This window comes from Staurois parvus, unplaced genomic scaffold, assembly GCF_062004578.1.
Source record: "Staurois parvus isolate SC_StPar_1 unplaced genomic scaffold, SC_StPar_1.0 ptg000347l, whole genome shotgun sequence".
Classification (NCBI taxonomy): Eukaryota; Metazoa; Chordata; class Amphibia; order Anura; family Ranidae; genus Staurois; species Staurois parvus.
The window spans coordinates 5748026-5983956 of NW_028318143.1; the positions used below are offsets into that span (position 1 = coordinate 5748026).

The following is a 235931-nucleotide window of genomic DNA, read 5'->3' on the forward strand; positions in this document are numbered from 1 at the left end:
ATGGGCCCCTATACCGCCTCCTCATGCTGCTGCGAAGTCCAGAGTCTCTCATGGGTCCCTGTACGGCCTCCCATTGCTGCTGTCTCCATCGCCACACTCTGCCATGTGCCACTTTCAGGTCTCCTCACACTGCTGGTGTGTTGAATTTTTTGACATAGGGTGCTGGCAGATTACGGGCCTCCCATAGCTGCTGCCAGGCCCCTAATCTGCCATGGGCCCCTATACCGCCTCCTCATGCTGCGGCGAAGTCCAGAGTCTCTCATGGGTCCCTGTACGGCCTCCCATTGCTGCTGTCTCCATCGCCACACTCTGCCATGTGCCACTCTCAGGTCTCCTCACACACTGCTGGTGTGTTCAATTTTTTGACATAGGGTGCTGGCAGATTACGGGCCTCCCATAGCTGCTGCCAGGCCCCTAATCTGCCATGGGCCCCTATAGCGCCTCCTCATGCTGCTGCCAGGTCCAGAGTGTCTCATGGGTCCCTGTACGGCCTCCCATTGCTGCTGTCTCCATCGCCACACTCTGCCATGTGCCACTTTCAGGTCTCCTCACACTGCTGGTGTGTTCCATTTTTTGTCATAGGGTGCTGGCAGATTACGGGCCTCCTATAGCTGCTGCCAGGCCCCTAATCTGCCATGGGCCCCTATACCGCCTCCTCATGCTGCTGCGAAGTCCAGAGTCTCTCATGGGTCCCTGTACGGCCTCCCATTGCTGCTGTCTCCATCGCCACACTCTGCCATGTGCCACTTTCAGGTCTCCTCACACACTGCTGGTGTGTTCAATTTTTTGACATAGGGTGCTGGCAGATTACGGGCCTCCCATAGCTGCTGCCAGGCCCCTAATCTGCCATGGGCCCCTATACCGCCTCCTCATGCTGCTGCAAAGTCCAGAGTCTCTCATGGGTCCCTGTACGGCCTCCCATTGCTGCTGTCTCCATCGCCACACTCTGCCATGTGCCACTTTCAGGTCTCCTCACACACTGCTGGTGTGTTCAATTTTTTGACATAGGGTGCTGGCAGATTACGGGCCTCCCATAGCTGCTGCCAGGCCCCTAATCTGCCATGGGCCCCTATACCGCCTCCTCATGCTGCTGCCAGGTCCAGGCAAACGTAGTCACACAGGGGAGGAACTTCTCAGTGTAATGAACAGAGAAATCGACAGATGGCTGTCTCCGCGCAAACTGAAAATCGGAACCATGTTGACCGACAACGGAAAGAACATGGTGTCTGCTCTGCGTCAAGGAAGGTTGTGCCATGCGCCATGCATGGCTCACGTGTTCAATCTGGTTGTCAAGCGGTTCCTAAAATCCACCATCCCACTGCAAGACATCCTTAAAATGTCACGTAAACCTTGCATGCATTTCAGGCATTCCTACACCGCAAAGCACACCCTCCTTGAGCTGCAGCGGCAGAACGGAATTCCACAGCATCGCCTGATCTGCGACGTTGCAACAAGGTGGAATTCAACCCTACACATGGTAGACCGCCTTTACGAACAGCGAAAGGCCATCACCGATTTCATGATGTTACAAGCGGATAAAGGTACTCCCCTGTGTAACTTCGATGTCAGCCATTGGCAGCTCATGCGTGACACCTGCCGCTTGCTCAGGCCCTTTGAGGAGGCCACGCTATTCGTGAGTCGGCAGGACTATGGGATGAACGACGTCATTCCTCTGTTGCACGTCCTGGAACAAATGCTGTTAACACTGGCTGGTCAGGGTGCGGTAGACGTGGCGCACAGATCTCAACGCCACATGACCCCTGTGGGGGCAGGACAGGAAGAAGAGGAGGAGGTAGAGGAGGACATTGGTGCTCAGGAATTATTGAGTGAAATGGGTGGTTTTTCCACTCAGCGGACAGGAGTGGAGGAGCAGGAGCATCTGGTAGAGGAGGAGCAGACAGAGGACCCAGACGCACCGTGGCAGTATGCTGTGGAGATGGAGTCAGGGAGTCCCTCGCATTCCTTGGCACAAATGGCCCATAGCATGCTCGGTTGCTTGCGTAGCGACAGCCGAATAATAACCATCAGACAGAGGGATGACTTTTGGCTGTCCACCTTGTTGGACCCTCGCTACCGTTCAAAAATGGTGGCCTTTTTCACACCTGCTGAGAGGGAGGCCAAAATAACGTACTATAAAAACCACCTATGTAGTCAGTTGGTCTCTGCCTTTGTGCGCCAACGTCCATCCTCAGACACTGTGGGCCCTGTGCGCTCGCGTTCCGCTGCCATGGCAGCAAAGGAGGGGTGGGGTGGTAGGAGCAGTGGCAGCTCCACCAGCAGCGGCTGACTCAGTCTGCAGTCGATGATGAGTAGCTTTCTTCACCAGCGCAGTGAGGAAACTACTAACCAGCCGCAGCAGCAGCAGCATCAGGTGGACCTGGAGCAGGACCTCAAACAACAGGCTTGGGACTACTTGGACAGCACCCTGCCAACCGAGGTAGACAATCCCCTTGACTACTGGGCATCGAAACTTGACCTTTGGCCCCAACTAGCTGAATTTGCCCTTGAAAGGCTGTCATGCCCGGCCAGTAGCGTGGCATCGGAGCGCGTGTTTAGTGCGGCAGGAGGTATTGTAACTCCGCGGAGGACACGACTGTCCACCCAAAGTGTGGAGAGACTCACGTTTGTGAAAATGAATCAGGCGTGGATTAGTCTGGATTTCAAACCACCAGTTCCTGACACAACTGACTAAATCCGCCATGAATCATGCCCCTGCCATGTGCCACTTTCAGGTCTCCTCACACTGCTGGTGTTTTCAATTTTTTGTCATAGGGTGCTGGCAGATTACGGGCCTCCCATAGCTGCTGCCAGGCCCCTAATCTGCCATGGGCCCCTGTACCGCCTCCTCATGCTGCTGCCAGGTCCAGAGTCTCTCATGGGTCCCTGTACGGCCTCCCATTGCTGCTGTCTCCATCGCCACACTCTGCCATGTGCCACTTTCAGGTCTCCTCACACTGCTGGTGTGTTCCATTTTTTGTCATAGGGTGCTGGCAGATTACGGGCCTCCCATAGCTGCTGCCAGGCCCCTAATCTGCCATGGGCCCCTGTACCGCCTCCTCATGCTGCTGCCAGGTCCACAGTGTCTCATGCCATGTGCAACTTTCAGGTCTCCTCACACTGCTGGTGTGTTCCATTTTTTGTCATAGGGTGCTGGCAGATTACGGGCCTCCCATAGCTGCTGCCAGGCCCCTAATCTGCCATGGGCCCCTATACCGCCTCCTCATGCTGCTGCCAGGTCCAGAGTCTCTCATGGGTCCCTGTACGGCCTCCCATTGCTGCTGTCTCCATCGCCACACTCTGCCATGTGCCACTTTCAGGTCTCCTCCCACACTGCTGGTGTGTTACATTTTTTGTCATAGGGTGCTGGCAGATTACGGGCCTCCCATAGCTGCTGCCAGGCCCCTAATCTGCCATGGGCCCCTATACCGCCTCCTCATGCTGCTGCGAAGTCCAGAGTCTCTCATGGCTCCCTGTACGGCCTCCCATTGCTGCTGTCTCCATCGCCACACTCTGCCATGTGCCACTTTCAGGTCTCCTCACACACTGCTGGTGTGTTCAATTTTTTGACATAGGGTGCTGGCAGATTACGGGCCTCCCATAGCTGCTGCCAGGCCCCTAATCTGCCATGGGCCCCTATACCGCCTCCTCATGCTGCTGCCAGGTCCAGAGTCTCTCATGGGTCCCTGTACGGCCTCCCATTGCTGCTGTCTCCATCGCCACACTCTGCCATGTGCCACTTTCAGGTCTCCTCACACTGCTGGTGTGTTCCATTTTTTGTCATAGGGTGCTGGCAGATTACGGGCCTCCTATAGCTGCTGCCAGGCCCCTAATCTGCCATGGGCCCCTGTACCGCCTCCTCATGCTGCTGCCAGGTCCACAGTGTCTCATGCCATGTGCCACTTTCAGGTCTCCTCACACTGCTGGTGTGTTGAATTTTTTGACATAGGGTGCTGGCAGATTACGGGCCTCCCATAGCTGCTGCCAGGCCCCTAATCTGCCATGGGCCCCTATACCGCCTCCTCATGCTGCGGCGAAGTCCAGAGTCTCTCATGGGTCCCTGTACGGCCTCCCATTGCTGCTGTCTCCATCGCCACACTCTGCCATGTGCCACTCTCAGGTCTCCTCACACACTGCTGGTGTGTTCAATTTTTTGACATAGGGTGCTGGCAGATTACGGGCCTCCCATAGCTGCTGCCAGGCCCCTAATCTGCCATGGGCCCCTATAGCGCCTCCTCATGCTGCTGCCAGGTCCAGAGTGTCTCATGGGTCCCTGTACGGCCTCCCATTGCTGCTGTCTCCATCGCCACACTCTGCCATGTGCCACTTTCAGGTCTCCTCACACTGCTGGTGTGTTCCATTTTTTGTCATAGGGTGCTGGCAGATTACGGGCCTCCTATAGCTGCTGCCAGGCCCCTAATCTGCCATGGGCCCCTGTACCGCCTCCTCATGCTGCTGCCAGGTCCACAGTGTCTCATGCCATGTGCCACTTTCAGGTCTCCTCACACTGCTGGTGTTTTCAATTTTTTGTCATAGGGTGCTGGCAGATTACGGGCCTCCCATAGCTGCTGCCAGGCCCCTAATCTGCCATGGGCCCCTGTACCGCCTCCTCATGCTGCTGCCAGGTCCAGAGTCTCTCATGGGTCCCTGTACGGCCTCCCATTGCTGCTGTCTCCATCGCCACACTCTGCCATGTGCCACTTTCAGGTCTCCTCACACTGCTGGTGTGTTCCATTTTTTGTCATAGGGTGCTGGCAGATTACGGGCCTCCCATAGCTGCTGCCAGGCCCCTAATCTGCCATGGGCCCCTATACCGCCTCCTCATGCTGCTGCCAGGTCCAGAGTCTCTCATGGGTCCCTGTACGGCCTCCCATTGCTGCTGTCTCCATCGCCACACTCTGCCATGTGCCACTTTCAGGTCTCCTCACACACTGCTGGTGTGTTAAATTTTTTGTCATAGGGTGCTGGCAGATTACGGGCCTCCCATAGCTGCTGCCAGGCCCCTAATCTGCCATGGGCCCCTATATTGCCTCCTCATGCTGCTGCGAAGTCCAGAGTCTCTCAGGGGTCCCTGTACGGCCTCCCATTGCTGCTGTCTCCATCGCCACACTCTGCCATGTGCCACTTTCAGGTCTCATCACACACTGCTGGTGTGTTCAATTTTTTGACATAGGGTGCTGGCAGATTACGGGCCTCCCATAGCTGCTGCCAGGCCCCTAATCTGCCATGGGCCCCTATACCGCCTCCTCATGCTGCTGCCAGGTCCAGAGTCTCTCATGGGTCCCTGTACGGCCTCCCATTGCTGCTGTCTCCATCGCCACACTCTGCCATGTGCCACTTTCAGGTCTCCTCACACTGCTGGTGTGTTCCATTTTTTGTCATAGGGTGCTGGCAGATTAGGGGCCTCCCATAGCTGCTGCCAGGCCCCTAATCTGCCATGGGCCCCTGTACCGCCTCCTCATGCTGCTGCCAGGTCCACAGTGTCTCATGCCATGTGCCACTTTCAGGTCTCCTCACACTGCTGGTGTGTTGAATTTTTTGACATAGGTTGCTGGCAGATTACGGGCCTCCTATAGCTGCTGCCAGGCCCCTAATCTGCCATGGGCCCCTATACCGCCTCCTCATGCTGCTGCCAAGTCCAGAGTCTGTCATGGGTCCCTGTACGGCCTCCCATTGCTGCTGTCTCCATCGCCACACTCTGCCATGTGCCACTTTCAGGTCTTCTCACACTGCTGGTGTGTTCAATTTTTTGACATAGGGTGCTGGCAGATTACGGGCCTCCCATAGCTGCTGCCAGGCCCCTAATCTGCCATGGGCCCCTGTACCGCCTCCTCATGCTGCTGCCAGGTCCACAGTGTCTCATGCCATGTGCCACTTTCAGGTCTCCTCACACTGCTGGTGTGTTGAGTTTTTTGACATAGGGTGCTGGCAGATTACGGGCCTCCTATAGCTGCTGCCAGGCCCCTAATCTGCCATGGGCCCCTATACCGCCTCCTCATGCTGCTGCCAGGTCCAGAGTCTCTCATGGGTCCCTGTACGGCCTCCCATTGCTGCTGTCTCCATCGCCACACTCTGCCATGTGCCACTTTCAGGTCTCCTCACACACTGCTGGTGTGTTCAATTTTTTGACATAGGGTGCTGGCAGATTACGGGCCTCCCATAGCTGCTGCCAGGCCCCTAATCTGCCATGGGCCCCTATACCGCCTCCTCATGCTGCTGCCAGGTCCAGAGTCTCTCATGGGTCCCTGTACGGCCTCCCATTGCTGCTGTCTCCATCGCCACACTCTGCCATGTGCCACTTTCAGGTCTCCTCACACTGCTGGTGTGTTCCATTTTTTGTCATAGGGTGCTGGCAGATTAGGGGCCTCCCATAGCTGCTGCCAGGCCCCTAATCTGCCATGGGCCCCTGTACCGCCTCCTCATGCTGCTGCTAGGTCCACAGTGTCTCATGCCATGTGCCACTTTCAGGTCTCCTCACACTGCTGGTGTGTTCAATTTTTTGACATAGGTTGCTGGCAGATTACGGGCCTCCTATAGCTGCTGCCAGGCCCCTAATCTGCCATGGGCCCCTATACCGCCTCCTCATGCTGCTGCCAGGTCCAGAGTCTCTCATGGGTCCCTGTACGGCCTCCCATTGCTGCTGTCTCCATCGCCACACTCTGCCATGTGCCACTTTCAGGTCTCCTCACACACTGCTGGTGTGTTGAATTTTTTGACATAGGGTGCTGGCAGATTACGGGCCTCCCATTTCTGCTGCCAGGCCCGTAATCTGCCATGGGCCCCCGTACCGACTCCTCATGCTGTGACGTTGCAACAAGGTGGAATTCAACCCTACATATGTTAGACCGCCTTTACGAACAGCAAAAGGCCATCACAGATTTCCTGATGTTAAAAGCGGATAAAGGTACTCCCTGTGTAACTTAGATGTCAGCCATTGGCAGCTCATGCGTGACACCTGCGCTTGCTCAGGCCCTTTGAGGAGGCCACGCTATTCGTGAGTCGGCAGGACTATGGGATGAACGACGTCATTCCTCTGTTGCACGTCCTGGAACAAATGCTGTTAACAATGGCTGGTCAGGGTGCGGTAGACGTGGCGCACAGATCTCAACGCCACATGACCCCTGTGGGGGCAGGACAGGAAGAAGAGGAGGAGGTAGAGGAGGACATTGGTGCTCAGGAATTATTGAGTGAAATGGGTGGTTTTTCCACTCAGCGGACAGGAGTGGAGGAGCAGGAGCATCTGGTAGAGGAGGAGGAAGAGGAGACAGAGGACCCAGACGCACCGTGGCAGTATGCTGTGGAGATGGAGGCAGGGAGTCCCTCGCATTCCTTGGCACAAATGGCCCATAGCATGCTCGCTTGCTTGCGTACCGACAGCCGAATAATAACCATCAGACAGAGGGATGACTTTTGGCTGTCCACCTTGTTGGACCCTCGCTACCGTTCAAAAATGGTGGCCTTTTTCACACCTGCTGAGAGGGAGGCCAAAATAACGTACTATAAAAACCACCTATGTAGTCAGCTGGTCTCTGCCTGTCTGCGCCAACGTCCATCCTCAGACACTGTGGGCCCTGTGCGCTCGCATTCCGCTGCCATGGCAGCAGGGGAGGGGTGGGGTGGTAGGAGCAGTGGCAGCTCCACCAGCAGCAGCTGCCTCAGTCTGCAGTCGATGATGAGTAGCTTTCTTCACCAGCGCAGTGAGGAAACTACTAACCAGCCGCAGCAGCAGCAGCATCAGGTGGACCTGGAGCAGGACCTCAAACAACAGGCTTAGGCCTACTTGGACAGCACCCTGCCAACCGGGGTAGACAATCCCCTTGACTACTGGGCAATGAAACTTGATCTTTGGCCCCAACTAGCTGAATTTGCCCTTGAAAGGCTGTCATGCCCGGCCAGTAGCGTGGCATCGGAGCGCGTATTTAGTGCGGCAGGAGGTATTGCAACTCTGCGGAGGACACGACTGTCCACCCAAAGTGTGGAGAGACTCACGTTTGTGAAAATGAATCAGGCGTGGATTAGTCTGGATTTCAAACCACCAGTTCCTGACACAACTGACTAAATCCGCCATGAATCATGCCCCAAACATGTGCCACCTTCAGGTCTCCTCACACTGCTGGTGTGTTCCATTTTTTGTCATAGGGTGCTGGCAGATTACGGGCCTCCCATAGCTGCTGCCAGGCCCCTAATCTGCCATGGGCCCCTATACCGCCTCCTCATGCTGCTGCCAAGTCCAGAGTCTCTCATGGGTCCCTGTACGGCCTCCCATTGCTGCTGTCTCCATCGCCACACTCTGCCATGTGCCACTTTCAGGTCTCCTCACACTGCTGGTGGGTTCCATTTTTTGTCATAGGGTGCTGGCAGATTACGGGCCTCCCATAGCTGCTGCCAGGCCCCTAATCTGCCATGGGCCCCTATACCGCCTCCTCATGCTGCTGCCAGGTCCAGAGTCTCTCATGGGTCCCTGTACGGCCTCCCATTGCTGCTGTCTCCATCGCCACACTCTGCCATGTGCCACTTTCAGGTCTCCTCACACTGCTGGTGGGTTCCATTTTTTGTCATAGGGTGCTGGCAGATTACGGGCCTCCCATAGCTGCTGCCAGGCCCCTATTCTGCCATGGGCCCCCGTACCGACTCCTCATGCTGCTGCCAGGCCCGTAATCTGTCATGGGCCCCTGTTGTCGCTTGTTGGCATATTCCGCTCGTTCAGATGCTCCTTCTTCTGCTACTCCTCTTCACGGATTCCGTCAGCAGTCTTTCTTGGAATCCGTTTCCAAGAGACAACAGTTTGCGAGCACGCACCCGACGGTGCAGAAGCTGAACGTCCTCCTGTCCAAGTTGCTGCTGCCAGGCTCGTAATCTGTCATTCGCCCCTGTACCGCCTCATCATGCTGCTGCCAGGTCCAGAGTGTGTCATGGGCCCCCGTACCGACTCCTCATGCTGCTGCCAGGCCCGTAATCTGTCATGGGCCCCTGTACCGCCTCCCCATGCTGCTGCCACGTCCAGAGTGTGTCATGGGTCCCTGTACGGCCTCCCATTGCTGCTGCCAGGCCCGTAATCTGCCATGGGCCCCCGTACCAACTCCTCATGCTGCTGCCAGGCCCGTAATCTGTCATGGGCCCCTGTACCGCCTCCTCATGCTGCTGCCAGGTCCAGAGTCTCTCATGGGTCCCTGTACGGCCTCCCATTGCTGCTGTCTCCATCGCCACACTCTGCCATGTGCCACTTTCAGGTCTCCTCACACTGCTGGTGGTTTCCATTTTTGTCATAGGTTGCTGTATGGCCTCCCATTGCTGCTGCCTCCACCGCCACACTGTGGCTCCACACTCTGGTTTTGGCCCCGTGACTGCCCAAATGAGTGAAGTGTGCGGTGATTCTAAGATCGACGGCACTCATCTGCATGTCATACTGACTGTCAGTATTATTTCTCTTCCCCAGCAGACTCCAAGGGCATTTAAATTAAAGGTACAGTGTTCTGCACTAATATAAAGTTTCTCTGAAGCCTAGAAACACCCTTTTATAAGTTAAATTCGCAGCGAATATATTCGTCTCGAATCAAAATTTTTCCACGAATTCGCCGAATCAGTCGAATCAAATTTTTGAATACTTCGCTCATCTCTAATCATGATCCTCATCGATTTATTATTAGTCTCTGACCTATTTGTACTCTAATATTATTAAAACGTGTCCCAAACTATAAGAGCAATAATTCAAATGTTAAGGTTGTTTAATAGTCTTTGAGCCGAACTTCCCACACACCTCAGTCATTGCAGGAGATTAAAAGAGAAGTATGGCTTTCTGAAAAAAGAAAAAACATTTATATTCACCTAGGTGGATGCGGCATCGATACAAATATGCATCTGTCCCCGTGAGATCTGTAGTGAGAACTGAGCGATCAAACACCACTGATCACTCAGGTCTTCCCTCTGCTCTGAGCAGAGAGCGGTGACTGTCAGTCTACAGCTTTCTGCTCTGCCCCTCCATCGCTCACTGGACCGCTGGACTGTAGAGGGGACGGGCGGGGTAGGCTCAGGCTCTCAGCAGATCGCTGAGAGGCTGAGCCAGGTGCCAATCCAGGCTTCTGGGTGGATCCCAACCATAAACTTGGGATCTTTCCAGAGCCTGGAGCAGCTCTGTGGCTGAAAAGGGTCACAGGAGTGCAGAACAAACTACACTTCTGTGATCTATAGGAGAAATACAGCCAAAAAAAGCTGCGGCTATACTTCTCTTTTAAAGTGATACTAAAGCTTAAATATTTTTTATGTGAAAACAAAAATGCAGTGCCTAAATGATCAAGAATGAATATGACAATCTTATAATCAAAAAACTAATTATAAATAATATACTTATGACAAAAATAACCAACAAAAATTTGACTTTAAAAAGTCACATCAGCTCCTCCAAACATGTTTCGTGCAAATACATGTTTTCAGTCTAGTATCCCCTGAAGATGCGCATGCGCATAAAATACGTTGGGGGGAGCTACATGCTGATATCTTGACGCTGCTTCTGGGACCAGTGGGCCTCTTAGTAAGTGAATGCCCCCACATGGTAGATTTACACTCTGCTATATCTGTAAACTTTGGTGTATGGATTTAATGAATGGATAGAAGCTGATATTAAGAATAAATTACTGCACTATATACTATTTTCTGTTGCTCTGCTGTGGTGAGCATTTCTCCTAGGCTCTATATATATTGGTGGTGCTGGCTGCCCTTGTGCGAGTGGACGATTACAATGCTGATGGATTCCCTTACTGTGATGCCCTACCTGTGCTAAAAATGCTGTCTGCTGCCTTTCTGATACAGCTTAATAGCTGGTGAGTGTGCAGAGGTGGTGGTTTGGAGCAACACATGGTGATATGTTTGGACTCTTGGATGAATACTACGGACACCTGTTGGACTTGTTATTTACCACTAGGAACAGTCATGTTTGTGGGACCTTTTATGCACTTTTTAAAGTCATGTTTCTGTTGTTTTTTTTGTCATAAGTATTTTATTTACACTTTGTTTTTTTATTTTAAGATTGTTATATTCATTCTCGATCACATTTTATTTTGGGGTTTGTATTCCTCCCTTACTTGCTAGCTGCTTTGCACTTGCCTTGTCTTCTTTTGGAAGCTAAGAAGGGTTGGGTGTGGTCAGTACTTAGATGGGAAACTACTTTTCCATTCCATCTCTATACTTTAGAATTTAAGTGTACAAAAACAAATTGTACTTTTTTTTTTTACTTGTAGTCCCTAATGAGGGTTTGATATACTTTGGTTGAATAACTAACACAGTGACTCCCGACATTTTGGAGTGCCTCTTTCTTTGTTTTTGTGTAAAAGTTTTATGTGTGTGTTGTTGGGGGGAGGGGACCAAAGAAGGCAAAACAAGACCGATTAAACTTCAGCTTTAAAGCCAGGCACACACAGGCTGAAAACGATCGGTTTGGCAGGAACCATCCGACTTTTGGCCCGTGTGTACAGATCCCTGTCCAACAGAAGCTGGTCTTATGACCAGCTTGTCGATCGGGCATGCTGGAAAATCAGCATCGGATCAGCGCTCGCAGTCAATGGCTGTGAGCACTGATCAGTGTGTTCTGGCGAGGGGCAGCCCCCTGTCAGAATACAATAGATCAGCGGGGAGATCAATGCTCTAACATTGCATGTGTTAGTACAGCGATCTGTATTTTATTTCCGTTCAGCTTGTTGAGTTGAACGAATAAAAGCGCATAGTGTGTAACCCGCACAAGTTTTATGCTGATTAAAGTATCATTACAGTCAATCATTTTTTCAGTTTCGGATAGAGTGGGGAAAGGTTAGAACATCTGTCAAGTATTTATTGTCTGTGCCCACTTTGGGGCAATTTCCCCTTGCTTCCCCCACCTAGTCGCAGAGGTGTCACAAGACAAAGAGTGAAGAGACGGAAAAAAAAAAGAATCTAATCCTTCCCTGCTGCATCCAAAATGTTCTGTCTGTTATTTCACTTTAGGATTTTTTCACAGCAGCTTGCATATTGAAATCGCATCAATGTTGCATTGATTCATTTTTTCTTCTTTTTATTAACTTTGTTGAAGTGTCACAGAATGACCTGCCATGCATTGTGTAAAATCCAGGTATGCTTGCATGTTACACAACACACCAGAACCCAATTAAACACAGCTTTATGGTGGGAACAGGGCACATAGAAAACAATTGTTTTATCCTGTATGTTCCCTTGTGCTGAGCTGCACACAACTGAACTGGCCCTTGTAGTGTATCTGAAAATCTGGTAGTATTACTATTTGTTCTGAAAGATGGATTTCATTCCAAACAAAACTACTGATTATTTTAAAGGAGTTCTAATGTCAGTTTATTTTCAAAGGTTTTAAAGAAGAACAAAAGACCCAAACATTGGTAACAGGACACATATACAAGAGGAGAACAGATCAATGGAAATGATGAAATATAAAGGTAGTTTGTGCTTGTCGGCCATATTTTGTGCACAGGATGAGCTTCTTTGTCTGCTGTCTTATAGAACAAGTATCGTTGTTTTGCTCCTTACCTACCAACTTACTGATTTCAAAGGTCTTTTTGTGTGTAGTTTGTGAACAAATTAGAAACTTGGCTACAGGAACCTATGTAGTGGATTGTGATAGACAGTCCACGTTTTATTAGATGATCAGTAAAATGACAATTTTATAGTCTTGCTACTTGATTGAAAATGATTGGAAGATATCAACACGGATGGAAGAACACACAGAAACCCAGTGGACTTTTCACCCAATCAATGTATATGCTTTGCCTGCATCATGAGACCTATAAATGTTACTGTTAGTTCCTCAATAAAACAGAATTTTAGGAAGTTGACAAACTGCAACAGTGTCAGTGTCTTTCTTCCACGTGCACGTAATTCTATATTAATTTGGCTTACTTGTCGATCACGGTAAATGGTCTGTAAGTGACCGAGTCCAAAACACCTAGTTCCACTAACCCCTCATGCACGCGGGATGTTTTGATAACGCTGGTAACGTTAGCTGTGTAAAGTCACGTTAAAAACATGAGTTTTTCAGCTGTTTTTAGCGTTTAGCGGTGTTTTTTTACCATAAAAAAATAGATTTTTTTGGTCAAAAAAAGTCCAAAAATGCTGGTTTGCCGCATTTTACTGCGATTCACAGCATTTTTCAGCATTAGAGCGTTTTTAGCCCTCATGCACACTAGACGTTTTGATAACGCTGGTAACGTTAGCTGTGCAGTCACGTTAAATACTTGAGTTTTTCAGATTTTCTAGCGTCTTTGCATTAGCGATTAGCGGCGTTTTCCCGCATTTGTGGTTTTTAGTATTTTTTTTTTACCAAAACAAAAAATATTTTTTTTGGGGGGGGGGGGGGGTTTAACAAAACGTCCCAAAAAAACGGTTTGCTGCATTTTTAAGCATTGGAGCGGTTTTACTGCTAAAAACTCCTCTAGAAGCCCACTAGTTTTGGGGTTTTTATTCCTGCCAAAAAACATCCCAGCCAAAAAAAACGTTGATTACAGCCTATGTGCGCATGGACACATAGGATAACATGCTGGGGGGTTTACTGGCTGTAGAAAAAAACGTCAAACGCCAAAAGCAGCCGCTGTAAAAACGTCCCGTGTGCATGAGGACTTAGAGGCTTTGAAGCACTAACCCCCAGCTGGTATTTTGCCTACTAGGTGGATGAAGCCAATATAACTATCAGGACACTAATCTTTGGGCAGAAAATAATTGGTTGGTAATTTTGCAATTTTACATTGTTGCTCTTTTGGATATTGTTGCTCCTGCCTGGATATTCGCTATTTGCCCTGCGTGGCGATTTGTTTCTGTGTTGTAAAGTTTAAGAAAATTTACTTAAATAAAATCTGATTAAAAATAATAGAAAATAATTGGTCACCCTCTGGCATTGTATGTTGATTTCCACTACCAAGAGCATGAGTTCCCAGCTCTGCCCACCTGTAATGCCCATTATTTTGTTGGCATTTACATGTACAAAATTTTAAAAGACAGATACTGTGGTAGTGAAAGTCCAAGGTAATCTGGCAACTCCTTCATAGCCATCTTATCTTAAACTCTCCTAGAGCAATGGTGGTCAACTCCCATGGATTGGGAGGCCTCAAGTACGGGCACTGACTTGACCAAAGTACGGCATATAAGATTCAGTGAATGTAATGCTACAGAAAATTATCAGACTGCACACATGCTACAGGAGATGGTCAAAGACTATGGACATACTACAAGAGATTGTCAGAGACTGCAAACTGCTGTCAGTGTTGTTGAAGACTAGGGAAATTCTTTAGACTGTGGCCATGTTTCAGAAGACAGTTGTAGATTGAATAAAACTGTGAGAACTCACTGCCCCTTTATAAATCAGGGCTTTTACATTTGTGCCCCCTTACAAATGAATTGAGCCACATGGGATATTTCTATCAGCAAGTTCCATTATAAAGGAACGGAGGATAAAAAGACATATGAGATGAACACAGAAAAAACTAATAAAAGGTCAGTCTAAAGACTATTTTTCCTTCTTTGACTTCAGAAAGCACAGACTACTGTCTACAGGGGACCCAACACCATACAATAAGTGCTGATGGGCTGCTTTTTGGACACCAGGACTGATACAAGAAGACAGTAGACAATTTAAAGTGAACCTAAGAAAAGCTTTAGGTCCCCCGCTCTGGCTTGTACAGCTATGTCCAGCGGATTCCATCTAGAGTGCAGGCTGGGTGAGAAGTCTGTCCAAACTGCTTGCAATATTATTATTATACAGTATTTATAAAGCGCCAACAGTTCGCTCAGCGCTGTACATTACAAAGGGGGACAGAACATGCGACAGAACAATAACAATACAATGCGATACACGAGGGGTTCGAGGGCCCTGCTCTTTCAAGCTTACAATCTAGGAGGGAGGGGATGGTGGTACAGGAGGAGATAGCTGTGGGGGATGGAGTGGTAGGAAGAGTGGAGGAGGTCGGCAAATTAGCAGGGGGTGGGGTAGGCTTCCCTGAAGAGGTGGGTTTTCAGGGTGCGCCTAAAGGAGAGGAGAGTAGGTGATAATCTGATGGGTTGGGGCAGGGAGTTCCAGAGGATGGGTGACATCCTGGAGAAATCCTGGAGGCGGGCATGGGAGGAGACCAGGGAACTAGAGAGACGGAGGTCTTGTGAAGAGCGGAGTGTGTGTGCTGGGCGGTACTTGGATATTAGGTCAGTGATGTAATTTGGGGCAGTGTGGTGGACAGCTTTGTACGTCAGTGTTAGAATTTTGAATTTGATCCGTTGCGCAATCGGAAGCCAGTGAAGGGATTGGCAGAGGGGGGTGGGAGCAATATGAGAGCAAAAGAAATGAACCACAAGCCGCAAACCAAGCAATCCCATACATCAAGGAGATAGTGGCAGCCTCAGTTTATCTCTGTCCTGGACATACCCAGACATGTTTTGCACTGCCCGTGGGGCTTAGTCATGGAATTTAACTGCTTATGCACAACCCCATAGCAGAAATACTGCTACAGGGCAGCATGGGTGCACAAAATCATGTGTATATATATATATGTGATTTTGCAGTTCTGGGAGGGTGCACTACCCACCCAGCTATTCGTGGCCTCGGCTGTCAATCACCGGCACCCATTGATCGCCAAGTATCTCCAATGGGGGAAAGACCTGTGTATAAACAACACAGATCTCTCCCCTGTCAGCTCCTACACACTGCTTCGTACGGCTCCACATAGCAGAGCCATACAGTGGGGCAAAAAAGTATTTAGTCAGCCACCAATTGTGCAAATTCTTCCACTTACAAAGATGAGAGAGGCCTGTAATTGGCATCATAGGTAGACCTCAACTATGAGAGACAAAATGAGAAAAAAAATCCAGACAATCACATTGGCTGATTTGGAAAGAATTTATTTGCAAATTATGGTGGAAAATAAGTATTTGGTCACCTACAAACAAGCAAGATTTCTGGCTCTCACAGACCTGTACCTTCTTCTTTAAGAGGCTCCTCTGTCCTGCACTCATTACCTGTATCAATGGCACCAGTTTGAACTTGTTATCAGTATAAAAGACACCTGTCCACAACGTCAAACAGTCACACTCCAAACTCCACTATGGTGAAGACCAAAGAGCTGTCGAAGGACACCAGAAACAAAATTGTAGACCTGCACCAGGCTGGGAAGACTGAATCTGCAATAGGCAAGCAGCTTGGTGTGAACAAATCAATTGTGGGATCAATAATTAGAAAATGGAAGACATACAAGACCACTGATAATCTCCCTCGATCTGGGGCTCCAAGCAAGATCTCACCCCGTGGAGTCAAAATGATCACAAGAACGGTGAGCAAAAATCCCAGGACCACACGGGGGGACCTAGTGAATGACCTGCAGAGAGCTGGGACCAACGTAACAAAGGCTACCATCAGTAACACGCTACGCCGCCAGACGTGTTCCCCTGCTTAAGCCAGTACATGTCCGGGCCCGTCTGAAGTTTGCTAGAGAGCATTTGGATGATCCAGAAGAGGATTGGGAGAATGTCATATGGTCAGATGAAACCAAAATAGAACTGTTTGATAGAAACACAACTCGTCGTGTTTGGAGGAGAGAGAATGCTGAGTTGCATCCAAAGAACACCATACCTACTGTGAAGCATGGAGGTGGCAACATCATGCTTTGGGTCTGTTTCTCCGCAAAGGGACCAGGACGACTGATCCATGTACAGGACAGAATGAATGGGGCCATGTATCGTGAGATTTTGATTGCAAACCTCCTTCCATCCGCAAGGGCATTGAAGTTGAAACGTGGCTGGGTCTTCCAACATGACAATGATTCCAAACATACCGCCCGGGCAACGAAGGAGTGGCTTCGTAAGAAGCATTTCAAGGTCCTGGAGTGGCCTAGCCAGTCTCCAGATCTCAACCCCATAGAAAACCTTTGGAGGGAGTTGAAAGTCCGTGTTGCCCAGCGACAGCCCCAAAACATCACTGCTCTAGAGGAGCTCTGCATGGAGGAATGGGCCAACATACCAGCAACAGTGTGTGCCAACCTTGTGAAGACTTACAGGAAACATTTGACCTCTGTCATTGCCAACAAAGGATATATAACAAAGTATTGAGATGAACTTTTGATATTGACCAAATACTTATTTTCCACCATAATTTACAAATAAATTCTTTCCAAATCAGCCAATGTGATTGTCTGAGTTTTTTTTCTCATTTTGTCTCTCATAGTTGAGGTCTGCCTATGATGCCAATTACAGGCCTCTCTCATCTTTTTAAGTGGGAGAACTTGCACAATTGGTGGCTGACTAAATACTTTTTTGTCCCACTTTACAAAACAGTGCGCTTACAGTGAAGCACAAACACACAGCCTCCATAGTGAAACAGCAAACAGCGAACCCTTTGATCACCCCAAATGTTAACCGCTTCCTGCCCAGTGCCATTAGTACTGTGTCAGTGTTTTGTTTTTTTAGCACTGATCACTGTATTGGTGTAACTGGGGATGTCAGGGACACCAAGTCAGTTCCCCCCAGTGTCAGAATGCCCACCGCAGTCCCGCAATAAATCACTAATTGCCGCTATTAATAGTAAAAAAAAAAAATCCCACTATATATAAATGTAACATTTGTAAATGTTATAACTTTCACGTAAATTTAATCACGTAAAATTAATTTACACGTATTGGGATTTTTTTAGCAAAGACATGTAGCAGAATACATTTTGGCCTAAATTTATGATGAAATTTGATTTTTAAAATATTTTACTGGACAATAGCAAAAAGTAAAAAATATTGTTTTTTTATCAAAATTGTTGGTCTTTTTTGTGTAAAGCGCAAAAAATACAAAAAAACGCACAGGCAATAAAATACTACCATAAGAAAGCTCAATTTGTGGGGTAAAAAGAACGTAAATTTCATTTGTGTGCAGCACTGCATGACTGCGCAATTGTCAGTTAAGGTAACGCAGTGCTGTATCATAAAAAATGGCCTGGTCAGGAAGAAGGGTAAATCCTTTGGAGGGCAAGTGGTTAAAGTGGTTGTAAATTCTTACATATACCCAGTGAAGTGACTGGCCTCAAGTGATACAGAGAGACGAAGCAAATCCTCCTTCATAAGTTGTACCTGTTTATCTGCTGCCTCTCTCCTCTACAACCGGTCAAAGTCCAGAATTTATACAGCCTGTCAGCTTTCAGAAAGCAGGGGGCAGTGAGATAAAGTTACACTCTGAAGAGCTCAGTGAGAGCTGATTGGAGGGAAGGGACCACCCCCCCCCTTCACACAGCACAGGGGAACAGAGTTGAGGCTGTAAAGCACAGGTTGTGTGCTTGAGCTCCCTCCCCTGTCACCTTTTTAGCTCTTAGTGTCTGGTAAACTTATAAGAAGTGACTCATGCTGATAGCAGAAGAGTGAGACAGCAACAGTTAAATGACACTTAGTGCTCTGGATTGAGACAAGTACACACTATAGAGGGATATGCTTTGCTCTTATTTCATGTCTGAGGTTTACAACCACTTTACACACCAACCTTCACTCATATTAGTTTTGGATATACTGAGCCATTTACTGATGAGATATCATCTGGTCCATTCCATTTCTTTCTTCTCTACATCTTTGTGCTGCAGTTTTGACAGTAAAGAGGGGAAGGAACACAGATATCGGGACTTGACGGTGCAGATCATGTTCAGTACAGGAATCTCTTTTACTGAGATAAATGCCATTTCTCTTTCTAGCCCATCTACCATGCTGTTATAAGTTGTTTATTGCTCCCTCTCTCCTATAACAGCTTTCACTTTAGCTTCCTCCCTTACCTATTGGCTAGATTTTTTTGTGACCCCAACCAATATAAAAAAAAAAAATGCTCAGCCCAATGAGAAAGGGGGATGCCATTTTATCCAGACTGTGTACATAATTAGTCTGGATGAAAAAACTCAACAGTCCATCCAGTTCAACCATTAAAAAAAAAAAAAAAGTTATAAACCTATACCCACAGCCGATTCAGAGGAAGGCAAAAAACCCCAGCAAAGCATGATCCAATTTGCTCCTGCAGGGGAAAAAAATTCCTTCCTGATCCCCCGAGAGGCAATCGGATATTCCCTGGATCAACTTTACCTATAAATGTTAGTATTCAGTTATATCCTGTGTATCTAGGAAAGAATCCAGAACTTTTTTTTAAGCAATCCACTGAGCTGGCCAGAACCAACTCTTGGGGGAGTCTATTTCACATCTATTACTGTAAAGAAACCTTTCTGTGTTTGGAGATTAAATTTCTTTTCCTCCAGACATAAAGAGTGCCCCCTTGTCCTCTGTGATGACCTCAAGGTGAATAGCTGTACACAGAGTTCACTATATGAACCACTGATGTATTTATACATGGAGATCATATCCCCCCTTATATATTATACATGGAGATAATATCCCCCCTTATGTATTATACATGGAGATCATATCCCCCCTTATGTATTATACATGGAGATCATATCCCCCTTATGTATTATACATGGTGATCATATCCCCCCTTATGTATTATACATGGTGATCATATCCCCCCTTATGTATTATACATGGAGATCATATCCCCCCTTATGTATTATACATGGTGATCATATCCCCCCTTATGTATTATACATGGAGATCATATCCCCCCTTATGTATTATACATGGTGATCATATCCCCCCTTATGTATTATACATGGTGATCATATCCCCCCTTATGTATTATACATGGAGATCATATCCCCCCTTATGTATTATACATGGAGATCATATCCCCCCTTATGTATTATACATGGAGATCATATCCCCCCTTATGTATTATACATGGTGATCATATCCCCCCTTATGTATTATACATGGTGATCATATCCCCCCTTATGTATTATACATGGAGATCATATCCCCCCTTAATCTCCTCTTCTCAAGAGAATAAATTCAGTTCCTCTAATCTTTCCTCATAGCTGAGCTCCTCCATGCCTCTTATCAGTTTGGTTGCTTCTCTGTACTTTCTCCAGTTCCCCAATGTTGTTTTTGTGAATTGGTGCCCAAAGACTGAAATGGGATTTATAATCCCAGACCCTATATCGTTTATAAATATATTAAAAAGTAAGGGTCCCAACATTGAACCTTGGGGTACACCACTGAGAACCCTAGACCATGCAGAGTATGAATCATTAACCACTACTCTCTGAATATGATCTTTTAGCCAGTTTTCTATCCATTTACATACAGATTTTTCCAAACCTGTAGACTTCACCTTACACATTGTGTGGGGAATGGTGTCAAACGCTTTTGCAAAATCCAAGTATACCACGTCCACCGCCACCCCTCTGTCCAAGTATACCACGTCCACCGCCACCCCTCTGTCCAAGTATACCACGTCCACCGCCACCCCTCTGTCCAAGGTTTTGCTCACTTCCTCATAAAAAGAAATCAGATTTGTTTGACAACTTCGGTCTTTCATGAATCCATGCTGTCTGTTGCTTAAAATATTTTTTTCCAGCAAGAACTCATCTATTTGGTCTTTTATTAAACTCTCCAGTATCTTCCCAACTATAGAAGTTAAACTGGTCTATAATTACTTGGTAAAGATTTTGTCCCCTTTTAAAATATTGGAACCACATTGGCCTTACACCAATCCAGTGGTACTATGCCAGTCAGAGTCCCTAAAAATTAGAAACAATGGCTTTGAAATGACAGAGCTCAATTCTTTAAGGGCCCATGGGTGTATGCCATCTGGTCCAGGTGCTTTATTCACCTTTATTCTGTCTAAATATTTTTGGATCATATCAATTGTGAGCCAATGTGGATCATCTGGGGAACTGTGTCAATACCATGCCCATTATGGACAAAAGCTCCCCCATGCCCTTATGTGGACACAGAGCTGAAGAAGGTATTTAATAAATTTAAAAGTGTAAAAATGGGCATTACCTTCAAAAGTTTGATTTCCAGTCTACAATTTCACAACTGCTATTTAGGGATTGCTAGAGAGCTGTTGCATGAGAGAGAGCAATAAAAAACTACTTTTACAAGGGATAGCAAGAAGGATGGCACAGCTCAACTAAAATAGCTTTTTACTGCCATAAAAGCTGGAGATTCCTTTCATACGGTTTGTATAATTATTTACAATCAACACAGACCAAGTTAAGTTACACAGACAATGTAGTCAGACAAAGACTGCCCAAAAGCACACAGGTACAACTATATAGTCATGAATGAGATACATTTTGAAATAATTAAAATAACTAAAGAGCCCAGCTCCACCTATAAATCTATTTGAAGACTGTGTATTCTGACAAGGTCACAAGTCTCTTTTAATTTTAAATAATATAGTTTAACAGGCTTTTCACTGCTTGCAGGAATGTGTCTGATCCATTCTACATCTCCTTGTGATGCAGTTACATCTCCGACTTAAGTTCATTCTACCTGTGAAAATAAAAAAAAAAGGCTCCCATAAATACAATATAAACATGTTTGTTTGGTCGGATATGAAAACATTTTCTTGGTGAACATATAATATTACATATGAATATCCCTTAATTACTATTCCCCGTCATCAGATGGAGTTCTAAGTTCCTTTGCACATATTTAACAGTTGAAACTCAAAGCTGTAGTTCCTGGTTTTCTGATGTAGCAGGAAAGGGATTTGGACTTATCACACTCCTCTGAGCAAAGAGAAAACATACTTTACATTGCCCATTACTTATCAGTGGTGAGTGAATACCAGGCGTTGGGCTATAAGGTCCTCACTCAATGGTATAAGGTTCTGATCCTCTTGAAGAAAATCTATCCTGATGTTGTGAGCACCTGTTGGCATTGCATGAAGGAAGAGGGTACCATGTTACACATCTTTTGGTCATGAAAGAAACTAGAGGGGTTTTGGTCCCAAGTGAAGCACACTATCAAGCGGCTTACCATTTACAATTTGGGCTCTGACCTGGCTAGATACCTTCTCCATCATTCTGATCTCTCAAACAGCACGTATAAAAACTCAGTGTTGGTCCATCTATTAAATGCTGCAAAGGCCTGTATACCAGCACTGTGGAAGCTGGACTCCTCTCCTACACTCTTGATATGGTTCACTAAATTACCTGAAATTCATGCCATGGAAAGTATCACTGCTGCCTTGAGAGGTAAAGAAGAGAAATTTAACAAGAAGTGGTTTTACTGGTCTTTTTACACATGCTCCAGAGGCTATGGCTCTATCTTATGGCTGGTACACACGGGCCAAATTTCGGCTGGTTCAGCAGAAATTGGCTGACATTCAGCCTGAGTGTACAGCAGCCTGTCCGACAGAAGCCGGTCTAAGGACCAGCTTTTATCAGTAGGTAATTTGCATTTATTATTTTTTACACTGCAGCTTGTAAAGCATTGCTCCCACGATCAGCAGATTGCGGGAACAATGCCAGAATCCTGCAGACTCTTAGTCAATTGTCTGCCTGTACCTCCTGTATGGGCAGACAGTTACTGCACAGCAGGAAGAATCAATTAACTACGAGAGTGATCACCAGTGTCCTCCCAGTTCATTGAGAACTACAAGCTATCGGCTGCGGCAGCCAACGTTATCTGTAATTCAGTCATAGAACTCTGTGAATGAATGACAGGGCCATGTAGGTGGATCCCCTCATGTCTGCTGTTTTTGAATTGTGACAGCGAGTGCAGGGATAGGATCCCCCACCCTCTGTCAAAGGGAGGGGGAAATGGGGGGAAAGGAGGCAGGAGCTGGAACATGTTACATGTTCCACTCTAAAATACTGGTAGAACATGTAACATGTTCCAAAGGTGAACATATCCTTTAAAACTGAACTCCAGGAAACCTAAAAATCCTCCTTTACAGTGGGGCTGGGCCTTAAACAACTATTGATAGAAGTTCAAAAATCTCCAATGTCACCTCAATGATCAATACTCACCGTTGACAGCAGCACAGAAGGGATACAGCCATTTCCTTGTCTTCCCTGTACCGGCCTGATGTCGGCAAGTCTTTACATTCTGAGATAAAGATGTGAAGTTCAGACTCTGGAAAACCTTCTTTCTGGTAATTCTGCAATGGTGGAAAGTCACATCACATTCTTTTATTTAAATAATAAATATTTGTAATTTACAGGCACAAGAGCTGAACAAAATTATTTATTTAAGATCTGAAAGTAGGTTACAGAAAAAAAAAAAAAAATAACAAGCATTTAAAGTGAGTAAAGACTTTTTTTAATCAACCACTTTAACGCCAGGCCTATCATGACACTTCTCATATACAGTGGGTATAGAAAAAAATGACCCCTTAAAATAATCACATTTTGTTGTTTTGCAGCCAGAAATGAAGACAGACATGGTTTTTGTTTTATCCAGCTGGGATGCAGGCATCATCCCAGTATAACCCATCATCCCAGTATAACCCATTAGGCTACACGAGTACCAGGATGGAAGCGGAGCCCGCTTGCCTCTAGTCCTGATGGTGGCGGCTGCCTCCGGGACCACGGGCGTCTATCCATCAATGAGAGAGACTTTGCAAGGCTATCTATCTTTGGCACGAGTGGCGAGTGGAATATTGGAAACTTTCAGAAGGAAGCACTGCGCATTATTGCCACTGCCTTGATTTATTAAGTGACAATTACACTGACTTTCTCTATGTCACTGATTTTGTCAGGGATCCCGGGTCCTCGGCGGTGCGCGCATGCGCAGATTGCCGATCCGTCCCAGCCGGCGAGCACAGAGTCCTCGGCGATCGCGGCGGCGGCCGCGCATGCACACTAGCGATCGCGGCCGCACCAATGGGAGAACAGGGCGCTCTATTTAAAACTGCCCTGTGCATCTCCAAGTTGCCGCAAGGTCTTCTTGCTGTTCCTGTAAGTACGCTTCCTTGTTGCCAAACTCTGCCTGTTCTGATTTATGCTGACCCTCTCCTGCTCTGACCCCGGCTCATTCCTGACCATCCTTCTGCCTGACCCTCGGTACCGCGCTGCCCGCTACCTGCTGAACCTGGCTTGTGACCCCGACCATTCTCCGCTTGCTCCCCCTGTACCACGCTGGCCGCACGATACCGACCCGGCTAGTCTGACCTCGCTCACTCCTAGCAGTCACCCATCCATCCCGCTCGGATCGGGATCTGTCATCCCATCCATCCCGCTCGGATTGGGATCTGTCATCCCATCCATCCGCTCGGATTGGACCTGTCATCCCCTTCACAGCAGGCTCATCCCCGCAGGCACATACCCTCAGCGGGACCCCTCTGCCACCACCGGGGGTGCCCAGGGGCGCGACCTGATTCCAGTCTTGCACCAAATCCATCCCCACTATCAGGGGCCCTGGTGAAAAGGCAGACTGGGACTTAGACTTCGCGTCCTGGGAAACCCCGTGCTGTGGACCACTAGAGATCCCGTTGGGCGGAGCCTGACAGATTTATTACAGGATGGGGACATCATGTTACATGTTCTGAAAGGTGCACAGCACCCTACCTTTACTACAAGGCATGGATACTCCTATATTCTGCATCATAGACTTATAATAAGGAAGGTATATAGTCCGCACGTTGGCGGTGAAGAATTCCTATATTACATTGGCAGGGCCCTGCCACTTCAAATATACATTGCGGAAGCAATATGGAGATATTACCATGGTCACCATGTTCTCTTCATTTCATCACATTGGACATGATTGTCTCGATTTGAGATCTTACCACTCTTATTGCCTAATAGTGCCCATTCTTATCACTATTCTGTGTATCACACATTCAGTAGAAGTGTAGTAATACTGCCATAATCTCTCTCTGATAATTTCCTTGAACTGCTGTTTAGGTTAAGCACTGGGTTCCTGAATCCATCTTATACTGGTACCTATATTTGATATCTTTAGCATTGCATTTTTTGTTAAGCCATATGGTACTATTTTTGAACACATCCCCTACATGGTGGTATAACCAATGTGTCGGTGCTGCATATGTACTAGACCGGGTGTCGGCAACCCGCGGCTCCAGAGCCGCATGCGGCTCTTTTTCATCTTTGCTGCGGCTCCGGAGCACACTGCCCACCAGGTGGTCGGCAAGCCGCAGATCGCGAGCCACATGCGGCTCTTCTGTGTGCCGGGCGCCCACTCCCCTCCCTCCTCAAAAATCCGGCCCGCGGAGCGTGGAACATTGGCTGTCAGGATGTAGGTGGGGCAGCCAGGATGTATGCGGGGCAGAGTGACGAACTCCTCTCTCAGTCCGCCCTGAAGACCAGAACGGCGCGGGAACACAGCGAGAGGAACGCGCGGAGCAAAGGTAAGTGAATTGAGACAATATGGGGGATGAATTACTATGTGGGGGATGAATTACTGTGTGGGGGATGAATTACTGTGTGGGGGATGAATTACTGTGTGGGGGATGAATTACTATGTGGGGGATGAATTACTATGTGGGGGATGAATTACTATGGGGGATGAATTACTATGTGGGGAATGAATTACTATGTGGGGGATGAATTACTATGGGGGAAGAATTACTATATGGGGGATGAATTACTATGGGGGAAGAATTACTATATGGGGGATGAATTACTATGGGGGAAGAATTACTATATGGGGGATGAATTACTATGGGGGAAGAATTACTATATGGGGGATGAATTACTATATGGGGGATGAATTACTATGGGGGATGAATTACTATGTGGGAGATGAATTACTATGGGGGATGAATTACTATATGGGGGATGAATTACTATATGGGGGATGAATTACTATATGGGGGATGAATTACTATGGGGGAAGAATTACTATATGGGGGATGAATTACTATATGGGGGATGAATTACTATATGGGGGATGAATTACTATGGGGGAAGAATTACTATATGGGGGATGAATTACTATATGGGGGATGAATTACTATGGGGGATGAATTACTATGGGGGATGAATTACTATGTGGGGGATGAATTACTATGGGGGATGAATTACTATATGGGGGATGAATTACTATATGGGGGATGAATTACTATGGGGGATGAATTACTATATGGGGGATGAATTACTATGGGGGATGAATTACTATATGGGGGATGTATTTTCAGTTTTAAAAATGTGGCTGTCAAAATCAATTTCAATCGTGGTTTTGGCGAGATTTGGCTCAGTTGAAAAAAAAGGTTGCCCACCACTGACCTAAGGCTATGATTGTGATTATGAAGATACACTGTGGCCCTGAATAACCCTTTGCTTACTGGGCCCTTAAACCCCCTTCATGACCAGAGTGCTTTTTGCAATATATGCAGTGTCGGATTTGTTATAAATGTTGCAATGGTTTTGCGGCTCCCAGTCTTTTTTTTCCCTTCGGAAACGGGTCCAAGTGGCTCTTTATGTCTTAAAGGTTGCAGACCCCTGTACTAGACCATATGTCATTACATTTACAGCACTTTCTCTACACATGACCGGTCATGACGTCTGTTTTTAATTGGTTTTAGGTCATATTTTGTTGTATTGTCTCATCTTGCGGTGATGGCTAACTGAAGTATTTACCTAAAATGTCTACACATGCAATTTTGTAATAAAGCATCATTTTTTTAATAACTTTTGAGTATCGCTTTCTGTTCATTATGTAACCACTTTCTTTGTGAATCTCTTTTCACATCCCCTCCTTTCTTTGATGTTTGGTTTTTGGTTACTTGGCACATAGTGAATGTTCAGTGATACGTTAAATTTATGGAGCCTCTTGCCCCTCCTTTTTAATAGAAAAGAATGACCTCTTTTAAAATAATCACATTTTGTTGTTTTGCAGCCAGAAATGAAGGCAGACATGGTTTTTGTTTTATCCAGCTGTATATACCCAGTGCAGCTTATAACATGCATGAGCACGGGGGGGGGGGGGGGAGCTTTACAAAATCTTTTTAATTTTAATATTTCTTTTATTCAATTTTTTATTTTTACACTGTCTTTTTGTTCTTTTTAATCAACTTTATTGTTAACACAAGGGATGAACAACATCCCTTGTGATAGCATGGGCAGCGACTGGTAATCTATACTGAGAGATCTGGGGTCTACTAGACCCAGATCTCTCCTCTGCCCTTAAAAGCATCAGATCAAACCAAGATCGCTGTGATATGATGCTTTCCCAAGCCAGTAATGGATTGTTTACATCCGAAACACTCGTTGCTTCTGGTTTCTTAGACCATAAAGATGGTAAGGTGATAAGAGATGTTCCAGTCCTTGATCATCTCTATGGTCAGCTGGCGGAACTGCCAGCTTCAGTCCTGGGCTCCCCAATGGAACAGGAGAGCCGGGGAAAGCTAATTAGACGCTAGGATCGCTTTTACAACAAAGAGCATCGCCAAATGAAAAAATAAATACTGGGATGATGCCTTTAGCTGCTTCTGGTTTCTTAGACCATAAAGATGGTAAGGCGATAAGAGATGTTCCTATCACATGCTTGGTGATGGAGGCCAATGGAGAGAGGGCTTCCCTTGCGGCTAAGTTCCGGACTCGCCTGAGAGTGGGACAGCGAGAGTCTGGCCCAAAGTTGCACAGGTCGCCTGTAGGAGTTTTGTTTGGTGGTCCACTCAGAAGCACAGCTGGTACACGGAGATAGGTCTGCAGACAGGAGGCGCCTGTGCGTGGTGTGCAAGCCCTTCCGGGATTTGGATGTTTACTGGGTAGTCTGTTCAAGCCAAGGTCAGGTACGTGGTGGGAATCAGAGCGGACGTAGTCAGATGAGAACAGAGGAGCGAGAGTATCCGTAAGCCAAGCCGAGGTCAGATCAGGAGTAATCAGAGTAGACAGGTCCAGAAGCAAGCCGAATCGGGTAACAGGAAATCACAAGTCAGAAACACAGGAAACAGGAACAGGGCACGGGGAGCTAGAGATCATCCAGCAACCAGAGGACGTGATGAGCCTCCTTATAAAGGCTGTTTGGCACCAGACTGAGGCTGATGTGTACTTCGGCAGCCATGTAGAGTATTGGCAGAAATGCGAGATCTTCCAGAACTCCTGCCGTGGACAGGACCCTGACAGTTCCAGTCCTTGATCATCTCTATGGTCAACTGGCAGAACTGCCAGTTTCAGTCCTGGGTTCCCCAATGAAACAGGAGAGCCTGGGCAGGCTAATTAGATGCTAGGATTGCTTTTACAACAAAGAGCATTGCCAAATGAAAAAATAAATATAAAATCCCGGGATGATACCTGTAGCTGCAGGCATCATCCCAGTATAACCACTTTAACCTGGCCACCAGTAGTGATCACAGTGTTCTGCTAGCAGGGAAGGCTCCCCACTGTCAGAACACAGTAGCGAGAGAGATTCCCTCATCAACACCGAATGTGTTGATGGGGGAAATGAGCAATCTATAATTTTGCTAAATCTATGTGCTGCTTTAAAGGCTGTGTATGATGCTTTCTTTTCTTTTGCATTTTTTTTGTCATGTACTGTATGTGAAAATGTTAATAAAACCTTTAGTGGGAAAAAAATTCACACAGAAGATTAAGGGAAGATTAAGTACATCAAGTTCTGCTTTTGTTTACAATACAATGCTTACCTAAGCAAAGTTCTGTTTGTTCTATGAGAGATGTCACTGATCCGGATAGTGTGGGCACCTAAATTTTTAGTATTAAGTGATAAGCATGACAAATGCAATTGAAAGCTTCATAAACACAGGACACTCATCTAAATACTAGATTGAATATCCCTTTTTAAAAAAAATAAATGAGACAACTCTCTCATCTGGCTCTGCTGTCAGTAATGTGTGTTTCCATTCAGGAGAGCCCAGCACCTTGCAGCAAATACACTACATTTGTTTCCAGTGCTGGCAGCCTAATGGAGATTGTGTTCAGTGAGAGGATTCTGCTGCTAACCCTATCACTTTAAGCCCAATGGAACGTTCCATATCTATCACCGTAATGCAGTCAGGCTGAATATACTGTAATACATATGCTGACCTTTTTATTTTGTTCTCTTGCCATGTGCTGTAGCAAGGGTTAAATACACATTTGGCAGCACATTGGAGAGTTGGACCACTACACACACAACTGAGTGTCCTGGGTCTCCAGCGGTCCAACATGCCCCCTTGCACACAAGCAAGAGCGCTCTCACTCCCTGAGGTTAGTATAACCTCAACCCTACTGAACACCTTTGGGATGAATTCAAACGCCAATTGTGAACCAGGTCTTTTCCAACATACGTACCTGACCTCATGAATGTGCTTTTGGCTGAATGGGCACAAGTTTCCACAGTCAACAACTGTGTTTATAAGGTAGTGTGGAGGAAGATTTGTAATATATGACAAACTGCAGTACAGAAAGACGGAGGTGTTTCCTACAGTAACTTTTCCTGATTTTAGTTTTCAAACGCATTTCAGAGAATGAAAAAGCTAAAAGTCACCTGGAAATGTACCTACCTTAATTGTATCATAAGTGTCAGTAATTAGAGCGATGAAAAGACTGAGAACCATATAGATGAAGAGGCTGATGAAGGAATACAGATAGACACGGCTGAACAGCCACACCAAGTAGCTCTTCTGTTGCATGATGGAAAATGTAGTGAACATGTCATCGCCATTTATAAGGGAGAACAGACACTCGGACACCATGTCCAGAGACCGGAACTGAGAAAAATACAAGCATAACAATCAGTACAGCTACACCTGCTTTCAAGGACCATCAACACGGCACCATGCTGGTACATTACCTTGGTGTGATAAGGTCCCAAAACAATCCAGCCACAGAAGCAGTAGCCTAAGTAGATCATGGCTGCGCAACAGCAAAAGCGCATCACGTTTGGAAGGGCGGCTCTCAGAGTAAGAATCAAGATCTGTGCAAAACAATTGCATATAAAATTTATTCTATAACTAATATAACTGCATAACCTGGCATTCTGTCAATATTATCTTCATCGCTTCACAGTTTGGCAAAAAAAAAGTGAAATGCACATAAAAATACTACAGTATGTTATGTTCTTCAGTTAACAACTTGGCTCCAGCCACTTCATACTGCCAAAACACAGAGGAAGGCTACACAGTGGCTTAGTCATTCTTCTGCCTTGGACTACTGGGGTCCTCAGTTCAAATCCCAGTCACTAACTGCATGGACTTTGCACATTCTCCCTGTGCTTGTGAGGGTTTCCTCCCACACCCATAAGACATGCTTGTAGGTTAATTGGCTCCTGTCTAAACGGGTCCAAGTATGTGAATGCGTTTATCATAGGGACCTTAGACTGTGAGCTTGTTACGGGCACAGACTGATGTGAATAAATAGTATGTAAAGTGCTGTAAAAATTGTTGGCGCTATTTAAATGCCTGTAATAAATGAATTCTAGACTGATGATATAGCCCAATGCTGGAGAGATCCTTATATATGGTCATGTGATCAGTGATGTCGGCAATCTCCTTTCTTGCTTAACTCTGATTTTTAGGTAAAAGTCTCTAGAGGTAATGAAGGCACCATAAACAAAAACATTTTTTCTATGGTAATATGGATAAATCCACAGCTCCAGAATACACTGTGGACATGTAATGCAGGACATGTTTTCATCAGATAGTGGTACTAACCATTAGAACTCCTAATTACAGCAAGAGAAAATTAATTCTAGATCAGTTATATACATTGCCAGGATTTTTTAGCAAATTCTGTTGCAGATTTAAAAAAAAAAAAAAAAAAAAAAAAAAAAAAAAAAAAAAAGCGCAATAAGCAAAAGTGCAGCCACAGCATCCCTTTACACAGATTGATAGGATCACACCAAAGAGGAAACTGTATTTCCATGCTCCCTCTAGTAGCTGGTCTACAAATCTCCATATTCAATACATAAATAAAAATATGAAAAAGCAAAACATACCAAAAACACGAGCCAGATTAAAAATTGCTTTCAGGTAAACACAAATAATATCTCCAAATATGCGCTCATTGAAAAGATACTATTATTTTCCCTTTAAGGTTCTAAATGTTAGTCCTAGAAAAAAATAATAAAAATCATAAGCGCTCACTGTGGGTTTATACATTTTATATAGATATAATGCCAAAAGCCTGAATTAATTCCAGAATAAAGTATATAATTCATTACATGATTCTGTACATATAGATTTTGCTGATTGTAACAATATTCAAGCAAATTAAATTCGTAGGAGACAGAAGTATTCATGTAGAGCAGGAGTAGGCAACCTTTGAGAGGTGGAGATCTATCTGAACAACATGAAAGAGATGGACTGTGCACTAAGAATGTCAGCAGCAGCGGAGGAGGCTGGGGGAAAGGGAGTGGCAACTAAAAGCTGGGGGTTGGCAGCGCGGGTACCTGTTCGTAGCCTACCTGTCACCTGCCCGCAGTCGAAAGGTAGACTGCGATCGACAGGTTGCCGACCCCTGATGTAGAGCAATCTATTTACCAGGAGGGATTAGTGGAATTGAGAGTTTTCATCTCCCCAAATTTTCAGCACACATCAAGAGACCAGATTTTGCCATTTTAACAAAGTGCATTGGAATCAATGGGGAAAGGGAAATTAAAGAGGTTGTTGGTATATTTATGGGTGCAATTGACTTTAAATGGCTTTGAGGATTAAGGAAGCCCCTTTTATTTATCCTGGACCATTTCCTTTGCCGAACAGCCCCTTCATTAGCCTCATTTTTTAACTTTATTAGCGGATAAAAAATGAAGACCGTGAAGTAGTAAAATACAAAAGTGAAATAAAAATACATTAAAAAGAAAGTACACAAATAACAAACAATCAAAAAAATGGAAAAGAACACAAATACAAAGAAGACTAAATTAAATAAAAAAAAAAATTGACATCCTCTAAATAAAAAACAAGGGTTTTTTTTTTTTTTTTTTTTAAAGTGAATCTAACTGAAGGGACTCAATGAGCACAGTTGAGCGTTAGGGCTTGTTCACACGGGTATACACCTGCATGGGCAACGGCGCTCAATGCATCCGCATGCAGGCAGTTCCATTCATGTCTACTGGGATGCAGCAGCTGCATGGACACAGCCACTGCTCCCAATTTGCCATCCATGCAGGTGTGTGTCCCCGAATGCAGACAGTGTGAGTTTGGGGACATGCATCTGCATACATCAGCACATACAAATGTTAAACTGGGAGCAGCAGCTGTGACCGACAATAGACATGAATGGGACCCCAGTACATCCCATTCTCTTAAATACACCTGTGTGAATGAGGTCTAAGTGAAATTCTGCTGTCAGTGAAATCCCTTCAGACAACAAAAATCTCCACTCATCGCCATTCATGAGATCTCTGTAATTGTTAATACAACAAAAATATCTGTGCAGTACATTTACATAAGCAAAACCAAATGAAAATGAAAACAGTCACATGCAGAATATTTACATTGTATTTCTGAAAGAATCCTAAATACCGGATGACTCCCAGCCATACTAGCATGGTAGATGTCCCCAGAAGAATACTGCACACATCATAACTGGTCAGGCTCTGCTTGAGAAAAACGTGTAATCAGTAACATGGTTTATATTTTTACTTCCAGAAACATCACAATTTCAAATGTTGGAAAGAAAAACACATTTGCTAGAATCATGATACAAAGTAACAGTTTACTTCTGAATTATGACATGTAAGCAAGATGGCTAGCATTTTGTTTCTGGAAATGTAATCCCTGTGTTAAAGTGATTATAAACGTACATTTCAGCACAGGAGCTCCACACATGCAGAAGATGCCTAGTCTTCTATAAAAATGTCACTTCTCTTCTTTTTTTAGCTGGTCCCCACCTGCATGTTTTCAGGGTTATCCTTTACCTTACTGGTTGCAAAGTCACCCCTGTGCATGTGCAGTCCTGGCTGAGACTGCGACCAGCAAGATACGCCCCTGCTCCCTCCTCCTCCCAACAAATTGAATGCAAGCTACAGCAGCCTATCTGCAATGCCTCAGCACCCTCCTCCACAACCCAGAATTTTTGGGGAAGCAGTAGGGACTTCCCCAGAGCCGGCAGGTGCAGCTTGGTGCTATGGCTTCTTCAGGCTTAAGACAGACAGTAAGGAGTTGACATATAAGGGTTTAAATGCAAACAGGCAAATAATTACAATGACTAGATAAGTAATGGTTATTTTGAGGAAGGGATCCAGATATTATAGCTGGGACCAGTTAATAGAGCAAATTAAACGATGCAGGTATACAGGCACAGAGAAGGGGTCTATGAATAGTATATAAAGCAGATCATACAGAAAACTGAGTGCAATGGTAAGAACGATGTCCAGTTTATAGACCCTATGGTATACTATATAATACAGGCTTGAATATTTCAACAGTATATATTTTAAAAGGTCTGTGGTAATGAGAACAGTACAGGGCAGTTTAAAGACTAGGAGGTGCAGGGACATTTGACAGTGTGACGGTTACAATTGCTCAAGTGCAATGGGGTATATGTACCACCCAGAGCCCTGCCCTTTATTAGGTATAAGGGATTAATGAGAGTTACCCTGCCACAAGTGTTGAATGTGAGTGTGACCCCACCTATCTCCTAAACATGTCTACACAGTCTGAGACAAAGCCCACACAATATTAGAACAGATGACTCTGTACCAGGGGCGGACTGACCATTTGGAAACTTGGGCACTGCCTTAGGGCCCGGGGTCAGTAGGGGGCCCCATGAGATGCCCCTGGTACCTTTTCCATTGGCTTTTTTGAGTTTGGGCAAGGACACAGGGGCCCCATGATCCCCTATTGCCCGGGGGCCCCATGAGTTGTCAGTCCGCCCCTGCTCTGTACCCCTAACAGGCACAGGGTGATTTACACATAAGAGGGATATGGGGAGCCGAGACAGGGGTCTCCCCACCTCTCCAAAGTGAGCTGGGTTCCATGGGCTCCCCACCCAAAGAGACTCCTGTCACAGTGAGGAGCTGGGGAAAGTTTGTATTTCCCTTGCTAAGCTTGTTCTGTGTGCTCTATGCTTAAAGCAGTATTAAAACTAAAAGCAAACAATTATTATACTGCAGCTTACCAATTTTTAGATGTGATGGCTGCATTAGTTTCATTTTTAGGCTCTCTTTTATTTTCATCTGGTGATCCGGCCAGTGAGTCTGTTGTTTTTCAAAAGAAAAAACTCTCTTCCAGATGTTTCAATTTACAGGGATGAGACAAACCACTGCCAGGGGTGCTGGCAATGATCAGCTTGTATTTATTCAAGTAAAATATTTATTCGAAAAGGAAAAACAAACACTGTTTGCTGTAACTGATTATAAAGTGTGAGGGAGAGTTTGGTTTCAATGTATTAGTGTATCACAATCTGTTAGTCCATCGAACACTCCCCTCTCCCCAGACTGACAATGCTGCTGTCCAAAGGTGGCCCCTGTGCTCATTCATCCAGAATGGGAGCACTCTAATACCGGAGGTGTATCACTGGCCAGATCACAGGTGAAAACAGAGGGAAAAAGGCCTAAAAAAAAAAAAAAAAAAAAAAGAATGGAGTCACCACATCTAATGATTGGTAAGCTGCAGTATATAAAATTTTTGGTTGTGGGTCTAATACTACCATATTTTCCGGCGTATAAGACGACTGGGCGTATAAGACGACCCCCTACTTTTCCTGCTAAAATGTAGTGTTTGGGCTATACTCGCCGTATAAGACTACCCCTCTTCCAATGCACACCAGTGGAAAGAATCGTGCCCCATCATTGGTGTCAGTGGGAGGAATTGTGCCCCATCATTGGTATCAGTGGGAGGAATAGTGCTCCATCATTGGTATCAGTGGGAGGAATAGTGCCCCATCATTGGTATCAGTGGGAGGAATAGTACCCCATTATTAGTATCAGTGGCAGGAATAGTGCCCCATCATTGGTGTCAGTGGAAGGAATAGTGTCCCATCATTGGTATCAGTGGGAGGAATAGTGCTCCATCATTGGTGTCAGTGGGAGGAATAGTGTCCCATCATTGGTGTCAGTGGGAGTAATAGTGTCCCATCATTGGTATCAGTGGCAGGAATAGTGCCCCATCATTGGTGTCAGTGGGAGGAATAGTGTCCCATCATTGGTATCAGTGGGAGGAATAGTGCCCCATCATTAGTATCATTGGGGGGAATAGCACCCCATCATTGGTGTCAGTGGAATAGTGCCCCATCTTTGGTGTCAGTGGGAGGAATAGTATCCCATCATTGGTGTCAGTGGGGGGTGGAATAGTGCCCCATTATTGGTGTCAGTGGGGGGTGGAATAGTGCCCCATCATTGGTGTCAGTGGGGGGGGAGGAATAGTGCCCAATCGTTGGTGTCAGTGAGGGGGGGGGGGGGGAGGAATAGTGCCCCATCGTTAGTGTCAGTGGGGAGGAGGAAAAGTGCCCCATCGTTGGTGTCAGTGGGAGGAATAATGCCCCATCATTGGTATCAGTGACACCAACGATGGGGCACTATTCCTCCCACTGACACTTGCTGACCCCTGTTCCAGTACGGTGGTGCTGCAGCCAGCATATGTGGTTGCAGCAGCACCAAAGCACGGCACACTTACCTGCATCTCCACTCAATTTTCGCTGGGCCGCTCAGCTCCGCCTCCTCGCCGGTGATTGGCCGCCTGTGTGCCTTTCCTGAGCTACAGTTCTGGCGGCCAATCACCGGTGAGGAGTCGGAGCCGAGCAGCCACGCGAACATCCAGTGGACGAACCGAAGGAAGGAGCAGCCGCGCTTCCTGGACCGGATCGTCGTGGGACCGGAGCCAGGTAAGAGACAGCAGCCCCTGCCCACCCCTTTACTTAGTGTCCCTTCTGTTGGAAGGGGGGGGGCGCGGCGGCGGCACCGCGCCGCCCCCTAAAAAGTGTCAGCATGCCGTTACCGGCGTATAAGACGACCCCCGACTTTTCAGAAGATTTTCAAGGGGTAAAAAGTCATCTTATACGCCGGAAAATACGGTACTTTAAAGCTGATCCATGCAACAGGTACAGTTTATATATCACATGGAACAGGGAATGAGGTAGAGCTGTATGAAGGGATAAGTAATAAATAGTGGCACTGGAAATTACATATGGCCATAAGAACTAATAATAGTTTACTGATCAGCTGGTGCAAGGAATCAGCTGCAGCGAAGGAAATATGAATATTCTTCTTCCATATGAGTCTATAGAAAAGTGTCATACATAATCAGGTAACAAGGAATTTGTAGAGGAGCTGGTATGGTGATTACAACTACAAACAGTTTCTCAATCAAATTGTACTGAGACTCTAGTATGTTTTAGGAATATTATCAGTTTTTTTTATCAAGCAGTACAAGAAGCAAGTATCTTTGAACCCATAACCAATTTACAGATCAGCTTGAAGAGGGAATCGTGTTGCACAAATGATTAAAGTGGAACTTCACTCTCAATCAATATTGACCATTTTAAATCCTTATGCTGCCAGCTTTAGTAAATAAATAGGGGAATATATCTTATTTACTTGTTTTAAACTATTTTTTACATTTCTATAGTCTCTTTGCAGTTTCCATGCCTAGGCATATTATGTCATAAATCCCAGGAGTCATCAGGAGGGGAGGAAAGTTTTTTTTCAGCTAAGCACACCCTCCTGCCTGTATGCCTGAGCTAAGGGTAGGTGGATTCCAGGAAGTTATTCCTACATGAAGTATCTGCCTTTACTCAAGATGGCAATGGCCAACAATTCTAGGCAGAGTTTTCTAAGTGATTTTTCAGCAAAATTAAGCATGGAGACATGGATGGATGGGCGAGTTTGCTTTGAATATTAAAAATGAATTAAGCACTTTTGGTTTGTGGTGCTCAGATACAATCCACTTCCACTTTAAGGTGTAACAGAGTTTGGTGAAACCACTTTGTCATCGGCGGTAACAGCTCACTAACAGGCAGGACACACACTGAAATGGCACAATGAACAGGACTGACATTCTCAGGAAGGAGGTCTGAGATGACAGACAAAAGCAGAAACAAGGCAGACAGTCAGAGCAGCTGCAAAACAGAGTTTTAGGTAAACTCAAAATCACAGGAATTATCCTGAATAGTGCAGACAGAAGTCAGAGGTTCCTGCTGATCAGGGACTGACAAATGTTGAGCAGTCTATTTAAGCATTCCTTACTGGGGCAGGTGTTCACTGCAGAGGGAACGAAGCTGCAGGGCTGAGTATTAGCCAGCAGTTGGTGAAGGTTCAAGGCTAATCGTTACATACAAACAGAGAAGATGAAGCCGGATGACTGAAAACTAACAGCAATAAAGCACAGAAACACTACGGCAAGTGCAAAAGGGCTGTAGATATGGTAACGTGTATTGACATATATATATATATATATATATATATATATATACACATATACACATGAGAGGAGTAAGCATATGGCAATAGACCTTCTGAACACCCTACAAAGCAGGTGCTACAGCAACTGGTAATGATAGCTAAGAATAATTATCAAACCAATAGAACCAGGAGATCTGTATCAGAAGTTATGAAAACGTAATAGGACAGGTGGTGCAGGGAACCGACTGCCATAATGGGAGCTCTAAACTAATATTAGAACAAGCCATGTAAGGATCAGGAGTGATAATGGAAGTCATTAGCAGTGATAATGCAAGTCATTAGCTCGCTCCATCACACTGCAATATGGAACCACCAAGCAACTTGAGTGATATAGGACTTAAATACTGGCTTTTGGTTGAATGGCCCTTTACTGTATTAATGGGTTGGTGCTGCTTATTTACATAACTATCTTACCCTGAGGTATGTCCTTGATAGATATCCAAAGTCAAATCAAATTGTGCTTGTACTGTCAGTGTGCTATTATCTACAAAGGGGTTAAAGACAAATTCCATACAGATTTTTTTCAATCTCCATCTGCTTATGCAAACATTCCAATATGTTGGAAAATAAAACTAAATGCCCAGTTGCAGTTATCCCCATTATTCCCCCCTTCTTTCTTCTTTTCCCCCTACCTTTTATGTTATTTTTTATATTTTTTTGTGACTATCATTTGGTCGAAACTCAAATTTAGAGACCCCTAGTTTGTAACATATTTCAATAATTATAGAGGAATTGATGGATACTGGATGGATAAACTGCTTCATATTATTCCTCCACCCAGCACCCACAAGCATGAATAATGGACTAAACTAGAAATATCAGAATGCTATGTCTTGTTTATTAAATAGAGGATTCTGTCTCACATGTATACAGCTGCACACGTTGAAACATAAATGTCAAAATCATAACACAGCTTGTCAATTAAAATTAAAATTCCATCACTCATAAGCACCTATTATCACCCACTAGTTAACCTCTGTGTGGTCCAATGGTTGGCCCATTGGGTTGTTCATGACCAGCAACAGAATATTTGCAAGCAATCTTTACTATAAGGCAATGTATAAACAGTTTCTTTTTTAAAGATCCTAAAATTCCCTTCATATGATGGAAAAAATTAAGCCTTTTTTTGTTACACTTAACAAAAAATGTTGTCATTATGTTTTACAAAAGCATTATAATTTTAGGAAGAGCTTCTAATCAAAGCCCCGATGCTTCTTGCCTACTAACCTTAGCCTGGATCTCCATCTTCAGAATGGAACCTACGATGGATAAAATATCACTCACAATAATCAGGATGTACCAGCCATTAACAAACTCCATTTGATCTGACCAGGGCACAGCCTTTGAGAATCGTTGTTGGACGTACATTACATATTCCTGCAAAGTGAATAAATATACTATTTAATGACCAGGAAAGTTCGTCATAAAACTGGGGGTTTGTAAATCATTAAAAAAAAGTCCACTCTTGGCATTAAGCAGAACTCAAAACCTTTCCTTGAGCAAACAATTTTCGGTTTTACAGACTGTTTCCCAGTATACACCCAATCAGCATCCACTAAAGTTTAGAACACACTTAAACTTAGTTGTTACTGCCAGGCCTGTTCCAAGTCAGTGATTTATTTTCCACTTGTGATGTTACTTCTTTTACATACAACTTAGAGCAGGTACTGAGTGGAAGGCAGGCAATGACTATAGAGACTTGCATCTTCACAATTGTGCATGTTGTGTGAGGGACTGACATTGTTCTCTGTGGATGTCCCCAATCCTGTAATGTGCACTGACAAAAAGGGGAAGGTCTTACTTACCTAGGAGAGGCTTTGCAGGACCATAAGGAGACAGTACTGACCTGGATATTCCATTTACCTTTGGGAATAAGGGACCATGTGACACACTCCCTACCCCCTGTGCTTGGTGACTGAGCAGCCAGTCATTGAGATGACTTCTTTAATGTTGAAACCTCAGGGGTCATGCATAGCCCAATGTAATTTCAGCTTGTTCAGCAAGTTAAAACTTACTAAGAAATCTTATGTGGTCTGTTGGAAGGATAGCATAAGGAAGGTAAGTACATACTACCTTACAATACACATACATACAATTCTTCCTATAAAGTGAACTTCTTACTTTGCCTAATATAGACAAAGTACAGAATCACTTAGGCAGGCCATAGATTATGTGATTTTCTTTCCTGCAACCTCGATTCCCCATCAACACAGTCAATGTTGATGGGGGAATGTCTCCTGCAAAGCAATTGTGTTCTCTCAGCGGGGGGCGCAGGGAGCCATCCCTTCCGGGAGAACACCGTGATTACTGCTAACGGCAATTATAGCATGCTAAAAATCTGATATGCTGATTGTACACAAGTCAATAAATGGATCGACTTGGGTACAATCAGCCTGCCCATAGATGGATCGAATCTTGGCCAGTTCAAGAGGGAGCGTGCTGAACCGGCCGAGATTCGATCCATCTATGGCAGGCATTAGTAATAAATATATATCAACAATACAATATATCATTGTAAAAATAAGATGCTTGCACATCTCAGCTTTTCTACTCACAGTTGTGACTTCTTAATGCAGTGCTCCCCCTCTCATTATCCCACTGCCCTTAGTAAATATAGACTGGCCTATGCTTAAACTTTTTAAAAAATCTCTAAAACATGGTTCATTTTAAAAAATAATTTGCTCTAAAACTTGCATCCATCTGCTAAATATTCACTTTGAACAAAACTGCACTGTTATAGGTAATAATAATTGTAAAGATAAACTTACTCTTTGAAGATGAATTCCCTTAACCACGGAACGTATGCAGAGGGTTATGGAAGAAATACAGGTGAAGATGATAATAGCATCAAATATCATCATGTAATGTGTATTCTTCTGGACTATAAAAAGAAAGACAAAATCAGCGTTTACTGGGAATGGATAAGGAATTCATGAGGACAGATTACAAAATATTTACATACCAAGTGCTAAGGAGTGAAAGTCTGGAGGCTTATTTGGTTATATTTCTTGAAGCAGAACTAATCCATCAATTTAAAGTACTATAAGCAAAACTTTTTTTTTTTTCATTTTGGAGGGTTATAACCCGTCAGATTTATTTTTTGCCATCTGTGTCCCATTACAGAGATTTCCCTTCACTTTCTGTCCCAGAGAGGAATTCCCAGCAAATCAAGGGAATTCCTTGAGGACCACCAGGTCCCTATTGGAAAATTTCCCCTCAATTACTTTTCTAGGGACAACCCAAAATGTGGGATTTTCTTTACTTTCACTTATGGTATACAGGACAAACAGAGAGGGAGAATCTCCATAAAGGGGGAACACACTGCAATAAAAACCTAATAGGTGTCCTAAACCCTCTCCACTCTATCCAAAACTAAAAAACTTTTTTGCCATTAGTTATTCTTTAACTATATTCCAAAACAGTTAGATTCATGGCAACATGGAGGGCTCATTGACACCATTGGGCAGAGATGTCAATTTTTCTACACTGTAGTGTAAAGGATCCTCCTGCGCTCGATGGAATGATTACTATAATACAGCTGCTGTCACTTAACGAATACCAACAAGTGCAAACAAAAAGAAAAAAATAGTGAAGCGCTTGTATCTCATAAATAAAGGGCATTCAAAAAAGAATTAATATAAATGAATTAATATAAATCTGATACTCCTGTGTGACAAATCTATATAATAAACACTAATACCTCCCTCTGTCACCAGGAATGACGACCCGACGCGTTGCGTCACGTGTTGAAGTCACGACGCACGTGACGCAACGCGTCGGTTCGTCATTCCTGGTGACGCATGTCCGGACGCCGCGGCCATATTGGATTCCCCAGTGCATGCAGATTTACCAATAGGTTGTGGTAAAAACACTTGTTAACCAAGAGGACTATGTGAGTGTATCTATTTGTGGTGTTTTACCCTTTCTTAATAAATATACTACACTATGGAAAGTTTTATGTCTTTCTATGAGTCTGAATAAGAGAGGAGGAGGAATAAGGAGTCTGCCAGAGGAGATATACCACTGAGGTGGAAACTGCTTTGGGGCCCTGTGTGGGTCAAGGAGGGGAGGTGAGCAGGCATTGCTGCCATTTGGAGGATATTATTTGCACCTAGAAGTGGAGATCACTTGTGTTTTCCAAAAGCACAGAGTCACATGCATGGACATTTTTTCTTTTTCACTTATGATGTATATGAAATGTGTATGAATTAGGCACTATTTTATGTGGATAATTAATTTCATATTCATTAATTTATTCACATTTGGTTATGTATTATGACCACTAGATGACGCGATCATAGAACATATGCGTATTCCTCTGCTCCATCAAGTGGGCATAATAAGTTTTTGTTCCCCATTTAATTTTCAGAAACAGCCCGAGAACATTTTATTTTTTTCCATTCGCAATTTCAAGTAGGAACAGTTATGCAAATTAGTTTTACATTTATCCTAAGCGTGAGGCTTTATAACATAGATCAAAGTTGTAAGATACACATTTGGTATTTTCGCAAATCATATGAAAGCACCATTTGAGCAACTCGGGTATCTTCTACAAATCCAAAATATTTAACACAATGCAAAACAAAAAAAACTTTTTCCAGGTCTAAGGATTTGCTAAGAAAATTCCTCTAACAAAAAATTGACAAATGATACAGGGAATGAACTCTTGGATTTTGCTGTATATTGATTTTCAGTGTGGAGAATCAGTGGATGGTAGTGTTCGACACAAGATTTCTCTGCGGAAAAAGTGTCCTCCACACCACCTAATCCCAAGCTTTAATTTGGCCTGTAGGCTACCCCTCACACTGAACCACCACCTCAGCCAAAACCTACAACTTAACCCAACCTTAAGTGGATCCTTCCTGACACTTAAAGAAGCCCTAGGGCCAAAGCTCTTCTGGCCCTACTTCTCCTGTAGGTCATAGAAGTGCACTTTGTTCTGCACTCCTGTGACTCATATGCAGTAAACAGCAGGCTAAAATCCACTGTCTCTAAGTGCAGCATGACACTATATTGTAGTGTAAAAGTAGGAACACTCACATTTAAGTGGTTAAATACAGGCATGTAATTGTAGTAGTGAGGCGTAACACCGGAAAGGAACGGCTCTCATTGGTTCCCACTGAGTCCGCGTCCCGCTGGAGCAGCGTGGTGGCTGGAAGGAGACAGCTATGGAGCCGTCCGGCGTGCACGTACTCCTCAATGCCAGATGGAACGCACGCTGGAGCGCAATGTCGGCGTGATGATGTCAGTGGACCAAGATACAATGCAACATGTTTCAGAGCATGCGCTGGCCTCTAGTGCAGAAGCGCGCTCCTTTGTCAAGCAGCTTGACAAAAGAGCGCGCTTCTGCCACTAGAGGCCAGCGCATGCTCCGAAACGCGTCGCATTGCATCTTGGTCCACTGACGTCATCACGCCCATGCCGATGCTGCACTCCAGCATTCGTTCCATCTAGCATTGAGGAGTATGTGCATGCCGGTCGGCTCCATAGCTGTCTCCCTCCAGTCTTTTGTCAAGCTGCTTGACAAAGGAGCGAGCATGCTCCGAAACACGTTGCATTGTATCTTGGTCCACTGACATCATCACGCCGACATTGCGCTCCAGCGTGCGTTCCATCTGGCATTGAGGAGTACGTGCATGCCGGCCGGCTCCATAGCTGTCTCCCTCCAGCCACCACGCTGCTCCAGCGGGACACGGACTCAGTGGAAACCGATAACAGCCGTTCCTTTCCAGTGTTACACCTCACTACTACAATTACATGCCATATTTAACGACTTAAATGTGAGTGTTCCTACTTTTACACTACAATAAAGTGTCATGCTGCACTTAGAGGCGCTTCTTCTCCTTCTCTCATTAACACAGAGTCTGCTACAGTACTGTTTGGAGCTTGCCCTTAGTGCCATACGGACCTCCCACTTAAAGTCACCCTAACCTTCTTTACCTACTACCAGACTGTTCCGGACTTGGTGTCAGTATTTGCACTGATTATTACTTCTAAAGTCCACTGTTGGCTGCCATCACTCAGCCGGTCCAGACTCTGATCGGGATCCACGCAGATGCCTGACCAGTAGCTGGCTCACCTTTTCAACATGCTGCTGAGAGCCTAACTGCTCCTGCCTCCTCCACAGCCTAGCACTCCAGTGAGCACTGGACGGTCAGAGCAGAGAGCCGGTGACTGACAGGCACTGGCTCTCTTCTCACTGAAGACAGAGAACTGAGCAATCAGTGGTCTTTGATCGCTCATTTCTCGGTGTAGAGGTGGCAAGGGATAGATGTAGCATGGGATTGATGCTGCATTCACATAGGTGAGTATGCATGTTTTTTTCAAAACCCGCATTTCTCTTTAAATGCCTCCCTGCTAAGAAAAGAAAAACACATACCTCTTTCACCACCCAAGCCACAGAACTTTGCAGTCTTAAAGAACTAAATTTGCTGCAAAATGTTCTGCAGCTGACATTTCTAGGAGTGTCACTAAGCACCTGATGTGGTCCCATCCCGCTTCACTAAAGGACACAGCAATGATTTAAGGTGCTGGTGGAAGGGACCAGACGTCTAATACACCCAGTAGTGTGTAGGTTGATGCAGAGCCACAAGAAGGGATGAACAGACAGGTCAGAAGAGTGTGCAAAAGAAGAGTGTAGGGGGTGAAGTAAATGAGAATTATACAAGAATATAGCTATCCTTTGAAATAAACTCTAAAATAATATCTTAGAACCTAATCATGCACTAAACCTAAACAGTAAATAGAAACCTTGCACCAAAGAAATAAATAATAAATCAAAATAAATGCTGCTGTTCAAAAAATGACTAAACATCAAAATAAACAACAAATCAATGAAATAAATAAAACAATAAAATCTAACGTGAGTAAAAGGAAGGTTTTTAAGAAAATTTTCTTTGACCCTCATACAGTATTATACTATTGGCATTTTCTTTTATATCGACCTATGTGGAAACATCCAGGAAGGAAAGTCAGTAAGACATCGTTAAAGGGAGAAACAACATCTGAGGATACCACACTCTACCTCCAAGCCTGTTTTTTTTGTATCTCAAAGCTATATCAGCTTGAGAATTCACAGTATTTGGTGAGTCTGGAATAAATGATTTTTCATTGATGATGTGAGCATGCTAGAAAATTTATGAAGTTTGTGTTAGAGTTATATTTTTTGTCACAAATTTTTGGGACACTGGACTTTAATTTGGGACTTTGCTTGTTGGACTTATATATATTTTCTCACATCTTTTATTATCTTTATTATATACACTAAACCTAGCACTACTGCTAACCTTAATCCCCAACCCTTGATCCATAAACAAGACTGAAGTACCCACTATGGAGAAGAGACATGAAAGTGTAGAGCACAAAGGGAATTAGCTGTCCCTATTAGAATTTAGCTCTATATTACACTGGTATAGCAGGGAAAAAGGTAAACCTCCTAGAAGATTTGATAACTATTCTTCAAATAACTGCACTTCCCAAAGTATTTGGAAAATCAACAGGTTGTCAATACCTTTAAATGCCACCACTCATTCTAAAGTGTACAGATGTTCTGCCTAGAAAAGTTCACACAGAAAAGTCCCATTTGAATGTTTGCAGGCAACAAATAATCAAATCAATACTTACTGGATCCAGACACATGCCAATCTCTGCATTCCTGGATGCCAACATCGTTATCCAAAATTACTTTAATCCGTCCACTATGTGCTTTGTTGTCAAACGTTATCTGGAAATAATTGTTGCAACACAAAGGTCATCACACGCCATCAGGAGGTATCCAAGGGGTACAGTCTCTCCACCCTGGCGCTCATACGAATATTAAAGCAGTATTAAACCCCAAAACAAAGATGTTATTTCTGTAACGTCTGATGAGGGACACAGCTCTGATGATAAAAAGCTACATGGAGTTGCATTTCTGCCTACTGGAGAAATGGACACTAGGCAATAAAAACTGAAGGCCTGCCTCTTCAAGGGTATAACCCCTTCCACCTCACCAGTTAAGCTTAGTGTCCTCAGTGGAATTGATGTCTCCTTCCTCTCTGCTAGATTTGTACGCTTGAAAAGGAAGCATTTCTATGATCAATATCTGCTGGTAGATTCATACCAGATATATAAAACTCCGGGAATCTCTCTAGCCACTCTCAAATATAAAGAGGATCCTCCTGCGCTTAAATGGAGTCCTAACCCTAAAGCTGCTGACACTAACTTTATACCCAATAAGTGTATGAACCAATAAATCCCACAGTGTAGCGCTAGCACAAAACTAAATAATAAATGGTGAATAATAAACAAATAAATGCAATATTAGTGCACAATGATCAATCCCCCTGACATCCACATCAGAGGGATCCACATATGACTAAATATATGAAAGTTAATAAATTAAGTGTAACAGGTGAATTCCCTCTCATTGGGAATATATACAGTGCACAGTGAAGTGTCATCCGTACACACAAATAAGTGAAATGCCACTAATAAGTGTACAAAAAACAACTGCAAACAAATACTGTAAAAAAGTCCCAAAAACAACAACACATATGATAGTACTCCAACTTCACTCTCATGCAGTTGTAGTGATGTGTAGGTGATCAACAGGTGATAATCCTCCAGTGGCCAGAATACCCCCTCACCTCCTCACATAGACCCAAAAGGGCCAGCTCGCTTTGGGGATCAACAGATCCTACAAGGACAGACTCCTCCCAGGCTTCCCTTTAATGGTGGAATACGTCTCCAGCCTCCAAGCAGCTATCAGCAAGCATCTCACAGGATCATAGTGAAACACAAACAGAGATCCTCCATAGTGTAAACTTGTTTAATCCAGCATAAAAATCAATAAAAATGCCCACTCACATTGTATCCTTCATATAACAGCTCGTCTACCACATGCTAAGGGTGTACTGCATGGGTATCTTAAAAAGTGTTCCAATATGGCCCCTACGCCAGAAGTGACGTCACCACGTTCCCGGAAGCTCCTCCCCACGTACCGACACATTGCGTCACGTTTAGCACGTGACTTCCTCAGGGTTACCCAGGGTTTCCTCAGGGTAACCCTGAGGAAGTCACATGCTAAATGTGACGCAACGCGTTGGTACGCGGGGAGGAGCTTCCGGGAACGTGGTGACGTCACTTCTGGTGTTGGGGCCATATTGGAACACCTTTTCAGATACCCATGCAGTACACCCTTAGCATGTGGTAGACGAGCTGTTATATGAAGGATACAATGTGTGTGGGCATTTTTATTGATTTTTATGCTGGAATAAACAAGTTTACACTATGGAGGATCTCTGTTTGTGTTTCACTATGATCCTGGGAGATGTTTGCTGATAGCTGGTTGGAGGCTGGAGACGTATTCTACCATTGAGGGGAAGCCTGGGAGGAGTCTGTCCTTGTAGGATCTGTTGATCCCCAAAGCGAGCTGGCCCTTTTGGGTCTATGTGAGGAGGTGAGGGGGTATTCTGGCCACTGGAGGATTATCACCTGTTGATCACCTACACATCACTCTAGCCACTCTACATACACTGGTAGATTTATAACTGATATACAGTTGTGTTCAAAATAATAGCAGTCTGTTGAAAAAAGTGAATAAAGCTCAAAATCCTTCTAATAGCTTTTATTTCCATACACACAAATGCATTGGGAACACTACACATTCTATTCCAAATCAAAACATGAAGAAAAATATATCAAATTTGTGTTGTTCCTCTAAAAAATTGAAGAAAAGTGAATATTAGACTGTTCAAAAAAATAACAGTGTTTGTATTCTTTACAAACTTAAACATTCAATATAGAAACTGAAAAATGTTTGAAGATTTTGCTTTCCTTTGAATCACTTAATGAATATTTTGTTGTATAAGCACTGTTTCTGAGAACTGCTGTACATCTGTGTTGCATGGAGTCACCCAACGTCTGGCACCTGTGAACAGGAATTCCAGGATGTATTCAAACTGATCCATGATCCCTGGTATGCGATAAATAGGCCCAACACCGTAGTATGAGAAACATCCCCATATCATGATGCTTGCCAACCATGCTTCACTGTCTTCACAGTGTACTGTGGCTTGAATTCAGTGTTTGGGGGTCGTCTGACAAACTGTCTCCGGCCACTAGACCCAAAAAGAACAATCTTACTTTCATCAGTCCACAAAATGTTCCGCCATTTCTCTTTAGGCCAGTCAATGTGCTCTTTGGCAAATTGTAACCTCTTCAGCACGTCTTTTTTTCAACAGTGGAACTTTGCGGGGGCTTCTTGCAGATAGCTTGGCTTCACATAGGCGTCTTCTAATTGTAACAGTACTCACAGGGAACTTTACACCTTCTTTGATCTTCCTGGAGCTGATTGTTGGCCGAGTCCTTGCCATTTTGGCTATTCTTCTATCCATTCGAATGGTAGTTTTTTGCTTTCTTCCACGTCTTTCAGGTTTGGTTGCCATTTTAAAGCATTTGCAATCATTTTAGCTGAGCAGCCTATCATTTTCTGCACTTCTTTATATGTTTTCCCCTCTCCAATCAACTATTTAATCAAGGTACGCTGTTCTTCTGAACAATGTCTGGAACGACCCATTTTCCTCAGAATTTCAGAGAGAAATGCACTGTAACCAGCATGTACAACATTTGCTGCCTTCCTTCCTTAAATAAGGGCAATAATTGCCACCTGTTTTTCAAAGAATGAATGACCTCACTAATAGAACTCCACACTGCTATTATTTTGAACATGCCCCTTTCAATTAGTGATTCAATTACACAGAATCAGTAGCATGCATGTCATGACTGTTGGGTCTGTTGGATTTCTATTACTCTACTACACCCGCTAGTAAATTATTTTCCATGTAGAAATATCATTTCTACCAAAAACAGTGATTGATCAGGTTAGTGATGTCTGACTGCTATTATTTTGAACACAAATGTATATCTGTATATATTCCACTATCCCTAAGTGGATTCAATGGGTTGTTGCACAGGCCTATGGGTTACAACGTAAAGTGCCTAATTTTCCCATTAAAACCCACCCCACTCGGGCAACAAGTGCTTTTTGACATCAAGCTTCTGTTTCTCAGATTTGTAAGACTGCAACCTGATCTTATGTTCACACTTTTCCAAATTTTACAACGTCCATGTGTCTGCCTCCACAGATGCTAGTTCTAGAAGTAGCTGCTTAATGCGCTTTTTTTTTTTTTTTTTTTTTACGGATAGGGCTGTTTTTGCCTGTGTTCTTAGATGCTCCTGCTTCTTTGTTTGGACTGCTTTTGAAAGTCAATTATCATCAAAGCTTGGTCCCTTAACTTTGCACTAAGGCAGCCCATAGATTGTGCAATTTTCTTCCTTCCACCACGGGTTTAGGGAAGCATTGCTGGTTTCCCCCAGCAACGCAGTCAGTGTTGATATGGGGAATCTCCCCATAGCACTATTATGTTCTGCCCAAAGGGAGCCTTCCCTGTTGGCAGAACACAATGATCGCTGCTGGTGGCTATAGCCGACGGCAGTGATCACATGAAAAAAACCAGGCTGGTTGTAATGAAGTCGATCGATGGATTGACTTCAGTACAACCAGCCTGCTCTTAGATGGATCCAATCTTGACCGGTCCCTGCTGAACTGCCCAAGATTCGATCCATCTATGTCCTGCTTAAGTGCCTCCTGGCCATTATACTGCTCACTGTGTGTGTAATTTATCATATTGACAGACTTGTTCTGTTGCCTAGAAAGGCTTCCTTTTGCATAGAGGAGCTTGGCTGCAGCATTGTGGAGCAATGGAACAGCCATGAATGCGTCTGCAACAATTGCTCACAGTTATCTGAGGTGCCATGCCTGTTCACAGTCAGTTTGAAGTACGTCAACAAACATGTAGCTCAAATAAAAAATGAGTATACTATAAGTAGTGCCCCAAACCTGCACTACATGTTTGTCAAATAGGAGCAATTTTCACTTTATACCAAATGGTTGTTTAGTGTCCAGTAATACTGGGGTGATGTGCCCCTTTTCAAAAAGATTGTATATTCTGTGGGAATTGAGGCAGTCCTGGAATGTAAATCTCAGGAATGAGACACATTAGTAAAAGTGAAAGTAGGCCCATTCCTCGCTATGATTAATAAACAAGGGGGTTAACACACTGGGTCAAAGGGAGAGACAATAAGTTGGGATTTTGTGTGTAAACCAGAAGCATTGCCTATACACATGTATGCTAAAAATGATTGATATGTATATAAAAGGAGCTGGTTACGTATCGAAGGAAAGATAAATAACTCACACTGTACACAAAATAACAACTCATGGCAATCCTTATATGAATAGAGAGGATATTAACAATTACAATCCAGGTGTTAACATTTAATGGAACTATATACATGGAGATAATCCCAATATATTTTGAAAAATTAGCAATAATAATGAATTTATATTGGTTGAGGTAATCAGATGGTGCATCACACGTACTCACTGTCACTGTAAAGTCGTAGCAGTCCGGCAGCTCATGGTGACGGATAGTCTGCAAGTTGATAGCTTTCAGCTTAAACGTGATCTCCACTGTTACAAGTCTAGAGAAGTAAATAATTCACATGTTAAAAGCTTGCTGGAAAAAAGAAATGGGTCTAGTTTGGAAGATATCGCTCACCGATAAAAGTCTAGCGTCAGGTTCCAGAAGTTCTCATGAAGATTGAGATCATTTATCGGGGTCATTGGCTCCACAAAAAAACACTCTACAAGCAAGAAAGAAGAGAATGTTTATTAACATACAAATATTTAAACATTTAAAGCTGAACTCCAGACAAACTGTTAAATACACAGATGAAATACATACTGTATATGGGAGCAGACTTACCTGCGACAGGATTTGATTTTCTTTCTATCCAGTCTTGTGATTTACCTAGCATTACTAGGCAGCACATACAGGTGGGGGGAGGGGGCACTGACTTCTCACTGCTGCAGTCAAGCTACAAGTGCAGGTCATCTCCATGCCTCCAACTTGTGACTGGATAGTGAAGAAGCAGTACCCGCCTAAAGAGGTCATATTTCTGCTCTGCTCGTCGCTTGTCAGTATGTTCCCTGTCAGTACGTGTAAATGCATGACACCTAATTAGTCCCAAGTACTGCCACTGCTACTGCCACTGCCACTGCCACGTGCTTCTGTATCAGGGATTAGAAAGCACTGAAATTAATGCACAGTTATTTACACTAGTTGCATTTAAAAAACATTTGAGGTACAAATACAAAACCAAATTTTTTTGGTGTCTTTACATGTTTGCTTATAATTCAACTTTACTTGATTTTTAGGGCCCCATTCACAGAGTGGAATCTGATTTGCTCAGCAGCGGATCTGTCCGCTGATCCCCTGCTGATCAGAGCACAGCGGGTGGATGACAGGTCAACGTCCGCTCAATTTCCTCTCTGTTGGGGTCCCTCAAGGCTCTGTCCTCGGGCCCCTTCTCTTCTCCATCTACAGTCATGGCCGAAATTGTTGGCACCCTTGATATTTTTCCTGAAAATCAAGTATTTCACACAAAAAAGGTATTGCATTAACACATGTTTTGCTATACACATGTTTATTCCCTTTGTATGTATTGGAACAAATATAAAACAGAGGCAGAAAAGCAAATATGACATAATGTCACACAAAACCCCAAAAATGGGATGGACAAAAGTATTGGCACCCTTAACTTAATATTTGGTTGCACACCCTTTGGAAAACATAACTGAAATCAGTCGCTTCCTATAACCATCAATAAGCTTCTGACACCTCTCACCCGGAATTTTGGACCACTCTTCCTTTGCAAACAGCTCCAGGTCTCTCTTATTGGAAGGACACCTTTTCCCAACAGCAATTTTAAGATCTCTCCACAGGTGTTCAATGGGATTTAGATCTGGGCTCATTGCTGGCCACTTCAGAACTCTCCAGCGCTTCTTTGCCATCCATTTCTGAGTGCTTTTTGACGTATGTTTGGGGTCATTGTCCTGCTGGAAGACCCAGGATCTTGGACGCAAACCCAGCTTTCTGACACTGGGCCCTACAGTGCGACCCAAAATCCTTTGGTAATCCTCAGATTTCATGATGCCTTGCACACAGTCAAGGCACCCAGTGCCAGAGGCAGCAAAACAACCCCAAAACATCATTGAACCTCCACCATATTTTACCGTAGGTACTGTGTTTTGTTCTTTGTAGGCCTCATTCCGTTTTCGGTAAACAGTAGAATGATGTGCTTTACCGAAAAGCTCTATCTTGGTCTCATCTGTCCACAAGACGTTTTCCCAGAAGGCTTTTGGCTTACTCAAGTACATTTTGGCAAACTGTAGTCTTGCTTTTTTATGTCTCTGTGTCAGCAGTGGGGTCCTCCTGGGTCTCCTGCCATAGCGTTTCATTTCATTTAAATGTCGACGGATAGTTCGCGCTGACACTGATGCTCCCTGAGCCTGCAGGACAGCTTGAATGTCTTTGGAACATGTTTGGGGCTGCTTATCCACCATCCGGACTATTCTGCGTTGCAATCTTTCATCAATTTTCCTCATCCGTCCACGACCAGGGAGATTAGCTACAGTGCCATGGGTTGCAAACTTCTTGATAATGTTGCGCACTGTGGACAAAGGCAAATCTAGTTCTCTGGAGATGGACTTGTAACCTTGAGATTGTTGATATTTTGCCACAATTTTGGTTCTCAGGTCCTCAGACAGTTCTCGTCTCCTCTTTCTGTTGTCCATGCTTAGTGTGGCACAGACAGACACACAATGCAAAGGTTAAGTGAACGTCTCTCCTTTTTATCTGCTTTCAGGTGTGATTTCTATATTGCCCACACCTGTTACTTGCCCCAGGTGAGTTTACAGGAGCATCACATGCTTGTAACATTCTTATTTATCCGCAGTTGTGAAAGGGTGCCAATACTTTTGTCCAGCCCATTTTTGGAGGTTTGTGTGACATTATGTCGAATTTGCTTTCTTTCCTCCCTTTTTTTGTTTTGTCCCAATACACACAAAGGGAATAAACATGTGTATAGCAAAACATGTGTTAATGCAATACGTTTCGTGAGAAATACATGATTTCCTGGAGAAATATCAAGGGTGCCAACAATTTCGGCCATGACTGTACACCTCCTCCCTTGGCCAACTCATACACTCTCACGGCTTCAACTACCATCTATATGCCGACGACACACAAATCTATGCCGACGAAACACAAATCTATCTCTCAACCCCCCACCTCACCCCCTCAGTCTCCGCCCGAATCACACACCTACTGAGCTACATATCAGACTGGATGTCGCTCCACTTCCTTAAACTCAACCTCTCCAAAACCGAGCTCCTAGTTTTCCCCCCAGCCCGCACACCACCCCCCACTGACTTCTCCATCACGTCCAACAATGCCACTATCAGACCCGCCCAGCAGGCCAGAGTACTTGGTGTCATTCTGGACTCCAACCTATCCTTCCAGCCCCAAGTCCAATCTTTAACAAACTCATGCAGACTCTACCTCCACAACATCGCCAACATCTGCACATTCCTAACCCCAGACACTACTAAACAACTCATACACTCCCTCATCATATCACGACTTGATTACTGCAACTCCCTCCTCACTGGTCTGCCCCGCCACAGGCTATCCCCACTTCAGTCGATCCTAAATACGGCAGCCAGACTCATTCACCTTACAAACCGCTCTGTTTCCGCCACCCCCCTCTGCCAATCCCTCCACTAGCTTCCGATTGTCCAACGGATCAAATTCAAAATTCTAAACACTGACGTACAAAGCTGTCCACCATACTGCCCCAAATTACATCACCGACCTAATATCCAACTATCACCGAACACGCACACTCCGCTCCTCACAAGACCTCCTTCTCTCTAGTTCCCTGGTCCACTTCTCCCATGCCCGCCTCCAGGATGTCACCCATCCTTTGGAACTCCCTGCCCCAACCCATCAGACTATCACCTACTCTCCTCTCCTTTAGGCGCACCCTGAAAACCCACCTCTTCAGGGAACCCTACCCCACCCCCTGCTAATTTGCCGACCTCCTCCACTCTTCCTACCACCCCATCCCCCACAGCTATCTCCTCCTGTACCACTATCCCCTCACTCCTAGATTGTAAGCTCGAAAGAGCAGGGCCCTCGATCCCCTCGTGTATCGCATTGTATTGTTATTGTACTGTCGTATGTTCTGTCCCCCTTTGTAATGTACAGCGCTGAGTGAACTGTTGGCGCTTTATAAATACTGTATAATAATAATTTCTGCAGAGCGGACACGGACACAGCTGCTCTGCTCTATAGACGATAGGGTGTAGACCAGCTGTCTGTTTATACCAAACTACCATCCAATCTGATTCACTTAGACGAAGAGGGTACGGATCCCCTCCTGTTTTTCTTAGTGGACAATATCAAATTGGAGGTAGATGGGTGTAAACGGACACAAGTCTGTTTAACCACTGGTCCATAGGGATACATGAACCATCTAATCAGGTCTGCCTGAAAAACGAACAGGTGGACCTGATCGGATCTCCCATGAATTCAGTCTAATTTCTCTATGGTTCTAATCTTCATTTTGACATGCAGAGCTGGACCATCCACAAGGCAACCTAGGCAGCAGCTTAAGGTCTGAGGAATATCTAGAGGACCCAGCAACAACCTTCATACTCCTGCAATAAACCTGAGGAATAGTGCAATTGGCCCAAGCTGTGAATATGCCTACAAGGCAGGATGTTCTTGTAATTGGGGTCTGATGAGAAGGGGCCATGGCAATACAGATAATGCAAACTGAGTACTTTTTCTGTGTTTATTGCAATCTTTGTCAAGGACAAATCACAGGAATGGGGGGCCAAAGCTGCTGCCTTGCCAGAGCCCCATTCTGCCTTAATCCCCAACACAGGCATGTCACAGATCTCTGCCAGGTCCCAAATACATGGCAAAGACTTAGTAGCACAGTGAAAATTCCAGCTGCAAGGCAGACAACCTTTTTTTAACCATATTAAGCAACTTAAAAAGTAAAGAGCAATTTTTAAATATTTAAATTATGCTATGGGAATGGGAATATGTAACAAATATAAAGTGAGTGTTGTTCACATTTGCCTGCAAAAGTGGAAATGCAGATTCCAGCATAAGGAGAATGCCTGGTGCCTAAAGGTTCTTACAGGTTTTGATTGCATTCCTTGACTCTCTTTAATCTACCAAAAATTGCTAATAATGATTAGTAGTCTACAAGGAGGGTAGGTGAATCCTCTCAGACAGGACTGAGTTTGTGGTTTGTAATTACCTTTCTCGATCTTAGGGTCAATATCAAAGGTTTCATTTCCAGGGAAAATGCTGCCCTGCTTATAGAAATACTGGCAGACAGTCATTCCATGTCTTCCATCCTCTCCTCTATCATAGGCATGATTACCAACAGAGATATTTCTGAGCTCCAGGTACTAAGAAAAAAGTTTAGCAATAGTTACAATGATGCAGCAACAACATATTAAGACATTTCAGCCTGGGCATCTAGTTAGAGGGTTAAAGCACACCTATAATGTGCTCATAAAAATAAATTCAGCTACATAGCAGGCACCTTCTGGTGCCACATCATACCCTTAGAGACCATGCCCATGTCTCCAAGCCAATGCTGTAGCTGCCTTAAAAAAAACAAAACAATCTTTTTGATATGGGAGAAATATGCACATTTCCTTCACCATTCCACAGTGCAGTGACCTTTAATTGCATACTGACTTTCATATTAGAGCATGCCTATACTGGATACAGATTTTCAGAGCCTCTGGGCGCTTCCATGTCAGATCAGGGAGGCAGGTACTGTAAAGATAAGATGTGCCATAGGATGGTGCCTGCTATGACACTGACAGATTACGTAAGATATTTATGCGCACAAGATAGGTGAATTGTAAATAAGCCAAACTTCTATTGGACATCATGGCATTGTAGCAAATGAAGAAGGCTGCGTTCTAGCTCAGTCCACAGAATAGTTCCATTCTGTGGATGATTGGCACACCTTAAGGAAAATGATGGCACATGCTTCAGTTATTATTTTTGTACATCCCTCTATACTTTCACTTCCTCTAATGTCCTTTTGAAGTCACTTGCCTATAGTATGTATACTTTATGGGCAAAAAGGTTGTGGACAATGGACCATCACATCTACATACAGTATGTTTGTTGGACATCCCATTCCAAAGCCATGGGCATTAATATGGAGTTAGCTCCCTTTTGCAGCCATAACACTCTCCACTTATCTGGGAAGCCCTTTTACAAGATTTCAATGTGTGTATGTTGGGATTTGTGCCCATTTATCCAAAAGAGTATCTGTGAGGTCAGGTACAGATGTTGGAGGAGAAGGCCTGGCTCAGGCTCTGTATCCTAAAATTATCTCAAAAGTGTTAAAAAAAGACTGAAGCTAGGGCTCTGTGCAGGCCAATTTGAGTTCTTCCACACCAAACCATGTCTTTTTGGAGCTGGCTTTGTGCACAGGGGCACAGTGAGGCTTGAACAGAAAACGACCGTCCCTAAACTCAAGCCATAGTTTTGGATACACACAACTGTTTAAAATATCTGTATACTCGATATTGTAGTATTAAGAGTACACTTCACTGGAAACACCTGCACAATAATTTGGAGGGGTGTCCACATACTTTTGCGTATAAAATCTACCATGACCTGAGCAATATTTCATAGCCTTACTCTATTAATAGTGAAAGTGATGTGATTATAAACATCTTCCTGCCGATAGACTGCATAGGTGTCATCTCTGGCATCCTTGTAATCTTTCAGAAACAAATGCTTGAACGCTACTGTGTTCTCCTCCTTGAAGGTGACGACCAACTGATTGCTGAGTCCAAACAGCACCAGCTAAAGGAAACACAATGAATGTCATTCAGGCTATTGATTTATCAGAATTTATTCTGCACACAGAGTACAATTTCATCAAATTCTAGTAAGACTAAATATAACATGCACCTTGTTTAATGCTGCCTCTGAGCCATCAGCCTTAAAAAAATATATATATTTTCTTTTAATCACAAGAATCAAAAGTTATCAAAGTAGCAATTTAAAGTTTTATGAAGATAAATGTATTTTTTTTTGTTTTTGCACAGAAACAAGATGGTTTTGTCAATTTCCAGGAATATTAGATTGCTTATGACAAGCAAAAGGTGATTTTGCATATGTTATCAACAGAAGCTTGTCCTTGTTTTCGAATACACTTTGTTCAGCAGACGTACATTACAAATTGGTCAGTTCCCAGTAAGTCTAAATATAATACGTACTTTGTTTAATGCTGCCTAAGAGCAGTCTGCCTTTCAAAACAAATATTTTCCCGTAAGCGCAAGAATCAAGATAAATGATAAAAGATAAATGATAAAACAAATGAAACATTTTTCTTATTTTTGTACAGAAACCAGATAACTTTTGTAAACTTTCCAGAATATTAAAATGCATATTGCAACCAAAAGGGAGATTTTTCATGTTATCAATAGAAGTTGGTCCTTGTTTTCAGAATTAAAGTGTAACCAAGTTATTACGTAAATAAATAATTGCCAGTCTTTTGGAAGGCTGAATTGTTTCCCTTGCAGTTATTCTTTAAAAGATTTGCTTCATAACTGGGCTGAACTATCTTGTTTCTATATTTCTGTCACCATGGTCCAGCATCAGGTTCATTTCTAGTAACTGAAGTGAACCCACTGATGATATATTTGACATCATCTACTTTCTGTTGCTAATGTACAGCGTGTGGGTGCGGTAACCCTAAAAGTATTTGGACTGGCAATGACATGGCACAGGCCAAATCAGCAGAAGTACAGCAATTTTATTTAATGTCTTCATCATTTAAAATGGATCCCCATGCAAAAATTATAGTCCCAGCATTTCTGTTATATGCCCTATATACAGATTCTCCTCTTATAGTATGTTATAGTAATTGCAAAAAAGGTAAATCCATTTTTCTTTCCAAAAGTGGTTTTAAACCAAAAGCAAACATATTGCAGCTTACCAATTGCATGTGATGGCTGCATTTGTTTTCTTTATTTTCACTCTGGTGATCCTGCCTTTAATGATGTTGTTTTTCAACAGAACAAGCCATCCTGCAGGTGTTGCAGTTAGAAGGCTGAGACGGACCACCTACCACTAACACAGGTGCATAAAAGGATCAGCTTTTATATATTTATGTAAAATCTTTATACCAAAAAAAAAATTAGTAGCTTTAACTGCTTATAAAGTGCGAGCTAATGTTCAGCTTCAATTTGTTTAGTGTAGCTAAATCTGCTAGTGCATTTAACACTCCCCTCCCCCATATTAACAATGCTGCTGTAAAAAGGTGTCTCTGTTGCGTCTTCATCCACAGTGTAGTCTGCTTGAAAGGGTATATACCAGTGTGCAGAGGGTCCTTCAGAATTTCTAGAGTTAATGTGGTTACACCCCTTTAGCACCTGATGGATAAATGCATGTACTAGCTGTATGGATTTGAGCACAGGGATCTCTTGTTTGTTGTATTGTTGGGTCAGTAGCCAGACCTGAACCTTGTAGCTCTCCCCATTGTGTCTTTTCCCCTATGCTAGCATTGTGTCCACAGTAGCATTTGCGTAGGCAGGGCAGAGTAGGACCGGCCATAGAGGGATTACTTTGAGGCAGTTGGCCAGCTTAAGCATGTATTGCAATATGTGTGAACTAAATATCCCTATTTATTGCATAGTCTGCTTGAAAGGGTATATACCAGTGTGCAGAGGGTCCTTCAGAATTTCTAGTGTTAATAGGTGGTTACACCCCTTTAGCACCTGATGGATAAATGCATGCACTAGCTTTTGGGATTTGAGCACAGGGATCTCTTGTTCATCCACAGTGTAGGCGCATCGTGTGAAAACTGAGGAAAAAAGCCTAAAAATTAAAACTAATGCAGCCACCACATCTAATGACTGGTGAGCTGCAATATGTTACATTTTTGGTTTTGGGTTTAGGGTTCCATGCACACTGGCTTAAAAAAGGTGTTTTGTCTGTAGAAGCAACTAATGTTATCCTATGTGTCCATGCACATTAGGTAGTCTAGAGGGATTTTTAATCTTAGCGCTTAGAGGCAAAAAAGAACCCTTCTGTTTTGCATTTTTGAGAGCGGTTTTCTGGCAGAAAATAAACAAAAAACAAATGCCAAACACTCCTAAATGCTAGTACAAACACGCTCAGTTTGTAAGCCATTGTGCATGCAGCCTAATACCGCTTTATTTGTCCATCTTTTGGGTCAGATTTGTAGACCTCTATCTATGAATATGTTATTTAACTACCAAAATTGTCTATACGTTCAACTTCCCCACCAACCTCTAACTTACTATACACATAAGTATAGAGGAAATGTGGTGGTGGAAAAGCATGAGTGTATTTTAGCTCATGAATTATTCGTGGTCAGCATGTCCTTTTGAGCTATGAGCCTACAGCTGACAATGATGGAGCAGCAAATTGATGAGGCCATCCCTCTGCTCTCCCATTCTGTAAACATGTTCAGTGTTAGGTTGACAAACAACATGCAAACAAACTAACCTGATTGGCTTAAAGTTTGTCCCCACTGTCTGTACAGGGGATTATTAGAGACTGACATAAAAACACATTTGGTGATATGTGAAGATAAAGGTAATCTTTTTAGAATAACTTTAAAAAAATCTCAAGCCAACCAAAAACCCAAAGTGGTGGTTTAGATCATCAGCAAGGAAATGGAAATCAAAACGGCACCAATTGAATGTAGTGAAAAATTCTGAATACTATTAACAAAATTACTGGTGATTTTTTCCAGTTTGATCTGTAAATAAACTGTTTTAAAGTTACCAATTTAACGAAGTTTGGACTTAACAATTTATTAAATTCTGCTGGATGATCAATCTAGTGTTTGATAGATTGTGTAGTTTCTTATCATTACTTATTTGCAATTCCCGGTAGCTTATAATTGGTTGAAATTGATTGAAAAGTTGACACATATTGCCAGTTTAAAGTGGTTGTAAAGACTGAAGGTTTTTTACCTTCATGCATTCTATGCATGAAGGTAAAAAACATCTGTGTGCAGCAATGCCCCCAGCCCCCTCAATACTTACCTTTACTTACCTGAGCCCCATCGCGATCCAGCGATGTAAATGACAGCCTCGGCTGTCTCGGGTCTCTGCCTCCTTATTGGCTGAGACAGCTCAATCACAGCCAGTTAGCCAATGAGGAGAGAGAGGTGGTGGGGCCAAGCCATAGCTCCGTGTGTGAATGGACATACAGAGCAAGCTGCTTGCTGTGAGGGCACCTGACAGGAGGGAAGGGCCAGGAGAGCCTGCGGGGGACCCAAGAAGAGGAGGATCCATGCTGATCTGTGCAAAACCACTGCACACAGCGGGTAAGTATAGACATGTTTGTTATTTTCCAAAAAAAAAAAAAAAAATTAACCTTTAGAATTGCTTTAACAACTTCAAGTCTGGACACTTTTACCCCCGTCCTGTCCAGGACAATTTTCAGCTTTCAGTGCTATTACACTTTGAATGACAATTGCGCAGTCATGAAACACTATACCCATATGAATTTTTTAGCATTTTTTTTGAGACAGATACAACTTTATTTTGGTGGTATTTATTCACCACTTGTATTTTTATTTTTTTGCTATATAAATGAAAAAATGTCCAAAAATTTAGAAAAAGTGTTTTTCTTATAGAAGTTTGCAAATAAATTATCTTTCTTCATAAATCTTGGCCAAAATTGATCTTTTTAGTAAAAAAAAAACAAAACCCAAAATTAGTTTATAACCAAAAATTATAATTTAAAAAAAAAATATTTTCTACATTTTTTTTTTTATTATTTATGTTTTTTTTTAACATAACGTCACCCTAGCAGTACAGTGTTACTGTACTACTTGTGTGGGGGTGATGAAGATTTATTTTTTTTTTACACTGATTGCTTTTACCCCCATAAAGGCTGTAAAAGCAATCATTTCTTCTTCTCTCTGGCTGCATTCTTGCAGCCATTGAAAAATACTGTGTGAGCTGTGATTGCTCACAGCTTGTCACATGGTACAAGGCTGTTGTGAATAGCCTTGTACCATGTGATCTCTCTGATCATTCACAGATTTCACACGTAGTAAGCAATGATGTCAGAAGTGACATCTTGCTTACTACTCTTCATGTGATCACTGATTGGCCAACCAGTGATCACATGATCGGGACCTCACACAGAGGTCCCGTACAACGATCGGTGTTTCTTCCGGACACAGCGGGCACCAAATCGCGGTGCTACGCACTCCCAGGGAGCGCGCACAACCAGGGAAGCGGGGAGGACATTTATAAACGACCACCCGCCCCTGCACTGCTCCCGTCCGGCTGTTTATGTACATGGCCCGGACGGGAAGTGGTTATGGGAATATAGACACAATCAAGAATGATACTAAGGGCTCTTTCAAACAGGGGGCCAGGGTTCAGTAAAAACTGGTGGCTGGTCTGCATTTTAACTGCTCTCAGACTGCCTATCTACAAGCATACTATGCAGGGTGTACACGTGGCATCAAATTTAACCTGGCATGGCACTGCCCTTCAAACACACCATTTGAACTAAGTTAAGCTGTTTCACTTGGCTTGATGCATGATGTTTCAATACAAAATCCCTGTTCAGCTGGACATAAAAAAAACAACCTAAAAAAAGAAAGAAAAAACAAGCATTCAGGAGGGGACAGCATCATTTCTGGCTACAGAACATACCTGAATTGTTACCAGTCCTATTTTTAATATCTGAATACATAGCTTCCATGGCTTGCGGCCTCGGGCACGAAATTTTTCACATGGGTTCATGAAAAAGAATTTGAGCTTTCTCCTCAGCTGGTCTTCCATGAGGAGCTCCTCGGACATGGAGCAGGTTTTGCTCATGTATGGACTCTCATGTTCTTCCACTGAAGCAGATGCTTTTACTATTCGGTCTGGACTCTCCATTGCTGCAAGATGGATCGTGAATTTAGAAATGCAAAAACAATGGTTAAGGGTGGTTATAGCCAGATCTGGGTTTTCAAATAATTAAAACCTCTTGTTGTATAAAAGCTGCAGTAAAGGAGTTATCTTTAGACCAAGCTCCAGTGTCTTCTTTTGCTCTGATTCTCCAGAATTCACTAACTCCAGAGTTCCTTTAGAAAACATTTTTGTGTGGAAATTTTTTGTTTTGTTCTGAAAATCAAGCTTTACAGAATCTTTGGAGTTTATGAATTCTGATAAACCAGGACAGGAAAAAACAAAAGAATTACGGAAATTGCTGAAGCCTTTAAAACAGGAACAAAGTAAAGTAGATCAAGGACATGAGATTAGAGCCACCTATCGCTACCATTTCTGGAAAGAAAGGATGACAGACACGTGTATATGGTACACATTGCTGGCTGACCCTTATCTAGTGGGTTCATCTGAATGGATTGTCCTGTTACCATTGTACCCCAGATACACAAGGTCAGAGGTGTTTCTTCCGCATTCCCCCAACCTCATAGGAGACTCTGACCTAGACCAAAATACAGCAAGTGAAGTCATTAGTGCTCTTCATATTTGTTCAAGTTCAGTAACTCAGAAGGGAATGAGGACAGAGGATCAGAGATTCAGCCAGGTTGCTAGCATTTTCAGATGGTAGTCTGTAATTAAAAAGCCTACTGATTTGTCTCAGCTAAGTTTTCCTTACAGGGCATATATCATTTTTAAAGCCTCTATATACAGCAAACTTCAGTACATTACACTAACCCATAAGAGATGACCAAGTAATCCTTTGCACACCTCTGACATGAAATATGAGCAAAGCATATCCCTATATAGTGTGTACTTGTCTCAATTCAGAGCACTAAGGGGCTGATTCACTAAAACTAGAGAGTGCAAAATCAGGTGCAGCTGTGCCTGGTAGCCAATCTTCAGCTTGTTCAATTAAGCTTTCACAAAACAAAAACTATAGTCTTAACTCTCCAGTTTTAGTAAATTATTCTCTAATGCAGGCCATAGACGGGTCGAAAATCGGCCGATTTTTCGGGCCGAAAAAAAAAAAATGGCCGATTTTCACACCGTTAGTGGGTTAATTGGTCGTCCGTTTTTCGTGATTTTGGAACATTTTTTTTTATCGGTGAAGTTGGAAAAAAATTGGCCGAATTTCCCGGCAATGATGGGCAAATCGGCCGATCTCTTTACCGATAAAAAAATCTGCATATGAGCCGTGACCTGCAATAAAAAGAAATAGAAGAAGAAGAAAAAAAAGAAGAATTCCAGTCCGCTATTATATTTGATATGAAAAAGTATTGCGGTTGCAACAATGTATCTATTTGTATCCGAATAAAAACATCTGTATCCGAAATGGATACAAATAGACAAATTGTTGCAGCCACAATACTTTTTCATGTCAAATATAATAGCAGAGCTCTATGCAGGGACAGAATATATACAGTCAGGTCCATAAATATTGGGACATCAACACAATTCTAACATTTTTGGCTCTATACACCACCACAATGGATTTGAAATGAAACGAACAAGATGTGCTTTAACTGCAGACTGTCAGCTTTAATTTGAGGGTATTTACATCCAAATCAGGTGAACGGTGTAGGAATTACAACAGTTTGCATATGTGCCTCCCACTTGTTAAGGGACCAAAAGTAATGGGACAATTGGCTTCTCAGCTGTTCCATGGCCAGGTGTGTGTTATTCCCTCATTATCCCAATTACAATGAGTAGATAAAAGGTCCAGAGTTCATTTCAAGTGTGCTATTTGCATTTGGAATCTGTTGCTGTCAACTCTCAAGATGAGATCCAAAGAGCTGTCACTATCAGTGAAGCAAGCCATCATTAGGCTGAAAAAACTAAACAAACCCATCAGAGAGATAGCAAAAACATTAGGCGTGGCCAAAATAACTGTTTGGAACATTCTTAAAAAGAAGGAACGCACCAGTGAGCTCAGCAACACCAAAAGACCCGGTAGACCACGGAAAACAACTGTGGTTGATGACCGAAGAATTCTTTCGCTGGTGAAGAAAACACCCTTTACAACAGTTGGCCAGGTCAAGAACACTCTCCAGGAGGTAGGTGTATGTGTGTCAAAGTCAACAATCAAGAGAAGACTTCACCAGAGTGAATACAGAGGGTTCACCACAAGATGTAAACCATTGGTGAGCCTCGAAAACAGGAAGGCCAGATTAGAGTTTGCCAAACGACATCTAAAAAATCCTTCACAGTTCTGGAATAACATCCTATGGACAGATGAGACCAAGATCAACTTGTACCAGAGTGATGGGAAGAGAAGAGTATGGAGAAGGAAAGGAACTGCTCATGATCCTAAGCATACCACCTCATCAGTGAAGCATGGTGGTGGTAGTGTCATGGCGTGGGCATGTATGGCTGCCAATGGAACTGCTTCTCTTGTATTTATTGATGATGTGACTGCTGACAAAAGCAGCCGGATGAATTCTGAAGTGTTTCGGGCAATATTATCTGCTCATATTCAGCCAAATGCTTCAGAACTCATTGGACGCCGCTTCACAGTGCAGATGGACAATGACCCAAAGCAGACTGCAAAAGCAACCAAAGAGTTTTTTAAGGGAAAGAAGTGGAATGTTATGCAATGGCCAAGTCAATCACCTGACCTGAATCCGATTGAGCATGCATTTCACTTGCTGAAGACAAAACTGAAGGGAAAATGCCCCAAGAACAAGCAGGAACTGAAGACAGTTGCAGTAGAGGCCTGGCAGAGCATCACCAGGGATGAAACCCAGCGTCTGGTGATGTCTATGCATTCCAGACTTCAGGCTGTAATTGACTGCAAAGGATTTGCAACCAAGTATTAAAAAGTGAAAGTTTGATTTATGATTATTATTCTGTCCCATTACTTTTGGTCCCTTAATAAGTGGGAGGCACATATGCAAACTGTTGTAATTCCTACACCGTTCACCTGATTTGGATGTAAATACCCTCAAATTAAAGCTGACAGTCTGCAGTTAAAGCACATCTTGTTCGTTTCATTTCAAATCCATTGTGGTGGTGTATAGAGCCAAAAATGTTAGAATTGTGTCGATGTCCCAATATTTATGGACCTGACTGTATATACACACACATACATGTAAAGCGCTGTGTAAATTGATGTCGTTATATAAGTACCTGTAACAAATAAGTAGATAAAATAAATGTTGCGGTGTATGTGGTTAGTGTGAACTGGCCCCGATATTATTTTATATTGGTCTGCTAACTGCTCTAGATTGGCCGTTTGTCAGGCAGCAACAGGTACAGTATAGATTCATTCAACATTCTGATCAATCTATGAAAGGTAAACCTGTTTGAAATTCTTTTAAATCACTTTCAAACACTAATTTTTTGTCTCAAAAAAAGAAGCAGGAAATCTGTGATTGACTTTATGGATATTTTTCACCAACTGGCATTCTCTTTTCCTACAACAGTGCTTTTACTGATAGCCGCTATCTAATAAAAGCAAAAAAATCTAATGTTCAAAGGTCCAAAATCTGTTAATGATAAAATTGGTTCAGGGCAAAAAGCAAAACAGCCAACAAACTCTCCCTTCTTGAGTGCTAGAAAGCAAACATGTATGTACAGTAGGTATGTGTGTATGTAGAAAAAAAAAGTTATATAATTAACATACAATATATAAAATGCAAGCAAACACATCCAAAAGAAAGAGACCATTTTATTTATGAGGAATGTCATTAAAATGACAAGACCTATAAAAGCGTTGGGGATAAAAACCCATAAAATACTGTATAAAAAAGGAGAGGTGTAATTCTCAGAATTACCCCAAATTAGGTAACAGAACAGTTAAACCCTATTTGCAATATGGAGATCAACACTATTTTTTATCATCCCCATCACTACTGTATTTTAGGTAGTTCTTGTGATATATGACATTCCAGGTGAAAAACTGGTATTAGTGCTCGTTTGCACGTGCTTCAAAATGTGGCATTGGACAAAGCACTCTGAATGCCAATAAAAGCACCTGTCATTAAATAAAATGGTACGCTTACAGTCCTGTTCACACATTGCGTTTGCTTTGCTTTGCTTCAAAAGTATGTTACTTACAAAAGTCAAGTTACTTTCTTGGTGCTTCAAAGCATTTGCGAAGCCTCTATAGAAGTCTATGACAAAGCTCGCTAACAGAACCTGCAGCCTTTGAGGAACTTTTATTCAGCTCTAACCTCCCCTTGTTTTGAAGGTATTGCAGGTATGAAATATCCCAGGATGCACTGGGAAACCAGCAAGTGAACAGGAAAGACATCATCAGCAGTCACTTCTGGTTCATGTGTATATATTGTTGGAGTGTCTAGTGCAGACGTCATATCTGGTGCGTAGCGCGCAGCAGCAGGAAGGTGAGCGGGGTCCGGACTGGAACAGAGCAACTAGCAGATGGCAGACGTGAGCGGGGACTGGAAAGATAGAACTGAGTGGCAAAGGATCAGCAGCATGGGCGCAAAATAGTGGGAGGTGAGCGGAGAACAGAGAGAGAGGAGGATCAACAAACCATAGGATCAGCAGAGCTGGGGATTACTACTGAGTGGGGGGTCAGCAGAGCAAGGGGTACTACGCAACTGCAGAGCAACTACCAGACAGGACACATGGTGTGCAACATGGGAATGCTGTAGCGGAAGGTGAGCGGGGACTGGAGAGAGAGGACTGAGTGGAGAAGGATCTGCAGAGCTGGCAGACCAGAGCAGGAGAAACTAGCAATATCAGATGTGGTGTGCAGTATAGGAGCAATAAAGTGGGAAGTGAGCGAGGACCAGACAGAGAAAGAATCCAGAGGATCAGCAGAGCTGGGGGTTACTACTGAGAGAGTTATCAACAGAGCTGGGGGTACTACTGAGCATGGGATCTGCTGAATGAGAATACCAATGCTGAACAGAGAGAATAGGGAGCTGGGGGTCTGATGAATGGAGGTACTATGGAGTCATGGTTCCACTGTGCCCTTTTAAACAAATACAAAATCTATACATACAGGGCATTTGCCTGGCTCATTTACACTTGCTTCAGCATTAACACACATTAAAGTGCCTATCATTTCAACATGCTTTTTTGATGTGTTTTTCATGCTTCTGTGATGCGTCAGTGATGTTTTTTTGGAGCTTTAATCAAGCCTGGCAAATGCCCTGTATGTGTGTGTTGATTTTCTATTTGTTTTAAAGGGGCTCAGTTCAGCATTGGTACCCTTGTTCAGCAGATCCCAAGCTTATCAGTACCCTCATTCAGAAAATCCCCTGCTCGGTAGTACCCCCAGCTCTCTTTATTTCTCACTAAGTAGTAACCCCCAGCTCTGTTGATCCTCCGGTTCTCTTTTCTCTTTCTGGTCCCCGTTCTCCTCCTCCTTTATTGCTCCCGTGCTGCACACCACCTCTGACATTGCTAGTTTCTCCTGCTCTGGTCTGCCAGCTCTGCGGATCTTTCGCCGCTCAGTCCTCTCTCTCTCTGGTCCCCACTCACCTTCTGCTATAGCATTCCCATCTTGCACACCACATGTGCTGTCTGCTAGCTGCTCCACTCTGGATCCAGCTCACCTTCCTGCTGCTCCACGCTACACACCAGATGTGACATCTGCACAAGACACTTCCAGAATATATACACATGAACCAAAAGTGACTGCTGATGATGTCTTTCTGGTTTGTTTGTTGGTTTCCCAGTTCATCCTGGGATATCTCATACCTGCAATACCTCCAAAACAAAGCATAGCTAAAGCTGAATAAAAGCCTCTCAAAAGCTCCAGGTGCTGTAAGTGAGCTTTGTCATAGACTTCTATTAAGGCTTTGAAAACACTTTGAAGCACCAAGAAAGCCACATGGGGTATAACTTTTGAAGTGAAGCAAAGCAAACACAATGTGTGAACAGGACTGTAAATCATTTTATTTGTTAGTAACAGGGCATTCAGAATGCTCCAAACATTTCCTTCTGCTCTCCTATTAGACTGTTCTTACAAGGATTCTCCACTTCATGTGGCCCCCTGATTTGTGGTGAACTGCTGAACTAGAGCCATATGTTCCCAATGCCTGCACTTTACTGTATCTATCAAAAACTTGAATCCAGCATCTTGTCTTCACCTTTGCTTTTACTGGATACTGCGGTACTGGAATGACAGCTGACAGGGCTTGGCAAAGAAGACAGGTAAAGTCAAGCCTGAATACAAAGTGGAACTAAATCAGAGGTGCACAGAAGTTAAGAAAGTAATAGCATGCATCTCAAGGTATCAGCCCCTAAGGCATGGTTCACACAGAAGCACTTTTTAGCGATTTGCAGAAAATCACTACAGTCCATTTAACATGGTTTCCTATGGCACACGTTCACATCTATGTGTTTTAAACTGCTGCATTTTTGTAAAGGGTCAAGGACATTTTGTCCTGCATCTGATAACATGCATAAGTGTGAACCGGGCCTTAGTTAGGAATCTTACTTTTAAAAGTTTAAAATAGAATGCAGGTTCATATTTATGGCAGATTTGTGCCAACACAGTAAGTTCAAAGGTCTTCGGTACACCAGCCTAACCTATTATTTCTACCCAACCCTCCAATATTTACGCAACGATGTACCGGTATATAAATTTCAGGATTGCATGCTCCTTTCTAAAATATCTGAACATTTACCCTGTATTTTAGGTTTACTGTGATCAAACCTAATAACAAGACTGGGCAGTTAGCTCAGTCATCAGACTGAAAATACTATAATCATGTTCTAATTAAAAGGTGGGGGCAAGAACAATAAAGCCATTGTTTAATAATGAAACAACTCAGCTATTCAACTTACAGGACAGAAATAATGAATGGAAAAAACAAGTCTTGTTTATAATTAAATGTCCTGCAAAAGTAACAGACCCTGAATCTGGAATAAACAAGGTATTATTGCTCTAGCTCAGGAATTATCAATTAGAGTCCCTCCCGAGGTTGATGGGGGTTCCTTTAGCAGTAGTAGATTCATCTCCTATCTACAATGACCACAAATGTCATTTTCCACTGACAGGAAAATTTGAGGACACTTCTCCACTGGCCACCAGTGTAAGAGGACACTGCTATTTTCACAGCCTTTGATTCCGTTAAGGCCATAAGCCCCGGTTCACACTAATATGGCCCCAAAGTCGTGAGATTTTTAAGTCAAACTATGCTGTGCGACTTGCTGTCATTTCAATGCGACTTCAATTAAACATCTCAATGCAAGTCACAATGAAGTCGCACGAATGTAGTGCAGTAACCTTTTTTTTGGACTCGAACGAACTTGATTAGAACGGGGCCATTGAAAGACATGGGGTGTGACTTGTTATGCAACTTGTTATGCGACTTGCAACTTCCAAGTCACAATGGTGTGAACCGTTCCTCATTAGTATTCATTTATATTAAAATTATTATTGTCTTGTACAGCAGCGGGCTGTTGTGAAATTATCTGCTCAGGGTGTCAAATATTCTAGGTATATATTAAGAAAAAGTGCAGCTCTAGATGTAAATATAACTAGACATATTATAACAACATGCTGAATGGACATAAAACAGACATAAAATAGCAATAAAATCGAGTGCAAAGTAGTAAATTACACTGAGTGAATTAAAATGAGTGAATGTCCCAAAAAGATTCAAACGCCCACGTGGGGAACCAATAGATCCAATTGAAGTGCGTGAAAACGGAAATCCGGTGTATCACACTGTGGATAATGGGTATAAAGAGTGCGCACTCACCAGAAGTGCATCAAAAATGCGCATATAAGATATCCTCTCTCAGGTAATGGTCATCTACTGCCAGAACAGGGTCAGAGTAATGCACCATCCAATCTCATCCAGGGTAGGTACTCCAAAAAGGCCTGAACACTGTGTCACCGTCTGTGGTCCCTCTAAACTGGTTTCTGCAAGTGGGGACTCTCAATGGAGTCCAATAAGGGACACCACATAGCGTAATACCGTTGATACTGCATAAAGGGGTAACACACCATTGTATGAGAAATGGGTCAAAATAAATTAAAGTAAAAGTAAAACTGACCATGTACACTTCAGGATGGCCACCAGCAGTGGTCAGACATCCAGAAAATGTAGCCCCCCGACGCGTTTCGTGCGATGATCATCATAGGGTGCTGGGCTTACATCACCACCGCTGGTGGCCATCCTGAAGTGTACATGGTACAATGGTATACCCATTATCCACTGTGTGATACACCAGATTTCCGTTTTCACGCACTTCAATTGGATCTATTGGTTCCCCACGTGGGCGTTTGAATAATTTTGGGACATTCACTCATTTTAATTCACTCAGTGTAATTCACTACTTTGCACTCGATTTTACTGCTATTTTATGTCTATTTTATGTCCATTCAGCATGTTGTTATAATATGTCTAGTTATATTTACATCTAGCGCTGCACCTTTTCTTTATATAGATTTATTGGAAGGTTTGTCCTTGGTTGCCTTTTTGGTGTTCTAGCGGCTATTTTTCTTAGTCTGAGATAGCGCTCGCTTACTATTTCTCTACAAATATTCTAGGTATACCACATTCTTTAATTTAAAACATTCTACAACTTCCTGATCACACTAATGTATCATGAGCTGTAATATAAGAATTTTATAATATAATAAAGTCATTTGTTGTAGTTGTTCCCCGACACCTGGGTTCCTCCGAGGTGGAGAAAGGTTGCTCTAGTTTAACCTCAGATCCCTAAACAGGTAAACATCACTAATGAGTAACAAAATAAATCCTACAAAACTGGATACACTGCTTTATAGAACACACATGAGGCTAGGTTCATACTAGTACAACTGTGATTTGATCAGATTTTCAGTGTGACTTGGTGGCATTTGCGACTTGTTTTTACTACCACTGTGTTTTTTGGTAAGGGAAGGAGAATGGGTGCTGGTTGTTTACCCCTTCCCGCTGTGTATACAGAAATATACGGCCACACAGAAGCAGGTCTTCTTCTACGGGGCCGAATATATGAGTTTAGGCTGGGAGCGCACTGCACAGCGAGTTCCCAGCACAGGTACTGCCCTCTGTACTAACAATTAGGAACCGAGAAGCCAGGAACCTGACCACCTTTTCGCTGTGATAGCCTCTGATTGGCTATCAGTGATCAATGCAGTCCGCCCATGTGTTTTTCATCTCCACTTGAATGGAGAAAAAGATACATTGTATCTTCTTCTGCTAAAGTAGAAAAAGGTAAAGTGTCAGTGTATTTTAAGATTTTGAAAAAATTGCATTTTTAGCCACTTCAATACTGGTGTGAGGGACCGCCTGGCGGTACCACTAGCTCTCCACTGAATAGGCGTCCCCAGCGCACGGAGTCTAAGTCCCAGGGTGCTTGTTCTCCAGGGCCCCTGATGGTGGGGATGGACTTGGAGCCTCCTGAGACCAGGTCGTGGCTACTGGGTGCGTCCGTCAGTGGTAGTGGTATGCGCCAAGGGCTCCCACGGGGAAGAGTCTGATATGAGGAGGTCAGCAGACCCCACTGCACGAGATGGATGAGCAAGGTCAGACGGGCCGGGTCGGTAACAGAGAGGACGGCAAGGTACAAGGCAGCGGGCATAGAATGGTCGGGTCACACGCCAAGTCAGCAACAGCAGGTCAAATCCAATAGGGGGCATCCAGGAGAGAGGTCAGGCAAAGCAAGGGTCAGGGCAGGAGAAATACAGCAAGGTCAGGTACAATCCGGGTCAGCAACTTACAATTCACAGGTTCGCAGATACAGGATACAGGTAAGACCAGAAGGCACTGAATGACAGCTCAGGGTCGTTTAAATATCCCGCCCTGCGCTGCCATTGGTGCCCAGCGGGCGGCCGCGGCTTCTACTGTGCATGCGTGAACTCGAACGCCGCGGCCGGCTCGGACCTAGTGCTCGAGTCCCTGCACAGGGCGGCACACTGCGCCTGCGCCGGGACCATCGCGGCGGGGATAGAGGGGATCCCTGACAACTGGGTACTTTTACCCCCTTCTGCCCAGGAATATTTTCAACTTTCAGCATTGTCGCACTTTGAATGACAATTGTGCGGTCATGCAACACTGCAACATTTTTTCCACACAAATAGAGCTTTCTTTTGGTGTTTAATCATCATTGAATTTTTTTATTTTTTGCTAAATAAACAAAAAATAAACAAAACATGTTTTTCTTCATTTCTGTTATATAATTTTGCAAATAAATAACCTTTCTTCATAAATTTAGGTCAAAATGTATTCTGCTACATTTCTTTGAAGATAACCCAAATTAGTGTATATTATTTAGTCTGTGGGTAAGTTACAGAGTCCACAAACTATGGTATATATATCTGACAATCAATCAATTCTGATGTACTGACGGCCAATCCTATTTCTTGAGGCCCAAAAACGCCAGGATAGTACAAATACCCTCCAAATAACCCATTTTTGGAAAATAGACAATCCAAGTTATTTAGTAAGAGGCATAGCGAGTTTTTTGAAGTTGTAATTTTTTTGTCACAACTTTTTGGAAAATGAAGATATTAAAAAAAAAATTGCACAATTATTTTTTAAAAATATATTGTCACCAGTCCAGTACAGTGTTATCAAATAACTGGTGTGGGGTTGATCAGGGACACTGACAGGTGACAGTATGTAAAAAAAAAATATTAATTTTTTTTCAATTATTAAGTGTTCTTGTATGGCAAGACCACTTACTGTTATCTCACATATATATTCTTATTATTATAGCCAAATTTACCACCCTAACTCCTCCCACAGTTTTTACACTACATAGACAGTAATATACCGAAACGTGCTGATTGTTCCCGATTGGTGTGCTATTACTTTGTGGAACATTTTGCCGAATGGTTCACGAAATATCGGCGTTTTTGTGGTAAAATTGGTCCCATAGGAATGAATGGCGGAATGTTCAAAACTAAAGTGGGAGCTGACAAAAGCTAGATTGCGAGCTGAAAAATCAGGACATGATTTCTAAACTGCCATCACTCCCATCCATTTTCAGGCCCACCTACACAAACCTTATATCAAAACATTCAGCTATCCCTGCTGCCACAAAAAATGTCCACAGCTAAGCCATAGTCCTGATAGTTTTCACAATATGGCCATTTGTTTGCAACTCACGCCGCCCATTGACATTCATTGAAACTCCAATCTAGCCACCTCAAATTTGAAGGACAATTTCTAAACTGTGACTGTGCCTTCATTTTTAATACTTCAGAGACATACTATGCATCAAAATGTAGGTCTGGGTCTTGTGATTCTCACAATATAAAGCTCTTTGGTGTAGGATTTATAATTTTTAAACTACAACTGTTTGAAGATGGCAACCGGCAGTGAAGTGAGCAAGTTGGAGCAGTTTGTTTTTAACCGCTCTTCTCTGCCCTTGCTGTAGAGTGAGTTGCCATAGAAACCCAGGTGTGTGAGCAGGCAAGAGCACTTCACACAATTTCCCCAGAAATTGTAGCTTTTCTAGTTTTCTTTTTTATTACACTTTTTTTTTATTTACAATTTACTCTTTATACTTTTGGCCATTTTTTGAGTGGGGGAAAGCGGGTACCTACCTTTGGATGTTTGCAAACTCCCCCCCCCCATCAAGGTGTCTGAATGCTGCCTGTGAAGCTTCCAAGGCCTAGAGCTGTTTGCAGGATATGCTTGGTACAGAGAGAGAACACTCAGCTTGTTGCTTTCTGTCAGTCTTCACAAACGGGGCAATACCAACAGCTCTGGAACTGAAAATTCCCCATGTCTAACTTTTACCAGAATGGGATCTGCAAAGGGCCCTATGTAGAATCCAGTGCCCCTAGGTCACTTCCAGGCTATCCCAATGCGGCCAGTGCGGCAGGGTCCAAAACAATAGTTCAAAAGTCAGGCTGAGGAGGCCTGATCCAAAAAACTGCAACCACAGAGACAAACCTCTAGCAAGCAATGTTAAGAAGAATCTTGATCACAGTAAAAAAATTGCTAGCATAGAAATAGTCTTAATGCAGCAGAGCTGTAAAAAAAAGATATCCATCCTACGAGGACACTAGTGAATAATTGAGACACACTAGGTGTGGGTGGAGTTATCCTGGGCTGGCCTACAGTTTCCTTGTTTGCCAGTGTCCAATCCTTCTGTACAACCTGAAGGTTAAAGACTTCCTGTGTCCCTCAATGGACGAGTAAGAAAATGGGAGCCTTGTACTCACTGTAAAATCCTTTTCTTGGAGTCCTTCAAGGCACACAGGTCCCCTTCCCCCCGTATTTATGACAATGTTCTCAGTACGGTTTTGCAACAAAAGCTAAGGCATGCTGGTATTAGATAACAGAGTGGTTATCCTGGGCTGGCCTACAGTTTTATTGTTTGTCCGTGTTCAATCCTCCTGTAAGTGGCAATATAACCCAAAAGTTCAACTATAACAAAAAGCCTTATTTGATTTTGATTATTTGATTTTATTATTTGATTTTGTATAGTGTGGCGATAGATTAGAGCACCTATTAGGTTTTTATTGCTGTGGCCCCATTAGGGAGATTCACACTCTCTATTTGTCCTGTTTACTGTTATCACCAAAAGTGGAAGTAAAGAAAACCACAAATTTTGGGTTGACCCCAGAAAAGTAATAGAGGGGAAATTTTCCAATTGGGACATGAGTTCTGGTAACCTGGGGGTCCCCAAGGAATTCCCTTAATTTGCAGGGATTTCCTCTCAATTCTTATTTTGACTATGGGACAGGAAGTGAGGGTAAATCTCCCAAATGGGGCACAGATGGCAAAAATAAAATGACAGGTGTTATAACCCTCCCCCCTCCCTATCCAAAAAAAAAAAGTTTGCCTATAGTTCTACTTTAAAGACTTCCTGTGTGCTTCAATGGGCTCAAAAGATTTTGCAGTGGGTACATTGTATTTTTAGAATGTGTTTAGGTCATCTACTTTCACTGAAACAAGTGAACTGGCCACAAAAATATACCTTTTGTGATCGGCATAGGACTGCTAATTATTTAGCATTTTCTGTGCTTGCAATTTCTGCAGGTGCTCCTGGCTCAATGATCTCAGAGGAAAAAAACATAATGTTCAGAATGCACTTTCCGAGTGGACTACTGAGAGAAGGACAATGCTCATTTGCTTGGTGTCTCAACATGTCTGCTTGACTGAATGTCATTATTGTTCTAATAAAAGGACTGACCACCATGCCACCCAAGAGTAGTATGAAATGTGCTTGACGGCTCTGCATGAACATACTGTATGCACTAGGGTAGGAGAAATCTCAGCACTCCAGCAGAGGTGCACTACAAATCACACTGCCTCTGCGAGTCATGCTTGTCGCTGTCAGGGTGTTGTCTCAGGGGATTTGCAGTTCCACAACAGCTGGGGTGCTGAGGTTGCCTGCCCCTGCACTATATCATATACTAATAATGCTTTACAAAAACTGGAGCAAAAGTGGAGCTTGTGAACATAGAGCAGCCGATCAAGTTCTTTCACATTTTAGAGCACATCTCAGGCACTTGCAGGGAAAGTCGTTTCCACTTTTTGCACGCCGGGTACAAAGCAGCGCTTTCTGGTGTACAAGCGATCCATGTCAAGTATAATGTGAGTGCACTGGCTTTTATACTTTGTATACAACAAACTGTATTTCACAATGGAAGGATTTGCTCTTTTTTTTCCTGTATCCGCCCTATTACCCTCTGCTTGAGATATCAGTGATAGGCATTTAAGGTTTAGCACTGGAACGTATCAAGACCATCCATCATTGGGGGTTATTAAGTGCATCTTAAAGGATAAGTTCACCTTTTGACCAAAAATAATAAATGCACTTTTTTTGCAGGTAAAAAAATATCCATTTTTTATTTTTGGTTGCAGGAGCCTGTAAAGCACTGCACCAGTGTGGTGCCATGCAGGTCTCCTGCAGATCTGTCAGTATATTTGCTTGCCCGTACAGGAAAGCAAATATACTGACAGAAAGATTTAATGAACTACTATGGTGCTCCACAGCGCCGTGGTAGTTCATTGGGAAATACAAGCCGTCAGTCGGCAAGGTTGTGGTGACTTGCAGTTAATTCATTCAGTGCACTGTGAATGAATGATGAGGCCATGTGGGCAGAGACCTGCACAGTCATGCTGTTTTTAAAAAGTGACAGCTAGTACAGGGAACTTCTCCCCATATTTCTGTCACAGGGGGGTATCGGGCAAGCACTGTAGCATTGGGAACATGTTACATATTCTACCCTTAACCACCTCCCGTCCGGCCGTTGTATATAAACAGCTGGACGGTGGCACTGCAGGGTCGGGTGGCCGTTCATAAACGGCCTCCCCGCACCCTGCTTGTGCGCGCTCCCTGGGAGCGCGCAGCACTGCGATCCGGTGCCCGCTGTGTCATCTGGACACAGTTAAACACCGATCGTCGGACGGGACCTCTGTACAAGGTACCGATCATGTGATCGCTGATTGGCCAATCAGTGATCACATGCAAAGTAGTAAGCAAGATGTCACTTCTGACATCATTGCTTACTACGTGTGAAATTTGTGAATGATCACAGAGGTCACATGGTACAAGGCTATTCACAACAGCCTTGTACCATGTGACAAGCTGTGACCAATCACAGCTCACTCAGTAGTTCTCAATGGCTGCAAGAATGCAAACAGAGAGAAAGCGAAATGATTGCATTTACATCCTATATGGGTGTAAAAGCAATCAGTGTAAAAAAAAAAATAAAAAAATCTTCATCACCCCCCACAAGTAGTACAATGTCACCATGGTGACACTATACTGCTAGGGTGACCGTATGTAAAAAAATAAATAAATAAATAAAAATATAAAAAAATAAAATAAAAATGTAAAAAAAATGTTTAAAAGTTATAATTTTTGGTTATAAACTAATTTGGCTTATTTTTTTTTTTTTACTAAAAAGATAACGGAATACATTTTGGCCAAGATTTATGATGAAATATTATTTATTTGCAAAATTTTATAAGAAAAACCCTTTTTTTCAAAATATTTGGACTTTTTCATTTACATAGCAAAAAAAATAAAAATCCCAGCGGTGAATAAATACCACCAAAATAAAGTTTTATCTGTCTCAAAAAAATGGTAAAAATTCATATGGGTACAGTGTTGCATGACCGCGCAATTGTCATTCAAAGCGTGATAGCGCTGAAAGCTGAAAATTGTCCTGGGCAGGAAGGGGGTAAAAGTGTCCGGACAGGAAGTGGTTAAACAGATGAAACATGTAACATGTTCCCAAACATATCTGTGCCGTGTACGGGAAAAGTTGGAAGGGTCACGTGGAGTGTGCCCTAGAGCACTAATGGGGAATATATCACAAAGAAGATGATTGTACTATTTGAAACTGATTTTAATGGCATACAGCACTGAGCATGTATTGTGCTGGACTTTATTACATGATCACTGTCACTTATGATTTTGTATTAGTACATTAATTACCCAAGAAAATGATTGTTTGGCTAGTATTTATTATTCATTAAATAACATTGTACCTTAAAAGGTTTTGTTCTTTTATTTGGTTAAGGTGCTTATGCACCTTGTGACAGCAGCAGTCAAAATATTATTATTTATTTTTGTAGCATAGGTGTCTTTCCTCAGTTTTCACATCTTAGAAGCCGGAACGGTGTGTTTATAAACTTAGATATTTATACATACACACACAAATGATAAGTCTGTATGTAAATATATAGATTTTTTCCTCAATCTAAGCTTATGGTGCTTATGATGTTACTATGGTGACTCTGAACTACTCTGATGAAAGTATAAAAAAAAAAAATGAAAAAAAAAAGTTTTTAAAAATTCAATGAAAAATGTATGTATTTATTTTTTAAACATACTGTCACCAGTGTCTCTGACCACAGCCACTCCAGTCATATGATGATGCTGTACTGCACTGATGACAGTAAGTTAAAAAATATAAAAAAAAATGTTTTTATTAATTTCTTCAATTTTCAAAAAAAAGTGACAAAAAAATTACAATTTCAAAAAACTCACAATGCCTCTTGCTAAATACCTCAGTCTGTCTACTTTCCAAAAAGGGGTCATTTGAAGTGGTATTTGTACTGTCCTGGCATTTTAGGGAAATGAGACAGGCCGTCAGTACATCAGGATTGATAAATTAAAAAAAAACAAAAAAAAAAAACATTTTTATATATATACACCATTGTTCGTAGACCCTATAACTTTCATGCAAACCAATTAATATACACTTATTGGGATTTTTTCTACCAAAGACATGTAGCAAAATACATTTGGAATAAATTTATAAAGAAATTTGGTTTTATTGGATATGTTTTATAACAGATAGTAGAGAATAGTGGGGTTTTTTTTCAATATTTTTTTCATTTATATAATAAAAAATAAAAAACCCAGTGGTGATCAAATACCACCAAATGAAAGCTCTATTTATGTGAAAAAATGATATTAATTTCATTTGCGTACAGTATTGCATGACTGCGCAATTGGCAGTTAAAGTAGTGCTGTGCCGAATAGCAAACAAAAATTCCCTGGTCAATAAAAGGGGTAAAATCTTCTGGAGCTCAAGTGGTTAAATAGTCAATTGAAAAGACAAGATAATATGAATAAGTAGAAAAAAACTAAATGTAACCCTCTTTTACAAAGAGTTAATTAGGAGTTACAGTCATGTAGAATCAATGGATAAACAGGGAAAGTGTCCACAACTGAGGTGGAGCATTGTAGGTAAATACATACAGCATATACACTACAGCCAATACAACATGAAGAGATGGTACTTTTAGAGTTTTATCCCTGAGTATACTTTAGAAAAAATGAGTATATAATGTATATACACTGCGAAGTCTATCTATTGTACCTGTTTCTATCTACCGTATTGTACCTGTGTCTTTCTATCTATTGTACCTGTGTCTTTCTATCTATTGTACCTGTGTCTACACCTTGGTGGTGGGTATACATTAACAAGATAATCACATACCATATATACATACGTACACTTACAGATGTATAGGAAAAGGCTCACTCCTCTGCAGCCTAGTTCATTTGCTCAGATACATAGCAGAATGATGGGTATTGTACTCACCGGCAAGCAGTTTTCACCAGATGCCCCGCTCCTGTGCTTGTTATTCAGTTACCCCAGATGGAGATTGTATTTGGGTTTATTGTCCCAGGACGTCATTAACTATTATTTCTGCATCCTTAGCTCTGCTGGTGACTGTGAGGGTCCCTCGTATGTCCTACGGTCCTTTAAAAACAAAGGATCAGGATCGTGTTGGTTCAAATGATAGTTTGTTATTGCAGCCTCCCCTTCCTCCACTCAGTATATCAGCTACCTCTCAGTAGCAGTCTGTGTCCCTCAATGACAGTCTCTCTTCTCGGTAGTAGTCTCTTTTTCCGTCTCTCAGTGACAGTCTTATCTCTCAGTCTACACCCCTTCTCTCTCTCTCTCTGACAAACTTTATTTCAGTGACAGTTTCTTCTATCACCGATAGTCTATATTTGTCAATGAAAAATCTCTGTCTCTCAGTGGCAATCTTCCATCTCTCAGTACAGTGCTGCCTTTCACTGGAAGTCTCTTCTTTTCTCAGTGATGATCCCTCAGTGTCAGTGCCTTTTCAGTGACTGTCTCTTGGTATCAGTCACTACAAGAGCCATTCTGCCAGTATATGGTAAATTCTCCTTGTTGTAAAATGTCTACCATGTCTTCTATATCCGTCAGACAGGGAGGATCCACATCCCTCTGCTTGATACGTCTGTAGGAACTGTCTCTGGGTGTCAGTGTTCATCCAGAATCCCCATCTCTCGCTGTCACTATCTGCCACAAGCTGCCTGTCCCTCAGGTTCCCTTCCTCTCTTCTCAGGCTTTTACTGATTGATATCAAACTGTCTCTCCCACTCTGATTCCTAGGATGCACCCTGCCAGCCTCTCTCTGTACCTCTACCTGTTATTCCCTGCCAGCCTCTCTCTGTACCTCTACCTGTTATTCCCTGCCAGCCTCTCTCTGTACCTTTACCTGTCATCTCCCTGTCTGCTTCTCTCTGTACCTCTATCTGTCATCTCCCTGTCTGCTTCTCTCTGTACCTCTGCCTGTCTATCTCTGTAGCTCTACCTGTCATCTGTCTCCTTGTCTGCCTCTCTGTACCTTTACCTATCATCTCCCTGTCTACTTCTCTCTGTACCTTTACCTGTCATCTGTCTGCTTCTCTCTGTACCTTTACCTGTCATCTCCCTGTCTACTTCTCTCTGTACCTTTACCTGTCATCTGTCTGCTTCTCTCTGTACCTTTACCTGTCATCTCCCTGTCTGCTTCTCTCTGTACCTCTGCCTGTCTCTCTCTGTACCTCTACCTGTCATCTGTCTCCTTGTCTGCCTCTCTGTACCTCTGCCGGTCATCTCCCGGTCTACCTCTCTCTGTCATCTCTTTGCCTGTCATCTCCCTGCCTGCCTCTCTGTACCTCTGCCTATCATCTCCCTGTCAGCCTCTCTGTACCCCTACCTATCATCTCCCTGTCTGTCTCTCTCTGTACCTCGACCTGTCATCTCCCTGTCTGTTTTTCTCTGTACCTCTACCTGTCAAACCCTGCCAGCCTGTCTGTACCTGTACCTATCATCTCTCTGCCTATCTCTCTCTGTACCTCTGCCTGTCATCTCCCTGTGTGACTCTCTCTGTACATCTTTCTGCCTGTCTCTCTCTCTGTACCTCTGCCTGTCATCTCCCTGTGTGCCTCTCTTGGTACCTCTACCTATCATCTCCCTGTCTGTCTCTATCTGTCTCTCTCATCACTTCTTGTCTCTCAGCCTACCTCCTGTCTGCCTGCCTGTCTCTTATTTAATTCCATGCTTGTATGTTGCCTCTCAGTTCTCTCCTGTATGTCTATCGATTCTCCAATGTATGTCTCTCAGTTCTCCTGTTTGTCTCTGCCTGTCATCTCCCCATCTGTCTCTCTCTGTACCTATGCCTGTCATCTCCCTGTCTGCCTCTCTCTGTACCTCTGCCTGTCATCTCCCCATCTTCCTCTCTCTGTACTTCTGCCTGTCATCTCTCTGTCTGCCTCTCATCTCCCTGTTTCTATAGATCCTGCACATGTCTCTCAGCCCCTCTGCCTGTCTCTTAGTACAGACCCCGAGACTTGGGCTCTTCCTGTCCCTCTCATCACTTCTTGTCTCTCAGCCTACCTCCCGTCTGCCTGCCTGCCTGTCTCTTATTTAATTCCATGCTTGTATGTTGTCTCTCAGTTCTCTCCTGTATGTCTCTCAGTTCTCCCCCCTGTACGCCTCTCCGTTCTCCCCCCTGTACGCCTCTCCGTTCTCCCCCCTGTACGCCTCTCCGTTCTCCCCCCTGTACGCCTCTCCGTTCTCCCCCCTGTACGCCTCTCCGTTCTCCCCCCTGTACGCCTCTCCGTTCTCCCCCCTGTACTTCTCTCCGTTCTCCCCCCTGTACTTCTCTCCGTTCTCCCCCCTGTACTTCTCTCCGTTCTCCCCCCTGTACTTCTCTCCGTTCTCCCCCCTGTACTTCTCTCCGTTCTCCCCCCTGTACTTCTCTCCGTTCTCCCCCCTGTACTTCTCTCCGTTCTCCCCCCTGTACTTCTCTCCGTTCTCCCCCCTGTACGTCTCTCCGTTCTCTCCCCTGTACGTCTCTCCGTTCTCTCCCCTGTACGTCTCTCCGTTCTCTCCCCTGTACGTCTCTCCGTTCTCCCCCCTGTACGTCTCTCCGTTCTCCCCCCTGTACGTCTCTCCGTTCTCCCCCCTGTACCTCTCTCCGTTCTCCCCCCTGTACCTCTCTCCGTTCTCCCCCCTGTACCTCTCTCCGTTCTCCCCCCTGTACGTCTCTCCGTTCTATCCCCTGTACGTCTCTCCGTTCTATCCCCTGTACGTCTCTCCGTTCTCTCCCCTGTACGTCTCTCCGTTCTATCCCCTGTACGTCTCTCCGTTCTCTCCCCTGTACGTCTCTCCGTTCTATCCCCTGTACGTCTCTCCGTTCTATCCCCTGTACGTCTCTCCGTTCTATCCCCTGTACCTATCTCCGTTCTATCCCCTGTACCTATCTCCGTTCTCTCCCCTGTACCTATCTCCGTTCTATCCCCTGTACCTATCTCTGTTCTCTCCCCTGTACCTATCTCCGTTCTCTCCCCTGTACCTATCTCCGTTCTATCCCCTGTACCTATCTCCGTTCTATCCCCTGTACCTATCTCCGTTCTATCCCCTGTACCTATCTCCGTTCTATCCCCTGTACCTATCTCCGTTCTATCCCCTGTACCTATCTCCGTTCTATCCCCTGTACCTATCTCCGTTCTCTCCCCTGTACCTATCTCCGTTCTATCCCCTGTACCTATCTCCGTTCTCTCCCCTGTACGTCTTTCCGTTCTCTCCCCTGTACGTCTCTCCGTTCTCTCCCCTGTACGTCTCTCCGTTCTCTCCCCTGTACGTCTCTCCGTTCTCTCCCCTGTACGTCTCTCCGTTCTCTCCCCTGTACGTCTCTCAGGTCTCTCTCCTGTACATCTCTCAGTTCTCCCCCCTGTACGTCTCTCCGTTCTCTCTCTCCTGTAAGTCTCTCCATTCTCTCCCCTGTACGTCTCTCTGTTCTCCCTCCTGTACGTCTCTATTACCCTCCATGTCTCTCCATTATCCATTACCCGTCCTACAACCCCCCCATGTCCCTCTCCAACACCACTCCTCCATGTCCCCCTCCTACACCCCCCTCATGTCCCCCTCCTAAACCCACCCCATGTCCCCCTCCTAAACCCACCCCATGTCCCCCTCCTAAACCCACCCCTCCATGTCCCCCTCCTAAACCCACCCCTCCATGTCCCCCTCCTACACCCCTCCATGTCCCCCTCCTACACCCCTCCATGTCCCCCTCCTACACCCCTCCATGTCCCCCTCCTACACCCCTCCATGTCCCCCTCCTACACCCCTCCATGTCCCCCTCCTACACCCCTCCATGTCCCCCTCCTACACCCCTCCATGTCCCCCTCCTACACCCCTCCATTTCCCCTCCTACACCCCTTCGCGTCCCCCTCCTACACCCCTCCGCGTCCCCCTCCTACACCCCTTCGCGTCCCCCTCCTACACCCCTTCGCGTCCCCCTCCTACACCCCTTCGCGTCCCCCTCCTACACCCCTTCGCGTCCCCCTCCTACACCCCTTCGCGTCCCCCTCCTACACCCCTTCGCGTCCCCCTCCTACACCCCTTCGCGTCCCCCTCCTACACCCCTTCGCGTCCCCCTCTACACCCCTCCATGTCCCCCTCTACACCCCTCCATGTCCCCCTCCTACACCCCTCCATGTCCCCCTCCTACACCCCTCCATGTCCCCCTCTACACCCCTCCATGTCCCCCTCCTACACCCCTCCATGTCCCCCTCCTACACCCCTCCATGTCCCCCTCCTACACCCCTCCATGTCCCCCTCTACACCCCTCCATGTCCCCCTCTACACCCCTCCATGTCCCCCTCTACATCCCTCCATGTCCCCCTCTACACCCCTCCATGTCCCCCTTCTACACCCCTCCATGTCCCCCTCTACACCCCTCCATGTCCCCCTCCTACACCCCTTCGCGTCCCCCTCCTACAACCCCCCATGTCTCCCTCCTACACCCCCCCACGTCCCCCTCCATGTCCCCCTCGTCCCTCTCCTATACCCCTCCATATCCCTCTCCTATACCCCTCAATACCCCCCTCCATGTCCCTCTCCTACACCCCCCCCCCCCCCCCCCCCCCCGTCCTCCTATACCCCTCCATGTCCCTGTCATACACCCCTCCATATCCCTCTCATACACCCCTCCATGTTCCCCTCAATATCCCTCTCATACACCCCTCCATGTCCCTCTCATTCACCCCTCCATGTCCCTCTCATTCACCCCTCCATGTCCCTCTCATTCACCCCTCCATGTCCCTCTCATTCACCCCTCCATGTCCCTCTCATTCACCCCTCCATGTCCCTCTCATACACCCCTCCATGTCCCTCTCATACACCCCTCCATGTCCCTCTCATACACCCCTCCACGTCCCTCTCATACACCCCTCCACGTCCCTCTCATACACCCCTCCATGTCCCTTTCATATACCCCTCCAGTGACGCTCCTGTGTTTCTCTCCCTCAGGTTTGCGCATCTCTATCGGATTCTCCGTCACGTGACCGGCCTGCTAGCTCTGCTGCATCCATGGAGACGCATGAGGGCGGAGCTGTAAACCGGCCCGCTCTCTCCATTGCTTCTGCTGCTGCCAATCACGTTATGCCACCGCCCAATTTTCTAGGTACCGAGAGGAAGTAGTTTATTGGCTGCCGGGCTGTCAGGTGGTCTCTGCACAGCCTTAGCAACCGGCCGCTCCTAGGGACGCTGTGCGGAGAGAGCGGTGCGGGTCCGGTGTACACACAGAGGTAAGGCTGAGCACCGGAGGGTCACTGTCATTGTGTTATGGCCGCGGGAGTTTGTCATCATTTACCAGTAAAGCACTCTTCTCCTTCCTGATGTCCTCCGATGTCATTTACATCTGGACACCTCGGGGAGGGGGGTGTCAGGCATGTTGTCACCAAGTCTCTGAGAGAATGGCGGCGGAGGCCCAACATTGCAGTCCAAATGTACAGCTGGGTGATATTCATTATTATCTGGTGTAAAGTTTTTTTTTTACAATAATAAGCATGTTATACTTAATGGATCTGAGCAGTGATATTGTACAGAGCGGCCCTGATCCTCCTCTTCTGGGGTCCCCACCCCTGCTACACCCCCTATTCTCCCAGCGCCCCCCAGAAGAAGCTGCTTGCTGTCACTTCCGAGTCGGGCTGTGTGCATCCATAGACACACACAGCACCGCTCAACCCCACTCCCTGCTCCATCTTCACATGATTTGATTGACAGCAGCAGGAGCCAATGGCTTCCTCTGCTGCCTCTGTGTCCTGTGAGGAGAGAGAGAGAGCAGCACTGCTGCAGACGGGCACAGCCCTGGATCAAGATAGGACTCAAGTAAGTATAAGGGGGAGGGGGCGATACAAATGCCGGGACATATTTTAACTTAAAGTGTTTCTAAAAGGTTATTATTTTAAATTAAAATACTAAACAGTATTGCACAGAGTGACCCCGATCCTCCTCTTCTCAGGTCTTTTTGGCTCCTCCTCTTCTCAGGTCGCTCCTCCTCTTGGCTCCTTCTCTTCGTCATGTGTCCCCATAGCAAGCTGTTTGCTATGGGGGCACACAATGTATGCTCTCTTCCAAGCTGTGTGTTTAGAAATGTCCACCCACATCGGCAGCGCTCCCGTCTGGCCGTTTATAGGCATGGGCCGGACAGGAAGAGGTTAATGTAGAAGGGACCTAGTATGTCTCTTCTGTATAAAAATAGCCTGCCTGTTCACCAACTATTATTATACGTTTCACTTCGACTGCGGACCGCCCCCCACCCGCAATGTACTGGACAGATGGCCCATACAGGCACAGCGATGTACCCGTATGTAGCTGGCCCCTTCCGGGTACTGGGCGTCCCCGACCTCGCACTACCACTGTGATTGTACACAGCCGGAGCTGGTCAGCAGGTTCTGGCCAATGATTCATAGCCGGGGCCTGCTGATCAGCGGTGTTCAATCACACAATCAACACAGTGCACTGTACAGAGAGAATAATCTCTCTGTTTCTCTCTACAAAGCAGGGAGAAAAAACAGATATTTAGTGAAAAAAACAGCACATAATACACACATTACACATTGATAGGCACACATTTAACCCCTTGATTACCCGAGATGTTAATCCCTTCCCAGCCAGTGTGATTAGTACAGTGACAGTGTGTAGTATTATCACTGATCACTCTATTAATGTCAGTGGTGATGTCAGTGGCAGTTAGTCAGTCCCCACCTAGTGTCAGATTGCCTCCCGCACTATCACAGTACTACTATAAGTCACTGATTATTGCCATTAGTAGTATAAAGAAAATAAATACAAATTCCACTATATTTACCATAGTTTGTAGACGCTATAACTGTCATGCAAATCAATCAATATACACATATATTTTGCTAAGACATGTAGCAGAATACATTTTGGCCTAAGTTTTTGAAGAATTATGTTTTTTTAAAAGATTTTTTATTGAATATGTTTTATAGCAGACAGTAAAAAATACTGTGGGGTTTTTTTTTAGACTTGTTGGTGTTTTTTTTGTTTATATAATAAAAAGTAAAAAACCCAGTGATGATCAAATACCACCAAAAGAAAGCTCTATTTGTGCGAAAAAAAGTATATAAATTTCATTTGGGTGCAGTGTTACATGACCACGCAATTAGCAGTTAAAGTAGCGCAGTGCTGAATAGCAAATATGGCCTGGTCGTGAAGGGGGTAAAAGCTTCCGGAGCTCAAGTGGTTAAAGTGGAACTAAACCCTCCTATCCTTCACAGCCCAGATAGCTGCCATCTTAGCTTCTTTTTGATCTGCTTTTCTCATGGTTCTGCACGTGTGACCAGTTAGGACATCAACCTTTTTTTTTTTAAGTTCTTTATTTAGGTTTGGATTCTCACATAACAGAAAGCCACTACCACTATAATAGGAGTAGACTAGAAATACAGTCATGGCCGAAATTGTTGGCACCCTTGATATTTTTCCTGAAAATCAAGTATTTCACACAAAAAAGGTATTGCATTAACACATGTTTTGCTATACACATGTTTATTCCCTTTGTATGTATTGGAACAAATATAAAACAGAGGCAGAAAAGCAAATATGACATAATGTCACACAAAACCCCAAAAATGGGCTGGACAAAAGTATTGGCACCCTTAACTTAATATTTGGTTGCACACCCTTTGGAAAACATAACTGAAATCAGTCGCTTCCTATAACCATCAATAAGCTTCTGACACCTCTCACCCGGAATTTTGGACCACTCTTCCTTTGCAAACAGCTCCAGGTCTCTCTTATTGGAAGGACACCTTTTCCCAACAGCAATTTTAAGATCTCTCCACAGGTGTTCAATGGGATTTAGATCTGGGCTCATTGCTGGCCACTTCAGAACTCTCCAGCGCTTCTTTGCCATCCATTTCTGAGTGCTTTTTGACGTATGTTTGGGGTCATTGTCCTGCTGGAAGACCCAGGATCTTGGACGCAAACCCAGCTTTCTGACACTGGGCCCTACAGTGCGACCCAAAATCCTTTGGTAATCCTCAGATTTCATGATGCCTTGCACACAGTCAAGGCACCCAGTGCCAGAGGCAGCAAAACAACCCCAAAACATCATTGAACCTCCACCATATTTTACCGTAGGTACTGTGTTTTGTTCTTTGTAGGCCTCATTCCGTTTTCGGTAAACAGTAGAATGATGTGCTTTACCGAAAAGCTCTATCTTGGTCTCATCTGTCCACAAGACGTTTTCCCAGAAGGCTTTTGGCTTACTCAAGTACATTTTGGCAAACTGTAGTCTTGCTTTTTTATGTCTCTGTGTCAGCAGTGGGGTCCTCCTGGGTCTCCTGCCATAGCGTTTCATTTCATTTAAATGTCGACGGATAGTTCGCGCTGACACTGATGCTCCCTGAGCCTGCAGGACAGCTTGAATGTCTTTGGAACATGTTTGGGGCTGCTTATCCACCATCCGGACTATTCTGCGTTGCAATCTTTCATCAATTTTCCTCATCCGTCCACGACCAGGGAGATTAGCTACAGTGCCATGGGTTGCAAACTTCTTGATAATGTTGCGCACTGTGGACAAAGGCAAATCTAGTTCTCTGGAGATGGACTTGTAACCTTGAGATTGTTGATATTTTGCCACAATTTTGGTTCTCAGGTCCTCAGACAGTTCTCGTCTCCTCTTTCTGTTGTCCATGCTTAGTGTGGCACAGACAGACACACAATGCAAAGGTTAAGTGAACGTCTCTCCTTTTTATCTGCTTTCAGGTGTGATTTCTATATTGCCCACACCTGTTACTTGCCCCAGGTGAGTTTACAGGAGCATCACATGCTTGTAACATTCTTATTTATCCGCAGTTGTGAAAGGGTGCCAATACTTTTGTCCAGCCCATTTTTGGAGGTTTGTGTGACATTATGTCGAATTTGCTTTCTTTCCTCCCTTTTTTTGTTTTGTCCCAATACACACAAAGGGAATAAACATGTGTATAGCAAAACATGTGTTAATGCAATACGTTTCGTGAGAAATACATGATTTCCTGGAGAAATATCAAGGGTGCCAACAATTTCGGCCATGACTGTAATTGAAATACAATGTGGAAATTAATATTTAATTTACATTTTGACCATAAAGTAGATACCCTTTAAATTGATGGGTTTAGTTCCACAATGAGGAGCACATTTCAACCAATGAAAAAATAGCTCAAAAAGCTTAAAGCCTTACTAAACCCCAGACCCTGCATTCACTATATCTGGTCTCCCCGGACCCTGCATTCACTATATCTGGTCTCCCAGGACCCTGCATTCACTATATCTGGTCTCCCCGGACCCTGCATTCACTATATCTGGTCTCCCCGGACCCTGCATTCACTATATCCGGTCTCCCCGGACCCGGCATTCACTATATCCGGTCTCCCCGGGCCCGGCATTCACTATATCCGGTCTCCCCGGACCCTGCATTCACTATATCTGGTCTCTCAGGACCCTGCATTCACTATATCTGGTCTCCCCGGACCCTGCATTCACTATATCTGGTCTCCCCGGACCCTGCATTCACTATATCTGGTCTCCCCGGATCCTGCATTCACTATATCTGGTCTCCCCAGACCCTGCATTCACTATATCTGGTCTCCCCGGACCCTGCATTCACTATATCTGGTCTCCCCGGACCCTGCATTCACTATATCTGGTCTCCCTGGACCCTGCAGTCACTATATCTGGTCTCCCAGGACCCTGCATTCACTATATCTGGTCTCCCTGGACCCGGCATTCAATATATCTGGTCTCCCAGGACCCTGCATTCACTATATCTGGTCTCCCACAGTACACACAACATGGAAATGCCATTATTTTAATACATATAAACTGCTAAATACCTTTTCTCATCAGCAGTTAGAGCAGTCTAACCCTCATCCACCCTGGGAAACAGCACTACATTTCCCGTAAGGCAATGGTAGAAGACTTTATGTAGAAACATTGGGACGCCCGCCTGGTCACATAAATAGGAAGAGATGCAACAGAGGAGGAATAGGGGGATAGTTTGCGGGTCCAAAGTTGCAAGAAAAAGGGAGATTAAGGCCCCTACACACAGGCACTGTCCGGTCAATGAACAGATCCCCCGATGAATCAGAAAGAACAGGACTGATATCCTTTCTGTGACATCTGTGTCCAGCGTTTAGCTCTTTTTAAAAACTAGAACTTTTTGGACCCATATTAGATCTATGGGTGTTCGGATGGAATGGACTTGTGGTTTACATCAGACTACTTTTTGATCCATCATGTTTCGGTACGAAAAAAAAATCAGAAAAGGACCCAGAGCTTTGGCATTTTTTCTTTCGTATCTGGGCAGCCTTGGATGCACGTGGATGTAAACAGACACAGGTCCATTTTCTTATGGATACCATTACACCTACAGTTTATGGAGCTTTGGACCAGGTCCACCTGAAAAGCCAACAGGTGGACCTGGCCGGACCAATTACGTGAAAGGGGCCTAAGAAGAGAAGGTTGGCATTTTCACATGGTAAAGGCATGTACAGTACCTTGACGCTAGGATTTTAATCCTACTGTCTGGAGTCGGTCTTTAAGCCTCACATGACCACAATGAGAGGGGTTTTTTTTTTCCCTTTTCTGAAATGGAAAACTTTAGGAGACACATAAGACAAATACAAAGGGGGTTGGGGGTGATAGTTTGATATTTGTAGCATTTTTTATCAAGAATGATGACACTTCTTTGCTCTTGGTTAAATCACATGTTGGGAGCTTATACATCCAAGGCTATTCTGTTGTGGGTTGAAGAACAGAACCCACATAATTACCCCAACTCTAATGTCTTGTAAAGTTTTCTATGTATATATTAAGGATGTGGTTTCCTCTTTGTGTTTGGCTATATCACACGCTTAGATCTCTTACATACTTGCCTATTATTCTGATCTTCAACCGTCTTTCTTTGTTGAAGGACACATATATGCCCCAATAAAAATAATTCATGTCTTGTAAGTTTTTTACATGTCAAAAATGATGTCTCTTCTTTGCTCTTGGTTATATAACGTGGAGATTTCTTACATGTTTGCCTATTATTCTGATCTTCAGCCCACTATCTGGTTTGAAGAACAGAGCACACCTATATGCCCACATGAAAACAAACACACAAGCCTTGCTGATGAACAGCCGCAGTGCCCCGGTCAGTGTTTGTGTTGGCTCAGGATAAGTGGCGGCATCTCATCTGACCCACGGGATATTACTGAAAGGGGACTTTCAAAAAGAAAGTTCTCTGTACACTGATTCACACTGACAGGGCCTGCTAATAACTTCTGGAGGAGAGCTGTGTGTCTTTCTAAAATAACCACTTTCGTTAGTTAAAGTAGAACTGAAGACAAAGCTTTTTTTATTTCATTTTTGATTACAGTAAATAAGGGTTAGAATCCCTGTCAGGTTTTTTTTTTGCCATCTGTGTCCCATTAAGGAGATTCCCCTTTACTTCCTGTCTCATTGCCAAAACAGGAAGTGTGAGGAAATCCCTCCAAAGTGACGAAAAGTTGGGAATTCACCAGAACTAGTGTACCCACTGGAAGATTTGCCCTCTATTACAGTTCTGATGTCAACCCAAAATTTGGGATTTTCTTTTCCTTTCACTCTCGGTGATAACGTTAAACAGGACCAATAGAGAGGGTGACTTTACTTAGGGAGGGGGGCACAAACTGCAATAAAAACCCAACAGGTGTTCTAATCCCTCTCCACTCTATCCAAAACTAAAGAGAAAAGTTTTGCCTTTAGTTAATCTTTAAAGCACAAGTCCTAAGCAGAAAAATAAATTGATAAGTGTCCAGCATGAGCTAAAAAGATAATAAGTATTCTAACAATGTATATGTTTTTTATATGGTAAAGTCCTTTCATTCCAAAATCAGATGTTAAATGTAAATTTAATTTTGAACTTGTTTCAGACAACAATTGTGAAGTCGTCAAATCTACCCAGAATTTCCGTGCAAATTTCCGTACAAATTTTAAAAGGGAAAATCACCTGAAAAGGGGCATAGATGAAACTAAAACCTGAAACTGCATGGTGCAAAATCTGGTTCACCTCTGCATAGGAACCAATCAGCTTCCTGGTTTTATTGTCAAAGGTTAATTAAAAAAGCTGAACTTAGAAGCTGATTGGCTACCGTGCACTGCTGCACCAGATTCTGAGTGCTCCAGTTTTAGTGAATTACCCACCCAGACTAACCTTCCTTGTGTTGGGCTTTAAAGGCTCACATTGGATGCTTGCACCTGTGGTAATGTGCAATGTACCAAAATAAATGTAATTCTAATAAATGGTGCCAGGAGCATGGACCAGCCTTTTTCAACCAGAGTGCCTTGAGGTTTCTTCAGGAGCGCCTTGGCAAAATGTCTAAAAATTGGCCAAAACTTGTATACAAGCCAGCGGGTGGAAAAAGCCTGCCTTTTAGTTACAGAAAACCACAGGTTTTCATTGTGCACCATAACAACCTTCTAGCGCTGGGGTCTTACAACAAATTACATCATCAGTTGATAAGGAGGATGTCTGTTGCCTGCACAGCATCCTAGTTTCACCCTCCCTTGCCCCTCTCCATCAGTGCTGGGGTCACATTAGCTGAGTGATGGAGAAAAACTGAGGGAGAAGAGAAACATTGGAACACTAGTCAGTACCAGAGTGCAAAAGTGTATTTGCTTTGGAAGAATAAATCACCTCTAATGTTGGGTGTCCTACATGTGTGGATGTTGCTACGTTACATAAAACTATTAGAATAGCTTTTTTACATTTTAGAATGGGGTGCCTCAAGAATGTCCATCATTTTACAGGGTGCCTCTGGACTGTCCAAAAAATTTAGAGGGTTTCTTGCCTAAAAAAAGGTTGAGAAACACTGACATAGACAGTAGGTTCACTTTAAGTGCATTCACATTTTTGAGACATCCTACTATGCTGTGATCTTTATAATGAACAGTGAAGAATGCACAATCCTGTCTATTCTAACACTAATATGTCCCTGTGGTTGAGTAGTTTCTGATGGCTCAGGTTCCTACACATCAAAGAAATTTATAGTTTAATTCATGGAAACCTCTCTGTCCATTCAGTACTATTGCACAATGTTTTCTGGAAAGCACATGATCAGTTCAAAGTCTCTCAGCAGATTTTGATGCTTATAATTAACTTATTTGTTGGCAGCGGCCTCTGCATTGTGTTCACTGAATAACTGAACAGGTTACATCCCAGCCTTGGTAAGGCACAAGAATAACCTCATAAAAAACAGATTTTGATTATCCCAGTTTTGAGGATTATGGCAACTCTCAGGACACCAATAATATAAGTTTCTTTAGACTGGTGAATTATGATGAAATGTGGTAAAAATGTGCGTTTTACTGCAAAGCATGCTACAAGCCGGCCATACATGGTTTGCAATTCGACCAGTTGAGCAGGGACCGGCCATATTTTGATCCATGTATGGGCAGGCTGGTTGTAGAGAATCAACCTACCAATCAACTTCTCTAGAACAAAACACACGGCAACTGCCCCAATCTATAACTGGAATTTGCAGCAAGGAGCACATGGAAGGGCGATGCATGTCAAACAACTGCAGAGAAAAATTCCCAGCTCAGCTTACTAACCAGCCTGCAACCAACCAGATTGTCCTGCCTAACAGTTCACATTAAAAACAGGGGTTTAGTTTGCACACATTTGCAAATACATGCACAAGCTGTAGAGCCTCTTCATGGCACCCCAGTATTCTGCAGTTCTTAACTCTATAAATTTTGAAAGCCTCCGTAGTAGAAACACATGTATAATAACGGATCAACTAAGGGCAAGTAAGCCTGGAGGGAGCCCACTCCTCCCTAAAGGCACAGGGGCGCACTGGACACCCAGTATATAGCACAATGGCAGCCAAGTTGTCCAGTGCATCCCCTTAACAATATACCAACAGTACAAACAAATGGACACTGCCCCAATCTATAACTGGCCTTTGACATACGTCGCCCTTCCATGTGCTCCTTGCTGCAAACAACAACAGAGAAATATTCCCAGCTCAATTTACCAACCAACCGACTTCTCTAGTGGGATGAACGAAAAAAAAAGACCTGATTCCCCTTACACACATTCAAAGTGGATGAGGGAATCAGTCCCACTGTGCCGTTGTGTTCTGACAATGGGGGGCCTTCCCCACTGTCAGAATTCATTGATCAGTGCTGCTGGCTACAGCTGGACTGATTCCCCCATCCACATTCAATGTGTGGAAGGGGAATCAGGTCTTTTTCTTTTTTTTTGTTCATCCTACTGGTTAAACAAAGAGAAAATGATCAATGATGTATGGCCAGCCAAAGAGTCACTCCACTTTTGTTGAAACAAAACAATTCTTTCTTGGGCGATCAATAACCATTGCAAGGATTTTAACAAATATTATTACAGATTCCTACCTGTTTCTGCTCAGAAGAAGAGCTGTATGTTCCACCAAGTTTTTTGGATAGCGTTTCTGAATGGGAGTGACCAATAATTTTAATCAGCTGGTGCACATGGAGTGTTCTAATGAGAAACATTGTAGGGTCTCCATCCCTTTAGATGTGATTAACCCTCAGGGAGTACCTCACCAAATTGACAATGTTGCAGAGGCTGCCTAAAACCTGATTTGTATTTTAATGCAATTTTTTGGCACATTCAAAATGAAAAGGCTGCCATAACATGGGCACAGATGCATGCTTAAGCATGAGTTGGGCAGCACAGTGACTAAATGGTTAGTACTTCCGCGTAGCAGTACTGGGGTCATTGTTTCGAAACCCAGCCATGGCACCACCTGACTGGAGTTTGCATGTTCTCCCTGTGCCTCCGTGGGTTTCCTCCAGGTACTCATGCTGGGTACTCCGGGTAGACATGCTGGAAGGTTAATTGGATCCTGTCTAAATTGGCCCTAGTTTGTGTTTGTATGAATGTGAGTTAGGGACCTTAGATTGTACACCCCTTGAGGGTTAGGGACTGATGTGAATGTACTATATATATATATATATATAGTACCTGTAATAATTAAGTAGATAAAATAAATGTTGTGGCATATGTTTTTAGTCTGAACTGGACGTGATATTAATTTATATTAGTCTACAAACTGCTCTAGAATGGCCATTTTTCAGGCAGCAACAGGTACAGTATAGATTCATTCAACATTCTGATCAATCTATGAATGGTAAACCTGTTTGAAATTCTTTTAAATCACTTTCAAACATTATTTTTAGGTTGTCTCAAAAAAAAAGCAGGAAATCTATGAGTGTGTTTCTTTTTTAAAAAAAATATCTTTCAGTTGGAAGTGCAATTGTATTGTGGAAAGTACAGAAATACCACTCTGTCCGCTCTATGAAAAAGGAATGACGGGTCTGATCAGATGTTGAATCAAAAGAAAATCTAATAAAAAATATATATTCATACAAGGGCAGCATTAGTCTTCTATAACTGCTGTCTTTGGTTTCCTTTCTTGTCAGCTGGAATTGTTTTTTTATTATAAAACTGATACTTTAGATGTCAGTTTTTATCATATTGGTTTTCTAATTTTCAGGTGTCAGTTTTTATCATATTGGTTGAGCTCCAGTAAAAAAAAAAGAAAATTACACATTTTTTTTAACAAAAACAGTTTATTGCAGAATACAGTATTTTATAGTGAAACCAAAACTTTTTTTTGGTATTTTGGATAGAGTAGGGAAAATTCATCTGTGTCCCATTTGGGATATTTTCCTTCACCTCCTGTCTCATAAATGCAGTAGGAAACAAACGAAAATCGCTCCAAGAGGAGGAAGACCTTCTGGATTTTCTGGGTGCCTTCGGATGCTTGGCTTTTTTTCTCTAGGACAGTGTTTGTCAACCTTTTTTCAGTCAAGGCACCCTTTAATTCTGCACAGTCTTGAGGAACCCAATTCTAAAATGTATAAACTAAAAGTTTTGCATCACGCAGAATCATCTACACATGCAGGACACCTCATTTTTTCTCTATCACTCAACTAACCCCCAGTGCTGACGGAAAGGGGCAAACAAGGATGCTGTGCAGGCACCTGATGTCCTCCTTATCAACCAAGGACATCATTGGTTATTAGGACTCCAGTAGCTGGCCCACATGGTGCCCTAGGTTGTAATGCTGCACAATGTAAACCTTTGGCTTTTTGCAGTTAATAAGGCAAGCTTGATCCACCAACTGGCTTTTGTACAATTTTTAGGCATTTTGGGGCAATTTGTAGGCATTTTACCAAGGCACCCTTGAAAGAACCCAGAAGACACCCAGGGGTTCCATGGCACCCATGAAAAAAGGCTGCTCTTGGAGACGGTCAAGTTGTGTGATTTTGTCAAATTAAAAAATAAAATTAAGACTTGCCTTTGTGGAAGTTCATCTCTGGCCATTTAAAAAAATACCCTGTTACCTCCCACTCTACCTGTCATTAGTTAATAATAGTTATTGAAAAAAGCTCAGGTCTGATTCTTCACTGTTCTGCTCTACAATGTGAGAGAGTCTTTCTTGCAATGCCCAGCTGTCTTTTTGATGACGTAGGCACTACTTATACATTGTGGACCTGTCATCACCTGGGTCCTTAAAGTGTGACTAAATCCACAACAGTAAAATTAGTCTGTATATGCAGTAAAGCATGCTTGTTATACTCACTGGGGAACCTAAGGGGTTAATCCTCTGCATTGTGTAAAAAGGCTGTTTGATCCTGTCTGCTCTGATTCTCCTCTTATTTTACTGTCCCCAATCCATCTGCTGATAGTACAGAGCTCTAGGAGTCACTCTGCACATGCTCAGTGTGTATTGCTAGAGAGTTTTTTTTTCCTTTGAGAGGGTGCACGTGATCAGCACAGGGCCAATCAGCGCTGTCCAGACATAAGGCCAGGTTTTATGCAGCCTCATAGGACAGTCATAGCAGAATGAAAACTCCTCCTACAAGATTAACCAATCGGACACTGATAGAAGTCACAAGACTGCTATATATTGCTGATGAGAAAAGGTTTTTAGCGGTTTATATTTACTAAAATAATTTGCATTTAGTAACACTTTAAATCTTAAAATGGAACCAAAGTTCACTTAGAAGTGGGTTGGCTTTTGGCACAATGTGCAGCTATGCACAGCATAGTTGCACCACATTATGAAACACTTACCTGCCATTTTCACTTGGTCTTTTTCTGGGTTCCCCATCTATGCCCATCTCAGTTTGCTGCCCCGGATAGCATTGCATGCACACGGGAATCAACTAATTCCAGCACTGAGACATGCATTGCATTGTATACCAAGGTGCGCATGTGCAGTTCATCGTAAAATGCTAAGAAAATTGCTGCCAACCAGAAAAGAGGCTTTAAAGGACCACTGTTATGACAGCACAAGAGGGTAACAGCAAGCCTGGATTGGAAGACTACTGGAAGAGACCTGGTGTCAAATGACCTTGTATTAAGGTAAGTTCCTTATGGGCTTGGACGCATTTTTAAAAAAGTCTGATTAGCTAGGTGGGAGAGGGTGAGTGGGCAAAAAAAGGGATGGGCTTAAAATCCTAATTTTTAGTTGGGTTTCTGTCTTCTATTTTTGTAGCAAGCGAATAAAGTAATGCTGCCATTGTAGGACACCTAATCGACCTTCAGCATTATATTGGATTAGCTCCTACTACAGTAGAAGACTGTAGTACTTTTTTTAATCTTTCTATATCAGCCTTTCTCAACCAGGGTGCTTGTATACAAAACTTGTATACAAGCCAGCGGGTGGAACAAGCCTGCCTTTTAGTTACAAAAAGCTACAGGTTTTCATTGTGCACCATTACGACCTTCTAGCCGCCGGCATCCTGACAACCAATGACATCATCAGTTGATAAGGAGGATGTCAGCTGCCTGCACAGCATCCTAGTGTGGCCCCCCCCGTCCTGCTCCATCAGTGCTGGGGTCAAATCAGCTCAGTGATGGAGAAAAACTGAGGTAGAAGGGAGACACTGGAGTATTAGTCAGTACCAGGGTGCAAAAGTGTATTTACTTTGAAAGAATAAATCACCTCTAATGTTGGGTTTCCTACATGTGTGGATGTTGCTGTTAGAATAGTTTTTCACATTTTAGAATGGGGTGCCCTTTTAAAATTATGGACAGTCTTGAGGCACCCCATTCTAAAATGGGGTGCCTCAGGACTGTCCATAATTTTAAAGGGTGCCTTGACTGAAAAAAGGTTGAGAAACTCTGTTCTATATGATACATAGGTTCATAATTTAAAGGATTCAGGCTCATTTTAGACTCTACACTAGCCATTGTTAACGAGGGTTCCTCCAGAGGTTAGCAGGGTTTCCTTGGAGCTGAAGTGGAGTCACCTTCAGGGTCGGACTGACAACTCATGGGGCCCCCGGGCAATAGGGGATCATGGGGCCCCTGTGTCCTTGCCCACACAAAGCACACCCAAAAAAGCCTATAAAAGTTACCAGGGGCATCTCATGGGGCCCCTTACTGACCCCAGGCTCTCGGGCAGTGCCCAAGTGCCCAAATGGTCAGTCCGCCCCTGTTCACCTTCTATTTGATAGTGGATGGATAGTTCCCGGGCCAAAACCACTTGGCAGAGCCAGCACCAGGACACAAATTATCTATTTTAGCTGTCTGTAAGGGTGGTATTCTGACCACCAATGTACGAAGCAATTCTGCCATTATTCCCAGTTGAATTTGTTTTAGTAAGGGTCCATTCCGGTGCTTTATAATGCAGTGGCTGGTGTACTGTGTGGTTTGACAGGAATCACCGCCCTGTACCACACCTTTCCTTTTTTTTCAATGAACTTTATTTAACTATCACACCAACATTTCATAAAGTTCAATTGGATGCGAGGTGGTGCCCTGCACTGTGCCGAAAAAAAGTTGTGCGTGGGTTCCACTAAACCTGAATATAATTTTAGGGTTCCTCTGGATTAAAAGGTTTGAGGAAGAATGCTGTACAAAGTCGTGGCCTCAATACACTTTATATCAGTCTGCTTTATTAAAAGATGATGAAATGATACTCCCATGCTTGGGTCCATGGCTCTCTCGTGTTTTACCCTGAAGAGGGAATAATCAAAGAGGTGTCATCCAAACCTGTATGGGGAGTTGAAGGTACTTTAGACCTTGTCAATCAGCTGTTAGGTTTTTTCTAGAGTTGAAGTCTGATTTACTGCACCAATATTAGCATGACAATAAATAGACCCAGCTGTAGTTCTGGCAGGAATTTTCCATCTCCTAAAGGCCAGTGTATTCTCATGACTCAACTCGAAGTCATAGTCTCATGAGTGTTTAGCCTCATCATTTCTGTGATCACCATATGTTCTACTTCTCCTTAGGGACAAATACCTAGCAAATAATATCTTATTAAGAAAAAATCCAGGCAACAAGCAAAACCAGTGAAATGCTAACGTTCAAGATATATTACCACTGTGCTAAATCAGAAAATGTCTTCAGACGTGAAATATAAACAAAATACAGTTGTGTTCAAAATAATAGCAGTCAGACATCACTAACCGGATCAATCACTGTTTTTGGTAGAAATGATATTTCTACATAGCAAATAATTTACTAGCAGGTGTAGTAGAGTAATAGAAATCCAACAGACCCAACAGTCATGACATGCATGCTGCTGATTCTGTGTAATTGAATCGCTAATTGAAAGGGGCATGTTCAAAATAATAGCAGTGTGGAGTTCTATTAGTGAGGTCATTCATTCTTTGAAAAACAGGTGGCAATTATTGCCCTTATTTAAGGAAGGAAGGCAGCAAATGTTGTACATGCTGGTTACAGTGCATTTCTCTCTGAAATGCTGAGGAAAATGGGTTGTTCCAGACATTGTTCAGGAGTACAGCGTAACTTGAATAAAAAGTTGATTAGAGAGGGGAAAACATATAAAGAAGTGCAGAAAATGATAGGCTGCTCAGTTAAAATGATCACAAATGCTTTAAAATGGCAACCAAAAACCTGAAAGACGTGGAAGAAAGCGAAAAACTACCATTGGAATGGATAGAAGAATAGTCAAAATGGCAAGGACTCAGCCAACAATCAGCTCCAGGAAGATCAAAGAAGGTGTAAAGTTCCCTGTGAGTACTGTTACAATTAGAAGATGCCTATGTGAAGCCAAGCTATCTGCAAGAAGCCCCCGCAAAGTCCCACTGTTGAAAAAAAGACATGTGCTGAAGAGGTTACAATTTGCCAAAGAGCACATTGACTGGCCTAAAGAGAAATGGCGCAACATTTTGTGGGCTGATGAAAGTAAGATTGTTCTTTTTGGGTCTAGTGGCCGGAGACAGTTTGTCAGACGACCCCCAAACACTGAATTCAAGCCACAGTACACTGGGAAGACAGTGAAGCATGGTTGGCAAGCATCATGATATGGGGATGTTTCTCATACTACGGTGTTGGGCCTATTTATCGCATACCAGGGATCATGGATCAGTTTGAATACATCAGAATACTTGAAGAGGTCATGCTGCCTTATGCTGAAGAGGAAATGCCCTTGAAATGGGTGTTCCAACAAGACAACGACCCCAAACACACCAGTAAACGTGCAACATCTTGGTTCCAGACCAACAAGATTGACGTTATGGAGTGGCCAGCCCAATCCCCGGATCTTAATCCAATAGAAAACTTGTGGGGTGACATCAAAAATGCCGTTTCTGAGGCAAAACCAAGAAATAGAGAAGAACTGTATAATGTGGTCCAATCATCCTGGGCTGGAATACCTGTTCACAGGTGCCAGAAGTTGGTTGACTCCATGCAACACAGATGTACAGCAGTTCTCAGAAACAGTGCGACTACAACTAAATATTCATTAAGTGATTCAAAGGAAAGCAAAATCTTCAAACATTTTTCAGTTTATATAGTGAATGTTTGAGTTTGTAAAGAAGAACACAAACACTGATATTTTTTTGAACAGTCTAATATTCACTTTTCTTAAATTTTTTTAGAGCAACAACACAAATGTGATAAATTTTTCATCATGTTTTGATTTGGAATAGAATGTGTAGTGTTCCCAATGCGTTTGTGTGTATGGAAATAAAAGCTATTAGAAGGATTTTGAGCTTTATTCACTTTTTTCAACACACTGCTATTATTTTGAACACAACTGTATATCCCTCTATAGTGGGTACTTGTCTCAATTTAGAGCACTAAGTGTCATTTCTGTTTGCTGCTTTGTTCCTCTGTGATCAGTATGAATCACTTCTGACATGTTTTCCTGACACCAAGAGAAAAATGGTGACAGGGGAGGTAGCTCTAGCAGATTGATAGCTCTATTCCTCTGAGCTGCGTGGTTGGGGGGGGGGGGTATATCTCTTCCCTCCAATCAGCTCTCAGAGCTCTCCTCATTGAGCTCTGCAGTGTGTGATCTCAGCTGGTAACAGTGGAGGGATCTCCAGCACACAGCCTGTGATTGAAAGCTTTGACTCTGTTCCTGCGTGCAGTGTGAAAGGGGGGTTTCCTCAAATCAGCTCTCAATGAGCTGAGAGTGTAACTTCAGTTCCCTGCCCTCTGCCTTGTGGAAGCTCAGACAAGCTGTATAAATTCTGCACTTTGAACAGATGTAGAGAAGAGAATACTGCAGATAAACAGGGCGGTCCCTTCCTTCCAATCAGCTCTCACTGAGCTCTGCAGAGTGTAACTTCATCTCGCTGCCCCCTGCTTTCTGAAAGCTGACAGGCTGTATAAATTCTGGACTTTGAACGGTTGTAGAGGGGAGAGGGCTGCAGATAAACAGGTACAACTTACGTAGGAGGGTTTGTTTCATCTCTGTGTATCACCTGAGGCCAGTCACTTAACTGGGTATATGTAAGGATTTACAACCACTTTATGTATATGTACATGTTTGCTAAAAGATTTCCCCAGCCCTCATTGCTATCTCCTCCCAAAACATAAATCTGGGTTCCCCCTCTAGTATGTCTGCATTTATCTCCTCTGACAGCTGTAGCCTGGCCGTTATAAATTTACTTCTGGGCTGTTGACAGCCTGTGCACTCATAGACTTAGGATACTGCTACTAATATAAAGGGGCGTCCCATTCAACTCCATGGGAAAAGAGTGCAGAGGCATTGATTGTAAGCTCCAAGGATCAGGCCCTCCTATCCCTCTTGTATTGAACTGTATTGTTGCTGTAATGTCTCCCGTTATATTGTAAAGCGCTGAGCAAACTGTTGGCGCTATATAAATCCTGTATAATAATAATAGTCAGCAGCCAGAATTTTATTTCACATTGATGCTCTGAAGACCACATTAAAGCCCAGCTCCAGAAATTAGACAAAATGTACACTCAAAGTGGGACAAGGGACAACTGCTTGTGAAGTCTAGGGGGTGCAGATTCCTTCTACTCCTGCAGACGTCCTCCATTCATTAAAATGCTCCTGCTCTAAGGTGCTCCTGGGAACAGCCGTGTCCCTACCCACTCCACATACAGTGCAGGGTCAGTGCCCTGCATTGTATGGGATGATGCCAACTTCATCTCAAAGCCTGGAGCTCCAGAAGAAAAAGAGAAGAGTGCCGGAGAAGGGTGTAAGGTAACTTCTGGGAAGACTGTTCACAAGGTTTAGGAGGGTGTCTATGGGAATGTTTGACCATTCTTCCAGAAGTGCATTTGTGAGGTCAGGCACTGATATCGGACGAGAAGGCCTGGCTCTCAGTCTCCACTCTAATTCATCCCAAAGGTATTCTATAGGGTTGAGGTCAGGACTCTGTGCAGGCCAGTCAGGTTCCTCCACACCAAACTTGCTCATCCATGTGTTTATGGACCTTGCTTTGTGCACTCGTGCACAGTCATGTTGGAACAGGAAGGGGCCATCCCCAAACTGTTCCCACAAAGTTGGGAACATGAAATTGTCGAAAATGTCTTGGTATGCTGACAGCTTAAGAGTTCCCTTCACTGGAACTAGGCGGCCAAGCCCAACCCCTGAAACACAACCCCACTCCATAATCCCCCCTCCACCAAACTTTACACTTGGCACAATGCAGTCAGGCAAGTACCGTTCTCCTGGCAACCACGAAACCCCGACACGTCCATCAGATTTCTAGACAGAGAAGCGTGATTGGTCGCTCCAGAGAACACGTCTCCACTGCTCTAGAGTCCAATGGCGGCGTGCTTTACACCACTGCATCCGACGCTTTGCATTGCACTTGGTGATGTAAGGCTTGGATGCAGCTGCTCGGCCATGGAAACCCATTCCATGAAGCTCTCTACACACTGTTGTGCTAATCTGAAGGCCACGTGAAGTTTGGAGGTCTTTAGCTATTGACTCTGCAGACAGTTGGCGACTTCTGCACACTGTGCGCTTCAGCATGCACTGATCCCCGCTCTGTCATGTTACATGGCCTACCACTTCCTGGCTGAGTTGCTGTTGTTCCCAGTTGCTACCACTTTGTTATAATCCCACTAACAGTTGACCATGGAATATTTAGTAACAAGGAAATGTCACGAATGGATTTATTGCACAGGTGGCCACCTATCACGGTACCACACTTGAATTTACTGAGCTCCTGAGAGTGACCCATTCTTTCAGAAATGTTTGTAGAAGCAGTTTGCATGCCTAGGTGCTTTATTTTATACACCTGTGGCCATGGAGGTGATTGGAACACCTGAATACAATGATTTGGAGGGATGTCCCAATACTTTTGGCAATATAGTGTAGATATCCGAGACCTGCCATATTTACATCCATTTTGAAGCTAAATTCATGCTGGACAATAATCTGCATGGTAGCACACTGTGAACAGTAGGTATTCAGAAAAATGTTTACTTATATGAAACTGTATTTGGTACTTCTTCATAAATGTTGTGACCTCCCAGCACTCACCCCTAAAACCGGATGTTTGGTCAGATGGTCTCTGTCAACATCCCCCTTGATGTCAGATAAAAAAAGAGATTGCAAGCAGATTTGATAGCTCCCGTTTTACCATCAAAGAACATCTGTCAAGTTATGAGAGCCGAGAACACCTTGCTTATTGACTGAACTCTGCTAAAACAAAGGACTTTGCAAGTATTCTCCTCTTTCAACTCCTTTTCAATTCCCTGTTGCTTTATGGTTTCTTTATTTCTTTATAACATTTTCTGTAAATATTTTATTTGCACCATTTTGACCTTTTCAGTATTAAACCCTGTTTGAAAAGGGTTGACATTGTCTAACTAAAAGAAACTCTGTCTTTTGAAGAGTGCTACTGTATATAACAAATCTCTGAATACACCTGTCTGTGGTGACAGTGTGTTACAGACGTTAAATCTAAAATCATACAGTAGTTGTTATTGCTAAGATTATGAGTTCCCCGTATCAGTAAAAAGGGGGTGGTGGTAGTTTAAAGAGTTAATTGCTTAATTAACTTAACCCAGTGACAGTCGCTTTCAGGATGTTGGCACATAGATTGTGGTCCCTTGAGCTGGAAAATCTTTGTGCAGGATGCAGCTGAAAGAGTCATTGTTATGCAAGTGGGCAGCACAGTGGCTAAATGGTTAGCACTTCTGCCTGGCAGTACTAGGGTTGTTGGTTTGAATCCCAGCCACGGCACCACCTGCCTGGAGTTTGCATGTTCTACCTGTGCCTGCGTGGGTTTCCCCCGGATACTCCGGTTTCCTCCCACACTCCAAAGACATGCTGGTAGGTGAATTGGATCCTGTCTAAATTGTCCCTAGTATGTGTATGTATGAATGTGAGTTAGGGATTTTAGATTTGTACGCTCCTTGAGGGTTAGGGACTGATGTGAATGTACAATACATGTATGTAAAGCGCTGCATAAATTGACGGCGCTATATAAGTACCTGAAATAAATAAATAAGTGACAGCGCAGTGTGAGATGTGCTGGTCCTTTGTCATGAGTTGGTGAGAAGGGCAGGGAGCAGGCAACGCATTAGTCAAAATGTCTTTCAAGGTCATTCTATTACTTATTACAAAAAAACTCACTTTTTTCAGTTTATAATAAATTTCAGTGAGACCCTTAATTTACATCTCATTTATTTCTTATAGCAGATGAGCCACAACAATGTCTAGATCTAGAATTTGCACTTATTATGGATGCTACATGTGCTACCCATTGTGTCCACATAGTGGTGGTATACTACAGGTAAAGAGCCTATGTTCATGACTGTCTGAATTCTTTGGTCCTTCAGGATTTATTGATGTCATTTGACTTTCTGAACAAGAACCTAGTTAGATTAGAAAGGACAAAATAACCAAAAACAAAAGGGTGAAGAGAACCATGGAAAAAAATAATAAAGTACTTTATGGCAGGACAGTCAGATGAGAGTTTTTTTTACTATGTTTTGTTATGTTTTATTGCACATTATTTTGAAAAAAAGAAACACTCAAGCTTTTTGTTTTGTAGTAAAAATGAAGGTGTGTATATTTTTGTATTAAAAATGAAGATGCGTATTGCACAAAAGCAGCGTTTGCGCAATGCACACCTTCAATCTGGAGATTGTGCCCATCTCCAGGCAAAATAGAAAATTCCCCCCATCCTTCCCACCCATTGGCATTTAACAAAAAATACATTTCCTAAGCGTTCTTTAAATTTGCTGTCACATGACCTTCTGCGGCATCTCTTCCATCACCCTCTGCAGCTTTTTGTGCCATTCATTGTGAATGGCACCCCAAGGAACTTTACAGTAGCTGCCAATGCATAAGACATGGAGAAGTGTGCCAACAAAAACAGTGCATGGCCATTAATTTGTTGAGGTGCGATCGCAGCCTATTCACAGTGAAATGCGTGTTAACACGCTGCAATGGACTGTAGAAGTGTGAATGGGCTGTTAAAGTCTAACTCCAGAAAAAACAAAAAATACCCTTGCAGCGGGGCCCTTTGCCCTGCACTACAAGGGTTTAATTCTCATTATGTCTAGGAGGTTGCAGTATTATGTATCTTCTCCTCACTCCAGTAGGCTCCCTCATTCCATAGGACTGGTATGCTGCAACTTCCTCTGTAAGCTGCTCCCAGCCGCTGTCCTACTACTGCCTCTAGCACATACAATACAGGGTTAATAGCCCTACACTGTACAGGATGGCATCGATGTTCTGCCACAGACCGGAGCTTGGTGGAAAGCCTGCTGGAGCGAGGTGTTGGGTAAGGAATAGAGTCTCTTCTGCAACTCCGTAGACTAACCCTTGCAGTACATGGGGGGGCCGCACTGTAAGGCCTTTTTTGTCTGACCTTTAAGGAAGGTTAATGTGGAGTTCCACCTGAAAAAAAAAACATAATAACTAATCTTTTCTCCCCGGCATCTTTAGTGTGGGCACCCGGCTGTGACAGCTTTCGGCTTCACAGCTGGGTGCTCACTGTGCATGCGTGAGAAGCGCTGCACTTTGTGATTGGCCCCGTAGTCTTCTGGGACCAGTCATGTGTTCCAGAAGACTACGGGCAGGACAATGTCCACTTCCAATCTCCTAGGCAATCACAGTGGAAGTGGGAGCGGGTACCTGTCAAATTCGGGTACCCGCTCCACCCCCTTGCTCTCCAAAGGTGCCAATCCTTAATGGGGAGCGGGGGACAAAGAATTAAAGCGAAACTTCCCCTTTTGCGTGGAGCTCTGCTTTAACATAACAGTATGTAATGCACAAACATATATAATATTTTTCATTCTTTTTTGGGTCCTCTGCTCTCTCCCTGGTCCTAGGCAGAACCTCACTCCTGCTGACATCACCAAAATACCTTGGTCAGGGCCTCCTTACAGTCACACAAGAAGGGAACACACCAACTGTGGTAAAGCAAACAGATTGAATTGACAAAACTAGTATGGTAGGGAAATGCAGCAGTTCAATGATTCAAAGTTAACACACAAAGAGACAATGCAGTACCAATAGAGTGCAATTAACTCGAGTACCTCTAATGTGAGGCTGAATATGTACTGCAGTATCAAAAGCGTAAGCAATAGCTCTCCATCAGGGAGATCACAACCCAAGTGATTTCAGATAGCTATCAATAAGATGACCGGCTAGTTCACTTACAGTGAAGGAAATAAGTATTTGATCCCCTCGATTTTGGTCTCATTTGACCACAACACTTTCAACCAGTCCTCCTCTGCATCATTCAGATGTTCAGTGGCAAACTTCAGACGGGCCTGGACATGTGCTTTCTTGAGCAGAGGGACCTTGCAGGCTCTGCAGGATTTCAATCCTTGTCGGCATAGTGTGTTACCAATTGTTTTCTTGGTGACTGTGGTCCCAGCTGCCTGGAGATCATTGACAAGATCCTCATGTGTAGTTCTGGGATGATTCCTCACTGTTCTCATGATCATTGACACTCCATGAGGTGAGATCTTGCATGGTGCACCAGACCTAGGGAGACTGACAGTTGTTTTGTGTTTCTTTCATTTGCTAATGATTGCACCAGCTGTTGTCACCTTCTCACCAAGCTGCTTGGTGATAGTTTGGTAATCCAGTCCAGCCTTGTGTAGGTCTAGAACAGGGGTGGGCAAACTTTTTGACTTGAGGGCCGCAATGGGTTCATATATTGGACCCGGGGGCCGGACCAAGAGTAGATGAATGATGTGTATGTGTGAATTAATATAAATTAAATTAAAATTTGTAACATTAAATGTTTAGATTAATTTAAGGTAGAAAAGCATAAAAAGAGTTATTTTACAAAACTTTTATGCCCCCCACTAGCTGCTGGCCGGCCCAGCCACTACCATGCCATCCATAGTAAGTATAGTAATATTCCCCCATAGTAAGCATAGTAATTAATCCCCCATATAGTAATTCATCCCCCATAGTAATTCATCCCCCATAGTAATTCATCCCCCATAGTAATTCATCCCCCATATAGTAATTCATCCCCCCTATAGTAATTCATCCCCCCTATAGTAATTCATCCCCCATAGTAATTCATCCCCCCTATAGTAATTCATCCCCCATAGTAATTCATCCCCCATATAGTAATTCATCCCCCCTATAGTAATTCATCCCCCATAGTAATTCATCCCCCATATAGTAATTCATCCCCCCTATAGTAATTCATCCCCCCTATAGTAATTCATTCCCCATATTAATTCATCCCCCATATTAATTCATCCCTCATATAGTATTTCATCCCCCATAGTACTATTCCCCCCCAAGTAGTAAGCCAAGTCCCCCCTGTGTCAATTTACTTACCTTTGCTCCGCGCGTTCCTCTCGCCGTGTTCCCGCGCCGTTCCGGTCTTCAGGGCGGACTGTGAGAGGAGCCTAGCTCCCCTCACGTTCGTCACGCTGCCCCGCCAACACACATCCTGACAGCCAATGTTTGCCTGCCCTGGCTGTTTTTTTTTTTATCACGCTCCGCGGGCCGGATTAAAAGTTCCGCCGGGCTGTATACGGCCCGCGGGCCGTAGTTTGCCCATTGCTGGTCTAGAATCTTGTCCCTGACATCATTGAACAGCTATTGTGTTGCTATTTTGTCTCTCAGTGTTATAATACAGCTACCATTCAATTTTTAGACTGATCATTTCTTTGTGAGTGGGCAAAAATTCAAAATCAGCAGGGTATCAAATACTTATTTCCTTCACTATAGGAGCACTTAGTAGAGTCTACTCTTAGGCTGAAAGTCCGTCAAATTTCCTGCACACTAGTAATGCTACCAGGCAGACTCCATAGGTCTCAATAGTCCTTTGATATAAGCTTCTGCCGACTTATTGGGGCCCTTTACGTTGGTGCGCAAACCAGGGTGATGTTGCTTTAAGATGTGGAGCCAGTGGGGAAGTTCACTGTAAGATGGGAAGTCAATGGGGAAGTTCACTTTTATTAAGTTATTGGGGAAGTTCATAAAGAAAGGTTGGACTTAGTAAGAGTACCCCTTTAAGATGGCTAAGCAAAGGTAAATACTGTTGACAGAGTCTGCTAAACAGGAAGAGAAATGATCAACCAATTCAGCAGTCTGGGTTATGTGGCAGCTTTAGTGTAAAAGGCGGCATCTTACAGAAATAGATGGCAACAGTGTATTTAGCTGTGATCAAGGATAGTGTCAAGAAGTGACCATAGCCCAAGTAGGCCTGCGTTGCAACAAGAACTGTAATGCATAACAGTGAAATATGGGTGAGTGGCTGTCCCACCCAGTTCTTCTGCAGCAGTCTTGAAAGAATGCAAGTTGTCATGCAGTGGGGGACCCCCTTAAATAGCGATACGGCTGTAGTGGCATTTCTTACAGTGGCTCCGGATGCTGACGGATCTCCCCAGAACAGTCTCTGTTCATCACTCGGCACAGCAGTCTGCTGCTCGGCTCACTAACAGCTCTGTTGAATGCAGCTCGACCCGGCCTGGATCGGGAAGCATGGTTCCAACAGTCTCTCTCTCTCTCTCTCTCTCTCTCTCTCTCTCTCCTTTCAGCTGCCCCGGCTTCTTTACATTTTAGAATGTCCCTCCCCTTGACTGGTACTTGTGGGCCTTATAGCTGTGACTTCAGCTCTACTGTATAGAAAGTCCTGCTTCCAGCCTACAACTCCCAGAATGCTCTGAGTTCTTGTATTAGGTCCATGGAGAAATAAAGTGCTGAATGCTGCTGTCTTGTGGGTGAATAGAGTTCTTCATCTTCAGTAACCATGCACCGTGTTACACTGTCTTTCAGCAATGTCCACCCGAGGTTCATCTGGATCTCCATCGCATGCCTCCCGTGGAGCCACACGAAGACCTAAAAGTAAAGAGAAGGAGTCAGGGAGTGCAACCAGGCAGGGCAAAAACTCTGGTACATTTTATTCCTGTTTCTTTTGAGTTCAACGTTCATCCCATAATTTGTTTTGGACCAACTGTAGATTTTTGGGCAATCCGGTACTTACTCCGTAGCTATTGATCAATTTAAAGGCAACCTGCACTAAGGACTGGCTGTCATTATTTGATTCCTCTCCTGAAAATAGCTCCCTGACTGTCATGCTGATCTAAAGGCTTCAGCAAACTAAGAGCTCTGACTTCATTTGGATTTTCCTAATGTGCATGCTGGTTCCAGGTCAAAATTTCTGAAAGTATTAAAAACAGAGGCTGTCAGGTAACTAGCATTTTTAGAAGGATGGCAGCAATGATAACATCTGTCAATACAGGTTGCCTTTAAAGGGTCAGTGTACTTTCTGCCTAACCCTTCTGACCTAAAGTAACAGCACCCCCCCCCCACGTCTACCCCACATGCATTCATTCCTGAAAATGTAACGCGTGCGTGCAGGATTTGAGCTGCACCGTGTGGTTTGGTGAGATTTTAAAAGTTGCACCTGTCGTACATTTTCCGTGTTCCTGCGCATTGAGTTTAATGGGCTGTCAAAAATGTGTCAAGTGGAAATGCGTAAAATGCAAATGCATCTTTTATGGTGTAAACTGGCCTTTAAAGTGGTAGTAAACTCTTTATTTTAACTTTTACCTACAGGTAAGGCTGGCCACTATACAATTTTATTGAGATTTTTGGTTTAGATTTACCAAAAAACATATAATAGGAGGTCAAACCTGACAACAATTTCAATTGTATCCAATTAGGCAGGCTCTTGCGCTACATAGTTGAAGGTAAATCTAAAGGAAATTGGACAGAAAATTGTATAGTGTATGGCCAGCCTAAGCTTAAAATAAAGCTTACTTGTAGATAAAATCAACATCTTCTAAACATACACCATTTAGGAAATATTTGCTCTTTTTGAGAGCCAGCGCATGCACTCTGAAGGAACGGCATACCAGTGCTGCTCCTTCAGAGTACTGTGCCGTGGCCTGGGACTCCCACACGCATGCATGGGAGGGACGTCATCGTGGCTTGGCCAGTCAGACAGTCGGAGTTCGCGAACCTGGAAAGATGACCGGGGGAAGATGGAAGCCTCTGCAGCAGTGAAAGCGCGCCGCTGGAGGCCTTCGTTTTAAGGTAATTATTCAATGCATGCTAGCACAATATGACATTACCTTGCAGTGGATTTATTTTATTTCTTTTTACTGCTGCTTTAATGTGGGGGCTGCATTAGTTTTCTTTTTTCATTTTTTTATCCTTTATTTTTCCCTGTTGATTCCATCAGAAAGTCTGCTATTTTATAACATAACAAGCTGTCCAGCAAAAGTGGAAGTTAGAAGGGTGAGACAAACCATTTGCTATTGACAAGGGGGGCTTAAAATGGTCTGCTTTTCTTTATTAAATTCTGTAAAACTTGTATCCTAAAAGAAAAACAAAACTTTTGCTGTAACTGCTTAAACACTGTTAGCCGGAGTTCAGCTTTAATTTGTTAGTCAAATCCATCTAAATCTGCAAGTTTAACACTACCCTCTCTCTATACTGACAAAGCTACTGTCCAAAGGTGTCTCAGTTGCTCCTCCATTCTGAGTGGAGACACCCTAAGACAGGAAGTGTGTTACTGGCCGGATCCCCAGGTGAACATAAAGGACATAAGTTTACTCGTAACCCACCTATGTTCAGCAATGTCTCTGAAATCGTTGGACCTTCAGAATTTATTGATGTCATTTGACTTTCTAAAGAAGAACCTAGTTAGATTAGAGAAGACAAAAAGTCCACAATCAAAGACAAAAGGGCTTATTTAATGTCACCGTGCATACAGCACTGGTGAACAGAGAACCGTGGTATCAAATATTAAAGTACCCTATGGCAGGACAGTCAGATGAGAGTTTTTTTACTAATTATGTTTTATTGCAGATTACTTTGTAAAAAAGAAACACTCAAGATTTTTTTTTCTTTTGTATTAAAAATGAAGGTGTGTATTAATACATACCTTCAATTTGGAGATGGTGCCCATAGGAAATTCTCCACCATCCTTCCCACCCATTGGCATTTAACAAAACAAGAAAAACTTTTCCTAAGCCTCCTTTAGGTTAGCTGTCACATGACCTTCTGCGGCTTCTCTTCCATCACCCTCTACGGCTTTATGTGCCATTCATTGTGAATGGCATCCCAAGGCACTTTACAGTAGCTGCCAATGCATAACACATGGAGAAGTGTGCCAACAAAAACAGTGCATGGCCATTGATTTGTCTGCTGAGGTGCGATCGCAGCCTATCCACAGTGAAATGTATGTTAACACACTGCAGTGGGCTGTAGAAGTGCCAATGGGCTGTTAAGGCCCAACTCCAGGAAAAAAACAAAAAGTACCCTTGAAGCAGGACCTTTTGCCCTGCACTGAAAAGGTTTAATGGTCATTATTTCTAAGGGGTTGCAGTATTATGTATCTTCTCGCTGCAGTAGGCTCCCTCCTTCCGTATGACTGGCCCACTGCAGCTTCCTCTGTAAGCTGCTCCCAGTCGCAGTCCCACTACTGCCTCTAGCACATACAATACAGGGTTAATAGCCCTACACTGTACAGGATGATGATGATGCCCTGCCTCCAAACTGGAGCTTGGTGGAAAGCCTGCTGCAGTGAGGAGTCAGATAAGTAATAGAGCCTCTTCTGCAACTCCCCAGACCAGTGGTTTCCAAACTGTAGCCCGGGGACCAGATGCAACCCTTTGCTTGCCTCTCTCCAGCCCTTGGGACACTATTGCTCCGATTAACACCAATGATGAGGCACCATTCCTCCCACTGACACCATTAATGGTCACTCTTCTTATCACTGACACCATTGATGGGGCACTATTCTTCCTGCTAAGACCAATGATGGGGCACTATTGCTCCAATTGACACCAATGATGAGGCACCATTCCTCCCACTGACATCATTAATGGTCACTCTTCTTCCCACTGACACCATTGATGGGGCACTATTCTTCCTGCTAAGACCAATGATGGGGCACTATTGCTCCAATTGACACCAATGATGAGGCACCATTCCTCCCACTGACATCATTAATGGTCACTCTTCTTCCCACTGACACTATCGATGGGGCACTATTCTTCCTGCTAAGACCAATGATGGGACACTATTGCTCCAATTGACACCAATGATGAGGCATCATTCCTCCCACTGACACCATCGATGGGGCACTGTTCTTCCTGCTAAGACCAATGATGGGACACTATTGCTCCAATTGACACCAATGATGAGGCACCATTCCTCCCACTGACATCATTAATGGTCACTCTTCTTCCCACTGACACCATCGATGGGGCACTATTCTTCCTGCTAAGACCAATGATGGGGCACTATTTCTCCCACTGACACAATCGATGGGGCACTATGCCTCCAATTGATAGCAAGCACGGTTCACTATTCCTCCTGCTAAAGCCAACGATGGGGCACTATACGTCTTGCTAAAACCAATGGTGGGGCAGTGTTTGCTTCCACTGATGCGGGACATTTTTTACTCACACTGGCCACAGTCCGGCCCCACTTAAACCTTAATGACAGTGAGCTGGCCCTTTGTTTCAAGAGGTTGGAAACCCCTGCCCTAGACTAACCCTTGCAGTGTATGGGGAGGGCCCCACTGTAAGGGTTTTTTTTGTGCCTTGAGTTGGGCTTTAGAGAAGGTTACCATATCAGTACGATATGAACAAGTATATTTAAATATTTTTTATTTTCTGTGTGTGTGTATTTTTATATTTTAATTTTCATTGTTTTACGTTGGTTCCACTTGTAGCCATCTTTGGTCTAAAATGGTCACTAACAGAAGGCAATTGTCTTAACTGTAAAGTAGTCTGAAGATTCTGCCTGGGGATTTCACATATGTATTTGTGAGTGTTCTCACCTCTCTCTCTCAGTCCTTTAGTGATGCTATTAATTGGTCTCCTCTACTGAGTTTCAGCAATGTCCACCCGAGGTTCATCTGGATCTCCGTCCCGCACCTCCCGTGGATCCGCACGAAGACCTAAGAGTAGAGAGAAGAAGCCAGGGAGTGCAAACAGGAAGGGCAAACACTCCGGTACATTTTATTTCATGTTTCAGAATCCACTGTTTATCCCATAATTTGTTTTGGTCCAACTGTAGATTTTTGGCCGGTCTGGTACTTACCCCTTTGCAACTAATAACCAATATTAGGGAAATCTGCACTAAGGAAATGTGAATGGCTGCCATTACTTGACTCCCCTTCTGAAAATATCTCATTGGCTGTCATGCTGATCCAATGACTTCAGCAGACTAGGAGCTCTGACTTTCCAAATGTGCATGCTGGTTCCAGGTCAGAATATTAGAATGAATTGAAGACAGAAGCTGCCAGGTAACGTTTTTAGAAGGAAGGCAGCAATGACAACTTCTATACCTCTGTCAATACAAGTTCCCATTCAAGAGTAAGTGTACTTTCTGCCTAACACCTGTGGCCTAAAGTAACAGCACCCCCCCCCCCCCCCCCCCACACATCTTCCTCAGTTTCCTACTTAGCTGAACGCCTGCCTGCAGCACTTGCACCATGCAGTTTGGTGCATTGTGATTTTAAAAGTCGTACCTTTCATACTTTTTGCACATTCCTGCATGCTGAATTTAGTGGGCTGTCAAAATGAGACACACGGGGATGCACACAAGTGCGAATGTACCCTTTATGGTGTGCATTGGCCCTTAATGTGGTGGCTGCATTCATTTTCTGGTTTTCGTTTTTTTTTTTCCTTTATTTTCCCCTGTTGATTCCTTCAGAACATCTGTTATTTTATAACGGAACAAGCTGTCCAGAAAACGTTGCAGTTAGAGGATTGAGATAAACCATTGACAGAGGGGCTTACAACGATCAGCTTTTATTTATTGATGTAAACCTTTTATCCCAAAAGGAAAAACTGTCACTGTAACTGCCGAAAATGTGTTAGCTCAAGTTCAGCTTTAATTTGTTAGTCAAGTCCATCTAAATCTGCTAGCTTAATACTACCCTCTCCCCATGCTGACAATGCTGCTGTCCAAAGGTTTCCCTGTTGCTCCTCCATTCAGAGTGGAGACACCCTAATGCAGGCCATAGATGGGTCGAAAACCGGCCTTTTTTTTAACAAAAAAAGAAAAATCGGCCGATTTTCGTCCCGTCTACGGCTGGCATTTCATTACTTCTGTCCCTGCAGAGAGCTCCGCTATTATATTTGACATGAAAAAGTATAGCGGTTGCAACATTGTATCTATTTGTATCCATTTCGGATGGTTTCATTCGGATAAAAATAGATACATTGTTGCAACCGCAACACTTTTTCATGTCAAATATAATAGCGGACTGGAATTCTTCTTTTTCTTCTTCTTCTGCTCCTTCTTCTTCTCCTTCTCCATGTCAAATATAATAGTGGACTGGAATTCTTCTTCTTTTTCTCCTTCTTCTTTGTCACAGCTCATATGCAGATTTTTTATCGGTAAAAAAATCAACCGATTTGCCCATCATTGCCGCAAAAATCGGCCGATTTGGCAAAATTGGCTGATTTTTTTCCAACTTTACCAATCAAAAAAAGTGCTAAAATCCAGAAAACCGGCAGACCAATTAACCCATTAACTGTGCAAAAATCGGCCGATTTTTTTTTTTTCGGCTGAAAAATCAGCTGATTGTCGACCCATCTATGGCCTGCCTAAGACAGGAAATCTGTCACTGACCGGATCACCACCTGAAAATAAAGGAAAAAAGTCTAAAATAAACTAATGCAGCCACCACATTTAGGGTTTAATAAGCTGCAATATGTTAATTTGTATTGTGTTTGGTAGAGATGAGCGAATCGAACTAGGCGAACCGGAATTCGAGTCGAATTTCAGGAAATATTCGATTCGTGTCGAAACCGAAATTTTGCCTACTTCGGGTGCGCGAATCGAACATTTCCCGATCAGCCGGCAAAAGTGTCCCTGCAGTGAGCTCCGCTATTTCTGACAGTTCTCTGACAGAAGGAACACATGTTTAGCGGTTGAAACATTGTATCTATTAGTTTACATTTAGGATACAGATGTTTCAACCACTGTACATGTGAAGAAGTTGTGAGAGAACTGTCAGAAATAGAGGAACTCTGCACATACACTTTTTGCCGGCTTGGAATTATTCTTCTTTTCATCCTACTTCTTCTTCTTCTTCATCCTCAGAAGAAGAGGATGAGGATGAAGAAGAAGAAGAAGAAGAAGAAGAAGAAGAAGAAGTAGGATGAAAAGAAGAATAATTCCAAGCCGGCAAAAAGTGTATGTGCAGAGTTCCTCTATTTCTGACAGTTCTCTCACAGCTTCTTCACATGTACAGCGGTTGAAACATCTGTATCCTAAATGGAAACTAATAGATACAATTTGTATCTATTAGTTTCCATTTAGGATACAGATATTTCAACCGCTGTACATGTGAAGAAGCTGTGAGAGAACTGTCAGAAATAGAGGAACTCTGCACATACACTTTTTGCCGGCTTGGAATTATTCTTCTTTTCATTCTTCTTCTTCTTCCTCATCCTCATCCTCATCCTCATCCTCTTCTTCTGAGGATGAGGATGAAGAAGAAGAAGAAGAAGAAGTAGGATGAAAAGAAGAATAATTCCAAGCCGGCAAAAAGTGTATGTGCAGAGTTCCTCTATTCTGCAGATACACTTAGAGGAGCTCTGCAGATACACTTAGAGGAGCTCTGCACATACACTTTTTGCCGGCTTGGAATTAATCTTATTTTCATCCTACTTCTTCTTCTTCTTCTTCTTCTTCTTCATCCTCATCCTCAGAAGAAGAAGAGGATGAGGATGAGGATGAAGAAGAAGAAGAAGAAGTAGGATGAAAATAAGAATAATTCCAAACCGGAAAAAAGTGTATGTGCAGAGCTCCTCTAAGTGTATCTGCAGAGCTCCTCTAAGTGTATCTGCAGAATAGAGGAACTCTGCACATACACTTTTTGCCGGAAACCGCTGTATGGAGTGAATGTCCCAGAACTGTCAGAAATAGACTATTTATGACAGTTCTGGGACATTCACTGCATACAGCTGTTTTAACCGCTGTATGGAGGGAATGTCATGGAACTGTCAGAAATAGACTATTAATGACAGTTCTGGGACTGTCCTTCAATGCAGCGGTTGAAACATTGTATGTATTTGTTTCCATAAATGGATCCATTTATGGAAACAAATACATACAATGTTTCAACCGCTGCATGGAAGGACAGTCCCAGAACTGTCATTAATAGTCTATTTCTGACAGTTCCATGACATTCCCTCCATACAGCGGTTAAAACAGCTGTATGGAGTGAATGTCCCAGATCTATCAGAAATAGACTATTTATGACAGTTCTGGGACATTCACTGCATACAGCTGTTTTAACCGCTGTATGGAGGGAATGTCATGGAACTGTCAGAAATAGACTATTAATGACAGTTCTGGGACTGTCCTTCAATGCAGCGGTTGAAACATTGTATGTATTTGTTTCCATAAATGGATCCATTTATGGAAACAAATACATACAATGTTTCAACCGCTGTATGGAAGGACAGTCCCACAACTGTCATTAATAGTCTATTTCTGACAGTTCCATGACATTCCCTCCATACAGCGGTTAAAACAGCTGTATGGAGTGAATGTCCCAGATCTATCAGAAATAGACTATTTATGACAGTTCTGGGACATTCACTGCATACAGCTGTTTTAACCGCTGTATGGAGGGAATGTCATGGAACTGTCAGAAATAGACTATTAATGACAGTTCTGGGACTGTCCTTCAATGCAGCGGTTGAAACATTGTATGTATTTGTTTCCATAAATGGATCCATTTATGGAAACAAATACATACAATGTTTCAACCGCTGCATGGAAGGACAGTCCCAGAACTGTCATTAATAGTCTATTTCTGACAGTTCCATGACATTCCCTCCATACAGCGGTTAAAACAGCTGTATGGAGTGAATGTCCCAGATCTATCAGAAATAGACTATTTATGACAGTTCTGGGACATTCACTGCATACAGCTGTTTTAACCGCTGTATGGAGGGAATGTCATGGAACTGTCAGAAATAGACTATTAATGACAGTTCTGGGACTGTCCTTCAATGCAGCGGTTGAAACATTGTATGTATTTGTTTCCATAAATGGATCCATTTATGGAAACAAATACATACAATGTTTCAACCGCTGCATGGAAGGACAGTCCCAGAACTGTCATTAATAGTCTATTTCTGACAGTTCCATGACATTCCCTCCATACAGCGGTTAAAACAGCTGTATGCAGTGAATGTCCCAGATCTATCAGAAATAGACTATTTATGACAGTTCTGGGACATTCACTGCATACAGCTGTTTTAACCGCTGTATGGAGGGAATGTCATGGAACTGTCAGAAATAGACTATTAATGACAGTTCTGGGACTGTCCTTCAATGCAGCGGTTGAAACATTGTATGTATTTGTTTCCATAAATGGATCCATTTATGGAAACAAATACATACAATGTTTCAACCGCTGTATGGAAGGACAGTCCCACAACTGTCATTAATAGTCTATTTCTGACAGTTCCATGACATTCCCTCCATACAGCGGTTAAAACAGCTGTATGCAGTGAATGTCCCAGATCTATCAGAAATAGACTATTTATGACAGTTCTGGGACATTCACTGCATACAGCTGTTTTAACCGCTGTATGGAGGGAATGTCATGGAACTGTCAGAAATAGACTATTAATGACAGTTCTGGGACTGTCCTTCAATGCAGCGGTTGAAACATTGTATGTATTTGTTTCCATAAATGGATCCATTTATGGAAACAAATACATACAATGTTTCAACCGCTGCATGGAAGGACAGTCCCAGAACTGTCATTAATAGTCTATTTCTGACAGTTCCATGACATTCCCTCCATACAGCGGTTAAAACAGCTGTATGGAGTGAATGTCCCAGATCTATCAGAAATAGACTATTTATGACAGTTCTGGGACATTCACTGCATACAGCTGTTTTAACCGCTGTATGGAGGGAATGTCATGGAACTGTCAGAAATAGACTATTAATGACAGTTCTGGGACTGTCCTTCCATGCAGCGGTTGAAACATTGTATGTATTTGTTTCCATAAATGGATCCATTTATGGAAACAAATACATACAATGTTTCAACCGCTGCATGGAAGGACAGTCCCAGAACTGTCATTAATAGTCTATTTCTGACAGTTCCATGACATTCCCTCCATACAGCGGTTAAAACAGCTGTATGGAGTGAATGTCCCAGATCTATCAGAAATAGACTATTTATGACAGTTCTGGGACATTCACTGCATACAGCTGTTTTAACCGCTGTATGGAGGGAATGTCATGGAACTGTCAGAAATAGACTATTAATGACAGTTCTGGGACTGTCCTTCCATGCAGCGGTTGAAACATTGTATGTATTTGTTTCCATAAATGGATCCATTTATGGAAACAAATACATACAATGTTTCAACCGCTGCATGGAAGGACAGTCCCAGAACTGTCATTAATAGTCTATTTCTGACAGTTCTATGACATTCCCTCCATACAGCGGTTGAAACCGCTGTATGGAGTGAATGTCCCAGAACTGTCAGAAATAGACAGAAACTGTCACAGAACTGTCCTTCTTCTCATCCTTCTCCTTCTTCTCATCCTTCTTCTCATCCTTCTTCTCATCCTTCTCCTTCTTCTCATCCTTCTCCTTCTTCTCATCCTTCTCCTTCTGCTCATCCTTCTTCTCATCCTTCTCCTTCTTCTCATCCTTCTCCTTCTCCTTCTTCTCATCCTTCTCCTTCTCCTTCTTCTCATCCTTCTCCTTCTCATCCTTCTCCTTCTCCTTCTCATCCTTCTCCTTCTTCTCATCCTTCTCCTTCTTCTCATCCTTCTCCTTCTCCTTCTTCTCATCCTTCTCCTTCTCCTTCTCATCCTTCTCCTTCTTCTCATCCTTCTCCTTCTCCTCATCCTTTTTCTTCTCATCCTTCTCCTTTTCCTTCTTCTCATCCTTCTCCTTCTTCTCATCCTTCTCCTTCTTCTCATCCTTCTCCTTCTTCTCATCCTTCTCCTTCTTCTCCTTCTTCTCATCATTCTCCTTCTTCTCATCCTTCTCCTTCTTCTCATCCTTCTCATCCTTCTTCTCATCCTTCTTCTTCTCATCCTTCTCCTTCTTCTCATCCTTCTCCTTCTCCTTCTTCTCATCCTTCTCCTTCTTCTCATCCTTCTCCTTCTTCTCATCCTTCTCCTTCTCATCCTTCTCCTTCTCCTTCTTCTCTTCCTTCTCCTTCTTCTCATCCTTCTCCTTCTTCTCATCCTTCTTCTTCTCATCCTTCTCCTCCTTCTTCTCATCCTTCTTCTCATCCTTCTTCTTCTCATCCTTCTCCTTCTTCTCATCCTTCTCCTTCTCCTTCTTCTCATCCTTCTCCTTCTTCTCATCCTTCTCCTTCTTCTCATCCTTCTCCTTCTTCTCATCCTTCTCCTTCTCCTTCTTCTCTTCCTTCTCCTTCTTATCATCCTTCTCCTTCTTCTCATCATTCTCCTTCTTCTCATCCTTCTCCTTCTTCTCATCCTTCTTCTTCTCATCCTTTTCCTTCTTCTCATCCTTCTTCTTCTCATCCTTCTTCTTCTCATCCTTCTCCTTCTCATCCTTCTCTTTCTTCTCATCCTTCTCCTTCTCCTTCTTCTCATCCTTCTCCTTCTTCTCATCCTTCTCCTTCTCCTTCTTCTCATCCTTCTCCTTATTCTCAGCCTTCTTCTTCTCATCCTTCTCCTTCTCATCCTTCTCCTTCTCATCCTTCTCCTTCTCATCCTTCTCCTTCTTCTCATCCTTCTCCTTCTTCTCATCCTTCTCCTTCTCCTTCTTCTCATCCTTCTCCTTCTCCTTCTTCTCATCCTTCTCCTTCTCCTTCTTCTCATCCTTCTCCTTCTTCTCATCCTTCTCCTTCTTCTCATCCTTCTCCTTCTCCTTCTTCTCATCCTTCTCCTTCTCCTCATCCTTTTTCTTCTCATCCTTCTCCTTCTCCTTCTTCTCATCCTTCTCCTTCTTCTCATCCTTCTCCTTCTTCTCATCCTTCTCCTTCTTCTCATCCTTCTCCTTCTTCTCATCCTTCTCCTTCTCCTTCTTCTCTTCCTTCTCCTTCTTATCATCCTTCTCCTTCTTCTCATCATTCTCCTTCTTCTCATCCTTCTCCTTCTTCTCATCCTTCTTCTTCTCATCCTTTTCCTTCTTCTCATCCTTCTTCTTCTCATCCTTCTTCTTCTCATCCTTCTCCTTCTCATCCTTCTCTTTCTTCTCATCCTTCTCCTTCTCCTTCTTCTCATCCTTCTCCTTCTTCTCATCCTTCTCCTTCTTCTCATCCTTCTCCTTATTCTCAGCCTTCTTCTTCTCATCCTTCTCCTTCTCATCCTTCTCCTTCTCATCCTTCTCCTTCTTCTCATCCTTCTCCTTCTTCTCATCCTTCTCCTTCTCCTTCTTCTCATCCTTCTCCTTCTCCTTCTTCTCATCCTTCTCCTTCTCCTTCTTCTCATCCTTCTCCTTCTTCTCATCCTTCTCCTTCTTCTCATCCTTCTCCTTCTCCTTCTTCTCATCCTTCTCCTTCTCCTCATCCTTTTTCTTCTCATCCTTCTCCTTCTCCTTCTTCTCATCCTTCTCCTTCTTCTCATCCTTCTCCTTCTTCTCATCCTTCTCCTTCTTCTCATCCTTCTCCTTCTTCTCCTTCTTCTCATCATTCTCCTTCTTCTCATCCTTCTCCTTCTTCTCATCCTTCTCATCCTTCTTCTCATCCTTCTTCTTCTCATCCTTCTCCTTCTTCTCATCCTTCTCCTTCTCCTTCTTCTCATCCTTCTCCTTCTTCTCATCCTTCTCCTTCTCATCCTTCTCCTTCTCCTTCTTCTCTTCCTTCTCCTTCTTCTCATCCTTCTCCTTCTTCTCATCCTTCTTCTTCTCATCCTTCTCCTCCTTCTTCTCATCCTTCTTCTCATCCTTCTTCTTCTCATCCTTCTCCTTCTTCTCATCCTTCTCCTTCTCCTTCTTCTCATCCTTCTCCTTCTTCTCATCCTTCTCCTTCTTCTCATCCTTCTCCTTCTTCTCATCCTTCTCCTTCTCCTTCTTCTCTTCCTTGTCCTTCTTATCATCCTTCTCCTTCTTCTCATCATTCTCCTTCTTCTCATCCTTCTCCTTCTTCTCATCCTTCTTCTTCTCATCCTTTTCCTTCTTCTCATCCTTCTTCTTCTCATCCTTCTTCTTCTCATCCTTCTCCTTCTCATCCTTCTCTTTCTTCTCATCCTTCTCCTTCTCCTTCTTCTCATCCTTCTCCTTCTTCTCATCCTTCTCCTTCTCCTTCTTCTCATCCTTCTCCTTATTCTCAGCCTTCTTCTTCTCATCCTTCTCCTTCTCATCCTTCTCCTTCTCATCCTTCTCCTTCTTCTCATCCTTCTCCTTCTTCTCATCCTTCTCCTTCTCCTTCTTCTCATCCTTCTCCTTCTCCTTCTTCTCATCCTTCTCCTTCTCCTTCTTCTCATCCTTCTCCTTCTTCTCATCCTTCTCCTTCTTCTCACCCTTCTCCTTCTCCTTCTTCTCATCCTTCTCCTTCTCCTTCTTCTCATCCTTCTCCTTCTCCTTCTCCTTCCTCATCTCCAAGGGCATTTAAATTAAAGGTACAGTGTTCTGCACTAATTTAAAGGCTCTCTGAAGCCTAGAAACCCTTTAAATAAGTCATCTTCGTAGCGGAGAAATTCGCATCGAATCGAATTTCACACTGGAATTCGCCGAATCAGCCGAATCGAATTTTTCATTTCTTCGCTCATCTCTAGTGTTTGGTTTAATACTGCTTTATTCTGGACACTGAAAAATTCAGCAGAAGCATGTTATTTTCTCTAGGTAGTAGATTGTGGTCTGTCCTTGGGGACAGATTGGCTATATCTGTCATCTATGGTGATAGCCATCACAAACCACAGTATCACTCCTAAAGTCAATCGCTGTTGCCATCACAGCCACAGATGCTCATATCACCAGGATCCGCTCCTCCCCAAACAGACATGTGATGAAGACGCACACTGTCACTTCTGAAAAGCTTTAAACCAACTTTATTGTTCCAGCATGAATGAGAACACCCCACCCAGTAACCTCTTTTCCATGCATTTCAGCCCCTGCTTGTTGTTAATCATTGCCTCGAACAAAGTGAAAGATACATGTCAGCGAGAGGGGCTGGGTGGAGTGTACTGCTTATGGTGATTGCCAGAATCTAGATCTGTATAGCTATAATTGTCACAATTCTCCTATCTAGGTTCATCAGTAATTTTATTTTTTGCTTGCAGCTAAAAAGCATGAAGATTCTGCAGCATCTGTCAGCTCCGGTAAGTGACAGTACTAATCTTACTCCAGGGTTTGACAAATTTGCTTTCAATCTAGGATTCAGCTAAAAAATGTAAGAGCCAGTTCTCCCTCAGATCCCCACTCCTAGCGTAAGCTCTCCCCCAGATCCCCCCCTCCTAGCATAAATCCTCCTCCCAAATCCCCACTCCTAGCCTAAATCCTCTATTGAAATCCTAACTCCTAGTGTAAATCCTCCTCCCTTTAAATCCCCCTTCCTAGCACAAATCCTCTCCCCAAATCCCCCCTCCTAGTACATATCCTCTCCCCCAAATCCCACTCCTAAAACATATCCTCCCTCCTAGTACAAATCCTCCCCCCAAATCCTCCTCCTAGTACAAATCCTCCCCTTCCTTAAATCCCCCTTCCTAGCACAAATCCTCCCCCCCAACACAAAACCTCTCCCCCAAATCCCCACTCCTAGCTTAAATCCTCCCCCCAAATTACTCCTACTACAAATCCCCCCTCAAATCCCATCTCCTAGAACAAATCGTCTCCCTCAAAATTCCCCTTCCTAGTACAAATCCCCCCAATTCTTCCCTACTAGAACAAATCTTCCCCAATCCTGCCTTCTAACACCTGCCCCCCCCCCCCATTCTTCCTTCTGGCACAAATTCCTTTTTACCCCCCCATTACCTTTTTCCTTCCCAGAACAAACAGCCCCCCCATCACCTCTTTTTCACAAGCCCCGCTTCCACTGACAGGATGGGGCTCCACTGACAGGATGGGAGAGAGCACAGAGAGCCGGCACCTTCTCCTGGTTCTCTCCTCACTGTCGCTGACGCTTCTCCTGTCCCCTGCCCCTTGTCCCAGCCCTGAGTGCAGGGATTGGGGGAGAAGATCGGGTGTGGGGGCTGGCGGGGGCCCAGGTGCCAGGTCATGGTTTCTGGATGCCATGGCGACCTGGCTCCTGAGATTTCTCGAGCCCTGTCTTACTTAGTAAGACAACATCACACCACTGCATTATTTCATGCCTGACATGCGTTACATTCAATCCTATGGAAGGTGCATTTGGCTATAAAACCCTCCAATGCAGCAATCAGTTTTTTTTGTTTTGTTTTTTTTATAAGGCTCCGTGCACACTGGACGTTTTGATAACGCTGGTTTTTAGCATTTTTTAATAGTTTTTTTTTGGTCAAAAAAAGTCCAAAAATGCTGGTTTGCTGCGATTTACCATGTTTTACCGCATTTTGCCACGTTTTTCAGCGTTAGAGCGTTTTTACAGCTAAAAAACTCCTCTAATAACCAACTAGTTCTGGGTTTTTTTTACAGCCAAAAAATGTCCCAGCCAAAAAACATTGATTCCAGTCTATGTGTGCATGGACACATAGGATAACATGCTACGGAGTTTACGGGCTGTAGACAAAAAACATCAAAAGCCAAAAACAGCCGCTGTAAAAGCGTTGTGTGCATGAGGACTAATTCACTAAAGGGTAGCCTAAGGGTCGCTATACACAAAACTATTTAATTGTACAACCTCCTTTAGATCTGCCATCAACCATATAGTGCAAGGGCCTGACTAAATACAAATTGAATAGGTTGTTTAGATTTGCCCTTCTATTACATAGAAGGTTTTGGTAAATCTAAAGTTGATTGTAAAAAGATTGTAATGTGTATGGTGACCCTAAGGCAGAAAAAGTATGCAAGGTTCTGTAACCTCAAGCAACCATCCAGAATCCATTTTTAGTAGACAGAACGGTGATTGATTGGAAGACAATGCCGCACACAACACATCATCTCTGCTTTCTGCACTGCTTAGTGTGAATGTGTGTTATTCTGGAACTTGGCAGGGTGAGCTGAACTATAGACAGAACAAAGACAATTACTCTTGGGAAGAAAATCTGCAAAAGTCATTGTGGAAGTTGGTTTTCAGGAGTTTGTCAGATTTCATCAGAACGGAATTCAGTTGTTTAGTTTAGGGTTATGACTATGTACGGGTATCATTGCTCGGTGATGAACATTTGTCCCGGGACACAACTTCCTTTAGCGTCAGAAGTACTTCTGTACCTTCTATGCAATGAAATTAAACAGCTCAGCTTGGGGGTATCTAATGTGGAAAATAAGAACAATACAAAGAGTAAGGGTCAGTTTGCACCAATTATTATTATTATTTCAGGTACTTATATATCACCATCAGTTTACACAGCGCTTTTACATATATATTGTACATTCACATCAGTCCCTAACCCTCAAGGGGTGTACAATCTAAAGCCCCTAGCCTACATTCATACATACACATACTAGGGCCAATTTAGACAGGATCCAAATAACCTACTAGCATGTCTTTGGATTGTGGGAGGAAACCAGAGTAAACCCACGCAGGCACAGGGAGAACATGCAAACTCCAGGCAGGTGATGCCGTGGTTGGGATTTGAACCAACGACTCTAGTACTGCCGGGCGGAAGTGCTAACCATTTAGCCACTGTGCTGCCCTTGAGTACTGTCCTTGATACTTTTTTTATTTGCACTAATATACAATTTTCAGGACAAGCTTTTGGGGTATGTCCCCTTCTTCAAGGTCCAAGCAGTACTACTTCACAAAGCATGACGATTCTGCAGCATCTGTCAGCTCAGCCTCAGCAGAATGTGAAAAGAAACAATCTCTGAGGGAAAAAAAAAACACAAACAAATGTACACAGCAATTGTTATAATACTAGGATTAGACGAGAGATAAGACAGAGCAAAATGAAAGGGGGGGGGGGGGTTGGGATGATAGTCACAGAGGGGGTCATAAAACTTTTGAATAATGAGTGAGAAAACCCATGTCTAAATTAAGGCTGTTATCTTTTGTATCAAATAGAAATATTTATTTTTATATATTTCAGGTACTTTTATTGCTCCGTCAATTTACGCAGTGCTTTACATATATATTGTACATTCACATCAGTCCCTAACCCTCAAGGGGCGTACAATCTGGTGCCTCCAGCCTCATAGATGTATATCTGTAGTGTGAGATCCATGGCCCTACTGCTTCTGATGCTAGCCTCATGAGATTTGGAGTGAAATTTGGTGATATCACTGCTGTGCTGATCACTGTTCTCCTTGCTGGAGGGTCTGACATAGGGAAGCAAAGCCCCACCTCTACCAAGATGGCTGCCTCTGTGCAGAGACACAATGCAGAGCAAGACTCTGGTGTCCCTTTATTATACAGAGAATAGCTGTGATTCAGAGGATCACAGCTATTCTCCGGTCATTCACAGTTTATAACACTCAGGAGAACATGTTCAGCCCTTCCCTGGCGATCTGTGTTCTCCCTCCAGATTCTCCAGCCCAGAGCTGGAGAATCGGAGGGACCGCAAACTAAGCAGAGATAATTTACCTCTGCTTAGTAAACTGATCTTTTACTGTAATCTTGCAAGATTATAGTAAAATCAGCAGTTTTCCTGCGTTTGTAGACCGTTCTCCCTTCGTTTGGAGAACTGATCTACATATGCTTCATAAACGGCATTCACAGGAGAACTGTGTTCTCCGAGAATGCCGGAGAACTGAGCAGCGATCACTTACCGCTGGTTCATAAACAAACACCATTGTCAGTAAAGAGGAACGATTGACTGTAGGGAGAGCACTGGCAATACTGGTGACTAGTGATTTGCCCTCTCTGCCTGTCTGAAGGGGACAGATGAGTTACAAGAGTATAGGGTTGATTTACTAAAGGCAAATATACTGTGCACTGCAAGTGCAGTTACTCCAGAGCTTAGTAAATGAGGTAAAGCTTCACTTTGCAAAGAATACCCGATCACATGCAAGGAAAAATAAAAATGAGCATTTTTGCTTGCACATGTTTGGGTGATAGAAATCAACAGAGCTTGTGGGTGTACTTGCAGTGCACAGTATATTTGCCTTTAGTATATCAAACCCACGTGTGTTTCTTTACAAATATTTGGGCCTCTAAAAAAATTCCTTTTATTTGCGTCCAGCTCTGTATCCATCTTTGCACTTTGCACCAGCGGTTAGTGCTCTGTGGCTTAGTAGACCTCTGGAATAGGGGCACGAAATATGTGGAAAAGCAGCTTATGCTCCTTTTTTCAGCACACTTTTTTGCGCATTTTATAAGTGCGTGCACAAATCAGGCAATTTTGTGCTTGTTCATGAAACACTATAGTATGAATGCATCCTTACTTACAAGGTAATGAGGGATGGTTCCTTGACTGTACCGCTTTGTACGAACCAATACACTGAAGACATCTAAACAATCAAATTCTTTAAAAACAGTAAACAGAAAAGAGAGGGCACCACCATCTAAGTGCATCTTCTTATTAGTAAAACCAATGCCATAAAAAACATATGCGCACCCACTGCAGTATATGAAGAGCCATCATGTATAATAGACATCTTCCGTCTATTCAGCAAAGTTCATCAAGGAAGCGGCCGGTAACTGCAGAATTCGCCAGGGAAGCGTCCATACAGCGTCAGCATGAGACTTCACCATTCGAACCGAGTCCAGAGCTTCCAGCTGCTTCATCTGTTGAGCCGAGTCCAGAACTTCCAGCTGCTTCACCTGTTGAGCCGGGTCCAGAACGTTCAGCTGCTTCACTACACTGTTTGCATTCCAGCAAGGTTCACCCTACTGCTGCCTGTCATTCAGCAGCTTCCTGGCGAACACTGCAGTGACCAGCCGCTTCCTTCAAGAACTCTGCTTAATGGGGTGATAATGTCTATTATACATGCTGACTGGCATTGTTTTTACTTATAAAAAGCTGCACTTGGTGGCGCCCTCTCTTTTCTGTTTGTTGTATGTGCACTAGAGTTTCTCATTTCTCGGGTTAAGAGGTGCTTCAACCATCATCCAGTGGCTGAATTGTTTACATCCATTTTTGTTAGGACTTTTTAGGACTTTTTTACCCCGCAGGGTTTTGTTTTATCTTCTCTTATTTATCTATACTCAATCTTTGTGCCATAGTAGTTTATTATTGTGCTTTACTGTAAATTCTTTAAAGACGCCAGTGTGTAAATGCATGAACTATTTATAACAGAGTATTTTATTACATAGACACAAATTTGTGTACACTCACCCCGCTGTCACCCCGCAGTGTCACACATCAAACAGAATTCCCATGTAGGAAATGACACAGATTTCATTGTGCTGTGTACTAGATGAACCTTCTCACTCTTCCACTTTTGCCTGGAGCTACCGGGATCAAAAGGGATGTATTGTATCACACATCATGTGTAGGGAAGGCAAAATTACTTCTTTTATCCCTGACCCTATCCAGACTTCTGACACCGATGATGGCTTGTTTTGTATACATGGAGGCCAGCTATAAGAACAAGTGGATCGCTTTACATAGCGCCGCTTCCAGCAAAGAGTTTGAAGACTTTATTAAACTTATCTATGTATGCCTGATGTACAGTGTTTTAAAGGGTCACTTTTCAGCGCTAAATGTTGATGGATTAAAGTGTACCTGTCACAAATCTGGTATAAGATGGGGAAGAATGCAAAATAAGAGATAAAATATAATAGGGGGATCAGCTGTTCAGAGATTTGGGCTATTGAAATTTTATATCCCTGCCCTTTCCGTAAAGGTGATTGTGGTCCCATCCCCTTCTACTTCCCAAGCCTTCATTTTGGTCCTTAAAGTGTATGTATAGCCCAAACATTTTTTTTAGCTTTTGAATTGTAATGGATTATAACCTCTGTGATTTTTTTATTGCTTTCTGTGTCCCTGATGGGTATATTCATCTTCTGTATTTTTCCTGGTGACCTTGAGGGTACATTTACACTTGTCAATGTGCCCAGCAATGATTACATGTGAGAAATTCAGTTGGGGTTCCCAGTGATTAGCCGCAGGAGACAACCCCAGTGAAAGCAATGGGAGGTTGCTGGCTATTGTAGCTATTCACGGCTTCTCGTATGTAATCACAAATGCAGCGATCACCTGCAAGTGATTGGCTCTGGATGCAGAAGACAGTCTGTGGTGACTGAGCAATTACATGTGAGTGGCCGTAATTAGCTGCGGGAGCCTGCAGCCTCTGATTGCTTTTATCGGGGCCACCTCTTGCAGTTAATCGCCATGAACCCCCTGTGGGGTTCTTGCATGCAAATGCTATCGGGCCTGTACGATTGTGGCCCTATCACTCAGACAGAAAGTAATGAGAGATTATTATTATTATACAGGATTTATATAGCGCCAGCAGTTTGCGCAGCGCTTTACAAAATGAAGGTAGACATTACAGTTACAATACAATTTGGTGCAAGAGGAAACAGAGGACCCTGATCTTTAGAGCTTACAATCTAAGAGGAAGGGTTCACCCTACTGCTGCCTGTCATCCAGCAGCTTCCTGGTGAACACTGCAGTTCCTTGAAGAACTCTGCTTAATGAATACATGGATCACCAGATGAAAATAAGGAGAAAAAAGCCTAAAAAAGAAAAGAAATGCAGCCCCACTTCTAAGAATTGCTTAGTAATAAATGTTTGCTTTTGGGATTATTACTGCTTTAAATGACTCCTAGTATCATTCTGTGAGCCAAGGATTCATCCCCTCTAACTGCATGATCTAGCAGGAGTATGCTGCAGAGAACTGGATCGCGTTATGAGGCGGTACCATTCTCTTCAGCATTCAGGACTACACACTTATGCAGGCCATAGACGGTTCGTTTATCGGCCGATTTTTCATTTGAAAGAATAATCGGCCGATTTTCGCACTGTTAGTGGGGCAATGGCATCGGCCAATTTTCGCGGTTCCTCATTTCTTTCATCGGTCATACTGGAAAATTTGTGAAAAACGGATGATTTTTGCAATCATTGGTGACAACAGAACAACCAATGTTTTGTTTTTCGGATGAAAAATCGGTCGATAAACGAACCGTCTATGGCCTGCATTAGGTTGCAGTGCACCCCAGCACATTGTAACACACTACCATACGGTGCATTACCAATGATGGTGTAGGTCTAATTTTCAGTCCATTGTTGAACGTTGGCAGCCCATTCAAGTAAATGGACTGCCTTAAAGAGGAGCTTCAGCCAGGGTTCCAAAAAGTAAAAGTCAGCAGCTCCAAAAACTGTAGCTGCTGACTTTTACTAAACAGACACTCACCTGTCCAAGGATCCTCACCCGGGCAAGTTCTTCGCCAGTCTTTGGTTCCTTGGCGCCGGCATGTTAACTGTGGGAAGCCTGCTGTGACTCCTTGCAGGTTCACAGACGGCTCCCTACTGCGCATGCGTGAGCCACACTGCATGCTGTGAATGGTCCTGCAGCCTCCTTAGACCTTTGTCCTGAAGGTTGATGGCAGGGGAAGGGCGAACATAGGATGGAATTGCCTAGGTGATTTGCCGGGAAGTGGAAAAAACTAGATACCCGCTCCCCTCCCCAACCCCCTTGCCAAAAATAAATTTCTAAATACCGGGGGGGATGGGGGCTGGGTGGAACTTCGACATGTGAGAACTTGCATGTTAATGTGCATGTGTTAAACATGCTCCATTGGATCGGCTAGGTGTAGCTGGGCCCTTAAAAAGGTTATTAGTTTCTGTCTGAATGACTCCCAGCATTATTCAACTCACGTCCTGTGAGCCCAGGGTGTCAAGGACATTCCCCCTGTGAACTCAGGTGTATGCTGCAGAGAACAGGATCATGCAATGAGGTGGTAGCATTCTCTGCAGAATTCAGGACTGTCACACTACCGAACCTATATATATATATATATATATATATATATATATATACATATATGTATTATTATAATACAGGATTTATATAGCGCCAACAGTTTGCTCAGCAGTTTACAATATAACAGGAGACAACACAGCAACAATACAAGAGGGTTAGGAGGGCCCTGCTCCTTGGAGCTTACAATCTAAGAGTATATATATATATATATACCTTTTTTTAAAAAAACTAGAGCTGGAGGGGTACCAAAAACCAAGCAAAAGGGCTGCCCAGAGCTTCTCAGTCACAAAGAATGTAACAATTATATTTAATACATCTCAGGGAATAGGCGTATGGTGACACATTCCAATGAAATCAGCATATCCAATGGAAAAGAGAAGGGTATACCCTCAATGTAAAGGGACTTTAAAGGCACCATACTAAGTTTCCAATACAATTGATATACAATAAAACAATATATTTATTAAGTTACAAAAAGTGGTGGATTAAATTCATAACTACCATCCAAGAAATTAATGCATACATTTGCATATTAACTTGCATAAAAACCATACAAATACATAGCTGTAGTTGCAGCCTGCTGATAAATTCCGACATGTTTCGCAGTTTTATATTTGCTTCATCAGGGACACCGCAGGACTATCTGGTAAATTGGAGAAATATTTTCACAGGACAAATAACATTATCATCAACAAAAATGATATACATAATTACAATTTATCCAGCTTAAAACAACTTTGATTAAAAACTTATTAGCTGTTCCTGGATAGATGTCATAAAGGAGGTCTAAAAAGGCTCCTCTCACACAAATAAAGCACAGTCACAGAGAATGATTAAGCACATCCTTTGGTGTAATGCTCCAAGGCTTCCTAGAGAAACAGGATATACCTGTGCTCAAATCCCAATAGCTTGTAGATTCATTTATTAGGTGCAAAAGGGGTGTAACCACATATTAACACTAGAAATCCTGGAGGAACCCTCCGCACACTAATTACCCTTTCAAGCAAATGTTGCCATAAAAAATAGGAATTTGTAGTTCACACATATTGCAATACATGTTTAAGCTGGTCAACTGCATCAAAGTAATCCCTCTATGGCCGGTGAGGGATTACTTTGATGAAGATGGTCAGCTTAAATATTTATTGCAATATGTGTGAACTAAAAATCCCTTTTTTTATATTGCAGCGTTTGCTGGAAAGGGTAAAAAGCAGTGTGCGGAGGGCTCCTCCAGGATTTCTAAGGCTTCCTAGAGGGTGATCAGCTGTAAACTTGAATAAACCTCCTAGAACCTGGCAAAGTCCTGTGTGGATCATGATCTTCTGCCAGGCTTTGATCCAGTGCTGGTGTCAGGACAGAAGGCAGTCGGTTACAGATCTGGGGCAGAAGAGCTTTGATATCAATAAATATGTTGGTTGTTTGCACAGTGTCGCACTTCGTATTGCATGGCTGAATCAACACACAAGTCTGACACATGAAATCTTGTAGGATATAAAAACCCAACCAAATGGCCTCCTCCTTTTCCCTTTTGATCGGTCATTGACCTCCAGAATAAGATTTGCTGGGGTCGGTACATCCTTCATCTTATTTTCAGCCTGCATTTCCTTCCTCCAATATACTATGTTTACCGGTGATAACCACATTCCGGAGTTGGAAGGCCAAGCTATAATCACAGGCCTGTCACCGTTCCTGAAGGTTTTTTTTCTATTTTTTAACAAAATCTGAAGTGGTTTACCATAAAGGACACAAAAGGTTTTGCTTAGATTAGAAAGACTTATTTTAAATAGTCGGGCCAAAAAAAAAGTGATATTTTAGATATGGGTGGAGGCTGGTGGAGTAAATAGCTCACCAGCTTTAGTTTATAGTCTTCAAATGCTCCTGTTTTCAACTCTCGTCAACTTAAAGCTGAACTCCAGGATAAGCAAATACTGTCTAAATATAAGAGACGTGTATTCTTACTTGAATCTTGGTGTGCTTTGTGTATTTATTTCTGATCTGTGCAGTAATCCAATGTGAGACTTTACCTCTGTGCAGGAGCTTCCTGTAATAAAGACCGGTCACTGCTGCTCTCTCTCCTTGTGCAGGGTGATGGGTCTTGTCTCCGCCCCCTCTTGTAGTTATCTACAGTCATCCTGTAGTAAGTGGGGCCTGCTGGGTTCCTCCCATAGCTCTGCTCTCTGTTCAAGTTATGTGTAGCACAGTGATGATATCGCGTGGTAAGACCTGGATTTGCAAAGGTTTTTGGTGAACACAAAGTGGCTTTATATCCTCTATGGTGGTTGAGGAATATAAGATATTGGATGTAAGTTTTTGTGCCCAGAGTTCAGCTTTAACTATCTTTTTATTGTAAAATTTTATTCTAAAGAGAGTGAGACCCCATCGTTTTAGCATGCAAACTCAAGAGTGATGCTGTCATTTAAAGGTGACAGTGGACACTCCAAATATTGATTTGAATTCATTTTTTAAAGGCTCCATTCAAACTTTGCGTTTTGGAATCGCGATCAGAATCGTTGCACCTTGCACATTTGGGCACCATTATCCTTTAATGCCACCCCAAACACAATGCGATGCTGCGTGAAGCTTGTCATCCAAAAAGGAGCAGGAGCTTCTTTACGGGCGACAAACATGCATAAGGAAGCCCATTCAAGTGAATGGACTGGCCCTATGCGAATGCAGAATCTCGTGAGAATCACGCATTGAAAATTACTGGGAACAATCGTTCCCACTACGCAATATGTGAAGGGGGCAGAGGTGTGGGAATAAGAAAACAAACATACATACCCACCTCTATGGCTGAAGCATTGGTGTGATGCCGCAGCTTTCCCCCACTGGCTCTGAGCCAAAGAACTGAGCAATCATTGCTAAACGCTCAGTTCTCAATCCACGCTGAGCAGAGAGCATTGACTGTCAGTCACTGGCTCTCTGCTCTGCCCTTTCAGCGCTCATTGGGGGACCAGTCAGGAGAGGGGAAGGGAACAGCTGGCTCAGGCTCTTAGCTGTGTGCTGAAAGGTGGAGCCAGCTGCTAATCAGGCATCTGGGTGGATCACGACATTATTGTCTGAATCTTTCCAGAGCCTGGAGGTGTTCCGTAATGTCCTGATGTTGGCTGATTTTGGATCAGAGGTGTACAAAAGTAAGTGCACTCCTGTGAACCAGAGGAGAATTATGACCAAAAAAGCTTTAACCATACTTCTCTTCTAAGTACATTGTAGGTTGTTGTACTTTTGAAAGTATCCTAACTTTACAAAAAAGTTTACAGCCTTTGCACAGTACTGCAGGGGGAAGTAAATTTAGGCAGCACTTCACTATGCAGGAGCCATTGCTCAGCCCTTGTAATGGACTATACTGATTAGAGATGAGCGAATTATTCAAAAATTCGATTCGGCTGATTCGCCGAATTTGCGGGAGAAATTCGATTCGATGCGAATTTATTCGCCGCGAATTTAACTTATTTAAAGGGTTTCTAGGCTTCAGAGAGCCTTTATATTAGTACAGAACACTGTACCTTTAATTTAAATGCCCTTGGAGTCTGCTGGGGAAGAGAAATAATACTGTCAGTCAGTATGACAAGCAGATGAGTGCCGTCGATCTTAGAATCACCGCACACTTCACTCATTTGGGCAGTCACGGGGCACGACGAAGAAGAAGAAGAAGAAGAATGAAAAGAAGAAGAAGAAGAATGAAAAGAAGAAGAAGAATGAAAAGAAGAATGAGAAGAAGAATGAAAAGAAGAATTAAAAGAAGAATGAAAAGAAGAATTAAAAGAAGAATGAGAAGAATGAAAAGAAGAATGAAAAGAAGAAGAAGAAGAATGAAAAGAAGAAGAAGAAGAATGAAAAGAAGAATGAAAAGAAGAAGAATGAAAAGAAGAAGAAGAAGAATGAAAAGAATAAGAAGAAGAATGAAAAGAAGAAGAAGAATGAAAAGAAGAAGAAGAAGAATGAAAAGAAGAATGACAAGAAGAAGAAGAAGAATGACAAGAAGAAGAAGAAGAAGAAGAATGAAAAGAAGAAGAAGAATGAAAAGAAGAATGAAAAGAAGAAGAAGAAGAAGAATGAAAAGAAGAAGAAGAAGAATGAAAAGAAGAAGAAAAAGAATGAAAAGAAGAAGAAGAATGAAAAGAAGAAGAAGAAGAATGAAAAGAAGAATGAAAAGAAGAAGAAGAAGAATGAAAAGAAGAAGAAGAAGAATGAAAAGAAGAAGAAGAATGAAAAGAAGAAGAAGAAGAATGAAAAGAAGAAGAAGAATGAAAAGAAGAATGAGAAGAAGAATGAAAAGAAGAATTAAAAGAAGAATGAAAAGGAGAATTAAAAGAAGAATGAGAAGAAGAAGAAGAATGAAAAGAAGAATGAAAAGAAGAAGAAGAAGAATGAAAAGAAGACTGAAAAGAAGAAGAAGAAGAATGAAAAGAAGAAGAAGAAGAATGAAAAGAAGAATGAAAAGAATAAGAAGAAGAATGAAAAGAAGAAGAAGAAGAATGAAAATAAGAAGAAGAAGAATGAAAATAAGAATGAAAAGAAGAAGAAGAAGAATGACAAGAAGAAGAAGAAGAAGAATGACAAGAAGAAGAAGAAGAATGAAAAGAAGAAGAAGAAGAATGAAAAGAAGAAGAAGAATGAAAAGAAGAATGAAAAGAAGTAGAAGAAGAATGAAAAGAAGAAGAAGAAGAATGAAAAGAAGAAGAAGAATGAAAAGAAGAAGAAGAATGACAAGAAGAAGAAGAAGAATGACAAGAAGAAGAAGAAGAATGAAAAGAAGAAGAAGAAGAATGAAAAGAAGAATGAAAAGAAGAAGAAGAAGAATGAAAAGAAGAAGAAGAAGAATGAAAAGAAGAAGAAGAATGAAAAGAAGAAGTATTCCAGTACAGCAAAAAGTGTATCTGCAGAGAGCTCCGCTATTTCTGACAGTTCCTTCACATTTACAGCGGTTGAAACATTGTATCTATTTATTTCCGAATAAAAACATCTGTATCCTAAATGGAAACAAATAGATACAATGTTTCAACCGCTGTAAATGAACTGTCAGAACTGTCAGAAACAGCGGAGCTCTCTGCAGTGACACTTTTGCCGGCTGATCGGGAAAAATTCGATTCGTGCACCCGAAGTTTGCTAAAGTTCGGATTCGATGCGAATCGAATTTTTCCTGAAATTCGAAACGAATTCCACTTCGCCAGGTTTGATTCGCTCATCTCTAATACTGATGTTAAAGGGACCCATCTCTAAAGGGTGAAATTATTTGTGTTGAATACCTCTTCAACTACAACTCCTAATTTTTAAATTTTAAAACTGTCAGGTTGACTTTATTGCATATTTTCAAGCTGCAATTCAGATACTAGGAATTCTGGAAGAGAACAGCAAGGAAGAAAGGAAGTAATTCATGTCTCCAATAGGATTCCATTGTCTTTCTTGCACAATTAGTGACAAATATTTTCATAGCATTGGCATGTTATGTGTCATAGAATGACCGACTTGACGTCCTGTTTTACCTTTCATTCCGCAGGTCACCCGGATTATGTAATTCCTCTAGTATTAACCTCTAAAACGCAGGAAATCTTCCAGTGTCGTGTGGATGAGGATGTCACCCAAGAAAACCCATACAAACTATTAAAGAAAGAAGAAATATTGAGTGATCTGAAGACCCGGGCTGCAGTTTCAGACTTCAGCCCAATTAAATCTGTTATAACAGTACGTGGTGTGTGTTATTAAGGTTAAAGTGGTTGTAAACCTCAGACATAAAATAAGAAACAACGCATGTCTAGCATGACATCTTTAGTGTGTACTTGTCTCAATTAAGAGCACTAAAAGTCATTTCTGTCTGCTGCTTCATTCCTCTGCTATCAGCAAGAATCCCTTTTGAGTTTTTATAACACCAAGAGTAAGATGGTGACAGGGGAGGGAGCTGCAACACAGAGCCTGTGATTGACAGCTTCAACTCTGTTTCTGTGTGCTGTGTGAAGGGGGTGTGTCCCTTCCCTCCAATCAGCTCTCAGAGCTCTCCCCACTGAGCTCTGTATAGTGTAATTTCAGCTCCCCGCCCCCTGCTTTCTGAACACTTAGACAAGCTGTATTAGTTCTGGACTTTGAATGGATGTAGAGAAGACTGCAGATAAACAGGTACAACTTATGTAGGAGGATTTGTTTCATTTGTGTATATGACCTGAGGCCAGTCACTCTAATGGGTATATGTAAGGGTTTAGAACCACTTTAAATTCCAGTCAGAAATAAATACCATATGCATTAAATACCAGCTAATGCAATCATGTGGTCCTCAAAATGATTAAATGTATATCAAAACTGAATTCCAGGCAAACAGCTAAATACACAGTTGAAACACTTACATAGTTACATAGTTAGTCTGGCTGAAAAAAGACAAAAGTCCATCCAGTTCAACCATTAAAAAAAAGTTATAATCCTATACCCACAGTTGATCCAGAGGAAGGCAAAAAAACCCAGCAAAGCATGATCCAATTTGCTCCTGCTGGGAAAAAATTCCTTCCTGATCCCCTGAGAGGCAATCGGATATTCCCTGGATCAACTTTACCTATAAATGTTAGTATCCAGTTATATTCTGTGTTTCCAAGAAAGCATCCAGGCCTTTTTTGAAGCAATCCACTGAGCTGACCAGAACCAACTCTTGAGGGAGTCTATTCCACATTTTCACAGCTCTTACTGTGAAGAAACCTTTCCGTATTTGGAGGTTAAATTTCTTTTCCTCCAGACATAAAGAGTGCCCCCTTGTCCTCTGTGATGACCTCAGGGTGAATAGCTCTACCCCGAGTTCAGTATATGAACCACTACTGTATTTATACATGGAGATCATATCCCCCCTTATGTATAATACATGGGGATCATATCCCCCCTTATGTATTATACATGTTGATCATATCCCCCCTTATGTATTATACATGGTGATCATATCCCCCCTTATGTTTTATACATGGAGATCATATCCCCCTTATGTATTATACATGTTGATCATATCCCCCCTTATGTATTATACATGGTGATCATATCCCCCCCTTATGTATAATACATGGAGATCATATCCCCCCCTTATGTATTATACATGGAGATCATATCCCCCCTTATGTATTATACATGGAGATCATATCCCCCTCTTATGTATAATACATGGAGATCATATCCCCCCCCTTATGTATTATACATGGGGATCATATCCCCCCTTATGTATTATACATGGAGATCATATCCCCCCTTATGTATTATACATGGAGATCATACTGTATCCCCTCTTATGTATTATACATGGGGATCATATCCCCCCCGTATGTATTATACATGGGGATCATATCCCCCCTTATGTATTATACATGGAGATCATATCCCCCCTTATGTATTATACATGGAGATCATATCCCCTCTTATGTATTATACATGGAGATCATATCCCCCCTTATGTATTATACATGGAGATCATATCCCCCCTTATGTATTATACATGGTGATCATATCCCCCCCTTATGTATTATACATGGTGATCATATCCCCCTTATGTATTATACATGGAGATCATATCCCCCTTATGTATTATACATGGTGATCATATCCCCCCTTATGTATTATACATGGAGATCATATCCCCCCCCTTATGTATTATACATGGAGATCATATCCCCCCTTATGTATTATACATGGAGATCATATCCCCCCTTATGTATTATACATGGTGATCATATCCCCCCTTATGTATTATACATGGAGATCATATCCCCCCTTATGTATTATACATGGAGATCATATACCCCCTTATGTATTATACATGGAGATCATATCCCCCCCTTATATATTATACATGGTGATCATATCCCCCCTTATGTATTATACATGGAGATCATATCCCCCTTATGTATTATACATGGAGATCATATCCCCCCTTATGTATTATACATGGAGATCATATCCCCCTTATGTATTATACATGGAGATCATATCCCCCCTTATGTATTATACATGGAGATCATATCCCCCCTTATGTATTATACATGGAGATCATATCCCCCCTTATGTATTATACATGGAGATCATTTCCCCCCTTATGTATTATACATGGAGATCATATCCCCCTTATGTATTATACATGGAGATCATATCCCCCTTATGTATTATACATGGTGATCATATCCCCCCTTATGTATTATACATGGAGATCATATCCCCCTTATGTATTATACATGTTGATCATATCCTCCCTTATGTATTATACATGGAGATCATATCCCCCCTTATGTATTATACATGGAGATCATATCCCCCTTATGTATTATACATGGTGATCATATCCTCCCTTATGTATTATACATGGAGATCATATCCCCCCTTATTTATTATACATGGAGATCATATCCCCCCTTATGTATTATACATGGAGATCATATCCCCCCTTATGTATTATACATGGAGATCATATCCCCCTTATGTATTATACATGGTGATCATATCCCCCCTTAATCTCCTCTTCTCAAGAGAGAATAAATTCAGTTCCTCTAATCTTTCCCCATAGCTGATCTCCTCCATGCCTCTTATCAGTTTGGTTGCCCTTCTCTGTACTTTCCCCAGTTCCCCAATGTTCTTTTTGTGAATTGTTGCCCAAAACTGAACTACATATTCCAGATGAGGTTTATATATACTTATATGGGAGCTCTTTTCCCTGTATGAAGGGAGGTATTGGACACTGCTATGGTGGAAAGGGGGGGGGGGGCAGAGGACACTACTGTGGGGTGGAGAGTGATATGCAGGGAGGTAGAGGACACTGCTATGGTGGAAAGGAGGGGGCAGGGGACACTACTGTGGGGAGGAGAGTGATATGAAGGGAGGTAGAGGACACTGCTATGGTGGAAAGGAGCGGCAGAGGACACTACTGTGGGGAGGAGGGTGATATGAAGGGAGGTAGAGGACACTGCTATGGCAGAAAGGGGGGGGGCAGAGGATAGTACTGTGGGGAGGAGGGTGATATAAAGGGAGGTAGAGGACACTGCTACGGTGGAAAGGGGGGGGCAGAGGACACTACTGTGGGGAGGAGGGTGATATGAAGGGAGGTAGAGGACACTGCTACGGTGGAAAGGGGGGGCAGAGGACACTACTGTGGGGAGGAGGGTTATATGAAGGGAGGTAGAGGACACTGCTACGGTGGAAAGGGGAGGCAGAGGACACTACTGTGGGGAGGAGGGTGATAAGAAGGGAGGTAGAGGACACTGCTATGGTGGAAAGGGGGGGGGGCAGAGGACACTACTGTGGGGAGGAGGGTGATATGAAGGGATGTAGAGGACACTGCTATGGTGGAAAGGGGAGGCAGAGGACACTACTGTGGGTAGGAGGGTTATATGAAGGGAGGTAGAGGACACTGCTATGGTGAAAAGGGGGGGGCAGAGGACACTACTGTGGGGAGGAGGGTTATAAGAAGAGAGGTAGAGGACACTGCTATGGTGGAAAGGGGAGGCAGAGGACACTACTGTGGAGAGGAGGGTGATATGAAGAGAGGTAGAGGACACTGCTATGGTGGAAAGGGGGGGGGCAGAGGACACTACTGTGGGGTGGAGAGTGATATGCAGGGAGGTAGAGGACACTGCTACGGTGGAAAGGGAGGGCAGAGGACACTACTGTGGGGAGGAGGGTGATATGAAGGGAGGTAGAGGACACTGCTACGGTGGAAAGGGGGGGCAGAGGACACTACTGTGGGTAGGAGGGTTATATGAAGGGAGGTAGAGGACACTGCTATGGTGAAAAGGGGGGGCAGAGGACACATTACTGTGGGGAGGATTGTTATAAGAAGAGAGGTAGAGGACACTGCTATGGTGGAAAGGGGAGGCAGAGGACACTACTGTGTGTAGGAGGGTTATATGAAGGGAGGTAGAGGACACTGCTATGGTGGAAAGGGGAGGCAGAGGACACTACTGTGGGGAGGAGGGTGATATGAAGAGAGGTAGAGGACACTGCTATGGTGGAAAGGGGGGGCAGAGGACACTACTGTGGGGAGGAGGGTGATATGAAGGGAGGTAGAGGACACTGCTATGGTGGAAAGGGGAGGTAGAGGACACTACTGTGGGGAGGAGGGTGATATGAAGGGAGGTAGAGGACACTGCTATGGTGGAAAGGGGAGGCAGAGGACACTACTGTGGGGAGGAGGGTGATATGAAGGGAAGTAGAGGACACTGCTATGGTGGAAAGGGAGGGAGGTAGAGGACACTACTGTGGGGAGGAGGGTGATATGAAGGGAGGTAGAGGACACTGCTGTGGGTGTGGCCTTACCCTTAGCAGTGTCCTAGCAGCCAATTACCAGCTTGTTAATATGAAGAGTTCATTTTGCCAGCTCCTCCTCCCACCCTCAGTCCTGAGCTGTGCTGTCCTCTACTTTCTGTGCACTGAGGATGACAGTAGCAGAGGAGTCTGGGGGAAAGGGGAGGGACCTGTTCGCAGTCTACCTTTCACCTGCCCATGGTCGACAGGTAAACCGCGATCGACAGGTTGCCGACCCCGATATACAGTATATTTTTATTGCTTTTTGATGATTATTTTGATTTGTTCCTTGTGTTGTAGGAGTTTCCAGGAGAAGAGTTGCTGCTGGTCCTTGACACAGAGTTTAGATATGGACAGAATTTTTATCTGGTTATAACAGAAGAAGCCAAGGAATCCATTCTGCACGTAATAAATCGATATTTCTTCTTTCTTCCATGTTCCTTCATTTCTTTTCAAGATCTATATTACAAAAAAAAGTTCAAAACCATATCGAAAGCTTCAGAACTGTATCTCCATTTTTATTACATATTTATTGCTCCATAGAATGCCGTTATTAGGCCTCATGCATACAGGACATTTTTCCAGCTGATCCTAGGGGTGTCTGGTGTTTTTTCTTTCCTGCCTCTAAAAGCCCCTGCATGTTAGCCTGTGTATCCATGCACATATAGGCTTTTAGTAGAGTTTAGAGGCGGGAAAAACCCCCACTTCCAGTGTGTACAGGAGCAGCGGCATTTTGGCAGAAGAAAGCATGTGACCGCGCCTAAGCACTAGCTGCATTTAGCACTTGAGCATTAATTCATTTCAATGGCCAGAATAAATTTAATATGGCCATTGAAATTAAATGCCACCCATGAGCTTGGCGCACCTAAACTTTTTTTTTTTGCCAAAACACTGCTGCCAGGAGGAGACACTTCTAGGAGAGTTGGTAAAACATCCTGTGTGAATGAGGCCTTAGTGTTTATTTAGAGAAACTATTTTCTAGAATCGTATGAAATATAAAATAGCATAGGAAGGAGAAAGGGAAAACATATATATAAAGAGAAAAGACTGTATTACTCTCTACTCTGTATTGGCTTTGTCTTGTAATTTTAAATCATTCAATGTTAGAAGTCGCAAAAAATGCCTATGAATAATATACCAGAGTAAGGGTCAAGGCACACTGGGCTTAAAAATCGCTACTTCTACAGGAGTTTTGCATTTTGTCTGTGGAAGCAGCTCAATATTATCTTATGTGTCCATGCATATTAGGAAATTTAGAAGCATGTTTTAAGCTCAGCGTTTAGAGGAAGAAAAAACCCCGTCTGGTTTGCATTTTTGAGAGCAGTTTTCTGGCAGAAAAAACCTTAAATGCGCCTAAATGCTTGTAAAAAAAATGCTCAAAATGAGCGTTTTTTTCTGCCAAGGGAACTGGCGTTTTTTAAGCCAGTGTGATGGATGCTAAAGTAAGGGAACTATTTCCGATACATGTTTTTTAAATGGCAGTGATTGAATCACCGGTGAATGTTTGGTGAATGTCACAATCAGTCCTTTATAAATATGCCCTGAATTGTTAGCAGCTTAAAGCCCATCTGCAGCTAGGAAAGAAACGGCTGCTCCATAACAGCAGCTTACCTTGGCTCTGAGCATTTTCCAGGGACAAGCAATGGCAAGGGTATTGCATAGACTGACACACATCCCCCTGCATTCCTCTTGCCATTGTCTGTCCATGGAAAGTGCTCGGAGCAAGGGTAAAGCGGAGTTCCACTTACGCTGTCAAAAAATAAAAGTCAGCAGCTACAAAAACTGTAGCTGCTGACTTTTAAAAAACAGCCACCTACCTGTCCCGCAGTCCCACGGTGTGTTCCCCGCAGCCCGTCCTGTATTCCAGGATTCCGGCATCTTGTGTGGGCACCCGGCTGTGATTGCTTGCGGCCTACAGCCGGGTAACCCACTGCGAGTAGCGCTGCGCTTCCTGAATGGTCCTGTAGTCTTCTGGGACCTGTCACGTGTCCTAAAAGACTACAGGGAGGGAGGACACCTTCCACTTCCGATCGCCTAGGTGATTGAACCGGAAGTGGGAGCGGGTACCTGTAAAATTCAGGTACCCGCTCCCCCCCGCCCCCCAAAGGTGCCAATCCTTAATGGGGAGTGGGGGAGCAGTCCTTAAAGTGGAACTTCCCCTTTTGGGTGGAGCTCTGCTTTAAGCTGACGTTATGGGTCAGCCATTTCCTTCCTAGCTGTTGTTGGATCGGCCTCGGCAGGAGGAGAGGGGCGGCAACACGGATCTTATAACTAGATATACACAGCACCTGTCAATATGAGGGAGAGTTCTATATGTATTTTAGAACAGTAAAATAAAATTGATAGGTCTTCTTTAAAAAGACACAAGCAAAAAGTAAAAACTATTTTTCTTTTTTGTAAAATGAGAAAAGAACCTCTATTACTTTTTTCTTTTTTCTCAAAAATCTCAGTGAGAACATTTTAAAGCCAGACAGAGGTTCTAACCCCTCGCCACTTTACCCAAAGTTAAAAACTGAAGACTCTCCTTAGATTAACAATGCTGCTGTCCAAAGGTGTCTCAGTTGCTCTTCCTCCTAAGACAAGAAGTGTGTTACGGCTGAATCACCTGGTGAAAATAAAGTGGAACAAAAAATAAAAAAGAGTAAACTAATGCAGCCACCACATTTAAGGATTGGTAAACTATAATATATATAATATATTCAAGTTTCTAGGTTTAATACCACTTTAATTGAATTGATGGGTCATTGCACATACATAAAAATTGCTGCGCTGCCTCTACCAAAAAATACTTTAAATAAATAAATTAACTCCCTACTACATGAAGGATCCCTACAAATGTGCATATACTACAATGCCCTGTGGGCTGACAATTATATCCCTCCTCCCCAGTGACTAAATCATAAATAAACCAATATGTAAATACAAAGTGCTTAAATGACAGTAGTGGTATAAATAGAACATATACAATGCCATCAAACTGTGTATATAGTGAGATTGTATAAAACTATATATATATATATATATATATATATTAAAGTCCCAATGATTGTGCAAACATTTGGTAGGAAAGTTGCAAAAATTCCCAAAGAAACCCCCATCCGCATCCAATGTGAATACTAAGTGATACAGTAGTAAATCTTCTTATCCATAGCAATTCTCTGTGCTCCAATTAGTTCTCCCCCTCCAGGTTCCCACTCATCACAGATTGACCACCTGGAATGGTAGGTCAAATATCGCATAAGATGTTGCAGTGCAGGAAAGTTGGCCGTCTGTGTGGTCTTGATACCTCTGTATGCTGATAACAGACTCCATAGTGGAAACATCTCTAGACCAATCATTTGCGACAAAAACTCCTCCAGAACATCCACAGTACTCCTCCACCACTGTAAAAACATCAAAGGGAAACTTCCACAGCGTAACAGCATATTTATTAGGTAAAAGAACACTTAAAATTGCACTCACATAAAAAACGTGTATGGCACTTTAAATCCTAGCAAAAAGCAATTCCTTCTCAGAGGACAAGTGTAGTGCTATCAAGCTCCGCCCTACGCGTTTCGTCGTATGACGTCATCAGGAGCGTGCTGCTTAATATCTAATGTAATATTGCTGTTTCTAAACTATAAGTTGTGATTAGGCCTTACAGAGAATACGGAAACCAAACCTATGAGCCACAAAAATACTCAAACTAATAGTGATGGGAATGTTTTATTTTTGCTGTCTTGTAGCCCCCTGAGGCTGTAATTGATGAAGAGGCAAAGGAAGAAGACACAGAAGATTACACCTATCACCCTCCTATTCCCAAACCATGGGTTTCTCTTGGTAGTGAAAAGGAAATTGAAGAGGAAATGGTCAAAGAATCCAGAGCAAAGGTAACAGTACTCATGGAGTACTTGGATAAAGGGCAGGTCCACCTATAAGTGATGTTTAATTTCTAGTTGGATCCTAATGTGTGGAGTTGAATACCAGTAAAGAAAATGTTTAGAAGACTTTTCCTCACTTCTTGCTCTGGTGACCACCAACTGTGGCATGAAGCGAGAATAAAACGGGACACATACATGTTTTTAAGTAGAGATGGGAAGGGTTGGGTCCTATAGCTCACCATACACACTGCAATCTGATCTTCTTTAGATATAACAAGTATGTAGTCCAAGGGTCTCCTTGGATGGATACAGCATGATTGGATAGCTCAGGTAAAGCCTTGTATTACATAGTTTTGATAAATCTAAAGTTGATTGTATGTAGATTGTGTGGTCAGATTGTAACATGTATGATAAGTCTTAAAGGATAAATTCACCTTTTGACAAAAAATAATAAATGCACATTTTTTTTTTAGGTAAATAAAATGTGCATTTATTATTTTTTCTTGCAAGAGCCTGTAAAGCATTGCAGCAGCGATCAGCGGATTGCTGGTGCCATGCAGGTCTCCTGCAGATCTGTCAGTATAACTGCTTGCCCATAGGGGATGTACAGGCAAGCAGATATACTGACAGGAAGAATCAGTGAACTACCACGGTGCTCCACAGCACAATTGTAGGTAATTGAGAACTACAAGCCGGCAAAGTCTATGAATGAATGTGGTGGCCATGTGGGCAGAGCCTCGTACAGCCACGCTGTTAATAAAAAAAATAACAGCAAGTATGGAGAACTTCTCCCCGTACTGCTATCACAGAGAGGGGGGAATCGGACAGTGGCTGCAGCAGTGGGAACATGTAAAAAATGGGTGGAACATGTAACATGTTCCCAAAGGTGAACTTATCCTTTAAGCTGGCTATACATTATTCAGTTTTTTTTGATCAGCCAGTGAGCTGGTCGAAAAACAAATGAACAGATTTCCCCATCCACATATTCGTGGTGGAGGGAGAAATCCTCCCAGCTGTGCTTGTTGTATTCTGACAGCTGACTCCTCCTCTGTCAGTATACACAGATCAGCGCTGCAGCCGATTGGGTGCATGTGCTGATCAAACACAAATTTTCCAGCAGTCCTGTCCGGGAGGAGTCGATCGCTAGATTGATGCCTCTCAAACTAGCATGGCCATAGATGGATGGAAATTTGCAGGTCCCTGCTAAACCAAATGAACTTCGATCCCTCAATGGCCAGCTATAGTCATGATTTTTATTGCTCTCTCTTTTGCCATGGGGAAAAGTTTATTAATTTCTGTGTAAGTGAATGGGTCCACCTGGGACAAGAAGTAATGAAGAATCTCACCAGTGAGGACACAGACAGCAATAAAACATAGCAGAGGTTTTAACCCTTCCCAGTATTTTTAAAACTAAAACCTGATTTGGCTAGTCTTCTTGACCATTGGTTTAGGCAAGCAAAATGTTTAGCTAAGGTAACATGGACTTTACATTTACATTTTGTTCCACTGCACTTAATTGTATTCTATGTTTTAGTTGACTTGGGGTTCTGTTTTCTGCAGATTAAATTCATGATTTCACGAGTACGTCGTGAATTTGGAGCTCAAGTCAATTTCAGCGATTACAATGCGTCAGATGTGAAAGATGGGTATATGGAATGCACTTCTTATCAAGACAAGCGTTTCAACATTATACCTAAGGAGCGAGATACAGGAATACAGGTCATACCACTTCTGCAGGAGCAGAGCACCCAGACCCAGTGGTAAGACAATAATCTATAATTTAGTGTTTCAGTCTGAGAGATTTGCTTTTGTGGAAGGGAAGGAAAAAGGTGAGGGAGACTCAGATCACAGAGATCCTTCCTTTGGTTTAAAGAGATTTTGTTACTTGACCCATTCAGGACTAAATGACAGGCCCTCTTGAAAGCTCATTTCCTACCCACAAGTTGTCAGTTTCCACGTGCTCCCCAACTTCTCTTTTCTTCTATCTGAGCTATGTGTCTAAAACCTCTGTAAGCTCCATACTAGTCAGAGCTTGCACAGGTTTATCTGCTCCCCCTTCTGATTGGCTGCTCAGCCCCTAACTCTCTATCCTGGGAGGAAGGGGTTCCCCCCTTCCTAGGCATAGTATTTCTCAGTGCTACCGCAGATTAGGGGACCAGCATGGCAATGGTAGGTATGAGTGGATGGGGGTGCCATATTACGAAAACCTGTCACATTAGGCTGAATGAGCAAAGTGACATATTGAGGCTGATTTACTAAAGGAGATGAGAAGCTTCACATGATATATTGTGTGAATATTCACTTCCATTACACTATCATGTGTTACACAAATTCCTGTTCACTTATTTAACATGATTGGATATAAAAGTAAATATTCACACAATTTATTGTGTGAAGATTTTCAACTTCTTCAGTAAATCAGCCTCATTCTCACTAACTGATGTGACAACTGAATATCATGCAATAAAAGCTAGGAAGCCATCTTCCATTTTTGCAGCTATAAAAATCTTTATTGATACCCAGAGTTGTTGTAAAATGATAATTCAGGATACCATACCCTTAAAGGGTAACTCCACTTTCATAGAACAAAAAAAAAATAATAATATAGTGTACACAATTGCTACTCAAGTCATATTGTAATTGAATGTTGTTAAAAATTACCTTTCCTTTACAATCTGCAGTGCTGTAATTTTTTGTAAAATGCAATGTAATATGACTGCCTGGAGGTGTTATGTACACAGATGGTGTACAGAACGCCCCCCAGAAGTGTCGTTTCCTGCTTGTGTGATTGGCTCACTGATTTTCCCAGAAGTCTGCACTAAGATACAAGTCAGATTTTCAGCATCCCCTGCAACAAAAATGTCATTTTTGGTGACATACTCCCAAAGGGAAAGGGAAATCACATCCAATGGATGCCGACCCCACCAATTTCCTCATTAGAGCCGTGCAGGACGAGCAGCTGATTGATAATTATAAAACCACTCCCATACAGATTCACTTAGCACATGGACACAGACAAACAAACAGTAGTTTCTTAAGAATAACAAAAGTTAGGAATCTGCAACAAAGTGTGTTAAAATCCCTGCAATGTACATTAATCAACCAGAGAGGAATGTTTTTTTTCAACAAAAGTTGAGTTAGTCTTTAAGGTGACTACACACCAGGGTTTCTCATCTAGGGATCCTCCAGAGGTTGCTGGGGGGTTCCTTGATCAATGAGCAATTTCTGACTCTCAGATAATTTCCTATGGACACCATTGATCTTTTTATCTCTTTGTAAGTGGGTGTTTCTTCCCACTGACCATCACACTAATGTGTCAAGAGTTGAAGATACAGAAATTTTTAGAAGAGGTTCCTTCCTTCAGTCCAGTCTTTTCCTTGATCCCAGAAATTTATTTCTATGGTTCCTTTTGAGAAAAGCTGCTATACACTTTTCTGTCTGATTGTACCATCGCATTTAGATTTACCAACAACATTAGTAACCTCTTCTGACCATTTGTTGTCTCTCTCATATGTCTCTTTAAGGACTTATCCACGCAATGCCTGCACTCAATCCCAACCACGAGAACTTTCAGAAGAAGAAAAACAGGAGTTACTGTCTTCTAAAGATCTAAAGGATTTTATCAATTCCGTGTCAGTAAGGTTAGTGTGTCACTAAAGGTAATAGTAATAAACTATTATATTCTTATTTTTAGTAATCTTATTCTTTCTAAAAACTTCTTGAAATCCCATTTTTATAATTTTATAAATTTGTTTTTTATGTGATGATTTTGATGTAAAATGAATTCAGCAGACCTTGTGCAACTGCTATTATTAGAAGACAATATGGTGTAAAGAAGACCGTTATAGAACGTATGTGAACTTTTTTTTATTGCGTCACAGTGATGCTGATCTTCTGTAGCATATTTGCAGACATTGCTGCCTACATGCACTCCAATGATGACTGCATGGCATTTCCCAGGGTGGGTTTGCTGATGGTGACAACTGTGGACCATGCCAGCGTAATGTGTGGTGAAATAGCTACAGTACTTACTTACAGGGACTGATTTACTAAAATTGGGGTCTGCTGTAGCTGTGCATGGTAGCCAATCAGCTTCTAACTTCAGCTTGTTCAATTAAGCGTTGACAAAAAGGAAAAACTGGAAGCTGATTGGTTTCTATGCAGAGCTGCACCAAATTTTGCACTCTCCATTTTTTCAACCCCACAGTCTTTACTGGAATCCGGTGTGGCAGAGTAACAATGCAGAAGTACAAACCGGAAACAGGGACGGAGCATTAACGCCCCGGTCACATCAAAGCCGATTTTGAAATTGTGCAACTTACAGTCGGATGACATGCCGATTTGAGGTGCGATTTTCAAGACATCTGACACAGATGTAAAATATATAGACACAGCGCCAATAAATTGTATATAAAGCTGCAAACCTAACCAAAGAAAAGGTAAGTGACCAAAAATATATAAAGGAATATATAAAGAATACCTTTATATATTTTTTATCTGACACAGATGTCTATGCAAATCACATCAAAAGTAGTGCATGTACTACTTTAGAAATTGATGCGGCTCCGACCAAGTTTGAACCCCACAGATATGACCGCTCTAATAGTGGACAAGAGGGTGCGACTTGGCATACGATTCGCAAGTCACATGCCAAGTTGCACCCGATGTGACTGTGGGGTAATGTACATATATGCCAGCACACCATGGACCATCAACTATCATCCAAAAAGTTATATTGAAGAATGATTACATCACAAAAGATAAAGTGCAATGTTTCAGAGCCGGGCTGGATGATGTGCCTGATGAAGGGTCTTCACGGCTCTGAAATGTTGCACTTTATCCTTTATGATGTGATCATTCTTCAGTAAAACTTTTTGGATGACATTTGATGATCCATGGTGTGCTGGCAAATATGTACATTGACTTGTGGGGTTTATTTACTAAAGCTGGAGAGTCCAAAATCAGACTCCCTTCTACATAGAAACCAATCAGCTTCTAACCTCAACTTGTTCAATGAAGCTTTGGCAATGAAACCTGGAAGCTGATTGGTTTCTATGCAGAAGGGAGTCTGATTTTGGACTCTCCAGCTTTAGTAAATAAACCCCATGATGTCTCCAGCTGGCTCTTGCTGCAGCACTCGCTACCTCTGAGCCTTTTCCAGGAACGCATGTGATGGGAATATTAAGATTATCTAGGGACGGAGTGTTTTCATCTTATAACAGGAAATACCTAAAGCTTATATAAGATTTTAGTGATTGAGTTTAGATATATTTTAACCAATAAAGCACACCCTAGTGCCTTTTTTATATGTCAACGAGGGGCCTATGCATTATGCAGTACTTTTTCTATTACTTTTGATAGAATACTTATTTAGTTCGTATATATTTTAAAAGAAATAAGAAACTGAAAAAATATGTTTATTTTCCATTTTGACTAATGATTATTTTAAAACTACTGTTGTTTAAAGATTTTATTTCTCCTGTTTATCATGATACCAAAATGATTTTTCTGGTAAAAGGCAGTTTTTAAGTTTGATTAAATCAAGGGGCTCATGTAATTCCCTATCTGCTAGACACCACTAGGTTACTCCACACCATTTCATGCAGTTTATAGCCCATTCATAAAATGCAGGCTGCAGTGGAGCCTGTGGTATGCCAGGAAGATCTGTCTGGTCCACAGAGAGAACTCTTAAGATTTTGATCTCTCCCCCCAGGTTTTTTTATTCATTAATCTTGGAGGTGCTCTTTGCATTTTAAATGCGCCTAATTAAATAGTGGTATAGCCACGGTAAGGCCATACCACTGTTTTGTTTTTTAAATGAGCCCCTAAATCTTCTGGTAAGAAAATAATCGGAAACAGTTTGTAATTCACCAATCCTTTGTGTTTATGGCATGATATATTTTACTAAATGATAGTTGAACTTTATACATATTAGTGTTAGTTGATATTTTATACATCTATTATAATTGATAGCTTCTCTTTAATTTTGCGCCTCCTTGCACAGGCAGCTATAGATTATTTTTTTCATAGAAAATGTTTCTAATAATTTTGCTATTTTATTAAGAAGTTGAACTTCCTCTTTTAAATAGGCTGGAATTAGCGCTACAGCAAAATGAAATTCTCAACGCCTTTGTAGATGACTGGAAAGCCTTGTCTGAACAGGAGAGCATGTTCGGCACAAGGTCCGACTCCCACCTCAAGGAGTATCAGTCTTTTACAGACCACAAGTTTGGCAAAGACAAAACCATCAGCTGCATCGACTGGCACCCCACACTTCATGGTAACGAATGGAATTGCTTCCAGGGGGCAGATTTATTAATTGTATACAAGCGGAAACAATAGGAGATATTTATTAAAGCAGTTACGTGTTAATTAACGTACAATTTACACTCAAAAATTGTTTGCATGAATCTTTTGGGTCTGCTTTGTGACCAAAGTGCATAGATCTTTTGGGTCTGGTTTGTGACCAAAGTGCATGGATCTTTTGGGTCTGGTTTGTGACCAAAGTGCATGGATCTTTTGGGTCTGGTTTGTGACCAAAGTGCATGGATCTTTTGGGTCTGCTTTGTGACCAAAGTGCATGGATCTTTTGGGTCTGCTTTGTGACCAAAGTGCATAGATCTTTTGGGTCTGGTTTGTGACCAAAGTGCATGGATCTTTTGGGTCTGGTTTGTGACCAAAGTGCATGGATCTTTTGGGTCTGCTTTGTGACCAAAGTGCATGGATCTTTTGGGTCTGCTTTGTGACCAAAGGGCATAGATCTTTTGGGTCTGGTTTGTGACCAAAGTGCATGGATCTTTTGGGTCTGGTTTGTGACCAAAGTGCATGGATCTTTTGGGTCTGATTTGTAACCAAAGTGACCGTCTAAGTTCTGACGATTTTTTGGCCAAATAGCCTGTCTACCTATTTTCTTTGTTCTGCCACTACTTTAACCTCTTGCTGGCCGAGTAACGCATATACGCAGTGGCAGGAAACTGGGCTTTAACACCCAGCCGCTGTACATATGCATCCACAACAGCCTGAGGTTATGTGCTGAGAGTGTGTTTACTGCATGCCTCCAGCACACTGACTGAGCTATCACCAACAGCTCTTGGTCCTAGCTGCTGATCAGGGGCCAGTGATCCGGGAGTGGACTCCAGATCATATGACCATTGTGATAGCCCAACACAGTGTATACAACACACCAATGATTTTGGATTGGTACTTTGCAGGCATTTCAACTATCAGATTATGCGTAACATACAAATTTTATTTGTCACATGATACAAAAAACATTAAAGTTATATGAAGCTATTAAAATGTCTAGGGATCACAGTACACTTTGGGTAACAATTTCTCATAAACTGATGTGTTTCGAAATATTCTCTTCTTCAAGGGAAATGAGAAGGTACAGACAGAACCCACCATGGAGGGTGACCCTAACCTAAGATTCTATAAGTTGGGAGTATATCTGTTTTAGTCTGCTGTATATTCCACCTTGAGCCCCCATACATTTTTCTGAGTAGGACAATCTGTGTTCCAACATCCTTATTACACTAAGATTGCCTTCTGTGGACTTTGCTGAGTGAGATGTTCAAGGTCCCACTGGGGAGTGATGGTGGTGCACCCCTCCAGTGCAATGTGTTTTTATCAGTTGTAGGTCATATGATCCATTGAGTTCTATCTGTGCCCTCTCATTTCCCTAGATGTTTTAATGCCATTGTATCATTTTTAATGTGTTTTTGCATCATGTGACAAAATTTCTATTTTACGTATAATCTAGTAGTTGAAATGCCTCTAAAGTCCCAATCAAAAATCATTGTTGTGTTGTATAGGCTATTTTAGAGATGTTGGCATTTTGGGATGTGGGCGGAGACACTTCTTGCGTCTTGTAAGACACTTATGTTTTATATATAAAATATATATAAGTCAATTACAGCGATTACACAATAGAGAAGGGGTTAAGTACTTATTTTTCAGTTAAATTAAACTCACATCTATTGCAGAAGTAAGGAGCACCTTTTTTTTTTAAATCAAGTCATTTCTATTAAGCTTTTGCAATTTTCAAACTGTCATAGCGGAGTTCCACCTGAAAAAAAAAAAAAGTTAGCAGCTGCAAAAACTGTAGCTGCTGACTCTTAAAATACAACCACTTACCTGTCCCTCTGTCCAGAGGTGTCCTCACCACCGCTGGTTTCACCGGCCGTCTTCTCTCCTTGGTGCCGGCATCTTTAGTGTGGGCACCTGACTGTGACAGCTTGTGGCTTCACAGCTGGGTGCCCACTGCGCATGCACGAGAAGCTCTGTGCTTTGTTAACAGCACCGCAGTCTTCTGGGACCTGTCACGTGTCCCAGAAGACTACGGAGAGGGAGGGGGGGAGGACAACTCTTCCGAGGCGATTGCAGCGGAAGTGGGAGCAGGTACCTGTCAAATTTGGGTGTCCACAAACCCCCCCCCCGCTCCCCAAAGGTGCCAATCCTTAATAAGGAGCGGGGGAATTAAAGCAAAACTTCCCCTTTTGGGTGGAGGTGCACATTAACATAACAGTATGTAACGCACAAGCATATATATTATTTTTCATTCTTTTGGGTGGAGCTCCGCTTTAAGTGTACAAGAAAAAGCAAATTACCAGAGTACATTCTGTTCCAGTTCATGAGCTTAGAAGAATCACAACAATCAACACGTGTAATGGCATTATAATACGGGTTATAACTACAGTCAGAACCACAAGTGATGCATCCAGATAGGACACATAGGTGTTCTTTTTAAATAGGTGCAAATATTCTAATTTATTATGCTGCTTAATCTGACCCTAACTTGTAATCTAAAATATAAGAAATAACAGATTTGGCAGTCACAATCAATAAGACAGTATTGACAGTATGTCCCCCAATGTCCAATACGCATATCTGCACCTTTTTTAAAAGTACTCCTTAGCACTTAGTTCTATGTGCAGAAATAAAATCTGTCACTTTGGTGGCAAGACATCCCCAAAGACTGATGCTAACATGTTTGCATACAAATTACACATTTAACAATACACAACTGCTTTAATATATATTCATCACTGAGCTAGAGTTGTGTATTTTATCTGCCAGGCTTGGTGGCGGTTTCATTAACTGAACGACTTTCTCTGGAGGAACGAGTGAACATATCTTCCAAACTTATCCTGAAGCCATCGCTGATTCTTATTTGGAGCCTAAGTGACCCCATCCATCCCCAGGTAAGACAGTAAAGTCAGAGTTCTTTTTTTCAGATGAAGGATCTGTTTTGTAATATTCTTATATCAGATATTCTGATCACAATCTATTTTTCTAGTGCATTCTTTAAAAGAGAAGTGTGGACTTTCTTTTTTTTTTCCCCATTTATAGTTGCCTAGGTGGATGCGGAATTGGTCCGATGCTGCATCTGTCCCCTGCCGGCTGTAAATGTGAGAACTCAGTGATCACATGACTGCTGATCGCTGAGTTCTCACAGCTGCTCTGAGCAGAGAGCGGTGACTGTCAGTCACCGCTCTCTGCTCTGCCCCCCCCCCTCCTCCCCCGCGCTCACTGGAGTGTTGGGCTGTGGAGGGGGAGGGAGCGGCTCACTGAGAAGCCGAGGCAGGTGCCACTCCAGACTCTACAGTGGATCCCAACTGTCAGCTGAAAACGGGTCATGGTAGTGCAGAGCGAACTGCACTCCTGCGATCCATAGGAGAAGTACAGACAAGAGAGCTTTTGCTGTAGTTCTCCTTTAATGGATTGAATATAGCGCTTTTGTCTTCAGGCAGGCACAGCTCTTCAGAAAAAAGGACACTGATGGTGTGTAAAGCCCAGGAATATATAAGAGCCAATAAGATTTCACATATCAGTGAAAGACAAATCCTGATATTTGTGCTGTGCAAAAAGCTCCTATTACTCCTATTTCCAAAGCCTGAGTGGAACACTCCCAGGACGTTGCTAAGTGAGACCTAGTGTTGTGGCTCACCTCCTCCACACAGGAGTGAGCTTTTTCTCTGATTCAAACCTGATCTCTCTCCCCCCCTGAACTCTGAGCTCAGCGTTTGAAAGCCTACTCCTGTTATAGTGGAGGTGAGCAGTAATGACTAGGCCTCACTTAGCAACGTCCTAGCAACATCATAGGAGTATTCCAGTCAGGAATAGTGGTATGTAAATGGCCTACACCAATAGCAAGGGCATTAAGCAACTTTAGTCAGAGCTGCACAGTTTGTTTTTATGTACAGACACCCCTTACCTACATAGGCAGTTTTTTGGTAAAGGTGAACTAACCCTTTAAAGTGTTACTAAACCCACAACAGCAAAATCAGTCTGTATATGCAGTAAAGCATGCTTGTTATACTCACTGTGGAACCTAAGGGTTTAATCCTCTGCATTGTGTAAAAAGGCTGTTTGATCCTGTCTTCTCTGATCCTCCCCTTCTTCTACGGTCCCCAATCCATCTGCTAATAGTACAGAGCTCTAGGAGGCACTCTGCTCAGTTTAGTGTGTGTGGCTAGAGTTTTTGTTATCTTTGGGAGGGTGCATGTGATCAGCACAGGGCCATTTGGCACTGTCCAGACTGAGGGTCAGGTTTTATGCAGCCTCATAGGCATAGGCTCAGCTGGACATTGATAGAAGTCACTAGATTGCTGTGTACCGCAAATGAGAAAAGGTGTTTAGCAGTTGATATTTACTAAAGTAATGGCATTTCCATGTTGTGTGTACTGTGGGAGACCAGATATAGTGAGTGCAGGGTCCGGGGAGACCAGATATAGTGAGTGCAGGGTCCTGGGAGACCAGATATAGTGAATGCAGGGTCCGGGGAGACCAGATATAGTGAATGCAGGGTCCGGGGAGACCAGATATAGTAAATGCAGGGTCCTGGGAGACCAGATATAGTGAATGCAGGGTCCTGGGAGACCAGATATAGTGAATGCAGGGTCCGGGGAGACCAGATATAGTGAGTGCAGGGTCCGGGGAGACCAGATATAGTGAGTGCAGGGTCCGGGGAGACCAGATATAGTGAGCGCAGGGTCCTGGGTTTTAAATGCCACATATTGACTTTCTTTAATTTGTTCTGGGCATCTAGACTTTATTTTTTTTATAATTCTATATTTTAAGGGGTATGCATAATAACAAACAGACATACTGAAATTCACATCTGTTAGGGTCATAAGTCATCATGTACATCATAAGCCATAATGCAAACAGATATCTTAAGAAGAATAGATGACACTCAGCATTCATATGAAAAAGTGACTGAATGGGATGAATATCAGATAATAAATAATGTGGCAAAATATACAATATTATGATGCTACCCAACATTTTACAACTTTTAAATACAAAGAGAGGGAAAGCATGAGGTGTTCGAGGGGATAGGAAAATAGGAACAGAATTGAGAGGAAAATTATTTTATCTATTACAGGTACTTATATAGCGTTGTCAATTTACGCAGTGCTTTACATATACAGTATATTGCCCATTCACTTCAGTCCCCAATCATCAAGGAGTGTACAATCAAAGGTCCCTAACTTACAGTCATATATACACATATTAGGGCCAATTTAGACAGGAGCCAACAATAACCTACCAGCATGTCTTTGGAGTGTGGGAGGAAACAGAGTACCCGGAGGAAACCCACGCAGGCACAGGGAGAACATGCAATCTCCAGGCAGGTGGTGCCATGGTTGCGATTTGAACCAACGACCCTAGTACTGCCAGGCAGAAGTGCTATCCACTTAGCCACTGTGCTGCCCCTGTTAGAGAGAGGTAACACAATAATGGGGGCAGGGGAAAAGAAAATAGGGAATCTAGACTTTAGACCTCTCAGCATGAAAGGGTTAATCTTATTACTCATTTCTATTATTGTATTTCATCTTTTAATGATACACTCAAAATAGATTGGTTGCTGTGGGTTACAGCGCATTTTTATTTAGCGATCCTGACACTGTAAACGTGTAAGTTTGTAACCTGAAAGCTTCTTCTGGTCTGTCCTTTAGCTGATGCTGGAATGTCCAGATGACATATATTGCTTCCGTTTTTGTCCGAGTGACCCCAGTATCATCGCTGGAGGGTGCATTAATGGCCAGGTACTGTACTTATTGGTATAATGTTCTGTGTGGTCTGTGCTATCTCCTGAGACAAATTTTTTTGTTAGATATATTTTTTTGTTTTCCATTATTCGTAAGTGTACACACATGCAAAAAAAATTTTTAAAAAATGAACAAAAAAGAAAACCGAACAAAAAACAAAAAAAATGTCTCACAAGTCTCTCAAAGAACAAAGACATAAATCACAGCATAATGGTATCAAATATCTGGGTACTCCAGCGCAGAGATACAGATAAACAATGCTAGGAGAGTAAAACTATAATTTCAGTATTCTGAATCTGGAGAGGTGAGGGTGAGGGGATTAGAAATCCATTTGCCCCATATTTTATCAAACAGTTTGTTTTTTTTCCTAAGCTCTAAAGTAAGTCTATACAAGGGAAGAGACGTACTAATGAGCTTCGGCCAGGAGGCCAATGTAGGCACAATAGAACCTTTCCAGGATAATAAAATTGTTTTTTTAGCGAAGAAACAAAGAATACGTAGCAACTGTTTGGCATACAAAACTATATAAGTGCCTGGAAGAAACATTCTGTCCCTTTTTTTTAAAGGTCAAAGCTAGATTAAATGTCTTATTGATCAGTGAAGAAATAACCAGCATTAATACGGATCCCTTTACAAAATTTCTCCAAACTTGGGTTGATACCTTTGCATCTATGCAATCAGGTCCCTTCTCTTCTTTTAGAAATAGGTTCTGCAATTTCTTTCTCCTGAGAATAAAAGAGATCTTTCCCCCAAACATCTTCTCACTCTTCCCACTTAATTTACTCTTCCCTCTTCTTTTTCATTTCTTCCATTTTCTTACCATACATTTCAGACCAATGCTAAGCTTAAAACAGAACTCCAAGCAAAAAGAGCAACATAAAAATGAGAAACCAACAAAAAGATAAAATAACCAACTTTTGTTGCAATATTCAGATTCAGCCCAGAGACTTCCTCTTCAGAACTTTTTTCTGTCAATAGATGTCCTCAGTCTGATGACAAACATCATTAAACCTACTTCCTCTGAGCCCAGAGGAAGTCGGTTTAATGATGTTTGTCATCCTGGACTCTTCCCAGTCTGCAACTAGACAGCGAAAGGAGAAATAGCACAGTGATGAGCTCCCCATCACTCTACTTTCTCTTCCTGTGAGCATGCAAACTGATTGGCTTCTTGTACTGCTTCTTCCTGTACAGGGACTGCAGGCTGATACCGGGTCAAATTAAGGTACTTATACTGTTTGCATTTAACAAATAAATGTAATGATGCACTAATGAATACAGAGCTGCATTCATTTATTTTTATTTATTTCAGGTACTTACAGTGTATATAGCGCCATCAATTTACACAGCACTTTACATAAATATTGTACATTTACATCAGTCCCTAACGCTCAAGGAGTGTACAATCTAAGGTCCCTAACTCACATTCATATATACACATACTAGGGACAATTTAGACAGGAGCCAATTAACCTACCAGCATGTCTTTGGAGTGTGGAAGGAAACCCACACAGGCACAGGGAGAACAGGCAACTCCAGGCAGGCAGTGCCATGGTTGGGATTTGAACTGATGACCCTAGTGCTGCTAGATGAGAGTGCTAACCACTTATCCACTGCACTGCCCATTTTATGCATTTAATATCTACCTAGAGTGTATCTTCAATCTGCAAACAGTGCTTCCTCCACACTTTAGCAAGACCCTTGAGGTGATCAGATTTTTTCCTCACCCCTGGTCCTGTTCTAACACCTTTCTCTTTAATTGTAAAGTGATTTGCTGATCAGACACTTCAATGTTTCTGTCAATGTTAACCAATAGGAATTGGAACCAAAAGGCTACCACTCCTGAAAATACTAATGGTCTGGCTATGTTGCTTCAGTCCTTTGAGTCCCTGGTCCAGAACAGGTATGCAGATAACGGACTTAAAATTCTCACATGAATACATCGTCTTGTATGGCTAAGTCCCTGGTCCAGAACAGGTATGCAGATAATGGACTTAAAAAGTATAGAGGCCAATGGGTTAGCCCATCAACCAGACAGCTAGGAAAATCCACAATGAATCACATTTCTCACATGAATACATTGTGTTGTATGGCTAAGTTTCTATTTATTCTGTCATTAACTCAGGTTGTGTTATGGGACATCTCTGCTTATAACGAGCGTCTTACAGCTAAAACTGGAGTAATCAAAAGCACCAGCACAAAGGTATATTTTGTATTACATTGTAAAATGTTTACTGTGAGCTAACTCAGCATTTACATAGCAGTCTTATTACTATGAATGGCCATGAAATGGAAGTTCTCATGTTTACTTGCGATCCATCCATTCCACAGTTAAAGAGTTACATGGCGAGCATTCCACAGATAGAATATATAAAAAAAAAAGACAAATTGTATTTAGCTAGCTATGATTGTTAACAAGATGAATGAAATTTTGTTTAGCTTTTGTGTTCCAAACAGGTATAGGGTGACAAGTAGTGACAGATATATATACCTATAATTCTTAATGCACTAATGCCCTCATTCTGCTTACAGACCACACTGGAACCCAAGCAATCCAATGAGCCACATTTTGTGAGATACTGTGCGGTATCCTCTATAGAACACGGGCACAAGGCTGTCATAACTGACATACACTGGCTTCCAGATTTCTTTGAGGTAAAGGCTTTGATAGGAATGGGGATCTTGTATGCCTTTGGTCAAGTTTTGATTTTGCTGCTGCAATGGTGGATTTGAGTGGGACCATAGGAAAGGTTTGTAGAACCAGTAACTTTGCCTAGTCCAAGCATGGTTTTATTTTCTTCTTTGTCCTACTTTGGTGGGCATTGGGTGTAGAGGGGAGGAGTCCAGGATCAGCATTATACCCCCTTTAGGTCTGGTGCATATTCCAGCCATTCAGGGGTGTAGTGATGTTACTTCAGGGTCAATTCTCTTGGAATCTTTACTAATTTGAGTACCAGGATAACAAGAAGGGTCTGCTGTTCCAATGTGCTTCTAAGGAGAGTAGCAGAAGCAATATTGTCCCATCAATTGCTCAGCTGAATTAGTAAGATAGTTTGGAGAACAGACCAGAAGGAGGCCAGGTTTGCTAAAGACTTTGTCATGCAGCCAGTGTTGCTGGAGGATCCATCTTGTATTACACCAATTGCTTCTTACTACATAGACAAGGTAAATGACAGAAGGGGTAATGGTTGCTTTTCATATGTAGCAGACAATAAAAATGGCCTAATACTGCTTTACTGTATATTGATCCAAGCAACAGTTAAATAAGGATTTACAATAACAATAATCTCCCTAAAGAAAAATATCACAACAAAATTATATAAAACATGGGATTTTAAAAATACATATTCATCAAAATAAAGTGAATAGAAATATATTATGGAAAAAAAATAAAAAAAAGTTACTGCTCACATAGAATATCATTCAAATCACCAATTACAATAACATTACCCGATATTTCTTTGTTACTTTTACAAATATGACATTAAAGTGTTACTAAACCCATGACCCTGCATTCACTATGTCTGGTCTCCCACAGTACACAGAATATGAAAATGTCATTATTGTAGTAAATATATACTAAATAATCCCATGCTCACCAAAAAATATTTTTTTACAACAGCAAATACTAAAAAAACGAAAAAATGCCCAAATATTAGAAAGATATTAAAAAAATGTTTAAATAAATGAATTGCTGCAAGCATCCGACATGTGTTCCTACATCCAAAATCTCACAATACCAAAAAAATATATAATAATAAATTGAAAATTGTGATTCATGAGTATATCTCATAACAACACCATCAGTAATATACAATAAATGATAACTTGGTGATATCCAAATATAAATTCGTAAAGTGCAAATTCATAAAGTGCCAAATAATATATTAGTTAAAACAACCCTTATAGTCCACTGTGACAATAAATATAAATCTTCCTGTCCTCCAAATCAGTGAGGTATCCACAAACACAAATGTGCTCCCAATAGCCACTTGTTGTTGCACATCAGTGCGCTTTCAATACTGCCCATTACCTCCACTCATTTACCAACTTTTTTTAGATTTGGTCAAAAACAGCCTTCCCAATAATATGGGTAATTCTCTTCACAGCCTGCTGTCAGCAGTTTCTATGACTCTCATACATGCCAGTGAGATGTGGGAAAAAATAAAAAACCTCTCATAGTGTAGTAACTCGCTTTATTTACAAAAGTAAATATACTCACAAACAATGTGCACAAATCCTGTGCACAGGAGTAATTTTTTTGTTTGAAACAATCCACGTTGCCCCTTTAAGGAGGAACATCCATCCACAGTACAGAAAATAAAATGGCCAATTTGGTACTTTCGGCATAATGACGTAATGTAACTACATTGCTGACGTGTTTTTGTCATGAACAGCTTGACTTTCTCATAGGATCATTACACCAGAAGTACTGGGTCAGCCATTGTATTCACTGTACTGTGACACACATCTTTGTATTTGGTGTTTTTAAGAATATTTTGATGTGAATAGTGATAAGTCTGCATTTTTTCCATAACATATTATTCTGATGATTTGGTGCCTTTACCCTTTACATTTATGGATGCGATACCTGGAATAAAGTCAGTCCAACTATGTTACATTATAACTTAGAAAACGCTAATTTGAAGTTAGTTTTTTAATCTCTTACATGATGTTTTATATCCATTTTTATTCATTATTTTTTTACTATGTAAAATATGTGTGTGTGTTTTATATGTAACATATAACCTAAAAGAGCAGAAAAGTTAAAAGCTGTGATTTTCAGTCATCAGGGAGAAGGTATGTCTTTCTTGTGTAAAGTAATACTATTATAAGTAGTTGTGTTCTCTTTCTTTTATAGGTCACCCGGATGGGGTATCCATATGAGAATAAAAGCGGCTGCTGTGTACAGCTTGTCACCTCTTCTCCAGACTGGTAAGGGAAATAATAAAGAAATACACAGATGGCTTATAGGAAAAATGTTTGGACAGTGGAGATTCTGTTGAAAGGGATGTGCTTTATCATCCTCATTATCTTCACTTCTAAAATTTCACGAGCCTCAGTTGCATTGGGTGCTTAAGATGAAAGAACGGGTCCTCTAAGCATTGTTTGTAACTGACCACATAACGTATCCTGTGTGCTGTTTCAAAACCTTTATGTAAAAAAAAAAAATACCTTTTTATTTTTTAAATTCCCCTTGCCCCCAACAGACCAGTAGGAGATTTCATAAAATTAGGACCGCTTCTGCCACTTCTCTTCCCAGGCATCAACTTCTTTGAGAAAAAAGCTCACCTGTCATGCTGCAATAGTATCTATTATCTGCCATATTTTTAGGTTCTAGTCTATTTCCCCATTGTAAAGAAAACAAACAAAACTGTTGTTTTTGTCATTTCACCTCAGTATTTTAAGTCATTTAAATTATTACGCAAACAATAACCCACGTTTTCCTTTGAGACAGATTTCTTATGACACTTTTTTGTGCAAGGAATTTTTACCTAAATATCGTTCTGTTACTTTTTCAAGTATTTCTAAATCCAATTTTTTTAAAGTTTTGTAACACAATGAAGCATAAAAAATTAAAGACAGAAGGTGCACCAGCCTAGTGCATTATTCCAGGGATACTTTATTTGTTAATGATAAAAACATACACACATATTTGGCTCTGATGAAGAGGGGTACCCTCAAAACATGTAAGCCGTTTTTGAACCCTGGACGGCATCCTTCTGGTGTTGGTTCTTTCTGGGTCCCACTATCCAGAATTTCTTTATTGTTTGTGAGTATGTTTTTATCATTTACAAATCAAGTACCCCTGGGATAATGCATGAGGCTGGTGCGCTTTTGGTTTTTTTTTGTTGGTATCCGACTTCCCTAGTCTATGAAAGCAGCAAGGCCTGGTACCCCCTAGGATGTAATTATCAAGAGAGATGTCTGATTAGATCCTGGTCCACCATACTTAGGCGCAGCAGGTGTTTTTTCTTTGAGTTCAACACAATAAAGTATGGCAGGATTAGAACCCCTGTAGACTTTTTATTGCTGCCTGCTGGGTAGAATCACCTTTTCTATTTGTCCAGGTGACCACTGTGGCTGGGACAGAATGATGAAAAATCTAAAGTTTCTCCGTTGTCACTGGAACAGAAATAGAAGGGAAGCTTCCAATGGAGACACCTGTTTAAGAGGAGATTAATTTCCTTTTGTGTCTCAGAGATGGGAAGTGGAGGGAAATCTCCCCAGTGAACACAGATTGCAAATGAAGAACTTGCAAATCACAAATAATAAACTAGAGATATGCAGCACAGAAAAATGTGTTTGGGATTAGTTCGTTAAGTTAATAATTTAATTTCTTCATATTCGTTATGTTAGAATGATTTGTTTTCAAAATTAGTTTTGTATATTCAGATTCAATTTGTATATTCCTTGTTTTTTATTCGATTTAAAATTCAAATGACGGCTATATTCTTTCTATTCAAAATTCAACTTTCAGGAGATGGCTACATTATTTCTATTTTATTATATTTCAGGGGTCTCCAAACTTTCTAAACAAAGGACCAGTTTACTGTCCTTCAGACTTGGGGGGGGGGGGGGCGGTGACTAGTTGGAGTAAATAATGCTCATCTTTGGTATTAGGAGGAGAAATAGTTGGTGTCAGTGGGGGAAATAGTGCCCCATTGTTGGTGTCAGTGGAAGGAATTGTGCCCCATTTTTGGTCTCAGTGGCGGAAATTATGCCCCTTTCTTGGTGTCAGTGGCAGGAATTATGATTCAAGCACCAGATGAAGGCAAGCAAAGGACTGCAGTTTGGAGACCATAGTTCTATTCTATTTGAATTTTGAAATTAGAATTTCAGAAGACGGCTGTATTCTTTCTATTTTCTTCTATTCTATTCTAAATTCGAATTTCGGAAGACAACTATGTTTTTTAACTTTTTATTTTATTCTTTTCTATTCTTTTAAATTCTATTCTATCTCTTTATTTTTTTTCTATTCTATTTCTTTATATTCTAGGGCACGGGTGTCAAACTGCTGGCCCTCCAGCTGTTGCCAAACTACAAGTCCCATGAGGCATTGTAAGATTGACAGTTACAAGCATGACTCCCAAAGGCAGAGGCATGATGGGACTTGTAGTTTCGCAACAGCTGGAGGGCCGCCAGTTTGACACCCGTGTTCTAGGGCTTTTCTATTCTTTTATTTTCCATCCTATATTATTCTATTCTGCTTTATGCTTTTCTTTTCTTGTTCTATTCTATTTTTTCTATTCTATTCTTTTATGTTCTATTTTTTTTTGTTTTATTCTATTCTCTTATATAAAGCAGCCTAAGTAGGAATCATCATCTTATTTCACTTTTATACCTTATTGTATTTATTGCAATATGTTTCCATTTCGAATTCAAATCCATTTTTAAATTCAAAACCATTTTCAAATATCGAATAATTCGTTTCGTTATCATTTATTTTGGATCTGTTTAAATTCGTTACTATTGTGATTCAGAAATTTGGATACATCTGAACCTCTGAATAACGATAATTGCATTTGAATTTCGATTCTTAACTACATCTATGATGAACTGAAGGGAGCAAATAGTGACCGACACCACAAAACAAAAGTAGTAACTCACCGAATGGTTGGACTCCAAAATGACAGAGGTCAGTATGTGTATGTTATAAAGAATACCCAGATTGTCCTCAGTCTACATTCCATGACTCCTGGTATTATAAACGTCTGGAGAAGATTCCCCTCAATGTATCACAGCATTTCTAGAGATTTCCCAGAACATATAAGAGAACAAACTCCAATGGGCAAAATCATTCACAACTTTTATTGAAACAACATAAACACCACTTAAAAACAACTTAGAGTCGGCAAACCTTAAATAAAACTAGTGTTGCTTAGTCCAAGCCCACAGAATGTGACATCACTGCTCAAACTCCATTCTACGCATTTCGTCCTAGCCCCTGAGGACGTCCTATTGAATGAGACATGTAGGGCTGAGCTTGATTCTCATGCTAGATATAATAAACTATGTGGAATATTTAGGAATGATAATGGGTCACAGTGCAAGTACATACAGCTACTGTTACTTATAGAATTAACTTTTCTCACAGCTCAGTCATGTTCTGGGACATCCGATCACACAAGCCACAGGCGCAGACCATGGCCGAGAAAAAAGCAGACATGAAGCAGCTGGAGCTTCCACTTGGTGTACCGGATACTTTCAAACACATTGATCTGATCTGGAGGCCACTCATTAAGGTACCTCTAACATGTAGAATCCATAATTATATTCCAGTTTTCTCAGGGTTATATGATATGGCTACAGCTCTGAATTTGAAGAGCTTCTCCAGAAAAGGGTTAGAGTATACCAATAGCAAAACCAGACAATGACTTTGTTGTTTTTAATAGGGAAGGGGAATAGTTTAAAGAGTTAGTTCACCTTTACCAACAAACTGCCTATGCAGATAAGGAATGTCTGTAGAAAACAAACTGTGCAGCTTTGACCTAAGTTGAATAATGCCGTTGCTGTAGGTGTAGGCTATTTTATGTACCCCATAAAGCCTGACTGGAAAACTCCTAGGACGTTGATAAGGATGTTGTTAAGAGGTGCTCAATTTTTATTGTTCACTTTCACCATCATACTAACCAGGGGCAGACTGACCATTTGGAAACTCGGGCACTGCCCGAGGGCCCGGGGTCAGTAGGGGGCCCCATGAGATGCCCCTGGTACCTTTTTCATAGGCTTTTTTGAGTTTGGGCAAAGACACAGGGGCCCCATGATCCCCTATTGCCTGGGGGCCCCATGAGTTGTCAGTCCGCCCCTGATACTAACAAGCTCTTAAACGCTGCGCTCTGGGAAACAGCTAGGCGATACTTAGGAACGCTCTTAGCAACATCATAAGAGGCTTCCCGTCAGGCTTCATGAGGTACATAAATGGCCTACACCTATAACAAGGGCATATTTACTTTGGTCAGAGCTGCACAGTTTGTTTTTATCTACAGACGCCTCTTATTTGTATAGGCAGTTTTTTTGTAAAGCTTAAACCTCTTGTTTCCCTGTCTCCGTTGTACTAGGGAGCAGTACACTCAATCAGGACAGAAAACAATGGGAAATCCAACATTTTTACAATTGTCACCAGAACAGTAATGGAGGCAAAACACAGTCCAAATGAGAAAAATCCGTAGACTCCCCATCCACACTAAACTCTCCTGCCGACTGTTGCGGGTGCTATGACTGCCTGAATCCCCAAACAATGGCTGCATCTGATTGGATTCAGACAATGTTTGATTGACAATTTTCCACCTGCTTATGCTTTTTAAATCAATTTTCTTGAATGGGGTGGTGACGACAAGGTGGTGCAGACAACAGGATTGGACAAAATTTGAGTCTTGTATGTTCCAAGCCAGGTTTGGGTTAGTTAAAACCCTCTGGCTACCTATGGAGGCTGATGTGAACTTCTCACAAACATGCAGCAGTTCAGCCTGAGCATTAGATAAAGAATACAGAAAGTGGACCTAAGATCTGCAACTTTATCTTTCAAAGTTGTGAGATGAGTCAATTGTGAATGATGTAGCACTGACAGTCAGTAATCTGCAGCTGCTGTTTTGCCTAGGCACCTTTCATTCAGTCAAAAGAGCAGTGTGGCTGTGAAGGGGCCACCCTATTTGTGGGGGTGCAAGCTATCACAGGGTAGCTCTTTCTGTTTCTAGATCCTACCCCAGATTATGTCAGCAGAGTAATTCAGTAATCAAAAACAGGAGTGGGTTGGATATGTCAGAGTCTTGATAGACAGCAGTGAAGCTGGAAGAACAGAGGTGCCTCTGATTGGGAATTTATATGTTTATTTTCTGGCTATTTTCTTTTTACATATTAAAGTGGTACTAAACCCCGGACCCTGTATTCACTATATCTGGTTTCCCACAGTACACAGAATGTGGAAATGCAATTATTTTAGTAAATATAAACTGCTACTGTAAATACCTTTTCTCATCAGCAGTACATAGCAGTCTCATGATTTCTCTCAGTGTCCAGCTGAGCACTGGTTAAAGAAGTGTTTATTCTCCTCTGACTGTCCTGTGAGGCTGCATGACACCTGACCCTCTGTCTGAACAGTGCTGATTGGCCCTGTGCTGATCACATGCACCTTCCCAAAAAATAACAAAAAACTCTCTAGCAATATGCACCAAACTGAGCATGTGCAGGGTGACTCCTAGGGCTCTGTACTATCAGCAGATGGATTAGGGACTGTGGAAGAAGGACATGATCAGAGAAGACATGATCAAACATCCTTTTTACACAATGCAGAGGATTAACCCCTTAGGTTTCACAGTGAGTATAACAAGCATGCTTTACTGCATATACAGACTGATTTTACTGTTGTGGGTTTAGTAACACTTTAAATTGTGCTCACGAATCCCTGTTAGTCCTCCAAACTGTAGATTTTAAATATAGGTCCAGTTAAAGCAGTGAAAACCACAACAGTGATCAGTAGCACCAGAGATAAATCTCAACTTCTACTATTCTATTAAAGCTGAAGTCTGGTCTAAACCTGCTTCCACCCCCATTCTAAGCTCTGTACCGGGGAGCCTGTAGACTAAAGTAAAGATGTGTATATATACCTATTCCCGGAGCACTCCGGTCCGATCACATGATCTCCACAGTGGCCGGCTTCAGGGGTGAGGAGAGATCGCCGACAATGGCTGCAGAGCCTGGGCAGTGACATCACCCATAGACTTACTATGGGGCATTTCTTATAAGCTGTCTTCCTCTCCCCTGAAGCCACCGCTGAGAGCTGCTCATGTGACCGGACCAGAGCACCTTCAGAATAGGTAAGTATACACACATCTTTCCTCTACAGCAGCGGTCACTAAATGGGGACCGCGGTCCGAGAACGGCCCCAGCAGCGCTCCCTTCTGGACCACCAGCCTGCAATGACAGATCCGCCGCTGAGCAGGGCTGTCGTCATGGCAACATGACATCACCTGTGCGCCATGCCCTTTGCAGCTCACTGTCTCTCCGGCTCCTGCTCCCTGCCTGTACACAAGCGTCTTTCAGCAAGGATCCCAGCACAGCTCCTGTCTGCCCTCAAGGTAGGGTGTAGTCTTACAGGGGCACTCTGATGGGCACATTGAATGTTAAAGGGTCATGCTGATGGGCACATTTAATGTTAAGGTGCACTCTGATGGGCACAACATAGAATGTGCCCATCAGAGTGCCCCTTTAACATAAATGTGCCCATCAGAGTGCCCCTTAACATAAAATGTATCCACCAGAGTGCCCCCTAATATAAAATGTGCCCATCAGAGTGCCCCTTATTATAAATGTGCCCATCAGAGTACTCCTTAACATAAAATGTGCCCATCAACATGCCCCTTATTTTATGTTAAGGGACACTCCGACGGGTCCACATTATGTTAAGGGGGCACATACTATGGAAAGGGGCACTCTGATGGGCACATACTATGGAAAGGGGCACTCTGATGGGCACATACTATGGAAAGGGGCACTCTGATGGGCACATACTATGGAAAGGGGCACTCTGATGGGCACATGCTATGGAAAGGGGCACTCTGATGGGCACATACTATGGAAAGGGGCACTCTGATGGGCACATGCTATGGAAAGGGGCACTCTGATGGGCACATGCTATGGAAAGGGGCACTCTGATGGGCACATGCTATGGAAAGGGGCACTCTGATGGGCACATGTGAGGGAAAAGGGCACTCTGATGGGGAATATGATGTAAAGTGGCACTCTGAAGGGGAAATATGATGGAAAGGGATACTCTGAGTGTAAGGGGGCACTCTGATGGGGATACCTGATGTAAGGTGGAAATGTGATGGGGACAACTGATGTAAAGGAGCACTCTGATGGGCACACCTGATGTGATGGGAATACATGATGTAAAGTTGCACTCTGATGGTGACACCTAATGTAAGGGGGCACACTGATGGGCACACCCTATTTGGACCTCGGCCAGAAGAAAATTTTAGTGACTGAACCTCCTTGAATTTTAATTCTACAGGCTAGTTAGAATGGGGATGGGAGCAGGTTTAAGATTAGATTAGGTTTAGAGCAGACTTCTACTTTATAGCTGAGCTTGTCTCTGCCTTCTTTCGCCTTCCATGCCTCTCTATTGTCCTTTTAATGTTATATGCAGCCTGATCTACCAATAGGGAAGGGCCAGACTAAGATTCCCCCAGAGTTCACAGGTAGGGAGCTTGCACACATGAGATCATATGGCAAAAGACTTCAGTTCTACCTAATAGCACTATAAAAAGCCTGCCAAATCTGACTGATTTAAAACATAAAGTATATGTAAACCCTCACCTTGTAAAACAACCCATTCAGATGAAAATAAAAATGAAAAGCAAAGCTTATATATATAAGTATTTATATTAAAAAATTATACATTATATAAAGCTTTTTTACTCCTTTTATAAGTGATCACATACCTTTTTGTTCTCAGCAGCATAAGGAGTATAGGGAGAAGAAACAGCATTACACTGTTCTTCCCAGTGAATGACTATGCAGGCGGGCATATCAGCACAAGTCTGATCATTGGAGGAGAGCAAGCTGAGTTTCCAGCACAGCCAGAAAACTTACCATGCTGTGCTCTCATGCCTAGTGTGGTCATTTTTCAATAGTAAAGCAGAGGGACTGGCAGAAACAACAGGGAATTCACACAGAGAAAGCAATACAATGAGAAACGGATACAAAGCCATAAAAGCAGTACCAGTACAAAGCAGTACCAGGACAGGTTCATCCAGTGCCCAGGTCAAGTATTTGGAATGCCGCCCCCCTCCACCACTGCTAATGCATGTTGCATATGGGTGTACCACCCTGCATTCATTCTCTGCCCCCTTGCTCTGCGCCCAGGGCAGCTGACCCTCTAGCCCACCCCTTGTCCCGAGTACATTTTTAAAATTGATTTTTATTTCAGGTACTTATATAGCGCCGTCAATTTTCGCAGAGCTTTAAATATAAATTGTACATTCACATCAGTCCCTAACCATCAAGGGGTGTACAATCATAAAGTCCCATTCATACCCACACATACTAAGTACACGGTACAACAGGCAAATATCAGGAATATGAAATGTTTGGTTTACATATTCCTTTATTAAACATATGGTAAAGTTAACAGGTTGATTGGATTTATTGCTTTTTCTTTACACATACAAAAGCACAGAAACAATAAATATACGGTTTTGTTTCCTCTGTTTCTTAATCTCCTTCATAATTAAATTTAAAGTGCAGCACTAAGTAGCTGTTGCTTACATTTTCTGACAGATTAGACTGTGTACTGAATGGGCGCGAGAGACGTAGCAAGCAAGATATGGAGAGCATTCCGTACATTCAACTAAAATCCAAACATTAGTCTTTAGTTCAGAAGGGCTGAGCTGGTCCTTCTTAGAATCTGCAGAACAGAGATTATCAGATGGTCAGGGATCCAGTTTGAGTTGATTGTCCTGACCACTATTACACCAACTGCAGTACATTTAAAATAAAACACCCAAAAAGAATGTAACTTATCACCGTTTTCTTCAGTCTGGGATCTCTGCCATCAAACAATGTCAAATATCTTCTAAGTTATTAAGTGGTATTTAACGTAGAGGGTGTGGAGATCATTAAGAAGGGACAATGCTGGCACCATTCTTCATTTGCCATGCAAGCAACACAGACATTTGGGGAAGCTGTGGAGTATTTCTACTTAGTTGACACTAAAGTCAGCAATAGCAAAAGTCAGCCAGCAATCTATGGGCAGGCTGGCTGTACTAAGGTCTATCTATTCACAAGACTGCAGTACATCCAGCCTGTCGTTTTTGTTTTTTTCCATACAATTACTGCCGCCGACTATATATATATATATATATATATATATATCAGTGTATTTTGATGTGGTTGAAGGAAAGAAAATTGCTTAATGTGCAGCCAGCCTAGCACACCCCAAAAGCCCATTTTACACCTATGTGTTGCAGTAACCCATGGTAAAGGACGCCATTACCACAATAGACACATTAACGCTTGCAAAGTGCGGTTCGTTTTGGTGTCGGTCATTTGGAATGGCACGCCAATAAACATTGGCACCTCAACATGTGTACATCACAGCACCCAGAAGTGAACCATTGAAAAAAAAAAAGCCAGGTATATTTTTAGTACATTAAGGCGTGCTGCCAGCCAGTTAAACCCCAACTCTGGAAAAATTAAAGTGAATCTTTCTAATGAGGTTTCGTTCGCACTGCGGGTTTCATTAACTAATTTTTGTCTAGAGGAGAGGAGAAGTCATTTTACTTATTTGGTCCTCTGCTTCTCCAGTAGATGGAGCTCCCCCATGCTCTTGATGGACAGTCCCATGGCATTATCAAGTCCAATGCAGGGTTATCGACCCTGCTTTGGTCTTGATGACAGCAGGACCCCAAACTGCTGGAGCATGGGAAAGAAGAAGTTGCAGGGAGGAGCTGAGGATTGGGTAAGTAAATCTTTTTTTTTTTTTTTGTTTTCCTAAACCATAGTGAGCAATTTACCCATGCAGTGCATGCACAGCTCCACTGAAAGGCCAACTAAAAAATTATCACTTGCAAATTGCCACTGTGTCCCTGTGAACCCCTTGTGTCCCTTGCACCAGGAGACCATGGGATTAAAATAGACTAGGATAGAAGTCAAAGTCTTGAATGCATCCTTAACCAAGGATCCAGGGGTCTTCGCGGAGAGTATAAACAATTCCTGCAGTGCTTACACACAAATCTTTGGTGCAAGGATAAACATAAGCGGAATAAATAATATTTGTAAAAGTTAGTCACCGGTCACACTGCTGCGCGTGATTTGTGTGCAATTTCAGTGCAATTTCAGAGGCAATTTCTGAAGACTTTATTGCTACTTGTGAAAATTTTCAACGATTTCTTGCAATTTGCAGTGCAATTTCCATTATATTCTATGTATGTGAAATTGCATCAAAACTGCAGAATAAGTAATGCAAGAACTGCTTTAGAAATCACACTGCAGCAAATCGCACGTTAAGACACTGACATTCACATTCATTGTTAGATGTGATTTCAGGTGCGAATTTCAATTCGCAAATTGCACCTGAAATCTCACTGACCAGGCACTGAGACAAGACACTTGCTCTATAATGCCAGCTACTTGTTGCTTCTAAACTGTAGCTGGGTTGCTTCAATGTTGCTAATCCAATGCAAATGTGTGTGACTAATGACAGGTTTAATAGGATCAGAGCAAGGAAGTGAAACGCTAATCAATTAACACAAACAGGCTGGGTCCTGGCCTCTGACACCAAGTTTATGTTTCTCTGATAGCAAAAAAAAAAAAGATGACAGTACAAATGACAGTGCAACAGCCTTTCTCAACCTTGTCAAAACAGAGGAACCCTAAAATAACTTTCCAGTCTCAGGGAACCCCTGCTAAACATTACTATATCTACAACTCCTGATACATTAGTGTGATGGTCAGTGGGAGGATTGCTCCTTACACTTGTAGTCATTGGGAAGAATTACCCCCTTACAGATAAGTAAAAAGATCAATGGTGTCCGTGGGAACTTATCTGAGATGCAGAAACTGCTCAGTGCTCAAGGAACCCCTGATAACCTCTGGAGGAACCCTGGTTGAGAAACCATGCTCTACAGCAATGCCCCTGTACTGGTGACGTCACCTCCTGACTAGACCAACATGTTTCGATTGGATACCGCCAATCTTTCTCAAGGATGTTCCACAGAGATTACTTTGGAGGCTAACACATATATGTTCCCTGCACTTCAAATTTGTTGTATTCTTCGACACAAATCAGCTAAAGTTCACTTTAGAATAAGCTCAGTTAGCCTGAAAGTTCTCGAAGACATTAGACAACAGTTGTTGTGTTTGGTTTTATTTGGTTGGTTTTGACCAGATGATACTGTGACGATCACGGCGTCAGACCCCCAGCCCTTCTAACTAACTCGTGGCCAATCTAAAACCACACTGTCACGTGCGTAACAATGCCACGCTCAGCAGCACCCCGCACAAAGATTTTCCAGCTAATGGACCACAATCTATGTACCTGCAGCCTGAGAGCGATTCTTACTGGGTCAGGTTAATTACGCAATTAACCCTTTACACTGCCATCACCGCCTTTTTGTAGAGAAAAGGAGGAAACTCGCCAATATTAGCAATAACACTATGATGTTTGAATAATCGTCTGTATACCACTGTCACCGCAGGCAGAGATATATAAAGGTTTTAAAACACACAGTAGCACTCTTCAGAGACAGGGATTCTTAGTTTGCATTAAAGAGCTTTAGAAACAGTTCAACACTTTTCCGATAATAGGATTTATTACTAAAAAGGTCAAAAGGGTGCAATAACAATATTTACAGAGAAAGATATAGCCAATATATATATATAAATACAGAGAGCAATAACACAGCAAAGAGAGAACAGAAAGAAGTTTAGAGAGGTAGATACTTGCCGTCAGCCTTGGTTTAAGCAGATCAAGTTTCAGAGCAAAGGATACCATCTCCCAAGTTGGTTCCTGATGTTAAAAGGGGAGAATTCTTCAACTTATTGCTCCAAGCATAACAGCCTTTTTCTAGGAACTCAGCAGTGTGTCTGCAGAGAACCAATCGCCTCATTTGGGGAGGGGTGTAATAGGCGGGGGACTCAGACTAGAACCAAAATCATGGGCAATAACCTTCCCTAGGTACATGTAACATTCTATCCACGGTTAGATTAATATGCAGAATCATCTGCTGAACGTCTACATATCAAACATGGCATAGTTCACTATTTCAGCTAGAACTATATGCTTTCTGCTCTCCTGTAGACTTTAACTAGGGGGTGTAAGATATCAGGTGACTTGTATTAAACTGAGCTATCCGAATATATGCTTTATGTTTATGTAATTATTTTCTACCTTAAGATATAAAATTATATGAAAAAGTGGGTTTTTAAATGTGAGTCTGTTTTACTGCTAGCTAGAATGTCTTTGAAGCCCAGTAAAGGACTGGTTTATGGCTTTACGATCCCTTCCAAGCAAGAGTCTCACAGACATACTGGGGCCAGGCTAATTGGGGTTTATAACCATGAATCTCTCTAGCTGGGCCTGTTGCCTGTGAACTCTCGGCATCATACAGACCACATGTCACTCAACAGAGAGGGAGGGGGGATTGGAGGAGGGAGAGAGAGATACAAGATGGAGGGTCTTTAGCAAGATGGATGACCGCGTCCATCTCTGTGTGCACAATTGCTACAGATATGTTCTCTTATTTGCGGGTACTTGTGAAAATGGTTGGCCTCTGTTGGAGTAAGTTAGCAATTGGACAGGTTAGGAAACCAGTTCTGATTATGAAAATGCCTCCCTGGCCCATGAGCAGGCCCCATGTTCTTCCTCTGAGCAGGCCCCAAGTTCTTCCTCTGAGCAGGCCCCATCTTCTTCCTCTGAGCTGGCCCCATCTTCTTCCTATGAGCAGGCCCCATCTTCTTCCTCTGAGCAGGCCCCATCTTCTTCCTCTGAACAAGCCCCATCTTCTTCCTCTGAGTAGGCCCAATCTTCTTCTGATGAGCAGGCCCCATCTTCTTCTTCTGAGCTGGCCCCATGTTCTTCCTCTGAGCAGGCCCCAAGTTCTTCCTCTGAGCAGGCCCCATCTTCTTCCTCTGAGCAGGCCCCATCTTCTTCCTCTGAGCAGGCCCCATCTTCTTCCTCTGAGCAGGCCCCATCTTCTTCCTCTCTGCTATCCTGCCCTCTCTATTCACATAAACTTGTAGGCTTAGGTTAAAGAGTTGGGCAGAGTGTTAGATTATGATCGTGGGAACAATCACCCTCTTCAGGGTCAGCGCAGCATGATAGATAGACTTTCCTGTTTTCATTCATGTCAGACCTGACCTATGGACTTAGAGGAGCAGAGTAAGACAAACACTAATGAACAGAAATGAGAGCCTGCTTATGTAATAGCCAAGTATCACAAGCACATAATGTACATAAATATTTACACACTGCACACAATGCTTGGCTGGGGAAATCCCACCCTGTTGAAGACCACAGCTAGATCAGGCAAAAAATCGCTAGTCAAAGTTGGCATAACTCAGCAGTCACTTAGCATAGATGCTAATGTCACTTGCTGATATACAGATGAGCAGTGTGAGAAAGCATTTACACATGTGCAAATACAATAAACTAAAAGATGAAAAAAATAATAATACGATAATAGTACAATAGGTAATAATAATAATGACAAAAATAATAAAAATTGCTGGTAAAATGTTACAGTAACTCAAGATTTTATTATAAGATTACCTGTACACAGTGGCTAAATGGTTAGCACTTCGGCTTAGCAGTACTAGGGTTGTTGGTTCGAATCCAAACCACAGCACCACCTGCCTGGAGTTTGCATGTTCTCCCTGTGCCTGCGTAGGTTTCCTCTGGGTACTCCGGTTTCCTCCCACACTCCAAAGATATGCTGGTAGGTGAATTGGATCCTGTCTAAAATTGGCCCTAGTATGTGTATGTATGAATGTGAGTTAGGGACCTTAGATTGTACCCCCCTTGAGAGTTAGGGACTGATGTGAATGTACAATATATATATGTAAAGTGCTGTGTAAATTGACAGCACTATATAAGTACCTGAAATATATACATTTCTATTTTAAACTGAATGGGTTGTTTTACAAGGTGAGGGTTTACATATACTGATCATGCTAGACATAAGAGCACGGCGTGCTCAGTTTTCTGGCTGTGCTGGGAACTCCGTCTGCTCTCTTCCAAGTATCAGACTTGTGACTTTCTCCCTCCCCTCTGCACAGCTATTCACAGGGAATTTCAGTGTACTGCTGTTTCTCCTACCCCAGCTCTCCAAGCTCCTTATGAAGCTGAGAACAGGGGGTATGTGATCACTTATCAAAAAGGGGAAAAAAGGTATTTATAATCTGTTTTATATGTATACATAAATGTTTTGCCTTTCATTTCTATTTTACATTGAATGGGTTGTTTTCCAAGGTGAGGGTTTCCATATACTGTACTTTAAAGCGTTCTCAGCTATGTAGAGTCTGTAGAGAGGAGCCAGATGGAAGCAGACTTCTGTCATCCAACATTTCCCTGTTAGAAAGGACTTAGGATAAGGATAAACAGTGGCATATAAATATCGGAAATTACTGTTTAAACAGTCTAAGCACTGTGACTGCTTCAATTATAACTGCAAATCCTCTATAAATACAGAAACATTATGTCTCTGGTGTTCTGATGGAATGTTCAGTAAGGTAAGCAGGGATAAAACAGATCACTAGGGGAAGATATGAATGCGAGGAGGCCGGCTTTCCTCTGGACGGGAGGAATGTCAGTGCTGTTATATTCATGTTTCCTGTGCATCTTGACAGACCCTGAACCATACCATCTGCACATACAGGATGCCAGAACCCGTGTATTGAGTCCCCCGTCACATAGGCTCAGGGACAGGCCTTTCCTCCACACACAATTATTGAGGTTTATTCAATGTACACAAAGCTAGTAATTTCTATATCTATATCTTCCTAGACATCAATTCCCAAGATCGAAACAGGAGGAGAGTTCAGCCCTATAAAGGTCAGCTGGAGAGAGGAGCATCACCACCTGAGGACAATAGGTAACATATGACAAGTGCACGGCTGCCTTCTTATAATGGTCATTTCAGATGTCAAAAATGGTAGAAATGCCAGTTGTGTGATTTCCATGCTGATCCAATGGCTTTGATACTTTCTGAGACCCTCACCTGCACAATCTCCTTCCAACTTCTGCATATCACTGTTGGCTGCTAAATGTGATTGGCTACCTCACTAACCAAGAGGGCAGGGGTCTCCAAACTGTTCAGTATGAGGGCCACATTGTATGTTTTACAATAATTTGTGGGACAAATTCACGTCAGATTCCCTTTTAAATCAGGGTCCCCATCAGAGTTCCCTTTACATCAGAATCCTCATCAAAGTCCCCCCTTACATCAGGGTCCCCACCAGAGCTGCCCCCCCCCCTTACACTAGGGTCCCCATTAGAGTCCCTCCTTATATCAGGGTCCCTATTAGATTCCTTTTTACATCAGGGTCCCTTTCAGAGTACCCTCCGACGTCAAGGTCCCTATCAGAGTCCACCTTACAACAGAGTCTCCATCAAAGTCCCCCCTTACATTCGAGTCCCCATCAAAGCTCCCCCTTACATTCGAGTCCTCATCAAAGCTTCTCCTTACATCCATGTCCCCATCAGAGTCTTCCATACATCAGAATCCCCATTAGAGTACCTATTACAGCAGGATCCTCCCTTATATCCCCATCACAGCCCCCCTTACATCCATGACCCCTTACACCAGGGTCCCCATTAGATTCCTTTTTACATCAGGGTCCCCATCAGAGTACCGTCTTACATCCAGATCCCTATCAGAGTCCCCCTTACATCAGGGTCCCCATCAAGATCCCCCTCTTACATCCGAGTCCCTATCAAAGCCTCCCTTATATCCATGTCCCCATCAGAGTCCACCCTTACATCAGGGTGCTCAATAGATTCCCTTTTACATCAGGATCCCCATCAGAGTACCCCCTTACATCAGGGTCCCCATCAGAGTACCCCTTTACTTCCATGTCCCCATCAGAGTTCACCCTTACATCAGGATGCACAATAGATTCTCTCTTACATCAGGGTCCTCAGTAGATTCCCTTTTACATCAGGGTCCCCATCAGAGTACCCCCTTACATCAGGGTCCCCATCAGAGTACCCCCTTACATCCATGTCCCAATCAGAGTCCACCCTTACATCAGGATGCACAATAGATTCTCTCTTACATCAGGGTCCTCAGTAGATTCCCTTTTACATCAGGGTCCCCATCAGAGTCCCCCTTTACATCAAGGTCCCCATCAGAGTCACTCTTAGGCTGGCCATATATTATACAATTTTCTTGAGAATTTTGCTTTAGATTTACCAAAAACCATATAATATGAGGTCAAACCTAAACAACACTTTCAATTGTATCCAATTAGGCAGGCCCTACACTACATAGTTGAAGGTAAATCGAAAAGAAATTTAACAGAAAATTGTATAATGTATGGCCAGCCTTACATCAAGTTCTCCATCAGAGTCCCTTTTTACATCTGAGTCTCCGTCATAGTCCCAATTAAAGTCCTCCCATTACTTCAGGGTCTCTATCAGAGTCCCCCCTATAGGGTCTCAGTGCAGGATGGAGATGGTTGATGCACAGATTATAGGCAGGATCCGCTGACCTTCATTCTCATTCTGTGCACATTGAGGAAATGCCACTGACCTTAGCTGGGTCCTGGTGAAATCTTCTAGTGGGCCGAATGTGGGCTGTAGTTTGGAGAGTCCTGCAAGTAGGGTAGTGGGGCTGCAAGAATGTGGAGACAGAACATAACCATGCAAGCTCTGGTTCAATGGAGGTGCCTACTCTACATTCCTGAGGCCCAATAAATGTATTGGACAAATCCACAGGTTTGTTTTAGGGATTGAGAGGGGCGAATAATTGAACCATTATAAATGGAAGCCATTCATGGCGTCTCTACAGAGATGACATTTATGGAGAGACATGGCTCAGTACAGGCAGTGTTTCACAGCCAAGCTCCATTATTCTAGAGCCGCTGCCAAGGCTTCCTCTGGCACACATCATCCCTTCCTGAATCTATTTCCGTCATGCTGCCATTTAGTCTTCTGTCCTCAAGATATCAGAATACAGGAACTCACAGCTTCTGCCCATGCCTGTAATCAGCCCGCTTTAATGACCTAATGCTGGCTGTCTTCACAGGAAACACTATAAAGCTGGATAATGTGTCCACAACGTCATACAGACAAACAGGTGACCTGTAATGTCCCTAAACCACAGCACTGGGGCAATTCTCTGTTAAATAGGAAATCATTCAAAGTGGTTCAGTTATACAGTAAACATCCCTGAATCTTTGATACTCGAAGAACAAGCCATTCATAAAACCCAGAAATGGGAAAAGGGCAACTGTTCATTGGAGAACTACTGGTCTCAGCATGACCTGCCCTTTGCAGTTGTTATAGCTGTACATCATGCAGGGTTGGCACTCATTCTTCCTATTACAGACTCGAGTTCTACAGCTGATTAAAGGCAAGTAATTACATAGTTATATAGTTAGTCTGGCTGAAAAAAGACAAACCATAAAAAAAGTCATAATCCTATACCCACAGCTGATCCAGAGGAAGGCAGAAAAAACCCAGCAAAGTATGATCCAATTTGCTCCTTCAGGGGAAAAATTCCTTCCTGATCCCCCGAGAGGCAATCGGATATTCCCTGGATCAACGTTACCTATAAATGTGTTACAGTCAGGTCCATAAATATTGGGACATCAACACAATTCTAACATTTTTGGCTCCATACACCACAATGGATTCGAAATGAAACAAACAAAATGTGCTTTAACTGCAGACTGTCAGCTTTAATTTGAGGGTATTTATCAGAATCCCCCTTATAACAGAGTCCCCCTTTACATCAGAATCCTGCTTACACCAGAGTTCCCCCTTACATCAGAATCCCAGTTATAACAGAGTTACCCCTTACATCAGAATCCTGCTTACACCAGAGTTCCCCTTACATCAGAATCCCAGTTATAACAGAGTTACCCCTTACATCAGAATCCTGCTTACACCAGAGTTCCCCTTACATCAGAATCCCAGTTATAACAGAGTCACCCCTTACATCAGAATCCCCCTTATAACAGAGTCCCCCCGTACATCAGAATCCCCCTTATAACAGAGTCCCCCTTACATCAGAATCCCCCTTATAACAGAGTCCCCCCGTACATCAGAATCCCCCTTACACCAGAGTTCCCCCTTACATCAGAATCCCAGTTATAACAGAGTCACCCCTTACATCAGAATCCCCCTTATAATAGAATCCCCCCGTACATCAGAATCCCCCTTATAACAGAGTCCCCCTGTACATCAGAATCCCCCTTATAACAGAGGCCCCTGTACATCAGAATCCCCCTTATAACAGAGTCCCCCCGTACATCAGAATTCCCCTTATAACAGAGTCCCCCTTACATCAGAATCCCCCTTATAACAGAGTCCCCCCTTACATCAGAATCACCCTTACACTAGAGTTCCCCCTACATCAGAATCCCAGTTATAACAGAGTCACCCCTTACATCAGAATCCCCCTTATAATAGAGCCCCCCCGTACATCAGAATCCCCCTTATAACAGAGTCCCCTCGAACATCAGAATCCCCCTTATAACAGAGTCCCCCGTACATCAGAATCCCCCTTATAACAGAGTCCCCCCGTACATCAGAATCCCCCTTATAACAGAGCCCCCCCGTACATCAGAATCCCCCTTATAACAGAGTCCCCCTTACATCAGAATCCCCCTTATAACAGAGTCCCCCCGTACATCAGAATCCCCCTAATAACAGAGTCCCCCCGTACATCAGAATCCCCCTTATAACAGAGTCCCCCCGTACATCAGAATCCCCCTTATAACAAAGCCCCCCCGTACATCAGAATCCCACTTATAACAGAGTCCCCCTTACATCAGAATCCCTCTTATAACAGAGTCCCCCCTTACATCAGAATCCTTCTTATAACAGAGTCTCCCCTTACATCAGAATCCCCCTTACATCAGGGTTCCCCCTTACATCAGAATCCCTCTTATAAGAGAGTCCCCCTTACATCAGAATCCCCCTTACATCAGGGTTCCCCCTTACATCAGAATCCCCCTTACATCAGGGTTCCCCCTTACATCAGAATCCCCCTTACATCAGGGTTCCCATCAGAGTCCCTTTAGAGGGTCAGATAAAATGTTGCATCAGGTGGGACTTGGCCCATGGGCCATAGTTCTGAGAGCCGTGCTTTAACCATACAAATAAAAAGACCTCAAATGGCAGCCAGACGTACACAGTGTTCCATTTCTTGAGCAGTGTGTGTTATGGGTGAGCTTTTCTGTTCATGTCTATGGAGTTGGAAGGAGGAGCACCCAGAATCAGGTTATCTCCACTAACACCAATCGGGATAGACCACAAGAATCTCACCTGCCCACCCAACTCCCCCTAAAACGGCTCAGACTATCTGTGGAGGTCTGTGTAATCGTGGCGCTGAAAGAGTGTTTATTACCGGCTGCTGTGGGTTACGGTGCCCTAATATATTCCTGCTGGCCTTATTACATGAAGGAAAGACCCGGCTACAAGCTCCTGTGTTTGTGTTTTATTAGCGTTTTTATAGCACATGTAGGAAAAAAAGCCAGAAAAAAGTTGTTAGTAGCGTTTTAGCGTTTTCTTCTGCCGGAAAAACGTTCCCAAAAACGTTACAAAAACGCTGAAGCTTCAAAAACATTACTAGCCTAAAATAGTGTGCATGGGCAATAATTAGCTTCTAGGAGCAGAAAAGAAATGCTGATAACAGCTTCTAGGAGCTCAAGAAAACACTAGTGTGCATGGAGCCTCAAGCAGGCCATACATGGGTAGAATTCCGGACTTTTCGATTTTAGAAAATTGAAAATTTTGTGCGTTTTGTAATGCGATGGTGCCACCATTGATTTCGAAATTCAACCAGCCAAGCCTTCGATTCCCCCTCATGTTGCTACAGAAAAGAATTTTCAGGGCCAAAAATTTTCTTTTCTTTCCTTGTCACAGCTTTATATTTTTTTAACAATTTTCCAATCATTGATTCGAAATTCGTTCATTTTTCAAAAAATTTCCAACATGCCTGCAAATTCACTCAAATTCGATGGTCACATGAAAAATCAGCCGTTTCTGTAACCCAATAATGGTGCAAAATTCGAACGAAAATTCTTAGAAAAGACTTTTGAAAGAAAATTCTTTTGGAATTCGACCCGTGTATGGCCGGCTTTAGTTTTCTGTAATCTCCTGCAAAGCAGAATTTTGACAACAAGAAAGGGAGGGCCAGCAACTCTTGCAGATCAGGCTCAGATCAGGGGCGGACTGACCATTTGGAAACTCGGGCACTGCCCAAGTGCCCGGGGTCAGTAGGGGGCCCCATGAGATGCCCCTGGTACCTTTTTTCATAGGCTTTTTTGAGTTTGGGCAAGGACACAGGGGCCCCATGATCCCCTATTGCCCAGGGCCCCATGAGTTGTCAGTCCGCCCCTGGCTAAGATGCATTGCATGGTGCTGCCAGTCTAGGCTCCATGCACACTAGTGTATTATAGGTGGATTTCACACGGACGTTCCGATCGGGTCCACCCAGGGGCGGACTGACCATTTGGAAACTCGGGCACTGCCCCAGGGCCCGGGGTCAGTAGGGGGCCCCATGAGATGCCCCTGGTACCTTTTTCATAGGCTTTTTTGAGTTTGGGCAAGGACACAGGGGCCCCATGATCCCTATTGCCCAGGGGCCCCATGAGTTGTCAGTCCGCCCCTGGGTCCACCTGCCCATTTTTCTGATCGGAAGCTCTATTCTCCTCTATGGAGCAGTGGGTGTAAATGGACATGTGTCCGTTTACACCCGCCAACATCCAATCCGATCCTATCCTCCAAAAAGAGATGATGATCCATTCCCCTTCCGTCCTTTGGAACGGATGGGATGGCAGTCGGATAGAAACAGACAGGTGGTCCATTTCCATCTGACCACCCATAGAGGACAGTGGGCTCTGTCTGTGTCATGGACCTGTTATCTGCTTGCTCAGCGGAGATCATCCACTGAGCAAGTGGATCCACTGACGGGTCAGCCCCATGTGAAAGGGGCCTTTAGCTCCTAGAAGCCATCATGAGCATTTTTTTTCTGCTTTTAGAAGCTGATAGTGTTATCCTATGTGTCCATGCACCAGGGGCGGACTGACCATTCGAGAAATCGGGCACTGCCCGAGGGCCCGGGGTCAGTAGGCTTTTTTTGAGTGTGGGCAAGGACACAGGGGCCCCATGATCCCCTATTGCCTGGGGGCCCCATGAGTTGTCAGTCTGCCCCTGCCATGCACACTATTATATGCTAGAAGCATTTTTCAAGCTTCAGAATTTAGGAGCAGAAAAAAAATTGTTTTTGTTGAGTTTTTGGGAGCGTTTTCCTGCCAGAAAAAAACACTGAATGCTCCTAAACGCTTCTAAATACTACTTAAATGCTCCTGTTCTTTCTAGTGTTTTTTCATGTACTATAAAAATGCTAATGAAACACTAACTCTCCTAAATGCTAATAAAATGCTACTACAGGCAGCACAACAACTCTGTTATCAGTATTCTTCATTTGTTGGAGCCTAACAGTGGGAACAACACACTTATACTTTTCATACTTCCATAGAGCACAGGCATGATCTCAATGATAGAGTTGCCACCTCATCCTTTTATTACCGAACACATATTATTTACACAGGTTCTGGGGCTGATTAAGGTGGAAATTACACTCACCTAGTGCCTTAAATGCATCAAATTAGCTTTATAACCCGTGTAATTAATATGTGGTCGGTTTTAAAGGGATGAGGTAGCTACTCAATGATGCACTGCCGCTTTTACCCTGCCTGGTTGGCAGCATTAAAATCATAAACTCTTAAATAGGCTAAAAATGAAATTCACTCCCAAGTATATAAGGGTGGGCCTAATAGCCCTCTGCTGCCAACACAGAGGCTGTGTGGGATGAGAAGCCCATCCTAGATCCTCACAACAAAGCAGAGCCTTTGACTTGCCAGGTGCTGGAAGGATAGTGATGTCTTCAGCAACCTCATGGCTTGGAAACAGCTCACACCAATGGGTGTAAATCCCTGTGCACACGATGAGAATATCGGTCGATTGATTAAACCCCCCAGCAACAATAGATCCACCCCAACAACAATAACCCCTGCCCAGGGGCGGACTGACAACTCATGGGGCCCCCCCTGCAATAGGGGATCATGGGGTCCCTGTGTCCTTGCCCAAACTCAAAAAAGCCTATGAAAAGGGTACCAGGGGCATCTCATGGGGCCCCCTAATGACCCCGGGCCCTCGGGCAGTGCCTGAGTTTCCAAATGGTCAGTCCGCCCCTGCCCCTGCCTTCAACAACTGATTTACCAGCAGCCAACATCAATAAACCCTCCAGAAGCCAGCAAATATAGACCCCTCCCTTAACAGGAGATCCCTCCCAGCAAAGGTAGATCCACCCCAACAGCAATAGATCTAGCCCAACAACAATAACCCCCGACAGCAACAACAGATTTCCCAGCAGCCAACTTCAATAAACCCTCCAGCATCCAGCAACAATAGACCCCTCCCTCAACAGTAGAGCTCTCTCCATAACAAATGACCCCCTAGAAACATAAGACACTCCTAGCAACAATACAACCCCCAGCAGAAACTATAGAACCCCCAGCAACAATAGACCCCCATGCAAAAAAAGATCCCCTTTAGCAACAATAAACCCCCATGTAAAAATAGATCTCCCAGCAGCCAGCATCAGCAGACCCTCCATCACACCCCAGAACCCCTTGTCATTACATACATTCAGTGCTTGAGGTCCTGGAACTGCGTTCCCCCTGAAAAAAAGCCAGTTGGCCCTTAATTTGTGTATTTTATTTTTTCTTGAAGATCAGCTTTAATATACCTGAAAAAAATGCACAGACTGGGCCTTCAAGGGCATCTTTGAGGATGGTTGCCGTTGTCCAACTCCTGGAAGCGGTGCTGTTTCTACACACACAGTTAAATCACACGTAACACGGGTTCTAAGATTAAGCCAATGGAAATCTCTAGCTCTGGATGGGAGACTTGGCTGTAACTGCTCTTGACAGGTTCCCTTTAAATTCGCCCAACACTTTAATCCTTTGAGTGGTGGAAAGTAGAAATCCTCCAGATGGAAACAAATGAAGTCATTCCTTGTTTGCACTGATACAGGGATTTGTGGCTCCCTCATTCCACCGCCAGGCCGTCTGCATGGCCATGCACATTCCTCAAACATCTGCAATATAACTTTTATATTCGTCTTTCTCTCCACAATGTGTAGACAAGCTGCAGATCCAGGTCAAGGAGGAGAAGTCTGAGGGAGGAATTAATTACAGCAGTTTAAGAGCGACTTCAGCCAAAAACACCAAGGTTCTGGAAGACATCAACACCAATTATTTCGCTGCAACCGAAGTAAGTTCTCTGGAAGGTTCGCACAGTAGCTTGCACTCAATCCCAGCCTAATACGCCAAGAAGTAAACATCCTAACTAGAAAATGAACAATGTGCTCTTTGCCAGTCCACCAAACAAAGTATCTGTGTCGATTACAGTCCTACAAATAAAAATGTAACAAGAGCCTATACTGTCTGCTCTGAAGTTAAAGCCCGATGGACCTTTCACTTTAAATCAGCTAAATACATTCCAGCATCAAAAAAAGTGAGCAAAGCCATACAGCTGGTTCTATATAGAAAGCAGCCACAGCTTGAGTCGAAACCCTGTCCGCTGCCAGCATGCTGCAGAGAGGGACCCATGCTCTCTATGTGGAAGCCGTGGTCTCTCGAGAGGTCCAGTATGCCCACTGCTAAGTCAGAGCTAGAGTGCTCCAGTCAACAGTTTTGACTCAGCAGGGAACTTGGTGGATCTCTGCAGAGAGATCTCTGCTTCCACGCAGAAAGCAAGGGGCTTTCTCTACAGCAATGGTCTCCAAACTGTGGCCCAAGATCCGGATGCAGCCCTTTACTTTTCTTTATCCGGCCCTTGGGGCATTATTTCTCCCCTTGACATAAACAATGGGTAATTCTTGTCATTGTCACTGACACCAATGGCGCGGCATTATTCCTTCCACTGACACCAATGGCGGGACTCTGTTCTTCTTAATGACACCATAAGGCTCCATGCACACTAGCGTTTTTTAAGCTCCTAGAAGCTGTTATTAGCATTTTTCTGCTCCTAGAAGCTAAATAGTGTCATCCTATGTGTTCATGCCGACTACTTTAGGATATTACCCTTTTATGAGCATCGGCATCTAGCAGCAGCAAAAAAATTGCTTTTGTAGAGTTTTTGGAGTGTTTTTCTAGCAGAAAAAAAATGTTAAACACTCCTAAACGCTACTAAAACACTTCTAACAGTTTTTTTTCTAGCTTTTTTTTTACATGTACTGTAAAATTGCTAATAAAACACATATGCTCCTAAACACTATTACCAGTCTTATTTATCCAGTGTTTTTTGCAGCTTTTTTTTTAGCTTAAAAAAATGCTAATGTGCATGGAGCCTTAATGGGGTACTATTCCTCCCGCTGACACCAACGATGGGGCATTATTCCTGCCACTGACACCACTGATGGGAAACTATTCCTCCCACTGACATCAATGATTGGACAATATTGTTCTTATTGACACCAATAATGGGGCACTATTCCTCCCGCTGACACCAACGATGGGGCATTATTCCTGCCACTGACACCAATGATAGGAAACTATTCCTCCCGCTGACATCAGTGATTGGACAATATTGCTCTTATTGACACCAATAATGGGGTATTATTCCTCCACCTGACACCAACGATGGGGCATTATTCCTGCCACTGACACCACTGATGGGAAACTATTCCTCCCACTGACATCAATGATTGGACAATATTGCTCTTATTGACACCAATAATGGGGTACTATTCCTCCCGCTGACACCAACGATGGGGCATTATTCATCTTACTGATACCAGCACTATTCCTCTCCAGGATACCATTGATGGGGTACTATTTCTCTCTCTTGACAGCAATGATGGGGTATTGTTCCCCCCTCTCAAGGACACCAGTGACAGGGTACTATTTCTCTCGCTGACACCAACAATGGGGCATTATTCATTTCACTGACACCAACGATGGGGCACTATTCCTCTCATGGACACAATTGATGGGGTACTATTTTTCTCTGTGACACCAATGATGGGCTACTATTCCTCCCACTGACACCAATGGTGGGGCATTGTTCACTCCTGCCAGGACATTTTCTACTCCTGCAGGCCACAGTCCATCCCCTGTAAAGTCTGTAGGATAGTAAACGGGCCCTTTGATCAGAAAGTTTGGAGACTCCTGCTCTACAGCATGCTGACAGGGGACAGGAATGTATACCTAGGATGTGAACACCTTTTGTTTTGATGCATCTGGACTGCGTCTAGCTGGTTTAAACTGAAAATACAGCAATGTTAGTTACCTGATTATCATTCTGAAGCTCTAGAATCAGTACTTTATGATTAACTGACCTGGAATGAGTGTGCAGATCAGGAAAACTAAAGTCAGAAGTCTTATTCTACCTACTTGCTGTGAATCATTGACCCAAAGTATTGAATGTAGGGGGTTGCCATGATCGCCAGGAAGCTAGCATTTTCAGAAGGAGGTTGGGAATGTTGGTTCCATGTTTCTCTACCTTTTTTCAGTCTAGTATAGTATAATCATTGCTTTGTTTAAATTCAGCTCGTCTGCTTATGCCTTATAACTGCAGACGAGGCAAGCAAACATAGAAGGAATTACCTCCACATACTTGTCTGAAATTATATTTCACACCTGGTGGCCATAAATTATGATTTATCTATGTTGGAATGGACTTTTGCAATCATTAGAGATTACAATCTGCCAGAAACAGGAAGCCTCTGCGTGGGTTCAGCTTTAGAGCAGAGGGCACGTCTGCAGACCAAGACTAAGAACAAGAAAGCCATCTTGGGTCCCTTTAGATATGCAATTTTCATTTCACAATTGGTTGTGGAAACATATTTAGGAGAGGTGAACTTGGTAAGCTAAACATACCCATTGGCTGCTTCTAGTAGCTTGTGATCTCAAGTGATTATACAAGTGCAGTGCAAAGAACTCATCAAGGCAGTGGAGACACTGAACCAAACAAATATGTGAACCAGATGCTCTCCTTTTCAGTCCTTGTCTGCAGTTACAGCTCAGGCTGCTGCAAGTTGAATGTAAACAGAGCAATGTTTACGCTGGCCAAGGCCTTTGCTGGTGGCTGTATAAGAATAAGGCAAGAGGAGGAACAGGTTATCCTTACAAAGTCATTCTGTATCTGTGGATATGTTAAAACAGCGAATGTGTTTACAAGTACAGTTATCCTTTAAAAATTCTTTTTATGTTACATAGTTAGTCTGGCTGAAAAAAAGACAAAAGTCCATCCAGTTCAGCCATTAAAAAAAAAGTTATAATCCTATATCCACAGTTGATCCAGAGGAAGGCAAAAAAAAACCCAGCAAAACATGATTCAATTTGCTCCTGCAGGGAAAAAAATGTTAATTATGTATACTATATATGTGAATATTATCAGATACTAGGCACCACCTGGTGCTAATCTACACTGGGGATCGAATGTTTGAGCACCCCAGCTATAAATGTGTATTAATGTGCATAAAGAAGCCAAGGAAAGATGGAAAAATCTCCAAAAGGCATCAAATTACAGATTAGACATTCTTATAATATGTCAACAAAAGTTACATTTTATTTCCATCATTTACACTTTCAAAATAACAGAAAACAAAAAAATGGCGTCTGCAAAAGTTTGGGCACCCTGCAGAGTTAATATCTTGTACTGCCCCCTTTGGCAAGTATCACAGCTTGTAAACGCTTTTTGTAGCCAGCCAAGAGTCTTTCAATTCTTGTTTGAGGTATCTTTGCCCATTCTTCCTTACAAAAGTCTTCCAGTTCTTTGAGATTTCTGGGCTGTCTGTCAGGCACTGCTCTTTTAAGGTCTATCCATAGATTTTCAATTATGTTGAGGTCAGGAGATTGTGAAGGCCATGGCAAAACCTTCAGTTTACGCCTCTTGATGTAATCCCCCGTGGATTTCAAGGTGTGTTTAGGATCATTATCCATTTGTAGAAGCAATCCTCTCTTTAACTTCAGCTTTTTCACAGATGGCATCAAGTTACGATCCAAAATTTGCTGCAATTTTATTGAATCCATTTTTCCTTCTACTCGTGAGATGTTCCCTGTGCCACTGGCTGCAACACAACCCCAAAGCATGATTGATCCAACCCCATGCTTAACAGTTGGACAGAGGTTCTTTTCATTAAATTCTGTGCCCCTTCTTCTCCAAACATACCTTTGCTCATTGCCAAAAAGTTCAATTTTAACCTCATCGGTCCACAGAACCTGTTTCCAAAATGCATCAGGCTTGTCTATATGTTCATTTGCAAAGTTCAAACGATGATTTTTGTGGTGAGGACGTAGAAGAGGTTTTCTTCCAATGACTCTTCCATGAAGACCATATTTGTACAAGTATCTCTTTATAGTGGAATAGTGTACCACAACTCCAGTGTCTGCCAGATCTTTTTGGAGTGATCGTGCAGTCAAACGTGGGTTTTGAATTGTTTTTCTCACAATCCTGCGAGCTGTTCTGTCTGATATTTTTCTTGGTCTTCCAGATCTTGCTTTAACTTCCACTGTTCCTGATGACTGCCATTTCTTAATTACATTCCGAACAGAGGATATTGACTCCTGAAAATGCTTTGCTATCTTCTTATAGCCTTCTCCAGCTTTGTGAGCGTCAACTGTTTTCAGTTTCAGTTTTCTAGACAACTGCTTAGAAGAACCCATGGTGCTGATTGTTCAGGGAAAGGTCAGATGAGTCTGGGCATTTAAAACCTTTGAGATTGACATCACCTGGTCTTCCCAGATGGTGATTGAGAACAATCCATGACACTGGCAGGTCTCAGCTTTGCAAAGGGGGCAGTGCATGCTATAAATTCTGCAGGGTGCCCAAACTTTTGCAGACGCCATTTTTTTGTTTTCTGTTATTTTGAAAGTGTAAATGATGGAAATAAAATCTAACTTTTGTTGACATATTATAAGAATGTCTAATCTGTAATTTGATGCCTTTTGGAGATTTTTCCATCTTTCCTTGGCTTCTTTATGCACATTAATACAAATTTTTAGCTGGGGTGCCCAAACTTTCGATCCCCACTGTATATCATTAATTTCCCTACAGACTCAGGGCATGCAGTATGCAACTAATAAACTCCTATTAATGATCTGCACTAAGTCATTCATTCAACCTCATACAATGCAAGGTGCTTCTCTATACATTACTGAGACCACAAGGATGTGTTATAGAATCAATGACTGTAAAAAATAAAAGTTGGATTTTGCATATTATGGACCCCAGATTTCAGTGGCTCACAAGGGTCCTGCAGTGGAACTTGAAAAATGAATTTGATTTGCAAGGGATGGTGTCCAGTGTTGGCTTGAGAGGTTCTTTTTACATGTAGGCAGAAATGACAGGTTTACTTTTTTGTAATATTCTTACCAATACCTGTTAATGTTTTGACAGCCGTTTCTTTGCATGTACAGTACATGGGGACAGCCATATTTTCTATTACATGTGCAGGCTCTTCTTTCTGCTTTCGTAGTGTCGTGGCTGTTGTGCACTGCTCCTCTCTCGAAGTAAAAGCACCTTTAGACATGGGGGCAGCCATGTTATTTCATTAGGAAAAAAACAGTAGAAAGAGAGGGTGCCCCAGCCTAGTGTATTATCCAAAGATTATTTAATATAAATCCAAATAAAAACTACTCACAAACATAAACGAATACACACTCATCGAGCCACACTTCTGTGGCCAATTGGAACCATAACCCAAGCACAGGGAGGCCATGCCGGGTCCCTGAAGGCTGACGCGTTTCGAAGGTATATCCTTCTTCCTCAGAGCCTCAATGTTATTTCATTGCATATGTAGACTCTGCATTCTGCTGAGCAATACATTTTTTAGTGAGGTTTCACACTGTTCCCTCTCAAAGTAAACTACTTGCAGACATTGGAGCGGCCATCATTTTCAATGACATATGATGTTTCTTCTTCCTTTTTTGGCTTTTCCACACTAATCCTCTCTGTCAAAATAAAAGCAGTACCTGACTTTGGGGCATCCAAACTTTCAATCACATGCAGGCTCTTCTTTAGTATTACTGTTTAAAAATCCTGTATAATATTAATAGTGGCATTTCTGCTCTACTCCTCTTTCTTGATGTAAAAGCATACATAGACAGTTGCCAATCTTTGGCTATATTTGGTTGAATCAAGGGACAACACTTTGTCCATAGGACAGTGCACTAAACCCCTAACCAGGGGTTCTTGGGGATCAAAAAGAGGAAACCTTGACTGATTGATCTAGTTATCCCCCATGCCAGGTTCTCAATTCCCTTCTTTTCTCCAATGCCTATACAGAGACAGTAATATGACTAGAAGGCTGCAGTTTTCAGAATAAAATAGCCCAGGATATATCATGAGACTGCTAGACTTTTCTCTATGTCTCTGGCCAGATTAAAGCAAAGGTGTGCTTTTCATATGCAGGATATAATGCCAAACCCCCCCATTCCCCTCTGCAGCAGCATATACTCAGTTTTTCTTTTGCTCCATTTGGCCACTGGGATCAAAGAAAATACCTGGTACGTCTGAGTACAGAGGAGCATGTGACTTACTTCCCTTCCCCAGATGTGACCGTGCCGGTGCTTGATTTTTGGCCCAACGCTAACACATGGAGGTGGGGAGTCATCAGCCCTGTGTAAGATCCAATTACAGCAAATTGGAAGTTACATGGCGCTTCCTCTCCACACTCCTTGTAGGTGAACAGAGCTGTAGATGAGTATGTGCTACTCGGGGATAGGGGCATTAAAATAGAAAGGGAAGTTCCACTTTTCTCCCTCCTTCCCCCTCTCCTCTATCAGTTTTGGATACATTTTTTTTGGGGGGGGAGGTATCTAATTTTAATAGGTACCCACTCCCACTTCTGTTTGTATCACTTGAGTTATCCGAGTGGAAGTTTGCCCCCCCCCTTTACCCGCAGCCTTCTGGGACAGGCCCCAAGAGGCTGCAGGTCCATTCACAAAACACAGTGTGACTCGCCGGAGGAAGTCAGCTGTAAAGCCACAAGGAGTCACAGCCGGCTTCCCACACTAGACATGGTGGCACTGGAGACCCAAAGATCAGCAAAGAACTGGCTTGGGTGAGGACATTGCTGGATCCCTGGACAGGTATATCCTTTTATTAAAAGTCATTAGCTAGAGCAGGGGTCTCCAAACATTCTAAACAAAGGGTAGGTTTACTGACCTTCAAACTTTAGGAGGGCCGGAGTGCCCAGTGGGAGTAGAAAATGTCCCAGTGTCATTAGGAGTAAAAAAACATTACAGAGCTTGTAAGTCAGTGTACAGAGGAATAGTGTCCAGTCATTGGTATTAGTGGGAGGAATAGTGCCCCATCATTGGCATTACTAGGATGAATAGTGCCCCATCATTGGTATTACTAGGAGGAAAAGTGCCCCATCATTGGTATTACTAGGATGAATAGTGCCCCATCATTGGTATTACTAGGATGAATAGTGCCCCATCATTGGTATTACTAGGAAGAACAGTGCCCCATCATTGGTATTAGTGGGAGGAATAGTGCCTCATCATTGGGGTCAGTGAGAGGGCTAGTACCCCCTCATTGCTGTTAGTGGGAGGAATAGTGCCCCATCATTGGTGTTAGTGGGAGGAATAGTGCTCCATCATTGGTGTCAGTGGGAGGAATAGTGCCCCACAATTGGTATCAGAGAAGGGAATAGTGCCCCATCCTTGGTATTAGTTGGAGAAATAGTACCTAACTGTTTATATCAGTGGGAGGAATTGTGCCTCATCATTGGCGTCAGTGGAAGAAAAAATGCCCCATAGTTGGTCCCAGTGGAAGAAATGGTGCCTCCTTGTTGGTGTCATTGAGGAATAGTACCCCAAGGGATGGATAGAGGCAAGCAAAGTGCCGCATTTGGCCCACGGACCACAGTTTGGAGACCACTGAGCTAGAGTATCTGCTGCCTTTTTTTTAAGGGGGGGGGGGGCTGAAGATCCTCTTTAAGCACAGGTTCACTTTGAGTCTACTAAGGCTCCATGCTGCAGTAGAGTATGAACTTTGCAGTCTTCGTATAAATGAATGGAGATTGTACTGTGCATGTGTGGGTCCAGCTGAAAAGATTTTGACAAGGAACTTCATGGCTTCATTGCTGATAGCTTGCTAGATCCCAGACAAGTAAGTATAAGTTGCAGGGGGCAGTGCAATATGAGTGCAACTACATCAAAGGTGCAGTTATAGTTCAACTTGAACATTACAGTCTTGGCTGAAAATATGTGCTCCTTGACAAAACATTTGTCTGTTAAAAGCTAACTGTGTTGGCCTGAGGTAGTTTTATCTTGGCCATCAGTGTGCACACAGCCTCTCTGTAGGTGGAAGGATGCCCCAAGATAGTGTCATCAGGCTATAACAATGTTCCATTACTTTTTAATGTCAGGTTGGCCATAGAGACATAAACGTGTTCATCTTGTGTTGCAGGATGGTGAACTAGTGTACACAGACTGGAAGATGGAGAAAGATGGCGATACAGGAAGGTTTATCAGTAAGAACGATCCATATGTTATCACACATCAGACAAAGTGACCTATTATCAAAAAACCAAAAGACTGAACTGTTTCTGCAGCAGCCAGTCGCATTCCTGATGCAATATGCCAGCTTAAACTGGAGGATATGATTGGCTGCTGTTGGATTAAGGCCTTGTTCACACCATACGTGCAGAAAATTTGATGGAATCTGACTTGCAGAGACATCAGTTTAGAGCTGATTCACACATGTGCAGTGCAGAATGACGTTCAGATTTCACAGCTAATTGATACAGTAGTTGTTCACAGGTTTATGTCAGGTTTACATCAGGTTCAGGACAGGATTAGCTCAGGATCTTATCCTGTTCACACATGTGTGTTTAGAAATGGTTCCCATAGAAGTCAATAGCCTGTAATTCACACCTGAACCTGAAGGCACTGCTTAGAAATTGTACAGAACTCTTTTTCAAACCGCTCTGAATCCACATTGCCAGTACACCGGACATATGTGAACAGGCACCATAGGAAGCAATATTTTCCACATCATGCAGACTGGATGCGGTTCAAACCGCATCCAGTACACATACAGTTGTGTTCAAAATAATAGCAGTGTGTTGAAAAAAGTGAATAAAGCTCAAAATCCTTCTAATAGCTTTTATTTCCATACACACAAATGCATTGGGAACACTACACATTCTATTCCAAATCAAAACATGATGAAAAATATATCAAATTTGTGTTGTTGTGTCCTCTAAAAAAAATTGAAGAAAAGTGAATATTAGACTGTTCTAAAAAATAGCAGTGTTTGTATTCTTCTTTACAAACTCAAACATTCACTATATAAACTGAAAAATGTTTGAAGATTTTGCTTTCCTTTGAATCACTTAATGAATATTTAGTTGTATAAGCACTGTTTCTGAAAACTGCTGTACATCTGTGTTGCATGGAGTCAACCAACTTCTGGCCCCTGTGAACAGGTATTCCAGCCCAGAATGATTGGACTACATTCCACAGTTCTTCTCTATTTCTTGGTTTTGCCTTAGAAACTGCATTGTTGATGTCACCCCACAAGTTTTCTATTGGATTAAGATCCGGGGATTGGGCTGGCCACTCCATAACGTCAATCTTGTTGGTCTGGAACCAAGATGTTGCACATTTACTGGTGTGTTGGGGTCATTGTCTTGTTGGAACACCCATTTCAAGGGCATTTCCTCTTCAGCATAAGACAGCATGACCTCTTCAAGTATTCTGATGTATTCAAACTGATCCATGATCCCTGGTATGCGATAAATAGGCCCAACACCGTAGTATGAGAAACATCCCCATATCATGATGCTTGCGCAACCATGCTTCACTGTCTTCGCAGTGTACTGTGGCCTGAATTCAGTGTTTGGGGGTCGTCAGACAAACTGTCTCCGGCCACTAGACCCAAAAAGAACAATCTTACTTTCATCAGTCCACAAAATGTTGCGCCATTTCTCTTTAGGCCAGTCAATGTGCTCTTTGGCAAATTGTAACCTCTTCAGCACGTGTCTTTTTTTCAACATTGGGACTTTGCGGGGGCTTCTTGCAGATAGCTTGGCTTCACATAGGCGTCTTCTAATTGTAACAGTACTCACAGGTAACTTTACACCTTTGATCTTCCTGGAGCTGATTGTTGGCTGAGTCCTTGCCATTTTGGCTATTCTTCTATCCATTCGAATGGTAGTTTTTTGCTTTCTTCCACGTCTTTCAGGTTTTGGTTGCCATTTTAAAGCATTTGCCATCATTTTAGCTGAGCAGCCTATCATTTTCTGCACTTCTTTATATGTTTTCCCCTCTCCAATCAACTTTTTAATCAAGGTACGCTGTTCTTCTGAACAATGTCTGGAATGACCCATTTTCCTCAGAATTTCAGAGAGAAATGCACTGTAACCAGCATGTAAAACATTTGCTGCCTTCCTTCCTTAAATAAGGGCAATAATTGCCACCTGTTTTTCAAAGAATGAATGACCTCACTAATAGAACTCCACACTGCTATTATTTTGAACATGCCCCTTTCAATTAGTGATTCAATTACACAGAATTAGCAGCATGCATGTCATGACTGTTGGGTCTGTTGGGTTTCTATTACTCTACTACATCTGCTAGTAAATTATTTGCCATGTAGAAATATAATTTCTACCAAAAACAGTGATTGATCCGGTTAGTGATGTCTGACTGCTATTATTTTGAACACAACTGTATATGTGAACCAGCACTTACATCAGTTTTTATGCGCATTTCAATTAGTTTTATAGACGTTGCAGATTCCTGTGCAGAACAAATCTACACGTGATATAAGTGTTGTGGTGTGACCAGGGCACATAGAGAATATTTCCATGTCAGGAACATTCATTACATTTTCTAATTGTTAGAGGGGTCAAATCAATGGTCGTAGTGACAAGAAAATTTGAAGGTGCAGGATGGAAACATTTTCTTGAGCAAATCCATTTCTAACAGTGTATGTGGCCTTTGTTTGGGAAAGTCCATTCATTCCAAAATCGAATGTTAAAAGCAAATTGTTTATAAAAGTACTTTTGATCAACATTTGTCATGTTCTTAAGAATTTCATTAGAAAGTCTACTAGTGTATGGCCAACTTTGGAATCATTAACCTGGCTTCAGCTCAATCTTAAACAGATCTGTTGTGGGTCACCCTGTGTATTTGCCCCTCATAAGCTTGGGGATGTCATTTTCATCCTTGGGGAGTCATTGGTCTGGAAAAAGTAGGTAGATACCAGAAGTCCCAGTACCTCATTGGCTGCCATTCTCTTTCCAGATCAGCAAGTTAATACTTTATAAAGATTACAGATCTGAAATGTGCACCTTCAAAAACTAATTGGCAACGTTATCTCCCAGGTTCTATCTTTTCGAGGCTCAGGGTTTCAAGATACAAAAATGATAAAATCAAAATCTGGAACCATGCTAAAGTATGGTATAAATGAACAGACCGACTCACCAAAATTGAGGTGTTGCCTTCAGGACCAATAGGATATGCAACACAAAGACCCGCTTGCGGGTAAAGAACCCACAAGAAAAGACGTCCCAAAGAGAACAATCTGCGGCTTAGAAAAATATTTATTGAACACTGTAAGATATCAGTATAGCAAAAATAGTCCCTCCACCCTACACGAGAGTAAAACACAATCACAATGTTGTGATCTCATAAAACAACCCGCCAGGGCACTAATACATATCTACCATACACACTGGAATATCCATAACATGAAAATGGGGCTATGTAGGCTGCAGGCGTCATACATTAACTAAATATGATGTCATATGCAATATCACTGCCATTGAATGGCAGTATGGAGTTACAAACTCACAGGGACCCCTGAATAACCACAGATAGGTTGTATATCAGCATGAAAGATCTAAACGGTTATGGCAGTCTACCAGTCTGAGGATGTATACACTCAATGCTGACACCCCCAGACACCGCACCCTACAGCTCGTCCAGTCGCTGAGCCACTGTACCCACTAATGCCGTGCCACAGCACCCACGGACGCCGCCTACAGCACCCACAGACTGCAACTAGCCAGCTGCTGACCCAGCTGCCCACCACCCTCACTCTCCTCCTACAGATGGACACAGATGAACTCCGCCACAGCAAGACAGACTCTCCGCATCATCGCGCCCTGATGTGAAACCTTTCACCTCCCCCGATTTGACCAGCACTCCGCTCACCCTAACATGCCACCTGCACTCCTCCACCTCGCATTCCTCTCCTCCATTCCCAAAATCGCCTCCCTCTACCCCCCTACTCCCCCAAAACAGCTCTACATTGCTCCTTCACTTCTTCCTTCTCCCCACTACGGCTCTCACCACCTCCTCCTGATACTCCACTCTCCCGCCGACCCACATGCCACCACTAACAGATCCAGACGCTCCTGCACACCCCGTTACCATGCCACCTTCCTCACCCTTCTCCTTCTAACCGATGTAGACATCTCCCGAACCCTGGCCCCCCACCTCCCCACTCCCCCTCTGGGCACTCTCCTGCTCCCGCTAGCCGCCGTAACCCCCTCAACCTTATACCCGTCCCCCTCCTCCCCACATCCACCCCTCCTCTCTCAGTTGCACTCCTGAACACCCGTTCGGTTTGCAACAAGCTCACCGCCATCCATGACCTCTTTATCTCCCACTCCCTACCTCTTCCCACTGAGTGCCATACCAGGTAATAATACATACAGGTGGGTTATCCTGAGAGGGCTTGTCCTCACTATTTGTATTTAAAAGTGACTCTCGTTGTCATGTTGAGGCCCTCTTGCGAGACCGTCAAATAATTCCATGGGAGTATCTTCTCTCATGAAATCTCCCATAAAGATCCTCTGCCTCCTGTCTATAATCGTCACCACTGGTGCAGTTCCTGCGAATATGCAAGAACTGTCCAGTGGGAATCCCCGTATCAAGGGCTGTGGATGGTGGCTAGAGGCTAACAGCAGAGTATTGACAGCCATAGATTTACGGTATGTTTTTGTTCTCTCCTTGTGGGTTCTTTACCTGCAAGTGGGTGTTTGTGTTTCAGGGTTTCAAGACCAGATTGTCTTTTGACTTCCATTAGCTTTCAGTTCATAACCTATAAAAATGTATATTTTTCAGGTTAGAACATACATTGTGTGGCCAAAAGTTTGTGGACACCTGACCATCACATCTATATGACCTTGTTAGACATATTGTTCCAAAACTATGGGAATGATATGGAATTGGTCTCGTCTTTGCAGCTATAACAGCCTCCATTATTCTTTCACAGGGTGTCTATGAAAAAAGACCTTCTCTAAACTATTGCAATAAAGTTGGAAATGCAAAATTACCGTATCTAAAATGTTGTTCTATGCTGTAGCATTACTGGAAAATACCTGAATTTAAACAATTTACAATTTACAGGGTGTCCACATACTTTTAGCCATATAGAGAATACGATGTGATTTACTAAAATCTCGCATTTCCAAATGCTTTGTAGAAAACATTTAATAGAGCACTTCTTTGCCTTCATGTGAATTAAATGTAGAATGTTTTCTGAACAAGTTTTTCTTGGTTTACTCGGCATCACCAGGCTCTAAACCCACGCAGACTTACGTCGCACATGATGGCCTTGTTCACACTGTGCAGAGATCTCCATTCTTACAGGACATTGTTCTCTCTGTTGGAGGCTGGAACTTTGCCATATGGAAAGAAGGTGTAACTGTAAGTAGCACATTATATTTCTACTGTTATGGTGGTTTTTGGCACTTAGAGATCCAATGATGCCAAAAAAATTGACAAGTGTTTTAACCATTTCCTACTCTGATCATGAAGACTAAAGACTTGCTTGTATGTGTTTGTACTGTATATGGGGTCCATTTATCTACTTATGATTTAATGGAGTGTGTGTAAAAATAAAATTGTAGAATCATTTTTATGATCAAAGTGTTTTGTTGCTTTTTAGAGTGGGCCAATTCTCCAGTCATGTTGCTCTGAGAAGAGGTACACTGCGGCCCACTGGTCCCTTTCCAGGAGTGGTGTCTTCTTCATTGGAAAGGAAGATGGAAATGTGGAGATATGGGACCTGCTAGAGAAGACACATGAGCCTTCCCAGACACAGAACATCTCAGCAGCGGCCATCACCTATATTAAACCATGGATTGTCTCTGGTAAGGGGATTGGAGATGACCACCACTATGATTTCCACAGATGACAGAACTAGGGATGTCTAAATGCAGTAAAGAGGTCCAGTTCACTATAAAAGATGAGTTCTCTTATCTCAGGATCATTTTTGTAATCTTTTCATGACATCATCATGGTCTCCGTTTTCACATTGAAGCACATGATGCAGAGCCATAGACCTCTATGTTTATAGAAAATCCATTCACAACAAAGCAACAGGTATCTATCCCAAGCAGCACATATTTACATTTTTTTTTATCTTTGTCCCCACCGCTCCATTCAGCCGCAGGAAGCAAAAGAATTGTCTGGTACTTTCAGGTATGGAAAACGTGAGACTCATTCTATTGGACAGAGCTGGGCCAATCAGCACCCTCACACGATTAAGCTGGCCATAGATGGGTCAGGTTTTTTTGTTCAACCAGTGGCTTGAACAAAAAAAAACTGACTTATTGCCTCCATCCACACACTTGAGGTGGATGGGGGAATCCTGAGCTGAGCTATTGTACACCCTGTTCCAAATTATTATGCAAATGATATTTTTCTCATTTACCTAAATAATTGATGTAAATAACAGTCAGCATAATTCTCATGTTATCAACTATTAAGAGTACAATTCACATTTTATTGAACAAACCTCCTAATGATAACAGGATTTTTTTTAAACATAAAACACTTCCAATGCACTGTTCCAAATTATTCCGCACAGAAAGTTTCAAAACACTTTATAGGTTGTAAAGAACTGAAAATTGTCATTTGTTGTGTTTGCAGCATATTTACTGAAATCAAAAGCTATTTCAATCAAACTTTTAACAACATTTTAACTTTTTAAACATTTTAACAGGTCACGTTACATTTTAACATAGGACCCCTTATTGGATAGCAGATCACAAGTCTTGCATCCATTGAACTTGTGAGTTTTTGGACAGTTTCTGCTTGAATATGTTTGGATGTATGTATGTCTGACATATGTTTGATGTCAGAATAGCCTCCCAGAGCTGCTGTTTGGATGTAAACTGCCTCCCATCCTCATAGATCTTTTGCTTGAGGATGCTCCAAAGGTTCTCAATAGGATTGAGGTCAGGGGAGGATGGAGGCCACAGCATGACTTTCTCTCCTTTTATCCCCATAACAGCCATTGATGCAGAGGTATTCTTTGCAGCATGAGATGGTGCATTGTCATGCATGAAGATGATTTTATTACAGAAAACATAGTTATTCCTTCTGTACCAGGGAAGAAAGTGGTCAGTCATAAACTCCACATACTTTTCAGAGGTCATCTTTACACCTTCCGGGACCCTAAAGGGGCCGACCAGCTCTGTTCCCATGATTTCGGCCCAAAACATGACTCCACCATCGCCTTTCTGACGTCGCAGCCTTGTTGGAACAGCCTTGTCCAAGGCATTGAACTATTTCACTCTTTTCGGCAGCAGAGAAATCCTTTTTCTTCCCCACATTGCTTGAAAATGGTGCTCTGCTTAATAATGTGGAACACCCTCCTTTAGTAGTTTTTCCTTAAATAGGGCTCACCTGCCAATCTAATTATCACAGGTGTCCGAGATTGTTTTCAGTGATCTAAAGAGCCCTGACACACAATGCCATCCATGAGTTAAACTGAAAAACAAAATATTTAATCTTTCTGACACTTAAATAGAATTTGCATAATAATTTGGAACAGGGTGTATTCTGACACTAGGAGACTTCCCCGCTGTTAAAATTCACTAATCATTATTGCAGACTGTAGCCTGCAGCACTGATCAAGTGGGGAAAATCCGACAGGGTGGTGGTACAGAAGTCAATCAGTAGATAGATCGACTACTGTATAATCTCCCTGTCCATACATACATATGAAATTCGTCCGGTCCCTGATGAACTGGCTGAATTTTGATCCATGTATGGTCGGCTTCAGTGCATAGCCCTGTGTAAGCTGCAACTTCAGCAAGTCATACTTTATTTTTACCCCTGATGGCTGAACAGAGTGGTTTGTCAGTGAATGAAAGGTAAGTCTATGTACATGTGCATGTCTGCTTTAAAGAGACCCTGTCACCAGACCATTTATTTCAACAACAGTTGACACTTTATATTTGTTCTTAACCTGTAAAATCCTCCCTTGTGTACATATCCGAAATCCCTGAGAATGCTGCTGAGTGCCGCCATCTTAAATATGATGTCCACAGCCTCAGCAGACTCAAAGCTGTTTGCTTAGGTGACACCCTATAGCTTATGTGTCAAACCTAAGGCCCGCGGGCAGAATCTGGCCCGCCAGGCCATTTCATCTGGCCCTCGCATCTCTCCTATCACTGCGACACCCCCCACCTTATCTCAGTAGTCGGCAGCAGAGAGAATGACTAAATGTCACATTCTGCACTTCTCTGTTCATTCACGAAGAGGCTTGTCTCTGCATCCTCCCCCTCTACTCCCCGTCTCAGCAGTCGGCAGCAGAAAGGAGGATAGAATTTCTCCTCCAGATTCTGCACTTCTGCGTGCAGCCATGGAAAGGCTCGTCTCTCTTCCCCCCGCATCTCTGTAGTCGACAGCAGAAAGCAGGCCAGAACACCTGCTACAGATCCTGCACCTCTCTGTGCAGCTTTGTCTCTGCCTCCCTGGTCTCAGCATTCAGCAGACTCCGGCCACTGACTCCGGCCCTTCTCTGGTCCACTTCCATACCCTGCACTTTCTGCTTCCCAGCTCTGCCCCCCTGAGAGCTTCTTCCCGGTAGCAGCACAAAGTAAGGGGGTGCACTGTGATGTAAGGGAGGGTGGGGGACTCTTGACTTTTGATGGCTGGGTGGGCACTTGACATCTGATGTAGGGGGGAGGGTGCTCTGGAAATCTAGATACAACTGGTTCTTTGAGGGCAACCATAATACTAATGCAGCCTGTAATGAAATTGATTTAACTTCTTTGCCTGGCTGCTACATTAAAGATTATGTAATGGGAAAAAGGGGGAGTAGCTGGACCAGCACAGACAGTAATTAGACACTCCCAGAAGAAAAGAAGGCTATGGTGTGCAAGGAGGTACGGGACTGGGGACTATACTAGTAGTAGTGAAATTCTGCTAGTAAGTTCCAAATGAATAGTGCAAATATATAAAATGTCATTCGTGGAAAGCAAATAAACATTTCAAAAGCTCACTGTGCTTTTACCTGCACCTTCTTGGTGACAGGGTCTCTTTAACCGTTTCAATACCGGGCAATTTTACACCTTCCTGCCCAGGCCATTTTTCAGGTTTCAGCGCTCACACTTTGAATGACAATTGCGCAGTCATACAACACTGTACCCAAAATAAAATTTTATCATTTTCTTCACACAACTAGAGCTTTCTTTTGGTGGTATTTAATCACCGTTGGGGTTTTTATTTTTTGCTAAATTAACAAAAAAAGACCAAAAATTTTGAAAAAAAAACACATTTTTTTTTGTTTCTGTTATAAAAGTTTACAAATAAATAATTGTTCTTCATAATTTAGGCCAAGATGTATTCTGTTACATGTCTTTGGTGAAAATAACCCAAATTAGGGTTATTAGTTTGTAGGAAAGTTATAGAGTTCACAAACTATGGTATAGATCTGAATATTGATCAATCCTGAAGTACTGACAGCCAATCTAATATCTTGAGGTCCAAGAATGTCAGAATAGTACAGATATCCCCCAAATGACCCCTTTTTGCAGAGTAGACAGTCCGTCGTACTTCATAAGAGGCATGGCGAGTTTTTTGAAGTTGTATTTTTTTGTCATAATTTTTCGGAAAATTAAAAAAATTATTTTCACAATTTTTTTTTTTTACATACTGTCACCAGTGCAGTACAGCGTCATCATATAACTGGCATGGCGGTGAACAGGGACACTGACTGGTGACAGTATGAAAAAAATATATATATATTTTTTATTTTTTTTTATTTTTTTATTATATTTAATTTTTTATTACATTTTTTTTAAGATTTTTTTTTCATATTTTACTATGACCAAAGTAGTACAATGTTACCATAGTAACATTGTACTACTTTGGGGAAGTGATCAGTATTTTTTTTTTTTTACACAATTTGCTTATAGCAAAGAATTACTTTGCTATAAGCAAGCATTTACCTGAATGAAATCGATTCATTCAGCTTTTTTTTTTTTTTTTTTTTTGTGCTTAGCTGTGATTTGGTCACAGCTAATCACATGACATGTGCATGTGATTAGCTGTGACCATTCACAGCTAGGCACTAGTATACAATGGATGGCATCATGAATGAAGCCATCCATTGTATACAACTGTCATGTGACCTGCTGTAATTGGTCACAGCAGGTCACATGGTACCAGCAACGGGAGCCGGTACTCGGATCTGTCATCGGCCGTGTCCGAGGTGCACGGCCGGTGACAGATCGCACTGCTGCGCCGCTCTGCATTAGCGCAAACTGCGCATGTGCGGGAGCACGCCACATGGCGTGCACCCGGAGTGCAGAGACACCTTTGAAGCCGCCAAACGGCCATTGTTAAACTCAGACAGAAAGGACATAAGTATACATTGCAATGTTCTGACAACAGATGCAAAATAAATTAAGTATATAAACACAGCCTGTGTATACAGTTGTGCTCAAAAGTTTACCCCGGGAGAAATTGTGAAATTTTGGTATTGATATTGAAAATATGACTGATCATGCCAGAAAATGCTCTTTTATTGAATGATGATGATCATATGAAGCCATTTATTATCAAATAGTTGTTTGGCTCCTTTTTAAATCATAATGATAACAGAAATCACCCAAATGGCCATAATCAAAAGTTTCCCTCCCCTGGAATGTTTGGCCTTGGTAGAGACACACAAGGTGACACACATGGGTTAAAATGCCAATTAGAGGTTAATTTCCCACATCTGTGGCTTTTTAAATTGCAATTAGTGTCAGTGTATAAATAGTCAATGAGTTTGTTAGCTCTTACGTGGAAGCACTGACTAGGCAGATACTGAGCCATGGGGATCAGAAAAGAACTGTCAAAAGTCCTGCGTAACAAGGTAATGGAACTTTATAAAGATGTAAAAGGACATAAAAATATTTTCAATATCAATGCCAACATTTCACAATTTCTGCCAGGGTATGCAAACTTTTGAACACAACTGTATACGTATAGAATCCAAATATTATTTAAAAAAGGTGACCCCCACACACACACACACTTTTTTTTTAGGGCTCATTCACACAGATGCAGAGATCCGTACAGCGAGCAAGAGCTGTATATGTTTCCAAAGCACCTTGAAGCTGCGTGCAGGCAGCCTTTGTTAATCTGCACGTGAGTTCACAGGGATACAGCGGCGGGTGCATCACCCTGAATGCAAAGCACTCTGTCTGCGTCCAGGGACATGCACCCATCCCTGCATACCTATCAAACTTGAATATGCAGGTAATTCCATACAGCTGCTGCATCTACTGTCTGCAAGCTGTTCCAGAAAAAATCCCAAATATTGTGTTGCCACCAGAACAGGAATAGGCAGGAAATATTCTGATGGGGACACTAGTTCTGGTGACAACCAAGAATTCCTTTGCTTTGGAGGGATTTCCTCCCAATTCCTGTTTGGCTATGGGATAGGAAGTGAAGGGAAATCTCTCCAATGGGGCAGAGATGGCACAAAAAAAACTGACAGGGGTTATAACACCCCCCCCCCCCTTAATCTATCCAAAAAAATTTTTAAAAATTATTACTTTAGTAAAAAATAATATCTAGATTATAGTATACATAAGTGAGGTTGCAGATTTTTCATTCTTCTTTTCTGTTATTAAAAAAAACGTGCATATTGAAGAAAAAAAAGGCAGGTTCGATAGACCACTAGGTCTTTTTTCTGCTGTCTGTTTCTATGTTATTGATGCTAAATAAAATGCTGAATGCCTTAAATATGTCATTTTTTAGCTAACTGGTATTATTATTATTGCAGCCAAGCAGCATTTCCTGGCCCTGGCAGACGACAGCGGGACCCTGCATGTTCTAGAAATCCCCTGGACCCTCCACCACCCCTCTGCTAATGAGGTTTGTGCAGGAAAAGCTTCTTGTTTGGTGAAGTAGTCGGAATACTTACAGGTTGTTTTTACTGCTGCTGAGATGTTTTATTTGATCTGGCTTTAGACATGTTTGCACAATATTTGCTTTTCAGCATTCCTTTATTGCTCCCAAGATATGCTTTTTTTTTACTTTAGTGGAGAAACAGATGGATTCTTTTGGGGAGACCTGTGCTAATGTTTTAATGTTTGGGACAAACTGGTTGATGTTTCCATGGCAACTAGACACGGGACACTTTAACACGGGACATGAACCGACACAAAGTTGGCGTGTTCCCGATAACATCAGAAATTGTTTGATAAAGAGTAACAACTGCTAATAACTGAAGAAACTTGGCTTGATGTTGTACTTTCAGTGCAATTACACTAATTTGATTACCATCCAACCCCTCCGCTTCAAGTCCCTAATTGCCCTGCATATAGGTTGTGTGGCCTCCTCAGTGCCAGAATCATTAGTATGGGGTTTGCTCAAGTGCACTGCAATCCCCATTCATTCCGAGACAGTATAGCGTCCAAACACTTCATAGGATTACATAGAGATTGCGGTGCACCATAGCGTAGATTCTGACAAGAAGCTGGGCGGCACCAATGAGATCTTGGGGGGCTGTTGCTGTGAAGTTAAACTTTAAAGAATATGTAAGAAACTGCAGCGCTTAAAAAAAAAAAAAATTATATTGCGGAATGTTAGAGTGCAACACATAAAAGTGCAAAAAACATTAGTAAATGCGAAATCTAAAAATCAAACAATGTGGTAAAGTGCATCAAGTTAAACTTTAAAGTGGTTGTAAACCACTATATTGCCAGAAGTATTGGTTGACCTGCCTTTTCACACATATTATTTATTATAGGTACTTATATAGCGCTGTCAATTTACACAGCGCTTTACATATATATTGTACATTCATATCAGTCCCTAACCCTCAAGGGGCGTACAATCTAAGGTCCCTAACTCACATTCATACATACACATATTAGGGCCAATTTAGACAGGAACCAATTAACCTACCAGCATGTCTTTGGAGTGTGGGAGGAAACTGGAGTACCCAGAGGAAACCCACACAGGCACAGGGAGAACATGCAAACTCCAGGCAGGTGGTGCCATAGCTGGGATTTAAACCAATGACCCGAGGACTGCCAGGCGGAAGTGCTAACCATTTAGCCACTGTGCATATGAACTTTAAGGCCATCCCAGTCTTAGTCCATAGGGTTCAATATTGAGTTGGCTCCGCCCTTTGCACCTATAACAACTTCAACTCTTCTGGGAAGGCCGTCCACAAGGTTTAGGAGGGTGTCTATGGGAAGGTTTGACCATTCTTCCAGAAGCACATTTGTGAGGTCAGGCACTGATGTCGGGGGAGGAGGCCTGGCTCACAGTCTCTGGTCTAATTCATCCCAAAGGTGTTGTATCGGGTTGAGGTCAGGACTCTGTGCAGGCCAGTCAAGTTACTCCACCCCAAACTCGCTCATCCATGTCTTTATGGACCTTGCTTTGTGCACTGGTGTGCAGTCATGTTGGAACAGGAAGGGGCCATCCCCAAACTGTTTCCACAAAGTTGGGAGAATGAAATTGTCCAAAATGTCTTGGTATGCTGATGTCATATAGGAAGAGCCTCATCCTGCCCAATTTCATTGTGTTGTGGCACTGAGGCCATCGCAGAATCATTAGACAACCCAGGGATGACAAGAGTTCCTAGCAAGATGGTCATGTGATTTATGATGTCAGCAGCCTTCAGTCTCATCCACCCCATCACCCTATGTGTGTCTAAAGTCTAGATAAGGGCAACATAAAACGCAGAGGTAAGCTCCCTCTGTGTACTCTGAGGATAGTCTAATGTGGCAGCTCCAGAATCCAATGTACACAGGAAATGCAGGCTACGTTGTGAATCAGGGAGTAGCACTAAAGTTGGGTATACAGTGTAAATGGAGGTATCTTCCTTGCGCTTATTGTATGTTGACAGCTAGACAGAATATCTAAACAGTACCTGCATCTGATTGGATGCAGCCACTGTTTGGCCGGCAATTTCAGATCAAAGGATGTTGGGTGGGAAGGTGTTGGCAGGGCCACCAACAGTTCAAATTTCGTCTGGTTCATCAGGAAGCAGCCAAAATTCACTCGTGTTTATGGCCAGCTTAACTCTGGGAAATTGTTATATTAACCTCCCTGGAGGTATTCCCAAGTGTAGCTCGGGGTAAAGTTTCAGCACCACAAACGGTAACACCGAGCTACACTCGGGAATACCTTGCAGTGTTGCTCCGGGATCTCTTCTTCACTTACCTTTTCCTGCGCTCCCGGGCAATGTCCTCCGACCCATGCCGGCATCTGTCTTCCGGGTTCCGTCCCCTGCGACGTCAGGACGTACCGGAGGGAAATTTGAAAGTTGTAAAAGTGACATTCACTAAATTCACTAAAATCACATAGTATAACATTACTGTATCAAACCATTTCACATACATTTTGTCCCGAGTGCTTTGTCCGGCGCCCTGCCTGCATTTTTACTGTTCTTTCTACCTGGAAACTGAGAAACGTCCATGGCATCCAAAAAGCGTCCCTTTAGGTCAAAATTGCTTTTAGACCGGCTAGAGAACAGCGATAGTAAATCAGAACCACTTGCAGAATTGAGTGATAATGATTTGTGGGGAAATTCGTCATCAGACACTGAAATTGATTTTGCGACTTTGCTCAGTGATGTGCGAACTTGGCGCTATATTTCAAATTTCAGTGTTTTTGGTTTGATTATATTATTGAATTAAATGTATTATTATTATATTGTTTTTATGTTTATTTATTAAATTATAATTTATGATTTCGTGTTCAAATTGTAACATACCCGGGATGTTTACTAGACTCTTGTTCGGACAGATTTCAGTGAGTTATTCCTAAGAATTACAGGCCTACAATAAAAAAAATACATATTTCCATGCAAAGTACCGATTTGAGCACAGAAATATGGACATAATCAGACCGCTGGGGTGGCTACAATGAAATGAGATTGATTACAGCGAGTATTTTTCAGTGCAGTCTTAATGCAAGTTTCTCTTTAGGTATGAGAATCCAGAAGAAATATGAATGAAATGTATATCTGCTGTGGCTCAGGGTGAACTATCCCCTGCAATGTGCTGGAATGCATTCGTAGCTCACTCACTTACCTCACTTGTAGTCTGAAATAGCTCTTTAAGGTGTCTGTTTATGACACAGAGAATAGCTGCGATTCAGAGGATCGCAGCTATTCTCTGGACATTCACAGTTTATGACACTCAGGAGATCAGCGGAGAACATGTTCAGCTCTTCACTGGAGATCTGTGTTCTCCCTCCAGATTCTCCAGCCCAGAGCTAGAGAATCGGAGGGACCACAAACTAAGCAGAGATAATTTACCTCTGTTTAGTAAACTGATCTTTTACTGTAATCTCGCGAAATTATAGTAAAATCATCCGTTTTCCAGCGTTTGTAGACCGTTCTCCAGCGTTTGTAGACCGTTCTCCCTTCGTTCGGAGAACTGATCTACACCGCTTCATAAACGGCATTCACAGGAGAACTGTGTTCTCCGACAATTCCGGAGAACTGAGCAGCGATCATTTACCGCTGGTTCATAAATGGACACCTTAGTCCTGGATCACACTGCTGTGACTTCAGGTGCGACATGTGATTTACAAACCTGAAAGTTGCTTCTAATGTATTTCTATGGCATTGTCTTAATAGGTGCAATTTCAAGTAGCGCGGTTTGAAAAGTAGTTCCTGTATTACATTCTCACCACTTCAATGCGATTTAATTCTCATAGACTATAAGGTAAATGGCAGTGAAATCGCACCGTGTCTATATCAGCGCTGCTTTGAAGTCATGCTTTAAGTGGGACCAAAATGCATTGCACCAAATCATGTTTGATGTGAACCAGGGCTAAAGCGGAGCTGTAGTCTTCTAGAAAAAGCAGTTCACCTGAACTTATCCTCCTATCATCGGATTCACTATCTGCTCAGGAATTAGCTCCCCATACAAAAACTAACAATAAAAAGCTCACACTCGTCACCATTCTCTGCCTGCCTGGTGGTGCTGTGACTCTCCCAAGAAATATAACAATCTATGTAAAGGAAGAGATACGGTAGGTATAGAGACGGGAGAACTTTTATGTCCTTATAAACTGCAACCACCATCCATAAAACTCATCATTTCTATACGTCTCTGGGATTTATCATGCGCTCACTTTATTTCTGCATGCGCAGCAAATCACAAGTGCTAACAGAACTCAGCACACCTCATAAGGCTTGGGTCAGATACATACAGGGGCGGACTGATCATTTGGAAATTCGGGCACTGCCCGAGGGCCCGGGGTCAGTAGGGGGCCCCATGAGATGCCCCTGGTACCTTTTTCATAGGCTTTTTTGAGTCTGGGCAAGGACACAGGGGCCCCATGATCCCCTATTGCCAGGGGGCCCCATGAGTTGTCAGTCTGCCCCTGGATACATACATATGCGTGAATGCGATTGGTGCAGCTCCTGTTTATGCAGGCAAAGCAGCCCATGTGCGGGAAATGGTCCTTATGAATCATGTGATTTCCCACACCTGAAAACATGCTGCATTCTCAGATGCGTGGAGGTGCTATTAAAAATTATGCCTGCTAAATAGCAGCATTGTATGCCTGTGGGTGCGGGAATGTGTTCAATTAAAGGATGAGTTCACCTTTGGGAACATGCTACATGTTCCAGCCACTGCCCGCTCTGCTGCCTCTACTGACAGCGAGTGAGGGATCTTTTCCCCCCTGCTGGCTGTCACTATTTAACCACTTGACGACTGGGCTATAGCCAAATGAAGGCTACAGCGCAGTCGTCTTGTTCTGGGAGGGTATTATATGACGTCCTCCAGAACCACGCTTCCCGCACGCCCCCTGGGGTGTGCACCCAGTGAGCTCTGTAATCACTGTGTCCTTTAGACGCAGATGATCACATGACATGGTAAAGGCCAATCACAGTGTTCTTTTACCACGTGATCAGCTGTGTCCAATGACGGTTGGACCACAGTTGCCGGATATCGGCTGCACCTTCCTCACACTGTCACAGTGTGAGGAGAGCCGGTAATCGGCAACTGTATTTACATATCAGGACATCATCCAAAGGGACATCAGTGCAGCTCAACAATGTCCATCAGTGCAGTCCCAACAGTGTCCATCAGTGACACCAGTCAGTGACCTTCAGTCCCCATCAGTGCCACATATCAGTGCCAAGTCATCAGTACTCATCAGTGCTGCATATCAGTGCTCATCAGTGCAGCTCCAACAATGTCCATCAATGCAGTCCCATTGGTGTCCTTCAGTGTTGCCAGTCAGTGACCTTCAGAGCCCATCAGTTCCGCATATCAGTGCCAACTCATCAGTACTCATCAGTGCAGCTCCAACAATGACAACACTGATGGACACTGTTGGGACTGCATTGATGGATAGTCAGTGACCTTCAGTGCCCATCAGCACCACCTCATCAGTACTCATCAGTGCAGCTTCATCAGTGCACATCAATGTAGGAGAAAAATTACCTGTTTGCAAAATGTTATTACAGAAACGAAGGAAAAAATCTTTTTGGTCTTTTTCTCGTTTGTTTAGCAAAGAATAAAAATAACCCAGTGCTGACTAAATACCACCAAAAGAAACCTCTATATGTCTCAAAAAATGATAAAAATTGCATTTCGTACAGTGTTGCATGAGCGCGCAATAGTCATTCAAAGTGCAACAACTGAAAGCTGAAAATAGTCCTGGGCTGGACAGGGGTGGAAGTGCCCGGTAGACAAGTGGTTAAAAAAAACTCCCGCCCGGCCACGTGATTTATTTTGTGAATAAAAAACTACTACTAAAGTTCTGTGAATGGGAAACTACAAGTACCGACAGTCATTGCGGCTTTCAGCATGTCATTCTCAATGGACCACCATAGAGCTTTTGAGCTCCCTGGTAGTTCATGGTCTCTTCCTGTCATTGTGTGCATCTGTTTGCCCATACAAGCAGAGAGATACACTGACAAGTCTGCAGGAGTCCTGTATGGCACCTGCGATCTACTTTACAGGCTCCAAGAAAAATAATAAATGCAAATTTTTTTTACCTGCAAAAACATGTGCATTTATTATTTTTTTCTAAAAAAGGTGAACTTATCCTTTAAGTCTAGGTTCACATATATGCAGGTGTGGGAATGTGTGTAATTCGCACGCATTCCCGAAAAAGCAACATGCAATTTCCATGCAGCTGTGATTTAAAAAAAGTGCAGGAACCTTTTTTTCTTTTTTTCAATTGAATGGGCTGCCATACCCGCGCCAATGTGAGGTGCGCCAATCACATAGGGGAGAACCGTGCCTAAGTAGCCCATGTGTCTTATGCACAAAGCAAAGTCCTTCTTTTTCATCGCACCTGAACAGCGGCAAAGTGGCTTCGACATCTGGTTGGTATGCAGTATTTTATAGGGCGTTTACTTGTGAGACGCGGTGGATACTGTTGCCGTTTGTGATATTGGGCTCATAGACGATAGGAAGGCAGAGTGCAATAAATGTGCAACACGTGCAGAAATGAAGTGAGAGTGGGATTAATCCAAGAGAAGGATATAAATGACACGTTTTATAGACTGTGGTTGCGGTTTATATGTGCATAAACGATGCCAATCTCTGTGGCCTGGAGCAACATGTGAAAATCAAGAGTCAGGAAAAAGGGTCTGTGGAATGACTTTAGTGTCAAGGTATGTACATGTGAATGGCAATGGTCTACAATGCCATCCTGTCCCTAGGATGAAGTGCAGAATGCCTGCATTGTATTGCAGCTCACCGCATCAGACCTCCAGGCTGAGTGTGAACAGGACAGGTATAAAACAATAATTTCTGTGTCCTAGAAGTGACCTGCGTTCATCCAGTGCTGTAAAATGTAGGTCACCGCACTGTGTGAACAAGGACTTCAAATTAGTCACAGGTTTCGGAGTCGCAGAACTGACCCTGGAGATTTTGGTTACTTCATCAAAATTTCTACAAGTATGTAAAAGGAGACTTTGTTCTTTCCTGTGCAAATTGCCACAGCGGGCATGTATGGCTGTGTCTGCAGGGGGTAATATTGATGGCATGATTCAGACTAGGACCACATTTAGGGCTCCATGTACACGGGGCGTTTGGAAAACCCTTCTGAATGACGGAAACTGACTGCTGGAAAATGTAGGTTAAAAAAATGTCAGTTTAGCCGCGTTTATGTGCGTTTGCGTTTAGAAGCGTTTTTTAAAGATAACCTCAGGAGACCTTCCAAAATGCCCAGAATGCGTTCAAAAACAGTAAAAAATTTACTATTTCGGACATTTTAAGAGAAATAGAGAGAGCAGAAGCAGAGAGATCAGTATGTGTTGAGATGACCTGTCTTTTCTGGTTGTATTCACTATGGATCCCATCATGAGCATAATGCGGCACGTTCTACCATTTTCTCCTTCACGCGAAACCTGGAACTGACTGCACTGGTGTACCGGGTCCATTTGAATACATGGAAAACACTTTGCATGCATTTCTGATGCTGAAAAAGGCTCTGGAGAGCACCTGGACATGGAACAGTTAAAAAAACACTTCTAAATGCAAACGCTTATAAACGCAGTTAGTCGCGTTTACAAGCGTTTGGAACACTGATAAAATCTACTCCTAAACACAAGTTTGGTGCGTTCAAAAAAACGACTGTGAACTCAACTGCCTGCAAATGACTGTAAATGACGACGTGTACATGGACACATAGGAAAACATTAGGGAGAGCTCAGGGGCTGCTGAAAAAAACGCAGAAAAGCTCCTGAACGTCAGTTTATCAGCTGCAGTGTACATGGAGCCCTTAGACAAATTCTCAGTACTATTATAATTATACAGGATTTATATATTATTATTATACAGGATTTATATATTATTATTATACAGGATTTATATATTATTATTATTATACAGGATTTATATAGCGCCAACAGTTTGCTCAGCGCTTTACAATATAAAGGGAGACAATACAGCAACAATACAGTTCAATACAAGAGGGTTAGGAGGGCCCTGATCCTTGGAACTTACAATCTAGATGCACCAATGTGTGTTTAGGTTGTAATTAAAAAATTGTTTTCTCAGGAAACCCACACGAATACAAGAACATACAAACTCCATGCAGATAGTGTCCCTGGGGAAAATAAAACCCATAACACTGTGGGGTAAGCATGTAATAAGTGCCACATTTATATTAATGTGTCTGTAATAAATCTGCCTATATTGGTAAGATACGGTAAACTGACCAATCAAAATACCTCTAGATTTAGAAGGTGGTACAAAGTCCAATAAAATCTTGCCTTACAGATCACTGGCATACAGCATTTCTTTGAGAGGGAAGTGAAACACCTGGAATACTACGAACAGCGAAAAGCCTTCCGAGCCTCAGAGAAGAGATCACTGGAGCTGAAGGAGCTGAGCAAAAAAAATGTAAGTGAGCATTTTCAAAAATATTGCAAGCATCTCCACCTTCTAGTCATCCAGATTCGGGGGATAACATTGCTCATAGATTACATACATGATATTTGGGCCATCTGGCGCGAAGCGACTTCCAGATTGGGCCAGATGCGGGAAAATTGTATCAACTACTTATTGTGATTTTTCCTTTTCTGGTGACTAGCCATAGGTATGCTGCCATGTAATCACCAGCAAAAATGTATATCAAGCATCAGGCTTGTGCAGGCTGCAGTAGAAACCATCCCACAATAATCAAGTATACAGCCACATGTCAGAAACCAATAACAACAAACAAAAATTCACAGCTCACTTACCAACCAGCCTGCAACCAACCAAATTGTCCTGTCTAACAGTTCATGTGAAAACAAGGGGTTTGGTTTGCACACCTTTGCAAATACATGCGTAAGCTGCAGAGACCACGTCATGGCACCCCAGTATTATCTGCAGCTCCTAACTATACATTATATGTGCTCCATCGTTAGAGACTCTCACAGAGTAGTGGAGCACATATAGAGTAATGGAGCACGTATAGAGTAATGGAGCACGTACAGAGTAATGGAGCACGTATAGAGTAGTGGAGCACAAATAGAGTAATGGAGCACGTATATAGTAATAGAGCACGTATATAGTAATGGAGCACGTATAGAGTAATAGAGCACGTATATAGTAGTGGAGCACGTATAGAGTAGTGGAGCACAAATAGAGTAATGGAGCACGTATATAGTAATGGAGCACGTATAGAGTAATGGAGCACGTACAGAGTAATGGAGCACGTACATAGTAATGGAGCACGTATAGAGTAGTGGAGCACAAATAGAGTAATGGAGCACATATATAGTAATGGAGCACGTATAGAGTAGTGGAGCACGTATAGAGTAGTGGAGCACAAATAGAGTAGTGGAGCACGTATAGAGTAGTGGAGCACGTATAGAGTAATGGAGCACGTATAGAGTAGTGGAGCACGTATAGAGTAGTGGAGCACGTATAGAGTAATGGAGCACGTATAGCGTAATGGAGCACGTATAGAGTAATGGAGCACGTATAGAGTAGTAGAGCACGTATAGAGTAGTGGAGCACATATATAGTAATGGACAGTTTAAAAGCAGGTTTCATTACGCATATGTTTGCAAATGTGTGCAAACTAAACCCCTTGTTTTAACAGGAACTGTTAAAGAGTTCATTCGGTTTGTTGCAGGATGGTTGGTGTGTTGAGCTGGGAATTTTTCTTTGTTGTTTTTTGAACTGCGTCACCCTTCTATGTATTTCTTGCTGCAAAGACCAGTTATAGGTTGGGATGGTTGCCATTTGTTTGTACTGCTGGTATATTGGTGATGGACGCACTGAATATCTTTCCTGCCGTTGTGCTGTTGCTGGTTGTCTAGTGGGTCCTTATAACTTTAAGGAGGGGGGATCTCTCCAGGCATACCTGCCCTTAATCTATTCGTTATTATAAATGTGCTCCAACTTCGGAGACTCTAAAAATGTATAGAGTTAGGGCTGCAGTACAATAGGGTGCCGTGCCGTGACCTCTGCAGCTTACACATATATTTGCAAATGTGTGCAAACTAAACTCCTGGTTGTAACGTGATTTGTTAGACAGTGTTAATTCTGTTTTGTTGCAGGCTGGCTGGTAAGTGAGCTGGGAATTTTTATTTGTTGTATTTTGACGTGCATCAATCTTCCATGTGCTCCTTGCCGCAAAGGCTAGTTATAGGTTGGGGTGGTTGCTATTTATTTGTAATCTTAGGGAGAGTGCCTGCTGTATAAGCTTACAACAGGTACCATATTTTTTGCTCCATAAGACGCACCTAAGTTTTAGAGGAGGAAAACACGAAAAAAAAATATTTTGAACCAATGGACTGCAGATATAATACAGCAGATGACCAGAGACTGTAGACATAGTACAGCAGATGACCAGACTCTGTAGACATAGTACAGCAGATGACCAAAGACTGTAGACATGGTAGAGGAGATAACCAGAGACTGCGGACACAGTACAGGAGATAACCAGAGACTGCGGACACGGTACAGGAGATAACCAGAGACTGCGGACACGGTACAGGAGATGACCAGAGACTGTGGACACAGTACAGGAGATAACCAGAGACTGCTGACACGGTACAGGAGATGACCAGAGACTGCGGACACGGTACAGGAGATGACCAGAGACTGCGGACACGGTACAGGAGATGACCAGAGACTGTGGACCTTTGGGGAGTAGGTACGCAAATTTGACAGGTACCCGCTCTCACTTCCGCAGAGTTGTCCTTCCCTCTCCATCCCTGTAGTCTTCTGTGACACATGACTGCTCCCAGAAGACTACGGGGCCATTCACAAAGCACAGAGCTTCTCGCACATGTGCAGTGGGCACCCAGCTGTGAAGCCGCAAGCTGTCACAGCCATTTGCCCACACTAAAGATGCCGGCACCGTAGAGAGAAGACAGTGAGGACACCGCTGGACCGAGGAACAAGTAGGACCGCTGGAGGTCTGCAGGTTCTGCTGCACAAAAGAGCCAAGCGGCCAGCCCGGTATTCTAACACGGTGATGGGGGGGGGGGGGACGACTCCGGGCTGGCCGCTCCATATTCACCTCATAAGACGCACAGACATTTTCCTCCATTTTTTTTGGGGGGGGGGGGGGAAGAGTGCATCTTATGGAGCGAAAAATACAATACTTAGGTGATCTTATAGGAGGAAGAGTACTTGAGGAGGGCACCACCAATAGAAATGCTCCGAAGTCCAAAATGTAGGCAGGAGCCAGGACAATGTTACCGGACTGGCATGGAGTCAGGTTCTGAAAAGCATTGCCAGCCTGCCCCTCCCCCTGCCTCTAGGTTTAAAACCTTCCATAGAAATATGAGAGGTCAGCAGAAAAAGTATAAGCCAAGGAGTCCTGGAAGTACTCAGAATAAAACTTGAGAAGGGCATTGAGTTGTTTTACTTGGACTTGCAGTTGAACAATGGCCAGTTCCAGGCTCTGCGACTGTTTTCTTTAACCTGGAGCGGTTGGCCATTTTATGTCGGTACACTGTGCTGAGAATGTGGCTTTTCTGTTTCTGTTTTCGGACAGAATGAACAATTCTTAGCTGTCTTGTACAAAGTCTTCACTCCTAAAGATTAAACCCTTTTGCAGCAGTGTTGTTGAAGCCATAACATGGATCAATGACGTGTTCCACATAACAATTATTACTCAAATCCTACTTTGTGCAGTCTGTCCAGATGATCATTTCAATGCATGCTTCAATTTGTTTTCTTTACACCAATCATCAGTAATGTGTTTACTGTAATCTGAATAACTCGGCTTGTTTTGATTTGAAGGAAACTGCTCAACCAGTCAAGACGAAGGAACAACTCGAGGAGGTGATCAGCAACGAGTATGCTACGTATTTGGCCTTTGAGAACACCATCCTCATAGGACTTGGTGTTAGGAAAGAAACTGAAGAAAAAGCTGTGAAAAGCTGATGCTTGAAAAAACAAAAACTAAAATGATTATTGTTGGATGTATAAAAAAAAAATAAAAACACTGTTTGCAGTAGGTGGTGTTTTCTACAGGGTGAGAGGTGCACTAAAGTTCTGAACTTCCAAGTTGGAGCAAGAAATTGTAAGATGTATTTTCACTTTACAGCAGCGGAGGACAGTGATCAGTAAAAAAGTATTGAGTTGAATGCAAAATCAGCTTCCTATGAAAGGCAAACTGTGACATAGGATTATGGGAAATGTTGACTTGTTTTTAATGGCACAGGCTCCGGAGCTTGTCATCCTGATCCTGGCTTCACGACCTAATAAATCACCTTTAACAAGCTGTTAAGTCGCTCTGACATCACCTTTGGCACATGGCCTTCTCACAATATAAATCATTATATACTATATAACCCAAGGCCTGTGGACATCTGACCATCCCTCCACATTATTGAGGTCTCATGTTTCCAGTGAAGGGCAGTGTTACAGCTACAGCATACAAAGACATTTTAGACAACCACGTGCTTCCAACCTGGTGATAAAAGTTGGGGGCCCTTTTCTGTGCTCCTGCGTACAAAGCCAGCTCCGTAAAAGACATGGTTTGATGTGGAGGAACTTGAGTAGCCTGCACAGAACCCTAACCTCAACCCTACTGAACACCTTTGGGGATGAAATAAAATGCTGATTCCAAGCCAGGTCTTTTCCATCCAACATCAAAACACATCCTGACAAATGCTCTTTTGGCTGATTGGGCACAGATTCCTTTAAACGCTCCATCATCTTGTGGAAAGCCTTCTTATAAGGGTGGAGGCTGTTAAAAGAAAGGCCAGCTCCATATTTAATGCCCATAATTTTACAATAAGATGTTGCACAAGGCTGTACAGGTGTGAAGTCAGGAGTCCAAAAACACAAAGTGTAGTTTCCATTATCTTCGTCTTCTCAATGGCCCTGAATTTTAGGCTTAAAAAGAGGCCAATATAAGATCTGGTTCCAGCACTGCAGTACCCCTATACACATTAACCACTTCAAGTCCGGACACTTTCACCCCCTTCCTGTCCAGGCCAATTTTCAGAGCTGTGACACTCTGAATGACAATTGCACAGTCATGCCACACTGTACCCATATGAATTTTTTAGCATTTTTTTAGACAGATAAAACTTTATTTTGGTGGTATTTTTCACCACTGGGATTTTTATTTTTTTTGCTATATAAATGAAAAAGTCCAAAAATTTGGAAAAAGTGTTTTTCTTATAACATTTTGCAAATAAATAATCTTTCTTCATAAATCTTGGCCAAAATGTATTCAGCTATCTTTTTAGTAAAACAAAATAACCCAAATTAGTTTATAACCAAAAATTATAATTTTTCAAAAAAAAAATTTAATTTTTTTTTTAATATTATTGGTTTTTATTTTATTTTAACATAGTGTCACCATAATGACACTGTACTACTTATGGGGGGTAAAGATTTTTTATTTTATTTTAACATAGTGTCACTATAGTGATACTGTACTACTTGTGGAGGGTGAAGATTTTTTTTTTTTTTTTACACTGATTGCTTTTACAGTCTTTATGGGTGTAAAAGCAATCATTTCTCCTTCTCTCTGGCTGCATTCTTGCAGCCATTGAGAAATACTGTGAGAGCTGTGATTGGTCATAGCTTGTCACATGGTACAAGGCTGTGGTGAATAGCCTTGTACCATGTGATCTCTGTGATCATTCACAGATTTCACACATAGTAAGTAATTACCTCAGAAGTGACAGCTTGTTTACTACAATTCATGTGATCACTGATTGGCCAATCACACACAGTAATCAGTGTCCCAAGGAGCGTGCACAGGCTGAAAATGCAGGTGCCGTTTATGAACGGCAACCCGCTCCTGCCCAGCCTTTTATGTACATGGGGCAGACAGGAAGTGGTTAAATCATTTTTTTTTTAAAGTATGAGAAATACTTCTCCTTACTATTGGTGGTACAAAGAACACTTTAGAATGTCTGTGGAGAACTGAGCTGAGCTGCACCAGATTTTGCACTCTCTAGTTGCAGTAAATCAACCGCACTGTGTTACCATAATGCTGTGTGGTGTAAACAAGCCCTAAGGCCAAGCACACAGCAATCAGATCTCAGATGAGTCCTACTGAATCAGCTGAAATTCGAGTCATGGGAGGCCCTGTCAGCACCACCTGGCTCCTCAAAAGTTGATAAAAAAAAAACTGAAGAAGTTGGATGGAGAACTCGGTCATGCATGGACTACATCCTATCAGATTGGTACTCAGACAGCCACAGCTGCTGTAGCTAGCAGAACACAATATCCAGTTGTGCAGATTCCTCCAGTCATGTTAGTTAATTTGGACGGGCTAGCCTTGGGTCTGGGGGGATCCATGAACAGATCCCATGCTTAACTTGTTGCCGACCGCAGATAGCCGAATGACGGCTGCACTGCGGCCGGCCAGTTCTGGGTGGACGTCATATGACGGCCTCCCAGAACGCGCTCTCCTGCGCGCCCCAGGGGGCGCGCACCCGGCGATCTCTGTGATCGCTGTGTCCTACGGACACAGCTGATCACGTGATGTGGTAAAAGGCCAATCACAGCGGCCTTTTACCACCTGATCAGCGGTGTCCAATGACACGCTGATCAGAGGGAAATGCAAGTGCCGGTTCTCGGCTGCACTTTCCTCACGCTGTCAGATCGTGAGGAAAGTACTGCCGAGAACCGGCAGTTGTCAGAGCGGGGATCGGCACCGATCATCAAGGCACTGATGATCAGTGCCCTGATGATCGGTGCCCAGCAGTGCCACCCGCAAGTTCCGCCCACCTGTACCCAGCAGTGCGCCCACTAGCTCCGCCCACCTGCGCCCACTAGCTCCGCCCACCTGTGCCCAGCAGATCACCCACCTGTGCCCAGCTACACTCGGGCTTACCATGCGGCGCTGCTCTGGGGGTCCCTGCAGCACTTACCTTGTCCTTCGCTCCCGCGATGCGTCCCCTGCAGCGTCCCCGGCCATCTCCTCCGGCCGATGCCGGCATCCGGCTTCTGTGTTCCGGTCCCTGTGATGACGGGACGTACGGGCGCCGGAACCGGCGGGAAATTTGAATTTTTAAAAAAATGTCATTTTTGCTGTCATTGCTATTTCAATGCATTTCACATATATTTTGTCCCCACTGCTTTGTCCTGTGCCCTGCCTGCATTTTGACTGTTCTTTCTGCCTGGAAACTTAGAAAAGTCCATGGCGTCCAAAAAGCGTCCCTTTATGTCAAAAGCGGTTTTAGACCGGCTAGAGAACAGCGATAGTAAATCAGAACCACTTGCATAATTGAGTGATGATTCGTGGGGGAAATTCGTCATCAGACACTGAAAACCATTTTGCGACTTTGCTCAGTGATGTGCGAATTTGCCTTTGTATTTCAAATTTCAGTGTTCTTGGTTTGATTATATTATTGAATTAAATGTATTATTATTATATTATTTTTTATGATTATTTATTAAATTATAATTTATGATTTCGTGTTTCAAATTTTATCATACCCGGGATGTTTACTAGACTCTTGTTCGGACAGATTTCAGTGAGTTATTCCTAAAAATTACAGGCCTACAATAAAAAACGACGTATTTCCATGCAAAAAAATGGTACCGCTTTCAGCACAAAAAATCGGAAAGAATCATACCGCCAAGGAGGTTAATCACTCCTACGGCTTTGACTCCTCTCTAGCTACAAGGTCAAGGAATTGGACTGGTGGATCTCATGCCATCTTCCCTCTGTCCATCTGTGTCTTTGTACCCTTCCTTGGCCATACTACTTCTCTCTTTCCTATTCTTCTGGGAGTCTCTCTCAGCGTAGCTGTATTCTTTTTCCTTTTTTTCCGTATATCATTACTTCTCTTTTCCTTCTCTCTTTCTGGTTTATTTAGGAGTTATTAGGACTAATTGTCTGTAGATGTTGTGTTTTGTACATCCTTTTCGCTTGTTGTGATGTTGGATGGACTTGCCTATCACATTATTGCGTATGTCTTTCCACGTTGTATATGCCTATCCCAGTGTTTCTCAAACTTTTTCCAGTCAAGGCACCCTGTAAAATTATGGACAGTCCCAAGGCACCCTTTAAAATAATGGACAGTCTTGAGGCACCCCATTCTAAAATGGGGTGCCTCAAGAATGTCCATAATTTTAAAAGGGCATCCCATACTAAAATGTGAAAAACAATTCTAATAGTTTTATATAACGCAGCAACATCCACACATGTGGGACACCCAACATTAGAGGGTATTTATTCTTCCAAGTCAAATACACTTTTGCACACTGGTACTGACTAGTATTCCAATGTTTCTCTTCTCCCTCAGTTTTTCTCCATCACTGAGATGATGTGACCCCAGCACTGATGGAGAGAGGCAGGGGAGGAGCAAACTAGGATACTATGCAGGCAGCTGACATCCTCCTTATCAACTAATGATGTCATTGGTTGTCAGGACACCGGCAAATAGAAGGTCATAATGGTGCACAATGAAAACCTGTGGCTTTATGTAACTATAAGTCAGGCTTGTTCCATTCACTGCCTTGTATACAAGTTTTGGGCAGTTTTTAGACATTTTGCCAAGGCACCCCTGAAGAAACCTCAAGGCACCCCAGTGTGCCTGGGCACCCTGGTTGAGAAAGGCTGGTCTATACACATATGCCAGCAACACCTTGATTTCATTAACATACTGGCTGTACCGGCCACATTGACACTGTTCTTCTTCATCTGTCTTATTCTACGTGTCATTTGTTCCTTTTTTTTTTTTTTTGTACTTTTGTATCAATAACAGAAAATCTCTAATAAAAATATATTCATTCAATCTAAATTATAAAACTTAATTTTTTTGTAATTTTTTTTATTATAAAAGTAAAAGAGGGTCACGGAAACTAGTGCGATATTTGACCTGTTTTTTGATAAACTAACGCCTCACTGTCTGGTTGGATGGATGTAGTAACAATTCTCAATAAATTCTCAAAGAGAATCAGATATTTTGGTCTTAATTTTGCCTTTCACATACTTCATAGTTGCTCACAAATAGTGGTGCTGCCAAAAACTGATGACATGAATAAAGTGTGATTGTGAAGCAGAGGTTTTTCTTCGGAAGACAAAAGCTCAGTAAAAGACACTGTCAATTTTTATTTTCAGCCACTTGTGTTCGCTAAGTATAAACACAATTTTACAAAACATTCCCCCCCCCCCCCTAAAAAAACAATATCAACATTTTAAAGTAATTTTACAGTTTTGTGTTGGGCCACAGGTTGGACGTTTAGGTTTGGAAAATTGAAAAGGATCAGACTTGGAGGTAAGCTGGATGTAAACAGAGGCATGTTCATTTACATCTGCCTGCCCCTAGACTTACATAGAGCTTCTGCCTCTATAAACGGACAGCTGGACCCCATCAGCAAAAGCCCATGTGACAAGACCCTTAAGCTGGCCATACAATATACAATTTTATTGAGATTTTTGGTTTAGATTTACCAAAAACCATATAATAGTAGGTCAAACCTGACAACACTTTCAATTGTATCCAATTAGGCAGGCCCTTGCACTATATAGTTGAAGGTAAATCTAAAGGAAATTGGGCAGAAATTGGATTGTATAGAGCCTGGCCATACATTATACACTTTTTTTTATTACAATTTGTCCAATTTCCTTTAGATTTACCGTCAACTATGTAGTGTAGGGGCCTGCCTAACTGCAAACAATTTAAAGTGCTGTTTAGGTTTAACCTCATATTATATGGTTTTTGGTAAATCTAAACCAAATTCTCAAGAAAATTGTATATTGTATGGCCAGACAAAGTCACTGGTCACACTGCTGTGATTTAAAATCACAAGATTTGTGTGCAATTTCAGGTGAAATTTTGGAAGACTTTATTTCTACTTGTGAGGATTTTCAATTATTTCTTGCAATTTGCAGTGCAATTTCCATTATATTCTATGTACAGTTGCAAGAAAAAGTATGTGAACCCCTTGGGATTACGTGGAGTTTTGCATGAATTGGGCATAAAATGTGCTCTGAACGTCATCTAAGTCACAACAATAGAAGAACACAGTCTGCTGAACATAATACTACACAAACATTAGATGTTGCCATTATTTAATTGCACATAACATGTAAACATTCACAGTGCAGGGAGGAAAAAGTATGTGAGGCCCTAGCTTAATGACTTCTCCCAGAGCTAATTGGAGCCAGGAGTGAGCCAACCTTGACTCCAATCAGTGTGATGATATTGGATGTGTTGCTGACAGCTGCCCTGCCCTTAAAAAACACACACCTGTTTTGTGTTTACTGGTTTCAAGAAGCACTGTCTGATGTGAACCATGCCTCGCAGAAAAGAGCTCTGAGAAGACCTACGATCAAGAATTGTTGACTTGCATGAAGCTGGAAAGGGTTACAAAAGTATCTCCAAAAGCCTTGATGTTCATGTGTCCACGGTAAGACAGAATCTACAAATGGAGAAAGTTTAGCACTGTTGCTACTCTCCCTAGGCGTGGTCGTCCTGTAAAAATGACTGCAAGAGCACAGCGCAGAATGCTGCATGAGGTAAAGAAGAATCCCAGAGTGTCAGCTAAAGACCTACAGAAATCTCTGGCACATGCTAACATTTTTGTTGACACATCTACAATAAGGAAAACATTAAACAAGAATGGAGTACATGGGAGGACACCACAGAGGAAGCCATTGCTGTCCAAAAAGAATATTGCAGCACGTTTGAAGATTCCAAAAGAGCACCTGGATGTTCCACAGCACTACTGGCAAAATATACTGTGGACAGATGAAACCAAGATTGAGCTGTTTGGGAAGAACACACAACACTATGTGTGGAGAAAAAAAGGCACAGCACACCAACATCAAAACCTCATCCCCACTGTAAAACATGGCGGAGGGAGCATCATGGTTTGGTGCTGCTTTGCTGCCTCAGGGCCTGGACGGATTGTTGTCATTGATGGGAAAATGAATTCCAGAGTTTATCAAGACATTTTGCAGGAAAACGTACGACCATCTGTCCGCCAACTGAAGCTCCGCAGAGGATGGGTGATGCAACAGGACAATGACCCAAAGCATACAAGTAATTCAACAAAACAATGGCTGCAACAGCACAGAATACGCCTTCTGGAGTGGCCCAGTCAGAGTCCTGACCTCAACCCAATTGAAATGCTGTGGCATGACCTTAAGAGAGTGATTCACACCAGACATCCCAAGAATATTGCTACACTGAAACAGTTTTGTGAAGAGGAGTGGTCCAAAATTACTCCAGATCGTTGTGCAGGTCTGATCTGCAACTACAGGAAACGTTTGGTTGAAGTTATTGCTGTTAAGTCCAAAGGTTCACATAGTTTTTCCTCCCTGCACTGTGAATGTTTACATGTTATGTGCAATTAAACCATGGCAACATCTAATGTTTGTGTAGTATTATGTTCAGCAGACTGTGTTCTTCTATTGTTGTGACTTAGATGAGGTTCAGAGCACATTTTATGCCCAATTCATGCAAAACTCCACGTAATCCCAAGGGGTTCACATACTTTTTCTTGCAACTGTATGTGAAATTGCAACAAAACTGCAGAGAAAGTAATACAGGAACGACTTTAGAAATCATGCTGCAGCAAATCACACGTTAAGACACTGACATTCCCATTCATTAGATGCAATTTCAATTCGCAAATTACGCCTGTATTACCCGGCACTTAGAGTGCAAAAGGCAGGTTGCATTGTCTTGAAACGCGTCAAGCTTTGATGACGCAACTTCCGCCCTTTGGAACGCACGCTGGAACGTGGTGGCCATCTTTTTTTTCCATTAACAAACAGCAGAGCTGAATACACTCAGTGCCAAGTAATAGGCACTTATTTTGTGAGTGGCAATTTCATTATTTATCGCCAGTATTAAAGATTTATAGTTTTACACTATGGAATATCCGTTGTTTTATTTTTATGCTGACAACCTACAACATTGCCTGTGGAGGGGAGGAGTAGTGCTATTATTACACTAGCTTTACAAAAGGATCACTGGTTAACCTCCCTGGCGGTATTCCCGAGTGCAGCTCGGGGTAAAGTTTCAGCAGCACAAGCGGAGCTACACTCGGGAATACCTTGTAGCGTTGCTCCGGGCTCTCTTCTGCACTTATCTTGTCATTCGCTCCCGCGATGTCCCTCCTGCAGCGTCCCCGGCAATGTCCTCCGGCCGATGCCAGCATCTGTCTTCCGAGTTCCGTTCCCTGCGACATCAGGACGTACGGGGGATGGAACGGCGGGAAATTGAAAAATTTTAAAAAGTGACATTCACTAATACACTAAAATCACATAGTAAAACATTACTGTATCAAACCATTTCACATACATTTTGTCTCGAGTGCTTTGTCCGGCGCCCTGCCTGCATTTTTACCGCTCTTTCTGCCTGGAAACTGAGAAACGTCCATGGCGTCCAAAAAGCGTCCCTTTAGGTCAAAATCGGTTTTAGACCAGCTAGAGAACAGCGATAGTAAATCAGAACCACTTGCAGAATTGTGTGATAATGATTCGCGGGGGAAATTCGTCATCAGACACTGAAAACGATTCTGCGACTTTGCTCAGCGATGTGCGAACTTGGCGCTATATTTCAAATTTCAGTGTTTTTGGTTTGAATATATTATTGAATTAAATTTATTATATTGTTTTTAATGATTATTTATTAAATTATAATTTTGGGTTTCAAATTTTATCCTACCCGGGGTGTTTACTAGACTCTTGTTTGGACAGATTTTAGTGAGTTATTCCTAAAAATTACAGCCTACAATAAAACAAACTACGTATTTCCATGCAAAAAAATGTACCGCTTTGAGCACAGAAATACTGACATAATCAGACCGCTAGGCAGGTTAATATTTACAACCTAACCTAGTGAATACACATCAGTTACCATCAGCAACGGTGTGGAACACATAATATTGTAAGCTCCAAGGGCCCTCGAACCCCTCTTGTATTGAATTGTTACTGTATTGTCTCCCACCATAATGTAAAGTGCTGAGCAAATTGTTGGCGCTATATAAATCCTGTATTATAATAATAATAAGGAACAGCGGTCACCATCAAACCATGCAATTTGGGAAAGTCCCAATAACAGCACTAGTGACCATCCTAGAGATAGGTGGTCATGGGATGACGGTGAGTGTACATCCATGAGGGGCACCTGTCACTTTAATATGGAGTTCACAATCAGGAATCCAGCATGATTGCACTTTAATGTCACATATTGGGATTACACCCTAAACCAGTTTATAGATGTGTGCCGCTTAATACTATAACTCTGGATAATAATTTGTATTGTTTATATCATTTATGCGCTGTCTATAAAATGGTATTTAATTGTGTGGGGAAGAATATAGCAAGACCTTGCAGTCCTACTCACAAGCTACAGAATCCTCAGACTGGTGCCAGCTGAGTTGATTTTCCACAGAAGAAACACTTTCTGGATGACATCAGAATGTTACCTACTGCCTTCATATACACAAACATGATATAACAACACACACAAAAAAAGAGAACAACAAATCAAAAATTTTATATATTAACAGTTTACCAGATTGTGTAACAGTTGTCGAATACAAGAAAAAACATAATATATATATTTATATATAAATTACATGTAGAAAATACAATTTTGAAGCATTTAATAAGAGCAGAACTTTTTACATGTCAATAAGCAAGACTGAGTTCACATTGGGTTGTGTAAACAATTTTACCAAAAAAAAAAAAAAAAAAAAAAAGAAGTTGTGGTAGTATGTAACATGTGAGTAAAATAAGAATAATACAGACAGGCGTGTGAATGTTACAGGTGCAAAATACTTCAACATTTTTTTTTTCTTTTTAATAAAACAGCATTGGCTGCCTTAAAAAATAACCATTTTGCATTGAGTACAAAAATAGAACTTGGTGTTGTATTGTAAAAATATCTGTACCTTATCACCGCACAGAACGAGCAATTGAGAGACTAGATCTCCCACCTCAGTTGAGAATTTCCCAGAACCCTCTGCTGCGGTGTAATTGTACAGCAAGGTGGTGGCAGCTGGCAGGCTGGGGCGATGCTCTAGGCTACACTGGCCAGCTCCAACCACTTTCCCAGACGCTCACAGTAACCAGTACTGTGTAAGGGTGACGCTTGTAGAATCCGGCACTGCAGGAAGCATTCATGTCCTAGAAATACGAGGAGGCGTTTGTATTGTTTAGCAGGGTCCAGGCTTTCCTAAAGGGTTAACCCATCCAAACTTCATATTTCAAGTACATCTAAACCCAAGAATGTAGCATTTTGCAGCTTACAATTTCTTAAATGTGGTGGCTGCATTATTGTTCTTTTTTCAGACTAAAAACATTTTCTGCAATTACAGAAACATTTGACTTGATTCGGACAGAAATCCATTACCCTTGAGTATTCCTGTGTCCTGAACTGATATTTTGAACAGTTTCCAAGCAATCTTCTGTGAACCATATACAAAGCCCCTCCTCTCTATGTAATGTAGATGAGGAAAGGGGGGGGTGTTTTGTAGTCTAAAACAGGAGAGCAGCCTAGGGTGACAACGATGCCCCTCCATAGACCCAGCACGGTGTGGGAGCATTGTCACCCTAGACAGGAAGTGTGTTATTGGCAGGATCTGCAAGTGAAAATAAAAGGAAAACAAAAAGCCTGAGAAAAGCAAACTAATGCAGCCACCACATCTAAGGACAGGTATTCTGCAATATGTTACATTTCTCTTCTTGGGTTTAGATACACTTTTAGTTTCAGGTAGATGCCAGAGAGTTAAAGCGTTTGTGCAGACAAGATTTTTTTTTTTTTTTTTAGTTTTGGATAGCGTGGAGAAGATTTGGAATCCCGGTCAGATTTCCATTACTACCCAGGGCTCCGCTAGAGACTTTCCCCCCAATGACAATTGTTGTAAAGTGTGAGGTGACACTACAACTGAGAGACAGGCAGCAATAAAAGCTGAATGGGGTTCTAGCATTACCCCAAAAAAATAAATAAAAAGGTGTTTGATTTCTGTGTTGCTGCTGGAGATTTCCCATCACTTCCTTTCTGGTAAATTGTTGTAACAGACAGGAAGTGAGGGGAAATCTGTCCAATAGGGCCCGGGATAGCAGTCAAAACCTGACTGGGGTTCTAGTTTCAGAAAAAAAAAAAAGTTTGGCTGAGCCCACACTTGTTGAATCTTCATCTGATCCCACCTCACCAACTGATGCAGCAGAAGCCCCATTCACAGTTAGCGATTTGGAATTGCTGGCAGAATAGGTGCAAAAATCAGCGCAAAATGCGCGTTTGGGTGCAATTCATTCTTAATGGCACCCAAAACGCTGTGCCAATTTCACACGGCAAAATGTGCATGAAACACAGCACCAGGCTAAGGGCCAAAATTTGGTCTTTGAGTTTAGTTGGCGAAAGAAACACACAAAGAGCAGCTCATTTAAGTGAATGGCCTGCCCTAGGCATGAAATGTGGAAACGTGTAAATAAATAAAAGAAAAACTGCCAAGCGGGAGCGCGTGTTACTGCTGCGCAAAATGTGAACGGGGCCTAAGGCAACTCCTACAGCAGGTAGTATAAATGTACAGGTCAAACCATGGAAACATAAAAGGAGCCAAAAGGTTATAAAGCAAACCTATATACCATGAAAGAAATGTGACCTCTTAAATGTACAGATACACAAACATTTATTCTGTACGTGGAAATCACTGACCACAGGTGAAGAATTGACTGTTTTCATTTTGTGCATCATCACTGAGATAAACCCAGCTGTACGAAAGGGGCCATTTACCGTATTCTTCGCTCTAGAAGACGCACTTTTTCCCCCCAAAAAAGGGGGGAAAATGTCAGTGCATCTTATGGAACAAATATAAAGCGCCCGGTCTGGTATTTCCGCCACCACGTCAGAATAACGGGCCAGCCGCTCAGCTGTTCTCTGATGCAGGACCTTACCTGTTCCTCGGTCCAGCGCTGTACAGTCTTCCGCGCCAGCATCTGTGACAGCCGGGTGCCCACTGTGCATGCATGAGAAGTGCTGCGCTTTGTGAATGGTCCGGCGTCTTCCGGGACACACGTCAGGTCCCAGAAGACACCGGGCCATTCACAAAGTGCATCGCTTCTCACGCATGCGCAGTGGGCACCCGGCTGCTCACAGTAAAGGGAGGACAGCTCCGCGGAAGTGGGAGCAGGTACCTGTCAAATTCAGGTACTCGCTCTCCCTCCCTCCCTAAAGGCCCGCAGTCTCTGGTCATCCCCTGTACTGTCTGCAGTCTCTTGGTCATCCCCTGTACTGTCTGCAGTCTCTTGGTCATCCCCTGTACTGTCTGCAGTCTCTTGGTCATCCCCTGTACTGTCTGCAGTCTCTTGGTCATCCCCTGTACTGTCTGCAGTCTCTTGGTCATCCCCTGTACTGTTTACAGTCTCTGGTCATCCCCTGTACTGTGTCCGCAGTCTCTGGTCATCCCCTGTACTGTGTCCGCAGTCTCTGGTCATCCCCTGCACTGTGTCCGCGGTCTCTGGTCATCCCCTGTACTGTGTCCGCAGTCTCTGGTCATCCCCTGTACTGTGTCCGCAGTCTCTGGTCATCCCCTGCACTGTGTCCGCAGTCTCTGGTCATCTCCTGCACTGTGTCCGCAGTCTCTGGTCATCTCCTGCACTGTGTCCGCAGTCTCTGGTCATCTCCTGTACTGTGTCCGCAGTCTCTAGTCATCCCCTGCACTGTGTCCGCAGTCTCTGGTCATCTTTTGTACTGTGTCCGCAGTCTCTGGTCATCCCCTGTACTGTGTCTGCAGTCTCTGGTCCTTCTCCTGTACTGTCCGCAGTCTCTGGTCATCCCTGTACTGTGTCCGCAGTCTCTGGTCCTTCTCCTGTACTGTCCGCAGTCTCTGGTCATCTCCTTTACCGTGTCCGCAGTTTCTGCTCATTTCCTGTACTATGTCTGCAGTCCATTGGTTCAGAATATTTTTTTTCTCGTTTTTTCTCCTCTAAAACCTAGGAGAGTCTTATGGTCAGGTGCGTCTTATGGAGCGAAAAATACGGTATATGCTGCATTCAGATCTGTAAACAATTATACACGCTACGGATCAGAACATATTTTACATCTAGGTGCATGAGCCCCAGGAGGTGGAATTTTGTTCATGGTATAAAATTCGCACAGCAGAAGGAAGCGCAAGACTCCATGGTTTTGGGAGATCTCACTCCTGATATGCCAGAAAGCTACAAGAAGCCAGCAGGCGACATCCACCCATATCACGTTCAGGTGGATTGACCCTTTAAATAGACCCTTTGTCTACACACAGTTGAGCTCAGCCACCCTTGTGAGCTAAAACCCAATGTGACTTGTAAATTACCAGGAAGATGCCACAGTGCTGACAGCACATAGCACAACGGGGCTTCCTCCCCTCTCAATTCACAGCCTGCCTCCTAATTATCCATCAACAAAATAATGACTTCAACTATGAGTAGGGGACATGTCCTTCTTAATTTGAAATACAAGGACCTGCCAGACACTTCAAGGATTCACTGCAAAGTCCAACGTGTCAGCTGAATTGGATTGCACCTTTAAAATATTTACAATATAAAATATTTATAAAACATTAAAAGATATTTAAAGATTTCTCTGTACATACAAATATATATATATTCATTAAATAGCCACTTGAATTATGTTGTCGATGAATACTTAGAGTGATTCTCTCTCTGTATATACTTATATATATATATATAGATCACCATTATAGGTACCTAGAAAGATGGCAGATATTGCTGTAGTAATGGCAGGGTTGTATGTACAATTACATTGCATATCCTTGTATTGCATATAACATATCAGCATAGATTAGCTCAGCGTCTGCAGAGAGGGGGGTGAGGATGTTGTATGTCAGTATACATAACAAGGGGGGAAACCTTCAACTGCCATATCACAGAAAAGAGACAGAAATGTGCAACCTCACACAATCCAGACATTCAAGTCACTGGGATATCCTTGAAGTGTTACCTTTAGGCCACATTTGCGATTCTGAGTCATGGGCAGAATAGCCACGATTATGCCTGCAGTTCCAAATCGCTTTACAACTGTAGCAAAACAACCATGGTGACATGCACTCTTAATTGCGCTTCAACTGCAGTGCGATTTTACCATGTGGCAATACGCATTGCATGAAGCTGTCCCCCAAAAAGAAGCTCCTTCTTTTTGGACGACAAGCGTGACACAATCTGCTGCGAAATTGCTCCACTTCTGAGGTGCCACTAAGAATGAATGGCACCTAAGCACGTGTGGGGAGTTTTGCAATGATTGTAGTGCAATCTGAAATCATGAGCAGAATCGCAGTGATTCCGCCCGCAATTCAAAATTGCAAAGCGTGAATGTAGCATTACAGAAAAAATGAAAAGCAAAATGTGAACTAACACCGTACGCCCTTCCCATTCCACCTGTACTTACCACTGGCGATGCTGAGATGTCATGATCCTGCAGCTGGTCCAACAATCTGGGGATTTGATCCTTACTTGTCTTCCTCTTCTCTGTGCAGCACTTCCAGGACAGACCAGAGCGATTCACCGTGCAGGTGCTGGCCAATCGGAATTGATCTGGTCCATCCTGGAAGCGCTGCAGCGAGAAGAGGGAGAAGAGCAAGGATCTAAACTCCATGCTCTGCTGGACCAGCTACATGGGCACTGGCAGCTCAGCATAGCAGGGAGTACAGCAGGGAGCAGGGAGAAGCAAGGTTTAAGGCAGGTGTATGGTGTTTGTTCACTTTTTTATTTTTTCACTTTAAAGTTGAACGCCAGGCATATAAAAGGCACAAGTTAATGCAGCTCCGTAATCATTAGTACATGATGAAATGTAAGCAGTGTCAGTACCTGAATTTAGCTTGGTATAAGCCGCTATCCCTGTATAGCAGAGCTCAGGCTAGGAAAGGTAAAAACAGAACAAGGAAGCGATCAGTTATGCTGCGGGACTCATGTACTAACAAGGAACATGCCAACAGGAGCCGAGTGGCAGGGAGAGGAACTCCTCAGTCTACTGCATCTCTCACAGTACAATCACAGGCTGGCAGAGGGGCAAGACCTCTAAGCCCTGGTTCACAGGGAATTCGCACCGCATCACAATCGCACCCCGTTCATGCGAACCACTGCGGGTGTGTATGTTGACAACACTGCGAAAGCAATCCGCAAAACGCGGTGCGATGTGCAGAATCAGATCTCATAGGTGTGAATACCCATGCGATCCAATTCTAGTGCGGACCCAAAAAAAGGGTCCTGCATGTTTTTGGTGTGGGTGCGATGCGATTAGAGCCGTACATAATGTATTGCTCCAATCGCACCGCACACAAATCGCAGGTGATTCGCACAGGAATGCGCATTCCTGAGCGAAACACATGCGTTGTACCGCACCGCATGGGAAAACACAGGTCTTCTGCTTTGTAGGACAGGGCTGTGCTGTGTGGCAGAGCTGTGTAAATTGCCACAAGTGTATGGAAAGAAATACAAAGCCTACAGGTAAACCAGCTCCTGGGTATGTATTTCATGTAATGGTTTGCCTGCAGTTCCGTTTTAATGGAATCAGAAAGCCAACAAGGAATCTTACTGACATCATTGGTTCCACACACCAGGCTGTACAGAGAAGTCCACAAAAATGTCTGCCTTCAGTCTGAATTCTTTGAAGGATCAATCCAATCAAAATGGATGTTTGTGGCCAATGCTTACATTTCGATTGACCTGCTCTCAAGTTGCTGACACCAAGTCCCCAGGTTTGTCCCAGACCCACGCCCATTTTGGTGGCTTCTCATTCTCACTAAGGCTGGCCATACATTACTGGTTTTTCATTCAAGCAGCGGGTTGACTTCTGTATAACCAGCCTGTTCATAGATGGATCTAAAATGTGTCTGGTTCCTGCTGAACCCTCCGAATTTCAATCCATCTATGGCTGACTTAAAGCAGAGCTCCACCCGTTCCACTTTAAGCCTTTGTCCCCCGCTCCCCATTAAGGATTGGCACATTTGTGGAGCGGGGACCCGAATTTGGCAGGTACCCCTCCCACTTCCGCTGAGATCACCTAAGGCGATCGGAAGCAGAAGTTGTCCCCCCCCCCGTAGTCTTCTGGGACACGTGACAGGTCTCAGAAGACTACGGGGCATTTCCAAAGGCTCAGCGCTACTCGTGCATCCGCAGTGGGCACCTGGCTGTAAAGCTGCAAGCTGTCACAGCAGGGTGCCCACACATAAGATGCTGGCACCAGGGAGAGAAGACAGCCGGTGAAATCAGACATGATGAGGACACCGCTGGACCGAGGGACAGGTAAGTATCCGTATTTTAAACGTCTGCAGCTACAGTTTTTGTGAATGCAAATTTTTTCTTTTTCAACTGGAACTCCGCTTTAAGGAATGGGACTCCTCTCTGCTGCAGCCACAAAACATTTCAACACAGACACCCAAGAGGGATATAAAGAGTGTTACCCCAGGTTCACACCTAAGTGTTCTCTGCAGCGTTTTGCAGAAACGCAGTACAGTCCACATCTCAGCGTTTTCACCCGGTGTGTTTTTTGAAAGGGTCAGGGACTTTTTTGGAACACAAAGTTGTGTTTTTTACTTCAATGGAAATGCTGCAGAAAAGCATGTAGTGCATTTCTGCTGCATTTTAAATCTGCCTAGCAGATAAAAATAAAAAAAAAAACATGAAAAATTTAAAAAATGCAAGACACATCAAAAACGCAGCAAAAATGCAAAACGCAATGCAGAAACAGCTCAACGCAACCTGCATAGGTGTGAACCCGGCCTTATACCTAGTCAGCATCTGCTTGAGGAAATTGAATTAGTTTGGGTGGAATGATTTCTAAAGAGCCTCTCCACATATCAGGACTGAAGTCTGTCGTGACATTGACTGGCGTTAATATTCATAGACTGAAGTGTGTTAATAGACATCTGAGAATACTTCCAGTCATCTCCCACTTTGTAGCAACTACAAGTCTGTCTGGCCGTTTCCTCAGGCACTTTGTAGCAGCTCCAGCTTGTGTATTGGACTACAATGTTTCTACTCAGGTGTGCCATGATCCTCCTCAGCTTCATTGGATAACATGCGTAGGTACTGAAGCTGGCAATTTTGCTGGAAAAAGTCAAATTACTCGGTGACTGAGCTACGAGGAGCTTGGAACTTCAATTGGAAAGCAATTCTGTAGCTGCTACAAATTCTTCCATCTAACATGATCCTTAGGGCTGGTTCACACTAGTGGTTGGGAGGCAGCAGCGCCCTGCAGTTGAGCGTTTACCGCGACCCTCTTTAGTTGCAGAGACAGCAGTCAGAAGTGTAAACATGTTGCAGCTGCACTGCTTTGTGGCCGAAATTATACCCCGTAACCTCCTGTCAAATGCTCTCTGAAGAGCAATCCAACTGTGGATTGCTTTTAAGAAAGCAACACTTGTGTGTGCGAGCCCTTAAAGCAACACTCACTATACTACACTTTTCAAATAAAAGCCTGCCTATAAAAGTGGAAAAACACTATTCCTGCTGCCCCTGAATTTCTCATGGATACCCAGAATCTTCTGCTGAAGTCTTCTGGGAAATCGTCATTTTTCTGGGTCCTCTACAGCTCATGATGGTTCCTCTTGCTGACCTGTAGGTCATTACAGGACAAGAAGTCAGCAGATGGAAGCACTGGGAGCTGTGGTAGTCCCCAGAGATCATCTGATGTGGGGCGAACGTACAGCTGTCCTGAGCAGTCAGAACTGTCCATACCAACCCATCCTCATGATCCCCTCTGCTCTATGTCACGTGTACACAATCGGCTCCGACATAATCTGAGACTGTGAGCAGTGGTGCCCCCTAAACACGAATACACCCTCTGACTGCCCTGTACACGTCACGGAAATGATGCCGAGTGGTTTTCTAAACACGAAGCCACAGACATACCAGTGTGCATCAATTCCAGCGCTGAGCAAACTGTTGGCGCTATATAAATCCTGTATAATAATAATAATTCCATCACTAGTGTACTTCACAGGGATATCTATGCTTTGGTTTAATCTCCCATACCACACCAACATGTCGTTGCCTCTCCTTCCCTCGCCACCACCTCTCACCGCCACGCCTACCCTCGCCGCCTCTCCTTCCCTCCCTCCTTGCCTCTCCTTCCCTCGCCTCTCCTTCCCTCGCCGCCTCGCCTCTCCTTCCCTCGCCGCCACCTCTCACCGCCAGGCCTACCCTCGCCGCCTCTCCTTCCCTCGCCGCCACCTCTCACCGCCAGGCCTACCCTCGCCGCCTCTCCTTCCCTCGCCGCCTCGCCTCTCCTTCCCTCGCCGCCACCTCTCACCGCCAGGCCTACCCTCGCCGCCTCTCCTTCCCTCGCCGCTTCTCCTTCCCTCATCGCTCTGTTCAGCTGGCAGAAGCAAAGAAAATGCCCCATACTTCTTCCAGGATTGGAGGAACTGCAACTCGCTTGCATGTGAAAGCTCCAGGCCAACCATCAGTGCTGTCACCTAGAAAAAGCCAATCTTCCTGTCAAACAATGTAAGCCATCTGAAGCCTACACCGGATGGCTTCCTACAATGGCAGCCAAACAGGAAGGTAGGGAGGCAAAGGAAGGAGAGTGTATCCTGCTGGGTATTGAAGGATCGCAGTAGTGAACATTCACATTAAAATCAGTCCACCCAACTCTGAAGTTCTGGTTATAGGTGGAAGCTAAATCACCCACAAAATCTTTTCACTGGGTTTAGTGCGGTTGGCCTGGTTTAAAAAACACAGGATCCATGGCTGTCAGATTCCTCCATCCACACAAACAGGGTGGTTGGAGGAATCCTCTCCCGCCGGGACATTGTATTCTGACTGTGGGACTCTTCACTGTGAAAAACACATGGATCAGTGGCTGCAGCCACAAATCAACAAATGTTTTCCAGCCTGTCCAATTGACTTCTGTCAAATGGGAACAGCCATACGTGGATCAAAGTACAGCCGGACGAATTTCAATGCATCTATGGCCAGCTTTAGGCTAGGTTCACATCTGTGTGGGTGGTGCCACTGTAGATCCGCACGAAAATCCGTGCAACCGCACCACCCACACAGAGAAATGCGGACCTGCGGGCGGGTGCCATTAATTGTAATGGCACACCACCCGCACTGGAAAACGCAACCATACTGGGAACCGAAGTTCCCATGAGGGCTGCGTTTTCAGAAGAAGTGCAGGGACTTCTTTTCTGCGTGTCACGGGACACAGGAGTCCATTCAAATAAATGGACTCTCGTGCCCGTGCAAAACGTGGCCCACACGGCCGTATATATGTGAACCGGGGGTTAGTGAGTCTTTGACCTAAAGCAACACATAGGTCAGGAGGTCACTCTTTATAGGGTGCCGCCATGTTTATGCTCCATGACTCGCTCATCAGTGAAAAAAGGGTAAGGAATACAGACCTCTGCACCTTTTAAGACAGGTCAGCAACGGAAGCAAACACATGGCCCTCCTATGTTCCCTTTAATAGAAGCCCCATCAGAAAGAGCGGGACCATTACCATGGCAGCTGCAGGTAGGCAAAGGGGGGAACTTCATGGTTGATATAATAATTATTACTGGGAAGCCATTTGGCTATCTTCACACCTCTACATTTTGTGTATTAAAGGAAAAAAAAAAACCTGCTTGCTGCATTTTTGGTACAGCTTCCAGCAGAAGGCAATTCCCATAGCGATGAATACAGTTGCAAGAAAAAGTATGTGAACCCCTTGGGATTACGTGGAGTTTTGCATGAATTGGGCATAAAATGTGCTCTGAACGTCATCTACAGTAAGTCACAACAATAGAAGAACACAGTCTGCTGAACATAATACTACACAAACATTAGATGTTGCCATGGTTTAATTGCACATAACATGTAAACATTCACAGTGCAGGGAGGAAAAAGTATGTGAACCTTTGGACTTAATAACTGGTTGACCCTCCTTTGGCAGCAATAACCACAACCAAACGTTTCCTGTAGTTGCAGATCAGACCTGCACAACGATCTGGAGTCATTTTGGACCACTCCTCTTCACAAAACTGTTTCAGTGTAGCAATATTCTTGGGATGTCTGGTGTGAATCGCTCTCTTAAGGTCATGCCACAGCATTTCAATCGGGTTGAGGTCAGGACTCTGACTGGGCCACTCCAGAAGGCGTATTCTGTGCTATTGCAGCCATTGTTTTGTTGAATTACTTGTATGCTTTGGGTCATTGTCCTGTTGCATCACCCATCCTCTGTGGAGCTTCAGTTGGCGGACAGATGGTCGTACGTTTTCCTGCAAAATGTCTTGATAAACTCTGGCATTCATTTTCCCATCAATGACAACAATCCGTCCAGGCCCTGAGGCAGCAAAGCAGCCCCAAACCATGATGCTCCCTCCGCCATGTTTTACAGTGGGGATGAGGTTTTGATGTTGGTGTGCTGTGCCTTTTTTTCTCCACACATAGTGTTGTGTGTTCTTCCCAAACAACTCAATCTTGGTTTCATCTGTCCACAGTATATTTTGCCAGTAGTGCTGTGGAACATCCAGGTGCTCTTTTGCAAACTTCAAACGTGCTGCAATATTCTTTTTGGACAGCAATGGCTTCCTCCGTGGTGTCCTCCCATGTACTCCATTCTTGTTTAATGTTTTCCTTATTGTAGATGTGTCAACAAAAATGTTAGCATGTGCCAGAGATTTCTGTAGGTCTTTAGCTGACACTCTGGGATTCTTCTTTACCTCATGCAGCATTCTGCGCTGTGCTCTTGCAGTAATTTTTACAGGACGACCACGCCGAGGGAGAGTAGCAACAGTGCTAAACTTTCTCCATTTGTAGACAGTCTGTCTTACCGTGGACGCATGAACATCAAGGCTTTTGGAGCTACTTTTGTAACCCTTTCCAGCTTCATGCAAGTCAACAATTCTTGATCGTAGGTCTTCTGAGAGCTCTTTTCTGCGAGGCATGGTTCACATCAGACAGTGCTTCTTGAAACCAGTAAACCCAAAACAGGTGTGTGTTTTTTAAGGGCAGGACAGCTGTCAGCAACACATCCAATATCATCACACTGATTGGAGTCAAGGTTGGCTCACTCCTGGCTCCAATTAGCTCTGGGAGAAGTCATTAAGCTAGGGCCTCACATACTTTTTCCTCCCTGCACTGTGAATGTTTACATGTTATGTGCAATTAAACCATGGCAACATCTAATGTTTGTGTAGTATTATGTTCAGCAGACTGTGTTCTTCTATTGTTGTGACTTAGATGACGTTCAGAGCACATTTTATGCCCAATTCATGCAAAACTCCACGTAATCCCAAGGGGTTCACATACTTTTTCTTGCAACTGTAGTAACACAGG

The 235931-nt window shown here is 43.0% G+C and overlaps 2 protein-coding genes across 6 annotated transcripts; one reads left to right on the plus strand and one right to left on the minus strand.

Moving 5' to 3' along the window:
- Positions 1-21008: 21008 nt before the first annotated feature.
- Positions 21009-83121, minus strand: MCOLN3 (mucolipin TRP cation channel 3). 4 transcript variants are annotated; one of them, XM_089684405.1, is made up of 15 exons: positions 82998-83121; positions 78017-78178; positions 60787-61016; positions 55769-55936; positions 54357-54510; positions 49739-49823; positions 49565-49661; positions 44760-44859; positions 39905-40017; positions 38364-38513; positions 32232-32333; positions 29589-29711; positions 29299-29505; positions 22862-22992; positions 21009-21377 (listed from the first exon to the last, which is right to left on the minus strand). In XM_089684405.1, the coding sequence occupies exons 3-15, from the start codon at positions 61012-61014 to the stop codon at positions 21374-21376; spliced, it is 1662 nt and encodes a 553-aa protein (XP_089540531.1). In that variant the 5' UTR covers positions 61015-61016; positions 78017-78178; positions 82998-83121; the 3' UTR covers positions 21009-21373. The 4 variants fall into 4 exon arrangements, with proteins under 4 accessions (XP_089540531.1, XP_089540533.1, XP_089540532.1 ...); XM_089684407.1 differs by having other exon boundaries at positions 78017-78170; positions 82998-83106; XM_089684406.1 differs by lacking the exon at positions 82998-83121 and adding an exon at positions 78267-79403.
- An 84-nt stretch (positions 83122-83205) lies between these two features.
- Positions 83206-214697, plus strand: DNAI3 (dynein axonemal intermediate chain 3). 2 transcript variants are annotated; one of them, XM_089684409.1, is made up of 24 exons: positions 83206-83310; positions 107542-107658; positions 111614-111736; positions 120976-121014; positions 134133-134317; positions 139187-139291; positions 142612-142755; positions 144307-144506; positions 146271-146387; positions 148836-149026; positions 151825-151949; positions 154710-154799; positions 156925-157002; positions 157332-157454; positions 159661-159734; positions 162898-163045; positions 174304-174391; positions 182678-182808; positions 190960-191023; positions 196084-196214; positions 196456-196660; positions 202579-202670; positions 211013-211135; positions 214481-214697. In XM_089684409.1, exons 2-24 carry the CDS (start codon positions 107544-107546, stop codon positions 214622-214624), a joined length of 2835 nt encoding a protein of 944 aa, XP_089540535.1. In that variant the 5' UTR covers positions 83206-83310; positions 107542-107543; the 3' UTR covers positions 214625-214697. The 2 variants fall into 2 exon arrangements, with proteins under 2 accessions (XP_089540535.1, XP_089540537.1); XM_089684411.1 differs by having other exon boundaries at positions 111620-111736.
- The last annotated feature ends 21234 nt before the right edge of the window (positions 214698-235931 follow it).

What these genes read in the sequence shown, in the direction of transcription:
- DNAI3 (XM_089684409.1), top strand. Translation starts at nt 107,544, where the DNA reads ATGTCCACCCGAGGTTCATCTGGATCTCCATCGCATGCCTCCCGTGGA. An exon ending in GAGGGTGCATTAATGGCCAG is followed by an intron (nt 154,800 to 156,924) that starts GTACTGTACTTA and finishes TCATTAACTCAG; the next exon opens with GTTGTGTTATGGGACATCTC. An exon ending in TCTGGAGGCCACTCATTAAG is followed by an intron (nt 163,046 to 174,303) that starts GTACCTCTAACA and finishes ATATCTTCCTAG; the next exon opens with ACATCAATTCCCAAGATCGA.
- MCOLN3 (XM_089684405.1), bottom strand. Translation starts at nt 61,014, where the DNA reads ATGGAGAGTCCAGACCGAATAGTAAAAGCATCTGCTTCAGTGGAAGAA. An exon ending in AGATGGAGATCCAGGCTAAG is followed by an intron (nt 32,334 to 38,363) that starts GTTAGTAGGCAA and finishes TTTCTCAAGCAG; the next exon opens with AGCCTGACCAGTTATGATGT. An exon ending in TGGGACCTTATCACACCAAG is followed by an intron (nt 29,506 to 29,588) that starts GTAATGTACCAG and finishes TATTTTTCTCAG; the next exon opens with TTCCGGTCTCTGGACATGGT.